General features: G+C 48.2%; 1 protein-coding gene across 2 annotated transcripts; it reads left to right on the top strand.

Annotated features, from left to right (window-relative positions):
• The first annotated feature begins 127,855 nt into the window (after positions 1 to 127,855).
• Positions 127,856 to 274,327, top strand: LOC119973214 (chloride anion exchanger-like). Of its 2 annotated transcripts, XM_038810873.1 has the most exons (20): positions 127,856 to 128,227; positions 131,890 to 132,029; positions 151,296 to 151,406; positions 151,494 to 151,657; positions 151,745 to 151,909; positions 152,496 to 152,648; positions 164,871 to 164,953; positions 165,903 to 166,050; positions 179,494 to 179,607; positions 188,621 to 188,698; positions 200,600 to 200,695; positions 204,044 to 204,150; positions 230,780 to 230,849; positions 230,939 to 231,031; positions 231,501 to 231,596; positions 235,625 to 235,861; positions 237,841 to 237,895; positions 242,003 to 242,148; positions 272,600 to 272,659; positions 272,748 to 274,327. In XM_038810873.1, exons 1-20 carry the CDS (start codon positions 127,998 to 128,000, stop codon positions 272,769 to 272,771), a joined length of 2,370 nt encoding a protein of 789 aa, XP_038666801.1. In that variant the 5' UTR covers positions 127,856 to 127,997; the 3' UTR covers positions 272,772 to 274,327. The 2 variants fall into 2 exon arrangements, with proteins under 2 accessions (XP_038666801.1, XP_038666802.1); XM_038810874.1 differs by lacking the exon at positions 127,856 to 128,227 and having other exon boundaries at positions 131,908 to 132,013.
• The last annotated feature ends 14,031 nt before the right edge of the window (positions 274,328 to 288,358 follow it).

The following is a 288,358-nucleotide window of genomic DNA, read 5'->3' as shown; positions in this document are numbered from 1 at the left end:
ATCCTAACCGGGGGTCTCTCACCACCCCCCACCACCCTTCTTATCCACTATCATCATACCACCGGGCCCTGCTCCATGAGCCTGACCCGCCCCTATGCATTATTAACTTTGAACCCCATCCCAAACCCCCCCCCCCCCCCTACATTTTCTCTCGAAAAAATATTTCTTCCTCCACCACCAACAACTCCCCCCCCCTCCTCGCTCGTCTCCTCGGCCCATCGAAACCTGCTAACCAGGCTCCAATGTCTGCAGCCCTCCTCTCACCTTACCTCCGTTCACTAGCTGACTTTAGTTAGCTAGCGCGGGTGGCTCCCCCCACCAAGGTATACCGTCCCCTCCCGCCCAGTCCCAGAGAAAGAAAAGACAAAAAAAAAAATCCAACTCATACAATTCTCTAAACTAAGATATAACCGTCGCAACACAGAATGCCAATCAACTCAACCAATAACTTTAACTCTGTAACAATGTGAAGAGAAGTCAATTACAATACACGTCAGTAAAAAGAAAGTTATAGCATTTATACATTTTCCAGCTCCCCCATCACAGTTTCTCTTCCAGCTCCGCCCCTCACGTCTGGCCAAGCCTTCTGCCCTCACGAACGCCTCATCTGTCTCGAAATAAAAGTCTTTGGCATCATACGTCACCCTCAGCGTCGCCAGGTACACCATACCAAATCGCACCCCATTTTTGTACAGTGCCGCCTTCACTCGCCCGAACGCCGCTCGTCTTTTTGCCAGCTCCACCACCATGTCCTGGTAGATCCGAACTCCAGCACCATCCCACTGCACCTCGCGCTTCTGCTTCGCCCAGCTTAACACCTCCTTCATGCAAAACTTATTGAAGCAGATAATTACTGCTCTTGGTGGCTCATTCACTTTGGGCTTCGGCCTTAATGACCGATGAGCTCGGTCCAGCTCGTACCGGGAGGGGTCCTCACCCTCCTCCATCAACTCCGCCAACTTCTTAGCGAAGTATTCTGTTGGTCTTGGACCCTCTGTCCCTTCGGGCAAGCCCACAATTCTCAGATTGTGCCGCCTTGAGCGGTTCTCCAAGTCTTCGAGCTTTGCTCGGAACTCTCTGTTGATGTCCACCACGCTCCGAAGCTCGTCCCCCATCGAGGCGAACTGGTCACTGTGCTGCAACACGGCCTCCTCCACTTCCTTCATCTTCTCGCCCTACTCTCTCACCTCGGCCGATGTCTTTGCCATAGTTACCCTCACCGGGGCGATTGCCTCCTCCATCACCATGACTTCAATGCAACCGCCGTCTCCTACCTCAAAGCCTCCATGTGCCTTGCAAACTGCTTTCCCAGCTCTACCGCCATCACCTCAGTCATCCTCTCCACTGTAAGTAGTACGGCCCCACCGTGCGGTCCGGCCTCCGCCATCTTGTCAGCACTTTTGCTCGTCCTCTCAATCAACGGCGAGCACGTGTTTCCTCCCTTCCTCAATGCTGCTTTTCGCATCCTTTAATGGCTTATTATTGTTCCTTTTTTTTTTCCCCACCCTTCTTCGATCCTTTCTTTTTCTAAAAATAAATGGGGGGAAAAAATAACTTACACCAAATTTCTTTAAAATTTCTTTCTCTTCTTTTTTCTTTCCTCCAGAATTTCCCTGGGACTGGACTTCAGTCTTCTTACCACATTCTAGGCGAGAGCCATCCGATGTGGGACATCTCTCCTACATCACGCCCTCGCTTCGGGCCTGCCGCCTCGGCCCCCATTTGGCTCTGTCCCCCGCTCTTCCTTTCAACTTTTCAGGTCCGGCTTTCAGGCTGTCCCGCTCCTCCTCCATGTGCAGCCGCTCCGCCGAACCCACCGGGACCAACTCCGTGAAACGGAGCATGAACACTTGGGCGAGGGAGGCAGGGCCGACCCTGGAGAAGTTTAATTTTTTTTTAAAACAGCGGGAAACCCCTCGAAAAAGACCACAATGCCACGGACCGGCAGGAGCTTCCCCTCATCGCGGCCACTCCGCTTGCGAACGCCACCAGATGTCCCACACCATATAGCTTCTTAACAACCTAGGTGGCAGCTTTGAGGGATCTATGTACGTGGACCCCAAGGTCCTTCTGTTCCTCCACACTTCCAAGAATCCTGCCATTAACCCTTTATTCAGCATTCAGATTCGACCTTCCAAAATGAATCACTTCACATTTATCTAGACTGAACTCCATTTGCCACTTCTCAGCCCAGCTCTGCATCCTGTCAATGTCCTGTTGTAACCTGCATCAACCCTCGGCACTATGTACAACTCCACCAACCTTTGTGTCATCAGCAAACTTACAAACCTATCCTTCCACTTCCTCATCCAAGTCATTTGTAAAAACCACAAAGAGCAGAGGTCCCAGAACAGATCCCTGCGGGTCACCGACCTCCAGGCGGAATACTTTCCATCCACTACCACCCGCTGTCTTCTTTAGGCCAGCCAATTCTGTATCCTGACAGCCAAATTTCCCTGTATCCCATGCCCCCTAACTTTCTGAATGAATCTACCATGGGGTACCTTACTGAAATCCATACACGCCACATCCACTGCCCGACCTTCATCAATGTGTTTCGTCACATCCTCAAAGAATTCAGTGAGGCTTGTGAGGCATGACCTGCCCCTCACAAAGCCATGCTGACTATCTTTAATCAAACTATGTTTTTCGAAATAATCATAAATCCTATCTCTCAGAATCCTTTCCAGTATTTTGCTCACCACAGACGCAAGACTGATGGGTCTGTAATTCCCAGGGATTTCCCTATTCCCTTTCTTGAACAGGGGAACAACATTCGCCTCCCTCCAATCATCCGGTACTACTCCAGTGGAGAGTGAGGACGCAAAGATCATCGCCAACGGCACTGCAATCTCCTCCCTCGCTTCCCATAGTAACCTTGGGTATATCCTGTCTGGCCCAGGGAAGTTATCTATCCTGATGCTTTTCAAAATTTCCAGCACATCTTCCTTCTTAATATTAACCTGTTTGAGTCTAATAACCTGGTTCACGCTGTTCTCACCAGCAACAAGGCCCCTCTCTCTAGTGAATACTGAAGCAAAATGTTCATTTAGAGCCTCCCCCATCTCTTCAGACTCTAGGCACAAGTTCCCTCCACTATCCCTGATCGGCCCTACTCTCACTCTGATCATCCTCTTATTTCTCACATAAGTGTAGAACACCTTGGGGTTTTCCCTAATCCTTCCCGCCAGGGCTTTTTCATGCCCCCTTCTAGTTCTCCTCAGTCCATTTTTGAGTTCCTTCCTGGCTACCTTGTAACCCTCTAGAGCCAAGTCAGATTCTTGCTTCCTCAACCTTACGTAAGCTTCCTTCTTCCTCTTGACTAGAAGCTCCACTTCTTTTGTCATCCAAGGCTCCTTCACCTTACCATTCCTTCCTCGTCTCAGTGGGACCAAACAATTCAGCACTCGCAGCAAGTGCTCCTTAAACAATCCCCACATTACTGTTGTGCATTTCCCCAAGAATAATTGTTCCCGCTTTACGCTCCTCAGCTCCTGTCTAATAGCAGTATAATTTCTCCTTCCCCAATTAAATACCTTCCCATACTGTGTGTTCCAATCCCTCTCCATGACTATGGTAAAGATCAAGGAGTTGTGGTCACTGCTCTCCAACGGAGACATCTGACACCTGGCCTAGTTCGTTGCCAAGTACCAAATCCAATATGGCCTCCCCCTAGTCGGCCTATCTACATATTGAGTTCGGAATCCTTCCTGGACACACCTGACAAAATCTGCTCCATCCAAACCATTTTCAGTAAGGATGTTCCAGTCAATATTCGGGAAGTTGAAGCGGGGTACCTTACTGAAATCCATACACACCGCATTTACTGCCTGACCTTCATCAATGTGTTTCGTCACATCCTCAAAGAATTCAATGAGGCTTGTGAGGCATGACCTGCCCATCAAGGAAGAAATTGCGAGGCATCTGGATAGAAATTGTCCCATTGGGCAGACGCAGCATGGGTTCGTAAAGGGCAGGGCATGCCTAACTAATTTAGTGGAATTTTTTGAGGACATTACCAGTGCAGTAGATAACGGGGAGCCGATGGATGTGGTATATCTGGATTTCCAGAAAGCCTTTGACAAGGTGCCATACAAAAGGTTGCTGCATAAGATAAAGATGCATGGCATTAAGGGTAAAGTAGTAGCATGGATAGAGGATTGGTTAATTAATAGAAAGCAAAGAGTTGGGATAAATGGGTGTTTCTCTGGTTGGCAATCAGTAGCTAGTGGTGTCCCTCAGGGATCCGTGTTGGGCCCACAATTGTTCACAATTTACATAGATGATTTGGAGTTGGGGACCAAGGGCAATGTGTCCAAGTTTGCGGATGTCACTAAAATGAGTGGTAAAGCAAAAAGTGCAGAGGATACTGGAAGTCTGCAGAGGGATTTGGATAGGTTAAGTGAATGGGCTAGGGTCTGGCAGATGGAATACAATGTTGACAAATGTGAGGTTATCCATTTTGGTAGGAATAACAGCAAACGGGATTATTATTTAAACGATAAAATATTAAAGCATGCCGCTGTTCAGAGAGACTTGGGTGTGCTAGTGCATGAGTCACAGAAGGTTGGTTTACAAGTGCAACAGGTGATTAAGAAGGCAAATGGAATTTTGTCCTTCATTGCTAGAGGGATGGAGTTTAATACTAGGGAGGTTATGTTGCAATTGTATAAGGTGTCAGTGCGGCCACACCTGGAGTATTGTGTTCAGTTTTGGTCTCCTTACTTGAGAAAGGACGTACTGGCACTGGAGGGTGTGCAGAGGAGATTCACTAGGTTAATCCCAGAGCTGAAGGGGTTGGATTATGAGGAGAGGTTGAGTAGACTGGGACTGTACTCGTTGGAATTTAGAAGGATGAGGGGGGATCTTATAGAAACATTTAAAATTATGAAGGGAATAGATAGGATAGATGCGGGCAGGTTGTTTCCACTGGCGGGTGACAGCAGAACTAGGGGACATAGCCTCAAAATAAGGGGAAGTAGATTTAGGACTGAGTTTAGGAGGAACTTCTTCACCCAAAGGGTTGTGAATCTATGGAATCCCTTGCCCAGTGAAGCAATTGAGGCTCCTTCATTACATGTTTTTAAGGTAAAGGTAGATAGTTTTTTGAAGAATAAAGGGATTAAGGGTTATGGTGTTCGGGCCGGAAAGTGGAGCTGAGTCCACAAAAGATCAGCCATGATCTAATTGAATGGTGGCGCAGGCTCGAGGGGCCAGATGGCCTACTCCTGCTCCTAGTTCTTATGTTCTTATATTCTCACAAAGCCATGCTGACTATCTTTCTTGCTTCTGACTACCACCCATACTGACTCAGTAGACAAACCTGCCTCGACAACCACCTTTTCTGCAGCTGTGATGCACTCTCTAATTAACAGTGCCACTCCCTGTCCTCTTTTACCTCTTCCCCCTATTCTTCTTAAAACATCTAAACCCTGAAACATCTAACAACCATTCCTGCTCCTGGAAAATCCATGTCTCCGTAATGGCCACAACATTGTAGTTCCAAGTACTGATCAATGCTCTAAGTTCATCTCCCTTATTCCCAACACCCCTTGCATTGAAACAGACACACTTTAACCCATCCCACTGTTGCCCTATCAACTGTCTATCCTTCCTCAGACTTGCTGCATATTATTTCTGCCCGTTCAACAGCTACCCTATCCTCTGATCCATAACTCTGGTTCCCATCCCCCTACCAAACTAGTTTAAAACCTCCCGAAGAGCTCCCTGCTGTTTGACCTTTCACATCTTTTGTCCTCTCTGGGGACTGCCATTAACACTCTTTCCCCTTGGTTTCTGTGGCCATTAGCACCCAGTTTCCCTTGGTTTCTGTGGCTATGACTCATCTTTCATTCTCACTCCACAGTATAAATATTTCCCACTCTGTCTGTTATTGACAAAGAGTCATCAGACTCGAAACGTTAGCTCTTTTCTCTCCCTACAGATGCTACCAGACTTGCTGAGATTTTCCAGCACTTTCCCTTTCGTTTCAGATTCCAACATCCGCAGTAATTTGCTTTTATCCTCTGACAATCCTCTTCACTATCGGAACTCCACCAATTTTTGTGTTGCTGCAAACTTACTAATCAGAGCAGTTACATTTTCTTCCAAATCATTTATACACACTACGAACAACAAAGGCCCCAAAACTGATCCCTGTGGAATGCTGCAAATCACAGCCTTCCATTCAAAAAAGCACCTTTCTGCTGCTACCCTCTCTGACTTCTGTGCCCAAGCCAGTTGTATCCAACTTGGCAGCTCTCTTCTGATCTCATGTAACTTCGCCTTTTGTACCAGTCTACCATGTGGTACCTTGTTAAAGGCTTTACTGAAGTCCATGTATACAACATTTACTGCCTTTCCCTCATCTATCATCTTTGTCACTTCCTCTAAAAACTCCATCCAATGGGGGCAGCACGGTAGCACAGTGGGTAGCACTGTTGCTTCACAGCTCCAGGGTCCCAGGTTCAATTCCTGGCTTGAGTCACTGTATGTGTGGAGTCTGCACGTTCTCCCCGTGTCTGTGTGGGTTTCCTCCGGGTGCTCCTGTTTCCTCCCATATGTCCCGAAAGACGTGCTGTTAGGTAATTTAGGCATTCTGAGTTCTTCCTCTGTACCCGAACAGGTGCCGGAATGTGACGACTCGGGGCTTTTCACAGTAACTTGCAGTGTTAATGTAAGCCTACTTGTAACAATAAAGATTATTATTATAAATTAATGAGGCACGACCTCCCCTTCACAAAACCATGCTGTCCATCACTAATAAGTCCATTTGTTTCCAAATGTGAGTAAATCCTATCTCAAAGAATCTTTTCCAATAATTTCCCTACCACTGATGTAAGGCTCACCGGCCTATAATTTCTTGGATTATCCCTGGGAGGGACACAGGAGGGGGTAAAAGACGAGGAGTGATTGTATTATTAGTTAAGGAGTCAGTTACTGTGGTAAGGAGAGATGATATCTTGATGGGGTCATCAAATGAAGCTTTGTGGTTAAAGCTTAGCAATAAAAAAAAGGAACAGCCACATTGCTAGGTGTTTATTATAGACCCCCAGATAGTTAGCGTGAAATCGAGGAGCAAAGATGTGCACAATTCGCAGACAGGTGTAAAAATGGTGATTTCAACTTTCCCAACATTATTTGTGATAGTCATTTTGTTAAGGGCTAAGGAGTGCAGTTGGTTAAATGTATACAGGAGAATCTTTTAGCTTAATATGTACAGGGTCCAACAAAGTACGACGCAGTGCTGGACCTAATTCTGGAGAATGAAGCCAGACAGATGATTGATGTGTTGGTGGGGGAACATTTTGGTGATAGCGACCATAGCATGGTACAAAATAAGTTTTATGGACAAAAAAAAAGACAAGTTGCAAAAATAAATATTTTGATTGGGGCAGATTGTCAGCGGATTTTAGTAAAATAAGGCAGGTTCTGGCCAAGGTAGACTGGAAGTTACTTGTGGGGAAATCTACAGAAGAGCAGAGGTGGGGGGTGTTCAAAAAGGAAATGGGGAGGGTACAGGCCCAACATACTCCCTCTAGGGTAATAGGCAGGCGTAACAAGTACAGAGTACCATGGATGACCAGAGACATTCAGGATAAGATGAGAAGGAAAGAGAGGCTTTTAGCAAGTACAAGGGGAGCAAATCAATTGAGCCATTAGTGGAGTACAGAGTGTACAGGATGGAGCATAAAAAAGCAATTAGGAGAGTAAAAAGGGGATATGAGTAAAAGCAAATCAATGGGAAGAGGATAACCTGGAAAAGAATAGGGCCCATTAGGGACCAAAGGGGAAATTTGTGGGTGGAGCCAGACAACATTGATAAGGCGTTGAACGAATATTTCATATCTGTCTTTACCCAAACGAATGAGGAGGTAGATATGGAACTGGGGAGAGTGACTATGAGGTTCTTGAGCAAATTGTCTTAGGGAGAGACAAGGTATTGGAGGTGTTGGCAGGCTTGAAACTGGACCAATTACCAAGTACGGATGAATTGTGTCCCAGGCTGCTGTAGCATGCGAATGAGGTGATTGCAAGGGTTCTGACCCAAATTTTTAATTCCGCAATGGCCATGGAGGAGGTCTCAGATGACTGGAGAACAGCTAATGTGGTCCCACTATTTAAGAAAAGGTTGTAGAGACAAGCCAGGGAACCAAGTAGAGACCAGTGAGTCTCACATCAGTGGTGGGGAAACTATTTCACAAAATTCTGAAGGAGGGAATCTATCTCCACTTGAAGGAGGCACGGTTTGATCAGGAATAGTCAGCATGGCTTTGTTAGAGGGAGGTCATGCCTAACAAAATTGATTGAATTTTTTGAACATGTGAACAGGGGCTGGTTTAGCTCACTCGGCTAAATCGCTGGCTTTTAAAGCAGACCAAGCAGGCCAGTAGCACGGTTCAATTCCTGTACCAGCCTCCCCGGACAGGCGCTGGAATGTGGTGACTAGGGGCTTTTTACAGTAACTTCATTGAAGCCTACTCGTGACAATAAGCGATTTTCATTTCATTTTTCATTTCAGGTGTGCAGTTGATGTAGTTACACGGATTTCAGCAAAGCCTTTGACAAGGTCACACATGGGGGACTTGTAAAGAAGCAAATGTGCATGGGATACTTGGTAACTTGATAAGGGGATTCAAAATTGGCTTAGCTGTAGGAGTCAGAGGGTGATGACAGATGGCTGCTTTATTGGAAACCAGAGACCAGTGGCGTGCCACAGGGATCTGTGCTGTGTCACCTATTGTTTCTCATCTATACAAACAACATAGATGACTATGTGGGGGTAGGATCAGTAAGCTTGCGGATGACAAAGATTGGCCAGATGATTAACAGTGAGGTTGTGTGTCTTGGGTTACAGGAAGATACAGACAGGATGGTCAAATGGGTGGATAAGTGGCAGATGGAATTTAAACCTGAAAACTGTGAGGTGGTACACTTTGGAAGGAGTAATGTGACAAGGAAGTATTCAATGAATGGCCTGACTCTGGAAAGTTCTGTGGAACAAAAGGACATTAGAGATCTATGGACAAACACTCCAAAGGCAGAAGAACAGGGGTAACAAGTCTATGGAGGCAGAAGTCCCTTCACCAGAATTCCTTTTATTTACAAAACCAACTGCAGAACAATCAAGTGCATTCAGCTTGCTGTCTACACTGGGGGTGCAGAGGATCTGACAGTCTGCTATATACTGAGAAGAGGTTCCCTGATTGGGCCAATAATCAGGGAACACTTATTCTAATTGGCCAATCTCAAAGGCCTGTTCTAAATCGTTACACTCCCCCCTCCCAAAGTCCGAGGAGCCCCTGTGGTCCTAGTGACTCACGGGTCTCCTGCTTCATTTCTACGCTGGGTCCGGATCCTCCACTTCGACCTCTGACTTCAGGAGGGTATAACGGCTAGGTGCCCGTCTTTTCTGATGAGAGCACCTGAAGGGTGATTTGCCCCTTCCTGCGGCGGCAGGGATACAGCCGCGGCATCTTCCATGGTGTCCATATCAGAGTCTGATGTCCTCACCAGTGGTACCGGAGGGATGTGAAGTCTGTGGGGGAAGACTCTCCATGGTACTCGGTATGTTGGCCTCAGTGAGCTCCGGGGAAGGAAACAAATCTGTGGGCCGCACCTGATCCAGGTGCGTTTTTACTACGTGTTCTCCCACACGTATCTCATACAACATAGGTCCTGTCCTGTCCAAGCTCATTTTGTAGACATCCAGCCATTTGGAATGGAGTCTACTATCACAAAAGAAAAATTGAACCCATAAACGGACCTGCAAATTGACATGAAGTTGTGATCATGGTCGACCTGCCCATTCCCATGGGTGCAGCGGGGCTGCCGGTGGCACCTTCTTGGCATCGACCTACCAATGCCACTATGTCTGCGGCCAGGCTCGGCCACCAGACATAGCATCTTCATTTTTGAGACTCCAGGGTGCCCACGATGTAGTTCGGCCAGTATGGCTCAACGGCCTTGACTTGAAACTATTAGTCGTGCTCCCCATAGCAGTATCCCGTCATCCACAGTGATCTGCTCTTTTCTGCTACAGTATTGGTAGAATTCCGCCTGGACTGGTCTTTCCACCTCCCCCGGTAGCACCATGTGTTTTATTTTTGCTAAAACTGGGTCCCTTTGCTCCACAAACAAATGTTTTGTGCATGAATGGTGACCAGGAAATGTAGTGTCATCATCGTTTCTTCTATTCTGGAGTGTCTGGTAATTTGCCACCTGGGTTCCCGGCTATGCTGCAATTGATATTGGTATGTTACCAGTAGTAGGGCCCAGCGTTGGATCCAGGCCGAAGCTATTGGTGGCACCGCTTTGTCTTTCAGCAAGCCCATCAATGGCTTGTGGTCTGTGATTATTGTGAATTTCCGGCCATACAAGTACTGGTGAAATTTCTTCACCGCGAAGATCACAGCCAATCCTTCTTTTTCAATTTGGCCGTACTTTCGTTCTGCTGCTGCTAACGTCCTGGAAGCAAACACTATAGGCCGCTCCTGTCCGTTTTGCTCTCTGTGTGCCAGAAATGCACCAATGCCATATGGAGACGCGTCGCAAGGGAGCACCAACTCTTTCCTGGGTTCATAGTGTGCCAAGACATTTTCTGAGGAGAACTGTTGTTTGATCTTCTTGAAAGCCCTGTCTTGGCGGGCGGACCACTCCCAGGCGGACCACTCCCCTTTTTCAGTAATTGGTGTAGGGGGTCCAGGATGGAAGCCCTGTTCTGTATGAACTATCTGTTGTATGTCACCAGTCCAAAAAAGATCTTAACTCCTGGATTGTGATGGGATGCGGGACATCTTTAATCGTCCTCACCTGGTCCTCCAAAGGATGTAGCCATGACTTGTCAACCTTGTACCCCAGATAAGTTAGTTGTGGTGCTGGAAAAACACATTTCTCCCTCTTTATGTGCACACCTGCTGCTGAAAACCTCTTAAGGACATCCTCCAGGTTTAGCAGGAGTTCTGCCCTTGCTTTTCCTGTAATGAGGACGTTGTCCAGGTAAATGGCGACTTTTGGTAACCCTTGTAATATATTCTCCATTGTCCTCTGGAACATCGCACAAGCTGACGATACACCGAAGGTTCATCTTGTGTACTAAAAAAGGCCTTTCAGGGTGTTTATCACTGAGAATTTTTGTGACTTTTCGTGCAGCTTCAGCTGTGGCTCATGTCCACCTTTGAGAATAAGAGTCCTCTTGCCAGCTTTGCAGACAAATCCTCAATCCGGGGAATTGGGTATTTGTCCATAGAACATAGAACATAGAACAGTACAGCACAGAACAGGCCCTTCGGCCCTCGATGTTGTGCCGAGCCATGATCACCCTACTCAAACCCACGTATCCACCCTATACCCGTAACCCAACAACCCCCCCTTAACCTTACTTTTTACGACACTACGGGCAATTTAGCATGGCCAATCCACCTAACCCGCACATCTTTGGACTGTGGGAGGAAACCGGAGCACCCGGAGGAAACCCACGCACACACGGGGAGGACGTGCAGACTCCGCACAGACAGTGACCCAGCCAGGAATCGAACCTGGGACCCTGGAGCTGTGAAGCATTTATGCTAACCACCATGCTACCATGCGGCCCCCTAAGTTGTGAGTAGCGATGAATTGTTTGTTTGAAATCTCCACAAAGGTGGACCGAGCCGTCCGGCTTATGAATAGGCACCAAGGGTGCCACCCACTCTGCAAACTGGACCGGTTTTATTATTCCTTCATGCTCCAATCTTTGATTTCTGTATTGACTTTCTGCCTTAACGCGAAGGGTACCAGTCGGGCCTTGTACAATTTTGGGATTGTCTCGGGATCAACGTGTAACATCGCCTTTGCTCCCTTTATTGTTTCGAGCCCTTCTCGGAAAACCTCTGGGTATCTGAGCACAGGACTTCGCTCAGGCGACCATTTCCCAGCTGGGAAATGTTTACCCAATCCAGTTTTGTCCCAATGAGCTCGGTCCCGCACCTTCCACTACCATTAAAGGCAGCCTAACCAGTTGCTCTCCATAAGCCACAGTTACATGTGTTGTGCCCAACACTCTCAGTGCTTCCCCTGTGTATGTTCTCAGTTTTGCCAAGGTCCTGCTTAGGAATAAGGGTTGGAGTCCAGTGCGAATTTTATTAAATACTGTTTCCACGATCACTGATACAGCTGCTCCCTTTTCGACTTCTATTAATGTTGGATGTCCATTCAACCTCATGGTTAATTTAATGTGTTTTGATTTAACCATCGTTACACAATTTAGTTGTTCATCGTCGGAGGTAGGTGGGGCTTCTAGGGTATGCATTCTCCTGTACCCTGGCCTACGTGACCTCCTCCAAGATGATGGTTTTGGGCTTCTATTTCTCCTCTCTGGGAACAACTACAATATCTTGCCGGGTGAAAGGCTGCAGGGGCTGCTGTCTGACTGGTGCTAGTTCTCTTGCTTGGAAATGGTTCTGCGAGTGAGCCTGGGTTCCTTAGTATCAGAGTTGTTCCTGAGGGTGGCTGTGCAGTTGCCTATCCCCCAGTGGTAGTCCTGAACACTGTTGTGGGTGTCTACCTCCATCAGAGTACCCTGTAACTCATTTGCTGTGCTCGCCCCTTTTTCGAAGGACAAAGCCAGCTGCAATGCTTGTATGCAATCCCAGCTCGACCTCTGTTAGCAGACAGTTTTGTAATACTAAATTATTTATTCCACACGCCAACCGTCTCTGAGCATGTCATTCAGTGTCAGGCCAAATTTGCAATTTGGAAATCACCTTAATCTTGTTGAAAAATTAGGGACTGACTCCCCCAGTGTCTCGGAATGCTAAGTAAAACCGGTACCTTCACAGGATCAGAGGTGGCTTAGGGTCTTAGTACACTTTTACTAAGTCCATCAATTCCTGGAAAGTTTTTGTGTCCAATACCTCTGGAAAAGTGAGACTGCGCATAATGGTAAAAGCTGCCAGCTCACACACGGTGAGCAGAATGATCCGTTGCTTATCAACCAGAACTATATCGTTCACTCTAAAAAAATTACTTAATCCGCTCTACATATTGGGCCCAGTCTTCCACTGCAGGTTCAAAAGAATCCAACTTTCGAAATGAAGTCATTTTGCCTGTCGATCGCTCACCGTCAATATGTGGCGGCTACTAATGAGCAGGTTCCTTCAGGTCGTTCCATTTTCCTCATCACCACTGTAATAAATCCATGGAGGTAGAAGTCCCTTCACCAGAATTCCTTTTATTTACAAAACCAACAGCAGTACAACCATGTGCATTCAGCTTGTTATCTACACTGGGAGTGCAGAGGATCTGACACTCCCTGTTATATACAGAGAAAGGGTAATTAATCAGGGAAGTCGTTAAGTTATGAAGAGAGGCTGAATCGGCTTAGATTGTTTTCGCTAGAACATAGAACATACAGTGCAGCAGGAGTCCATTCAGCCCATCGAGCCTGCACCGACCCACTTAAGCCCTCACTTCCTCCCAACCCCAGAACCCAATAACCCCATCTAACTTTTTTGGTCACTCAGGGCAATTTATCATGGTCAATCCACCTAACCTGCACGTCTTTGGACAGTGGGAGGAAACCGGAGCAGCTGGAGGAAGACACGGGGAGAACGTGCAGACTCCGCACAGACAGTGACCCAGTGGGGAACCGAACCTGGGACCCTCGCGCTGTGAAACAAGTGCTGGTTAACTATACAACTGACCCTCTACCCCACCGATTCCCTACTGACGCCAATCCCCCCCCCCCCCCACCTCTGCACCCTACCTCATATACACCCATCTACTAATGCACTGAAAAGTCCCAAAGCGTTTTAGTGTGTTGCTGAACGAAGATGCACACTAGTGCCATGTAAAGTGGGTGTGGTTTGGCTTTCCCTCGATCGTCCTGCACTATGGGAAAGGATGCTGCAGCAGCTCACCCTTAAGCAGGTGTGCTAACTGTTAGAAGCAGACAATAAATCTGGCTGCAAAACTGGATAGATATTCCATCCCCTTATCCCCAAAATAGAGGATCGATAGATGATCTATATACCAAGTTGGAGATGAGCCGTGCTCACCAACAGTTAAAACTAGATGACGTATCAAGAGGATATGACACCATAAATACTCATCAGGGGTTATACCAATATTCAGTTCAATATACACGAATACTGTTTGGAGTTTCACCATCTTGCGCTGTCTTCCAGCGAACTACGGTGAGTTTGCTCCACGGTTTATCAACGGTTATTGTTTATTTGGACGACATTTTAATAACAGGATCCGCCAAAAAGTTTAGAAAAGATTTCAAGAGGTGGGAGTACGCTTAAAAATAAAAAGTGCGCCTTCCAAGAAACAGGGTGGTTTATCTTGGTAACCATAGAATTTACAGTGCAGAAGACCGCCATTCGGCCCATCGAGTCTGCATCGGCTCTTGGAATGAGCACTCTACCCAAGCCCATACCTCCACCCTATCCCCGTAACCCAGCAACCCCACCTAACACTAAGGGCAATTTGGACCCTGAGGGCAATTTAGCATGGCCAATTCACCTAACCTGCACATCTTTGGACTGTGGGAGGAAACCGGAGCACCCGGAGGAAACCCACGCACACACGGGGAGCATGTGCAGACTCCGCACAGACAGTGACCCAAGCCGGAATCGAACCTGGGACCCTGGAGCTGTGAAGCAATTGTGCTATCCACAATGCTACCGCCCTAATTACAGGTCAGTGAGCTTAACTTCGGTAGTCGGGAAGATGCTGGAATCTATCATCAAGGAAGAAATAGCGAGGCATCTGGATGGAATTTGTCCCATTGGGCAGACGCAGAATGGGTTCATAAAGGGCAGGTCATGGCTAACTAATTTAGTGGAATATTTTGAGGACATTACCAGTGCGGTAGATAACAATATCCAAAAATTGTGGTATGGGGAGCACACAGCCCACTCTGCAGGTGTGGTGCAGCAGAAATTGAAAAGTATTTTTTAAAGCAAAACAAAGTTTACTCTATGAACTCAAGTTAACCTTTTTAAAACATACAAGGAACATCTAAACAACCATTAATTCAAATACAACCCCCAAAGAATACAACACTAAGTAATCCTTAATAAATTCCCAAACAACATTCAGAAAACAAAAGACCCTTTTAACACAAAGATTAGGTTTAAATTCACTATTGAGAGCAGTTACCACTTTGAAAATCCCAAATGAACATTCATATGCTTGCAGAGATTCATACACATCCTGCTGTGATTTCAGCTTCTCCAAAACTAAAATGAAACCAAACCCATCCTGCAGCAAAAAGCCTAAAGCGAAAGTAAAAAGATGACAGACAGCCCAGCTCCACCCATTCTCTGACATCACTGCAGTAATAAACACCCATTTCTTAAAGATACTCTCACTACAGATACTTATATGCACACCCATTTATAAACACCCATTTCTTAAAGGTACTATCACACAACACCTCCCCCCAAGAAAAAAAATAAACCATCAACTTTTCACTATCCTTTTAGAAATGTACACAATAAATATACTTTTTCGTTTAAAAACATAACACACGCAAACAGGTATAATAATATAGTCCATTTTTGTTCTACTTCCTCCAACTGAAATCCTTCTTGATTGACATCTCTTTGAACAAGAAGAGCTTTTCACAATCCATCCATTTCTCTACGCCTCGGCATTTCTCTTTAAAGTCAGATACTTTAGTTCAATCTGATCACAGAGTCCCTTGTAATTTTCCAACACAGGAGCATTGGTTATCACAGCTTTCAGGCAGCAAATGCCTGTTGAAACTCCGCTGCCCACTGAAATTTGACGTTTCTTCAGCAGGTCCATCAGTGGAGCGACCACACTGCTGAAATACGGTACAAATTTCCGGTAAAATCCACTCATACCAAGAAATCGCATTATTTCCCTTTGTGATGAGGGTATCAGAAACTCCTCAATAACTGTTGGTTTCACATCATGTGTGACCATTCGACCCTGTCCGATTGTATGGCCAAGGAAGGTGACTTGGGCCTTTCCAAATTCACTTTTCGCTACGTTTATCCCCAAAACCGCCTCCTGAAGTCGATCAAATAACTCCATCAGATGTTTCAAATGTTCTGTCCATGTCTGGCTTAAAATTACCAGATTGTCGATGTACACAGCACAATTGGGTAATCCTGAAACGACTCTGTTAGCTAATCATTGAAATGTGGCTGGGGCATTTTTCATGCCAAATGGCATAACTTTGAATTGGTATATACCATCTGGAGTCACAAAAGCTGAAATCTCCTTCACCCTTTTGGATAAAGGTACCTGCCGGTAACCTTTAAGTAAATCCAGTTTGGAAATAAAAGCTGATTGTCCCACTTTCTCAATGCAATCTTCCAAACGTGGGCTAGGATAAGAGTCCGTTCTTGTAACTGCATTAGCCTTTCTATAGTCCACACACAACCATAGAACATAGAACAGCACAGAACAGGCCCTTCGGCCCTCGATGTTGTGCCGAGCCATGATCACCCTACTCAAACCCACGTATCCACCCTATACCCGTAACCCAACAACCCCCCCTTAAACTTACTTTTTAGGACACTACGGGCAATTTAGCATGGCCAATCCACCTAACCTGCACATCTTTGGACTGTGGGAGGAAACCGGAGCACCCGGAGGAAACCCGCGCACACACGGGGAGGACGTGCAGACTCCGCACAGACAGTGACCCAGCCGGGTACCGTCTGGTTTAGGCACCATCACTATGGGCGAGCGCCATTGGCTGCAACCCACTTCAATTATGCCATTTTTAAGCATACTCTCAATCTCTTTGTTAACCTGTGCCAATTTTAAAGGCTCAAGTCTATATGGATGTTGTTTGATTGGAACAGCATTTCCCACATCTACATCATATATAGTCATTTTGGTACTTCCCAATTTATCTCTACAAACTTGCCCATGTGATATCTTTCAGGTCAGTAGGTTTTTCCTCTGGAAGGTAACTCAACAATTCATCTCAATTTAAAAAAAAATAATTTTTATTGAAATTTTTAAACAAAATATATAACAACAAACAGTAAAAAACAACAATAAAACAACATAATAAGCATAACACCCCCAAGACCGTAACAACGCATATATCGAGCCCCCCCCCAAACCCGGTAAACAACAAGAGAACTTGAAAATAAATTAAATAAAATAAACATAGTCAACCCACCCCCCCCCCCCACCCTTCTCCCAGCTGCTGCTGCTGACCTAGTTCCCTATCGTTGAGCCAGAAAGTTGAGGAAAGGCTGCCACCGCCTAAAGAACCCTTGTACCGATCCCCTCAGGGTGAATTTGACCTTCTCCAGCTTAATAAAACCCGCCATGTCATTGATCCAGGTCTCCACGCTTGGGGATCTTGCATCCTTCCACTGTAGCAAGATCCTCCGCCGGGCTACTAGGGACGCAAAGGCCAAAACACCGGCCTCTCTCACCTCCTGCACTCCCGGCTCCACCGCAACCCCAAAAATTGCGAGTCCCCAGTTTGGCTTGACCCTGGATCCTACCACCCTCGACATTCAATTCATCTCAATTTTTAAGAACATCCTCGTTTTCCAATTTAATTTGAGGTATGTCAAATTCACAGTCATCTGGATTTGGTTCATCACTTTGAGTTAGAATCATTAAAACCTCCTTTTTCTCTCCTTCCCTTTCAAAGTACCTTTTAAGCATATTCACATGACACACTCGTTGAGATTTCCTTCTACATGGCATTTTTACCACATAATTCACCTCACTTAATTTCCTATCAATCTGATAAGGTCCACAAAACCTAGCTTTTAAAGGTTCACCTACCACTGGTAACAATACTAAAACTTTATCTCCACTGGCAAAACTACAAACTTTGTATTTCTTGTCCGCTACCCGTTTTATCACATGTGGTGCAACTTTTAAATGTTGTCTAGCCAATTCACCTGCTCTATTTAATCATTCCCTAAAATGTGGCACATAATCCAATAATGTAAGTTCCGATTTCTCACTCACCAATTTTTCCTTAATCAATTTAAGTGGTCCTCTTACCTCATGACCAAAAATTAGTTCAAAAGGACTGAATTTAGATGATAGATTGTAGAATTTATAGTGCAGAAGGAGGCCATTTGGCCCATCGAGTCTGCACCGGCTCTGTGAAAGAGCACCCTACCCAAGCCCACACCCCCACCCTATCCCAATAACCCAGTAACCCCACCCAACACTAAGGGCAATTTTGGATACTAAGGGCAATTTATCATGGCCAATCCACCTAACCTGCACATCTTTGGGTTGTGGGAGGAAACCGGAGCACCCAGAGGAAACCCACGCACACACGGTGAGAACGTGCAGACTCCGCACAGACAGTGACCCAAGCCAGGAATCGAACCTGGGACCCTAGAGCTGTGAAGCAATTATGCTAACCACTATGCTACCGTTGACTCATTAGGTGCATCCCTAATTGCAAACAGTTCGAATGGAATTCCTTTATCCCAATGATCTGGATAATCATGACAATAAGCCCTCAACATTGTCTTTCATGTCTGATGCCACCTTTCTAACGCTCCCTGCGATTCTGGATGGTCCGCAGTTGATTTAAATTGTTTTATTCCCAAGCTATCCATAACTTCTTTGAATAACCTTGAGGTAAAATTTGATCCTTGATCTGATCTAGTAAAGAATTTAAGTAACTCCTCCGCAATCTTTTCAGCTGTAATATTACGTTCTGGAATGGCCTCTGGAAACCTAGTAGACACATCCATTATCGTGAAAAGATGTTGATTCCAACTTTTCGTTTTAGGAAGCGGTCCTTTGAAATCAATTAGGGCTCTTGTAAAAGGTTCCTCAAATGCTGGAATGGGTATTAAGGGCACTGGTTTTATCACTACTTGAGGTTTGCCTATCACTTGACATGTGTGACATGATTGACAAAATGTAACTACACCTTTAGGTAGTCCAGGCCAATAAAAATGTTTCTGGATTTTATCTTGAATTTTCCTTTCTTCCCAAATGATCTCCCACTGGTACCACATGTGCAATTCACAACACCTCCTTTCTATACCCCATCGGCAATACTATTTGATGAACTTCTGCCCACTTTTCATCCGCCTGCATATGTAAAGAACAAAGAACAAAGAAAATTACAGCACAGGAACAGGCCCTTCGGCCCTCCCAGCCTGCGCCGATCCAGATCCTTTATCTAAACCTGTCTCCTATTTTCCAAGGTCTACTTCCCTCTGTTCCCGCCCATTCATATACCTGTCCAGATGCATCTTAAATGATGCTATCGTACCCACCTCTACCACCTCCGCTGGTAATGCGTTCCAGGCACCCACCACCATCTGCGTAAAAAAAAGGTCTCCATTTTCTTATCAAGACATCACTTTTACGGTAATAACACGTGTATGCTTTCTGATACATCCGTTTTATTTCTACATCTTTCTGTTGTAACTCTGCCGATTTTCCTGAACTAAAAATATCCGCCTCATCCTCCACCTGTTCTTGTTCTTTTTCAACCATCTGATCAAAAATCATTTCTGATAATTGCACTTCAACCTCATCTTCACTCTTTGATTTCGCCTCTTGTCTTAACCTGTGACTTTGCGACCTTGTTACTACACAATCCGGAAAAATTCCAGGATACTCGTCCTTCAACACTTCAGTTGTCTGATTTTCCACTGGCTTATCAACCACAGTAGGCATCACATCCACCTGCGATCCAGCTATATAATTACCCAAGATAAACTGTATTCCTCGACAAGAGTTTCTCTATTACTCCTACCACCACTTCACCACTTTTCACTGGACTTTCCAACCTTACCTTATATAATGGAACACTACTCCTCTCAGCCTGAATTCCACATATTACCACCTTTTCTGGCAATATTCTTCCCAGACTACGTAACTCCTCATCTCTTAGCATTAAAGATTGACTAGCTCCCGTATCTCTTAAAATTGTGACTTCTTTACCTGCTCCTCCTAATACACACGAGTAAACTTTACCCACACAAGTAAATTCTTTAAAGAGATCTGGCTCCCATTGGGCAGCCGCAGCATGGGTTCATAAAGGGCAGGTCGTGCCTAACTAATTTAGTGGAATTTTTTTAGGACATTACCAGAGCGGTAGATAATGGGGAGCCAATGGATGTGGTATGTCTGGATAAGATAAAGATGAAATGAAAAATGAAAATCGCTTATTTTCACAAGTAGGCTTCAATGAAGTTACTGTGAAAAGCCCCTAGTCACCACATTCGGGCGCCTGTTCAGGGATGCTGGTACGGGATGCATGGCATTAAAGATCATGGATAGAGGATTGGTTAATTAATAGAAAGCAAAGAGTGGGGATTAATGGTTGTTTCTCTGGTTGGCAATCAGTAGCTAGTGGTGTCCCTCAGGGATCTGTGTTGGGCCCACAATTGTTCACAATTTTCATAGATGATTTGGAGTTGTGGACCAAGGACAATGTGTCCAAGTTTGCAGACGACACTAAGATGAGTGGGAAAGCAAAAAGGGCAGGGGAAAGGCAATTATGCTGCTATTCGGCAAGATTTAGGATGTATAGGATGGGGAAGGAAACTGCAGAGGATGGGTACAATCGAAATGTGGAGCCTTTTCAAGGAACGTGTCCTTGATAAGTATGTACCTGTCAGGCAGGGAGGAAGTTGTCGAGCAAGGGAACCGTGGTTTACTAAGGAAGTTGAAGCACTTGTCAAGAGGCTTATGTTAGGATGAGACATGAAGGCTCAGTTAGGGATATCGCTTATTGTCACGAGTATCCTTCAATGAAGTTACTGTGAAAAGCCCCTAGTCGCCACATTCCGGCGCCTGTCCGGGGAGGCTGGTACGGGAATCGAACCGTGCTGCTGGCCTGCTTGGTCTGCTTTATAAGCCAGCGATTTAGCCTTGTGAGCTAAACCAGCCCCTAGCACTTGAGAGTTATAAGTTAGCCAGGAAGGACCTAAAGGGAGAGTTAAGAAGAGCGAGGAGAGGACACGAAAAGTCGTTGGCGGATAGGATCAAGGAAAACCCTAAGGCTTTCTATAGGTATATCAGGAACAAAAGAATGACTAGAGTAAGATTAGGGCCAATCAAGGATAGTAGTGGAAAGTTGTGTGTGGAATCAGAGGAGATAGGGGAAGCGTTAAATGGATATTTTTTGTCAGTGTTTACATTGGAGAAAGACAATGTTGTCGAGGAGAATACGCAGGTACAGTCGATCAGGCTAGATGGGATTGAGGTTCACAAGGAGGAGGTGTTAGCAATTTTGGAAAGTGTAAAAATAGAAACGTCCCCTGGGCCAGATGGGATTTATCCTAGGATTCTCTGGGAAGCCAGGGAGGAGATTGCAGAGCCTTTGTCCTTGATCTTTATGTCGTCTTTGTCGACAGGAATAGTGCCGGAAGACTGGAGAATAGCAAATGTTGTCCCCTTGTTCAAGAAGGAGAGGAGAGACAACCCTGGTAATTATAGACCTGTGAGCCTTACTTCGGTTGTGGGTAAAATGTTGGAAAAGGTTATAAGAGATAGATAGATAGATAGAGAAATAGATAGAGAAATACAGCACAGAACAGGCCCTTCGGCCCACGATGTTGCGCCGAACTTTTGTCCTAGGTTAATCATAGAATTTTGGACAATTTTTCATGGCCAATCCACCCAATTTGCACATCTTTGGACTGTGGGAGGATACCGGAGTACCCGGAGGAAACCCACGCAGTCACGGGGAGGCTGTGCAGACTCCACACAGACAGCGACCCAAGTTAAAATCGAACTTGGGACCCTGGAGCTGTGAAGCAATTGTGCTATCCACAATGCTACCGTGCTGCCCTTAAGAAGTTAACCTACACTCCATTATTCTACCCTAATCCATGTACCTATCCAATAGCCGCTTGAAGGTCCCTAACTTTTCCGACTCAACAACTTCCACAGGCAGTGCATTCCATGCCCCCACTACTCTTTGGGTAAAGAACCTACCTCTGACATCCCCTCTATATCTTCCACCATTTATCTTAAATTTATGTCCCCTTGTAATGGTGTGTTCCACCCGGGGAAAAAGTCTCTGACTGTCTACTCTATCTATTCCCCTAATCATCTTATAAACCTCTATCAAGTCGCCCCTCATCCTTCTCCGTTCTAATGAGAAAAGGCCTAGCACCCTCAACCTTTCCTCGTATGACCTACTCTCCATTCCAGCCAACATCCTGGTAAATCTCCTTTGCACCTTTTCCAAAGCTTCCACATCCTTCCTAAAATGAGGTGACCAGAACTGCACACAGTACTCCAAATGTGGCCTGACCAAGGTTTTGTACAGCTGCATCATCACCTCACGGCTCTTAAATTCAATCCCTCTGCTAATGAACGCTAGCACACCATAGGCCTTCTTCACAGCTCTATCCACTTGAGTGGCAACTTTCAAAGAACAATGAACATAGACCCCAAGATCTCTCTGCTCCTCCACATTGCCAAGAACCCTACCATTAACCCTGTATTCCGCATTCATATTTGTCCTTCCAAAATGGACAACCTCACACTTGATAGGGTTTATAATCATCTTGAAAAGAACAAGTTGATTAGCGATAGTCAACACGGTTTTGTGAAGGGTAGGTCATGCCTCACAAACCTTATTGAGTTTTTTGAGAAGGTGACCAAACAGGTGGATGAGGGTAAAGCGGTCGATGTGGTGTATATTGATTTCAGTAAGGCGTTTGATAAGGTTCCCCACAGTAGGCTATTGCAGAAAATACGGAAGTATGGGATTGAAGGTGATTTAGCGGTTTGGATCAGTAATTGGCTAGCTGAAAGAAGACAGAGGGTGGTGGTTGATGGCAAATGTTCATCCTGGAGTTCAGTTACTAGTGGTGTACCGCAAGGATCTGTTTTGGGGCCACTGCTGTTTGTCATTTTTATAAATGACCTGGAAGAGGGTGTAGAAGGATGGGTTAGTAAATTTGCAGATGACACGAAGATCGATGGAGTTGTGGATAGTGCTGAAGGATGTTATAGGTTACAGAGGGACATAGATAAGCTGCAGAGCTGGGCTGAGAGGTGGCAGATGGAGTTTAATGCGGAAAAGTGTGAGGTGGTTCACTTTGGAAGGAGTAACAGGAATGCAGAGTACTGGGCTAATGGCAAGTTTCTTGGTAGTGTAGATGAACAGAGAGATCTCGGCATCCAGGTACATAAATCCCTGAAAGTTGCCACCCAGGTTAATAGGGCTGTTAAGAAGGCATATGGTGTGCTAGCCTTAATCAGTAAGGGGATTAAGTTTCGGAGCCACGAGCTCATGCTGCAGCTGTACAAAACTCTGGTGCGGCCGCACCTAGAGTACTACGTGCAGTTCTGGCCACCACATTATAGGAAGGATGTGGAAGCTTTGGAAAGGGTTCAGAGGGGATTTACTAGGATGTTGCCTGGTATGGAGGGAAGGTCTTACGAGGAAAGGCTCAGGGACTTGAGGTTGTTTTCGTTAGAGATGAGAAGGCTGAGAGGTGACTTAATAGAGACATATAAGATAGTCAGAGGGTTAGATAGGGTGGACAGTGAGAGTCTTTTTCCTTGGATGGTGATGACCAACACAAGGGGACATAGCTTTAAATTGAGGGGTGATAGATATAGGACAGATGTCAGAGGCAGTTTCTTTACTCAGAGAGTAGTAGGGGTGTGGAACGCCCTGCCTGCAACAGTAGTAGACTCGCCAACTTTAAGGGCATTTAAGTGGTCACTGGATAGACATATGGATGAAAATGGAATAGTGTAGGTCAGATAGGCTTCAGATGGACTTCCGGTGGCGCCCTCGGGACTTCCAGTGGCGCCCTCGAGGAGACAGGTCGCAGGTCGGATCACTCCCGCCCGAGATGGGCAAACGGACCTTTGTCAATGGACTTTTCTGGGACCTGGCAGCCTGAATCGGTGGAGGAGATGATAGGGAAGAGGCTTCCTTTCCGGGGTATGGGCAGCTGGACCAGAAGTGGTCGAGTGGAGCGGCAAGGATCGAAGCGGGAGCAGCGGGGACCCCAGGCCAGGCGGCCAAGCATGGCGGACGGCGGGGACCGGGGAGCGGAGGCTCACTGGCCAAGGGAGGAGCAGATGGAGTTCTTCAAGAACTGCTTCGCCGAGCTGAGGAGGGACACGCTGGACCCGATGAGAGCGGTGATGGACCGAATGGTCGAGACACAGGCGGCCCAAGGGAAGGCTCTCAGTGAGGTCGAGGTGAAGCTTTCCAGTCAGGCGGGCACGGTAACGGAGCTGGAGCACGAGGTGGAGGAGCTGAACGCCCGTCAGAGGAGGATGCAGGAGCAGCTTGAAGAGCTGGGGAACAGAGCCAGGAGGCAGAATTTACGAATTGTTGGCCTCCCCGAGGGCTGCGAGGGGTCAGATGTGGGCGCATACGTGACGGGTATGCTTGAGGCGCTGATGGGACCGGAGGCCTTCCCTCAACCCCTGGAGTTGGATGGGGCACATAGAGCCCCCGCAAGGAAGCCCAGGACGGGCGACCGAACGAGGGCCTTGGTGGTCCGCTTTCACCGGCTTGCTGACAGGGAACGTGTGCTGCGATGGTCCAAGGCGGAGAGGAGCAGCAGATGGGAGAACTGCGAGGTGCGCATTTACCAGGACTTGGGAACGGAGCTGGCCAAGAGGTGTGCAGGATTCATCAAGGTAAAGGCAGCCCTCTACAAAAAGGAGGTGAGGTTTGGAATGCTATATCCTGCAAAGCTTTGGGTTACGTTTGAGGAACTCCACTACTATTTTGAGACACCAGAACAGGTTTGGACCTTTATTAAAGACAAGAAGCTGGACTTGAACTAATGGGCACTTAGTTCTTTCAGTGCTGTACAGTGGCGGCGGCCTGTTAACTCAAAATTGCTCTGATTAGGACTTTTACTAAAAGAAGAAGCTGGACTGGAACTAAAGGGCTTGGGGCTCTCAGACCTTTTGTGTGGCGGCGGTTTGTTAAACTATCCTGTACTGTAATGTTTTATCCAAGATTGTTTTCAGCCTGGACAGAGAGTGGGGGCTGGAGGGCGCACTGTTTAGGGTCCTTTGGGGGGATTGCAATGGGGGGGGGGGGGGGGGGGGGGGGCTGCGCTTGGTACCTTTTGGCGCGAGATTGGGGCCTCTGATAGGGGGATGGGCTAGGGGCTAGTCACGGGACTTGAAAGGGCACGGTGGGATACAATTAGGTTAATGGGTCCCTGGCGTGTGGGGGGAGGGCCTGAGCGCTGGGACGGGAGACAGGTAGGCGCCAAGGGCAGGGGTCAGTGTGGCTAGCGTAGGTCAGGGGGCACCAGGGAGATCGGAGGGGGGGCGGGGCGGGCTAGGGCCAAGCGCAGGGCTGACCTGGCAGGTCAGGCCTTGGGGAGTAGGGGAGACCAGGCGGAGGGGGGCGGGGAGGGGGAAGAGGGTTAGGGCCACGTTAGTTTAGTTGAACACGTGTGGCATGGGCAAACAGAGCTGGCAGGGAAAGTGCCTTATGGAAGGATCTTTAGCTTCAACACTTATTAACATGTTTATTCTTTCCCACTGTTCGTTTTCACTATGTTAAGGCTCTTTGCACAGGGCCATTTTTCTCTCTGTAACTGTTACAAATTTGTGTTAAATAAAAAACTTTTAAAAAAAAAGATAGGCTTCAGATGGTTTCACAGGTCGGCGCAACATCGAGGGCCGAAGGGCCCGTACTGCGCTGTAATGTTCTATGTTCTATGATACAGGAAGACTGCAGAGGGATTTGGATAGGTTAAGTGAATAGGCTAGGGTCTAGCAGATGGAATACAATGTTGACAAATGTGAGGTTATCCATTTTGGTAGGAATAACAGCAAAAGGGATTATTATTTAAATGATAAAATATTAAACATGTTGCTGTGCAGAGAGACCTGGCTGTGCTAGTGCATGAGTCGCAAAAAGTTGGTGGTGCAACAGGTGATCAAGAAGGCAAATGGAATTTTGTCCTTCATTGCTAGAGGGATGGAGTAGAAGACTAGGGAGGTTATCCTGGCTTCCCACATGGAGAAAAAGGAGCTAATCAATGTTTTGTGCTCTCCTGCTATGCCTTACCCATTTACATTAAACCTTTGGGAGATGCTTGACATTAGATAGAATCGTCTGGGGCTTCTTTCCTTGTCCTCGTTTCTACCAATTGCAGCTCTCAGTTTATAAACCACAAATTATTTTCAACTATAAGTGATAAAAGTAAAGACTTACCGACCTTACCCACTACTTACCAATCAACTCTCTCCCTTGTGGCCTCAGCTTCAGCAAGGCAAGACCCCTCTCTGAAGATTTAAAAGTTACAAAGCATTGAGAAAAAGCAAAAAGCACCTCTTCCCGTTCTGCACCAAATTCCCACTCTGCTTCAAATTCCCAAGTTTAAAACTCACTCTGGCTGTGCCTCACTCCAATGTGGCCTCTTCCACTGCTCATGCGCAGATCTCACTGTGAGCATGCAAAGAACAAAGAACAATACAGCACAAGAATAGACCCTTCAGCCCTCCAAGCCTGTACCGGCCAAAACCCTCAGCACTTCCTTGTGCCGTATCCCTCTATACCCATCCTATCCATGTGTTTGTCAAGGTGCCTTTGAACGCCGTTAATGTATCTGCTTCCACAACATCCCCTGGCAACACGTTCCAGGCACTGACCACCCTCTGCGTAAAAAACCTGCCTCGCACATGTCCTTTAAACTTTGCCCATGGACCTTAAACTTATGCCCCAGGTCTCTATATCTCGGACCCACAAAGCCTCTATATCTCGGACCCACAAAGCAGCATGGATGGAATCATCGCGCTCCTGAAAGAGTTTGGAGCCTTCTCGGGCTACAAACTCAACATGAGCAAAAGTGAGATCTTCCCAGTACACCCGCAAAGGGGGGGAGGGGGGGGGGGGCAGCACTAAAGGGGCTGCCGTTCAAACAAGCCCGACATAAATTCCGCTACCTGGGGATCCAAATAGCCCATGACTGGAAAGGGATCCACAAATGGAACCTCACCAGCCTGACGGAGGAAGTTAAAAAGGACCTGCAAAGATGGAACACACTCCCGCTCTCCCTCGCGGGGAGAGTTCAGACGATCAAAATGAACGTACTGCCCAGGCTCCTCTTCCTGTTTAGATCCATTCCGATCTACATCCCCAAGGCCTTTTTCAAAGCGCTGGACAAACTCATCATGGCGTTCGTATGGGGGGGTAAAAATGCTAGGATCCCAAAGAAGGTCTTACAAAAAACAAAAACCAGGGGAGGGTTAGCCCTCCCGAATCTACAATTCTACCACTGGGCAGCAACAGCCGAGCGAGTAAGGGGATGGATCCAGGAGCCAGAAGCTGAGTGGGTGCGTGCGGAGGAGGCCTCCTGCATGGGAACATCCCTCCGGGCCCTCGCCACGGCAGCACTCCCATCCCCACCCAAAAAACACTCCAGCAGCCCAGTGGTGACAGCCACCCTCCAATCCTGGAACCAACTGCGGCAGCAACTTGGCCTGACCAAAATGTCGAACAGGGCTCCCATCTGCAACAACCATAGGTTCACACCAGCACTGACTGACGCCACCTTCAAAAGGTGGAGGCAGGACGGGGGGACACTGACAGTCAGGGACCTATACACGGACGACAGGATCGCAACACTGGACGAACTGACAGAGAAATTTCAGCTAGCTGGGGGGAACGAGCTACGGTACCTGCAGCTCAAAAACTTCCTACGAAAGGAGACAAGGATGTACCCACAACCGCCACGACAGACACTACTGGAAGACCTACTGGACGCAAGTATCCTAGAGAAAGGGAACTGTAGTGACATGTATGACCGACTGGTAGATAGGGACGACACCGTACTGGACGCAACAAGGAGGAAATGGGAGGACGACCTGGGGATGGAGATAGGGTGGGGACTCTGGAGCGAAGCACTGCATAGGGTCAACTCCACCTCCACGTGCGCAAGGCTCAGCCTGACGCAACTAAAAGTGGTACATAGAGCCCACTTAACAAGAACCCGTATGAGTAGGTTCTTCCCGGAGGTGGAAGACAGATGTGAACGGTGCCAAAGAGGCCCGGCCAACCACGCCCACATGTTCTGGTCTTGCCCCAGACTCGTGGAGTACTGGACAGCCTTCTTCGAGGTTATGTCCAAAGTGGTGGGAGTGAGGGTGGAGCCATGCCCGATAGTGGCGGTCTTCGGGGTTTCAGAACAGCCAGATCTATTCCTGGGGAGGGCGGACGCCCTTGCCTTTGCCTCCCTGATCGCCCGCCGTAGAATCCTGTTTGGCTGACGGTCAGCAGCACCGCCCAGAGCTGCGGACTGGCTGTCCGACCTCTCGGAATCTCTCCAAATGGAGAAAATCAAATTTGCCATCCGAGGGTCGGACGACGGCTTCCACAGAACGTGGGAGCCATTCATGCAACTGTTCCGGGACCTATTTGTGGCCAATGTACAAGAGGAAGAATAGTCGGGGGAAGGTAGCGGGAGGGGGGGGGGGCTACAGGTTCGTTACGGGGGTTCGATGGCTAGCTAAGGCCCAAAACCAAACTAAATAAACATGTTGAGGGGGGGGGGGGGGCGCAGTTACTACTACGAAGATGCTTACCTGTAAATATGTATGTTAATTTTTGCGTGTTTGTTTTTTTTTTCTCTCCTAACAATTTGTAATTTGTTCAATATAAAATATGAAAACTGAATAAAAACATTTATAAAAAAAAACTTATGCCCCAGGTGACTGATCCCTCCATCCTGGGAAAGAGTGTCTGCTCATCTACTCCATCCATGCCCCTCATGATCTTGTCGAGCTCTATCAGGTCACCCCCTCAATCTCCGTCTTTCCAATGGAAACAGCGTCTCCACATAGCTAACACCCTCCAGACCAGGCAACATCCTGGTAAACCTTGCTGCACCCTCTCCAAAGCCCCCACATCCTTCTGGTAGTGTGGCGGCCAGAATTGTGCGCAATATTCCAAGTGTGGCCGGACCAAGATTCTATATAACTGTAGCATGACTTGCCAGTTTTTATACTCGAAGCCCCGTCCAATAAAGCATTCCGTTTGCTTTCTTATGTCCCCTTGTGTTGTCACCTTCAAAGATCTGTGGTCCTGCATGCCCAGATCTCTCTGACTTTCTATATTCTGAGGAGTTTTGCCACTTATGGCATATTTCCCCTCTATGTTAGATCTACTAAAATGCATTATCTCACATTTGTATTCCATTAAATTCCATTTGCCATTTCTCTGCCCAAGTCTCCAACCTATCTATGTCCTGCTGTATCCTCTGACAATCCTCAACACTATCTGCCACTCCTCCAACCTTGGGTGTCATCCGCGAACTTACTAACCAGATCGGCTACATTTTCCACCAAATCGTTTATGTATACTACAAACAACAAAGGCCCAAGCAGAGATCCCTGTGCAACACCACTAGTCACAGCCTTCCATTCAGAAAAACACTCTTCTTCTGCTACCCTTTGCCTTCTGTGACCGAGCCAGTTCTGAATCCATCTTACTACCCCACCTCTGATCCCATGTGACATCTCCTTTTGTACCAGTCGTCCATGACCTTGTTAAAGGCTTTACTGAAGTCCATGCAAACAACATCCCCTCATCAATCACCTTTGTCACCTCCTCAAAAAACTTGATCAAGTTCGTGAGGCACGACCTCCCCTTCACAAACCATGCTGTCTATTGCTGATGAGTCCATTTGTTTTCAAATGGGTATAAATCCTAACCCTGAGAATTCTCTCCAATAATTTACCTACTACCGAGGTGATGGTCACCAGCCTATAGTTTCCAGAATTATCCCTGCTACATTTCTTAAACAGCGGTACCACATTAGCTATTCTCCGGTCCACTGGGATCTCTCCTGTCGCCAATGGGGATACAAAGATGTCAGTCAAAGCCCCAGCAATTTCCACCCTTGCTTCTCGCAGTATTCTGGGGTAAATCCCATCCGGCCCAGAAGACCATTCAACCTTAATATCTTTTAAAAGACCCAATATCTCTTTTTCGATGTTAACACAATCCAGACTGTCCATACACCCTACCCAAGAATCATCATCCACAAAGTCCTTTTCTTTGGTGAACACTGATGCAAAGTACTTATTTTGTACCTCACCCATTTCTTCTGCCTCAACATATAGATTCCCCCACAGCTCCCACCCACCCCACCCCTCACCCACCCCCAACCCCACCCCCATACCACCCCAACCCCATACCCCCCCAAACCCCCCTCACCCCCACCCACCCCCTACACCCCACCCCCCCAACCCCACCCCCATGCACCCCCAAACCCCACCCCCAACTCCCCCCAACCCCACACCCCCACAAACTCCCCCCCACCCCCCCACCCCCACCCCAAATTCCCAACTCCACATTTATCTTCCAAATTCGCAACTCCACACTTATTGCCCAAGTAAAAATAAAAATAAAGTATATGTCTTGCAGGAGGTGAAGGCAGCTCAGTGACTATCTCAAAGTACAGTAAATCCTAAACGGTTGATAAGATAAATACATCGAATAAAACCAGGGTTATAAATGGCAACTGTGGATATCAGGAAATTGGATTTTACAAGAAGTGATAAATGTTCAGAATAACCTTCATAAAAAATACACCAAGAGGCTGGCTCCAAGAGGCTGGCTCCAGTGTTATAGAAAGTAAATTTAATGCCCGAATTAGTAGACCAGAGTGTGTTCACCAATAGCTGATGGACTCTATGTTTTGTGATGTGCAGGTGCATTCAAAATAATAGTCAAAGGAAGGGAAACATTATGAAAGAAATTGCAATTTAAGTGAATATATCATTTATTTATTTATTAATAATGATATTAAATAAATCATGAATTAATCTTCAATCTGACCCAACAATAGAGACATAGCAGAGATCGAATAAATAAATGGTAACATCAACTTCAGTAACTTGTGAACACTGAAGTCATACATAGATCATACAGTGCAGAAGGAGGCCATTCGGCACATCAAGTCTGCACTGACCCACTTAAGCCCTCACATCCACCCTATCCCCATAACCCCTCCTAACCTTTTTGGACACTAAGGGCAACTTAACATGGCCAATCCGCCTAACCTGCACGTCTTTGGACTGTGGGAGGGAACCGGAGCACCCGGGGGAAACCCATGCAGACACGGGGAGAATGTGAAGACTCCGCACAGACAGTGACCTAGCGGGGAATTGAACCTGGGACCCTGGCGCTGTGAAACCACAGTGCTAGCCACATGTGCTACCGCACTGCCCTCATTTGCAGTTTTGTCTTTTTGCTATGTTTGTTTGCTCCTCTTGATGTGTTCAAGAAGCTGCATTAGAAATTTAAAATGCTGCACTTGCTATCTATATAATTGTCACATTCTTAATTTTTCAGAAGACATCATTATCTTGTTTATTATAACTATAAAACATGGAATTCACGGCATCATATGAGTAGCTGTAGTGTTTTCTTAAACACATTTTCCTAAAAGATTGAGATATTGTTACACCACCCTGGGCTAGTGTGCGGTCAATTCCAGCCCATGTTCTCCGGAGTCACAACACAAATGAATTAATCAAGAATTCTTACAAAAACTCCTGACGACTTTGGCCCTTGGCTGTCTAATAATTAGTCACCAGGTTTGTAAGTCAAATCACAATTACTAGGGACATGGTGCCGCTGTCGCTGGCGGGCAGAGTGCAGTCCGTTAAAATGACGGTCCTCCCGAGGTTTTTGTTTTTATTCCAGTGCTTGCCCATCTTCCTCCCTAGGGCCTTCTTCAAAAAGGTGACGAGTAGCATCATGAGCTACGTGTGGACGCACGGCACCCCAAGGGTGAGGAGGGACTTCTTGGAACGGAGTAGGGATAGTGGAGGGCTGGCATTACCCAATCTTTCGGGGTATTACTGGGCGGCAAATGTATCGATGGTGCGCAAGTGGATGATGGAAGGGGAGGGGGCAGCTTGGAAACGAATGGAGAGGGTGTCCTGTGGCAACATAAGCCTGGGGGCCCTAGTAACGGCGCCATGGCCGCTCCCCCCCACGAGGTACACCACGAGCCCGGTGGTGGCGGCCACCCTCAAGATCTGGGGGCAGTGGAGGCGACACAGGGGGGAAGTGGGAGGTCTGATGGAGGCACCGTTAAGAGGGAACCATAGATTCATCCCAGGGAACATGGACGGGGGATTTCAGAGCTGGCACAGGGTGGGCATCAGGCAGCTGAAGGATCTGTTTGTAGATGGGAGGTTTGCGAGCCTGAGAGAGCTGGAGGAGAAATTCGGGCTCCCCCCGGGAAACATGTTTAGACATTTGCAGGTGAAGACATTTGCTAGACGCCAGGTGGAAGGGTTTCCCTTGCTCCCCAGTAGGGGGGCGAGTGATAGGGTGCTCTCGGGGGTCTGGGTCGGAGGGGGGAGGATATCGGACATCTACAAAGTAATGCAGGAGGCGGAGGAGGCATCAGTAGAGGAGCTGAAAGCCAAGTGGGAGGGGGAGCTGGGAGAACAGATAGAGGACGGGACATGGGCTGATGCCCTGGAGAGGGTTAATTCTTCCTCCTCGTGTGCGAGGCTTAGCCTCATTCAATTTAAGGTGCTACATAGAGCCCATATGACGGGGACAAGGATGAGTCGGTTCTTTGGGGGTGAGGACAGATGTGTCAGGTGTTCGGGAAGTCCAGCGAACCATGTCCATATGTTCTGGGCATGTCCGGCACTGGAGGAGTTCTGGAAGGGGGTGGCAAGGACGGTGTCGAGGGTGGTGGGATCCAGGGTCAAACCAGGATGGGGACTTGCGATCTTTGGGGTTGGGGTGGAGCCGGGGGTACAGGAGGCGAGAGAGGCCGGAGTACTGGCCTTTGCGTCCCTAGTTGCTCGAAGAAGGATACTAATACAGTGGAAGGACGCGAGGCCTCCAAGCGTGGAAACTTGGATTAATGACATGGCAAGCTTTATTCAGTTGGAAAGGGTCAAATTCGCCCTGAGAGGGTCGGTACAAGGGTTCTTCAGGCGGTGGCAGCCTTTCTTCGACTTTTTGGCTCAGAGATAGGGTACAGAGGTCGCAGCAGCAACAACCTGAGGGGGAGGGGAGGGGGGGGGGGGGGCAACAACGGTTGTGGTGGGTTATTTACGGTTGAAATGCGGGCAAATTTGCTCGCAGTTCATGTTTTAATGTTGATTGTTGCTTTGTTTGTTTTTGGGGGAGGGGGGAGGGGGGAGGGACAACGCGCGCGCGAGTTCGGGCGGGGGGGGGGATATTTGTTAAGAGGGAATATTTTGTAATATTTTATAGTTAGTTGGGGTAAATATCTTCATGTAAAAAATTCTTTCAATAAAAATTATTTTTAAAAAAAAAATCACAATTACTATTTATTTATACCAAAATAACTGTTGCCTAACCTTTGTTCAGTCATGCTCTGTTTCAGAATCTACTTGTTTCTGATGACAATTAACGAATGTCACAGTGCTGGAAAATAAACGACTTTGGAAATGTTTCAGTGAGGTTTTACGTGAAAAATGCAATAAATACAACTGGACAACAACAAGCTAATACCTATTACCCACTTTAACTATCCAACCCTCTATCCACACACAAGACAGACAAATACAGCGGGAGGGGGGGGGGGGGGTGTAAAAATAATAAGGATGAAGGTCAAAAGATAAGAGTCTTTGCTTCAAGTGGTGGTGTTTTGCAGAGCCATTCATTCAGTACTCACAAGCAGCAGGCTTTCTGGAGACACACTTTGGTTCTTATCAAACTGGGCCTTCAGCTCGAGGTTCAAATTCAGGTCTATATACCCTTTCTGGAGAGACGCTTTCTTTCACATCAAACCTTGCTCCCAGCTCATGGTTTGACTTTAGGCCTCTGCAGTCTCAAGAGAATGGCATCCAGACTTGCTGGAGAGAAAGTCAGACCCTACAGTGGTTCTCTGGAGAGGATTGGTTCGATCTTTTTGGAGAGAGTTAGTTAGAACCTACCATTCAGGCTCTCAGAATCAAAAGTGAAACCAAACTGGAACCTCATGAGTCTGAAAACGTTCCAATGGGTTTAAAACCACACCACCCGTTACCGGAAAGGACACAGCCTTTTGGGCCAATTCATTGTCTACCAGCCAAATCAATCAAACCAAGTCAACACTAATGTTGGCCAGTTTGCAATCACCAGTTTAAAACAGCTCAGCCTTCTGGAATCTTCTGTTTGAATTAAAGGCACAGGCTACTGCTTCCTTCTGTTTGAATTAAAGGCACAGGCTACTGCTTCCTTCTGCTTGAATTAAAGGCACAGGCTACTGCTTCCTTCTGCTTGAATTAAAGGCACAGGCTACTGCTTCCTTCTGTTTGAATTAAAGGCACAGGCTACTGCTTCCTTCTGTTTGAATTAAATTCACAGGCTCCCTTAAAGACAAATTTCCATAAATCATCCATGGATCAAAAATGTAAAGGCTAAAATAAAAGAAAGGAAATAAGGGAAGAAACAACAAGGATCCTTACAATATGGAATCATTGAATTATGGAAAGATGAAGTATGGGAGGTTGTTCAGGTTTGTCGGTCAGGATTCTCTGATCCTGAAGCTAGGTGTTGACGCCGTCGGAAACACCGTTGCGTTTCTCGACGGCGTCAACACGGCCCCAGGATAAGCAATTCTGGCTCCTACAGGGGGCCAGCATGGCACTGGAGCAGTTCACGCTGCTCCAGCTGTTGATCCTGTTGTGGAATGGGCGGCGGGCGATGCGCGCATGCGCAGTAGGTCCGACGCGAACCTACGCATGCGCAGTCCCACGGGTGCGATTTCCGCGCATGCCCTGTGTCTCCCTTGTCCGCGCTGGCCCCAACCCAACATGGCGCAGGAGTACAGGTGCCGGCGCGGCCGAAAGGAGTCTGTGGGCGGCCTCTGGGGGGTGGTGGGGTCCGACCCCGGGGAGGGGGGGCCTCCGATGTGGCCTGGCCCGCGATTGGGACCCACCGACCGGCGAGCCGGCCTCTCTGCCTCCCGGTCTCCTTTCTTCCGTGCCGGTGCCTGTACTCCTGCGCTATGGGGGAGGCTTGATGGCTCTGGAGCTGCAGGTGGATTCACATCGGAGCATCCGCGATGCTGACAAAATCATGAATAGCACATTCAGTAAGTTGGTCACATCGCAGATAAAAATTACTGAGGCAGTAGGGAATGAGTGACCACCAAGCAGAGGAAGAGTAGCGCAGGGATCTCCTGCTGTCTTCTCCCTCCAAAACAGATATACCGTTTTGGATACTGTTGAGGGAGATGGCTCACCAGGGGAAGGCAGCAGCCAGGTTCAAGGCACCGTGGCTACCTCTGCTGCACAGGATGGCAGGAAAAAGAGTGGCAGAGCTATTGTGATTCAATTGTAAGGGAGCTGGATAGTCATTTCTGCGGCCGCAAACAAAACTCCAGGATGTGTTGCCTTCCTGGTGCAAGGATCAAGGATGTCTCGGAGTGGCTACAGCACATTCTGGACAGGAGGGTGAACAGCCAGGTGTCATGGTGCATATAGGCGCCAATTATATAGGTGAAAAACGAGATGAGCTGAATTTAGGGAGTTAGGAGTTAAACTAAAAAGCAGGACCTCTAAGGTAGTCATCTGAGGATTGCTACTGGTGCCACATGCTCATCAGAGTAGAAAGGGCAGGATAGGTATGAAGAATACGTGGCTTGAGAAATGGTGCAAGAAGGAGGGATTCAAATTCCTGGGACATTGGAATTGGTTCTGGTGGAGGTGGGACCAGTGCAAACCAGATGGTCTGCACTTGGGCAGGACCAGAACCAATGTCATAGATCATAGAATTTACAGTGCAGAAGGAGGCCATTCGGCCCATCAAGTCTGCACCGGCTCCTCGAAAGAGCACCCTACCCAAGGCCAACACCTCCACCCTATCCCCATAACCCAGTAACCCCACCCAACACTAAGGGCAATTTTGGACTCTAAGGGCAATTTATCATGTCCAATCCACCTAACTTGCACATCTTTGGACTGTGGGAGGAAACCGGAGCACCCGGAGGAAACCCACGCACACACGGGGAGGATGTACAGACACAGACAATGACCCAAACCGGAATCGAACCTGGGACCCTGGAGCTGTGAAGCGATTGTGCTATCCACAATGCTACCGTGCTGCCCACGGATGTCCTAGGGAGAATGTTTGCCACTGTTGTTGGGGAGGGTTTAAACTATTATGGCAGGGGGATGGGAACCGATGCTGGAAGTCGGAGGGAAGTAAGTTGGGGACAGAAACAAAAGGCAGTTATGTGAAAAGTGGAAGGCAAAACCCAAAAAGGGCCACATGACATAATAATTCTAAAAGGGCAATAAATGTGAAAATAAAAGTCTGAGGGCTCTGTGTCTCAATGCGGGGAGCATTTGTAATAAAGTTGATGCATTAACTGTGCTGACAGTCATTAACGGATATGATGTAATTGGAATCACGGAGACCTGGCTCCAGGATGACCAAGGATGGGAACTCACCATCCAGGCGTATTCATTTTTCAGGAAAGATAGAAGGAAAGGAAAGGGAGGTGTGGTAGCGTTGCTGGTTAAAGAGGAGATTAACACAATAGTAAGGAAGGACATTGGCCTGGACGATGTGGAATCTGTATGGCACCAAAGGACAAAAACCTTTAGTGTGAGTTGTGTACAAACCACCAGTAGCTGTGAGGTTGGCGATGGCATCAACCAGGAAATTAGAGATGTGTGCAGTCAGGGTACAGCAGTTATTATGTCACCCATCTGCATATTGATTGGAATAATCAAACTGGTAGCAATGTTGTGGAGATGCCGGCGTTGGACTGGGGTGAGCACAGTCTTATAACATCATTGTTTGCAGCAAACTACCCAGCCTTCAGAACAGCAACTACAACACCACACGACCCTGCCATGGCAATCTCTGCAAGTCATGCCAGATCATTGACATAGGTACCACCATTACCCATGAGAACACCACCCACCAGATGGTGTACATACTCATGCGACTCAGCCAACGTTGTCTGCCTCATACGCTGCAGGAAAGGATGTCCCGAAGCGTGGTACATTGGCGAGACCATGCAGACGCTGTGACAACGGATGAATGGACATCGCGTAACAATCGCCAGGCAGGAATGTTCCCTTCCAGTCTGGGAACACTTCAGCAGTCAAGGGCATTCAGCCTCTGACCTTTAGGTAAGCTGTTGCTCTTTTTAATGAATGGAATACTATCCCACCAGCATCACCATTTATGTTGCCAAGTCTGGGGTATCTACTTTAGTCAGATATTAGTCTGACCGTTATTAATGAGGATATTGCTTTCAGAGTTGGCAGGTATCAAATGATACCAGCACAAGGTTCAACCGGATATCAATCAAAGACCCAACAACCAGTCAGTTAGTTCAAGTTCAATAATAGTTTATTTACACACAAGATTAACTCACACATGCAACATAAAAACACTACAGGCTAAATGACACCTAACACTACAACTGTACTTAACTTTCAGGCATCAGGCTTTGGCAGAGGAACAAGGCCTTTGTTTGGATCTGGAGTGGCTGGGCCTGGAGAAGTAACTTCGGTTCTGCTGGGCTCATTTGTTTGGTAGCGGTCGTTGCTTCTGGTCGTGGTGCTGCAGTTGGCTTCAGGTATAGGCCGGGTCGAAGTGTGCTGGTGCGCCGGGGCCAAAAGAGATCAGACGCATGGCAGTGTCTCTCTTTGTCCTTTTGAGGTTTTGCGCTCTTTTGGGCGGTCCTCAGCTTTGGACCCAATAATTCGGCAGGCTTCAATTACTGCCTTCGATTTGAGCCAATAAAGGGGCGGGTGCCTTGATGGCTGGGCATGTCCTGAGCTGTCATTGACCTTGGCTGTTTGGGCTTCCTGGGTGAAGGGAGTGGTGCCGATGTGTGGATCTGTCTCTGATACCTGAGTACAAGTCTTTTGTCCTGGGGAAATGGCCCATTAGAATGCAAATTAGCTGGGAGTTTTGATAGTGTCTGGTTCTCAAATATACACTAAAGCTCTGAGTTCGTCTGGATCCTGCATTAGCCATATTTCCTTTGATTCTTTGCAAGTGGCCATATTTCCCTTTGTGAGTGACCATCCCAGATCGCTACAAAGCATTCTCCAGGACGATCTTTAGGACACGTGACAAAGCAGAATCGCCAAGTAGAAACCCATAGCCAAGTTCCGCACACATGAGTAGGGCCTCAACCGGGACCTTGGATTCGTGTCGCATTACATTCACCCCCCACCATCTGGCCTTGGCTTGCGAAATCCTCCCAACTGTCCTGGCGTGAGACAATTCACAACTTTTTAACCTGGGGTTACCCCTATCTCTGGATCTGTAAAGACTTTATTACCTGCAAAGACTCGCATTCAAAGTATCATCTTGTATTTTTGACTTTGTCTATATATATGTTTCTGGAACCTACCTCTTCATTCATCTGAGGAAGGAGCAGCGCTCAGAAAGCTACTGATTCGAAACAAACCTGTTGGATTTTAACCTGGTGTTGTAAGTCTTCTTACTGGTAGCAATGTGATGGGGGAGCATGTCCTGGAATGTATAAGGGATGGTTTTCGCGACCAATATTTCGAGGAACCAACTAGAGAATCGGCCATCCGAGACTGGATATTGTGCAATGAGAGAGGATTAATTAGCAACATTGTGATGCGAGATCCTTTAGGAAAGAGTGTCTATAATATGGTAGAATTCTTCATCAAGATGGAGAGTGACACAGACAGTCTGAGACTAGGGTCCTGAACTTAAAGAAAGCTAACTTTGATGGTATGAGACATGCATTCACGAGGATAAGTTGGCAAAGAATACTTAAGGGGTTGACAGTGGATAGGCAATGGCAGACATTTAAAGAACACAAGGATGAACTTCAACAATTGTACATCCTTGTTTGTCACAAGAGTGAGACAGGGAAGGTGGCTCAACCATGGCTAACAAGGGAAATCAGGGATAGTGTTAATGCCAAAGAGGAGGCATATAAATTGGACAGAAAAAACAGCAAGTCTGAGCACTGGGAGAAATTTAAAATTCAGCAGAGGAGGACAAAGGGTTTAATTTGGAAGGGGAAAATAGATAATGAGAGTAAGGTTGCAGAAAACAAAGAAACTAACTGCAAAAGCTTCTATAGATATGTGAAGAGAAAAAGACTGCTGAAGACAAATGTAGGTCCCTTACATTTAGAATCAGGTAAATTCATAATGGGCAACAAAGAGATGGCAGACTAGTTGAACAAATACTTCGGATTTGTCTTCACTAAGGAGTGCATAAATAACCTTCCAGAAATACTAGGGGACAGAGGGTCCAGTATAATATTAAAAATAATAATCTTTATTATTGTCACAAGTAGGCTTACATTAACACTGCAATGAAGAGGACTTCCGGGTGTGCATTATGGAGTGAGTGTGCACACAGAGGCAGCTCCTGCCTAAGATTGCAGAAAAGAGCTCTTTTTTGGGCAGCACGGGTTGGAATTTCGATGAAAAGGCGTGGGGGAAGGTTCAAGGAGTATTTTCCCCCAGGAATAGGATGTTTCTTGGTTATCAGACCCTCAGAAACAGTGCAAGATTTGTCTGAACAGCAACAAACAAAAGCAAGCATGCTAGCGGGGGAAGGGCCAGCTTATAGGTCTCAAGCTGACCTGAGGGCCTTTATGAAAGCTGAATTCCAGCAGCAGAGGGAAGAACTGTGAAAAGATCTCACCAAGGCCATTAAAGAAGCGGAGACGGACTTCCGGTAGCGGTGATGCGGAGCTAAGCCGCACGTTCAGTGGCTCCCACTATTTTCGGACTTTGGGGCTCTTTTAAGGGCTCACAGTGGTGCTGTTTGGGCTTTTCCCCGTGGGGGAACACTCCTTCTCAGATTCTCCACCGATGGATGGCCTGGACTAGGAGTGGAGCGGTCAGAAAACCGGCTTTGTAGGTGCGGCACCGCAGCTCCCGCTACTTAAGGACTTTTGGGCCGTTTGAGGGCCTCAAACAGTGCTGTCTCAACGAATCCCGGTGGGGGAAGGTGTCTAGAGGCGCATTCCCCATAATTTATGGTGCTCACCCGGAGTGGGGCAAAGGAAAAAGCTGCAGCAGCTCCCCAAGAAAAGCGGAGGAAGCAGGACAAAATGGCGGCCGGCGGAACACCCAAGGACTGGTGGAAGTGGGCGCAGGAGCAGCAGGCCTCTCTTCTGCGCTGTTTTGCGGAGCTGAAGGCTGAGTTGCTGGACTCCCTGAATGCGACTACCAACAAGCTGCTTGGGACCCAGGCGGCCCAGGAGGCGTCTATTCGGGAATTGCAGCAGCAGGCCGCTGAGCGGGAGGAGGAGGCCGTGGTCCTCGCGGGGAAAGTGGAGTTGCACGAGGCACTTCACAAAAAGTGGCAAGACCGCTTGGAGGAGCTGGACGTTCGCACGAGGCGAAAGAATTTGAGGATCCTGGGCCTGGCGGAGGGGCTGGAAGGGTCGGATCTCCCGTCGTACGTGACCACGATGTTGAGCTCGTTGATGGGAGCGGGGTCCTTCCATTTGGCCCTGGAGCTGGAGGGAGCTCACAGAGTGCTGGCCAGGAGGCCTAAGGCAAATGAACCCCCGCGGGCGGTGCTGGTGCGGTTCCATCGATTTAGTGACCGGGAGTGTGTGCTGCGCTGGGCCAAGAAAGAGAGGAGCAGCAAGTGGGAGAATTCTCCCACGATAGTGCGAATCTACCAGGACTGGGGTGCGGAGGTGGCAAAGCGGCGGGCCGGGTTCAACCGGACGAAGGCGGTGCTGCATGCCAAGCAGGTCAGATTTGGAATGCTGCAGCCTGCGCGTCTGTGGGTGACATATAAGGACCGGCACCACTACTTCGAGTCCCTGGAGGAGGCGTGGGCCTTTGTACAGGCGGAGAAGCTGGACTCGAACTAGGGTCTGGGGACACGCTATGGCCGTTGCTGTTTTTGCTGTTGCTGTTCTTCAATTTTGACACGTGTTTTTTTTATGCTGGTTTTCTTTTTGCTCTGTTTCCGGGTGGGTTTGTCTGTTGGGTATGGGTGTGGGGTAAGTGAGGAATGTTGGGGGCATGTGCTTTATATGTTCTCTTCGGTACGGGGCTGGGGGTTGGGGTGAAACTGGATTTTGAGGAGCTGCGTCAGAAGGGTGGGGTGTGGCAGTGTGAAAGCGCGGGCTTTCCTCTGGTTGTCCGCGCTGCGGGGCAGGGGGGGCGGAGCTGGAGGTGGGGGCGTGGCCTCTACTGGTTTTCTTTCCCGCGCTGAAGCGGGGCCAAGGAGGTGTGGCAAGAGGGGGATGACCCCATGCCGGGAGGAGATGGGTTTTGGCAGGAGCAGCCGGGTCAGCAGAAGTCAGCTGACTCACGGAAGTACCATGGAGGGTGCGTCGCGGCTAGGAGGGGTCCTAGCCTGGGGGGGTGGGGGGGGATACCGGGTTGCTGCTGGAATGGCCAGGAAGGAGCTGGCATGGGCCGGGGGGGGTAGAGGAGAGGCGTTATCGCCATGGGGAACGGGTCAGGCGGGGCGAGCTGGCCTGGGGCGAGCAGTCGATAAGCTATGGCTAGCCGGCGGGGGAGAGGGGCAGGTTGCCCTCTGATCCGTCTGATTACCTGGAACGTGAGGGGGCTGAATGGGCCGGTTAAGAGAACTAGGGTAATTTCTCATCTGAAGGGGCTGAAGGCGGACGTGGCTATGCTCCAGGAGACCCACTTGAAGGTGGCGGACCAGGTTCGACTGAGGAAGGGGTGGGTGGGGCAGGTTTTTCACTCAGGATTGGACGCGAAGAACCGGGGGGTGGCGATTCTGGTGGGGAAGAGGGTGGCGTTCGAGGCGGCTGAGGTGGTGTCGGGCAAGGAGGGCAGATATATTATGGTGAAGGGTAGGCTGCAGGGAGAGAAGGTGGTGCTGGTTAATGTATATGCCCCGAATTGGGATGATGCTGGCTTCATGAGGCGCTTGTTGGGCCGCATTCCGGACCTAGAGGCAGGGGGCCTGATCATGGGGGGAGACTTTAACACAGTGCTGGATCCCCCACTGGACCGGTCCAGTTCAAGGACGGGTAGGAGACCGGCGGCGGCCAAAGTGCTGAGGGGATACATGGACCAGATGGGAGGGGTGGATCCCTGGAGGTTTGGGAGGCCGAGAGCGCGGGAGTATTCCTTTTTCTCCCATGTCCATAGGGTCTATTCCCGAATAGATTTTTTCATCCTGAGCAGGGGATTGATCACGAAGGTGCAGGATGCAGAGTATTCGGCCATAGCAATTTCAGACCATGCTCCGCACTGGGTTGATCTGGAGATGGGGGAGGCGCGGGACCAGCGCCCGCTCTGGCGCCTGGATGTGGGGCTGCTGGCTGATGAGGAGGTGTGTAGGAGGGTCCGGGGAAGTATTGAGGGGTATCTTGATACCAACGACACGGGGGAGGTCCGGTTGGGGATGGTCTGGGAGGCTCTGAAAGCAGTGATCCGGGGGGAGCTGATCTCCATACGGACCCATAGGGAAAGGAGGGAGAGGAAGGAGAGGGAGAGACTGGTGGGGGAGCTCCTGGATGTGGACAGGAGATACGCGGAGGCACCGGAGGAGGGGTTGCTGGGGGAACGGCGTAGTTTGCAGGCCAAATTTGACTTGTTGACCACCAGAAAGGCAGAGACACAGTGGAGGAGGTCGCAGGGCGCGGTATATGAGTATGGGGAGAAGGCGAGCAGGATGTTGGCGCATCAGCTCCGCAGGCGGGATGCGGCTAGGGAAATTGGTGGAGTGACGGATAGGGGTGGGAATGTAGTGCAGAAGGGGACAGAAGTAAATGGGGTCTTTAGGGACTTCTACGAGGAACTGTACCGGTCAGAACCTCCGATGGGGAGAGGGGGGATGGAGAGCTTCATGAACAGGCTATGCTTCCCAAGGGTTCAAGAGGAGCTGGTAGAGGGGCTGGGGGCGCCGATAGAGTTGGAGGAGCTAGTCAGGGGGATCGGGCAAATGCAGTCAGGTAAGGCGCCGGGGCCGGATGGGTTCCCGGTGGAATTTTATAAAAAGTATGCGGATCTGGTGGGCCCCCTGTTGGTGCGAGCCTTCAATGAGGCATGGGAGGGGGGGGGCTTTGCCCCCGATGATGTCGCGGGCACTGATCTCTCTGATCCTGAAGCGGGATAAGGACCCCTTGCAGTGTGGATCATACAGGCCTATCTCGCTCCTCAATGTTGACGCTAAGTTGCTGGCGAAGATCCTGGCCACCAGGATAGAGGACTGTGTGCCAGGGGTGATACATGAGGATCAGACAGGATTTGTCAAGGGACGGCAGCTCAACACGAATGTGCGGAGACTACTAAATGTTATTATGATGCCGGCAGTGGAGGGGGAGGCTGAGATAGTGGTGGCGCTGGATGCGGAGAAAGCATTTGATAGAGTTGAGTGGGGTTACCTGTGGGAGGTGCTGGAGCAGTTCGGATTCGGGGAGGGATTCATCAAATGGGTGAGGCTGCTCTACGTGGCTCCGATGGCGAGTGTAGTTACCAATGGAAGGAGATCGGAGTGCTTTAGGCTCTACCGTGGGACCAGGCAGGGGTGCCCCCTGTCCCCCTTGCTCTTTGCACTGGCGATTGAACCTTTGGCTCTGGCGTTGAGGGAGTCAGGGAGATGGAGGGGTCTGGTGCGGGGTGGGGAGGAACATCGTGTATCGCTGTATGCGGACGACCTGCTGTTGTATGTGGCGGATCCAGAAGGGGGAATGCCGGGGGTGATGGAGCTGTTAGCGGAATTTGGGGGCTTCTCGGGCTATAAGTTAAATTTAGGCAAGAGTGAGGTATTTGTAGTACACCCGGGTGATCAGGAGGAGGGAATCGGGAGACTCCCATTTAAGAGGGCAGTGAAGAGTTTCAGATACCTGGGGGTGCAGGTGGCCAGGAGTTGGGGGACTCTCCATAAGCTTAATTTTACCAGGCTGGTGGAGCAGATGGAAGAGGAATTTAAAAGGTGGGACATGGTGCCGCTATCGTTGGCGGGTAGAGTGCAGTCCGTCAAAATGACGGTTCTCCCGAGGTTCTTGTTCCTTTTTCAGTGTTTGCCCATCTTTATCCCTAGGGCCTTTTTTAGAAGGGTGACTAGCAGCATCATGAGCTTTGTTTGGGCGCATGGGACCCCGAGGGTGAAGAGGGTCTTCTTGGAGCGGGGTAGAGATGGTGGGGGGCTGGCGTTACCCAATCTCTCGGGGTATTATTGGGCGGCCAATGTGTCGATGGTGCGCAAGTGGGTAATGGAGGGGGAGGGGGCAGCATGGAAACGGATGGAGAGGGCGTCCTGTGGCGATACAAGCCTGGGGGCCCTGGTAACGGCGCCGTGGCCGTTCCCTCCTACGAGGTATACCACGAGTCCGGTGGTGGCGGCTACCCTCAAGATTTGGGGGCAGTGGAGGCGACATAGGGGAGAAGTGGGGGGCTCGATGGAGGCTCCGTTAAGGGGGAACCATAGGTTCGTCCCGGGGAACATTGATGGGGGATTTCAGGGTTGGCACAGAGCGGGCATCAGACAGCTGAGGGACCTGTTTATTGATGGGAGGTTTGCGAGCCTGGGGGAGTTGGAGGAGAAATTTGGGCTCCCCCCGGGGAACATGTTCAGGTATCTGCAGGTAAAGGCATTTGCTAGGCGGCAGGTGGAGGGATTCCCTTCGCTTCCCGCGAGGGGGGTGAGCGACAGGGTGCTTTCGGGGGTCTGGGTCGGAGAGGGGAAGATATCTGATATCTACAAGGTTATGCAGGAGGCGGAGGAGGCGTCAGTAGAGGAGCTGAAAACGAAGTGGGAGGGGGAACTGGGGGAACAGATCGAAGACGGGACATGGGCTGATGCCCTGGAGAGGGTTAATTCTTCCTCCTCGTGTGCGCGGCTTAGCCTCATCCAATTCAAGGTGCTGCATAGGGCCCACATGACTGGGACGAGGATGAGTAGGTTCTTTGGGGGTGAGGACAGGTGTGTCAGGTGCTCGGGGAGTCCAGCGAACCATGCCCATATGTTCTGGGCATGCCCGGCACTGGAGGAGTTCTGGAAGGGGGTGGCGAGGACGGTGTCGTGGGTGGTGGGATCCAGGGTCAAGCCAGGATGGGGACTCGCGATTTTTGGGGTTGGGGTGGAGCCGGGAGTGCAGGAGGCGAAAGAGGCCGGTGTGCTGGCCTTTGCGTCCCTAGTAGCCCGGCGAAGGATCTTGCTACAATGGAAGGATGCGAGGCCCCCAAGCGTGGAGACCTGGATCAATGACATGGCGGGTTTCATTAAGCTAGAGAAGGTCAAATTCGCCCTGAGAGGGTCGGTACAAGGGTTCTTTAGGCGGTGGCAGCCTTTTCTCGACTTTCTGGCTCAATGATAGGGTACGGGGACAGCAGCAGCAGCAACCCGGGAAGGGAAAAGGGGAGGGAAAAGGGGAGGGGCCGACAATGACTATGTTTGTTTATTTAATTTTAATATTTTTAAAGTTCTTTTGTTGTTCATTAGGGTTGGGGGGGGGTGGGGGGATGTGATACATGCGCCGATACGGTCTGGGGGTGTCACAGTTATTATGGGTTATTTTGTTGCATTTCATTGTTTGTCGTTGTGTTTTATATTTTCTGTAAAAAATTCCAATAAAAATTATATTAAAAAAAAACACTGCAATGAAGTTACTGTGAAAATCCCCTAGTCACCACACTCCGGTGCCTGTTGAGGTATGCAGTGGGAGAATTCAGAATGTCCAAATTACCTAACAGCACGTCTTTTGGGATTTGTGGGAGGAAACTGACGCAGACACAGGGAGAATGTGCAGATTCCGCACAGACAGTGACGCAAGTGGAATGGAACCCGGGTCCCTGGCGCTGTTAAACAACAGTGCTAACCGGGCTACCGTGCTGCCCTAATGAAGGAGGAACTGAAGGAAATCCTTATTAGTCAGAAAATTGTACTGGGGAAAGTGATGGGATTAAAATCCGATAAATCCTTAAACCTGATGCTCTGCATCTCAGAGTACTGAAGGAAGTGGCCCCAGAAATAGTGGAAGCATTGGTGATCATTTTCCAGCATTCTATAGACTCTGGAAGAGTGCCAATTGATTGGAGGGTAGCTAACGTAACCCTACAGAGGAAGAGAGAAAACGGGGAATTCTCGACTGGTTAGTCTGACATCAGTGGTGGGGAAAATGCAGGAATCAATTATTAAGAATGAAATAACTGAGCACTTGGAAAGCGGGGCAGGATTGGTACAAGTCAGCATGGATTCACTAAAGGGAAATCATGCTTGACAAGTCTTCTGGAATTTTTTGAGGATGTGACCAGTCGAGTGGATAAAGGAGAACCAGTGGATGTTGTGTATCTGGTCCTCTAGTTTACGCAGTTCTCCAGTCTTTTCACCAGGACTTTCACTAATATCTTTGCATCTACATTAAATAGTGAAATGGGTCTATGTGATCGGCATTCTGTTGGGTCTTTGTCTCTTTTGGGTAACAGCGATACCATTGTTGGACCTCTATCTTTGTTAATAACAAGACGCGAGTACGTTCCGTGTATTGGACAAATGTTCACACAACCAGTATATTAGTTCAATTATTGTTTATTATTAGACATAGGATTGATTCCATACTTAATAATCTACACACTACTACACATTAAACTATACCTAACAGAATAAATGACCTTTACTTAACTTTCTTTTAAAATAATTTTTATTAAGATTTTCACATAATATAAACAACAAAACAATATTAACCAAACAACCATAGTAAAAACCAAAGAACAAAAACCACCCCCCCCCCCCCCCCAGCAACTACAAAAAGAAAAAAAAGAAAACAACAAAAAGGAAAGAGATAACACCCGCCACATCCAACAAACCCATGTACACAATTCTCCCTCCCACCGAACCAACCCCCCCCCCCCCCCCCCCCCCCAACGGGTTGCTGCTGCTGCCGGACTATTTCCCTACCGTTCCGCCAGGAAGTCCAGGAAAGGCTGCCACCGCCTAAAGAACCCTCTCAGGGCGAATTTCACCCTCTCCAATTTAATGAACCCCGCTATGTCATTGATCCAGGCCTCCACGCTTGGGGGCCTCGCATCCTTCCACTGAAGCAAAATCCTCCGCCGGGCTACTAGGGACACAAAGGCCAGAACACCGGCCTCTTTCGCCTCCTGCACTCCCGGCTCCGCTGCTACCCCAAATATCGCGGGTCCCCAGCCTGGCTCAACCCTGGATCCTACCACCCTCGACACCGTGCTTGCTACCCCCTTCCAAAAGTCCCCCAACGCTGGGCATGCCCAGAACATATGGGCATGGTTCGCTTGGCTCCACGAGCACCTAGTACACCTATCCTCGCCCCCAAAGAACCTGCTCATCCTCGTCCCGGTCATATGAGCCATCTGCAGCACTTTGAACTGTATGAGGCTAAGCCTCGCACAAGAGGAGGAGTTCACCCTTTCCAGGCCATCCACCCACGTCCCCTCCTCAATCTCCTCACCCAGCTCCTCTTCCCATTTACCCTTCAGCTCCTCCACCGAGGTCTCATCCACCTCCTGCATAACATGGTACACGTCCGAAATCTTCCCTCCTCCAACCCACACCCCCGAGAGCACCCTGTCCCGAACCCTCCGCGGTGGCAACAACGGGAACCCCGCCACTTGCTGCCTGGCAAACGCCCTAACCTCCCCGGGGGGAGCCCAAACTTCCCCTCCAACTCACCCAGGCTCGCAAACCTCCCATCTACAAACAGGTGCCTCAACCTCCTAATACCTGCCCTGTGCCAGCTGAGAAACCCACCATCGACGCTCCCCGGGACAAACCGGTGGTTCCCCCGTATCGGGGACTCCATCAAGCCCCCCACCTCCCCCCTATGCCGTCTCCATTGCCTCCAAATTTTTAGGGTAGCCACCACCACCGGGCTCATAGTATACCTTGTTGGAGGGAGCGGCAATGGCGCCGCTACCAGCGCCTCCAGGCTCGTATTCACACAGGACGCCATCTCCATCCTCTTCCATGCTGCCCCCTCCCCGTCCATTACCCACTTACGCACCATTGCTGCGTTGGCAGCCCAGTAATACCCACACAGGTTGGGCAGCGCCAACCCCCCGCCCCCCTATCCCTGCCCCGCTCCAAAGGCACCCTTCTCACCCTCGGGGTCCCGTGTGCCCATACAAACCCAGTGATGCTCCTGTTGACCCTCCTAAAAAAGGCCTTCGGGATAAGGATGGGGCGGCACTGGAACAGGAACAAAAACCTCGGGAGCACCGTCATCTTGACGGACTGCACCCTACCCGCCAGCGACAGCGGTAACATATTCCCCCTTTTAAACTCCTCCTCCATTTGCTTCACCAGCCTTGTGAGGTTAAGCTTGTGCAGGGCCCCCAAGCTCCTAGCCATCTGGACTCCCAGGTACCTAAAGCGCTTCCCTGCCTGCTTCAGTGGGAGCCAACCAATTCCCTCCTCCTGATCCCCCGGGTGCACAATGAACAGCTTGCTCTTACCCAGGTTGAGCTTATACCCAGAAAAGCTCCCAAATTCGCCGAGAATCCTCATCACCTCCGGCATTCCCCCCACCGGGTCCGCCACATACAGCAACAGGTCGTCTGCATAAAGCGACACTCGATGCTCCTCCCCACCCCGCACCAGGCCCCTCCAGTTCCCAGACTCCCTCAGCGCCATGTCCAGGGGCTCAATTGCCAACGCAAAGAGCAAGGGGGACAGGGGATACCCCTGTCTCGTCCCCCGGTGCAGCCGAAAGTACTCCGACCTCCTCCTATTCACGGCTACACTCGCCACCGGACAAACCGCTCCCCAAACCCAAACCTTTCTAACACCTCCCACAGATACCCCCACTCAACCCTATCAAAGGCCTTCTCCGCATCTAATGCCACCACTATCTCCGCCTCCCCTTCCACAGCCGGCATCATAATGACATTCAGAAGCATTTGTATGTTGGTATTCAACTGCCTTCCCTTTACAAACCCCGTCTGGTCCTTGTGAATGACCCCCGGCGCACAATCCTCTATCCTTGTAGCTAAGATCTTCGCCAATAGCTTGGCGTCTACATTTAGCAGCGAGATCAGCCTATATGACCCACACTGCAGGGGGTCCTTGTCCCGCTTAAGGATCAAGGAAATCAGCGCCCGTGACATAGTTGGGGGCAAAGCCCCCCCCCTCCCTTGCCTCATTAAAGGTCCGAACCAACAGGGGGCCCAACAGGTCCGCATGCATTTTATACAATTCGGCCGGAAACCCATCCGGCCCCGGCGCCTTCCCCGACTGCATGCTGCCAATCCCAGTGACCAGCTCCTCCAGCTCAATCGGTGCCCCTAGTCGCTCCACCTGCCCCGCCTCCACCTTCGGAAATCGCAGCTTGTCCAAGAAGCGCCCCATTACCCCCCCCCTCCCCCACCGGGGGTTCAGACCGGTACAATTCCCCATAAAAGTCCCTAAAGACCCCATTAACGTCTACACACCTCCGCACCACCTTCCCATCTCTATCCTTCACTCCCCCAATCTCTCTCTCTTTCGGAGCTGGTGTGCCAGCATCCTACTCGCCTTCTCCCCGTATTCATACACCGCTCCCTGTGCTTTCCTCCACTGAGCTTCCGCCTTTCTGGTGGTCAGTAGATCGAACCTGGCCTGAAGGCTACGCCGCTCCGCCAGCAATCCCTCCTCCGGAGCCTCCGCATATCTCCTATCCACCCTCACAATCTCCCCTACCAATCTCTCCCTCTCTCTCTGCTCTCCCCTCTCCCTATGGGTTCGGATGGAAATCAACTCCCCTCTAATCACCGCCTTCAATGCCTCCCAGACCGTCCCCACTTGGACCTCCCCGTTATCGTTGGCCTCAAGGTACCTCTCGATACACCCCCGAACCCTCCCGCCCACCTCCTCGTCTGCCAGCAGCCCCACCTCCAAGCGCCAGAGCGGGCGCTGGTCCCTCTCCTCCCCCAGCTCGAGGTCCACCCAGTGCGGGGCATGATCTGAAATGGCTATGGTAGAGTATTCGGCATCCTCCACCCTCGAAACCAGCCCCCTGCTCAGGACAAAAAAATCAATCCTGGAATAGGCCTTATGCACGTGGGAGAAAAACGAGTACTCCCTGGCCCTTGGCGTCGCAAACCTCCAGGGATCCACCCCTCCCATCTGATCCATAAACCCCCTCAACACCTTAGCCGCCGCCGGCCCCCTACCCGTCCGGGACCTGGATTGATCCAATGGGGGATCCAGCACCGTGTTGAAGTCGCCCCCCCCCCCCTCCCCCCCCCCCCCTCCCCCCCCCCCCCCCCCCCCCCCCCATGATCAGGCCCCCCGCCTCCAGATCCAGAATGCGGCCCAACATAAGAACTAGGAGCAGGAGTAGGTCATCTGGCCCCTCGAGCCTGCTCCGCCATTCAATGAGATCATGGCTGATCTTTTGTGGACTCAGCTCCACTTTCCGGCCCGAACACCATAACCCTTAATCCCTTCATTCTTCAATCAACTATAAGAACATAAGAACTAGGAGCAGGAGTAGGCCAACTGGCCCCTCGAGCCTGCTCCGCCATTCAATTAGATCATGGCTGATCTTTTGTGGACTCAGCTCCACTTTCCGGCCCGAACACCATAACCCTTAATCCCTTTATTCTTCAAAAAACTATCTATCTTTACCTTAAAAACATGTAATGAAGGAGCCTCAACTGCTTCACTGGGCAAGGAATTCCATAGATTCACAACCCTTTGGGTGAAGAAGTTCCTCCTAAACTCAGTCCTAAATCTACTTCCCCTTATTTTGAGGCTATGCCCCCTAGTTCTGCTGTCACCCGCCAGTGGAAACAACCTGCCCGCATCTATCCTATCTATTCCCTTCTCTATCCTATCTATTCCCTTCATGCGCCGCATAAACCCCACATCGTCCCAGTTCGGGGCGTAGACATTCACCAGTACCACCCGCTCCCCCTGCAGCTTACCACTCACCATCATATACCTCCCGCCACTGTCAGCTACCACATTTGACGCCTCAAACGACACCCTCTTTCCCACCAGGATAGCCACCCCCCGATTCTTCGCATCCAGCCCTGAATGAAATACTTGGCCCACCCATCCCTTCCTCAGTCGAACCTGGTCCGCCACCTTCAGGTTCATCTCCTGGAGCATGGCCACATCCACCTTCAGCCCCTTCAAGTGCGTAAACACCCGGGCCCACTTGACCGGCTCGTTCAGCCCCCTCACATTCCAAGTTATCAGCCGGATCAGAGGGCTCCTTGCCCCCCTCCCCTGCCGACTAGCCATAACCCATCCCCTGCCCGCCACTGGCCAGCACCACCTGCTCGGCCTGTTCCCCACGGCGGCAACTCCCCTCCCTCAGCACCCCCTGCATACTCTAGCTCCTTCCTGGCCATTTCAGCAGCAACCCGGTAACCCCCCCCCAGGCTAGGACCCCTCCTAGCCGCGCTCCCCCCTCCATAGCACTCCCGTGAGCCAGCTAACTTCTTCTGACCCCGGCGACTCCCGCCACACCTCCGACCCCTCCACACGTGGGGCTACTCCTCCTCCTCCGTGCCCATCAGCAGGCCATCCTCTCCCCCCCCCCCCCCACTCTTGCGCGGGAAAATAAAAACAAGCAAAGGCCCGCGCTTCTCAGCCCCGACCCTGGCCCCATCACCGGGCCAGCGGGAAACAAGAGGAAAGCCCGCGTTTTCGCCCTGCCAAACCCCGCCTCCTCTAGGGCAGCTTCCATTGCCGGTCCCCACCGCCAGCTCCCCGCACTCCCAGTTTTCCTCCCTGCCCGAACCCGTCCACCAGACCCATACAAAAAGACATCGCCCCACCCACCCTGAAGCCAACACACATCCTGCATGAAACAGAGAACTCCCCTCCAAAATGTAGACACAGTTACATTTACATACAAAACCCCCATCCCTGACCCTCAGTTTGAGTCCAATTTCTCGGCCTGCACAAAGGCCCACGCTTCCTCCGGGGACTCAAAATAATGCTGACGGTCCTTGTAGGTGACCCACACACGCGCCGGCTGCAACATGCCAAACTTCACCCTCCGTCTGTGGTGCACCGCCTTCGTCCGGTTGTACCCGGTGCTCCGCTTAGCCACCTCCGCACTCCAGTCCTGGTAGATCCGCACCACCGTGTTCTCCCACTTGCTGCTCCGCTCCCTCTTGGCCCACCGAAGCACACACTCACGGTCAGCGAACCGGTGGAACCGCACCAGCACCGCCCGCGGCGGCTCATTCGGCTTGGGCCTCCTGGCCAGTATTCTGGGGGCCCCCTCCAGCTCCAGGGGCCCCTGGAAGGACCCAGCTCCCATCAGCGAGTTTAACAAAACAACCACATTGGCCGCCAGGTCCGACCCCTCCAGCCCCTCCGTGAGGCCCAGGATCCGTAAATTTTTCCGCCTCGACCAGTTCTCCATCTCCTCGAACCGCTCCTGCCACTTTTTATGGAGCGCCTCGTGCATCTCCACCTTCCCCGCGAGGGCCGCGGCCTTATCCTCTCTTTCGGAGGCCTGCTGCTGCAGCTCCCAGATTGCGGCCCCCTGGGCTCTCTGAGTCTCCAGCAGCTTACCGGTGGTAGCCTTCAGCGACTCCAGCAACTCCACCTTAAGCTCCTGAAAGCAGCGCTGAAGAGTCTCCTGCTGCTCCTGCGCCCACTGCCTCCATTCCTCGAGGGCTCCGCCAGCCGCCATTTTGTTTTCCTTCCCCCACTTTTCCAGAGGCTCTGCCACCGCTTTTCTGCTCGCCCCATTCCTGGTCCGGACCATAGAACCCTGGGGATCTACTGCAGACTCCTTCACACGTCGGGAATCGTCGATCAAGCACCGCTGGGGGCCCTGAAAAGAGCCCAAAGGTCCGTTTCTAGCGGGAGCTGCCGAACCTGCGGCTTAGCTCCGCATAGCCGCAACCGGAAGTCCCTTTACTTAACTTTCAAGTGACTGACTCTGTGCAGGTTAAATAAGGCCTTTATCTAGTTCCCCACGTGTGGCAGCTGGAAGTTGTCAGGTACATCTGGGCTGAGGCTTGTCCTTTTGGTAGCGATCGCGGGTCCTTGAACTTGGCTGGTCGATATGCTACAGTTGGTGAGACAGAGGGTGGTCCCAAAAGAGAGCGAGCGTTGGTCGCACAGTTCCTCTTATCCTTTGATCTTTTGCGCTCTTTTGGGCGGTCCCAACTTAGGATCCAATGGATCGATAGGGTTATGATCACCTTAATCAATTCTGACCGATTAGGGGCGGGTACCTTGATAGCTGGGCGGGTCCTGGTTGTTATTGTATGCACTTCCAAATAAGGTGAATAGGCACCCCCGAGTCTGTTACGACTGTTATGTTTCAATCTGAGTCCCATTGTCCTGGGGAGATTGGTGATTGACCTTTAGCAGGTGCAAGTTTCTGTATAGGTCTGGTTTCCTTTGCACAATACACAGGGGCTGTGTATCGACTGTGTCCTAACCTGACCACAATTCCCATTATCCTGTGCGGGTGACCATTTTAGATAGCCACATATCCATCCTCTTGATCCTGAACGCAAAGCATGGAGGATCACAGACTCGAACCAATACCTGCCCTGTCTTCCCCAGTCACCTGTCGGTCAATTCAGGTCCTACTCTACTCTATCCTAAATGTATTGCACAGTTTTACCTAACTAATTCATTATTACATACAGTTTGTAAAATTAATTCATTTCAATTCTAAATTAAATTCATTTTTGAAGGCAGTTCATTTCTAAACTAACCTACTCTCATGCTGCTTGCTCATACATTAAAGAACTTATTTACAACACAAAATTTAAAACAGCAGCATCATATTTCATTCTACTTATCCTTAACATTAATACAAAGGCACAAATGGCTCATTTTAGCAGCGGTTGTTTATATTCGTCATGAGGTATACATTCTTATTAAATTCCAAAAATGGGAGCTCGGACCGTGTATATCTGTGGGTGGGAGGCTCTTGCCTCCCATTTGCGGAGCTGGAATGTGAGGATGCCAATATATATTACTGCAATCAGGAGGAGGACTTCGGCTATGTGGGAGAGGGGGTTCCAATTTGCAATGTCTTCCCACCAGGTGGGGGTTTTGGTCTCGATTTCTAACAGTTGTTGGGTGGTATCCTGACTGGTGGTGGTGTCGGATTCTATCGATTGTCGGGTGGTGGTGTTTGGAGCTAGCTTATGTCCTATCCTGATTTTGTACAGGGCCAAGTAACCCTTAGTGAGTGTCCCGGGGCATTTTTGTCCAATTCCCAATCCTTTTTCTGGGCTTTTTCCTAAACATCCAATTTCGGGACACCCTTCATTTGTAAGTTCCCACCAATCCCCTTTTTCAGTTGTGCATTCTGATATTGTCCCGTTGGGCCTTTTGTATATTGCCCTTTGATTGTTACACCCAAATAGGATACTTATGTTGGGGTTTATCCAGAAAGTACCGCCCTCACATTCCCCTGCACTTGGCGGAGCAAACCATAGGTACCCTGAGTGTAAAGGTAACGGTTTTATATTATCCTGTAAATTTAAATGATCCTATAAGTTGAGCCCAGTGGCTCCGATCATGATGTTGACAAGGAGCAGCGTTCCTGGATTCATCCTGTAGTTTTGTCTGTCATCCATGTATTCCTCGAGGATCAAGCGCAGTGTTGTGTTATTATCTTTTGTTTAACATCTGTATTTATTACTCTTTCCCTCTTATTCCAAATACCCGATATAAGTGATTGTCACCATGCCTGACTCCCCCATTTTGTTTTAAATAGGTTTAGGAGAGAGACAAGTAATGCAAATTAAAGTGCAGGAGATCAAGTATGCATGTTTCTCACAGATAGTCTGTCCGAGGCTTAGAGTGGTCGTCAACCAGTCTCTATCTTAATCACAACCATGGGTGGTTGAGGCTTAGTTTAACCAGCCGAATTTCAGGGCGGACAGTTTCATAAAGTTTTGTCCCAGAATTCATTGCAGCATAGAAGTGCCAACCTCGTAAGGGCTGAGTTTTAGGACAGCCCGTGTTGCCATAGCAGCAGTGATCAACAACCATTGCATCTTAAATGTAAATAGCATGTGGAAGCAACCCAAAGAGGTCTGGAAAGAAAGGGTTGAAGAGGCAAGGGTTAGAGTACAAAGCATTGTGGAAAATACATTCTGAGTCCCACAACCAACCAGAGAGCATAGGTCAGAGTGTCAGAGAAGATTAAGACCTGCCGAGGTCTATGTAGAGTGTAGAAAGCCATTCCAGGTAATAGGAAGGTGACATGAAGTGCGTATGGGCCACTACAGGTGACGAAAGCGTGGGATCCCCGGGTAGGGCGGGGGAAATGCCATTTCTCCACTACCCGAGTATTACTTGACCATTTTGGAGTCCTCAGGCAGGACGGGGATTAGTGCCGTGTCACTCTACCTGAGTGACTGTGAATAACGGGAAGAATTTGTCATCATGTAGGTTCGATTCCATACAGGTTGTTAATTCCGTGGTGTACTATAATGCGGAAAGCGGGCAAAGTGGTTGTGGCCCACTTGCAGCTGGTGAAGTTTTTCAAAGATTGCTTCGCCAAGCTGAAAAAGGACACGCTGGACCCGATTAAGGCTTCGATTGATCAAGTTGCATTCTTCTTATGAATTTGGCATAAATCCTCCCACCAAGTTTGTCCTACCTTCCCTGGACCTGACTCGGTGTTAGGGGCTAGCCTTTCCCTTTTAAGTATTTCCTTAGTACATCCTCCCATGTGGGACACTACTCTGGCATGTTGACTACTTCTACCTTGGTTTGCTGCTGCGGATTCATCTTCCTCTCCATCAATTGCGCTGCCATTTCCTCACTATTTAATTTTGAACCGGGGAATAGGGAGTCGATTGAACAATGGGTACGGCATGTGGCTATGTTCCAGTTCACAATTCCTCCAGATTTGCGTGCAAATCTGCAGAGTTCACCTTATCCTTCCCTGTTAGTTTTGAATGCAGTTAGTGCACACTTCCGAAATTCGGTTATTTGGCCAATACGGAACTCGCGCTTGTGGTTCGTTTTTCTTTTTTCCAATTTAATCAAAGTTGTGGGATCTCTTGGAGTAACAAAGTCACTTTTAGTCAAATACCACCAGAGTCGCCAAATGTTGGATAATCTTTGTTAATAACCACAAAACGCGAGTACGTTCCGTGTATTGGACAAATGACCACACAACCAGTATATTAGTTCAATTATTATTCGACATAGGATTGGTTCTATGCTTAATAATCTATATGCTACTATACATTAAACTATACATAACAACTTAAATAATCTTTACTTAACTTTCAAGTGACCGGCTCTGTGCAGGTTAGATAAGGCCTTTATCTAGTTCCTCACGTGTGGCGGCTGGAAGTTGTCAAGTGCGTCTGGGCTGAGGCTCGTCCTCCTAGTAGCGATCGCGGGTCCTTGAACTTGGCTGGTCGATATGCTACAGTCTGTGGAGCAGAGGCCGGTCCCAAAAGAGAGCGAGCGTTGGTCGCACAGTTCCTCTTATCCTCCGATCATTCGCGCTCTTTTGGGCAGTCCCAACTCGGGATCCAATGGATCTATCGATCTACATCGTTTCGATCACCCAAATCGATTCTGGCCAATTAGGGGCGGGTGCCTTGATAGCTGGGCGGGTCATGGTTGTTATTGTCCAAGGCACGTATGCACTTCCAATAAGGTGAATAGGCACCCCCGAGTCTGTTACTACTGTTATGTTTCAGTTTGAGTCCCATTGCCTGGGGAGAATGGTGATTGACCTTTAGCAGGTGCAAGTTTCTGTATAGGTCTGGTTTCCTTTGCATAATACACACGAGCAGTGTATCGTCTGTGTCCTAACCTGACCACAATTCCCATTGACCTTTGCGGGCGGCCATTTTAGATGGCCACACCGTGGTTTATGTTAGCTTGGAGGCAGGCTGCCCTTTGCCCGTGTGTTGTTCCTCGTGTCTTAATAAAGCTCGTAGTCTCAAAGTTGGAGAAGATGCTTTATTGTGAATTTGTTCTGTCTTCAGAGCTTAACTTACGGCTACCTCAAATGCTGCCTGCCTGTGTCTGTGTCCTGCTACCAGTTCTGCCTTCCATGAAGTGTGTCCTCACTTCCTGTCCCTGTGTATTTATAGCTTTCCCGTGCTCCCTCTAGTGCAGGGGTGGGCAAACCTTTCCGTGCAAGGGCCACATTCAGAAATTCACAATTCACAAAGGGCCGCATAGTATATTAAGTAAAATAATTACTTCACCCGGTTGTGATTCTGGGCGCCTCATATAGAACATAAAACAGCACAGAACAGGCCCTTCGGCCCTCGACGTTGTACCGAGCAATGATCACCCTACTCAAGTCAACGTATCCACCCTATACCAGTAAGTAACCCAACAGCCCCCCCCCCCATTAACCTTTTAAAAAAAAAATTTAAAAAAAAAAAAATTTTTTAAAAAAAAATTTTTTTTTTTTTTTTTTTAATGACTTGGTGGGTCGCAGAAATACCTTTGGCGGGCCGCATGCGGCCCGCGGGCCGTAGTTTGCCCACCCCTGCTCTAGTGCTTCCTCAGTTGTATTGCATCTACTCAGATCTACAATCACCACATCCCCCCTTTTCTCTTTACATATTTTCTGTACACCGTTAAAGAAAATTGTACAAAACAGTTACTTATGATATGTGTATCTATACAAGTGATGGTGCTATTGCATATTTTACAAAGCCAATTTATATTTATGAGTCCAAACATGATGAATTTGTTCACTTTTGTTGTTGTTAACGTGGTGATATTGATATTGCAACTCCGTTGTGAATGTTGTCGGTGTTCTTGTTATTTTAAGTAACCAATACACATCCCATGGTGTTTGCATGGTCGAACCACTGATGTTGACTGACATGGACTTTTTTCTGTGCTTGTGGTATCGATTTAGTATGCCATCTGCCTTGAAAGCTGGTGTGCTTGCTTGTTCTGGAGCAAATGTGAGTTTGTGTGATTCGTTGTCATCCCATGGCATGTTTGTAGTCTTGTCATTGCTTTGCAACGTGCTGTGGCATTGTCCTTCATGTGCAGAGTTGTACCATTTTGTACAAGTCGTTGTTTCATTGCTGTTGTTTCTGTCGTTCCTGTCTTTGTTGTTTTCGTTGCCGTTCTTGTTGCTGTTTTTGTCGTTTCTGTCTTTGTTGTTGTCGCTATTTTTGTTATGCTTCTTGTTGGTTTTGTTGTTCTTCTTGTAGTTGTTGTCGTTGTGCCTGTAGTTTTTGTTGGTGCTTTGTTGGTCGTATCGCGCTTCATGTTTCTTTTGTTCTTGCTGTTGTTGTTCTCGTTTCTGCTGTGCTTCTTGTGGCTTTTGTTTTTCTTGTTATGCTCAATGAGTGTCCCGTGTGGATAATTTGAGTCATTGTCACAGTTATTGGTGCGAATGTCCTTTGTGGAATCTGTTACATTGAGAATGGTGAGAATGATCTGATGTTGCATTGATGCTGGTGACATCAGTCATTTGTGGTGGATTTGATTCGTCATCTTTGCTTTCTTGGTGCTCCTCTTCTGGAGTCAAATTCTTCGCGATTTCATTTGACGCGGTCTCTCTGGACTCTTGATGCTCCTCTTCCGGAGTCAAAATCTTCATGATTTCAATTGACGTGGTCTCTCTGGACTCTTGGCACTCCTCTTCTGGAGTCAAAATCTTCATGGTTTCTGTTGATGTGGTCTCACTGGACTCTTGGTGCTCCTCTTCTGGAGTCAAAATCTGCATGGTTTGTATTGGCGTGGTCTCACTGGACTCTTGGTGCTCCTCTTCTGGAGTCAAAATCTGCATGGTTTGTATTGGCGTGGTCTCTCTGGACTCTTGGGTGGCCCTACTCTGTGCTTCTGTACAGACAAGCTGAGAACTGTCAGTCTCGCTGCGATCCTGTACCTCCTGTATGTCGAGTGTGATCACCTTGTCACTGTTTTTGCATGCAGTGGGTAGATGTACATTTGTCTTCTTCTTGATTATGTGAGCTTGGTAGACTTTCATAGTCTGCTTGCGGTTGCTCAGATACGGCGGGTTGACCTTCTGGTCTTGTTCATGCATGGTGTTCGCCAGGGAGTGTTTGCTTGCTTCCCTTTTGGAGTCTTTCATCACTCTCACTGTGGAGCCTGTCGTCGCTCTCTCTCTGTGGAGTCTTTCTGTGCTCTCTGTGTGGTGTCATCTTCGTCTTGGGTATTGCTGTCATCCAATGTATCGACGATCTGCCATGGCACCATGGTGTTGGATTAATCTACCACGAGTAGATTCGTGTTGAGCTTTGCGACCGTGTCGCTGATGCTGTGATCAGCATATCCGAATAACTCAGCCATGTCTGAGTAGTATTCTTCAAAAACTAAATCATCTTTTTTTGCTTTGGATTTGGTATTGTTGTCTTCATCATTTTTTGCATATCCGAATAACTCAGCCATGTCTGAGTAGTATTAGAACATAGAACATAGAACACTACAGCGCAGTACGGGCCCTTCGGCCCTCGATGTTGCGCCGACCTGTGAAACCATCTGAAGCCTATCTGACCTACACTATTCCATTTTCATCCATATGTCTATCCAGTGACCACTTAAATGCCCTTAAAGTTGGCGAGTCTACTACTGTTGCAGGCAGGGCGTTCCACACCCCTACTACTCTCTGAGTAAAGAAACTGCCTCTGACATCAGTCCTATATCTCTCACCCCTCAATTTAAAGCTATGTCCCCTCGTGTTGGTCATCACCATCCGAGGAAAAAGACTCTCACTGTCCACCCTATCTAACCCTCTGACTATCTTATATGTCTCTATTAAGTCACCTCTCAGCCTTCTCCTCTCTAACGAAAACAACCTCAATTCCCTGAGCCTTTCCTCGTAAGACCTTCCCTCCATACCAGGCAACATCCTAGTAAATCTCCTCTGAACCCTTTCCAAAGCTTCCACATCCTTCCTATAATGTGGTGACCAGAACTGCACGCAGTACTCCAGGTGTGGCCGCACCAGAGTTATGGACAGCTGCAGCATGACCCTGTGGTTCCGAAACTCAATCCCCCTGCTTATAAAGGCTAGCACACCATATGCCTTCTTAACAGCCCTATTAACCTGGGTGGCAACTTTCAAGGATTTATGTACCTGGATGCCGAGATCTCTCTGTTCATCTACACTACCAAGAATCTTGCCATTAGCCCAGTACTCTGCATTCCTGTTACTCCTTCCAAAGTGAACCACCTCACACTTTTCCGCATTAAACTCCATCTGCCACCTCTCAGCCCAGCTCTGCAGCTTATCTATGTCCCTCTGTATCCTATAACATCCTTCAGCACTATCCACAACTCCACCGACCTTCGTGACATCTGCAAATTTACTAACCCATCCTTCTACACCCTCTTCCAGGTCATTTATAAAAATGACAAACAGCAGTGGCCCCAAAACAGATCCTTGCGGTACACCACTAGTAACTGAACTCCAGGATGAACATTTGCCATCAACCACCACCCTCTGTCTTCTTTCAGCTAGCCAATTACTGATCCAAACCGCTAAATCACCTTCAATTCCATACTTCCGTATTTTCTGCAATAGCCTACCGTGTGGAACCTTATCAAACGCCTTACTGAAATCCATATACACACCAACCGCTTTACCCTCATCCACCTGTTTGGTCACCTTCTCAAAAAACTCAATAAGGTTTGTGAGGCATGACCTACCCTTCACAAAACCGTGTTGACTATCGCTAATCAACCTGTTCTTTTCAAGATGATTATAAACCCTATCTCTTATAACCTTTTCCAACATTTTACCCACAACCGAAGTAAGGCTCACAGGTCTATAATTACCAGGGTTGTCTCTACTCCCCTTCTTGAACAAGGGGACAACATTTGCTATCCTACAGTCTTCCGGCACTATTCCTGTCGACAAAGACGACATAAAGATCAAGGACAAAGGCTCTGCAATCTCCTCCCTGGCTTCCCAGAGAATCCTAGGATAAATCCCATCTGGCCCAGGGGACTTATCTATTTTGACATTTTCCAAAATTGCTAACACCTCCTCCTTTTGAACCTCAATTCCATCTAGCCTGGTCGACTGAACCTGAGTGCTCTCCTCGACAACATTGTCTTTCTCCAGTGTAAACACTGACGAAAAATATCCATTTAATGCTTCCCCTATCTCCTCTGATTCCACACACAACTTTCCACTACTATCCTTGATTGGCCCTAATCTTACTCGAGTCATTCTTTTGTTCCTGATATACCTATAGAAAGTCTTAGGGTTTTCCTTGATCCTATCCGCCAACGACTTTTCGTGTCCTCTCCTCGCTCTTCTTAACTCTCCCTTTAGGTCCTTCCTGGCTAACTTGTAACTCTCAAGTGCCCTAACTGAGCCTTCATGTCTCATCCTAACATAAGCCTTCTTCTTCCTCTTGACAAGTGCTTCAACTTCCTTAGTAAACCACGGCTCCCTTGCTCGACAACTTCCTCCCTGCCTGACAGGTACATACTTATCAAGGAGACGCAGTAGCTGTTCCTTGAAAAAGCTCCACATTTCGATTGTACCCATCCCCTGCAGTTTCCTTCCCCATCCTATACATCCTAAATCTTGCCGAATAGCATCATAATTGGCTTTCCCCCAGCTATAATTCTTGCCTTGCGGTATATACCTATCCCTGCCCATTGCTAAAGTAAACATAACCGAGTTGTGATCACTATCACCAAAGTGCTCACCTACATCTAAATCTAACACCTGGCCGGGTTCATTATCTAGTATCAAATCCAATGTGGCCTCGCCCCTTGTTGGCCTGTCTACATACTGTGTCAGAAAACCCTCCTGCACACACTGCACAAAAACTGACCCATCTATAGTACTCGAACTATAGTATTTCCAGTCAATATTTGGAAAGTTAAAGTCCCCCATAACAACTACCCTGTTACTCTCGCTCCTGTCGAGAATCATCTTTGCAATCCTTTCCTCTACATCTCTGGAACTATTCGGAGGTCTATAGACAACTCCCAACAGGGTGACCTCTCCTCTACTGTTCCTAACCTCGGCCCATACTACCTCAGTAGACGAGTCCTCTAGCGTCCTTTCTACCGCCGTAATACTTTCCTTGATTAACAATGCCACACCCCCCCTCTTTTACCATCTTCTCTGTTCTTACAGAAACATCTAAATCCTGGAACCTGCAACAACCATTCCTGTCCCTGCTCTACCCATGTCTCCGAAATCACCACAACATCGAGATCCCAGGTACCAACCCATGCTGCAAGCTCACCCACCTTATTCCGGATGCTCCTGGCGTTGAAGTAGACACACTTCAAACCAGCGTCCTGCTTGCCGGTGCCCTCTTTCGAACTTTTAACCCTATCTCTGACCTCACTACTCTCAACATTCTGTACACTGGGACTACAATTTAGGTTCCCATCCCCCTGCTGAATTGTTTGAAAAACAAATCATCTTTTTTTGTTTCGGATTTTTTCTTGTTCTCTTCACTTTGGGTGGTGCAGACTGCTTTTTCCAGGGTGTTGTGAGAGTTATTTTTAACTGCTGGTTTAAGTTCAGGCGTTTTTCTGTCTTCTGAGGCAAGAAAATTTGGTTTTACAGATTTAAATATCTTGTTTTCAATTTTCAGGCATTTCCCTTTTAAGTAGGCGTGGTCCGGATGATCAGACGTCATGACGCTCGTGACGTCATGCGTAGGAATCAATTGCGCATGTGAAAATCGGCCTTCCTTTACTGTGCGGTTTTGTGTCCACTGCGCATGCGCGGCTTACGCATGCGGATAACGATCCGCGACCAAAATGTTTTGAGACTGCGCATGCGCGGCTTCTGTTTCCTGCGCAGACGCAGATTTTAGTTCTTTGTCTGCCAGAGACTGTAAAATGTGCTCCGACGCCATTTTATCGCGGATTTCAGCGTTTTTTCTTTCTGAAAGTTGTAAGTTACCTTTTCTTTTCGATCTGGACTGGATTTCAGCGTTTTGTCTTTGTGAAAAATTCAAGTTATTTCTTCTTTTTGATCTGTACTTTTCACTCGCGATTTCTTGACTGAACCCTTTCTGTTTTGATAGCGATTGTTTGAGTTTTGCATCACTCAGTCTCTGTTCAGTTTGGCCTCTGAGCATACCGTGCTGTTCAAATTCCATACAGTACTCTTCAAATTTTTTTGGTATTATTTGTAAGTTGTTGCTGTCTTCATCTTTTGAGTATTTAAATCCATTATATACTTTCCTAGCTTCATGTCCTACGATGAGCATTGCTATTTTAATTTCGTCTGAGGCTGCTGCTACATCATTAGCTATGATATAAAAATCGAACATTTGTTTAAATATTTTCCAGACATTTCTTACATTGCCTGCCATGTCCAGCTGAGGTGGGGTTCCAAGCCACATCCTCGAATAAGCGATGTCTTCCCAAGTCGAATGTCCTGTAGGAGTTTTTCTTGCCATTTTGGTCTTTCTGTATCTGCAGCTGAGTTGTCTTGTAGTAAGCGTCTGAGGCCACTCCTGGTTACCATGTGTTGTTCCTCGTGTCCTAATAAAGCTCGTAGTCTCAAAGTTGGAGAAGATGCTTTATTGTGAATTCGTTCTGTCTTCAGAGCTTAACTTACAGCTACCTCAAATGCTGCCTGCCTGTGTCTGTGTCCTGCTACCAGTTCTGCCTTCCGTGAAGTGTGTCCTCACTTCCTGTCCCTGTGCATTTATAGCTCTCCCGTGCTCCCTCTAGTGCTTGCTCAGTTGTATTGCATCTACTCAGATCTACAATCACCACAGCCCGCGCATCTGCGAACATTTCCCATAGGTGTGGGGCCTGGGTTGGTGCAAATCTTTTGTAGAAGTCTGCTGGGAACCCATTGAGTCCCGGCACCTTCCCTGCCTGCATGGAGTTGATGCTCTCCATGATCTCACCCAGTCCTATTGTTGCTTCCAGCTCCCCTCGTCTGTCGTCTCCCACGACTAGCATGTCCAGTCCATGTATTGGGGGTAATGTATTGACGTGGATAGAGAACTGGTTGGCAGACAGGAAGCAGAGAGTGGGAATAAATGGGTCCTTTTCAGAGTGACAGGCAGTGACCAGTGGGGTATCAGAGGGTTCAATGCTGGGACCCCAGCTTTTCACAATATACATGAATGATTTGGACGAACGAATTGCATGTAATATCTCCAAATGTGCAGATGACACTAAGCTGGGTGGGAGGGTATGCTGTGAGGAGGATACAGGGTGACTTGGACAGGCTAGCTGAGTGGGCAAATACTTGGCAAATGCAATATAATGTGGGTAAATGTGAAGTTATCCATTTGGTGGCAAAAACAGGAAGGCAGATTATTATCTGAATGGTGACAGTTTAGGAAAAGGGGAAGTGCAACGAGACCTTGGTGTCATGGTGGAACAGTCACTGAAGGTTGGCATGCAGGTACAGCAGGCGGTGAGGAAAGGTAATGGCATGCTGGTCTTCATAGCGAGAGGATTTGAGTACAGGAGTAGGGATGTCTTGCTGCAGTTATACGAGGCCTTGGTGAGGCCACACCTTGAATATTGTGTGCAGTTTTGGTCTCCTAGTTTGAGGAAGGACATTCTTAGGGTGTCCAGCGAAGGTTCACCATTCTAATTCATGGGATGGCAGGACTGACATATGAAGAAAGACTGTGATGTGTTAGGCAGGTTGGTTTTATGTGGACTGCACTTGATGCAGGGAAGCTAGAAGCAGACGTCTAACACTGGAGAAAATCCAACATTGCTTTATTCAACGATAGAACTCATATACATGTTCAGCTGTGGGTCGACACTATACTGAACTGACTGGAGACCTTGTATTAGCCTGACCAGACTTACTAGCTACTGCATGGTGTTTGCACTGGCTAGCTCATGGACTCTGACTGTCTCAGTGGCTGGGTCCAGAGAGAGTGGGAAACCTAGTGCCCTCTGGCTTTATAGTGGTAGTGTCCTGTCTGGTTATTGGCTGCACTGTGTTGTGTGCTTATTGGTCGTCCTGTATATCAATCACTGCCTGTCTGCACCTCATTATAGACATGAGTGGATATTATGACAGACTGGGCTTGTACTCACTGGTGTTTACAAGAATAAGAGGGGATCTCACAGAAACATATAAAATCCAGATAAGACTGGACAGGATAGATGCAGGAAGAATGTTCCCGATGTTGGGGACGTCCAGAACTAGGGTGTTGTGTTCTGTAATCTTGCCATTGCAATGATGTACATTGATCATTTTGTTGTTTAACTAGAATGATGATTTATTTATGAACACATGGAAAGATAACAAACAGATTGCTACACAGACAAAGTTACTATGTGAGTTTGGTGCACTCTGCTGGAGCTACCTATGTGCGACTGTCCTGTTATCCATCTTACTACCAACTGGTGAGTGTCTCACGTCACGTGAACAATGTCTGACACCACCAGCTGGTTGGAGGCATTCCTAATTATGTACAAAACTATTCACCACAGGCATATCACCACATCCCCCTTCCTTTGGAGATGTTAACATTTAGAAACAAAAAACGTGATTTGTATTATCCTTTCACATATGTCATATATGTATATACAGATTCAACTGTGCTTAAATTAACATGATATGCCTAATGAATGTGACCCTGGTGCACAGCTCATTGTGCATCTCCAACAGGATCACTCCTCTGATCTTTAGGGTTCTTATCAGCTTCCCAACATCACTTTTGCTTCTGGAAGACTGGTTTCCGTGCAAGTCTTTTTTGCCTTAGCCTTTTGATGCAATGTGTCCTGAAGACCGGTATCATTGCTTGTCACTCCAAACGATAATGCATGGGCCATCTTTCCCTGAAGAACCAAGTAAAGGCTCATCTTTGTCTTGTAATATTATATACGTATCATCCGTCATCGTGGAACTGCATACAGATACAGCCACATCTGGTAACATGGCATAAGTATCATCTGTTGTTGTGGAGTTGCATACAGATACAGCTATCTGCTCCTCCAACTTATATTTTGGTGAAGTGACTTTGAGTACTGGGGAGTCCACTACCGGAACCATTTGAGATGATTCACTGTATCTCTCTGGAGCCAATTTCTCCAGAATGGATATTATATCTTCCGTTATTAGTTTTTCCACAGTTGAGTTCTCATTCGAAGTGTCTGCTACTGCAATTTCACTTTCAATCTCTGCAAACGCTTTAAGACTTAGTGCTTCCACACTTCTTGGTGTCCTGCGCAGACTGGGCTTCTCTTGTGATCACCTCGTCACTCCTGCCAAACCACTGGTATAGTATTTCATAGTTGTCCTCATCTAGCTCACCATCTGAATCTCCACATTTCTCATCGTACTCATGATCCTCGGAATTACCATCGTAGTCAGCATCATCATACTCATCATCATCACCGTCTTCCGCATTTCCTGCACAGTGTGATGCTGCTGTTGGAATAATGAATTCACGGAAACAATAACCAGCTGCAAAGTCAGCAGCAAGTTGTGCCACGGAATCTTCATCCAGTTTCCCATTCTCTGGAACGTTGGGAAGCCTTAAACGATTGAAGAAAGAGTCATTTGGTGCAGTTTTCATAATTGTTCTACCCATACGCCAACCCTTATGCCTCTGCTTCATTGTAATGGTTTTCATGGCAACGTTTTCTTCTTCCTTCCAGTCGATTTGCATCCTGTGCATCCTATCATTTGTGGTTGATCAATAAGGAACAAATCTGACTAATCAGGCTGGGCCTTCATTGTGGATGTCTTGGCCAATGCTTTTGTGAAATACTCATTTAGGTCAAACTTAAACCCCAGGGTGAAACTCATTGGCTGCCCTGGACCTGAAAATTTCACCTCTAATTCTTCATCATGCTCCTGTATCACGTCACTGAGCACATCCACACTTTTGAAGACGGTAGATCAGGATCCTGTATTTCCCTTTGGATCCTCCATCTCTGCCTCTGGTCGATCTTTCTCCACTTTCACTGTTCCTTGTATTGCATTGGATAACTGCACCTGTTTATCTTGTTGCGAACACAGTAATCATCTGGCACCTCGCTGTCTGGAATGTACAGCCACTCAACTAAGTTCAGGATCTCACACGCATCCACTTTTATGATGGACTCACTTTTCATGTCCACAAGTGAAAATGGTATTTTGTGTTGTGAATGTCGAGTTCACATACACCCAGTGTCTCAATCTCCTTCCACAGTAGTGTATCGGCAGTCCCGGTTGATCAACAACTTTTGGTTTAACCTGCAGTCCGTGCAAATCCGACAGACTGAGGAGGTTGGCCCTCATTCCCATGTCGAGCTCGCATTTTATCAATGTGTCGTTCAGTATCACGAGAGTTGTCCATCTGCTTTTGGCAGCATCAAGTTTGTCATTACTATCGTCACGACTGTTCAGAAAGGCTTCTTCACTTTATGGTCGGACTCATCGTGTCCTTGGTTGAAATGAGATCAATGAAGAACTGTTCTTCAGGGGGCATCTCATCAACTGCGTTGACTGATCTGATTTGGTCCACTATAGGACGCAAAAAGCATTGTTTCGCAAAATGATTTGTGCGGCCACACCTGGAGTTTATTTTTCCATATGCTGGACATTGCCGTGGCCCATGTTGGACCCGGTCAGCCGCTTAAAATGGCCACCCGCACTGAGACCACATTTTTAAATTGAACTGCATCACAGTGCTGTTGGCCCTGACATCTTCTTCCATGTTGGCGCCAACATTTTTTAAATTGAGCATGCTGATCTGCTGTGCAGCCAGCTCACTTAAATTACACACCTTGATATGGTTTTCTGGTTGAAGCTCTTCTTTCTGGGTGTGCGCACTAAATGTGTAACCGTGGCAACACGGTAGCATGGCGGTTAGCATAAATGCTTCACAGCTCCAGGGTCCCAGGTTCGATTCCCGGCTGGGTCACTGTCTGTGCGGAGTCTGCACGTCCTCCCCGTGTGTGCGTGGGTTTCCTCCGGGTGCTCCGGTTTCCTCCCACAATCCAAAGATGTGCGGGTTAGGTGGATTGGCCATGCTAAATTGCCCGTAGTGTCCTAAAAAGTAAGGTTAAGGGGGGGGTTATTGGGTTACGGGTATAGGGTGGATACATAGAACATAGAACATAGAACACTACAGCGCAGTACGGGCCCTTCGGCCCTCGATGTTGCGCCGACCTGTGAAACCATCTGAAGCCTATCTGACCTACACTATTCCATTTTCATCCATATGTCTATCCAGTGACCACTTAAATGCCCTTAAAGTTGGTGAGTCTACTACTGTTGCAGGCAGGGCGTTCCACACCCCTACTACTCTCTGAGTAAAGAAACTGCCTCTGACATCTGTCCTATATCTCTCACCCCTCAATTTAAAGCTATGTCCCCTCGTGTTGGTCATCACCATCCGAGGAAAAAGACTCTCACTGTCCACCCTGTCTAACCCTCTGACTATCTTATATGTCTCTATTAAGTCACCTCTCAGCCTTCTCCTCTCTAACGAAAACAACCTCAATTCCCTGAGCCTTTCCTCGTAAGACCTTCCCTCCATACCAGGCAACATCCTAGTAAATCTCCTCTGAACCCTTTCCAAAGCTTCCACATCCTTCCTATAATGTGGTGACCAGAACTGCACGCAGTACTCCAGGTGTGGCCGCACCAGAGTTATGTACAGCTGCAGCATGACCCTGTGGTTCCGAAACTCAATCCCCCTGCTTAAAAAGGCTAGCACACCATATGCCTTCTTAACAGCCCTATTAACCTGGGTGGCAACTTTCAGGGATTTATGTACCTGGATGCCGAGATCTCTCTGTTCATCTACACTACCAAGAATCTTGCCATTAGCCCAGTACTCTGCATTCCTGTTACTCCTTCCAAAGTGAACCACCTCACACTTTTCCGCATTAAACTCCATCTGCCACCTCTCAGCCCAGCTCTGCAGCTTATCTATGTCCCTCTGTATCCTATAACATCCTTCAGCACTATCCACAACTCCACCGACCTTCGTGTCATCTGCAAATTTACTAACCCATCCTTCTACACCCTCTTCCAGGTCATTTATAAAAATGACAAACAGCAGTGGCCCCAAAACAGATCCTTGCGGTACACCACTAGTAACTGAACTCCAGGATGAACATTTGCCATCAACCACCACCCTCTGTCTTCTTTCAGCTAGCCAATTACTGATCCAAACCGCTAAATCACCTTCAATTCCATACTTCCGTATTTTCTGCAATAGCCTACCGTGTGGAACCTTATCAAACGCCTTACTGAAATCCATATACACACCAACCGCTTTACCCTCATCCACCTGTTTGGTCACCTTCTCAAAAAACTCAATAAGGTTTGTGAGACATGACCTACCCTTCACAAAACCGTGTTGAGTATCGCTAATCAACTTGTTCTTTTCAAGATGATTATAAACCCTATCTCTTATAACCTTTTCCAACATTTTACCCACAACCGAAGTAAGGCTCACAGGTCTATAATTGCCAGGGTTGTCTCTACTCCCCTTCTTGAACAAGGGGACAACATTTGCTATCCTCCAGTCTTCCGGCACTATTCCTGTCGACAAAGACGACATAAAGATCAAGGACAAAGGCTCTGCAACCTCCTCCCTGGCTTCCCAGAGAATCCTAGGATAAATCCCATCTGGCCCAGGGGACTTATCTATTTTGACATTTTCTAAAATTGCTAACACCTCCTCCTTTTGAACCTCAATTCCATCTAGCCTGGTCGACTGAACCTGAGTGTTCTCCTCGACAACATTGTCTTTCTCCAGTGTAAACACTGACGAAAAATATCCATTTAATGCTTCCCCTATCTCCTCTGATTCCACACACAACTTTCCACTACTATCCTTGATTGGCCCTAATCTTACTCGAGTCATTCTTTTGTTCCTGATATACCTATAGAAAGCCTTAGGGTTTTCCTTGATCCTATCCGCCAACGACTTTTCGTGTCCTCTCCTCGCTCTTCTTAACTCTCCCTTTAGGTCCTTCCTGGCTAACTTGTAACTCTCAAATGCCCTAACTGAGCCTTCATGTCTCATCCTAACATAAGCCTTCTTCTTCCTCCTGACAAGTGCTTCAACTTCCTTAGTAAACCACGGCTCCCTTGCTCGACAACTTCCCCCCTGCCTGACAGGTACATACTTATCAAGGACACGCAGTAGCTGTTCCTTGAAAAAGCTCCACATTTCGATTGTACCCATCCCCTGCAGTTTCCTTCCCCATCCAATACCGCCTAAATCTTGCCGAATAGCATCATAATTGCCTTTCCCCCAGCTATAATTCTTGCCTTGCGGTATATACCTATCCCTGCCCATTGCTAAAGTAAACATAACCGAGTTGTGATCACTATCACCAAAGTGCTCACCTACATCTAAATCTAACACCTGGCCGGGTTCATTACCCAGTACCAAATCCAATGTGGCCTCGCCCCTTGTTGATCTGTCTACATACTGTGTCAGAAAACCCTCCTGCACACACTGCACAAAAACTGACCCATCTATAGTACTCGAACTATAGTATTTCCAGTCAATATTTGGAAAGTTAAAGTCCCCCATAACAACTACCCTGTTACTCTCGCTCCTGTCAAGAATCATCTTTGCAATCCTTTCCTCTACATCTCTGGGACTATTCGGAGGTCTATAGACAACTCCCAACAGGGTGACCTCTCCTCTACTGTTCCTAACCTCGGCCCATACTGCCTCAGTAGACGAGTCCTCAAGCGTCCTTTCTACCGCCGTAATACTTTCCTTGATTAACAATGCCACACCCCCCCCTCTTTTACCATCTTCTCTGTTCTTACAGAAACATCTAAATCCTGGAACCTGCAACAACCATTCCTGTCCCTGCTCTACCCATGTCTCCGAAATCGCCACAACATCGAGATCCCAGGTACCAACCCATGCTGCAAGCTCACCCACCTTATTCCGGATGCTCCTGGCGTTGAAGTAGACACACTTCAAACCAGCGTCCTGCTTGCCGGTGCCCTCTTTCGAACTTTTAACCCTATCCCTGACCTCACTACTCTCAACATCCTGTACACTGGGATTACAATTTAGGTTCCCATCCCCCTGCTGAATTAGTTTAAACCCCCCCGAAGAGCACTAGCAAATCTCCCCCCCCAGGATATTGGTACCCCTCTGGTTCAGGTGAAGACCATCCTGTTTGTAGAGGTCCCACCTAGAACATAGAACATAGAACAGTACAGCACAGAACAGGCCCTTCGGCCCTCAATGTTGTGCCGAGCCATGATCACCCTACTCAAACCCACGTATCCACCCTATACCCGTAACCCAACAACCCCCCCTTAACCTTACTTTTATTAGGACACTACGGGCAATTTAGCATGGCCAATCCACCTAACCTGCACATCTTTGGACTGTGGGAGGAAACCGGAGCACCCGGAGGAAACCCACACACACAGGGGGAGGACGTGCAGACTCCACACAGACAGTGACCCAGCCGGGAATCGAACCTGGGACCCTGGAGCTGTGAAGCATTTATGCTAACCACCATGCTACCCTGCTGCCCTAAATGACCTACCCCAGAATGAGCCCCAATTATCCAGGAAACCAAAACCCTCCCTCCTGCACCATCCCTGTAGCCACGTGTTCAACTCCTCTCTCTCCTTATTTCTCACTTCGCTAGCACGTGGCACGGGTAACAACCCAGAGATAACAACTCTGTTTGTTCTAGCTCTCAGCTTCCACCCTAGCTCCCTGAATTTCTGTCTCAAATCCCCATCTCTCTTCCTACCTATGTCGTTGGTACCTATGTGGACCACGACTTGGGGCTGCTCCCCCTCCCCCTTAAGGATCCCAAAAACACGATCAGAGACATCACGAACCCTGGCACCTGGGAGGCAACACACCAACCGTGAGTCTCTTTCGTTCCCACAGAACCTCCTGTCTGTTCCTCTAACTATGGAGTCCCCAATGACAAGTGCTCTGTTCCTCTTCTCCCTTCCCGTCTGAGCAACAGGGACAGACTCTGTGCCAGAGACCTGCGACCTATTGCTTACCCCTGGTAAGTCGTCCCCCGCAACAGTATCCAAAAAGGTATACTTGTTATAGAGGGGAACGACCACAGGGGATCCCTGCACTGCCTGCCGGTTCCCTCTCCCTCCCCTGACGGTAACCCATCTACTTTCTTCTTTTACCTGAGGTGTGACTACCTCCCTATAACTCCTCTCAATAACCTCTTCCGCCTCCCGAATGATCCGAAGTTCATCCAGCTCCAGCTCCAGGTCCCTAATGCGGTTCTCGAGGAGCTGGAGTTGGGTGCACTTCCCGCAGATGTAATCAGAAGGGATACTAGAGGTGACCCTTTCCTCCCACATTCTGCAGGAGGAACATTCAACTGCCCTAGCCTCCATTCCCACTGAACTAACTTCCCAACTACTGAAAAATAAAAAAATAAAAAGCTTGTTAGTTTAGCAATCCAACGGACAGAGCTTTTTTTTTGGTTAGAGGAGGAGGATGGGTGGGAGACACTACGTAAGTAGTGTTTCGGGTAAAGCTGTCACTCGAGAACAGCCCCTTCACAAACCACCTTCAACTTACGCTGACCGCACTGCACGTATGCAAATCTCCCCGGAACAGCCAATCAGGAGCTCTGCTCTGCTGCCCTCTGCTGGATGCTCACCTTCCGTCGAACTCCTCGGGTCAATGATGCAGGTGCACCTTCAACTTACGCTGACCGCACTGCACGTATGCAAATCTCCCCGGAACAGCCAATCAGGAGCTCTGCTCTGCTGCCCTCTGCTGGATGCTCACCTTCCGTCGAACTCCTCGGGTCAATGATGCAGGTGCACCTTCAACTTACGCTGACCGCACTGCACGTATGCAAATCTCCCCGGAACAGCCAATCAGGAGCTCTGCTCTGCTGCCCTCTGCTGGATGCTCACCTTCCGTCGAACTCCTCGGGTCAATGATGCAGGTGCACCTTCAACTTACGCTGACCGCACTGCACGTATGCAAATCTCCCCGGAACAGCCAATCAGGAGCTCTGCTCTGCTGCCCTCTGCTGGATGCTCACCTTCCGTCGAACTCCTCGGGTCACTGATGCAGGTGCACCTTCAACTTACGCTGACCGCACTGCACGTATGCAAATCTCCCCGGAACAGCCAATCAGGAGCTCTGCTCTGCTGCCCTCTGCTGGATGCTCACCTTCCGTCGAACTCCTCGGGTCACTGATGCAGGTGCACCTTCAACTTACGCTGACCGCACTGCACGTATGCAAATCTCCCCGGAACAGCCAATCAGGAGCTCTGCTCTGCTGCCCTCTGCTGGATGCTCACCTTCCGTCGAACTCCTCGGGTCACTGATGCAGGTGCACCTTCAACTTACGCTGACCGCACTGCACGTATGCAAATCTCCCCGGAACAGCCAATCAGGAGCTCTGCTCTGCTGCCCTCTGCTGGATGCTCACCTTCCGTCGAACTCCTCGGGTCACTGATGCAGGTGCACCTTCAACTTACGCTGACCGCACTGCACGTATGCAAATCTCCCCGGAACAGCCAATCAGGAGCTCTGCTCTGCTGCCCTCTGCTGGATGCTCACCTTCCGTCGAACTCCTCGGGTCAATGATGCAGGTGCACCTTCAACTTACGCTGACCGCACTGCACGTATGCAAATCTCCCCGGAACAGCCAATCAGGAGCTCTGCTCTGCTGCCCTCTGCTGGATGCTCACCTTCCGTCGAACTCCTCGGGTCAATGATGCAGGTGCACCTTCAACTTACGCTGACCGCACTGCACGTATGCAAATCTCCCCGGAACAGCCAATCAGGAGCTCTGCTCTGCTGCCCTCTGCTGGATGCTCACCTTCCGTCGAACTCCTCGGGTCAATGATGCAGGTGCACCTTCAACTTACGCTGACCGCACTGCACGTATGCAAATCTCCCCGGAACAGCCAATCAGGAGCTCTGCTCTGCTGCCCTCTGCTGGATGCTCACCTTCCGTCGAACTCCTCGGGTCACTGATGCAGGTGCACCTTCAACTTACGCTGACCGCACTGCACGTATGCAAATCTCCCCGGAACAGCCAATCAGGAGCTCTGCTCTGCTGCCCTCTGCTGGATGCTCACCTTCCGTCGAACTCCTCGGGTCACTGATGCAGGTGCACCTTCAACTTACGCTGACCGCACTGCACGTATGCAAATCTCCCCGGAACAGCCAATCAGGAGCTCTGCTCTGCTGCCCTCTGCTGGATGCTCACCTTCCGTCGAACTCCTCGGGTCACTGATGCAGGTGCACCTTCAACTTACGCTGACCGCACTGCACGTATGCAAATCTCCCCGGAACAGCCAATCAGGAGCTCTGCTCTGCTGCCCTCTGCTGGATGCTCACCTTCCGTCGAACTCCTCGGGTCACTGATGCAGGTGCACCTTCAACTTACGCTGACCGCACTGCACGTATGCAAATCTCCCCGGAACAGCCAATCAGGAGCTCTGCTCTGCTGCCCTCTGCTGGATGCTCACCTTCCGTCGAACTCCTCGGGTCACTGATGCAGGTGCACCTTCAACTTACGCTGACCGCACTGCACGTATGCAAATCTCCCCGGAACAGCCAATCAGGAGCTCTGCTCTGCTGCCCTCTGCTGGATGCTCACCTTCCGTCGAACTCCTCGGGTCACTGATGCAGGTGCACCTTCAACTTACGCTGACCGCACTGCACGTATGCAAATCTCCCCGGAACAGCCAATCAGGAGCTCTGCTCTGCTGCCCTCTGCTGGATGCTCACCTTCCGTCGAACTCCTCGGGTCACTGATGCAGGTGCACCTTCAACTTACGCTGACCGCACTGCACGTATGCAAATCTCCCCGGAACAGCCAATCAGGAGCTCTGCTCTGCTGCCCTCTGCTGGATGCTCACCTTCCGTCGAACTCCTCGGGTCACTGATGCAGGTGCACCTTCAACTTACGCTGACCGCACTGCACGTATGCAAATCTCCCCGGAACAGCCAATCAGGAGCTCTGCTCTGCTGCCCTCTGCTGGATGCTCACCTTCCGTCGAACTCCTCGGGTCAATGATGCAGGTGCACCTTCAACTTACGCTGACCGCACTGCACGTATGCAAATCTCCCCGGAACAGCCAATCAGGAGCTCTGCTCTGCTGCCCTCTGCTGGATGCTCACCTTCCGTCGAACTCCTCGGGTCAATGATGCAGGTGCACCTTCAACTTACGCTGACCGCACTGCACGTATGCAAATCTCCCCGGAACAGCCAATCAGAAGCTCTGCTCTGCTGCCCTCTGCTGGATGCTCACCTTCCGTCGAACTCCTCGGGTCAATGATGCAGGTGCACCTTCAACTTACGCTGACCGCACTGCACGTATGCAAATCTCCCCGGAACAGCCAATCAGAAGCTCTGCTCTGCTGCCCTCTGCTGGATGCTCACCTTCCGTCGAACTCCTCGGGTCACTGATGCAGGTGCACCTTCAACTTACGCTGACCGCACTGCACGTATGCAAATCTCCCCGGAACAGCCAATCAGGAGCTCTGCTCTGCTGCCCTCTGCTGGATGCTCACCTTCCGTCGAACTCCTCGGGTCACTGATGCAGGTGCACCTTCAACTTACGCTGACCGCACTGCACGTATGCAAATCTCCCCGGAACAGCCAATCAGGAGCTCTGCTCTGCTGCCCTCTGCTGGATGCTCACCTTCCGTCGAACTCCTCGGGTCACTGATGCAGGTGCACCTTCAACTTACGCTGACCGCACTGCACGTATGCAAATCTCCCCGGAACAGCCAATCAGGAGCTCTGCTCTGCTGCCCTCTGCTGGATGCTCACCTTCCGTCGAACTCCTCGGGTCACTGATGCAGGTGCACCTTCAACTTACGCTGACCGCACTGCACGTATGCAAATCTCCCCGGAACAGCCAATCAGGAGCTCTGCTCTGCTGCCCTCTGCTGGATGCTCACCTTCCGTCGAACTCCTCGGGTCACTGATGCAGGTGCACCTTCAACTTACGCTGACCGCACTGCACGTATGCAAATCTCCCCGGAACAGCCAATCAGGAGCTCTGCTCTGCTGCCCTCTGCTGGATGCTCACCTTCCGTCGAACTCCTCGGGTCACTGATGCAGGTGCACCTTCAACTTACGCTGACCGCACTGCACGTATGCAAATCTCCCCGGAACAGCCAATCAGGAGCTCTGCTCTGCTGCCCTCTGCTGGATGCTCACCTTCCGTCGAACTCCTCGGGTCACTGATGCAGGTGCACCTTCAACTTACGCTGACCGCACTGCACGTATGCAAATCTCCCCGGAACAGCCAATCAGGAGCTCTGCTCTGCTGCCCTCTGCTGGATGCTCACCTTCCGTCGAACTCCTCGGGTCACTGATGCAGGTGCACCTTCAACTTACGCTGACCGCACTGCACGTATGCAAATCTCCCCGGAACAGCCAATCAGGAGCTCTGCTCTGCTGCCCTCTGCTGGATGCTCACCTTCCGTCGAACTCCTCGGGTCACTGATGCAGGTGCACCTTCAACTTACGCTGACCGCACTGCACGTATGCAAATCTCCCCGGAACAGCCAATCAGGAGCTCTGCTCTGCTGCCCTCTGCTGGATGCTCACCTTCCGTCGAACTCCTCGGGTCACTGATGCAGGTGCACCTTCAACTTACGCTGACCGCACTGCACGTATGCAAATCTCCCCGGAACAGCCAATCAGGAGCTCTGCTCTGCTGCCCTCTGCTGGATGCTCACCTTCCGTCGAACTCCTCGGGTCACTGATGCAGGTGCACCTTCAACTTACGCTGACCGCACTGCACGTATGCAAATCTCCCCGGAACAGCCAATCAGGAGCTCTGCTCTGCTGCCCTCTGCTGGATGCTCACCTTCCGTCGAACTCCTCGGGTCACTGATGCAGGTGCACCTTCAACTTACGCTGACCGCACTGCACGTATGCAAATCTCCCCGGAACAGCCAATCAGGAGCTCTGCTCTGCTGCCCTCTGCTGGATGCTCACCTTCCGTCGAACTCCTCGGGTCACTGATGCAGGTGCACCTTCAACTTACGCTGACCGCACTGCACGTATGCAAATCTCCCCGGAACAGCCAATCAGGAGCTCTGCTCTGCTGCCCTCTGCTGGATGCTCACCTTCCGTCGAACTCCTCGGGTCACTGATGCAGGTGCACCTTCAACTTACGCTGACCGCACTGCACGTATGCAAATCTCCCCGGAACAGCCAATCAGGAGCTCTGCTCTGCTGCCCTCTGCTGGATGCTCACCTTCCGTCGAACTCCTCGGGTCACTGATGCAGGTGCACCTTCAACTTACGCTGACCGCACTGCACGTATGCAAATCTCCCCGGAACAGCCAATCAGGAGCTCTGCTCTGCTGCCCTCTGCTGGATGCTCACCTTCCGTCGAACTCCTCGGGTCACTGATGCAGGTGCACCTTCAACTTACGCTGACCGCACTGCACGTATGCAAATCTCCCCGGAACAGCCAATCAGGAGCTCTGCTCTGCTGCCCTCTGCTGGATGCTCACCTTCCGTCGAACTCCTCGGGTCACTGATGCAGGTGCACCTTCAACTTACGCTGACCGCACTGCACGTATGCAAATCTCCCCGGAACAGCCAATCAGGAGCTCTGCTCTGCTGCCCTCTGCTGGATGCTCACCTTCCGTCGAACTCCTCGGGTCACTGATGCAGGTGCACCTTCAACTTACGCTGACCGCACTGCACGTATGCAAATCTCCCCGGAACAGCCAATCAGGAGCTCTGCTCTGCTGCCCTCTGCTGGATGCTCACCTTCCGTCGAACTCCTCGGGTCACTGATGCAGGTGCACCTTCAACTTACGCTGACCGCACTGCACGTATGCAAATCTCCCCGGAACAGCCAATCAGGAGCTCTGCTCTGCTGCCCTCTGCTGGATGCTCACCTTCCGTCGAACTCCTCGGGTCACTGATGCAGGTGCACCTTCAACTTACGCTGACCGCACTGCACGTATGCAAATCTCCCCGGAACAGCCAATCAGGAGCTCTGCTCTGCTGCCCTCTGCTGGATGCTCACCTTCCGTCGAACTCCTCGGGTCACTGATGCAGGTGCACCTTCAACTTACGCTGACCGCACTGCACGTATGCAAATCTCCCCGGAACAGCCAATCAGGAGCTCTGCTCTGCTGCCCTCTGCTGGATGCTCACCTTCCGTCGAACTCCTCGGGTCACTGATGCAGGTGCACCTTCAACTTACGCTGACCGCACTGCACGTATGCAAATCTCCCCGGAACAGCCAATCAGGAGCTCTGCTCTGCTGCCCTCTGCTGGATGCTCACCTTCCGTCGAACTCCTCGGGTCACTGATGCAGGTGCACCTTCAACTTACGCTGACCGCACTGCACGTATGCAAATCTCCCCGGAACAGCCAATCAGGAGCTCTGCTCTGCTGCCCTCTGCTGGATGCTCACCTTCCGTCGAACTCCTCGGGTCACTGATGCAGGTGCACCTTCAACTTACGCTGACCGCACTGCACGTATGCAAATCTCCCCGGAACAGCCAATCAGGAGCTCTGCTCTGCTGCCCTCTGCTGGATGCTCACCTTCCGTCGAACTCCTCGGGTCACTGATGCAGGTGCCCCTTCAACTTACGCTGACCGCACTGCACGTATGCAATCTCCCCGGAACAGCCAATCAGGAGCTCTGCTCTGCTGCCCTCTGCTGGATGCTCACCTTCCGTCGAACTCCTCGGGTCACTGATGCAGGTGCACCTTCAACTTACGCTGACCGCACTGCACGTATGCAAATCTCCCCGGAACAGCCAATCAGGAGCTCTGCTCTGCTGCCCTCTGCTGGATGCTCACCTTCCGTCGAACTCCTCGGGTCACTGATGCAGGTGCACCTTCAACTTACGCTGACCGCACTGCACGTATGCAAATCTCCCCGGAACAGCCAATCAGGAGCTCTGCTCTGCTGCCCTCTGCTGGATGCTCACCTTCCGTCGAACTCCTCGGGTCACTGATGCAGGTGCACCTTCAACTTACGCTGACCGCACTGCACGTATGCAAATCTCCCCGGAACAGCCAATCAGGAGCTCTGCTCTGCTGCCCTCTGCTGGATGCTCACCTTCCGTCGAACTCCTCGGGTCACTGATGCAGGTGCACCTTCAACTTACGCTGACCGCACTGCACGTATGCAAATCTCCCCGGAACAGCCAATCAGAAGCTCTGCTCTGCTGCCCTCTGCTGGATGCTCACCTTCCGTCGAACTCCTCGGGTCACTGATGCAGGTGCACCTTCAACTTACGCTGACCGCACTGCACGTATGCAAATCTCCCCGGAACAGCCAATCAGGAGCTCTGCTCTGCTGCCCTCTGCTGGATGCTCACCTTCCGTCGAACTCCTCGGGTCACTGATGCAGGTGCACCTTCAACTTACGCTGACCGCACTGCACGTATGCAAATCTCCCCGGAACAGCCAATCAGGAGCTCTGCTCTGCTGCCCTCTGCTGGATGCTCACCTTCCGTCGAACTCCTCGGGTCACTGATGCAGGTGCACCTTCAACTTACGCTGACCGCACTGCACGTCTGCAAATCTCCCCGGAACAGCCAATCAGGAGCTCTGCTCTGCTGCCCTCTGCTGGATGCTCACCTTCCGTCGAACTCCTCGGGTCACTGATGCAGGTGCACCTTCAACTTACGCTGACCGCACTGCACGTATGCAAATCTCCCCGGAACAGCCAATCAGGAGCTCTGCTCTGCTGCCCTCTGCTGGATGCTCACCTTCCGTCGAACTCCTCGGGTCACTGATGCAGGTGCACCTTCAACTTACGCTGACCGCACTGCACGTATGCAAATCTCCCCGGAACAGCCAATCAGGAGCTCTGCTCTGCTGCCCTCTGCTGGATGCTCACCTTCCGTCGAACTCCTCGGGTCACTGATGCAGGTGCACCTTCAACTTACGCTGACCGCACTGCACGTATGCAAATCTCCCCGGAACAGCCAATCAGCAGCTCTGCTCCGCTGCCCTCTGCTGGATGCTCACCTTCCGTCGAACTCCTCGGGTCACTGATGCAGGTGCACCTTCAACTTACGCTGACCGCACTGCACGTATGCAAATCTCCCCGGAACAGCCAATCAGGAGCTCTGCTCTGCTGCCCTCTGCTGGATGCTCACCTTCCGTCGAACTCCTCGGGTCACTGATGCAGGTGCACCTTCAACTTACGCTGACCGCACTGCACGTCTGCAAATCTCCCCGGAACAGCCAATCAGGAGCTCTGCCCTGCTGCCCTCTGCTGGATGCTCACCTTCCGTCGAACTCCTCGGGTCACTGATGCAGGTGCACCTTCAACTTACGCTGACCGCACTGCACGTATGCAAATCTCCCCGGAACAGCCAATCAGGAGCTCTGCCCTGCTGCCCTCTGCTGGATGCTCACCTTCCGTCGAACTCCTCGGGTCACTGATGCAGGTGCACCTTGAACTTACGCTGACCGCACTGCACGTATGCAAATCTCCCCGGAACAGCCAATCAGGAGCTCTGCCCTGCTGCCCTCTGCTGGATGCTCACCTTCCGTCGAACTCCTCGGGTCACTGATGCAGGTGCACCTTCAACTTACGCTGACCGCACTGCACGTATGCAAATCTCCCCGGAACAGCCAATCAGGAGCTCTGCCCTGCTGCCCTCTGCTGGATGCTCACCTTCCGTCGAACTCCTCGGGTCACTGATGCAGGTGCACCTTCAACTTACGCTGACCGCACTGCACGTATGCAAATCTCCCCGGAACAGCCAATCAGGAGCTCTGCCCTGCTGCCCTCTGCTGGATGCTCACCTTCCGTCGAACTCCTCGGGTCACTGATGCAGGTGCACCTTCAACTTACGCTGACCGCACTGCACGTATGCAAATCTCCCCGGAACAGCCAATCAGGAGCTCTGCCCTGCTGCCCTCTGCTGGATGCTCACCTTCCGTCGAACTCCTCGGGTCACTGATGCAGGTGCACCTTCAACTTACGCTGACCGCACTGCACGTATGCAAATCTCCCCGGAACAGCCAATCAGGAGCTCTGCCCTGCTGCCCTCTGCTGGATGCTCACCTTCCGTCGAACTCCTCGGGTCACTGATGCAGGTGCACCTTCAACTTACGCTGACCGCACTGCACGTATGCAAATCTCCCCGGAACAGCCAATCAGGAGCTCTGCCCTGCTGCCCTCTGCTGGATGCTCACCTTCCGTCGAACTCCTCGGGTCACTGATGCAGGTGCACCTTCAACTTACGCTGACCGCACTGCACGTATGCAAATCTCCCCGGAACAGCCAATCAGGAGCTCTGCCCTGCTGCCCTCTGCTGGATGCTCACCTTCCGTCGAACTCCTCGGGTCACTGATGCAGGTGCACCTTCAACTTACGCTGACCGCACTGCACGTATGCAAATCTCCCCGGAACAGCCAATCAGGAGCTCTGCCCTGCTGCCCTCTGCTGGATGCTCACCTTCCGTCGAACTCCTCGGGTCACTGATGCAGGTGCACCTTCAACTTACGCTGACCGCACTGCACGTATGCAAATCTCCCCGGAACAGCCAATCAGGAGCTCTGCCCTGCTCTCCTCTGCTGGATGCTCACCTTCCGTCGAACTCCTCGGGTCACTGATGCAGGTGCACCTTCAACTTACGCTGACCGCACTGCACGTATGCAAATCTCCCCGGAACAGCCAATCAGGAGCTCTGCCCTGCTGCCCTCTGCTGGATGCTCACCTTCCGTCGAACTCCTCGGGTCACTGATGCAGGTGCACCTTCAACTTACGCTGACCGCACTGCACGTATGCAAATCTCCCCGCAACAGCCAATCAGGAGCTCTGCCCTGCTGCCCTCTGCTGGATGCTCACCTTCCGTCGAACTCCTCGGGTCACTGATGCAGGTGCACCTTCAACTTACGCTGACCGCACTGCACGTATGCAAATCTCCCCGGAACAGCCAATCAGGAGCTCTGCCCTGCTGCCCTCTGCTGGATGCTCACCTTCCGTCGAACTCCTCGGGTCACTGATGCAGGTGCACCTTCAACTTACGCTGACCGCACTGCACGTATGCAAATCTCCCCGGAACAGCCAATCAGGAGCTCTGCCCTGCTGCCCTCTGCTGGATGCTCACCTTCCGTCGAACTCCTCGGGTCACTGATGCAGGTGCACCTTCAACTTACGCTGACCGCACTGCACGTATGCAAATCTCCCCGGAACAGCCAATCAGAAGCTCTGCCCTGCTGCCCTCTGCTGGATGCTCACCTTCCGTCGAACTCCTCGGGTCACTGATGCAGGTGCACCTTCAACTTACGCTGACCGCACTGCACGTATGCAAATCTCCCCGGAACAGCCAATCAGAAGCTCTGCCCTGCTGCCCTCTGCTGGATGCTCACCTTCCGTCGAACTCCTCGGGTCACTGATGCAGGTGCACCTTCAACTTACGCTGACCGCACTGCACGTATGCAAATCTCCCCGGAACAGCCAATCAGGAGCTCTGCCCTGCTGCCCTCTGCTGGATGCTCACCTTCCGTTGAACTCCTCGGGTCACTGATGCAGGTGCACCTTCAACTTACGCTGACCGCACTGCACGTATGCAAATCTCCCCGGAACAGCCAATCAGGAGCTCTGCTCTGCTGCCCTCTGCTGGATGCTCACCTTCCGTCGAACTCCTCGGGTCACTGATGCAGGTGCACCTTCAACTTACGCTGACCGCACTGCACGTATGCAAATCTCCCCGGAACAGCCAATCAGGAGCTCTGCTCTGCTGCCCTCTGCTGGATGCTCACCTTCCGTCGAACTCCTCGGGTCACTGATGCAGGTGCACCTTCAACTTACGCTGACCGCACTGCACGTATGCAAATCTCCCCGGAACAGCCAATCAGGAGCTCTGCTCTGCTGCCCTCTGCTGGATACGTGGGTTTGAGTAGGGTGATCATGGCTCGGCACAACATCGAGGGCCGAAGGGCCTGTTCTGTGCTGTACTGTTCTATGTTCTATCACCTCATCGTAGCTCTTGCTCTCCTCTTCGCTGTGCAGATGAAGGTATGGCATATGTCTCTTGCTTGAGGACCTGCTACCGTGCAACATCGCAATAAGCCTCTCGTCAGACTGTGCCTGCAGGCCAAGGGCTACAATATAGAATCCGAATTGCTGCTTTCTATTTTACCCAAGACTTGAAGCTGGTGGAGTGCCTTTAAACGTTCCGTCTATAACTTCACCATCGTTTACTACGTTGAGTTGCAGATGGCCGCAGTTCACCAGGGCGGCAGAAGAATCTTCTCTTTTCATTCTTCGGCCTATTTCGACCTGTAGCAGCCATCTTTTGATCCACAAAGATCCATTTTTGAAATGCAAAACAGATAAGGTTTGATTCAAAAGTATATGATCTCTTTCTTGTTTTAAGGATATGAGAATATGGAAAAACTCTAATATGTCACTGTTTAACCTTCTCTGTTTCAAGGAGTACAGCCTGGCCTTTCACACATACCACAGAATCATAGAATCCCTACAGAGAACCTCCTTCTAGGAGGTTATTTGGCCCATCGCGTCTGACCCTCTGAAAGAGTTCTTCACCCGAGCTCATTCCCCCACCCTATCCCATTAACCCCTTAATCTGACCTACACATCATTTTGGACACTAAGGGGCAATTTAACATGGCCAATCCACCTAACCTGCACATCTTGGACTATGGGAAGAAACCGGAGCACCCGGAGGAAACCTACACAGACACGGGAGAAAGTGAAAAATCCACACAGACAGTGACCCAAGTCCAGAATTGAACCCGAGTCCCTGGCGCTGAAAGGCATTCTTTCCATAACTGAAGTCCCTCAGCCCTGGTAACGTTCTGGCAAACCTTCTCCTTATCATTTGCATCTTCCCTGCAGTTTGATGTTGTCCACATACTCCAGTTGAAGACTGCAGGAGTCCTGAAGAGATTTGTGGTAAGTATGCACTAACTGAAAACAGTTTTCTGATTGCAAAAGTGATCTTGGAATGTTTATATTCCTCCTTATCAAATGTAATAAATGTCTCCTTTTAGATAAAGACCTTTATGATAAGTTACCTTATGACAGCAATTCATCTGAAGTCTCTCACTGTCTCATTCTAGTAAATTGCTGCACAGTGTCCTTCCTTGTTTGCTTATGAAAATCTAGGGTGCTGGCAAAATTCTAATTCTCGTTCCAATTTATATAATTATATCTAACGTAATCTTTATAAGTCCTTAGACTTTGATCAATAGATAGTGACATTTAACTGTTAGAGGGTAGAGTCAGAAAGCTAGTGTACACTAGTTAATACTCACTCTATAGTGAGTGCCCCATAGTTTGATAAGTGCACAGGTGATAATTATCACACCCGCTTACTTAGTTATCCTGGAAGAAATCGCTAAACGGTTTCCATCTTCGGGCAAACCCTTCCATCGACTCCCTCAAATAGAACTTAATTTTCTCCAACCTAAGGTAATCTGTGAGGTTGCTTACCCACCCCCCTCCCGGTTTCAGCAGCTCCGAGTCCCTCTACCCCAACAGGATCCGTCTCAGGGCTACCAGAGAAGTAAAGGCCAGAACGTCGGCCTCCCGGGAGACCCGGGTCTTCCAATACTCCAAACAATGCCAATTCTGGACTCGGGACCACCTTAACCATCAGTACCTCAGACATGAAGTCAGCGAACCCCCGCCAAAATACCTCCAGCTGCGGACAAGCCCAAAACATGTGAACACGTTTGTGGGCCCCCTGGCACACCGCCCACACCTATCCTCCACCCCCTAAAAGAACTTACTCATTCTGGCCACTGTCATATGCACCTTGTAAACTACTTTAAATTGAGTGAGACTCAGCCTGACACACAGAGTGGACCCATTCACCCTCCTCAGAGCCTCCTCCCATAACCTAGCCTCCAACTCTGCCTGCCAGCTCCTACTCCCACTTTCGCTTAACTACTCCTATCGGGGCACCTGCCAATCCATTAATTCTTTCTATATAGAACGATACAGCGCAGTACAGGCCCTTCGGCCCACGATGTTGCACCGACATGGAAAAAATCTAAAGGCCATCTAACCTACACTATGCCATTAGCATCCATATGCTTATCCAATAAACTTTTAAATGCCCTCAATGTTGGCGAGTTCACTACTGTTGCAGGAACGTTGGAGGGCATTCCACGGCCTCACCACTCTTTGCGTAAAAAAACTACCTCTGACCTCTGTCCTATATCTATTACCTCTCAATTTAAGGCTATGTCCCCTCGTGCTAGCCACCTCCATCCTCGGGAGAAGGATCTCACTGTCCATCCTATCTAACCCTCTGATTATTTTGTATGCCTCTATTAAGTCACCTCTTAACCTTCTTCTCTCTAATGAAAACAACCTCAAGTCCATTAGCCTTTCCTCATAAGATTTTCCCTCCATACCAGGCAACATCCTGGTAAATCTCCTCTGCACCCGTTCCAAAGCTTCCACGTCCTTCCTACAATGAGGTGACCAGAACTGTACGCAATACTCCAAATGCGGCCGTACCAGAGTTTTGTACAGCTGCAACATGACCTCATGGCTCCGGAACTCAATCCCGCTACCAATAAAGGCCAACACGGTAGCACGGTAGCCTTGTGGATAGCACAATCGCTTCACAGCTCCAGGGTCCCAGGTTCGATTCCGGCTTGGGTCACTGTCTGTGCGGAGTCTGCACATCCTCCCCGTGTGTGCGTGGGTTTCCTCCGGGTGCTCCAGTTTCCTCCCACAGTCCAAAGATGTGCGGGTTAGGTGGATTGGCCATGATAAATTGCCCTTAGTGTCCAAAATTGCCCTTAGTGTTGGGTGGGGTTACTGGGTAATGGGGATAGGGTGGAGGTGTTGACCTTGGATAGGGGGTAGGGTGCTCTTTCCAAGAGCCGGTGCAGTCTCGATGGGCCAAATGGCCTCCTTCTGCACTGTAAATTCTATGTAATCTATGTAAACACACCATAGGCCTTCTTCACAACCCTATCAACCTGGGTGGCAACTTTCAGGGATCTATGTACATGGACACCGAGATCCCTCTGCTCATCCACACTACCAAGAATTTTACCATTAGCCAAATATTCCGCATTCCTGTTATTCTTTCCAAAGTGAATCACCTCACACTTCTCTACATTAAACTCCATTTGCCACCTCTCAGCCCAGCTCTGCAGCTTATCTATGTCCCTCTGTAACCTGCAACATCCTTCCACACTGTCTATAACTCTACCGACTTTAGTGTCGTCTGCAAATTTACTCACCCAACCTTCTGTGCCCTCCTCTAGGTCATTTATAAAAATGACAAACAGCAACGGCCCCAGAACAGATCCTTGTGGTACGCCACTCGTAACTGAACTCCATTCTGAACATTTGCCATCAACCACCACCCTCTGTCTTCTTTCAACTAGCCAATTTCTGATCCACATCTCTAAATCACCCTCAATCCCCAGCCTCCGTATTTTCTGCAATAGACGACAATGGGGAACCTTATCAAACGCTTTACTGAAATCCATATACACCACATCAACTGCTCTACCCTCGTCTATCTGTTCAGTCACCTTCTCAAAGAACTCGATAAGGTTTGTGAGGCATGACCTACCCTTCACAAAACCATGCTGACTATCCCTAACCATATTATTCCTATCTAGATGATTATAAATCGTATCTCCTATAATCCTCTCCAAGACTTTACCCACAACAGACGTGAGGCTCACCGGCCTATAGTTACCGGGGTTATCTCTACTCCCCTTCTTGAACAAAGGGACCACATTTGCTATCCTCCAGTCCTCTGGCACTATTCCTGTAGCCAATGATGACATAAAAATCAAAGCCAAAGGCTCAGCAATCTCTTCCCTGGCTTCCCAGAGAATCCTAGGATAAATCCCATCAGGCCCCGGGGACTTATCTATTTTCACCTTGTCCAGAATTGCCAACACTTCTTCCCTACGCACCTCAATGCCATCTATTCTAATAGCCTGGGTCTCAGCATTCTCCTCCACAACATTATCTTTTTCCTGAGTGAATATTGATGAAAAGTATTCATTTAGTATCTCGCTTATCTCCTCAGCCTCCACACACAACTTCCAACCACTGTCCTTGATTGGCCCTACTCTTACCCTAGTCATTCTTTTATTCCTGACATACCTATAGAAAGCTTTTGGGTTTTCCTTGATCCTACCTGCCAAAGACTTCTCATGTCCCCTCCTTGCTCGTCTTAGCTCTCTCTTTAGATCCTTCCTCGCTTCCTTGTAACTATCAAGCGCCCCAACTGAAACTTCACGCCTCATCTTCACATAGGCCTCCTTCTTCCTCTTAACAAGAGATTCCACTTCTTTGGTAAACCACGGTTCCCTCGCTCTACCCCTTCCTCCCTGCCTGACTGGTACGTACTTATCAAGAACACGCAATAGCTGTTCCTTGAACAAGCTCCACATATCCAGTATGCCCAACCCTTGCAGCCTACTTCTCCAACCTACACATTTAACAGATGCCTGATGATAGCTGGCAGATGTCTCCCTTTTATAAATGCCGCCTGGTTTCCCCACCCCCCCATCACTCCCGGTACACAATCCTTAATCCGCAAGCTCAAAATCTTCGCCAACAAATTGGCATCCACATTCACTAGTGATATTGACCCACACTGCTCCAGATCCTTATCTTTCTTCAGGATCAGAGATATTGAGGCCTGCAATTACGTAGGGGGGGGGAGCTCACTCTTCTCCCTCACTTCATTAAACGCCCTTATCAGCAGGGGCCCAGGTCTCCCGAAAACCTTTAATAAAATTCTACAGGGAAGTCGTTTGGGCCGTGGGCCTGCATTTTCCCCTGCACTCCGTGGCCTCCACCAGTCCAATGGGTGCTCCCAGCCCCTCCACCAGGCCCTGCTCCACCCTGGGGAATTCCAGCCACCCAGAAATTACCGCATTCTCTCCTTCCAGTCGGGAGCTCCGATTCATAAAGCCTCCTGTAAAATTTCTCAAATACCCCATTCACCCCCAACGGGTCCAATACCACTCCACCCTTGCCATCCTTCACCGTGTCAATCTCATTCGCCGCCTCTTGCTTCCTGAGCTGGTGGGCCAGCATCCTACTAGCCTTCTCCCCGTGCTCATACACTGATTCCCTGGTCCTCCACAACTGCCCCACTTCCTTCCTTGTGGACACCAACACATAGTCCATCTGGAGCTTTTGCCTCTCCTTCAACAATCCCTCCTCCGGGGCACCCAGACCTCCTATCCGCCCGCATAATCCTGTCCACACACCTTACCATCTCCTCTTGCTCCTCATTCTCCCTGTGTGCCCGAATCGATATAAACTCTCCCCTCATCACTGCCTTGAGTGCCTCCCACAGCATGGCGTCTGAGACCTCACCTGGGTCGTTTAGGTCCACGTACCCCCGATGGCGGCTGCCACCCACTCACACACCTCCTCCTCTGCTAGTAATCCTATATCCAGCCTCCTTTGCGGGCTCTGGCCACCCCTGATCCACTCGCAAGTCCACTCAATGCAACACGTGGTCCGAGACCACGAACGCCGAGTATCCCGAGTTCACCACCCCCGCCAGCAACCATACAGATGCCCCCTTCCCCCCGCCCATGCCAAGCCACCCTCCAGGTCCACCCCCAGATGACCACTTCACCACTCCTTCCCATATAACGCCACAGCAACAACACCTTCGACAGCAGCCCTTCCTCCCCACCTTCCCCAAAACAAAACAACAAACCCATATCCATCTACCTCACTAACCACGTGCTCATCCTCCACTGCGCTTCTGTTAACTAGCCCGCCAGCTAGCCTGGCAGCCCCTGCCAAGGTGCCTAAACCTCCTACCCCCCACTGATTCCCCTTCCCCACTACTCACACACCTCGCAACCAACAGTGCAACAAGAAAAATCAAAAAAGAAAGAAAACCCAAAAGCTCAAAAGATACATTCACCCGGTCATCGCATCGGAACATCCCGGAGGAGAAAGGTTCCCCAACCACCAACAGAACAAAAGATACAGGGATGACTACAAAAAACAGGAAAAAAGAAACTACATTCATCTCCACACCCCTCCTCCACAGTTCAATATCCTTCACCTGCCAGTCCATTGTATCTCCAAAACTCCATCGCCTCCTCTGGTGTTCCAAAATAGTGATCTTTGTTGTTGAGTTGAAGGTCACTCAGAGGTGAGCCGGATACAGCATCCCGAACTTCACCCCCTTTTGCTAGACAAAAGGCCTTATACAGCCTCAGAAGTACATGTGCGACTGCTCACACCATAGCCGCCTCTATGTCAATTTCTGTTCACGTCTGTCATTAATCTACACCTCGACCTTATAAATTAGTGTAAGGGTACTTCCTGTTGATTCCTTTATTTCCCCTTTCTTTATTTTTCTACTTTCACTTTTGATCCATGGATGCTTAATGGACATGTATCTTTAAGTCAGGAGCAGAGAGAAGGAGGAAGTCAAGAATTTGCAACAAGGTGCCTTTTGAACACTGTTAATGTATCTGCTTTCACAATCCTGCATTTGGAGCCGTGTGGGGTGGGATAGGAAGCATGCTCTTCTTTGATGGTGGCTTTGTCTTGTACTTAATTGTTTGCTGGTTTTTTTTGTGGTTACCCTGAGGGCAATTCTCCGATATCGAGGCCAAGTGTTCGCACCATTGTGAACACGCATGACCTATTCTGGCCCCCACAGCGGGCCAGCACGGCACTGGAGCGGTCCACGCCACTCCAGCCTCCTTACGCGATGCCAAATGGCTGCCTCGCCAACCCACGCATGCGCAGTTGGGGCAGCTCAATCCTGCGCATGCGCAGTTGGGCAGCGTCATCCTGCACATGCGCGGGGAACTTCTTACGCGCGCCAGCCGCGACCCAACATGGGGTCAGTGTTCAGGGGCCGGCTGCGGCGGAATGTAGGCCCACGGGGGGGTGGGGGGGGAAGAGGCCGACCTGCCGATCGGTGGGTCCCAATTGCAGGCCAGACCCCATTGGAGCCCCCCCCCCCCCCCCCCCCCCCCCCCCCCTGGTGAGGAGGACCCCCTCCCCTTCCCACAGGCTTCGCCCTGAGCGTTCCCGCAGAGTTCCCGCTGGCAGCGACCAGGGGTGAACGGCGCCGGCGGGACTATGTCATGTCGGAGCGGCCGCTCGGCCCATCCACGCCGGCACCGCACCAAACGCGTTGGCGCAAATGGTGCCGATTCCCTGCACATCGGAGAATCGCGCGCCGGCGTCAGGGCGTCATGGCGCGGTTGCAGCGTTTCTCCGGCCCGGTGCGAGGCTCGGTAAATCGCCCCCCCCCTGTATTTTGACTTGATGTTTTGTGTAAGGGAGTTCTCTCTCTCTATCTCTCTCTTTGCCCCTGTTCTGGTGGGTCTGCGCTGCTCGTTTAGGCGCCTTTCCACCAATTTCGGACTGTCCTTGGGGCAGGGCATCGGTGCCCTTTTCCTGTGGGTTGTGCTGTTCGTTAGGGTGCCTTTCAAAGAACAAAGAAAAGTACAATGCAGGATTAGGCCCATCAGCCCTCAAAGCCTTTGCCGATCATGTTGCCCTAACTTCTGCCCTTACTCAGTCCATTTCCCTCTATTTCCTCCCTATTCATGTATCCATTCAGATGCCTCTTAAATGTTGCTAATGCGCCTGCTTCCACCACTCTCTGTGTGAAAAGCTTACCTCGCACATCTCCCTTAAAATGTTCTCCTCTCACCTTGAACCTGTGCCCCTTTGTAATTGACACTTCCACCCTTGGAAAAAGCCTCTGACTGTACAGACATCTTATGACAATTGGAGGCATAGGATCCTCCCCCAGGTCACTGGCATCTGTGGCCATTTTAAATGGTCTGGAAAAGTCCAGGGTGGCCAGCACTAGTTTGCTTATTAAGATGGCCTCAACTTCTCAAACACCGCATCGCAGTTTGAGGACCATGCCATTTTCCCTTGCTTCCCTAGCATATTATTTAAAGGTACCGCTATAGTACTGAAGTTCGCTATGGATTTTCTATAGAATCTGCACATACACAGGAATCTCATAATTTCCCATTTTGATTTGGAAACGGGAAAGTCCATCAAGCCCCTTACTTTAAGCGTTCTAGGCACCACTTGCCTCTTTTGCCTTGGCAAACTTGCTTTTGGCCAAATTTATTACTAACTTGGCCAACTCCAGTTGTCGGAATAGCTACTCCAATTTCTCCATGTGAACAAGAACAAAGAACAAAGAAAATTACAGCACAGGAACAGACCCTTCGGCCCTCCCAGCCTGCGCCGATCCTTTATCTAAACCTGTTGCCTATTTTACAAGGTTTACTTCTCTCTGTTCCCCACCCGTTCATATATCTGTCCAGATGCATCTTAAATGATGCTATCATGCCCGCCTCTACCACCTCCGCTGGTAAAGCGTTCCAGGCACCCACCACCCTCTGCGTAAAAAACTTTCCACGCACATCTCCCTTAAACTTTTCCCCTCTCACGTTGAAATCGTGACCCTTGGAAAAAGCTTGTTGCTATCCACCCTGTCCATACCTCTCATAATTTTGTAGACCTCAATCAATTACCTTGAAGGGTGACACCTGAGTGGTTCACGCCACTCCGTCCCGCTGGGATCCCCCGACCCGCCGGGTAGGAGAATTCCGCCCCTTGTCTCTCAAATGGAGAATCCCGCCCTAATCTCTCAAACGGAGAATCCTGCCCTTAGTCTTTCAAACGGAGAATTCTGCCATACTTTCTGTGGTAGAGAATTTCACAGGCTCATCACTCTCTAGGTGAAGAAATTTCTCCTCATATCTGTCCTTAATGGTCTATCCCATATCCTCAGACTGTGACCCCTAGACCTGGACACACCCACCATCGGGAACATCCTTCCTGCATCTACCATGTCTAGTCCTGTTAGCATTTTACAGGTTTCTGCGATCCCCCTCATTCTTCTGAACTTCTGCGAATATAATCCTAAGCGACTCAATCTCTGCTCATACATCAGTCCTGCCATCCCAGGAATCAACCTGATAAACTTTCGTTGCAGTGGGATATTTGGCCAGTTGGATAACAAACTGGCTAACCGATAGAAGACAGAGAGTGGTGGTGGATGGCAAATATTCAGCCTGGAGCCCAGTTATCAGTGGCGTACCGCAGGGATCAGTTCTGGGTCCTCTGCTGTTTGTGATTTTCATTAACGACTTGGATGAGGGAGTTGAAGGGTGGGTCAGTAAATTTGCAGATGATATGAAGATTGGTGGAGTTGTGGATAGTGAGGAGGGCTGTTTGGCTTCAAAGAGACATAGATAGAATGCAGAGCTGGGCTGAGAAGTGGCAGATGGAGTTTAACCCTGACAAGTGTGAGGTTGTCCATTTTGGAAGGACAAATATGAATGCGGAATACAGGGTTAACGGTAGGGTTCTTGGCAATGTGGAGGAGCAGAGAGATCTTGGGGTCTATGTTCGTAGATCTTTGAAAGTTGCCACTCAAGTGGATAGGGCTGTGAAGAAGGCCTATGGTGTGCTAGCGTTCATTAGCAGAGGGATTGAATTTAAGAGCCGTGAGGTGATGATGCAGCTGTACAAAACCCTGGTCAGGCCACATTTGGAGTACTGTGTGCAGTTCTGGTCACCTCATTTTAGGAAGGATGTGGAAGCTTTGGAAAAGGTGCAAAGGAGATTTACCAGGATGTTGCCTGGAATGGAGAGTAGGTCATACGAGGAAAGGTTGAGGGTGCTAGGCCTTTTCTCATTAGAATGGAGAAGGATGAGGGGATGAGGGGCGACTTGATAGAGGTTTATAAGATGATTAGGGGAATAGATAGAGTAGACAGTCAGAGACTTTTTCCCCGTGTGGAACACACCATTACAAGGGGACATAAATTTAAGATAAATGGTGGAAGATATAGAGGGGATGTCAGAGGTAGGTTCTTTACCCAGAGAGTAGTGGGGGCATGGAATGCACTGCCTGTGGAAGTAGTTGAGTCGGAAACGTTAGGGGCCTTCAAGCGGCTATTGGATAGGTACATGGATTAGGGTAGAATAATGGAGTGTAGGTTAACTTCTTAAGGGCAGCACGGTAGCATTGTGGATAGCACAATTGCTTCACAGCTCCAGGGTCCCAAGTTCAATTTCGACTTGGGTCACTGTCTGTGTGGAGTCTGCACATCCTCCACGTGTGTGCGTGGGTTTCCTCCGGGTACTCCGGTTTCCTCCCACAGTCCAAAGATGTGCAGGTTGGGTGGATTGGCCATGAAAAATTGTCCAAAATTCTATGATTAACCTAGGACAAAAGTTCAGCACAACATCGTGGGCCGAAGGGCCTGTTCTGTGCTGTATTTCTCTATCTCTATCTATCACTCTCTCTCGAGCAAGAACATCCTTCTTCAGATAATTAGAGCAAATCTGCACACATTATTCTGGCTGTGGCCTCAATAAGGCCCTGTAATTATACAATTATTGTAGCAAGACATGCCTGCTCCTGTATTCAACTCCTCTCGCAATGAAGGGCAACATACCATTTGCCTTCTTTACTGCCTGCTGTACCTGCATGCTTACCTTCAATGACTGGTGTACGAAGACACCTCGGTCTCATTGCACATTCCCCTCTTCTAATTTATGGTCATTCACATAATAGTCTGCCTTCTTGTTTCTGTTAACAAAGTGGATAACCTCACATTTATCCATATTATACCACATCTGCCATTCATTTGCCCACTCACTTAACTTGTCCAAATCACACTGAAGGATCTCTGCATCCTCCTCACAGCTCACCCTCCCACCCAAATTGGTGTTATTTGCAAATTTGGAGTTAATACATTTCCCCCGCATCTAAATCATTAATGTGTACTGTGAATAGCTGGGGTCCTAGCACCAATCCCTGCAGTCCCCACCTAGTCATTGCCTGCCAATTTGAAAAATTCCTGCGCTGTGTTTCCTGTCTGCCAACCAATTTTCTTTTAATCTCAATACACTACCTCTAATCTCATGCACTTTAATTTTACACACTAACCTCTTATGTAGGACGTTTTCCAATAACCTTCTGCAATTCCAAATAAGTCACATCTACTGACTCCCCTCATAGTCATCACTATAGTTGCATCCTTAATGAATTCCAGTAGATTTGTAAGCATGCTATCCCTTTTATAAATTCATGCTGACTCTGTCCAATCCTGTCACTGTTTTCCACGTTCTCTGCTATAAAACCTTTGATAATGAATTCTAGAAATTTCCCCACTACCAATGTCAGGCTGATTGGCCTATAATTCCCTATTTTCTCTCTACCTCCCTTTTTAAATAGTGGGATTACATTAGCTACCCTCCAATCTGCAGGAACTGTTCCAGAGAGTATAGACTCTTGGAAGATGCACCACTATTTCTAGAGCCACTTCCTTAAGTACTCTGGGATATAGATTATCAGGTCCTGGGGATTTATCAGCCTTCAATCTCATCAAATTCCCTAAAACCATTTCTCTACTACTATTGACCTCCTTCAGTTCCTTGTTACGACACGCTGGATGAGTGCGCGGTCAATTCCAGCCCTACGGGCCCCGGATTGGCCATGCTAAATTGCCCGTAGTGTCCTAATAAAAGTAAGGTTAAGGGGGGGGGTTGTTGGGTTACGGGTATAGGGTGGATACGTGGGTTTGAGTAGGGTGATATGGCTCAGCACAACATTGAGGGCCGAAGGGCCTGTTCTGTGCTGTACTGTTCTATGTTCTATGTTCTATAAGTGAATTAACCGATAATTTGTACATAGTTTCGATGATCTTTGACTTTTGACTGCTCCAATGACTTACAGGTACAAGGGGAAGGATTCTCTGATCCTGAGGCTAAGTGTTGATGCCATCGTAAACGCCGTTGCGTTTCACGACGGCATCAACATGCCCCCAGGAGCAGCGATTCTGACCCCTACAGGGGGTCAGCACAGCAGTTGAGCGACCCACACTGCTCCAGCTGCCGATACTGGCGTCAAATGGGTGATGTGAATCTGCGGCTGCGGGCTTCGACCGGCGGCAATGTGCGCATGCGCAGTGCGACCGACGCGATTGCGTGCATGCACGGTGGCTCCCTTCTCTGCATCGGCCCCGAGCAACATGGCGTAGAACTACAGGGGCCGGCGTGGAGCAAAAGAGGCCCCCAGCCCGAGAGAGCAGCCTGCCGAGGCCCCGGCCCCGGGCCGGACCCGCCCTCACCCCCACCAGGCTGCCCCCAGATGGATGCACGCCGAGGTCCCGCCGGGTAAGACCACACGCGGATGGCGCCAGCGGGACTCAGTTATATTTTGCAGCCACTCCGCCCACCCCAAGCGGATAATCGCTGGGGGGGGCGCATAGAGCGGCCCCCGACCAGCGCCATGCCGACCATGCCGGCACCAATGGCGGCGATTCTCCACTTACCGGAAAATCTTCGGACTGGCGTCAGGATGGCGTTGCGCGATTCGCTTCCGGCCTGGCGTGGGCTGAGAGAAACCCGGCCCAGATTTCTATGTGGTACACAAAAAAACTGTTTATCTACAACAAGAAAGATAAGACATGCAACAATTATAATAGAATAATGGCCAGCTAATCTATTATTCCCCCTTTTACCATTCCATCCTCTACCCAAACACACACAAGACAGACACAGGGGAAAGGAAAGAGGTAAAACAATAGGGATTGAAATGGAAGAAAGAGAGAATAGTGTCCTTGTTGCTGATATTAAAGTCGTTGACGACGGCTACCTTCCCAAGTTTCAAACTGTTGAAACCACCAGTTGGTTTGGATCTTCTGACATGTGCATTCAATCAGAGCTCTCAGGCTGTAAGACTTCCTCTGGGAAGTCACTTTCACTTTTATTAACCTGAGCCTTCAACCAAATGAACAGCTCCAGACCTGTGTCATTCTCATTTATTTGCAGCTTCCCAGAATGTCTAACAACCTTTCCATGATAAGAACTGAGTCCCCTATGTGAGATTTTTAAAAGGTTTATTTATACCCTGGGCCTGCCTGCAGCTGATTCTGGACTGAACCTCCTTGTAGGTCAATATAACTGGAGAGAGAGATTCACCCCTTTTAGGGAAAGAGAAAACTCAAATCCTACCTCAGCTCTGTCCAAAACAAAAGAGGAAGGAAACACACAGACTCACAGTCAGGAACATTCCGGAACGATCTGCACCAATCAGTATTGGGCATTAATTGAGGGTTAATTTGTCGCTGTAGCTATCCTTTCCAATTTAATTAATCCAATCAACACGAAGATTAGAGTCACCTATTATTATTGCTCTATTCTTTGTATGTGTTCCTATTATTTGTTGATTTAAACCCTTTCCTACAGTATGGCTAATGTTTGGGGTTCTATACACTATTCCTAGCAATGTCTTCAATCCCATGCCATGTTTTTAACCTCCATCCAAATGGATTGTACATCATCAGAGTCTAAATTGTCTCCCACAACTATCCTCATTTCATCTCTTATGAACAGTGCTATCTTTTTCCTTCCCTCCTGTCCTTCCAAAAGGTCAAATATCCCTGAATTTGAAGTTTGCAATTTTGATTTCCTTGTAACCATATTTCCTAATGGTTATGAGATCATATCCATTTACCTCAATTTTCACCATCAGTCTATCTACCTTATTCCAAATGCATTAAGATAAAGCTTGCCTTTTTTGCCATTTTTAATCATCCTAACCAATGTGTCCATGAGTCACAACACAAGTGAATTAACTAATAATTCCCATAAAAATACCCGACATCTTTTGCCTGATGCTGCCCAATAATCAAAGTCACCAGATTTGTAAATGTAAACACAGTTACTGTTATTTATTACAAGAACTATAATGCAATATGCAGAAAATACAACTGGTTAACAAAAGCTAATTCCTAATCCTCACTTTAACTTGTCCCACCCTCTACACACACACATACACAAGACAGACAACACAGAGGGTCAAAAGGGCTAAAATCATAAGTGAAAGGATGAAATAATATTTGTTTCAGATGATGATACTTAGCACACTTTTCTTTTCAGCAAGCTTGCAAATTAAAGTCTTTGGTTTGCAGCCTGTAAAGATCTTCTCTGTAGTTTATAAATGCAGTACTTACAAGCCTTCTGGAGACATGTAGTAGGTTCTGCACACCCGGTAATGGTTCTCTTATAAATAGAATCATCCATTAGACCATAAGACATAAGAGCAGAATTAGGCCACTCAGGCCATTGCATTTGCTCTGCCATTCAATCATGGCTGATATTTTTTTCATCCCCATTCTCCTGCCTTCTTCCCATAGCCCTGATCCTCTTATTAATCAAGAACCTATCTATCTCTGTCTAAAAGACACTCAGTGATTTGGCCTCCATAACCTTCTGTGGTAAAGAGTTCCATAGGCTCACCACGCACTGGCTGAAGAAATTGTTCCTCATCTCTGTTTTAAAGGATCGCCCCCTTAGTCTGAGATTGTGTCCTCTGGTTGTAGTTTTTCCTACAAGTGGAAACATCCTCTCCACATCCACTATATCCAGGCCTTATAGTATCCTGTAAGTTTCAATAAGATCCCCCCTCATCCTTCTAAACTCCAACGAGTACAGACCCAGAGTCCTCAACTGTTCCTCATAGGTCATGCTCTTCATTCCAAGGATCATTCTTGTGAACCTCCTCTGGGCCCTTTCCAAGGCCAGCACATCCTTCCTTAGATACGGGGCCCAAAACTGTTCACAATACTCCAAATGAGATCTGACCAGAGCCTTATACAGCCTCAGAAATACATAGATAGATAGAGAAATACAGCACAGAACAGGCCCTTCGGCCCACGATGTTGCGCCGAACTTTTGTCCTAGGTTAATCATAGAATTTTGGACAATTTTTCATGGCCAATCCACCCAACCTGCACATCTTTGGACTGTGGGAGGAAACCGGAGTACCCGGAGGAAACCCACGCAGTCACGGGGAGGATGTGCAGACTCCATACAGACAGTGACCCAAGTCGAAATCGAACTTGGGACCCTGGAGCTGTGAAGCAATTGTGCTATCCACAATGCTACCGTGCTGCCCTTAAGAAGTTAACCTACACTCCATTATTCTACCCTAATCCAAGTACCTATCCAATAGCCGCTTGAAGGTCCCTAACTTTTCCGACTCAACTACTACCACAGGCAGTGCATTCCATGCCCCCACTACTCTCTGGGTAAAGAACCTACCTCTGACATCCCCTCTATATCTTCCACCATTTATCTTAAATTTATGTCCCCTTGTAATGGTGTGTTCCACCCGGGGAAAAAGTCTCTGACTGTCTACTCTATCTATTCCCCTGATCATCTTCTAAACCTCTATCAAGTCATAGAACATAGAACATAGAACGATACAGCGCAGTACAGGCCCTTCGGCCCTCGATGTTGCACCGACATGGAAAAAAAAACTAAAGGCCATCTAACCTACACTATGCCCTCATCATCCATATGCTTATCCAATAAATTTTTAAATGCCCTCAATGTTGGCGAGTTCACTACTGTTGCAGGTAGGGCATTCCACAGCCTCACCACTCTTTGCGTAAAAAACCCACCTCTGACCTCTGTCCTATATCTATTACCCCTCAATTTAAGGCTATGTCCCCTCGTGCTAGCCACCTCCATCCGCGGGAGAAGGCTCTCGCTGTCCACCCTATCTAACCCTCTGATCATTTTGTATGCCTCTATTAAGTCACCTCTTAACCTTCTTCTCTCTAACGAAAACAACCTCAAGTCCATCAGCCTTTCCTCATAAGATTTTCCCTCCATACCAGGCAACGTCCTGGTAAATCTCCTCTGCACCCCTTCCAAAGCTTCCATGTCCTTCCTATAATGAGGCGACCAGAACTGTACGCAATACTCCAAATGCGGCCGTACTAGAGTTTTGTACAACTGCAACATGACCTCATGGCTCCGGAACTCAATCCCTCGACCAATAAAGGCCAACACACCATAGGCCTTCTTCACAACCCTATCAACCTGGGTGGCAACTTTCAGGGATCTATGTACATGGACACCGAGATCCCTCTGCTCATCCACACTACCAAGAATTTTACCATTAGCCAAATATTCCGCATTCCTGTTATTCTTTCCAAAGTGAATCACCTCACACTTCTCCACATTAAACTCCATTTGCCACCTCTCAGCCCAGCTCTGCAGCTTATCTATGTCCCTCTGTAACCTGCAACATCCTTCCGCACTGTCTACAACTCCACCGACTTTAGTGTCGTCTGCAAATTTACTCACCCATCCTTCTGCGCCCTCCTCTAGGTCATTTATAAAAATGACAAACAGCAACGGCCCCAGAACAGATCCTTGTGGTACGCCACTCGTAACTGAACTCCATTCTGAACATTTCCCATCAACTACCACTCTCTGTCTTCTTTCAACTAGCCAATTTCTGATCCACATCTCTAAATCACCCTCAATCCCCAGCCTCCGTATTTTCTGCAATAGCCGTCGTGGGGAACCTTATCAAACGCTTTACTGAAATCCATATACACCACATCAACTGCTCTACCCTCGTCTACCTGTTCAGTCACCTTCTCAAAGAACTCGATAAGGTTTGTGAGGCATGACCTACCCTTCACAAAACCATGCTGACTATCCCTAATCATATTATTCCTATCTAGATGATTATAAATCGTATCTTTTATAATCCTCTCCAAGACCTTACCCACCACAGACGTTAGGCTCACCGGCCTATAGTTACCGGGGTTATCTCTACTCCCCTTCTTGAACAAAGGGACCACATTTGCTATCCTCCAGTCCTCTGGCACTATTCCTGTAGCCAATGATGACCTAAAAATCAAAGCCAAAGGCTCAGCAATCTCTTCCCTGGCTTCCCAGAGAATCCTAGGATAAATCCCATCCGGCCCCAGGGACTTATCTATTTTCACCTTGTCCAGAATTGCCAACACTTCTTCCCTACGCACCTCAATGCCATCTATTCTAATAGCCTGGGTCTCAGCATTCTCCTCCACAATATTATCTTTTTCTTGAGTGAATACTGACGAAAAGTATTCATTTAGTATCTCGCTTATCTTCTCAGCCTCCACACACAACTTCCCACCACTGTCCTTGACTGGCCCTACTCTTACCCTAGTCATTCTTTTATTCCTGACATACCTATAGAAAGCTTTTGGGTTTTCCTTGATCCTACCTGCCAAAGACTTCTCATGTCCCCTCCTTGCTCGTCTCAGCTCTCTCTTTAGATCCTTCCTCGCTTCCTTGTAACTATCAAGCACCCCAACTGAAACTTCATGCCTCATCTTCACATAGGCCTCCTTCTTCCTCTTAACAAGAGATTCCACTTCTTTGGTAAACCACGGTTCCCTCGCTCGACCCCTTCCTCCCAGCCTGACTGGTACGTACTTATCAAGAAAATGCAATAGCTGTTCCTTGAACACGCTCCACATATCCAGTGTGCCCAACCCTTGCAGCCTACTTCTCCAACCAATACATCCTAAGTCATGTCTAATGGCATCATAATTGCCCTTCCCCCAGCTATAACTCTTGCCCTGCGGGGTATACTTATCCCTTTCCATTCGCCCCTCATCCTTCTCCGTTCTAATGAGAAAAGGCCTAGCACCCTCAACCTTTCCTCGTATGACCTACTCTCCATTCCAGGCAACATCCTGGTAAATCTCCTTTGCACCTTTTCCAAAGCTTCCACATCCTTCCTAAAATGAGGTGACCAGAACTGCACACAGTACTCCAAATGTGGCCTGACCAAGGTTTTGTACAGCTGCATCATCACTTCACGGCTCTTAAATTCAATCCCTCTGCTAATGAACGCTAGCACACCATAGGCCTTCTTCACAGCTCTATCCACTTGAGTGGCAACTTTCAAAGAACTATGAACATAGACCCCAAGATCTCTCTGCTCCTCCACATTGCCAAGAACCCTACCATTAACCCGGTATTCCGCATTCATATTTGTCCTTCCAAAATGGACAACCTCACACTTGTCAGGGTTAAACTCCATCTGCCACTTCTCAGCCCAGCTCTGCATTCTATCTATGTCTCTTTGAAGCCGACAACAGCCCTCCTCACTATCCACAACTCCACCAATCTTCGTATCATCTGCAAATTTACTGACCCACCCTTCAACTCCCTCATCCAAGTCGTTAATGAAAATCACAAACAGCAGAGGACCCAGAACTGATCCCTGCGGTACGCCACTGATAACTGGGCTCCAGGCTGATATTTGCCATCCACCACCACTCTCTGTTTTCTATCGGTTAGCCAGTTTGTTATCCAACTGGCCAAATTTCCCACTATCCCATGCCTTCTTACTTTCTGCATAAGCCTACCATGGGGAACCTTATCAAATGCCTTACTAAAATCCATGTACACTACATCCACTGCTTTACCTTCATCCACATGCTTGGTCACCTCCTCAAAGAATTCAATAAGACTTGTAAGGCAAGACCTACCCCTCACAAATCCGTGCTGACTATCCCTAATCAAGCAATGCCTTTCCAGATGCTCAGAAATCCTATCCCTCAGTACCCTTTCCATTACTTTGCCTACCACCGAAGTAAGACTAACTGGTCTGTAATTCCCAGGGTTATCCCTATTCTCTTTTTTGAACAGGGGCACGACATTCGCCACTCTCCAATCCTCTGGTACCACCCCTGTTGTCAGCGAGGACGAAAAGATCATTGCCAACGGCTCTGCAATTTCATTTCTTGCTTCCCATAGAATCCTTGGATATATCCCGTCAGGCCCGGGGGACTTGTCTATCCTCAAGTTTTTCAAAACGCGCAACACATCTTCCTTCCTGACAAGTATCTCCTCAAGCTTATCAGTCTGCTTCACGCTGTCCTCTCCAACAATATGGCCCCTCTCGTTTGTAAATACTGAAGAAAAATACTTGTTCAAGACCTCTCCTATCTCTTCAGACTCAATACACAATCTCCCGCTACTGTCCTTAATCGGACCTACCCTCGCTCTAGTCATTCTCATATTTCTCACATATGTGTAAAAGGCCTTGGGGTTTTCCTTGATCCTACCCGCCAAAGATTTTTCATGCCCTCTCTTAGCTCTCCTAATCCCTTTCTTCAGTTCCCTCCTGGCTATCTTGTATCCCTCCAGCGCCCTGTCTGAACCTTGTTTCTTCAGCCTTACATAAGTCTCCTTCTTCCTCTTAACAAGACATTCAACCTCTCTTGTCAACCATGGTTCCCTCACTTGACCATCTCTTCCCTGCCTGACAGGGACATACATATCAAAGACACGCAGTACCTGTTCCTTGAACAAGTTCCACATTTCACTTGTGTCCTTCCCTGACAGCCTATGTTCCCAACTTCTGCACTTCAATTCTTGTCTGACAGCATTGTATTTACCCTTCCCCCAATTATAAACCTTGCCCTGTTGCTCGCACCTATCCCTCTCCATTACTAAAGTGAAAGTCACAGAATTGTGGTCACTACCTCCAAAATGCTCCCCCACTAACAAATCTATCACCTGCCCTGGTTCATTACCAAGTACTAAATCCAATATGGCCTCCCCTCTGGTCGGACAATCTACATACTGTGTTAGAAAAGCTTCCTGGGCACACTGCACAAACACTACCCCATCCAAACTATTTGATCTAAAGAGTTTCCACTCAATGTTTGGGAAGTTGAAGTCGCCCATGACTACTACCCTGTGACTTCTGCACCTTTCCAAAATCTGTTTCCCAATCTGTTCCTCCACATCTCTGCTGCTATTGGGGAGCCTATAGAAAACTCCCAACAAGGTGACTGCTCCTTTCCTATTTCTAACTTCAACCCATATTACCTCAGTAGGCAGATCCCCCTCGAACTGCCTTTCTGCAGCTGTTATACTATCTCTAATTAACAATGCCACCCCCCCACCTCTTTTACCATCCTCCCTAATCTTGTTGAAACATCTATAACCAGGGACCTCCAACAACCATTTCTGCCCCTCTTCTATCCAAGTTTCCGTGATGGCCACCACATCGTAGTCCCAAGTACAGATCCATGCCTTAAGTTCACCTACCTTATTCCTGATGCTTCTTGCATTAAAGTATACACACTTCAACCCATCTCCTTGCCTGCAAGTACTCTCCTTTGTCATTGTTACCTTCCCCACTGGATCACTACGTGCTTTAGCGTCCTGACTATCGTCTACCTTAGTTGCTGGACTACAGATCCGGTTCCCATTCCCCTGCCAAATTAGTTTAAACCCTCCCGAAGAGTACTAGAAAACCTCCCTCCCAGGATATTGGTGCCCCTCTGGTTCAGATGCAACCCGTCCTGCTTGTACAGGTCCCACCTTCCCCAGAATGCGCTCCAATTATCCAAATACCTGAAGCCCTCCCTCCTACACCATTCCTGCAGCTACGTGTTCAACTGCACTCTCTCCCTATTCCTAGCCTCGCTATCACGTGGCACCGGCAACAAACCAGAGATGACAACTCTGTCTTTCCTGGCCTTTAACTTCCAGCCTAACTCCCTAAACTTGTTTATTACCTCCACACCCTTTTTCCTACCTACATCGTTGGTACCAATGTGCACCACGACTTCTGGCTGCTCTCCCTCCCCCTTCAGGATCCTGAAGACACGATCAGAGACATCCCTGGCCCTGGCACCCGGGAGGCAACATACCTTTCGGGAGTCTCGCTCGCGACCACAGAATCTCCTATCTATTCCCCTAACCATTGAATCTCCTATTACTATTGCTTTTCTATGCTCCCCCCTTCCCTTCTGATCCCCAGAGCCAGACTCAGTGCCAGAGACCTGGCCGCTGGGGCCTTCCCCCGGTAGGTCATCCCCCCCAACAGCATCCAAAACGGTATACTTGTTTTGAAGGGGAACGGCCACGAGGGATCCCTGCACTGTCTGCCTGTTAGTTTTATTTCCCCTGACTGTAACCCAGTTACTCTTGTCCAGTACCTTTTGTGTGGCTACCTCCCTGTAACTCTTCTCTATGACCCCCTCTGCCTCCCGGATGATCCGAAGTTCATCCAGCTCCAGCTCCAGTACCTTAACACGGTCTCTGAGGAGCTGGAGTTGGGTGCACTTCCCGCAGGTATAGTCAGCGGGGACACCAGTGGTTTCCCTCACCACCCACATCCTACAGGAGGAGCATGAACTGCCCTAGCCTCCATCCCCTCTTACTTTACAGAATTAGCTGCCCCTTGGACCAACTGGACCTCCGCCCTCCGACTCTACTTCCAGTCAGCTGTACTCTAAACTCCTGGCTCCCTTCACGCTCTTTGATAAATATAGGAAATGAAATGTAAGGAGCACCTTACTCCCTCCTCACCTAACTCCCTCAGTCACCAAACTCTCACTGTAGCACTCAAATGCCACAAGCTCAGCACTCCCTCAGTCACCAAACTCTCACTGTAGCACTCAAATGCCACAAGCTCAGCACTCCAATGCAAACAAAGTCTGCACTGTAACTAGCTCCTATTTATACTGTGACTCTAGCTTCTGAAAACTGGCCTAATGCAATTAACTAATTAACAAGCTCCAGCTGCAAGTAAGTCCAAGTAGAACCTTGTTTAAAGCTGATTCAAAATTCACCTTCTTATAGACCAAACAGCAACTTTTAAGTTAATTAACTAAATAAAAGAAATACTAGACTTTAAATAAAAATGAACCCTTATACTCCCTCAGTCACCAAACTCTCACTGTAGCACTCAAATGCCACAAGCTCAGCACTCTAGTGCAAACAAAGTCTGCACTGTAACTAGCTCCTATTTATGCTGTGACTCTAGCTTCTGAAAACTGGCCTAATGCAATTAACTAATTAACAAGCTCCAGCTGCAAGTAAGTCCAAGTAGAACCTTGTTTAAAGCTGATTCAAAATTCACCTTCTTATAGACCAAACAGCAACTTTTAAGTTAATTAACTAAATAAAAGAAATACTAGACTTTAAATAAAAATGAACCCTTATACTCCCTCAGTCACCAAACTCTCACTGTAGCACTCAAATGCCACAAGCTCAGCACTCTAGTGCATCCCTGGTCTTATATTCTTGCCCTCTCAATGAATGATAACATTTGCCTTCCTAACTGCCGACTGAACCTGCACGTTAACCTGAAGAGAATCATGAACAAGGACTCCCAAGTCTGCTTTCCGAAGATTTCCGAAGCTTCTGCCTCCATTCCTCCTTCCAAAGTGCATAACCTCACACTTTTCCACATTGTATTCCATCTGCCACGTCTTTGCCCACTCTCCAAGTCTGTCCAAGTCCTTCTGCAGCCCCCTTGCTTCCTCAATGCTACCTGTCCCTGTACAGATCTTTGTATCATCTGCAAACTTAGCAACAGTGCCTTCAGTTCCTCCTTCCAGATCATTAATGTATATTGTGAAAAGTTGTGTTCCCAGCACCGACCCCTGAGGCACACCACTAGTCACCGGCTGCCGTACCGAAAAAGACCCCTTTATCCCCACTCTCTGCCTTCTACCAGTCAGCCAATCCTCTATCCACGCCAGGATTGTACCCTTAATACCATGGGCACTTAACTTATTTAACAGTCTCCTATGCGGTACCTTGTAAAAGGCTGTCTGGAAATCTAAATAAATCATATCCACTGGTTCTCCTTTGTCTAACTTCCTTGTTACTTCCTCAAAGAATTCTAACAGATTTGTCAGACATGACCTCCCCTTGACAAAGCCGTGCTGACTCAGTCCTATGCACTTCCAAGTACTCCGCAATCACATCTTTAATAATGGACTTTAAAATCTTACCAATGACTGAGACAGGCTAACCGGCCTATAATTTCCCATCTTCTCCCTTCTGAAACAGAAGTATTACATTCACCATTTTTCAGTCCTCTGGGACCCTCCCTGCCTCCCGTGATTCCTGAAAGATCACCACCAATGCCTCCACAATCTCCTCAGCTATCTCTTTTAGAACACTGGGGTGTAATCCATCCGGTCCACCTTCAGAAGTTTCAGTTTCCCTAGAACCTTCTTCTTAGTCTCACCTCTCACCTCTGTCCCTGATTTTCCTGGAGCTCTGGCATCCCACTGATGCCTTCCACCATGAAGACTGATGCAAAGTAACTATTCAGTTCCTCTGCCATTCCTTTGTTTCCTATTATTACTTCTCCAGCTACATTTTCCAGTGGTCCAATGTCTATTTTTACCTCTCTCTTAACTTTTATATATTGAAAAAAAACTCTTTCTATCTTCTTTTATATTACTAGCTAGCTTGCACTCATATTTCATCTTCTCCCCTGTTATTGATTTTTTGTTGTTGTCCTCTGCTCGCTACTAAAGGCTTCCCAATCCTCTGGCTTCCCACTAATCCTCGCCACTTTGTATACTTTTTCTTTTGCTTTTATGCTGTCCTTGACTTCCCTCATCAGAATTGGATGCCTTGTCCACGCCTTAGCATGTTTTCTCTTCCTTGGGATGAATTTCTGTTGTGCCTCCCGAATAACCCCCAAACCTCCTGCCATTGCTGTTCCACTGTGTTCCCTGCTCGGCTCCTTTTCCAATCAACTCTGGTCAGCGCCTCCCTCAAGTCTTTATAGTTACCCGTGTTTAATTATAATACCTTTACATCTGATTCCAGCTTCTCCCTCTCAAACTGCAGGGTAAATTCTATCATATTGTGGTCACTGCTCCCTAAGGAACTCCTTCTGCAGGATCTCATCACTCTTCCTGCCTATGTCTGCTCCAAGGAAAACAATCCAAGTCTATCCAATCTCTCTCCATAACTCACACTCTCCAGCCCAGACAATATACTGGTAAATCTCCTCTGTACCCTTTCCAGTGCTATCACATATCTCCTATAATTTGGATTCTAGAACTGCACACCTGCTCTAGCTGTGGCCTAACCCAATGTTTTATACAGTTCCAGCATGACCTGTCTGCTCTTAAACTCTATGCATCGGCTAATAAAGGCAAGAATACTATATACCTTCTTAACCACTTATCCACCTGCTCTGCTAGCTTAAGGGATTGGTGTACATGCACACCAAGATATCTCTGATCTTCGGTACTTCCCAGGGCCTGCCCAAGCACCCTCACACTTATCTGGATTGAATTCCATTTGTCGCTGATCAGCCCATCTGGCCAGCCCATCTATATCCTCAGCACCAGGATACTGAATAACATCGGCCACTTGGTGCCAGAATGAGAGGAGCACTGAGTGAAGAAGTTCACGATGTTAAGCTGCGATCCCCATGCCCTTTTTCTGGGGCTAACCAATTTTTCCATTTCAGCCTCTCTCTCATTCTCCCATAGAAAATATAGAAAATGGGGCAGGAAGAGGCCATTCGGCTTTTCGAGCCAGTTGCACCATTCAATGTGATCATAGAATCATAGAATACCGACAGTGCAGAAGGAGGCCATTTGGCCCATCGAGTCTGCACTGACCCTCTGAAAGAACATCCCATTCAGGCCCACTCCCCCAGCCTATCCCCGTAACCCTGCAACCCCAATTAACCTTTGGACACTAAGGGGCAATTTAGCTTGGCCAATCCATCTAACCTGTGCAGCTTTGGACACTAAGGGACAATTTTGCATGGTCAATCCACCTACCCTGCACATCTTTGGACCGTGGGAGGAAACCAGAGCACACGGAAGAAACCCACGCTACACGGGGAGAACGTGCAGACTCCACACAGACAGTCACCCAAAGTCGGAATCGAACCTAGGTCCCTAGTGTGGTGAAGCAACAGTGCTAACTACTGTGCCTCCATGCCGCCCGGATCATGGCTGATCCTCTAATTCGACACCATACTCCTGTGCTATCCCCATACCCCTTAACACCTTTAGAGTTCAGAAATCTATCTATTTACTTCTTAAATATATTCAGTAACTTGGCCTCCACAGCTTTTTTTGGGAGAGAATTCCACAGGTTCACCATCTTCTGAGCAAAACAATGTCTCCTCACCTCAGTCCTAAATGACTTACCCTGTATCCTGAGACTGTGACCTCTTGTTCTAGACCCTCCTGTCATGTTCTGTAGACTGGCCAAAGTAAATGATGAACTACAGAACATTTAGTTTAAATAATTTTTTGTAGATCAACTGCATGATAAGATAAGATAAGATACGATCATCTATGGAATTCCTTGCCCATTGAAGCAGTTGAGGCTCCTTCATTAAATGTTTTTAAGGTAAAGATAGATAGTTTTTTGAAGAATAAAGGGATTAAGGGTTATGGTGTTCAGGCCGGAAAGTGGAGCTGAGTCCACAAAAGATCAGCCATGATCTCATTGAATGGTGGAGCAGGCTCGAGGGGCCAGATGGCCTACCCCTGCTCCTAGTTCCTAGTTCTTATAACTAGGATAACATTAACTATTGTAGAGCTCCTGCAAAGTATGTTTATCCTCCAGCACGACCTACTCCCAACTCCCCTGCCATATGGTCACATGGTTTACACTTCCACCTAGTGGTCGGAGGTCATGCATAACATTATGTACAAATCTGCCTGATGCATATCATCATATCCCCTTTCCTTTGGAAAAATGAAATTATTTACATACATTAAATTATTTTTTAACATTTCACTATGATATGCATAACTATTTGCAGAATTCTTTTATAGTCTGTCACAATTTCAGTCTTTCTGGCTTGTGCCTGATTCTTATGGACCTTCTCAGTGTCTGCTGAACTGGCAAATGTTCTTCATGTTCTTCAGTGTTTGTTGCTTGAGTTTGATGTTCTTCATGTATTGATGTATCATCCTCTTATTGAATGTGTTCCGTATGGTCTTCAGATGTTTTAGGACTGTTGCGTGATCTTTCTGGTGGTTGCATCACAAACGTTTTGACGCATTTCGTAGACTCATCGGCAAACCTCTTTATGGATTTGGCTTGAAATCTCTCCCTTGTCTTAATTCTTTTTGACAGAGTAGTTGCCTTTCTGCTTCTGGATGAGCAGATTCTCGCAACACTTGGAACTGAAGCATGTTGCACCATGTGCCTTTTGTTTTCTTTCCGCAGTGCAGATGTTGCTCTCCTGCACCGTGTACAGTTTCGTACCATTATGTTGATATTGCGGAGGAATCCTGGCCAGTAGACCATGTCTTCGGCTCTTTTTACACTTTTTATTTCCAGTGTGCTCTCCATGGAGTTCACTCAGGACCACCAATCTTAAAGATTTCAGAATTACTATTCTCTTTTTCCACAGCAAAACTCCATCTGCAACACTCAACTCTGCTCCCACATTATAAAAACTGGAGCAGGATTCACTGGGCCATCCTTCATGAAGATATCTTCTCACCGTCTGCAACATTGGGTCCTTCTTAGTTTCTTCTCTTTGTTTGACACCATCAATACAGGTCTTCCATTGTGGAGGTTCTTTTTTGCGCTTCTTTGAAAATGAAAATCGCTTATTGTCACAAGTAGGCTTCAAATGAAGTTACTGTGAAAGTAATCCACCATTGAATTAACCCAGTCTGTAGAGGCTTCAATACATTTAATGACACCAAAGGCAGTTATTCTTTCTAGCTTTGCCTTTAGTTTATCTCTTAATGGTGCCAGCATATGTCTCGGCGCATGAATCACAATCCTTTAATTGAATCTTGTATGTGTACGGTAACTTTCCAAAACCTTGGAAATGTCATGGAAATCATTCACAGAACAGAGAACAGCACAGGACAAGCCCTTCGGCCCTCGATGTTGTGACGAGCATTGTCCGAAACCAAGATCAAGCTATCCCACTCCCTGTCATTCTGGTGTGCTACATGTGCCTATCCAATAACCGCTTGAGTGTCCGACTCCACTATCACAGCAGTCAGTCCATTCCACACTCTAACCACTCTCTGAGTAAAGAACCTACCTCGGATATCCCTCCTATATCTCCCACCCTGAATCTTATAGTTATGCCCCCTTGTAACAGCTACATCCACCCGAGGAAATAGTCTCTGAACGTCCACTCTATCTATCCCCCTCATTATCTTACAAACCTCTATTAAGTCGCCTCTCATCCTCCTCCGCTCCAAAGAGAAAAGCCCTAGCTCCCTCAACCTTTCCTCATAAGACCTATCCTGCAGCATCCTGGTAAATCTCCTTTGCACCTTTCCAATGCTTCCACATCCTTCCTATAATGAGGTGACCAGAACTGCACACAATACTCCAAATGTGGTCTCACCAAGGTCATGTATAGCTGCAGCATAACCCCGCGGCTCTTAAACTCAAGCCCCCTGTTAATAAACGCTAACACACTATCAGCCTTCTTCACGGCTCTATCCAATTGAGTGGCAACCTTCAGAGATCTGTGGACATGAACCCCAAGGTCTCTCTGCTCCTCCACATTCCTCAGAACCCTGCCGTTGACCCTGTAATCCGCATTCAAATTTTTTCTACCAAAATGAATCACCTCGCACTTATCAGGGTTAAACTCCATCTAATATTTTCGGCCCAGCTCTGCATCCTATCAATGTCTCTTTGCAGCCTGCAACAGCCCTCCACCTCATCCACTACTCCACCAATCTTGGTGTCACCAGCAAATTTACTGGCCCACCCTTCAGCCCCCTCCTCCAAGTCATTGGTAAAAATCACAAGTAGCAGAGGACCCAGCACTGATCCCTGTGGTACACCGCTGGGAACTGGTCTCCAGTCTGAAAATTTTCCTTCTACCACCACCCTCTGTCTTCTATGTGATAGCGAGTTACTTATCCAATTGGCCAAATTTCTCTCTATCCCACACATCCTTACTTTCTTCATGAGCCGACCATAGGGAAGCTTATCAAACGCCTTACTAAAATCCATGTATACGACATCAACTGCTCTACCTGTAGCCACTGAAGCTGGCCACTTCCCGACATAAAATGGAGAATTGAAATGCATGCAGGGAAAATTGGACAATGTCAGAAAGACAAGCAGGCTGCAGAATCTCTCAGTGTATTCTACCTGCGAAGAAACCAGACAGCATTGAAACTAACAAGTTTGCATACTAATTGAGCGATTCCCGGTGATTCCCGGGCACAATAGACACAATTGAGAATAACAAAGGTCAAGCCAGACTCTTAGGCGCCAGCAGGAGCCAGCAGGTCCGGGAGACAATAAGTTACAAACAGCCCCAAGAACCGCCCAGCGATCGGGAAACAGCCCCAGTATTGGGGAATTCAAACCAATCGATTGGTATGAGGTCCAATCGATTGCAAGCAGGTATAGAGTCCGCCCAGATGGGTGCGAAGCCCCTGTGACCTATAAAGGACAGATCCCAAGTCCAGCTCTCTCTCTTAGCCGGCCCTCCCAGCAGAACACCTTTGCAGCAGCTCTCTAAGAACTTGAACATGAGAAGGAGAGGCCTGGCCAATTGCTACTGTAGCCACCGAAGTTGGCCATTCCCTCAATACAAAATCGAGGAACGCAAAGCTTGCAGGTTAAAATGGACAAAGTTTGCAGCATAAGCAGGCTGCACCAAGTCAATGTGTATTCTGTCTGCTAAGAGAGCAGACAGCACCGAAACGAACATTCCGCATACTAAGGAGGCAATGTCCGGGATAGTTAACATAGTAATGGAACGATCCCAGGGACAATGGACACAAATGGGGAAGTGATTGCAACAGTGTATGAGAAGCCAGACACCCCGGCACCAGCAGGGTCCGAAAACAAAGCACCTGAAAGCCCGCCCAGTAGCCTCAGTATTGGGGGGATTCAAACATATCGATTGGGAAGAGACCCAATCGATCCCAAGCAGGTAAAGGGGTCCGCCCAAAGGGGCGCGGATCCCTGGGACCTATAAAAGACAGGTCCCACACTTAGTTCGTTCTCCTTGACCAGCCCTCCTCTCTGGACCAGAATTTTGACCAGCTTTGCCAAGAAGACCTTGAACGAGAGAGAGAGGAGAGGTTTGGGACAGCAGCCGTCAGCAAGTAAGTCTCACAACGATCGCTACCAGAGATAGACACCCCTGACCCCTTTTAACCCGTACCAATCTGAAGTCTGCAGACCAGAGCAGAGCGAGAGGCCTTGTCCCCTGATCCGGCAGTTCACTTGAGATAAGTATTGGTTTATTTAGCGGTAGGAATAGTTTAATCCTCTTAGTGTGTGCATGGGTAGTTATTATAATTGTATTATAATAAACTCAGCTCTTTGAACTTACTAATTGGTGTATGGTTTTATTGCTTTGAACTTAACCTTGAAACTTGTGGCGGTATCTTTTTTTTTGAAAATGTTTTTTATTGAGTTTTCATATTTTATATCCAACAAATTACAAATTATTAGAAAAAAAACCACGCAAAAATTAACATGTATATTTACAGGTAAGCATCTTCATAATAACAACTGTGGCCGCCCCCTTTAACCGGCATACATATTTTACATTCCCCAATATGGCCGAGGCACATGTTTATAGGCATTTATTTACAATTTGGTTTTGGGCCTTAGCTTGCTATCAGACTGTCGCTTGCGGCTTCGTCCTTCCTTTTTTTTGTTTTTTGGAATAATTTTTATTCAAGTTTTCAACAACATATTTTATCACAACAGAGAAAAACAGTAACGCCTCCCCTCCAATACTAAAACAATAAATTAACAAGAAAAAGAAATAAGCGTAAAACCATGCGAACAAACCCCCATAACGAACCCGTAGCCCCCCCCCCCCCCCCCCCCCCGGCTACCTTCCCCCGATTCCCGTGCATTTTCCCCTGATTCTTGGTCACCCGACTATTCTTCCTCTTGTTCGTTGGCCACAAACAGGTCCCGGAACAATTGCATAAATGGCTCCCATGTTCTGTGGAAGCCGCCGTCTGACCCTCGGATGGCGAATTTGATTTTCCCCATTTGGAGAGATTCCGAGAGGTCGGACAGCCAGTCTGCAGCTCTGGGCGGTGCTGCTGACCGCCAGCCAAACAGGATTCTACGGCGGGCGATCAGGGAGGCAAAGGCAAGGGCGTCCGCCCTCCTCCCCAGGAATACATCTGGCTGGTCTGAAACCCCGAAGACCACCACTATCGGGCATGGCTCCACCCTCACCCCCACCACTTTGGACATAGCCTCGAAGAAGGCTGTCCAGTACTCCACAAGTCTGGGGCAAGACCAGAACATGTGGGCGTGGTTGGCCGGGCCTCTTTGGCACCGTTCACATCTGTCCTCCACCTCCGGGAAGAACCTACTCATACGGATTCTTGTTAAGTGGGCTCTATGTACCACTTTTAGTTGCGTCAGGCTGAGCCTTGCGCACGTGGAGGTGGAGTTGACCCTATGCAGTGCTTCGCTCCAGAGTCCCCACCCTATCTCAATCCCCAGGTCATCCTCCCATTTCTTTCTTGTTGTGTCCAGTACGGTGTCGTCCCTTTCTACCAGTCGGTCATACATGTCGCTACAGTTCCCTTTCTCTAGGATACTTGCGTCCAGTAGGTCTTCCAGTAGTTTCTGTCATGGTGGTTGTGGGTACGTCCTTGCCTCCTTTCGTAAGAAGTTTTTGAGCTGCAGGTACCATAGCTCGTTCCCCCTGGCTAGCCAAAATTTCTCTGTCAGTTCGTCCAGTGTTGCGATCCTGCCGTCCGTGTATAGGTCCCTGACTGTCAGTGTCCCTCCGTCCTGCCTCCACCTTTTGAAGGTGGCGTCAGTCAGTGCTGGTGTAAACCTATGGTTGTTGCAGATGGGAGCTTTGTCCGACATTTTGGTCAGTCCAAATTGCTGCCGCAGTTGGTTCCAGGATTGGAGGGTGGCTGTCACCACTGGGCTGCTGGAGTGTTTTTTGGGTGGGGATGGGAGTGCTGCCGTGGCGAGGGCCCAGAGGGAGGTCCCCATGCAGGAGGCCTCCTCCGCACGCACCCACTCGGCTTCTGGACCCATCCCCTTACTCGCTCGGCTGTTGCCGCCCAGTGGTAGAATTGTAGGTTTGGGAGGACTAGCCCCCCCCTGGATTTTGTTTTTTGTAGGACCTTCTTTGGGATCCTAGCATTTTTACCCCCCCCCATACGAACGCCATGATAAGTTTGTCCAGCGCTTTGAAAAAGGCCTTGGGGATGTAGATCGGAATGGATCTAAACAGGAAGAGGAACCTGGGCAGTACGTTCATTTTGATCGTCTGGACTCTCCCCGCGAGGGAGAGTGGGAGTGTGTTCCATCTTTGCAGGTCCTTTTTTACTTCCTCCGTCAGGCTGGTGAGGTTCCATTTGTGGATCCCTTTCCAGTTATGGGCTATTTGGATCCCCAGGTAGCGGAATTTGTGTCGGGCTTGTTTGAACGGCAGCCCCTTTAGTGCTGCCCCCCCCCCCCTCTTGCGGGTGTACTGGGAAGATCTCGCTTTTGCTCATGTTGAGTTTGTAGCCCGAGAAGGCTCCAAACTCTTTCAGGAGCACGATGATTCCGTCCATGCTGCTTTGTGGGTCCGAGATGCAGAGGAGCAGATCATCTGCATAGAGTGAGACTCTGTGCTCTCTGCCTCCCCTTCAGATCCCCCTCCAATTTTTTGCTGCCCTGAGTGCGATTGCTAGCGGTTCGATTGCTAGTGCGAACAGCAGTGGGGACAGTAGGCATCCTTGTCTGGTGCCCCTGTGCAGCTGGAAGTATTGGGAGTTGGTATTGTTGGTCCGTACGCTCGCCATGGGAGCATTGTATAGGAGCTTTACCCAAGAGGTGAACCCTGTTCCAAGCCCGAACCGCTCCAGTACCTCTATGAGGTATTTCCATTCGACTCTGTCGAAGGCCTTTTCTGCGTCCAGGGAGAAGATCACCTCTTGTGTTCTCTCCCCGGAGGGGGTCATTATCACGTTCAGCAGGCGCCTGATGTTCGAAGTAAGCTGTCTACCTTTGACGAAGCCCGTCTGGTCCTCTGTGACCAGCTCAGGTACACAGTCTTCTAGCCTTTTGGCTAGGATTTTGGCCATTATTTTGGCGTCTGCGTTCAGCAGAGATATGGGTCTGTATGACCCACATTCCGTTGGGTCTTTGTCTTTCTTAGGTATCAGCAAGATTGAGGCCTGTGCTAATGTGGGTGGCAGTGTGCCCCTAGCTAATGAGTCTGTGAACATCTCCCGCAGGTGCGGGGCCAGCGCTGTCGCAAATGTTTTGTAGAAGTCTGCCGGGAATCCGTCCGGTCCTGGCGCCTTCCCCGTCTGCATGGAGCTAATGCTCTCCATGATCTCTCCCAGTGCTATTGGTGCTTCCAGGTCCCGTTTTCTGCCCTCTCCCATGACTGGTATGTCCAGTCCATCAAGGAACCGGTTCATCCCAGCCTTCCTCGTTGGGGGCTCTGAGGTGTACAGCTCTTGGTAGAAGGCCTTGAAGGTTTTGTTAATCCTCTCTGGTTCTGTTTCCAACGTGCCTCCGGTATGCCTGATTTGCGCAATTTCTCTGGTGGCTGCCTGCTTTCTCAGCTGGTGTGCCAACAGGCGGCTGGCTTTGTCTCCGTGTTCGTACAGGGCCCCGCGTGCCTGGCGGAGTTGGTGTACTGCTTTCCTGGTGGAGAGCAGGTCAAAGTTCCTTTGTAGTTCTTTCCTCTCCGCCAGGAGCTCTCTGGTTGAGGCCTCGGAGTATTTACGGTCTACCTGCAGTATGGAGTCGACCAGCTTCTACCTAGCCACCCTTTCCTCCCTATCTCTTTGCGCTTTGAAGGCAATGATTTCCCCTCTTAGTACGGCCTTAAGCGCTTCCCAGAACGTGGAGGGTGAGACCTCCCCGTTTTGGTTGTTCTCTGTGTACTCTGCTATGGCCCGCGCTATCCTTTCGCTGAAGGCCTTGTCAGATAGTAAGGCACCGTCCAACCTCCATGTGGGGCGCTGGGCCCTTCCCGTCTCCAGCCGCACGTCCATGTAGTGTGGAGCGTGGTCTGACATCACAATTGCGGAGTATTCCACTTTGTCTATCCCTGGAAGCACCGTTTTCCCCACCACAAAGAAGTCAATTCTGGTGTATACGTTGTGTACTGGGGAGAAGAAGGAGAATTCTTTCTCCCCCGGGTGGACGAACCTCCAGTGGTCCACTGCTCCCATCTGCTCCATAAAGTGACTGAGTTCCCTTGCCATGCTTGAGGTTTTCCCCATTTTGGGGTTTGATCTGTCCGTCTTTGGATCCTGTACACAGTTGAAGTGCCCCTCCATGATTAGTCGATGCGTCGCTATGTCCAGGATTTCTGCCACGGTCTTTTTGATGAAACTTGTGTCGTCCCAGTTGGGCGTGTACACATTGACTAGAACTACCGGTGCCCCATCCAAGGCCCCGCTGACCATGACATACCGCCCCCCTGGGTCTGTAACCGTCTTTGTCGCCCTAAACATTATCCTCTTGCCGATCAGGATCGCCACCCCCCTGGCCCTTGTCCCATAGCAGGAATGGTAGATTTGTCCAACCCAGCCCTTTCTTAACCGCAGTTGGTCCTGCTCCCTCAGGTGCGTCTCTTGGAGGAAGACTATGTCGGCCCTCATGTTTCTGAGGTGGGTGAGGACTCTAGATCTCTTCACTGGGCCGTTAAGTCCCCTTACATTCCAGGTGATTATCCTGGTGGGGGGCTTCTGCCCCCTCGTTCCTGTGGGATTAACCATATTTATCTGGTGGACACGCCCCTGCCCTCCGGGGTTTCCCTTTGTTAGGGGGCCGTCCAGGGTGGCCGCTATCACTACTCTCCCCTTGCGGTCGGGTCTCTGCGCTCCAGGGTTTCCCCTTGTCCCGGGGGCACCCGCCATGGCCGTCCACTGTGTGTCCGCCACGCGGGTAGTCCCCTGCACTCTGGGGGGCCCCTTCGCCCACAGACCGTACTGGGTGGGTGCTTGCAGCGGTTCCTTGTTCCGAGCCCTTGGTTGTGGCACTTTGTAGCCCTGTTCCTTTTCTGGCCTCTTTTGTCCCTTCGTCCCTGCATTTCCCCTCCCTGGTCTCTTGCTCCCTGTGTGCCCCCCCTCCCCCCGGTCTCTCCCTTTTCCCTCCTCCCCCGTATACCCCTCCTTTGCCCCTCTATCCCCTATTCCTGTCCCCGTTTGCTCTCCCGACTTTGACGGGTGTTGCCCCCCCTCCCCTTTCTGGCGCCTTCCCCCCTGTTGGGGGTGCGCTGCGGCCCTGCTTTGTTGCGTGCCCCCGGCGCTAGCTTTCCTGCTAGTACGGTGGCTCCCCTTTCGGGCGTTGTTGTCTCGCTTCTCCCTTGCCTGGCCTCTACGGTTTTCTGGGGGGGGGGGGGGAGGGGGGGGGCTGGCATTGCCTAGCCCCTCCCCACCCCGCCGTCGACGTGTCATTGCCCCTTGCCAGGGGCCCCTCGTCCCTACCCCCGCTGGTTTTTTTCCAGCCTGTGCTCCTCGACGAACCTATTCGCCTCAGCTGAGGCTGTAAAGAAATATTCCCTGTTTTGGTATGTGACCCAGAGTTTCGCTGGGTACAGCATACCAAAGCGCACTCTGCTCTTGTGGAGAGCTGCTTTCGCTCTGTTGAACTCAGCCCGTCTCTTAGTTTAGTCTGCTCCAAGATCCTCATAGATTTGGATGGCGTGCCCTTCCCATTTGCAGGCTCTATTTTCCTTGGCCCAGCGCAGGATTGTCTCCCTATCCCGGTACCGGTGCAGTTTGGCTATGACTGCTCTCGGTTGTTCCCCTGCCTTGGGCTTCGGGCGCAACAACCGATGTGCTCTGTCCATTTCCGGTGGGATGGGGAAAGTTTTCCTCCCCACTAAGTTGCCCAGCATCTCAGCCACGTATGCTGTGGGATTTCTACCCTCGGTCCCCTCTGGCAGGCCCACTATCCTTACATTTTGCCTTCTCGAGCGGTTTTCCTGGTCATCTTCCCTGCCCTTCAGGCTCCTCTGTGTTGCGCCCAGTCTCGCCACTTCCCTCTCCAGGGCCGTGACCCGGTCGCTCATGTCAGTCGCTGCTTTCTCCAGCTCCTTAATGGTTGCCTCCTGGACTTCCAGTTTCTCCCCTTGGGCATCCAATTTCTCCTCCAATCTGGTCAGAGCCTGCTGCACCCCTGACATGTCCCTGGCCACTTCTGCCTGTACTGCGGCCTCTGCGTCTGCTTTCACCTCTGCCTTGATTGCCTGCAGCTGCTCCCTCAGCACCTCGGTAAAGGCTGCCTTCCAATTCCAGCCCCCATCTGGCCCCAGGGGGGAAGGGCACCTGTCTGTCGCCGCTTCGTGCGCTGATTCGCTCGCCTGAGCTGGCTTGCCCCTTGTCCCGTCTGCTTCTGGTGCCCCCTCTCCCTCTGCCTTGGCTCCCTTCTGGCGTTTTTTTCTCCCCCTTCCCTTTCATCTTTTCTTCTCCCCTTGTTTTTGTTTTCCCCCCTTTTCTGCACGCTATTTTTATTTTTTAGTTTTATTTTTATTTTTTTTGTCTCTTCCTTTTTTCTTTTTTTTCCCCCCCTCTCTTCCCTTCTTTCCTTTACCACTTTATTTTATTTATTTATTTATTAATTATTTTTTCCCCCCCTCTTTTATGCAACTCCTTAAGGTGGGCTTACTTTGGATGGGAGAGAGTGTAAAAAGAGAGAAAATAGTATATATACCCCTCCCCCCCTCTCTTGAACAGTTTTCTTTTTTTTTTATAAAAGTCCTTTTTTTTTCTTCCTTTCCCCTCACTCACCCAGGATAGAGAGAGAGAGAGAGGCTTTTGTCCAGAGTCTCTTTGTCCTTGCCTCGTGGTGGTCGCTGCCGGGGGGGGGTTTGGTTGGGTCGGTCCCCGCTGCTCGGTCCCCGCTGCTCGGTCCGTTCGGGCTGCCGCACTTCGCACCCCGCGCCCTCCCGGTTGGGGTGGTTAGGTCGCTGGTCGCTGCCGCCGGCTGTGCCCCGCTTCAGTCCTGCCGCTGCCGCACTGCTCCTGGCCTGCGTAGGGGGGGGGGGGGGAGGTGGACCTGCCGCTGCCGCCTCCGAACCGCTCCTGCTGTCGCTGCCGCTGAACCGCTCCTGCTGCCGCCGCCGAGGATCCTCCACCGACAGGTTTGTTGGGGGGGGGGGGGGTGTTTCCCTTCCCTGCTCTTTTCCGCTGCGGAGAGAACGGCCCCGACTTCGTTACCCTGCAGGAGCCCCTCTCCGTGCGACCACTCCGCTTGCCGACCGGAAGTCTTCCTCTTGTGGCGATATCTTAACGATACCTGGCGACACCAGAGCTAAGTAACGAAACAGAGCCAAATTGAGTGTTAAGCAAACTCACCCAGAACGAGCAACACTACACCGACAAGTATGTGTCATACAACGCCAGCTACAAGAATAGACACTCCTGACCCCTTTAGTCCACACCAACTGGAAGCCTGCAGATCCAGAACAAAGCATTGTTCCCTGATCCGGCTGTTCCCTTATTCCAGATAAGTATTGGCCTAGTAGTGGTAGGAATAGTTTAGTCTTAGTATTATATGCATGAGTAGTAAATAACTGTGTAATAATAAACGTGTCTTGTTTGAACTTACTAACTGGTGTATTGAGTCATTGATCTGAACTTGAACTTGAACCTCGTGGCGGTATCATAAAGATACCTGGCGACTATAGAGCTAAGAAATAAAACAGAGCCCATTGAGTGTAAAGCACACTCACCCAGAACGAGCAACATTTAGTGGCGAACTCTGACGGGACTCGACTAGAAGTGGCCCCCCCCCCCACTCCGAGAGAACCCAGCAATTTGAATCAGAAATCCAATTGGGAAAAGGAAAAGCTACAAGTGTTCACATCAATCCTCACAATTCGGAAGTGTGTTTTTGCATGCATAACTAACAGGGTTATAAGGTAAAAGCGAGAGATTTTGTTGCGAAAAACTGTCGGGAGTTTATACTTCGGAAATTAGTGAAAGCCGTACCCGTATTTTATAACACCTCCTTAGCATCCCTTGTTCTAAATTTAAGAGAGAGCTCTGAGATAGAATTCGTGGTCGCAGCGACCAGCAGAGTAGGTCAGTGTCCTGTTTGGGAACAAGAGATCAGAAAGTACCTCAAAGGGAAAGGATGGCCCCTTTGGAGCGAATTCTGTTCGAATGAGGAGACAGGTCCCGGGCGTATAGGATATACTTGGTGGGAGAACCTGTCTGAGATACACCAGAAGAGTTTAGGAAAGGCCAGAAAGCCGATGGCAATTGTGTCCTGTCTGGCACAATTGCGAGGCACAGAGGAGGTTGTTCGGACGCTCCGCGCAGAATTAGAGGAAAAGCATTGCATGAGTAAGGTGGATGTCAGTGATATAGAAAGAGAGAATCTAGAGTTAAGAAAGAAGTTGGCAGATAAGGATAGAGAGGTGGATGATGCCAAGAGGGCACACCAGTCTTGTCTAGCCCATCTGAGCAGCTCCCAAACGCATAATGAAAAGGCCTATCAGGATATGCAGCACGCAGTCCTGATAAGAGAGGAAACCAAGAAGCAGGTAGAGGCTTTGCAAAGGCAATGGAGCGACCTGAAGGCAGCTTTACGAGCACTCCATGCTGCCACCACTGAGCAAAGACAAAGCTCGGTAGACCGTGCAAAGTGTAGAAAGCAGATTGCGGAACTGCAATCTCTGTTTTCGGTGCAGAATGGCTTCCAAGATACTTTTGGGAAGCAACTAGATGAGGAAGAAGGTCCCGATTGGCAGGAATTGCAGGAAACAGCCCAGCGATATGTTCAGGGCACATGTAAGCAGGACAAGCCACAGAAAAGGAAAGCGCCCCAACCCCCTACAGAACAGATAGCACCAGCACCAATGAACCCAGTCATTTTCACTTAAGTTGCTTGAAGCTTCTTCCTTTTTGTTGGATTCTGTTTGAAGGTTATAGGACTGATAAGAATCGGTTCAAGGGGGAGGGGTTTGCCTATTTGCCTGCGCATTGGGGGAGGGTATGTTTGCATTTTGGGATTGTTGTTACTGTGTTGAGTGCTTGTTTTATTGCTAGGTATGATAGAATCTGGCAGTCAGCAGGCTTATTGATGCCAGAGGGTGGGAGATGCTGAGCTCGCTGGATAGCTGGCTCACGGGAGCAAATTGGGGGGTGAGCTGAGGAAAGACGTGAGGAAAGGGGTGAAGGGGGGTAGGAGGGGGGTTACTGCTGACGGGTAAGGGACAGCTAGGAGACTGGAGATGGAGTTCAGATGGCGGTTGCCGCCGAGGGGCGGATCAAGTGAGGTGTGGAACACGGGCTAGGAGCTGGCCTGGGAAAGGTCATGGTTGACCGACATGGGAGGGGGCTAAACCCCCCCCCCCCCCGCCCGCGACCAGAGTGGTTACATGGAATGTCCGTGGACTGAATGGGCCGGTTAAGAGAGCTCGTGTGTTCGCACACCTGAGACAGTTAAAAGCGGACGTGGCTATGTTACAGGAGACACACTTGAAGCTGGGAGACCAAATTAGATTAAAGAAGGGAATGGTCGGACAAGTGTTTCACTCAGGACTGGACTTTAAACCAAGGGGGTGGCTATCCTGATTAATAAAAGGGTGGCATTCGAGGTGGGGGAGGATAGAGGTAGACCCGGCAGGCAGATTTATTATGGTTACTGGGAAGCTAGAGGGAATGGCTGTGGTGCTGGTGAATATATAGCGTTTATCAGGAAGGTGCTGGGGACGATCCCAGACCTTGACTTGCATCGGCTGATCAAGTGGTCATGGACCCGAGGCTGGACCGGTCGAGTGCTAGGTTGGGGAAGCTATCAGCAATGGCAAAGGAACTGCGGGGGTTCATGGAGTGCATGGGAGGGGTGGACCCGTGGAGATTTGAGAGACCAAGGAGCAGAGAATGTTCATTCTACTCCCATGTACATAAGGCATACTCCAGGATAGATTTCTTCGTGCTCGATAAAACACTGTTAGCAGGGGTTGAGGGCACTGAGTACTCAGCAATTGTGGTCTCAGATCATGCATCACACTGGATAGACCTACGGGCAGACACGGGAATGTCCCAGCTCACAAAGTGGAGACTAGATTCAGGGTTGTTAGCAGATGAGGAGATCTGTGAGCGAGTGAGAGAGGCCATTCGGGGGTACATATAGGTCAATGACACAGGAGAGACTGCAGCTGAGGTGGTGTGGGAGGCACTGAAAGCGGTCATTATAGGGGAATGTATTTCGATTCGAGCCCACAGGGATAAAGCTGAGTGGTCGGAGTTGGACAGGTTGGTAGGAGGAATCTTACAGGTGGACAGGAGATACTCGGAGTCTCCAAATGAGGATGTCCTGAAGGAGCATCAGAGACTTCAAATGGAGTTTGGACTCCTTTCCACAGAAAAACAGAGGGTCAGCTGAGGAGGGTAAAAGGGGCAATATATGAACAAGGGGAGAAAGCTAGCAGGATGCTGGCGCATCAGCTGAGGAAACAGGAGGCGGCGAGAGAAATAGGGAAAATAAAGGATTTGAGGGGGAAGACGGTGACGGACCCAGGGGTGGTGAGTGAAGTGTTCCGGGAATTTTATAGCCAGCTATACGAGTCAGAACCCCCGGATGGGGAGGAGGGCATGAATCAATTCCTGGGGAGGCTAGAGTTCCCAAAGGTAAATGAGGAGCTGGTGGAGGCCCTGGAGGGACCGAGTGGGCTTGGGGAGGTGATAGATGGACTGGGGGCAATGCAATCGGGTAAAGCCCTGGAACCTGATGGATTCCCAGTGGAATTTTATAAGAAGTTCTCTGGGTTACTGGTTAAAGCCTGGTTAAGGCTTTCAACGAGTCCAAGGTGCTGGGAGTATTCCGCCCAATGTTATCACAGGCATCAATTTCTCTCATCCTGAAGCAGGACAAGGATCCGGAGAGCTGTGGATCGTACAGGCCAATCTCCCTCTTGAATGTAAATGCCAAATTATTGGCAAAGATCCTGGCCACTCGAATAGAGGATTGTGTACCGGAGATAATTGAGGAGGCTTGATTCAGTTCAAGGTAGCCCACAGGTCCCACATAACGGTAGCCTGGATGAGTAGGTTCTTCGAGGAGGTGGAGGGCTGATGTGGGCGGTGTGGGGGTAGCCTGGCCAACCATATTCATATGTTTTGGGCATGTCCGAAACTGAGGGAATTCTGGCAGGGATTTGCAGATGTTATGTCAGAAGTCCTGGAAGGTAGGGTAATTCCGAGTCCAGATTGGCAATATTTGGGGTGTCGGAGGATCCAGGGGCAAAGGGGGGAGGGAGGCTGATATCCTGGCCTTCTCCTCCCTGGTGGCCTGGAGATGGATCTTGCTGAGATGGAGGGACTGGGAGCCCCCGAAATCAGGAGTCTAGGTCAGCGATATGGTAGAGTTTCTCAGTCTGGAGAAAATCAAGTTTGCTTTCAGAGGATCAATACAGGGATTCGCCCGGAGTTGGCAGCCGTTCATCGATTTCTTTACCAATAACTGAACGTCAACAAAGAACAAAGCAAAGTACACCACAGGAACAGGCCGTTCGGCCCTCCAAGCCCGTGCAAACCATGCTGTCTGTCTAAACTAAAATCTTCTACACTTCCTGGGTCCGGTTTCCTCTATTCCCATCCTATTCAGGTATTGTCAAGATGCCCCTTAAATGTCACTATCGTCCATTCTTCCACCACCTCCTCCGGCAGCGAGTTCCAGGCACCCACTACCCTCTGTGTAAAAATCTTGCCTCGTACATCTCTAAACCTTGCCCCTCACACCTTAAACCTATGCCCCCTAGTAATTGACACCTCTACCCTGAGGAAAAGCCTCTGACTATCTACTCTGTCTATGCCCCTCATAATTTTGTAGACCTCTATCAGGTCGCCCCTCAACCTCCGTCGTTCCAGTGAGAACGAACCGAGTTTATTCAACCGCTCCTCATAGCTAATGCCCTCCATACCAGGCAACATCCTGGTAAATCTCTTCTGCACCCTCTCTAAAGCCTCCACATCCTTCTGGTAGTGTGGTGACCAATAAGGGGGGAAAGGGAAAAAGGTGGGGGGGGGGGGGAGGGGGAGCAAAATAGGAGGTATGGTAATGTTAAATAAGGACAGGGAGCTTAGTATATGGGTAATTGGGGCTAGGGCGGGACAAATGGGGTACGTGGTCTATTGTTTGCTTTTATTTTAGTGGGTATTTTGTACGTCGACCCGCACGGTTGTTTTAGAAATGTCAATATTTTAAATTGTGAAAATTACAAATGCTTCAATAAAATATTTTTTAAAGTAGAAAAGGAAGCAAGAGCTGGATATCAAAACCCGCTCCTTCACAGAGTTACAACTAGTTACATAGCCACTCCAATGCTAAGACACAATCTCATAACCAATCGCATTTGCTCCATCACTTGAGTTGCTCTCATTCACAGTTACTTCCTGCCTCTGGCTGTTCTCTGATCACTGTGACCAACCGTCAGACTGGGCACTTCATTCTGCCAAGCCTCAACTTTATATCACCACTTTTATTACTTTTTTTAAAACCAGAAAACCATGCGCAAAGGTCACAGACTCATGTGGATTGACAATGAAGGCCTGTATAACTTTGAATTTCTGTTTTGCATTTGAATATTTACCATCCACACAGAACGCTGGAGTTGTTTGGAGTAAATTAGGACTTTCCAATTGATTAATTTTCGGAGTTGATGTGAATGTTGATGAAGTTGAAGTTGTCAATGAAGCTGCCATCTTTCAGAATAGACTCTGAACTAAGCCGATTACTGTGCTGTGTATTGTCAGTGCTCCTCCCTGGATCATTCAATGGAAAACAATGAAGTTTGAAAATAGCAATATGAAGTTAAATTTTCACCCTTATCAGCAAGGCTCTTTCTAAGTTCTATTGATAAATTTGCTGATTCTTTCTCACTCTCATTTAATCTTCCTTTTTCCTCACTCCAGTCCAATCAAGATAATCAGTTCCTTTTCTGTTTACTTAATCTGAATTCTTTCCCCTGTCATAAAACAATGGGCATTGCTGAGAGATAGTTCAATAAACGGCGACAAACACCATCCTCACATTTTGAATAGCTAACCTCAAATCTCAATTGAAATATGTTTGCGGTTAATTATTACAATTTGAATGGAAAAGGTTTGTGCCTAAACACTATAAAAGAGTTTCACTTAAAGCCTCCTCAGAATGCATCCTCACCTGTACTGACTGGGAAACCACAGGTAACGTCTTTTGATATACTATGGGATGATTTCAGTCTGCAGAATGTATATACCCGTATATATATATATATTATTACTTTAAACTGGATGTGAAACATTATTTTGTAGCAGAAATTTAAAATCACACAGAATGTTATTTATTTACTTATATGCTGAATTCCCACCTGTTTGTTCTTCAAAGAGCCCGCTGTAAATGTAAACAAATGAAATGCTGACAGCACAAGTTTTAATGTGATTGAGTAGTATGGAGGAAGGTAAGGGAGGGTTCAGGATCAGAGTTTCCGTTGCTATGGCCTTCAGTGCAGGCACAGGGGAAGAGATGGCATGTGGTGGGAAATGGTAATAGGTTCTACGGTATTCTGATCATTAAACCCCCCCCCCCCCCCATTATCCTCCCCCATGCTTGACTCATCCCATGAGAACCTCTAGGGCGAGATTCTAAGTCCCGACGCCAGAGTGAAAACCGGAGTATTTCACTCCAGCGTCGGAGGCCGCTCCTCGCCCCCTATTCTCCCACCTCTGGGGGGCAAGGAGCGGCGCCACGTCATTTACGCGTGCCGGGCCTTGGCGCCGCGTAAAAGCGGCGGTGCGTAAATTACGCGGCCGGTGCCGCATAAATGATGTCACCTGCGCATGCGCAGGTTGGCCGGCACCAACCCGCGCATGCGCGGTTGCTGTCCTCCCCGTGGGCGCCCCGCAAGAGATGTCAGAGTGATCTTGCAGGGCGGCGGAGGAAAGGATTCCACCTTTCAGAGAGGCCAGCCGACCGATTGGTGGGCACCGATCATGGGCCAGACCCCTTTTGAGCCCCCCCCCCCAGTGCAGGATCCCCCCCTCCCCGCCCCCCCCCATAGGCCGCCCCCCCCCCCCAGTGTTCCCGCACTGTTCCCGCTGGCAATGACCAGGTGTGGACGGCACCGGCGGGAACACGTAGCATTGGGCAGGCCGCTCGGCCCATCCGGGCCGGAGAATCACCGCTCGCCCGTTACTAATGGCGAGCAGCGATTCTCCGAGCGGCCAGCCGTAAATCTCGCCGCACCGGTTTGGGGGGGTGCCGGGGCGGCGTGGTGGGACTCGCCCAGCGCCCCAGCGATTCTCCCACCCGGCATGGGGGGGAAGAATTGTGCCCCTAATATCCGACAGTGACCACTCAACCTACCCCATACTGGATACCACTTCGCCATTTGGCTGGGGCTGTTCCCTCTGCTAGCCAGCACCCTCAATTTAATCTTCAGGACCTCCATCTCGGGGAGGCAGTGGTGTAGTGGTATTTTCACTGGACAAGTAATCCAGAGGTGATACTCTGGGGATCGGGTTCAAATCTCACCATGGCAGTTGGTGAAATCTGAATTCAATGAAAACCTGGAATTAAAACCCTAATGATGACCATGAAACCATTGTTGATTGTCATAAAATCCCATCTGAATCACAATGTCCTTTTGGGAAGGAAATCTGCCATCTTTACCTGGCTTGACTCCAGACCCACAGCAATGTGGTTGACACCTAAATGCCCTTTGAAATGGTCGAGCAAGCTGCTCAGTTCAAAGGCAATTAGGGATGAGCAATAAATATTAGCCCAGCCAGCAAGTCGCACATCCTATGAATGAATGAAAAAAATTGATAGTACTGACTCTGGCCTTTAGGCCCTTCACCCCCTTTCAGGATCACCACAACCAGAATGTTAGGCCTTCCCTCCTCCACACCTCCCTGTATGCAAGCTTCACTTTCGAACACCCACTGCCTTGTGACATAGAACATATGAGCAGAAGGAGGCCATTCAGCACATTAAGCCTATTCCACCATTCACTATGATCATGGTTGATCCTCTATCTTGACACCCGCACACTCTTCATACCCCTTGATGCCTTTAGAGTCTAGAAATCCATATATTTCATTCTTAAATATATTCAGTGGTTTGGCCTCCACAGATTTCTGTGGTAGAAAAATTCAAAGGTTCATCACCCTCTGAGTGAGGAGGTTTCTCCTCATCTCAATCCTAAATAGCCTGCCTTGAGACCGTGACCCCTTATGTTAGACCCCTCCCAGCCAGAGCAAACATCCCTTCATCCAGTCTATCCAGCCCTGTCAGAATTTTATACACTTTAATTAGATCCCAGTGAATTCCGGTGAATACAGGCCCAGTCGACCCAATTTCTTCTCGTATGACAATCCTGCCATCTCAGGAACCGGTTTCATGAATCTTCGCTGCACTTACTCGATGACAAGTATATCTTTTCATAGGTCACATCAACTGCCCACAATACTCCAGGTGTGGTCTCATCCAAGATCCTGTACAGCTGCTATAAGACATCCTTACTCCTGTGCTCAAGTCCTCTTGTAATGAAGGCCAACAAACCATTTGCCTTCTTAAGTGCTTGCTGTGCCTGCATGCTTGCTTTCAGTGATTGGTGTAAAGGACACCCACATCCCTTTATACATCAACATTTCAATCTATCACCAATTAAATAATACTCTGCCATTCTGCTTTTCCTACAGAAGTGGATAACTTAACATTTATGCATGTTTTGTTGCATCTATCATGTATTTGTCCAATTACTCAGCTTAATGAAATCAGCTTGAAAGCTCTTAACATCCTCCTCACCACTGACATGAATACTCTGCCTTAAAAACACAAATCCAGCTGCTGCGCACCACCTTTACACACTCGAGAATTGGGTGCTACAACATTCTTGTATGTCACTGACTTTATCTTGAACGTAACCAAAAACTGAACTGAAAACTGTTTCAGGTTAATGAGTATTCATGGAATGCAGATATTTTAACATGTTGCAACCTGCCACAGGTCAGAACGGATATCAACATTCTGCAAAGCATCCACCGCGTTTACCTCGGCATCTCAACCTGGTGTCGAGAAATCAAAATTTCACATCCTGCCTAATTCAGTCACCTTACACGTCATGTTTGCCACTCTTGTGGGCTCCATAAAACTCTCCCCTATAGCTTCAACTGAATGGGTCCAATTAATTTCTTACTTTTATTGAAAGTTTTTCCAATTTAGTTTTGGAGACAGGTGAGAGATTGTTTGTTACAATTGTAGAGGCTCGAACAGTACCCTTCCCTGCTTTCATAGTTGGTTAATAAATAGTTTACACTCCAACTATTTTGAAAGAGAAATTAAATATTTGAATGATGTTGAGCAATATTCAATCATTAAAACCACAAGAGTTATTTTCAGAACTGATTTGTACTGGGCTTCATGGGCTTCATTTGCTTCGGAATCAATTCCGTATTTTACAACAATGCAATTATTCAGCAGGACAAGGACTAAGATTTCCTGTTTGTCATAACCTGGGGTTAAGCAGGTCATAGGACACTAATGAAACCTTAAGCAGGTCATGGGACACTTATGAGATGTGGAATACTTTAGGGGCAGGGTGCTGCCTTCACAGGAAGGCTATGAACTGTGAGTAGCCTCCTGTAGTAGAGTAACTGCTCTATACTCTTGTTCTGCTGCATTAAACCATTTCCTTTTGATTCAACCTGTTTGGCTTGGTGTGGGCCCCTTTCTGACCTCATAATACTGTTAATAGGAGTAATTATTTTCCATGTGTTGTTGACTTGTGACATGTGTCAGCCAGCAACTTGCTTTGCAGTAAATCAATTGGAATTGGTGAACAGAATCCTGCTCAGATTAAAACCTGTCACAGGTTACAGGTCAGAGGCCAACATGCATTCTGGGAACCAGCATTACATTGTAACTCGACCAGCCTACTCTGAGATCAACTTCAAAAAACAAAATCAACAAGTGGAGAGGTGCCACAAAACGGCCCAGGACCATTTGAGGAGTTATTTTAGGTAAGTGGTGTGAATTAACTGTACTGTCTTACAAAAAGGTCAATCCAATCTTGTATCATTTGCAGGTCGTCCGAATACTTATAAAAGAACACAGGAATTATTAGATAAGAAAAGACCAGAATTCAGTGATCAATTATCAGTCATTTGCTATCAATTAATTTACAACAGATCCAGAAAGGGGTGAGGAAACAATCAATGATGGAAAACTTTGCTTACAGCTTGCAAGGGCGCCAACGCTTGTAGATCATGTGAGGTCACATATAGATCTATTTCCCTTCGCCTATCTGGTGCCAATTTAGACAGGTTCCTGGAAGTGTCATCACATGACCTTCTATCACAATATCCTCATAATTAGTCCCTCTGACATGCCTGCCTAGGACTCGTTAATATCTGTTTTAAACTAATTCCTGGGATGTGGACATGCCTGGCTAGGCCAACATTTATTATCAATCCCCAGTTGTCCTTGAGAAGGTGGTGATCTGCCTTCCAGAATGTCTGCAGCCCTTGTGTAGGAACGTCTACAGTGCTGTTAAGAAAGAGTTCCAGGATTTTGACCCAGCGGCAGTCGAGGAATAGTGATACATTTCCAAGTCAGAATGGTGGTTAGCAGGATGGAGAGGAAGTTGTGACCCCACATGCCCCATGCCAATCCACCTACCCTGCCCATCTTTGGGTTGTGGGGGCGAAACCCACACAAACACAGGGAGAATGTGCAAACTCCACACGGACAGTGACCCAGGGCCGGGATCAAACCTGGGACCTCAGCGTCGCGAGGCACCACCGTGCTGCCATTATTCCATCACGCTCCTGTCTTGTGCCTTATAGATGGTAGACAGGCTTTGGGAAGTCAGGAAGTAAGTTACTCTCTGTAAGATTCCTAGTCTCTGACGTGTCCTTCAGCCACCGTATTTATATGTCTGGTCCAGTTCAATTTCTGGGCAATGGTCCAGTTCAGTTTCTGGTCAATGGTCACCCTCAGGATGTTGATAGTGTGGGATTTAATGTTGGCCAGGTCTTGCTTCATTTGGACATTGACTCAGATACTGATCTGAGGAGTTGTGAATCATGCTCAACATTGTGTAATCATTAGTGATTCTGACCTTGTAATGGAGGGAAGGTAATTGATGAAGCAACTTAAGATGGTTGGGCCGAGGACACTGGCCTGAGGAACTCCTGCAGTGATGTCCTGAGACTGAAATGCTTGGCCTCCAACAAGCACAACCATTGACCTTTCTGTCGGTATGGCTCCAACCAGTGGAGAGTTTTTCCCCCCCAGTTTTCTCACAGCAATGGTCCAGAGATTGAATTTTAATTGCTGGAGACTTTCAGGCAATTCTGAAGGGTTGGAGCTTTAGTTCAGGGGACATTGAATGAGGTTTGAAACCCTTTTTTCGCTTAATTTCAGTAATGGAGCAAATTCTTTTCGATACTCATCCACTATCTCCCACTCAGTTTTAAAAAGAAGGAGCTGTCGCAATATCATGATAGGACAGACCTTGTTACAATGGTTACAATGTTGTATTGGTTCACCTGCATTGCATATTTATCCTAGTGTAATATATATATGAATAAAGTACTTGATGTTTACGTAACCCCAAACTTGTCACAGATGAATGTGACAATTTGCTTCTGGCCATTGACAATGTGAGGTATGTGATAAGTCAAAAGGTTATACCTGAACAACAGGAAATTACAATGTCATCCACATTTTCATGAGGGCATTATAAATGCCATACAGATGGCAATGACGATAAATCCCAATTATTGTCTTCTTGAATTATTGTGCCTGGACTGCTACTCATAGTTAAAGCATCAGCTGACATTATTAAATGTAAACTGGCATAAAATTCATGCAATAATCCATACATAACTATATCAAAAGCTTCTACAAGATCCTCCTTAAAAGCAGTTTCATCTTATTGAATCGGAATTTTAACAGCAAGAAAATAGTTCAGCACTTCAGACTATGTTGGCAATACAGCTGTTTTGGCTAGACATAAATATTGACATAAAATGATTTTATGAAAGAAAATATAAAGAATGAATCTTATGATGTTTTATTCAATGCAATAAGCAGTTTGCTTTTGGTTTTTGAGTAATCTTCTGACCCTTGTGGTAGGTAGCATAGAAGTGCCCATTTTTCTCATGGCAACATGATATTTGAGTTTTTGCGGACCATGAAACTTTGAGGGCTGTCGCTGCCTCACTCCATCCAACACCTTAGACACACAAACTGCTAACAGAGCCTGCAGGGTAGACTCACAGCTGAATTGAGGGCAGTGAAGGTGATTGTAACTCACAATTTCTGCCTATTCAGCACCGAATGAGAATTATATAAGAAAACTTTCTGTTTGGATACCTCACTGACTTAACTAAAATATGTAAGTACTTAATAAACAGCGGCCAGATCTGTTCACCACTCATTCTTGAACTTGAAGTGGGCGGCACGGTGGCCCAGTCGTTAGCACTGCTGCCTTTGACGTTGAGAACCCGGATGTGATCCCGGCCCTGGGTTCGATCTCGGCCCCAGGTCACTGTCCATGTGGAGTTTGCACATTCTCCCCATGTGTGCTTGGGTTTCCCCCCACAACCCAAAGATGTGGGGCGCGATTCTCCGCTCCCACGCCAGGTGGGAGAATCGCGGGAGGGCCGTTCTGGCACCCCCCCGTGATTCTCCCACCCCCCTAAAATGGTGTGTCGCATTTTGGGACACGCCGCTCGAAGAATCGCGGGCCGCCGTTTTTCACGGCAGCCCGCGATTCTCCGACCCGGATGGGCCGAGCGGCCTGCCGTTCCCAACTGGTTCACGCTGGCGGAAACCACACCTGGTCGCTGCCGGCGTGAACATGGCGCCAATACCTGGTTTGTGGCTTGTGGGGGGCGGAGAGGGGAGTGAGCACCAAGACCGTGCTCGGGAGGGGACTGGCCCGCGATCAGTGCCCACCGATCGTGGGGCCGGCATCTCAAAGGGACGCACTCTTTCCCCTCCGCCGCCCCGCAAGATCAAGCCACCACGTCTTGCAGGGCAGCGGAGGGAAAGACGGCAACCGCGCATGCGCGGGTTGGCTCTGGTCAACCTGCGCATGAGCGGCTTACGTCATTAGGCGCGTCGGCAGCGTCATTCTCGGCACACCGGGCCTTGATGCCAGCGACAAGGCCCGGCAGCCGAGATTTACGGCACGGCCCTCCTAGCCCCCCCGGGGGGGGGGGGGGGGGGAGGAGAGAGAGAATAGGGGGCCAGGAGCGGCCTCTGACACCGTCATGAATCTCTCCGGGTTTCACGACAGCGTTGGGCCTTGCGGAGAATTCCGCCCGTGCAGTTCGGGTGGATTGACCATGCTAAATTACCTCTTAATTGGAAAACAATAATTGCGTACTATAAATTTTTTAAAAAGTCTTGAACTTGAAGTGAAAGACATCTTAATTGCAGCAACACAGGTTTATTTGAAAGAAACCTTGCTCTATAATGAGGATTAACCAGGCGACACGGTGGTGCAGTGGTTATATATAATGAGGATTAAACGAATAACTAACTCGGGATGGAGAACCTGAAAGTGAATCTGACAAGGATTAGAAATGGTTTCAATAATATTACTGACCATACAAAATGTAATGTGGTACAATTTATTTCTTGGTTTTCTAAGAGGCTGTCTCTCTTCCAGATGTTCAAAGGCAAAGGCAAAGAGGATCTTTTACACATTCCTTCCCATCGCATCTTGGCTGCCAGGGTATAATGTGAAAGAATGGCTTCCGAATGATATTGTGTCTGGTGTCAGTACTGGACTTGTGAGTGTTCTACAAGGTACTCCCTGCTGTAGATTAACCCCTGCAAATATTGTTGCAGAAAATAATATTTTAATACAATGTTCTCAAAATCGAGGTCTATTATTTCCAGTCCAATTGGAAAGATGATGGTAAAGGGTTAAAATCCTTTTAACATGTGTTAGTTTTATTTATATCATAAACCGATAAGCAATGGCCTTCAAGGATCCACAAATTGTTCTTTGTCTTATCTCTTCTATATCTAAGTTTCAAAGATCATTTTGTCTTAAGTAAAAAACATTAAACAATGGATATGGGATGACAGCAATAAAGTTAAACTGATAGGAAACTTCCTGAGTTATCTTTAGCCAGTCTATAATTAGGCTGCTCATGGAATCATGAAATCACATGCTACAGAATAGTGTGAGTGTGACAGTGAATGTGAGTGGCACATTGCCTCTGATTTGCCACGCTGCCTCTCTGATCCTATATTAGAGGAGACACAATTTTCTCCAACTAAACATTGAAAGAATCAATGGTCCCCACCAAAAACATTATTCCCAAGCCACTGACTCCGTCCTTCCTCCTGGCCATTGTCTGACTGTTCGTAAACTTGGCATGCTATGTGACTGACCTGGACCACCACCGACCCATAACATCAGGCTTCCATCATCAAGGCCATCTATTTCCACTTCTGTAATGTTGTCTGATTCTGCCCTATCTCAGCACATCTACTGCTGAACCCTTCACTCGTGTCTTTCTTACCTCCAGGCTTGACCATTTTAATATACTCCTGGCTTCTGGTCCAGAAGTTGCTCAATTTTAGAATTCTGATTCCTGTTTATAAACCCCTTCATGACCTTGCTCCTCTAACCCTCCAATCTTCGAACATATCTGTGTTCTTCGAATTACTCCATTATTTCCGATTGTGCCTGCGTTGCCCACCCCCTAATGTCTGGAATTTCCTCCCTACCTTTCTTTCCTCTCTTTGATCACCTGTCCTAAAGTTTAATTCCATCATTCCTTGCCCTGTGAAGTACCTTGGGGTGTTCTACTATGTTCAAGGCATTTTCTAAATTCATATGGTTGTTGTTCATCCATCAGGTTAGCATAGCTTTAATTAACTGCAAAATGCTCATGTTAGCTGCATGACCTTGAGAGCACAAGGTTATAATTTTAAAATGAGGTCATTTAGAGATGATGCTGGGAAAGATATTTCTCTGTTGCTTCACAGCGCCAGGGACCCGGGTTCGATTCTTGGCTTGGGTCACTGTCTGTGCAGAGTCTGCACGTTCTCCCTGTGTCTGCGTGGGTTTCCTCCGGGTACTCCGGTTTCCTCCCACAAGTCCCGAAAGACGTGCTTGATAGATGAATTGGACATTCTGAATTCTCCCTCAGTGTACCTGAACAGGCGCCAGAATGTGGCGACTCGGGGCTTTTCACAGTAACTTCATTGCAGTGTTAAAGTAAGCCTACTTGTGACACTAATATAGATTGTTATTATTATTACAAAGACTAATGGAATTCTGGAACTCTCTCTACCAAAAAGCTGCTGAGACTGGGGGTCAACTGAAAATCTCAATGTTGAGATTGATTGTTTTTTGGTCGGCTTGGGTAATAAGGATATGAAATCAAAGCGGACAGATGAATTTAAAATGGAGACCAGCCATGATGTAAGTGACGAGTGAAACAGGATTCGAGGAACTGAATGGCCTCATCCTGTTATATAGGCCCTCTGTAATTATTTACTCCTTTTTCCCCATGTAAATAAAAAGAATGTTGCTCCAACCTGTGAATATGATAATTTGAAGTGCCATGATTTTAGCTCTTGTCTCGATAGAGAGGAGATGCAGCCTGACCCCATCAACTCCAAATTGACGCCAACCCACTCCAATTAATTCAACCTGATCCCACTCACCACAAGTTAATTCCAGCAACTAGTAGCCAACCCTCTCAATCCAACCCTAAGTCTATCAACACAAACCCAACCCCCTCAACAAAACACAACCCAAACCCTACCTTATTAACCCAAATCCCATCATCCCAACCCCTGTCCTATCAATGCAAATTCAACCCTGTTATCCCATCCCAACTCCTATCATCTCAACGCAACTTATCAACCCAACACTTAAACATTTCAACCCAACCCAACCCTATCAACCCAGACTCAACATCATCAGCCCAAACACAAGCCTATCAACTCAAACCAACAGCCCCAAACCCAACCTGACCAGCCAACCACAACCTTATCATACCAACTACAACAATTTCAACCGAACCACAACCATATCAGCCCAGCCTGATCAACCCTCTCGGGCATCAGCCCAACCAACCAATCCAAAGTTTACCCTATCAATCTAACCTCAAACTTATCAACCCAAATGCAACCTTGTCACCCAAAATCAACACCATCAATCCAAACTCAACCGTGACATATCATCCTCAACCCTATTAGTCCAAACACAAGGCTTCCAACCCTAATGCCAACTCTATCAAGCTACAACCTTATCAACCCAACCTGGGGCCGATGAACCCAAACCCAATCCTATCAATCCAGACTAAACCCTATCAAACCAAACTCAGCACCAGCAACCCAAACACAACCCTATTATCCCTACCCCACTCTCAGTCCAAAAACAACCATATTAACCCCAATCCCATCAACCCAACATCCATTTCAACCCATCTGCAACCCTAGTAACCCAACTGCAGCCAAAGCTATTGAACCAAACCCCACCCTAGCAACCTATGGTAATGACAAGGGGAGTGGGCACGTTCACAGGGAGATATTTATTCAGCTTTACATTGGCATGTACATTGGGCTCAATTGGATTGGATTGGATTTGTTTATTGTCATGTGTACCGAGGTACAGTGAAAAGTATTTTTCTGCGAGCAGCTCAACAGATCATTAAGTACATGGGAAGAAAAGGGAATAAAAGAAAATACATAATAGGGCAACACAAGGTATACAATGTAACTACATAAGCACCGGCATCGGATGAAGCGTACAGGATGTAGTGTTAATGAGGTCAGTCCATAAGAGTGTCATTTAGGAGTCTGGTAACAATGGGGAAGAAGCTGTTTTTGAGTCTGTTCATGCGTGTTCTCAGACTTCTGTATCTCCTGCCCGATGGAAGAAGTTGGAAGAGTGAGTAAGCCGGGTGGGAGGGGTCTTTGATTATGCTGCCCGCTTTCCCCAGGCAGCGGGAGGTGTAGATGGAGTCAATGGATGGGTGGCAGGTTTGTGTGATGGACTGTGTGGTGTTCACAACTCTGAAGTTTCTTGCAGTCCTGGGCCGAGCAGTTGCCATACCAGGCTGTGATGCAGCCAGATGGGATGCTTTCTATGGTGCATCTGTAAAAGTTGGTAAGGGTTAATGTGGACATGCCAAATTTCCTTAGTTTCCTGAGGAAGTATAGGCGCTGTTGTGCTTTCTTGGTGGTAGTGTCAATGTGGGTAGACCAGGACAGATTTTTGGAGATGTGCACCCCTAGGAATTTGAAACTGCTAATCATCTCCACCTCGGCTCCGTTGATGCTGACAGGGGTGTGTACAGTACTTTGCTTCCTGAAGTCAATGACCAGCTCTTTAGTTTTGCTGGCATTGTGGGAGAGATTGTTGTCGCTGCTCCACTCCACTAGGTTCTCAATCTCCCTCCTGTATTCTGACTCGTTGTTATTCGAGATCCACTATGGTCGTATCTTCAGCAAACTTGTAGATGGAGCTGGAACCAAATTTTGCCACGCAGTAATGTGTGTACAGGGAGTAGAGTAGGGGGCTAAGTACGCAGCCTTGCGGGGCCCCAGTATTGAGGACTATTGTGGAGGAGATGTTGTTGTTCATTCTTACTGATTGTGGTCTGTTGGTCAGAAAATCGAGGATCCAGTTGCAGAGTGAGGAGCCAAGTCCTAGGTTTTGGAGCTTTGATATGAGCTTGGCTGGGATTATGGTGTTGAAGGCGGAGCTATAGTCAATAAATAGGAGTCTGATGTAGGAGTCCTTTTGTCGAGATGCTCTACGGATGCGTGTAGGGCCAGGGAAATGGCATCTGCTGTGGGCTGGTTGCGACGGTATGCGAATTGCAGTGGATCTAGGTGTTCTGGGAGTATGGAGGTGATGCGTTTCCTCACCTTAGAGTGATCACATTAGAGTGGCTAAGGTAAATATTGGTCCTTTAGAGGATGAGAAGGGAGTTTTAATAATGGGAAATGAGGAAATGGCTGAGGAACTGAACAGGTTTTTTGGGTCGGTCTTCACAGTGGAAGACACAAATAACATGCCAGTGACTGATAGAAATGAGGCTATGACAGGTGAGGACCTTGAGAGGATTGTTATCACTAAGGAAGTAGTGATGGGAAAGCTAATGGGGCTAAAGGTAGACAAGTCTCCTGGCCCTGATGGAATGCATCCCAGAGTGCTAAAAGAGATGGCTAGGGAAATTGCAGATGCACTAGTGATAATTTACCGAAATTCACTAGACTCTGGGGTGGTCCCGGTGGATTGGAAATTAGCAAACGTGACACCACTGTTCTGGATCTTCTGAACCAGACAACGTGCCTCAATGACTACTGTCCGGTGGCCTTGACTTCAGTCGTAATGAAGTGCTTCGAGAGGTTGATCATAAGAACATAAGAACATAAGAACTAGGAGCAGGAGTAGGCCATCTGGCCCCTCGAGCCTACTCCGCCATTCAATGAGATCATGGCTGATCTTTTGTGGACTCAGCTCCACTTTCCGGCCCGAACACCATAACCCTTAATCCCTTTATTCTTCAAAAAACTATCTATCTTTACCTTAAAAACATGTAATGAAGGAGCCTCAACTGCTTCACTGGGCAAGGAATTCCATAGATTCACAACCCTTTGGATGAAGAAGTTCCTCCTAAACTCAGTCCTAAATCTACTTCTCCTTATTTTGAGGAATTGTCCCCTAGTTCTGCTTTTACCCGCCAGTGGAAACAACCTGCCCGCATCTATCCTATCTATTCCCTTCATAATTTTAAATGTTTCTATAAGATCCCCCCTCATCCTTCTAAATTCCAACGAGTACAGTCCCAGTCTACTCAACCTCTCCTCATAATCCAACCCCTTCAGCTCTGGGATTAACCTAGTGAATCTCCTCTGCACACCCTCCAGTGCCAGTACGTCCTTTCTCAAGTAAGGAGACCAAAACTGAACACAATACTCCAGGTGTGGCCTTACTAACACCTTATACAATTGCAACATAACCTCCCTAGTCTTAAACTCATCTGCACCTGGATGAACCTCATGCATGGCACATTACAAAACCCAAACACAATCCTATCATCACAAACCCAAACCTACCAACCCAACCCAACCCAACATTATCGACTAAACCAAAATCTATCTACTGGACCCCAGTCCTATCACCAATGCATTTGGAATATTGTGTGCAATTCTGGTCGTCACATTATCAGAAGGGCATGGAAGCTTTGGAGAGAATGCAAAGAAGATTTACCAGGATGTTGCCTTGTCTTGAGAGTGTTGGCTATGAGGAGAGGTTGAATAAACTAGGATTGTTTTCTCTCAAAAGACAGAGGTTGAGGGGAGACCTGATAGAGGTCTACAAAATTGAGAGGCATAGACAGGGTGAACAGTCAGAGGCTTTTTCAAAGGGTGGAAGTGTCATTACAGGTTCAAGTTCAAGGTTCAAGATTCAAGGTTCAAGGTGCAAGGTTTAAGGGAAATGTGTGGGGTACGTTTTTCAGGCAGTGGTGGGTGCCTGGAACGCCCTGCCAGAGTGTGTGGTGGAAGCAGGCACATTAGCAACAGAGGCTCTGGATGGGTACATGAATAGGGAGGAAATAGAGGGATCCGGACCGTGTAAGGGCATAAGGTTTTTTTAAAACTCGGGTCAAAGGCTTGTTCCTGTGCTGTACAGTTATTTGTTCTTTGTTCTAACCCTCAACCCCAGCACCCCAACCCTATCAAAAAACATCAATCCTGTCATCCCAACCCAACAATATCTACCCAGTCCAACCCCATCACCCCAAATTGTAAGCCTATCATCCCGTACCCTACCCTTCTATCATCCCAAGGCCAACTCTCCTATCATCCCGAGCCCAACCCTCCTATCATCCCGAGCCCAACCCTCCCATCATCCCGAGCCCAACCCTCCCATCATCCCGAGTCCAACCCTCCCAAATCCCGAGCCCAACCCTCCCATCACCTCAAGACCAAACCTCCCATCATCCCGAGCCCAAGACTCCTATCATCCCGAGCCCAACCCTCCCATCACCTCGAGACCAACCCTCCCATCATCCCGAGCCCAAGCCTCCTATCATCCCGAGTCCAACCCTCTCAACATCCCGAGCCCAACCTGCCCATCATCCCGAGACCAATTCTCCCATCAGCCCGAGTCCAACCCTCTCAACATCCCGAGCCCAACCCTCCAATCACCTCAAGCCAACCCTCCCATCATCCCGAGCCCAACCCTCCCATCATCCCGAGTCCAACCCTCCCATCATCCCGAGTCCAACCCTCCCATCATCCCGAGTCCAACCCTCCTATCAACCCGAGTCCAACCCTCCCATCATCCCGAGTCCAACCCTCCCATCATCCCGAGTCCAACCCTCCCATCATCCCGAGTCCAACCCTCCCATCATCCCGAGTCCAACCCTCCCATCTTCCCGAGTCCAAACCTCCCATCATCCCGAGCCCAACCCTCCTATCATCCCGAGCCCAACCCTCCCATCATCCCGAGACCTACACTCCCATCATCCTGAGCCCAACCCTCCCATCATCCCGAGACCAATCCACCCATTGTGAATGCGTCTCTAATTCTCTCAGTCCGGAAGAAACAATCTCGAACACGTCCGTACTTCAGAATATTCTTTATTACGATCGGGGCTGCTCTCTAGGTATTCCGGGGAACCACCTCGGAGAGTGCCAAAGTATTGCTCAAAACATCCTTTTTTATATGTATTATTAGGGGGCTGTCCCTTACATTCACTTGAGCTTGCCCCCATTACAAAGCATAAATTTGTTATTGCCATAATTCCAATACATGATTTTACAGACTTTGAGGTTATCTATTGGCACATGAGTATGTAGCAGTCTTAGCTTAAACAGCAGGTGTTAGCCATAGTTGCAAGCGGCTCCCACATTTCATATTCTGTCATCCGGCCATGCTCCTTGTTTCTCAAGGCTATTTTGCTTATAGTCATGAGTCCCTTATCTCAACAAGTTCATTCTCCTTCTTCAATGGCTTCAATAACAAGCTCCTCCACTTGTGATTTTCCACTTATGTATCCCATTCATTCTGGCTCTTTCTAGCTCTTAACCCTTGCTTCACATCCTCACCATCATCCTGAGTCCAACCTTCCATCAGCCCGAGTCCAACCCCCTCAACATCCCGAGACCAACCCTCCTATCATCCCGTGCCCAACCCTCCTATCATCCCGTGCCCAACCCTCCTATCATCCCGTGCCCAACCCTCCTATCATCACGAACCGAACCCTCCTATCATCCCAAAACTAACCCTCCTATCATCCCGAGCCTAACCTTGTCAACCAAACCCAAATGCAAACTTATAAACCCAACTTAACCATATCAACCCAGCCCCAACCTTACCAACCCAAACTGGACCATAGCAGCCCGACCCTATCAACACAAACCCTAGAAACCAAAACCCAAACCTATCAAACCAAACGCCTGCCAGATCAACCAAGACCTAATAAAAACACTCTAAACCCAAACATAAGAACTAGGAGCAGGAGTAGGCCATCTGGCCCCTCGAGCCTGCTCCGCTAACATACCCCCTCGAGCCTTGCTCCGCAAACATACCAACCCAAGCCAACATCATCCACCCAAATCTATCAGCCAAACCCCAAACATATCACTTCATCGTCAACGCTACAAGCACAATCTCAACCCATTCAAACTATATCACTCCAACAACACCCCTACAAACACTATGACAACCCTATTATTTCAAGCCAGCCCTATCGATCAAACCAGATCACTCCAACCCCAACCCTACAAATGCAATCACAACCCCATCAGCTACCCAAAAGCAACCCCAGCATCTCCAACCCAATCCAATCAACCTACATTTTGGCTGCAAATGAGATTCCAGGATGGTCTGTTGCATCCCTGGTGCCAGGGTAAAAGACATCTCTGAGTGGTTATAGGACATTCTGGAGGGGGAGGGTAAACAGCCAGTGATCATGATACACATTAGTACAAATGACATAGGTAGAAAAAGGGATGAGGTCCTGAAAGCAGAATACAGGAATTTCGGAAGAAAGTTGAGAAGTCGAATCTCAAAGGTATTGATCTCAGGATTACTACTAGCGCCATTTCTAGTTAGAATAATCAGAGGAATACATGGCTGAAGAGATGGTGTGAGGGAGATGTTTCAGATTCCTGGGGCAATGGGGCTGGTTCTGAGGGAGGTGGGACCTATACAAACTGGACAGGTTACACTTGGGCAGGACTGGAATTGAGCGATTGGGGAGGCTTTAAACCAATATGGTGGTGGTGGTGGTTGGGGGGGGGGGGGGGGGGGGGGGGTATTCAGAGCAGGAGAAATCAAGGACAAGAGAAAAAGACAGCAACGAGAATAAGAAAATTGATAGGCAGAGAAACCAAGGGCCAGTATCATATAATGACACTGAAGAATAGTAGGGACCAGTCAAGGAATGTTAAAAAGCCTAGCCTGTATGTTGGAGCATTTGAAATAAAATGGATGAATTAGTTGCATGGATACATATAAAGGGGTATGATATAGTTGGGAATACTGAAACATGGCTCCAAGGTGACCAAGGATGGGAACTATACATTGAGGGCTATTCAGTTTTCAGTATTCTGTTTTTTAATCACAACAGAAAGGAAAAGGTGGTGAAGTTGCATTGTTGATTAAAGAAAATATTGATGCATGTGTTAAAGGAACATCTGTGATTATGGGTGACTTTAATCTACGTATAAATTGAGTGAGTCAAATTTGTCACCTTACAATAGAGGAGGAATTCCTGGAGTGTGTACGGGTTGGTTTTTTGGACGAGGGGGTGGGATTCTGTGATCCTGAGGGGAAGTGTTGACGCCATCGGAAACGCCGTCGCATTTCTTGACGGCGTCAACACGGCCTCAGGATCAACAATTCTGGCCCCTACAGGGGGCCAGCATGGCGCTTGAGCAGTTCACGCTGCTCCAGCTGCTGATCCCGGCGTGAACTCAGTGCTGTGGGATCCGTACATACGCAGTGGCACCGGCACCAACACGCACATGCGCAGTGGCACTGGCGCCAACGCGCGCAAGTGCAGTGGCTTCCTTCAACACGCCGGCCCCGATGCAACAAGGCGCAGGACTACAGGGGCCGGCACGGAAGAAAGAAGGCCACCAGCCAGAGAGGCCAGCCCGCTGCTCAGTGGGTCCCGATCATGGGTCAGGCCACATCGGAGGGCCCCCCCCACCACGGGCCGCCCCCTGACCATTCCACGCGGGTTCCCGCCGGCAGCGAGCTGGTGTGGCAGTGCCGGCGGGACTTGGCTATTTTACGACCACCACTTGGCCAATCCCGAGCCGCGAATCGGCGGGCTGGCCATATAGAGCGGCCCCCGACTGCTGCCGGGCCAACCCGCAGGCGCCAATGGCGATGATTCTCCACTCTCAGCCCCGGCCTGAGAGAATCCCGCCTAGGATGTTAAGGAACTAACAAGGGAACAGGTCATCTGGGATTGGGTGTTGTACAATGAGAAAGGATTAGTTTGCTGCCCAGTTGTGACAGAACTTTTGAGGATGAGTGATCATAATATGATAAAATTCTTTATCATGGTGGATAGTGATGTCGCTGGTTCTAAGACAAGGGTCCTGAATATCAATAAAGGTAACTATGATGGTATGAGACATGAGCTGGCTATGACAGACTGAGAAACATTACTGAAAGGAAGGACAGCGACAGACAATGGCAGGCATTCCAGTAACGAATGGATGAACTCCAAAATATGTTTATCCCTATTTGCCGCAGGAGGAGAAAGGGACCATAGCTTACAAGGAAAATTAGGGATAGTATTAGATTCAAAGAAGAAGCATATAAGTTAGCAAGAAAAAGCAATAGACCTGAGGAATGGGAACAGTTTAAAAGTCGGCAGAGGTGGATTAAGAAGGAAAAAATACAATGTGAAAGTAAGCTAACCGGGAACATAAAAACTGAATGTAAAAGTTTCTTCAGGCATGTAAAGAGAAAAAGATTGATAAAAACAAATGTAGACCCCTTTCAGTCAGAAACAGGGGAACAAAGAAATGGCTGAGGAACTAAATTCGTACTTTGCTTCTGTCTTCACAAAGCAAGACATGGATAATGTACCGGAGGTTCTGAGAAACACAAGTTTTCGTGAGGAGCTGAAGGAAATTAGTATGTGTAAGAGAAATGGCTTTTGAGAAATTAATGGGATTGAACAAAGAGCAATACAGCACAGGAATAGGCCTACCATGATACCTGCTGAAACTAAAACCGTCTGCACTTACTGAGTCCAGATCCTTCCATTCCCACCCTATTCATATATTTGTCTAGATGCTCCTTAAATGCCGCTTTTGTATCTGCTCCCATCACCTCCCTAGGCAGTGCATTCCATATATTTACCACCCTCTGTGTAAAAAAAATTTGCCGCGCACATCTGTTCCAAACTTTTCCCCACGCACTTTAAACAGATGTTCCCTAGTATTTGATTCTCCTACAGAAAGTGCATCTGACAATCCACTCTGTCCATGCCACTCATAATCTTGTCGACCTCTATCAGGTCGCCTCTCAATCACCTTCGTTCCAGTGAGAACAGACCGTGTTTATCTAACCTCTCATCTTAGCTCATGCCCTCCATACCAGGCAACATCCTAGTAACCCGTTTCTGTACTCTCTTCAAAGCACTCACATCCTTCTGGGAGTGTGGTGACCAGAATTGTACACAATATTCCAGTTCTACCATTCATTGTGTAATTCCTACATGCATTGGACCTTCTAAAGAGCATTACCTCACACTTGCCTGGATTAAACTCCATCTGCCATTTCTCCGTCCAAGATCCAACCAGTTTATATCTTGCTGTAACCTCTGACAATCCTCTTCACTATCCACAACTCCACCATTTTTTGTGTCATCTGCAAACTTATAATGAGACCAGCTACATTTTCTTCCAAATCATTTATATACACTATGAACAACAAAAGTCTCAGAACTGATCCCTGTGCAACGCCGCTAGTCACAGCCTTCCATTCAGAAAAGCACACTTCCACTGCTACCCTCTGTCTTTGGTGCCCAAACCAGTTCTATATCCAACTTGCCAACTCTCCTCTGATCCCATGTGACTTCATCATTTGTACCAGTCTACCATGAGGTACCTTGCCAAAGGCTTTACTGAAGTCCAACATCTACTACCTTTCCCTCATCTATCATCTTTGTCACTTCCTCGAAAAACTCAACCAAATTAGTGAGGCACGACCTTCCCTTCACAAAACCATGCTGTCCATCACTAATGTTTGTTTCCAAATGTGAGTAAATCTTGTCCCTGAGAATCATTTCAAATAATTTCTCTACCACTGACGTAAGGCTCACCGTCTTATAATTTCCTGGATTATCCCTGCTGCCCTTTCTTCCTTTTAAAAAAAAAAATTTTAGAGTACCCAATTCATTTTTTCCAATTAAGGGGCAATTTAGTGTGGCCAATCCAGCTACCCTACACATATTTGGGTTGTGGGGGCGAAACCCACCAAACACGGGGAGAATGTGCAAACTACATCGAGGGCCGATGTAATGTTCTATATCTATGTTCCACACAGTGACCCAGAGCCGGGATCGAACCTGGGACCTCGGCGCCGTGAGGCAGCAATGCTAATCACTGCGCCACCGTGCTACCCATCCCTGCTGCCCTTCCTAAACAATGGAACAACATTGGCTACTCTCCAGTTCCCTGGAACTTCACCTGTAGCCAATCAGGACACAAAGATTATTGTCAAGGCCCCAGCAATTTCCTCCCTTGCCTCCCTCAGTATTCTGGGGTAGATCTCAGAATACTGAGGCAGATAAATCTCCACGGCCTGATAATCTTATCCCAGACTACTTAAGGAAGTAGCCCTAGAGATAGTAGATCCATTGGCAATCATTTTCCAAAATTCATTGGAACATGGAATGGTTCTTACGGATTGTAGGGTAGCTAATAGAACCCCACTATCCAAAAAGGGAGGCAGAGAGAAAACAGGGAACTATAGACCAGTAAGTCTAACATCGGTAGTAGGGAAATTGCTGGAGTACATTATGAAGGATTTCATAGCTCAGCATTTGGAAAGCAGTGGTGTAATCAGACAAAGTCAGTATGGATTTATGAAGGGGAAATCATGCTTGACAACTCTATCGGAATTCTTTGAAGATGTAACTAGTGGAGTTGACCAGGAGACCTGGTGGATGTGGTTTACTTCGACTTTCAGAAGGCTCACACAGCAGATTACGATGTACAGTTAAAGCCCATGGCATTGTAGGTCGTGTCATGAGATGGATAGAAAGCTGGTTAGTAGACAGGAAGCAAAAAGTTGGAAGAAATGGGTCTTTTTCCGATTGGCAGTCAGTGATTGGTGGGGTACTGGATGGATCTGTGCTAGGACCCATCTGTTCACGTTATATATTAATGATTTGGAGAAGTGAACTAAGTGTAGTATTTCCAAATTTTCAGATGATACAAAGTTGGGTGGAAGGTTGAGCTGTGAGGAGGCTGCAGAGTTTCTTCAGCGGGATGTGGACTGGCTGAGTGAGTGGGTGTATGCATGGCAGGAGCAGTATAATGTGGATAACTTTACATTTATCCAGATTATACTGCTCCTGCCATGCATACGTCCACTCACAAAATGTGAAGCTATTTGAATAGGTGTAAATTGAGAGAGGTGGATATTCAGCGAGACCTTGATGTCCTTGTGCATCAGTCGCTGGAAATAAGCGCACAGGTCTTGCAGACAGTAAAGAAGGCAAATGGTATGTGGCCTTCATAGCGAGAGGATTTCAGTATAGGAATAGAGATGTTTTACTTCAAATATAGGGCATTGGTAAGGCAATACCTGGAGTATTGTGTGCAGTTTTGGTGTCTTTATCTGAGGAAGGATGTTCTTGCTATGGAGGGAGTGCAGCAAAGATTTACCAGGCAGGAAAGTCATATGAGGATAGACTAAATTGCTTAGGATTATATTCATTTGAATTCAGAAGAGTGAGGGGAGATCTGATAAAACCTCTCAGGGCGTAATCTCCAGAAAAATGTCTAAGTGTAGTAGCGAGCGCGAATTCCCGCGAGCTTCCCAAACGCAATTTAATGTAAGTTGGTCCACTTAACGAGGCCTCATAGGCTTCTTGCCGCAAATAAAGGCTTTGTGGTGAATGTGATTCACACTATATATAGTTGCCAATATCACTCCATGTACATATATATATGTTCGTTATCTACCCATTGTAAGTGCAGTTGCACTATCTGACCACCAGGGGGAGTTGCTCTGGGAGTACGCGAGAGTTGTACTGGGCTCCTCCCTTGGCTCCGCCCAGGACTCCTCCCCCTGGGACCGATGTATAAAGATCAGTGCCTTAGAGCCAGCCTGCCATTTCACCTGAAGTTCAACAACGAATAGGCTGGCTCTATTGTAAGTGTATTAAAGCCTCTGTTCAGATCCAACTACACGTGTTCGCTGAATTGATGGTTCCATCAAGCATGCCAGCTGATTCGCTGGGCCATGTATGCCAGCCCCCCACTAACGAGGTCGAGCAGCACTTAAGCTGCCACTTGCTCAGCAAACCCAGCCAGCTCGCAACAATGGTGCCGAGGAGACCAGCCCCAAAATTTGGGGACACTGACCTCGGAAGGCACCTAGACACAGTGAAGGCCAGAAAGGATGTCCTCTTTTTCACCCCCCCCTCCCAGAGTCCAGGAGATTCAGCCACAAGATGGCCAGTGCTGCCTGGGACAAGATGGCGGTGGCAGTGAACTCGGGGAGTGTGACCAGGTGGACTGGCCTCCAGTGCAGGGTAGCACTGGGTAGCACGGGTAAGTAGACACCAATGTCCCGCACACTGCCCAAGGGAGCATCCACCCCACAACTCACCATGCGACCCCCAAACCTCCCCTTCAACCCCCCAATCCTCCCTTCACACCCCCCTCCCATCCTTAACCACGCGTATGGCTAACGATGCCTCCTCTGTGTCTCCACGGGAAAGGCTCTCCCATAACCATCGGGAGAGGGCCCAGATGGCGGAGGGGTGCTGGACTTAAGAATTCTCACCTCCTTCGAGGAGCGTGTCCTGGAGGTGACTGGTGTGGCTGAGGACAGGGTGGTCACCCACGCAGAGGCTGGCAGATGCCGCAAAGGTGAGGAACCACCGGGCTCCACCTGGAGGACCTGTCAAATGTGAGTTGTTGTTGCCTTACTGACTGACCCATCCTTCCATTGACCACATGCCCAGTCTCCCACAGGTCCTCCAGCTGACGACGCCGACCTATCCCAGGCAGCACCCTCTCCTGACTCCGAGGAGAGCCCCAAGGATTGCAACCATTATAGTCATGGCACAGCTGTCATCCCTACCCTCCACCACCACAGAAACATGCACCTCGGTGGGGCTTGTTAGTGGACAGTCTTTCGGGGCACAATTTGGTGAGCACCACACTGCTGATAATGCAATCAGGTGGACAGGAACCCCCAGTTGAGACAGCAGTCAGAGGTCTGCTGGATCCCAGGACCCAGATGTGTCCCAGCCTGATGCTGAGCCTGTGGTACAGAGGTACTCAAAGCTGATTGAGACGACAGGGGACAGCCAGGACATTCAAGAGGGAGATGTTAACATCACTTCAGCAGATCTATAGCTGATTGGAGAAATCCCAGAGGCCAGGGGGAGGGGGCGCTGGGTGCCAACCCGGACCCGCCCCATGGAGTGGCGATGATGCCCACCAGCTCCTCCGAGTTCCACCCCCCTGAGGCTGTGTCTTGAAGTCAGAACATGGGACAGGGTGGCACAGCTATGCATGTGCTGCCAACAAGTGCGCTGGGGCCCTCTGGGCTCAGAGCCCCCAGAGGATGCCATCGAAGGCCATGGGATGAGGCACGCAGCTGGCTGCCTCCACCTCAGATGTGCATCCTGGGGCGACACCCAGGCGTCGAGGTAGAACTAGGAGGGCCAAGCATATTGAGGATCACTGAGGGTGCTGAGGAAAGGGGGAGAGGGTGGGGGGGGGGGGGTAGGTCGGGGGTGGTAAGGGGGTTGAGGGTTGGTGGGGTGAGGGGGCAGCACCATCAAGAGAGTGGGGAGTTGTAAACACATTAAACGCCTTTGCGCACAACCATTATGATGCCTCTACCACTTTCTTTCGCAATGCAGACTGACCTCCGAATCCTTTGCAGACCTCTCAGACATCCCTGCTCCTCCCCTACCCGTGGCACCCACCCACCCTCTGGCCGTGGTTATGTGCTCTATCCCCTGGGTGTTTGGATGCTTTGTCCGTGGTGTTGCCTCCCGCAGTGTCAGGTACAGTGTGCATGCATCAAGATATGATTGGGATGCTAGAAAATTACTCCCTGATGCTATATGGCCTGGCCACCAATGGGAATCCATTTGGGATGTGTGAAGTGCTCACTAAGCCATGATTGCCAAGTCACTATCAGCAATAGCCTTCAGCTGCACAGCCAGAGACCTTGGCAGTCAGTGGGGCAATGGGTGGTCATCGGGGCAGACTGGGCCAGAGGTTGGCATGGTGGTGCTGCGAGCAGTTTCTCCCCCGGATCCCTACCCTCCTATGGCGGCCCACCACTGAGGAGGTCCCTAACCCCCACTGAGCACTGGGTTGGCAATCCCACCGCACCCAGGCTCTTTGCTTGTGAGCAAAGATGGCCACTCACCTCCTCAGCTCCCCACTGAAGCTCTTCCGCCAGTTTCACATTTTTCAAAAGGAGTACTAATCAGCGCCAGCGTGACCACTTACTGGGGTGGCTGAAAAATGGCAAGAGGCCATTGGATATGGGTGGCTCTTGTTAATTGTATGGAAATAGGGCTTAAGTGGTGATAATTGTTTTTTTGCTACGCTACGGCGGGATCCTAATTTCGCCTATGGGAGCATGGCGCGTGCATCACAAAACTGTTTGGTGCCTGGTGAGGTTCTCAGTTTTGGCCTCGGCCGCTATTCACCGGCCTGGTTTCACTTGAGCGAGAGCGTAACGAGGCCGGAGAATCGCGCCCATAGAATTTTAACAGAATTTGACAGGGTATTTTCAGAATGAATATTCGAGATGGTGGAGGAGCCGAGAAATAGGGGTCAAAATTCCAATTGAGGGGTAATTTAGCGTGGCCAATCCACCTACCCTGCACATCTTTGGGTTCTGGGGGCAAAATCCACGCAAACATGGGGAGAATGTGCAAACTCCACACGGACAGTGATCCAGAGCCAGGATCGAAACTGGGACTTTGGCACCTTGAGGCAGCAATGCTAACCACTATGCCACCTTGCTGCCCTGTAGGGGTCAAAATAGGAGAATAAACCTTTTAAGACTAGAGAGTGGTGAATCTGTGGAATTCACTATCACAAAAAAGTAGCTGAGGCAAAATGGGCGGGATTCTCCATCCCACGGCACCAGTTTTCTCCGTCCTCTCAGCCCCTCGAGGTCAGAAAATCCCTGGTGTGAGTGAGCTACTGGCACACGGAGGATCAAGCCAGCGGAGGATCCAGCCAGCGGAGGATCCAGCCAGCGGAGGATTCAGCCCTGTGTAATTTCAAGATGGAATTAGATGTAGCTCTTGGGGATACTAGGGGGAGGTGGGATCAGGATACTGAACTCCGTTATCAGCCATGATCACAATGAATGGACGAGCAGGCTCGAAGAGCTGAATGGTCTCCTCCTGCTTCTATTTTCTATGTATGTATGCTTCTATGTAACTCAACCCTATCATCCCAAACCCAATTCCATCAATCCAATCCTCTATACCTATTCCAAACATATCACATCAAACTCAACCTTATCGTCTCCAACTCTACCCTATCAACCAACCCAACCCCAACCCTTTCAGCCTCACCCAACCCTATTGACCTCAACCCAACCCCAACCCTCTCAGTCTAAACCCAAACCCAACCTGAGCCCTATTAATCCTGCCCAAATCAACAAACCTCCAATCCTATCAGCTCAACCATAACCGATAAACCTATCAACGCAGGCCCACCTGGGAAACCTAATCCCAACTCTATCATCCCAATCCCACAGTTGTTTGAGCTCTTAGAATCTGTTTTATCTTCTTGGCTAATTCACTTCCATGTTTTAATTTTTCCCTTTTTGGAAACATTTTTGGTCACCCTCTGTTGGTTTTCAGGACTTGCCCAATCATACAAACATTCGAACAAGGAGCAGGGATAGGCCATTCAGCCCTTCAAGCCAACTCCGCCAGATCTGATCTAATAGTAACCTAAAACCTGCATCTCACCGACTCTTGCTTACCAAGAGAACCGAGAAATCCCATGCTATTGAACAGACTCTCTTCCTATTCAGGTAGATTTAGGGGCTCAGTGGAGAATGCCCTGCTGTGGCCTCACTTAGTCTGTTTTCTGCACTAAGAAGCTCTGCTCGTCAGAACTCCTCAGTGCAGAAGGAAATCGGGACGCCATTTAAAATTGGCATCCCGATCTCGTGACCTCCGAACCCCTCCAAAGCCCAACTCCCATATAAGGGGGTCCTCAGGCCCCCCCTGCATCTGTGCAGGGCAGCACCGGGCTTGATGCCATCATGGGAAAAATTCCAGCTTGCCACCTTAGCACTGCCATCCTGGCACCCTGGCAGCGCCACTTGGGCACCTTGACACTGCCAGGCTGTCATCAAGTGGCACTGTGATGGTGCCAGACTGGCAGTGCCAAGGTGCCTGAGTTGCACCAGCAGTGCCAGGCTGCCATCCTGCCCAGAGGGCAAGCACCTGGGGAGTCCCATCCCCTAGGAGACCCCCACAAGTGCCGTTCTGTCTGGTCCCCATTTGTGGAGACCAGCACTGAACAGCACTTGCCCAAGGTCTCCTAGGTAAACCCCAACACTTTGGTTACATCATGGGACTGCATATGAGAGTGAGACCAGCTGTCTCACTCTAATATGCATATTTGCCGAAAAGTGATCCGTCCACAATGTGCGGGATTCACATTGTGATGGTCTCATGAGATTGCATTAGATCTCGCAAGGCGTGGCGAGCCAATTAGACCCCGGAAGAGGGATCTCCTGGCATCTACTGGTAGCACCATGCTACCTTTCACACGTACGCAGCTGGTAGATAGCACCCTGGATTTATTAATTGAGTTTAAATTCCACCAGCTGCTGTGGTGGTATTTGAACCCATGTCCCCAGAGGATTAGCCTGGGCCTCTGGATTATTTGATCAGTAACATTACCAGTACTTCACTGTCTCCCCTCAAGTTCTCTCCAGAGTTCTGCCCTGAGCTTTATTAGACTGTCAGAAGTTAATTTTGTTCATCTATTCTTGGCTTCTGTGGTCCACCTAGATTGGATACTGGGTGAGTGGCTATGGAGGATCCATGGGTGTGGTGGGCATGGAGCTGTCACAGGGTTATGAGGACATTGAGGTTGATGGCGCATGGGAAATATAGGGAGTATAGGCTCATAGAGCAATCATCGGTGCACAGAGATGTTTTGCAGTATGAGGGGGCATAGAGGTCACATAGAGGGGTGAGTGAGGTCAGGGCTGGGGGTGCAGGGTGAGGATTTGACGATTTGACATTCATTGTTAAAACTGGGCTGGTGTCCCAGTAAATGGAGACTGTCGCCATGGTCATCCATCTGCCTCTGTTATTGCCTCAGGCATCCACTAGAGGCAGCAGACCTGACTTCCTCCACAGAATTAAAATATGGTGAGCAGCTGCCTTTTCAAAGGAGTTTGATCTGTTGGGTAAGAAGGTGCTTCCTGACTTTTCCACAAAAATCTGATCCAGAATCTCTTTGCACCTCTACTCTTGCTAGACTTTCACCATTTAAATAATATTTGGCTCAAAGTAAATTAACTCATGTGTTTAAATTGAAATGCATTTACCACTGCTTTATCCACTTTCTCAGTTTATCAATGTCAGCTTTCAATTTTACATCTCATTTAGCTATTTTTAAGAATCAGTCATTGTGATTACCAATAAAATAATAAATTGCAACTATAACCACGACAAACAACATACTGTAATGCAAAAACTATTTAAACAACAATGGACAGTTCATGCGGTGAAAATGATGCTATGTACAATCATTGAGATGTAATATCCAGTCTGATATGCTGATCTTGTTTGCTCTTTATGTTTTTTGTAGGATTGGCCTTTGCTCTGCTAGTGTCAGTTCCTGCTGGCTATGGGCTATATGCAGCCTTTTTCCCCGTCTTGACATACTTTTTTTTGGGAACGTCAAAACATTTATCAGTTGGTGAGAATTTCAAATTTCAATAGATTTTCTGAATGACTAAAATTGTGAATTTAGTTTCCCACCATAAATATTTCTCGTTGTCACCAGGTCCCTTTCCAGTGGTCAGTTTGATGGTAGGTACAGTGGTGAACAGGCTGGTGACTGATGGTGAAACCGGTATGAATTCTACTCTTTTCCCGGCTGAAATGAGTAAAGAGGACAGGCAAGTCTGGGTCGCAGCATCTGTTACTTTCCTCACTGGGATTTTTCAGGTTCGTATCTTTCTAGGGTTGAAAAAGGAACAATTGTTTAAAAAACACATACTCTTAAAAGTTACAAAGGATTTTTCCCATTTCCAGCTGGGTCTTGGATTACTTCAAGTTGGCTTTATTGTCATTTACCTGTCGGACCCAATGATTTCAGGCTTCACCACAGCTGCTGCCATTCACGTCCTTGTCTCTCAGCTCAAGTTTGTCTTGCAATTGAGTGTCCCAGGATTCAGTGGACCACTTTCTGTCATTTATGTAAGTCTAAGCAAAAGGTTATTTTCAGAAACTTGGATATCTAATCTTTAAAATCTAAACTTATAATTATTTGTGTTTTAAATATAAATTTTCTGTTTATTTATTTATTTATTTATTTATTTATTTATTCGTTAACCGGGTGTGGGCTTGGCAGGCTGTGCCAGCATTTATTGCCCATCGTTAATTGTCCTTGAGGGGGCAGTTAAGAGTCAACTACATTGCTGTTGATCAGGAGTCACATGTAGGCCAGACTGGGTAAGGATGGCAGATTTCCTTCCCTAAATGAGATTAGTGAACCAGATGGGTCATTACAACAACCGGCAATGGTTTCATGGTCATCATTAGACTTTTAATGCCAGATTTTTATTGAATTAAAATTCACCATCTGCCGTGGTGGGATTTGAACCTGATTCTCACAGCATTACTTTGGGTCTCTGGTTTACTAGTCCAGTGACAACCACTATGCCACCGCCCCCCCACATTTAATCAAGTAGGAAGAGATGACTAAGTAAACAAATTATAATTGTAACTTAACAAAGCATTATGTTTGTAAATTAAACAAAATATATATGTTGTGCTCTTTTAGACACTGGAGTACATTATCAATCATATAACGGAGACAAACATCGCTGACCTCGTCATTTCACTCATCATTATGGCAGTTGTATTTATTGTGAAAGAAATAAATGATCGATTCAAGTCAAAGCTCCCTGTGCCAATCCCCATTGAAGTTATAGTGGTGAGTAGGGAGCATTTGATCCACAAATACGTTGTAATACAAAGGGACTCTTGATCCCATTGAAAGGTATAAAAACAAGGTGGTCACGCAGCATTCAAGGCGTCTCATGGCACAGTAGGGAGCACCCTGCCTCTGAGCCAGAAGCTCTGGTTCGAGTCCTTCCCCAGGACTTGATGGCCAAGGAATGTGCGCTCATAACGTGGACAAATAGGTTGTGTATCAATTTGAAAATCCTTCCAACAGGCCAATGGCTGGTGGCAAGAGTGGGAGAGACAACCGGTCACCTGTGCTTGATATGGAGATGCGCCCCTCTATCTGAGAGTCTCGAGTGACCTGTTCCAGGAATAACCAATTGTGGAAAAATACCACAGTGGTTAGCACTGTTGCTTCACAGTGCCAAGGTCCCAGGTTTGATTCCCGGCTTGGGTCACTATCTGTGTGGAGTCTGCACGTTCTCCCCTTTTTGGCATGGGTTTCCTCCGGTTTCCTCCCACAGTTCAAAGATGTTCTGTGAGGTAATTTGGACATTCTGAATTCTCCCTCCGTGTACCCGAGCAGGTGCTGGAATGTGGCGACCAGGGGCTTTTCACAGTAACTTCAGTATTGATGTAAGCCTACTTGTGACAATAAAGATTACTATTATTATTAAATGGACTAAACACTGCCTAGTGAAACCACTAGGTACGGGAAGAGAATTGGATGGATTGGATACAGCATTCAGGACGATCATGGCTGATCTCTATCTTATTCCTTTAACCTTCAAATGCTCTGTAACCTTTATTATTACTCTGGTTTAACAAAAATCAAGCTATTTCAATGTTGCAATTTTCAACTTGACCACCAGCTTTTTTGGCAGGAGCTCGACTGACATTTCTGTGATGAGATATTTTTGATATCGCCCCTGAATTACCCAACCCCCAATGAGACAAGATAGCATCCACCCTATCAAACCCTTTAATCATTTTAGACATCTCAATTAAACCATCCCTTAACCATCTAATACTGAAGGGAATAGAAACATTATGCAATGTATTCAGAATTTGAATATTTAAAACACTGTATCATTCTGATCAATCTGCACACACTCCAAGGGCTTCCTGAGGTGCAGTGTTCCGGATAGGGTTGAAATAGAGCTATGTATGAATAGAATTAAACTCTCATCCCTTTGTACTCCAGCTCCCTTGAGATAAAGGGCAACATTCCATCCATTAAAAAAATTATTTTTGTACCTGTCTACCAGCTTTTAATAATTTCTCTACATAGATCCTAAATCTCACATCTCCTCCACAGCTACTAGCTTTTGACCATTTTCAAAATGATCTGATCCATCCCTCTTCAATCTAAAGTGGATAATACCAGCCTCAACCCTAATGTGCTTCTGTTTGTCCCACTCACTTAATCTACAAATGCTTCCTGCTTCCATTTATACTATTCACGCACTACCTATCTTGATGTAATTGGAAAACTTGTATATGCATAGGATCATAGAATATTCAGTGCAGAAGGAGACCATTTGGCCCATCAGGTCTGCTCTGGCCCTTGGAAAGCGCATCCTACTTAAGCCCACACCTCCACCCTATCCCTGTAACCCAGAAACCCCACCTTGGTAACTAAGGGGCAATTTATCATGGCCAATCCACCGAACCTGCACATCTTTGGACTGTGGGAGGAAACCGGAGCACCCGGAGGAAACCCATACAGACACGGGAGAACATGCAAACTCCACTCAGACTAACCTGAGGCCGGAATTGAACTGGAGATGTGAGGCAGCAGTGTTGACCACTGTGCCACCTTGCTGTCCTTCATCTGAGTCATTCATAAATATAGTGAAATACCAAGGAAATTGCCGGCACAATCTTCCAGTTCTGCTGAAGTCAATGGACATTTGAATGGCTCACTGCATTTTCTGACTATGCCCCCACTCTGATGTGGCTATGAAATTCAGCGTTTTGAATTTGGTGAGTGGGGGAGTTTAGGAGGTGTTTGTTTCCTTTAACAATCCTTCTCGCCCTGTAGGAATTGATACTCCGGGGCAAGGAGTATATGATAAATGGTTAAGTAGAACACAAACTGATGGTAAAATAAATTAAATATATAAAAAAGCAACGTAAGTGAATTTTTTAAATTAAGGAATTATTTAAAACACATTGGGCTGAATTCTCCATTCTGTCGCGCCAGATTTCTGGTTCAGCACGCCGGCGAGATGCTCTGTTTCGTCGGCTGGCCAATGGGGTTTCCCATTGTGGGGCAGACCCACGCCGTCAGGAAACCCCCTGGCTGCCAGCAAAACGGAGCATCCCGACAGCGGAGAATCCAGCCCATTAAGTTTGGCAGGACAGGGCTGCAGCATGTGGAAGCTCCCGGATAACATTGTGATCCAGGGAAAACACATCTCTGCAGTAAGTGTTTGTGGCTCCGAGGAGTTATGGCTTAGGGGCACTGAGCTGGAGGCTGAGCTGCAAGCACTGCAATACATCAGGGAGGGGGAAGTTACCTGGATGCTTTGTACCAGGCAGTCACACCACATAGGACTGAGTCTTCAGATTTGGTCAGGGACTGGAGGCTGTGACTGCGACTGAGGCAGGTAAAAGGACACAGAGAGCAGCAGTGTCCCACAGCAACTAGAACATAGAACATAGAACAGTACAGCACAGAACAGGCCCTTCGGCCCTCGATGTTGTGCCGAGCAATGATCACCCTACTCAAACCCACATGTCCACCCAATACCCGTAACCCAACAACCCCCCCCTTAACCTTACTTTTTAGGACACTACGGGCAATTTAGCATGGCCAATCCACCTAACCCGCATATCTTTGGACTGTGGGAGGAAACCGGAGCACCCGGAGGAAACCCACGCACACACGGGGAGGACGTGCAGACTCCGCACAGACAGTGACCCAGCCGGGAATCGAACCTGGGGCTGTGAAGCATTTATGCGAACCACCATGCTACCGTGCTTCCCCGGACTGTCCAACTGATTTGAGGTTCTCTCAGCTTGTTTGGATGAGAGTGGGTGCAGCCGGGTGGATGAGTTAATTGGCCATGGTACGTGGTATAGGAAACCATTCCAAATGTGTGGAGAAAAAAGGAATTTAGTAATGGTATAGTGAGGGAATTGACACTGTTCTCTGCAGTAATGAGCAAGGCCCGGTGCCAGGGTTCAGGATATTTTCCTCCGGTCTGGAGAGGAACTTACAGTGGGAGGGGAGACGGACCTAGTTGTCATGGTCAAGGCAGGCACCAATGCCCTAGGTAGAACTTGGAAAGAGGTTCTGCATCGAGAGAATGAAGAGTTAGGTGTTCATTTGAAATGCAAAACCTCAAAGCTGTAATATTACCTGAGCCACGTGCAAATTGGCATAGAGTACATACAATTTGAGAGATGAATATTTGGTTCAATGGCTGGCGTGAGAGAAGCAACGGTATTGAGGGTTTGATGAAGAAAAAAGGAGGCATAGAGCACTAAAATGGGGGAGGCCCTTAGGAGTGTAGGGGGGTGCTTAAAAAAGAAATTAGACGGGCCACAAAAGATCATTGGCAGATAAGGTTAGAGAAAACCCTAGGACATTTTCTAACTATATTTAGAGCAAGAGGATGACCAGGGAAAAAGTGGGGGGCACATTAAGGACCAGAGGACATGGGGGAGGTCTTAAATGAATATTTTTCATCTGTATTCACTGAGGAGAAAGACATGAGATTTCAGTTGGGACGGTAAAGTTCTGAAGCATATTAAGATGAATAATGGGGCAGAATTCTCCAGCGGGATCCTCCGTTCCATGGGCAGCACACCCACTTGGGTTTCCCAATGGCATGATGTGGTCACAATAGAAAATCCCATTATCCAGCTGCCGAAATTGGCGGAGGCGGTGGCGGAGAAGAAAGAGTGCACCCAGGGCACTGGCCCGGAGTCTGAGCGGGGGCCCCGATCGCGGGCCTGGCACCGTGGGGGCACCCCCCGGGGTCCGATCGCCCCGCGCCCCCCCCCAGGACCCCGGGGGCCCGGTCGCGCCGCCGATCCCGCCGCCACCAGAGGTGGTTCAAACCTCGGCGGCGGGAGAGGCCTCCCAGTGGCGGGACTTCGGCCCATCGCGGGCCGGAGAATCGCCGCAGGGGCCTCGCCATTCGGAGTGGCGTGATTCCCACCACCACTTCCCGGGTGGCGGAGAATCTCTGACACGGAGGGGGCAGGATTTTTGGCGGCCCCTGGCGATTCTCCGACCCTGCTGGAATTGAATTTTTAAACTCCTCCAAAAGTATAATTTCTCTGAAAGGTTCATACGTTTGGTCTATTTTCAAAGCCCTTATCCACCTATCAAAATTACTCTGTTTGAACTCCATGTATGTTTGACCAAATTCTTTCCTTAATTTTCTAAACCTTTGTCTGTAAGCTTCAGGCACTAGCTCATGTGCACTTAAGATGGATTTCTTCACCTTCTCATACGTTTCAGATACCTCCTCCGGGAGTGATGCAAACACTTCACAAGCTCTACCTACCAGCTTTGTTTGAATCAGTAATACCCACATGTCCTGTGGCCATTTCATTTGTTTAGCTGCCTTCTCAAATAAAATGGAAAAGGTGTCCACTTCCTTCTCATCAAACCTTGGCAATGCTTGGACATAAATAGATACATAAATTTAAATAGATTCCCACTTAACCACCACCATAATTACCTCATCTTTTTGCATTTTGTCAGGTAATGTTAACTGCAATGTTTTTGCCAAATCTAACAGTCTGCTTTTAGACTCTGTCAGTAAGGTATCATGTGTCACAGTCTCCACCCCCAAAAACTTCTGAGCCTCTGAAAGAGCCATTGTCCACAACACACTTAAACTAAAATACCACACCGGAAAAGCAAAAATCCTAACAGATAACAGAGACACGTGGTTTTTAAAACAAAACAATATTTATTCCATGAACTCAAATTAACCTTTTAAATAAGCATTGGATCTCTTAACACCCCTTACTTCAAAGATAATCCGAAAATAATACACTAAATAATCCTGCAAACTGTTTCTTTACAAATCCAAAAGACTTAACAAATCCTTCAAACAGAAGCACATTGGATTTATATTCAATACTGAGACCTTTTTACAATTCTATCTATGGAATTCCTTGCCCAGTGAAGCAGTAGAAGCTCCTTCATTAAATGTTTTTAAGATAAAGATAGGGGCCTGATGGCCTGCTCCTTCTCCTAGTTGTTATGTTCTTATTATGTTCTTAATTGCCCTTTGAGGGATGTTAAGAATTATTGCTGTGGGTCAAAACCGGAAGGAATTTCCTTCACTAAAGGGCAAGGTGGGGTTTTGCGACAAATGACAATTTCATGGCCACCATTACTGTGGCTAGCTTTATATTCCAGCTTTCTGAATTGAATATAAATTCCATCTGTTGTCAAGGTGGGAGTTGAACCTATTCCCCAGAGCATTAGCCTGGGCCTCTGGATTACTATTCCAGTGGCATTGCCACAACATGATTATCTCCCAAAATGTATATATAATTTAAATTGAATATTGTTCGTTCTTCACCTTGATTTATTTGTTTTTGTATCTCTATTTGATCCTCATTTTCTACTGTCTAGAGAGCAGGCATTTTGGTTTGGGACAATCAATTCTTATTGAGGTTATTGCGAGTCAGGGCCACTCAATTGCATTGTAATAACTTCAAGGTGTGGTAGTTTCCTGGTGGTAGATGGTTCTTGCATTCGTAACTGATTTATAAAAGTAGTATAATTATAAATAATGGTTACATTAATTCACCACAATCAATTATTTTATAACAATTGATATTGGCAATGCTGAAAATTGTTTTATTCAGTATCGACAAAGTACATTGTTCACACCACATTTCCTAATGCGGTTCATGTGATATTTCACCTTGACTAACTTTGTGGGTACAAATTCCAATTGGAAATGAACACACTTGGATTAAAATTCTCCCACTGCTATCTGAGAGCTGCATTAACCCATTAATTTAATATTGTTTGGTGCCTCTGATAAAAGTGAGGAGAGGGGGAATCACTGTGGGCAGCATGGTGGCACAGTGGCTAGCACTGCTGTCTCACAGCACCAGGGTCCCGGGTTTAATTCCAGCCTTGGTGACTGTCTGTGTGAAGTTTGCACTTTCTCCCCGTGTCTGCGAGGGTTTCCACCGGGTGCTCCGGTTCCCTTCCACAGTCCAAAAATGTACAGGTTAGGTGGATTGGCCATGATCAATTGTCCTTTAAGGGTTGTCGGGTTAAGGGGAAAGAACAGGAGACTGGGTCTAGGTGATGTGCTCTTTCAGGGGGTCAGTGGAGATTTGATGGGCCAAATGGCCTCCTTCTGGGCTGTAGGGATTCTATTGGTATTGAAGTGAAATGTTCACTACCCCAATATAACACATTGAAAGCTCATATCTCAGCCATTGGGAATATTTTATTAGCTTCAAACAGTTGTCAAAGCTGAGAGTATTGGAACAAATATGAGAACTCAAACACCTTTGATTGCCAATATTTACTGTTTGTTGACTTTCTCTACAGCTGCTCTGTCCCTTGGTGATCAGAAGCCAGCGTCATCTTCTCGACGCAAACTTACCAGAGTGTTATTTCCCAGTGGCCTCCTCGCATTGCACCATCCCATCAAGTTTGCTATCAGTTTGGATTGAGTTTGGGGATTGGCGAGGGTGGGACTCTTCTCCTTGGAGAGAAGAAGGATAAGAGGAGATTTGATAGAGATGTTTAAAATCATGAAGGGGATGGACAGGATAGATAGTAAAAACCTGTTCCCACTCATAAAAGAATCGGGGATGAGAGGGCACAGATACAAAGTGATTTGGGGCCTTGGGGAGAAGCAAACGTGATGTGAGAAAACCTTTCCAAACAGTGAGTAGTTGGGTTTGGAATGTGCGGCCTGGAAGTGTGGTGGAGGCAGGATCATTGAGGTATTCAAGAGGGCATAATATGATTGTTTTGTGCAGAGGTTCAAGGAAAAGGCAGGAGAATGCCACAGATATGAAATAAAGAACAAAGAAAATTACAGCACAGGAACAGGCCCTTCGGCCTTCCCAGCCTGCGCTGATCCAGATCCTTTATCTAAACTTGTCTCCTATTTTCCAAGGTCTACATCCCTCTGATCCCGCCCATTCATATACCTGTCTAGATGCTTCTTAAATGATGCTATCGTGCCTGCCTCTACCACCTCCGCTGGTAAAGCGTTCCAGGCACCCACCACCCTCTGCGTAAAAAACTTTCCACGCACATCTCCCTTAAACTTTCCCCCTCTCACCTTGAAATCGTGACCCCTTGTAACTGACACCCCCACTCTTGGAAAAAGCTTGTTGCTATCCACCCTGTACATACCTCTCATAATTTTGTAGACCTCAATCAGGTCCCCCCTCAAACTCCGTCTTTCCAACGAAAACAATCCTAATCTACTCAACCTTTCTTCATAGCTAGCACCCTCCATACCAGGCAACATCCTGGTGAACCTCCTCTGCACCCGCTATAAAGCATCCACATTCTTCTGGTAATGTGCGACCAGAACTGCATGCAATGTCCCAAATGTGGCCTAACCAAAGTCCTATACAACTGTAACATGACCTGCCGACTCTTGTACTCAATACCCCGTCCGATGAAGGCAAGCATGCTGTATGCCTTCTTGACCACTCTATCAACCTGCGTTGCCACCTTCAGGGTACAATGGACCTGAACTCCCAGATCTCTCTGCACATCAATTTTCCCCAAGACCCTTCCATTGACCATATAGTCCGCTCTTGAATTTGATCTTCCAAAATGCATCACCTCGCATTTGCCTGGATTCAACTCCATCTGCCATTTCTCTGCCCAACTCTCCAATCTATCTATATTTTGTTGTATTCTCTGACAGTCCTCCTCGCTATCTGCAACTCCACCAATCTTAGTATCATCTGCAAACTTGCTAATCAGACCACCTATACCTTCCTCCAGGTCATTTATGTAGATCACAAACAACAGTGGTCCGAGCACGGATCCCTGTGGAACACCACTAGTCACCCTTCTCCATTTTGAGACACTCCCTTCCACCACTACTCTCTGTCTCCTGTTGCCCAGCCAGTTCTTTATTCATCTAGCTAGTACACCCTGAACCCCATACGACTTCACTTTTTCCATCAACCTGCCATGGGAAACCTTATCAACGCCTTACTAAAGTCCATGTATACGACATCTACAGCCCTTCCCTCATCAATTAACTTTGTCACTTCCTCAAAGAATTCTATTAGGTTTGTAAGACATGACCTTCCCTGCACAAAACCATGCTGCCTATCACTGATAAGTCTATTTTCTTTCAGATGTGAATAGATCCTATCCCTCAGTATCTTCTCCAACAGTTTGCCTACCACTGACGTCAAGCTCACAGGTCTATAATTCCCTGGATTATCCCTGCTACCCTTCTTAAACAAAGGGACAACATTAGCAATTCTCCAGTCCTCCGGGACCTCACCCGTGCTCAAGGATGCTGCAAAGATATCTGTTAAGACCCCAGCTATTTCGACCCTCGCTTCTCTCAGTAACCTGGGATAGATCCCATCCGGTCCTGGGGACTTGTCCACCTTAATGTCTTTTAGAATACCCAAAACGTCCCCCTTCCGTATGACAACTTGACCGAGAGTATTTAAACATCTATCCCTAGCCTCAACATCCGTCTTGTCCCTCTCCTTTGTGAATACCGATGCAAAGTACTCATTAAGAATCTCACCCATTTCCTCTGAGTCCACACATAAATTCCCTGTTTTGTCTTTAAGTGGGCCAATCCTTTCTCTAGTTACCCTCTTGCTCCTTATATATGAATAAAATGCTTTGGGATTTTCCTTAACCCTGTTAGCCAAAGATATTTCATGACCCCTTTTAGCCCTCTTTATTGCGCGTTTGAGATTCGTCCTACTTTCCCGATATTCCTCCAAAGCTTCATCAGTTTTGAGTTGCCTCGATCCTATGTATGCTTCCTTTTTCATCTTAGCTAGTCTCACAATTTCACCCGTCATCCATGGTTCCCTAATCTTGCCATTTCTATCTTTCATTTTCACAGGAACATGTCTGTCCTGCACTCTAATTAACCTTTCCTTAAAAGACTTCCAGATTTCAAATGTGGATTTACCCTTAAACAACTGCTCCCAATCCACATTCCCTAGCTCCTCTTATACTCTGCCTTTCCCCAATTTAGTACTCTTCCTTTCGGACCCCTCCTGTCCTTGTCCATGAGTATTCTAAAACTTACGGAATTGTGATCGCTATTCCCAAAGTAATCACCGACTGAAACATCAACCACCTGGCTGGGATCATTCCCCAATACCAGGTCCAGTATGGCCCCTTCCCGAGTTGGACTATTTACATACTGCTCTAAAAAACTCTCCTGGATGCTCCTTACAAACTCTGCTCCATCTACGCCTCCAACACTACACGAATCCCATTCAATGTTGGGGAAGTTAAAATCTCCCATCACGATTCCCGGCTGGGTCACTGTCTGTGTGGAGTCTGCACGTCCTCCCCCTGTGTGCGTGGGTTTCCTCCGGGTTTCCTCCCACAGTCCAAAGATGTGCGGGTTAGGTGGATTGGCCATGCTAAATTGCCCGTAGTGTCCTAATAAAAGTAAGGTTAAGGGGGGGTTGTTGGGTTACGGGTATAGGGTGGATACGTGGGTTTGAGTAGGGTGATCATGGCTCGGCACAACATTGAGGGCCGAAGGGCCTGTTCTGTGCTGTACTGTTCTATGTTCTATGTTCTATGTACAACCACCCTATTGCTACTACATTTTTCTATAATCTGTCTGCATATTTGTACCTCTACTTCATGCTCGCTTTTGGGAGGCCTGTAGTAAAGTCCCAACAATGTTACTGCACCCTTCCTATTTCTTAGCTCCACCCATATTGCCTCAGTGCTTGAATCCTCCATCGTGCCCTCCTTAATCACAGCTGTGATATCATCTCTGATGAGTAATGCAACTCCTCCCCCCCTTCTACCTCCCTCTCTATCCCTCCTGAAGCATCTATACCCTGGGATATTCAGTTGCCAGTCCTGCCCTTCCCTCAACCAAGTCTCAGTAATACCAATAGCATCATATTCCCAGGTACTGATCCAAGCCCTATGTTCATCTGCCTTACCTGCTACACTTCTCGCATTAAAACAAATGCACCTCCGACCACCTTTGCATTCATCATCTCTTACCTGTCTACTCTCCCCCTTAGTCACATTGAGTTTATTGTCTCGTACCTTACTGGCTTTAGTTGCTGCTTCTTTACTGACCTCTAACTTCCTAATCTGGTTCCCATCCCCCTGCCACATTAGTTTAAAACCTCCCCAACAGTGTTAGTAAAAGCACCCCCTAGGACATTGGTTCCAGTCCTGCCCAGGTGTAGACCATCTGGTTTGTAATGGTCCCACCGCCCCCAGAACCAGTTCCAATGTCCCAAAAATCTGAACCCCTCCCTCCTGCACCATCTCTCAAGCCACGTATTCATTCTGACTATTCTTGAATTTCTACTCTGACTGTCCCGTGGCACTGGTAATCCTGAGATTACTACCTTTGAGGTCCTACTTTTTAACTTATCTCCTAACTCCCTAAATTCTGATTGTAGGACCTCATCCCTTTTTTTTACCTATATCGTTGGTGCCTATATGCACCACGACAACTGGCTGTTCACCCTCCCCCTTCAGTATGTCCTGCAGCCGATCGGAGACATCACTGACCCGAGCACCCGGGAGGCAACATACCATTCGGGAGTCTCGTTTTCGACCACAGAAACGCCTGTCTACTCCCCTTACAATTGAATCCCCTATGACTATAGCCCTGCCAGTCTTTTTCCCGCCCTTCTGTGCAGCAGAGCTAGCCACGGTGCCATGAGCCTGGCTACTACTGCCTTCCCCTGGTGAGTCATCTCCCCCAACAGTATCCAAAACGGTATACCTATTTTGGAGGGAGATGACCGCAGGGGACACCTGCACTGCCTTCCTGCTCTTTCTCTGCCTTTTGGTCACCCATTCCCTGTCTCCGTCACCAATCCTAATCTGCGGTGTGACCAACTCACTGAACGCGCTATCCACGACCTCCTCAGCATCGCGGATGCTCCAAAGTGAGTCCATCCGCAGCTCCAGAGCCGTCATGCGGTCTAACAGGAGCTGCAGCTGGACACACCTCCCGCACATGAAGAAGTCAGGGGCATCGGCCGCGTCCCTGAACTCCCACATTGCGCACGAGGAGCATAACACGGGTCTGGGATCTGCTACCGTTTTTACCCTTTACCTTAACTGATTACAAATATAGTATCAAATAATTAATAAGTGAAAGGAATAAAGATTTTACTTACCAATCACAATACTCACCAACACACAGAGTTAAATTTCTCCCAGCAACTGCTAATTGGAGCACTTTCCTTGCCAGCCAATCAGGTCACTGCTTTGCTGTGATGTCACCCTTCAAGGTAAGTTTTTAAAGAGATAAACTTACCTTCCCGACAACCACGGTTGTTTTTTTTTTGTTAGAGGAGGGGGTAGGGAGGGAAACACTGAGGAAGTGTTTCGGGTTTAATTGTCACTTGACAACAGCCCCTTCACAAACCATCTTCAAATTAGGCTGACCGCACTGCACGTATGCAAATCTCCCCGGAACAGCCAATCAGTAGCTCTGCTCTGCTGCCCTCTGCTGGAAGTAAACATGGGGCTGGATTCTCCATCAGCGGGATCCTCTGTTTTCCCGGCAGCGCATTCATGCCGCGGATTTACCAAAGGCGTGGGGGTTGTCCACAATGGGAAACCCCATTGACCGGTTGCTGGGATAGAAAATCCCACTGCCGGCAGGGGCGTGTCACACCAGAAAACAGGTGCAGCGGGATGGAGAAACCTGCCCATTATCCGAATACTTGGCACTGGATTCTAGAAAGTGGAGAAATAGCCTTGAGCTTGTCTTGTTGCCCATACATTTGTTAACCCTTCTTCTAGTTCTATTATAGTTTCTTACTGAAATATAGTTATCTCTAACTTCACTTTTGTATTGCTTGACATGTTGTTATCAGAGGGGAGTCCATTTCAACACTCATTGTCTGCACTTCTTGTAGGTTTATTTTCTATATATTTACATCAGAAACAATATCTGTAACTTCAATAAACAATAAAGCTGTTGTACAACTTGTGGCGACTAAACTAGATATATCAATGAAACTCGAAGAGCAAATTAGAATTGCTGATTTTTCTTCATTATGTGCTCTTTCACAGACAATAATTGCAACAGGTGTCTCCTATGGATTCAACTTCAAAGAAAAATATAATGTTGACATTATTGGAAACCTAACGAGTGGGTTAGTGCTTTGTTTCTAACTTTTATTCCTCATTCTTTAAAGATTGAATCCAGACTATCCAAATTCAAGGATTCCTGCCTTGTGTGGTTTCAGTTAGGTTTTTGCCTCAAATATTACATAGAATTAACAAGAACAGCTATTTGGCCCAACTGGTCTCTTCTGGTGCTTATATGCTACACAGGTCAACATAATTCATCTCACTTTTCTCACTCTCTAACCCAGGGGTCATTGGACTGTGACCAGGAATAGAAACCCTGGCTGCTTTCCCCTCTTATGGTTCAGTGGTATTAGAACAAAGAACAAAGAAAGATACAGCACAGGAACAGGCCCTTCGGCCCTCCAAGCTTGGGCCGACTATGCTGCCCGTCTAAACTAAAATCTTTATTGTTACTGGATTGGTGATCCAGAGACCCAGGTTCAAATCCTGCCAGGGCAGGTGGTGGAACTTGAATAAAATAATTATCTGGAATTAAAAGTCTAATGACTACCAAAGAACTATTGTCGGTTGCTGTTAAAAAAACACAGTTGGTTCACTAATAAATCTGTCGTCCTTACCTGCTCTGGCCTACATGTGACTTCAAGGCCACAGTAAAGTGGTTGACTATTAAATGCACTCTGAATGGCTTAGCAAGCCATTCAGTTGTGTGAAACCACTACAAAGCCAATAAAAAGGTTGAGAATTTCCCATCTCTCTAAATCATGGGTCACTGAACAGTGACAGTGGCTAATTTACACCTTCCAAACCTGTAAGAGGTCAATTCTTGTTCTTGACTCCCAAAACCTCCCTGGAAAACAGGCTCCTGCTGTGGGGCAGTTCGCTCTGCAGATAAGCATTTATAAATTAAAACTATACGGTGCCAGAAATGTAAGTAAGCTTCATTGAATCATTAAGGTGCTTTGCAGACAAAGTTGAAATCAAATGTTGAATTGCTCTTTGTATTTGTTTCAGCTATCAAAGCCCGCTCACTCCCAATACTGCTGTCCTACAGCAGAGCTTTGCTGATGCCTTCTCGATCGCTATTGTTGGCTTTGCTGTTGCATTCTCTGTGGCCAAGGTCTATGCCATCAAACATGATTACGTTCTAAATGGGAACCAGGTAGGTAATGAGAATGAATGTGCAAGTCATACAAAACAACTGCGATAAGAGTGTTGTTGGCTGAAGGAGCATGGGGTATATGGGAAGGGGGGGTTTTAAGGGGGAACGGGGGTTTGTGGAGGAAGGGGGCTTTGTGGGGGACCCAGCTTGGGGGAGGGGAAGATGAAAGTAGTAGTGCTCAAAGTTTAGAGGGGTGAGGCTGTTGAGGGACCTCTGGTAAGAACAAAGATTTGTGGCTGGATAAAGTTGTCTGAATCACAGTAAAATTGTCAGTATCATCGTCATTGCTCCTCTAAAACTAGCAGCAGGTTTTGGAGTCTGCACAAATGCATGTGGTAGTCTTGCATATATAATATTCGCTCAAAGGATGTTGGTGTTGCCAGAAGAGTCAGCATTTATTGTCCATCCCTAATTGTCCTGGAGAAGGTGGCAGTGAGCTGCTTTCTTGAACTGCCGCAGTCCCTGAGGTGTAGGTACTTTTAACATCCAACTCATCGTTGACGTCAAAGAAAGCTGCTGCCAAAATCTGTGTGGTGTGGATTTCCCCTTTCCCATTTCCAGATATCCAGCAACAGTGGTATCATCAGCAGGATAAGCAGCCAATCACATTGAAGTATTGTCACAGACAGGAATTAATAAAAAATAATAAAAGGCAATTAAAATAGAAAATGCTGGAAATACTCAGCAGGTTTGACAGCATCTGTAGAGAGAGAAACAGAATTAATACTTTGGATCATAACCTTTCAACAGAATTAATTGCTTTTCCTGCATTTTTGTTACAATCCCAGCTGCTGTTAATATGGATAAGTCAGATCACAGAGCAAAACATGTATTTTATTTTTAAACCATGGAGGAACAAATTCATTGGAATAGCTGATGAACCTATAATCCCCCAAAAACCTACAATATTTGTTAAAACAATAAAAGTGAATAATATTATAGCAGGCAAAATGGTTGGAAAAATCTCGATATGGACACAAGAAAATGATTCCGATCACACTATTCTTTTACTCCGTTATGGACATATAAACCGGTGAAGAGTTACCACTAACTTGACACTAGGCTTCTTGCTTGGGATTGGCACAAGTGCAAATTATTTTATTCCGGTGAATTCTGGAGTATTCACTAGACGTTTTTCATCCAATTCCTATCTCTCCCCAATACACCCAAGATGTCCAAGGCCTGGGACACTCTGTGCGGGCAGTGGCTGAGGCACATGACAGGGCAGTCCAGGGCCACCTGGACATTGTAGCAGCACTCCAGAGCTTAGCCCAGTCACAAGGGGTCTTGGCTGCAGCATTGCCTGAGTGCTGGCTGACAGTCCCAGAAGGAGGTGGCCCAGTCCCTGTACTCCATTGCTGTGAACATTGAGACCTTAGTTGAGACAAGAGTTTGCTCCTGTTAAACCAAGAACTAGCCCAGTTGCCATCGGGCACCCTGAAGGAGGAGGAGGTGATGGGGCCCTAGATGGTGACTCCGCAGGGGAGGTGGTGGAACCTCAGACTTCCTACTTCTGTTCCTGGAGTATCCGATGGATGGGCAGTGGGCAGAACAGGGTGGCACCACACCACCTGGGACACCCGAGAGACTGCTGCGCCCATTCGGGTCCAGTCGCTCCAGAGGACAGCCACTAAAGGGGACCCAGGTCACAGGCCAGGAATAGCAGGTTGCCTCCACCCCTGATGCACTGCCTGGCGATCTACACAGATGGAACATTCCGGCCCGTAAGGCCAGATGTTAGACATCAGTTAAGTTTACACGGGTGCAACACATAGGATAGCGATAGGGGCTGGGGGACAAACTTGCAGAAAGATGTTCACCTGTTCACAAACATTCCAACCTGCCTTGGTGCTCTGTCAGAAGGGTGTGAGGGATGGGCTGGGCTGGCTGCAGAGGGGGCACTGGATGGGGGGATGATGGGCAGCCGTTGGAGATTGGCATGGGTCTGGGCCTCCAGGTCAGACACCGTACGTTGCTCCCTCTTCCCCGCCACCCCAAGGGTTCAATGGGACCATGTGATGGAATGGCCTGTTCACATCAAGGGATGACCCAGACGGACAGTGGAAAGTGCTACCTGTTACGTTTGTGTACTATGATAATAAATGAATCAGTGTACAACAAAACATCTAGTTCGACACTAGATAGTTTTTTAATGTTGAATAAACTGTGGGTGAACTAAACTATTGCTAACCAAACTGTGGAGCTTGTAACCATTCTAATAACAGTTCCAGTTATGCTGATCAAGACTGTTTTTTTTCCTATTCCGGTTCCAGTGTCCTGTTCATCTTGGGCAGCATGGTAGCACAGTGCTTAGCACAGTTGCTTCACAGCTTGGGTCACTGTCTGTGCGAAGTCTGCACGTTCTCCCCTTGTCTGGGTGGGTTTTCTCCGGGTGCTCTGGTTTCCTCCCACGTTCCAAAGATGTGTAGGTTAGATGGATTGGCTGTGCAGGTTAGGTGGAATGGCTATGCTAAATTGCCCCCTAGTGTCCAAAAAGTTTAGGTGGGGTTACGGGAATAGGGTGGAGGTGTGGCTTGGCTAGTGTGCTCTTTCCAAGAGGCAGTGCAGATTCGATGGGCTGAATTGCCTCCTTCTGCACTGTAAATTTTATGATTCTCTTGCATGACACTTAGTCGTCAGAGGCCATATACACTTGCTATATACACTTGTTATATGCACTATTACAGCATATCATTCCACTACCGTGGGCTGGAGTCAAACGTTGTCAAACGATGCAGAGCACCAGAGGCTCATCGCAGAGCAGGTGCTCCTCAACCTCCATCTTATGGACCAGACCTGCTGTCACTGCCAACTCGGGGCCTGCACCCCGTAGTGAGGCAGGTACGAATCATGGCGTCTGATGCAATTGAAGAGAAACCGGGTCTAGGGGGAGTGGGGAAGGGTGCTGCAGGGTGGGTGGACATGGGAGGGGGTGATTGGCAACTGGGTTGGGGAGTGGGGGTGTGAGAAGGAGGGGTTGCGACGGGATGTTCATGTCACCGTTGGTCAGTTCCCCTAGTCGGTGAACATGGAACATAGAGAGTCCAGTGTGCGGCAGCCCTGGTTGCCCATGCAGCATGCCCTGCACATCCTGGCCCTCCTCCGCATCCTCCTCATCGGATGAGACATGTGTTCATCCTCCTCCTCTAGCACGCACCCCTCTGCTGCGTGATTGTGTGGAGGATGCAGCAGGCCATCACAATGTGGAGCAGGCCACCACGATGTGGGACAATCCAGCATGATGCAGGCACCTGAACTGCTTCTTCAGGTCACCGATGCATTCTTGATCTTGGGTCTGGTTGCTACATGGACGTCATTGTAGTGGGTCTCCACATTGGTTTGTGGCCTCCGGATACGCGTCATCAGCCACGACCGCAGGGGATAATCCCTGGGGTCATCCAAGAGACAAACCCTTACCTGGGGGTGTGCCTCGAACGTGTCAGGAACTGTTCAGTGTGCCAGAGTGAGGGTGTCGTGCAAGCTGCCCGGATATCGGGTGCAAACATGCAGTTCGTGGTCACACACATCTGTATTTTGATGGTGGAGTACCCCTTTCTGTTTATGAAGGCCAGCCCCTCATGCACTCGTGATTGTAGGGGGACCCGTTGATCACTGCTTGGACATGGGGCACCCCACGATGGCGACGAACCCCACTCCCCGGACACCCTTGTGGGCTTAGTCCACATTGAAGCTGATATATTGTGCTGACCAGGCATACAGAGCCCCTGCAAGATTCCAGGCAGGCCCCCACGTGACATCTGGGAGGAGCCTGTGGTGGAAAAGTTCAAGGCGACCATCACCTTGACGGCCACTGGGAGCGGGTACTCCTGCAGTTCCAGGAGCGCCATGATCTGGTAGACATTCCATATGGTTCATCTGCTCAGATGACGCGCCCGGTCCGGCAGGTCCTCGAAACACAGGCACTAATGTGGCGCCTCCTTCCCACCACCTCTTCAGCCTGTTGGGCAGCCGACTCTCTATCCTCACCCGCTAGTGCCTGTTCCTCTGCGGCAAACTTGACTGCTGCAGGGCTCTCCCCGAGCAGCTCCTGCTCGTATAGCTTCAGTGTATTTGCCAAGGCTGATGCCAACCATTCCTGGTTGGATACCAAAATCCATTGTCTGCAGGGGGTGAAAGGCAGTATGGTGCATACCCCCGTGCCCAATCAAGTCCAATGGGCTAAACGGTGCACTGCAGCTGCTGCCCCTAACCATTCCCCCTGGCTGTCTGCACTACATCCCTGCCAGCTGGGGTACCAGTGGCTGGCCCTATCCATGCCAGTGGTAAGCTGTGCGGCATCCATCCTGTGTCCTCGGGTGGGCTGGGGGAAGGCACATTTTGCAGAAATGAGAAGGAACTTGGCTGAGGTGGACAGGCCAGCACTGCTAGAGGATAAATCTGTGGAAACCAATGTGAAACATTAAAAAGTTAGATTCTAAATGTACAAGTGTCAGTCCCTCCAAAAATAAGAGTGGCTCTGCCCTGATTGTCTAAAGGAATACAGGGGAAGATCAAATTGATAAAGAAAGCATATGATAGGCAAAAAGAACTTAGTAGTGCAGATAGCCGAGACGAATATAGGAAGTGCAGAGATGAAGTCAAAAAGGGAATAAGGAAATCGAAGAGAGGGCATGAAAAAAGATTGTCAAGTAAAGTTAAAGAAAACCCAAAGATGTTTTACCAACATATTAATGGTAGAAGGTTATTTAAGGAAAAAATGGGACCTATCAGAGATGAAGAAAGGAATTTGTGGCAGATGTAGAGGCTGTGGGAAGGGTTTTAAATGAATATTTTGTCTCCGTGTTTACAAAGGAAATGGATGATGCAGATATAGTAATCCAAGAGGAACACTGAGATGTTGGATGGGATAATCATAAAGATGGAGGAAGTACTCAAAGGGTTGAAATCCTTGAAAGTTGGTAAATCACCACAGGTTGTTTCCAAGGCTACTGAAGGAGGTCAGGGAGGAAATAGCAGATGTCCCATTCCTCTCCCCCTGGGTCTGCCTCATACAGTAATACTCCCTAAACTCTTTGTTTATCTTCCCCGGCTCCGACACCACATCCCCAGCCCCAGTCCGTATCTTCAATATTTCCGTGTGCCAGCATGTGGTTCACCTTTTCCCCATACTCGTATTGCACCCCTCTTGCCCTAGGCAGTTGCTCTACCGCCCTCCCCATTGTCAACCTGTCAAACTGCCCCTGCAACATTTTCCTCCTTGCCAGTTCCACCGCGGATGAGGGGTGGCCAAATCTGGGATCGCTGCCAGCAACCCCCTCGGTGGGCACCCTGTCCACCTCCATTATCTCGCTCACTAGACGGTCATGTTCCTCCGTCCTTTTACTGTCCCCATGAGCCTTAAACAAAATAATTTCACCCGGACTACTACCTTCAGTGCATCCCAAAAAATGGCAACCGAAACCTCCCCATTTTGATTCAACTCGACATACGACTTAATCGCCGCCCACACCTTATCACAAAAACCTCCATCCGTCAACAACCCTGAACCAAACCTCCATAACGGCCTCTGCTCTCGTCCCGATCTAAACTGAATCTCTAGCCAGTGGGGTGCATGGTCCGAGATAACTATCTCCCCATACACTGCCCCCTCCACCCGCACCAAAACCTCCCGACTCACTACAAAGTAATCAATCCTCGAATTCACCTTATAGACGTGCAAAAAGAAGGAATATTCCCTATTCTCTTGGGTTCTGAAAGTGCCATGGATCCACCATACCCATCTACTCCATAAACCCCCCCAGTTCCCTTGCCATTCATACCTTCCCCATCGACCTCTGTCTCGACCTATCCACCATCGGCTCTAGGACACAGTTAAAATCTGCTCCCATGATCAACTGGTGCGTGGCCAAATCTGGGATCGCTGCCAGCGACCCCCTCATAAAACCCATACCATCCCAATTTGGGGCATACACATTTACCAACACCACCGACGCCACTCCCAATACCCCACAATCACATATCTGTCACCCTTCACCTCCTTCGCACTCACAAATCCCATTTTCTTACTCATTCAAATCGCCACTCCCCTCAATTTCGAATCAAACACCGAGTGAAAAATCTGCCCGACCCACCCCTTCCTTAACCTAACCTGGTCCTTCACACGGAGATGCATCTCCTGCAGCAAGACCACCCCAACTTTCAAACATCTGAGGTGCGTGAATACCTGTGACCTTTTAACCAGCCCATTCAGTCCCCGGACGTTCCACGTTACCAGCTTATGACTGCAGTCCCCTCTACTGTCAGTCATTTTCCCCACTTAACTCCCGCCCCCTACATTCCACCCTGTACCTAGCCCATCCCATATGGCCCCCTTCTCTGCCCCTGACCATGTCATCTCTCAACCCCTGCCACATTGCAACAACCTCCTCCACCCCCCCCCCCCCTCCACCCCCAGCCTACGGCCACCCGTCTCAGCCTTCTCCCCCACCACTTAACTTCCGTTCGCCAGCATCTCCCAGCCCCTTCCCAAAGGCACCTCCTCAACAACCTCTGCTCCCTCAGCTCAAGGAAGATGGCTTCCCGCTGACCTTATCCTCCCCCACCCAAAGACTTCTCAAAAGCAAACACACCACTGCTGAACACAAACAGTCCCATAAAACAGGAGCGGGAGATGGGAACATTCATCCTGATGTGCCATCAATTATAACAAAGACGAGTTGTGGAACAAAACTTTGGCTTTAATAAGCTAAACGAGAAACTGCTGGCTACTGATCCCGAACTGGGGCAGGGCCAGAGGTCAGCCACCTTTATACAGAGCCTGAGGGGAGGAGCCACCGGCAGAGCCAGCAGAGACAACGAACAATATATACAATACAGTAACAGTGGTTTACCACAATATATATAATACAGTAAGTGGTTTACCGCAATATATATAATACAGTAAGTGGTTTACCACACATCCCCACATAATTCTTTCAGCCCTACAACCCCTTACAATCCCAACAGTAAACAGCAAACCCTTCCCCAAAAAAAGGACCTCCTCCAAACCAGAGGGGGCGAAAATCCCCCAATGCCTACTCCCACTTCAAACATGTTCCCAACTATTACAAAGTGCCAGCACCCTGGTTCCCAAGCATTGTCCACTTAGTTTACCCCCAGTTTATTCTCCTTAACGAAGTCTTCGGCCACTTCTGTGGTCTTGAAATAATACTCCCGACTTCCAAAATTCACCCATAATTTCGCCGGGTAGAGCACCCCAAACCTGATCTGCCACTGGAACAGCACCGGCTTGACCTTGTTGAACCCTGCCCACCATTGAATTGCCAACTCGGCTTCAATGTCCTGATAAATTCGGACCTTGTTCCCTTGCCACACACTGGTATGCTTCTCCCTGGCCAAATGCAATATCTTCTCTTTCTCCACAGATTTTTGGAGTCTCACGATCACCGCATGCAGCTTCTCCCCAGCTCTAGGCTTCCGCCTCAGGGACCTATGTGTTCGGTCCACTTTAGGGGCCTTATTTAGCACCCTTTCCATCACCAGCCCGCCAGCATCTTCGAGACATACCTCGTGGCACTCACACCTTCCACTCCTTTAGTTAGGCCTACTATTCGCAGCTTCTGCCTTCTCTAGGTATTCTCCTGCTCCTCCACCTTTGCCCTCAACATTTTATAAAAGGTTCCCTAGGAGCTCCACCTACACCTCCAGAGCCACCACACAGTCTCTATGGTCCGATATCACTCCTTCGATCTCCCGAATCTGCGATCCCAGCACCTCCAAACACTTCTCTACCCGTTCCATCAAACTCTTCAGGGGTGTGCCATAACTCCTTTAATGGTCTTTGAGCGATCCTCCTGCATTTCCTTCCTCTGCTGGCAGAATTCCTCCTTGATAAAAGCCATCAACTGCTCTATCTGGGGCTTTGCACCTTGTAGCAGTCCTTCCCTCACAGCCACCCTTGCACTGGCTGCTGCACCACAGGCCTCCTCCAACTCTTTTGCCTGGTCTCTCACCGTCTTCTGCCGACTTTGGTAACCAGCGGACATACCACTCTCAGGGGAAACTACTCCTCCAGCCTTCACCTGCGCCTTTTCCTCAAAATTCCACTTAATATCGTGTAAAAAGAGCTCTTTTCTGTGCCTTCAGCAGGAACTGCCGTATGTGTAACCATTCACACTATGGCTGCCACCAGAAATCCACCATCATTTCAATGTTGCGCTTTATCCATGGCCAATAAACTGCATCCCTGGCTCTACGCTTTCACTTTCCATTCCCAAGTGCCCTTCATGGAGTTTTGATAGATCATTAACTTTAATGCCTTTGGGATCACAATTTGTTGTTTCTGCAAAAATCCATTCACATCACTTAACTTTGCTCATACATTGTAAAAAAATTGAGCAGGAACCTTTGGGCCATCCATCGTGGAGATATCCCCTCACCTTCTGCAAGACAGTGGGCGGAATTCTCTGCAAGGCCCAACGCCGTCATGAAACCCGGAGAGGTTCACAACGGCGTCGGAGGCCTCTCCTGGCCCCCTATTCTCCCCCCCGGGGGCTAGGAGGGCCGTGCCGTAAATCTCGGTCGCGGGGCCTTGTCGCTGGCGTCAAGGCCCGGCGCGCCGAGAATTACGCGGCCGGCGCGCCTAATGACTTCAGCCGTGCAGGTTGGCCGGTTCCAACCCGCGAATGCGCAGCTGACGTCACGACGGATGACGGCTCAAACCCGCGCATGCGCGGTTGCCGTCTTCCCCTCCGCTGCCCCGCAAGACGTGGCGGCTTGATCTTGCGGGGCAGCGGAGGGGAAAGAGTGCGTCCCTTTGAGACGCTGGCCCGACGATCGGTGGGCACCGATTGCGGGCCAGTCCCCTCCCGAGCACGGTTGTGGTGCTCACTCTCCTCTCCGCCCCCCACAAGCCACAAACCAGGTATTGGCGCCATGTTCACGCCGGCAGCGACCAGGTGTGGTTGCCGCCAGCGTGAACCGGTCGGGAACGGCAGGCCGCTCGGCCCATCCGGGTTGTCGCAAAACGCTGAGTCAGAAAACGTCAGGACTGGCGCTTTGGTCAATGAAACTTGCAATGTTTGCCATTCTAGTTCATGGCTGGTGGACCACGAGAAAGTTGCGTCTTTCTTTAGTTTCCCTCAGGTGTGCAGTTGTAGCTGCCAGATTGGGAATTAATTTGCCCATAAAACTTATCATTCGTAGCATTCTTAAAATGCCTTTTTATCCGTAGGACATGGCATCTGCAAGATTGCCCTTCTTTTATCAGGGTTAACGACTTGTGCAGAGAGCTTGTTTCCCAGGAAGGTGATGCTGTGCACATCTATTTGACATTTTGCTCTTCAGGACCCTGAGAAGCTTTTTGTCATGTTCTTCCCGTGTTGATCCCCAAATGATTGTCATCCACAAACTCGGACTCCTGGAATCCTTTCAATTATGTGCTCCATGGAACATGGAAAAACCTGAAGCAGAAATTATGCCAAATGGCATCCTTAAGAAGCAATATATTCCGCAGGGTGTGTTGAACGTAGCTTTGTGCTTTCTCTATCAAAGTTAAGTTGCCAGAAACCTTGTGACAGGTCTAATTTACTGAAATGAGTTGCTCCTGCTATCTCACATGTTATTTCCTCTCTTTTTGGTATAGGGTAATGTTCTCTCTTAATGTTCAGGTTCAGATCTTTCGGATCCATACAGATTCGTAAGTCTTCATTACACTTCTTGACACAAACCATAGAGTTTGCCCAGTCTGCAGGTTCTTCTATGCGCTTAATTACGCCTGAAACTTTCATCCTCTCTAGCCCAGCCTTCAATTTGTCTCTCAATGGAGCTGGTACATGTCTCGGTGCGTGAATCACTGGCTTTGTGTTCTCCTTTAATTAGATTTTGAACGTGTAAGGTAAAGTCACAAAGCCTTGGAAAATCTCAGGAAAATCATTTAGCATGTAGGCTTGTTGCAGAGCTGTCTGCAGTGTAGACCCATTTGACTAGCTGCAGTTCCTCACACGCTTCCATTTCTATCAGAGATTCCCATTCCGCCGCCACAACCGAAAATGTCAACGTGTAAATTCTGTTTTTTACATTGACATCGAGCTTGCGTGTTCCTAACGTCGTGATTTCATGTCCATTAGAATCTCTCAAGAATACTGTTTTATTTACTACTTATGGTTTAACTCGCACCTTTTAAACATTGGACAAATTGACGAGGTTGGCTCTCGGACCTGTGTCGCATTTGACTGTTACTGTGTCATTTACCATTAATGGCACTGTCCATTAATTATGTCCATCTTTTTGAGTTTCTGCATTAACTTCACTGTTGCTTCAAATTGTCACTGCAACACTGTCATTTTGCATGCAATGACTATACTTGTCCCCACTAGAGATCATGGGCGCCATTCTCCGCCCCCCCACGCTGGGTGGGAGAATAGCGGGAGGGCCTCCCGCCATTTTTCAGACCCTCCCGCTATTCTCCCCCCCCCCCCACGCCCGACCTGCGCCACGAATCGCCGCTCGCCGTTTTGTTACGGCAAGCGGCGATTCTCCAAGGCCGATGGGCCGAGCGGCCGGGCCTTCATGCCCGTTTGAACATGGCAGCAAACACACCTGCTTGCTGCCGTCGTAAAACGGGCGGCAGATGCCCGTTTACCACGGCCGTGCCAAGGGGGGCATAGGCCCGTGATCAGTGCCCACCGATCGCGGGCCGTGCGTCCGTAACGGACGCACTATTTTCCCTCCGCCGCCCCGCAAGACGTGGCAGCTTGATCTTGTGGGGCGGCAGAGGGAAAAGACGGCAACTGCGCATGCACGGGTTGGCGTTGTCCAACCTGCGCATGCGGGCTGACGTCATCGGCCGCGTCAGCCGGTGTGACGCTTGGCGTGCGGCCTTGATGACCGTCGTCAAGGCCGCGCCGTGTGATGCATGGGGCCGCGCTCCTAGCCCCGCCCAGGGGGGAGAATCGGCCCCGGAAGTGGGTGTGAAGGCTGCCGTGGGTCACGGCCTGTCTCACGGCAGCCTTTACGATTCTCCGCATTTGCGGAGAATCTCGCCCCATGTCGACGAAAAACGTGTCTTTGAGGCGCACTTCATCAACTGTTTCGTTTAACAAACATTTTATTAAGGCATTTTCTCCGAAGAAGTCGCTAAACGGCTGCCACCTCTAAACGAACCCTGACGTTGGTCCTCTCAGGGCAAACTTAATTTTCTCAAGCCTGAGAAACCTAGCCATGTTGCTAACCCATACCCCTGATTTTGGGGGTTTGTGTCCCTCCACGCCAGTAAGATCCATCTCCTGGCTACCAAGGAGGCAAAGGCCAAAACATCAGCCTCTCCCACCCCCTGGACTCCTTGGTCTTCCGACACTCCAAAAATCGCCACCCTCGTTTTTAGTACCAAGGACGTGACATCTGCAAAACTCAGCCAGAATCCCCAAAGCGTCAGGCATGCCCAAAACATGTGGACATGGTTTGCGGGCCCTTCTGCACACCTCACACACCTGTCCGCCACCCCAAAAAACCTGCTCATCCGGGCCACCATCATGTGTGCCTGGTGAACCACCTTGAATTGTATCAGGCTGAGCCTGGCACATGATGAGGTCGCGTTGACTATGCTCAGGGCATCCTCACACAGACCCGCCTCTAACTCCTTTCCCAAATCATCTTCCCATTTGGATTGGATTGGATTTGTTTATTGCCCCCAAACTTGTGCCCTTACATGAGGTACAGTGAAAAGTATTTTTCTGCAAGCAGCTCAACAGATCATTCAGTACATGGGAAGAAAAGGGAATTAAACAGAATTCAAGAAAATACATGAGAATACATAATAGGGCAACACAATATATACAACGTACTACAAAAGTACATTTACACTTTAGCTCACCTTATCTGGGCTTCCTCCCACTCCCTAAGTTGTTTATAGATTTCCAATACCTTGTCCTGTATCCCCTGAGGCGGTAGAAGCGGAAACGTTGAAACCTGCCTTCATACAAAATCCCTTACCTGCAGATACCAAAACCCATTCCCTCCTGGCAATTCAAACTCCACTTCCAGATCCTCCAAACAGGGAAATATCCCTCATAAACAGATCCCCCCCCCCCCCCCCCCAAGCCTCTCAATCCCAACTCTCTACCAACTCCGAAACCCCCATCCATCCTCCCCGGGACAAACCAGTGATTACCACAAATTGGACTCCACACTGATGCTCCCTCCACTCCCATATGCTTCTGCCACTGCCCCCAGAATCTCAGGGCCGCCACTACCACCGGGCTTGTGGAGTACCGGGCCAGCGAGAACGGCAGAAGAGCCATTACGAATGCCCCCAAACTTGTGCCCTTACATGAGGCTGCCTCCACCCGCTCCCACACTGACCCCTCCCCCACTACCCATTTCCTACTCATGGCCAGATTTGCCGCCCAGTAGTGGTTCCTAAAGTTCGGCAGTGCCATCCCTCTCCTCCACCACCCCCCTCCTCGGCTCCGCTCCGACAGTACTTTCTTTACTCGCTGTGTTTTACCTGACTTCATGAAAGAACGCGGAGAGACAGGGGCGAGACTTCATTAAAGTGTGGAGAGACAGGGGCGAGACTTCATTAAAGAGCGGAGAGACAGGGACGAGACATCATTAGAGAGCGGAGAGACAGGGGCGAGACTTCATTAAAGAGCACGGAGATAGGGGCGAGACTTCATTAAAGAGCGTGCAGAGACAGGGGCAAGACTTCATTAACGAGCGCGGAGAGACAGGGGCGAGACTTCATTAAAGAGCAGAGAAACAGGGGCGAGACTTCATTAAAGAGCGCAAAGAGACAGGGGCGAGACTTCATTAAAGAGCAGAGAAACAGGGGCGAGACTTCATTAAAGAGCGCAAAGAGACAGGGGCGAGACTTCATTAAAGAGCAGAGAAACAGGGGCGAGACTTCATTAAAAATCGCGGAGTGACGGGGCGAGACTTCATTAAAGAGCAGAGAGACAGGGGCGAGACTTCATTAAAGAGTGGAGAGACAGGGGCGAGACTTCATTAAAGAGCGGAGAGACGGGGCGAGACTTCATTAAAGAGTGGAGAGACAGGGACAAGACTCCATTCAAGAGCGGAGAGACAGGGGCGAGACTCCATTAAAGAGCGGAGAGACGGGCGAGGCTTCATTAAAGAGTGGAGAGACAGGGGCGAGACTTCATTAAAGAGCGCGGAGACATGGGAACATCACCCTCTGGAAGTTCCCCTCCAAGCCATTCATCATCACTTGCTGAGTCAATATCCTTGAACGTCCTATCATACATTATGGGTATGCCAGATGGACTATTCCAGATGGACTGCATAGTTCATGAACAGGGCTCACCACCCACTTTTTCAGCACTAGGAAATAAGAGCTCACCTTGCCAGTGTAGCCCATACTCCGTGAATGAAAAAAAAGGAAAATAGTATGGAGAAATGGGAAGTGTAGAATCACCGATTATTGTAAAGCATACGTCTGAATGTTTGCTGTTTTCTGAACAGGAATTAGTGGCTTTTGGAATCAGTAATATGTTTTGTGGAACATTTCGTGGCTTTGCTGGAAGTACGGCACTGTCTCGAACCGCCGTTCAAGAAAGCACAGGAGGTAAAACACAGGTACGGTATTTAAAGTTTAGTAAGTTGTTATTAATCACCCGACCTGTACTACCCTGGGTGAGCTGACAGAACGTTTTAGAGGAATACAGCACACATGGGCAGCACGGTAGAACAGTGGTTAGCACTGTTGCTTCACAGTTCCAGGGTCCCAGGTTCGATTCACAGCTTGGGTCACTGTCTGTGCAGAGTCTGCACGTTCTCCCCGTGTCTGCATGGGTTTCCTCCGGTTTCCTCCTACAAGTCCCGAAGGATGTGCCTGTTAGGTGAACTGGACATTCTGAATTCTCCCTCTTTACCCGAACAGGTGCTGGAGTATGGTGACTAGGGGCTTTTCACAGTAACTTCATTGCAGTGTTAATGTAAGCCCATTTATAACAATAATAGATTGTTATATATCATTAAAATCCAAAATCATCAGATCATTTGAATTATTGAATACTATGCACAATACTATGCAAATGCTTTTAATTTCAAGCTCAGTCCGTTTTCAAAATCTAAATTTGATTTTGTTTGTGCGAATAGAGTATGTTTAATTGAGTGAAGTTGAAATCTGTCGAATTAATTTAAAAAATGAGTGTGGACGGCACAGTGGCACAGTGGTTAGCACTGCTGCCTCACAGTGCAGGGGACCGAGGTACAATTCCACCCTTGGGTGACTGTGGGGAGTTTGCACTTTCTCTCTGTGTCTGCATGGATTTTTCGGCTGCTCTGGTTTCCTCCCACAGTCGAAAGATGTGTAGGTTAGGTGGATTGGCCATGCTACATTGCCCTTAGTGTCCAAAAATGGATGTGTAAATTAAGTTAACTGGATATTGGGATCTGACGGGGCAGTGAGCTTGGTGGAGTACTCTTCAGAGGATTGATGCAGACTTGATGAGCTGAATGGCCTCCTTCTGCACTGTCGAGATTCTATGATATAAAACTTATTGATGTAAAACCGTATATTACAGATAATTGCGCTCTGGTTTGTAATGATTGTTACTTTCACCTCTTGCACCATTGGGAGAATAAGTAAGGAAAAAGACTAAAATATTGATAAAATAATTTGCCATAGAACATAGAATATAGACCATTACAGCTCAGTACAGGCCCTTCGACCCTCGATGTTGCGCCGACCTGTGAACCCCTCTAAAGCCCATCTACACTATTCCCTTATCGTCCATATGTCTATCCAATGACGATTTGAATGCCCTTAGTGTTGGCGAGTCCACTACTGTTGCAGGCAGGGCATTCCACACCCTTACTACTCTCTGAGTAAAGAACCTACCTCTGACATCTGTCCTATATCTATCTCCCCTCAATTTAAAGCTATGTCCCCTTGTGCTAGACATCACCATCCGAGGAAAAAGGTTCTCACTGTCCACCCTATCTAATCCTCTGATCATCTTGTATGGCTCAATTAAGTCACCTCTTAACCTTCTTCTCTCTAACGAAAACAGCCTCAAGTCCTTCAGCCTTTCCTCATAAGATCTTCCCTCCATACCAGGCAACATCCTGGTAAATCTCCTCTGCACTCTTCCCAATGCTTCCACATCCTTCCTACAATGCGGCGACCAGAACTGCACGCAATACTCCAAATGCGGCCGCACCAGAGTTTTGTACAACTGCAATATGACCTCATGGCTCCGAAACTCAATTCCTCTACCAATAAAAGCTAACACATTGCCATCAACTGCTATTTACCATCATGCATAAAAACATCTTTCCAGGCAGTTGGGTCTCGGCCACAATGCGTGACCGTCTTCTACCTGAACCTTCAAGGTCATGGTGGCATTCAATCTTTGTCTTCAGGTTATTCCAGGAATTAATTGTGGACCTGGATGTCACCTCTTCACACATCAGGAATCTGCTCTGTATGTCCTATCTGGAGGGTGTGGCATTACATCTATTCTGAAAGAAGTGGGCTATTGTAGACAGCGAGGGCAATGGTAGTTTGCTGCCAACAATGGATTTTCTCGGGTTCAGAAGATCATTGATTACACACACAAAGCCATTGTCAAATCCATAGAATCCCTACAGTGCAGAAAAACCATTCGGCTCAATGTTTCTGCACCAATCCTCTGAATGAGGGCCCACTCCCCCGCCCTATCCCTGTAAACCCGCACACTAACCTGGTCAATCCACCGAACCTGGACATCTTTAGACTGTGGAAGGAAAGTGGAGCACCTGGAGGAAACGCACGCAGACACTGGGTGAAGGTACAAACTCCACACAGATAGTCACCCAGGTCCCTTGTACTGTGAGGTAGCAGTGCTAACCAATGTAACACCGTGCTGCTCACAGCTATGAACTGGCCAGCCAGATTCCTGAACAGGAAAGGATATCACTCACTGAATGTGCAGTTTGTCTCCAGCCACATCATGTGCATCTTACAGGGCTGTACTCGGTTCCTGAGCAGCTTGATACTGACCTCGGACATTAGACAATGTCAACACCGGCAATCCCTCGTGTACCATCTCCTCAGCAAAACAGCAAACCCAGTCGTGGCTGTGGGCACTTTTAAAAAGGCACTTTGTTATTAAATCCCACCTGCAGGCTACTCCCAGCACAGCTGATCAAACGTCAAATTCACCTATCGTCCAATGAGGGCCTTTTCATTTAAACATCTCATTATATCGCTGACATAGATGAAACAAAGAGACGGGATCTGGAAATATTCTCCAGATGCAATAATAGAATCTTACAACACAGAAAACTATGCCTGCTCTTTGGTAGAATTAACCCTGCAAATCTTTCTTTTTCAAGAATTAATCCACTTTCCTTTAACATAGAAACATACATAGAAAATAGAAACAGGAGGACGCCATTCGGCCCTTTGAGCCTGCTTCGCCATTGATTATGATCATGGCTGATCAATACCCTATCCTCCATCCCCATCCCCACACTTGGTCCCTTTAGCCCCAAGAGCTATATCTAATTCCTTCTTGAAATTACACACATTTTGGTCTTAACTCCATTCTGTGGTAGTGAACTCCTCAGATTCACCACTCTCTGCAGTGATGGCAGCACGGTAGCATGGTGGTTAGCATAAATGCTTCACAGCTCCAGGGTCCCAGGTTCGGTTCCCGGCTGGGTCACTGTCTGTGCGGAGTCTGCATGTCCTCCCCGTGTGTGCGTGGGTTTCTTCCGGGTGCTCCGGTTTCCTCCCACAGTCCAAAGATGTGCGGGTTAGGTGGATTGGCCATGCTAAATTGCCCGTAGTGTCCTAAAAAAAAGTAAGGTTAGGGGGGGGGGGTTGTTGGGTTATGGGTATAGGGTGGATACGTGGGTTTGAGTAGGGTGATCATTGGTCGGCACAACATCGAGGGCCGAAGGGCCTGTTCTGTGCTGTACTGTTCTATGTTCGATGTTCTCTGGCCCATGAAATTTCCCCTCACCTCTGTCATAAAAAGATTGGTTCTTGTCCTCAAACTATGATCCCAGTTCTGGACTCCCCCACCAACGGGAACATTCTTTCTGAATTTACCATATCTAATCCTGTTAGAATTTTGTAAGTTTCTATGAGATTCCCTCTCCCTCTTCTAAACATCAATGAATATAATCCTAGCCGACTTAATCTCTCCTCATATGACAGTCCCGCAATCTCAGGAATGACCTGGTAAACCTTTGCTGCACTCCCTCCATAGCAAGAACATCCTTCCTCAGATAAGGACAACCAAAACTGGCACACAATACTCCAGGTGTGGCCTCACCAATGCCCTACAACAATTTCAATAAAACATCTCGATTCCTATACTCAAATCCTCTTGCTATAAAGGTCAGCATATCATTTGCCTTCTTTATTGCCTGCTGTACCTACGAGCTTACTTTCAGCAACTGATGTACGAGGACACCAAGGTCTCGCTGAGTATCCACTTCTCTCAATTTACACCAATTCAAATAATAATCTGCCTCCCTACTTTTGCTACTGAAGTGGTAACCTCACATTTAGCCACATTATACTGCATTTGCCATGCCTATGCCCATTCATTAAGTTATTATTGATTAGCCATTCATCACCTTTTCAAGTTGTGCATTCCAGATCATAACTCACGTCATTAAAAAATTACCCTCAACTTCTACCCCAGATTTCTTGATTTTTGAAAAAAAAAATCTATATCTAAGACACTCAGTGATTTGACCTCAACAGCCTTCTGCGACAAAGAGTTCCACAGATTCACCACCCTCTGGTTGAAGAAATTCTTCCTCGTCTCTGTTTTAAAAGATCGTCTCCTTAGTCTGAGATTGCGTCCTCTGGTTCTAGTTTTTCATACAAGTGGAAACATCCTCTCCATGTCCACTCAATCCAGACCTCGCAGTATCCTGTAAGTTTAATAAGATCCCGCCTCATCCTTCTAAACTCCAATGAGTACAGACCCAGAGTTCTCAACCGTTCCTCATGCGGCAAGCTCGTCATTCCAGGGGCGAAATTCTCCGACCCCACGCAGGGTCGGAGAATCGGCCGGCAGCGGCGTTATTCCCGCTCCCGCAGGGTTTTTAAATCTCTGACCGGCCAAAAACGGGCGCTGTGCAAATCCCGCCGGCAGCCTCTGAAAACAGCTGGCGCCGGCGGGATTTCATTTTTTGTTTAGTTTCCACAAATCTCCGGCCCGGATGGGCCGAAGTCCCGCCGACGTGGCCACGGGTCACGTCGGCGAAAATCACAGTTGCTTTAAAACGGCGTCAACCATTGATGATGGTTGACGCCGTTCAGTGTCGGGGGGTGGGTTGCGGCATCGGGGGGGGGGGGGGTGGGTTGCGGCAATCGGGGGGGGGGGGGTGCGGCATCGGGGGGGGTTGCGGGCATCGGGGGGGTTGCGGCATCGGGGGGGGGTGTGGGTTGCGGCATCGGGGGGTGGGTTGCGGCATCGGGGGGGGTGGGGTTGCGGCAATCGGGGGGGGGTGGGTTGCGGCATCGGGGGGGGGGTGGGTGGGTTTGCGGCATCGGGGGGGTGGGTTGCGGCATCGGGGGGGGGGTTTGCGGCATCGGGGGGGTTGCGGCAATCGGGGGGGGGTGGGTTGCGGCATCGGGGGGGGTGGGTTGCGGCATCGGGGGGGGGGGTTTGCGGCATCAGGGGGGTTGCGGCATCGGGGGGGCATCGGGGGGGGTTTGGGGGCAGCGGCGTGCAGAGAGGGGGGGGCGACGGATGCCCAGGGCCAATGCACCGTCGCCCCCCCCTCTGTACGCCGCTGCCCCCTACCCCAACCACCCCCCCTCACCACCCCTACCTCCCTCCAACGCCCCTACCCCCTCCCCACCACCCCTACCCCCCTCCCCACCACCCCTACCCCCCTCCCCACCACCCCTACCCCCCTCCAACGCTGCCCCCCCATCTCTCGCAACACCGCAACCCCCCACCCTCAACGCCGCAACCCCCCTTCATCGCCGCAACCCCCCCCTCTCAACGCCGGTTCCCCCCCTCTCAACGCCGGGTCCCCCCCTCTCAACGCCGGGTCCCCCCCTCTCAATGCCGGGTCCCCCCCCTCAACGCCGGGTCCCCCCCCCTCTCAACGCCGGGTCCCCCCCCCTCAACGCCGGGTCCCCCCCCTCTCAACGCCGTGTCCCCCCCCCTCAACGCCGAGTCCCCCCCCCTCAACGCCGGGTCCCCCCCCCCTCAACGCCGGGTCCCCCCCCTCAACACCGGTACCCACACCCCGTCCCCCTCCCTCTGAAGGCCGGTACCCCACACACCCCCCCTCTCTCCTCCTCCCCCCCTTCCTTCCTCCTCCCCCCTTCCTTCCTCCTCCCCCCCTTCCTTCCTCCGTCCCCCCCCCTTCCTTCCTCCCCCCCTTCCTTCCTCCGTTAGTGGGGGGGGTGCGGCGTTAGTGGGGGGTGGGGCGGTGCGGCGTTGGAGGGGGGTACGGGTGGTGATGGGGGTAGGGGTGGTGAGGGGAGGGGGTTGGGGTAGGGGCAGCTGCGTGCAGAGGGGGGCGACGGTGCGTTGGCCCCGGGCATCCGTCGCCCCCCCTCTCTGCACGCCGCTGCCCCCAAACTCCCCCCCCATGCCGCAACCCCCCCCCCGATGCCGCAACCCCCCCCCGATGCCGCAACCCCCCCCCCCCGGTGCCGCAACCCCCCCCCCCCCGATGCCGCAAACCCCCACCCCAAATGCCGGAACCCCCCCCCCCCCCAAATGCCGGGTCTGTCTCTCTCCTCCTCCCCCCCCCTCCCCCCCCCCCCCCAAACGCCGGGTCAGTCTCTCTCCTCCTCCTCCTCCAAAAAACGCCGGGTCTCACCACTTCCGCAGCTGGTGAAACTGACGCGTATCGCGTCAGTCAGCTGCTGGCCCCTCCGGGAACGGAGAATAGCCGCCTAAAAGAAGGCCCCCACGCCGGAGTCATCTACTCCAATTTTGCTCGCCGGAATCGGCGTTACGACGGTCTGCAGAGAATTTCGCCCCAGGTATCATCCTTGTGAACCTCCTCTGACCCTTTCCAAGGCCAGCACATCATTCCTTAGATACGGGGCCCAAAGCTGCTCATAATACTCCAAATGGGGTCTGACCAGAGCCTTATATAACTTCAGAAGTACATCCTTGGTCTTGTATTCTGGCCCCCTCGCCATGAATGCTAACATTGCATTTGCCTTCTTAACTGCCGACTGAACCTGCACGTTAACCTCGAGAATCTTGAACAAGGCTCCCAAGTCCCTTTTTGCTTCTGATTTCCTGAGCATTTACCCGTTTAGAAAATAGTATATACCTCCATTCCTCCTTTCAAAGTGCATAACCTCACACGTTTCCACATTGTATTCCATCTGCCACTTCTTTGCCCACTGTCCTAGCCTATCCGAGTCCTTCTGCAGCCCCCCTACTTCGTTGATACTACCTGTCTCTCTCCATATCTTTGTATCATCTGCAAACCTAGCAACAATGCCTTCAGTTCCTCCTTCCAGATTGTTAATGCTTATTGTGAAAAGTTGTGGTCCCAGTACTGACTCCTGAGGCACACTGCCTCACTGCCTCAGGCACCGGCTGCCAAAAAGGGCTGAAAAAGACCCCTTTATCCCCATTCTCGACCTTCTGCCAGTCAGCCAATTCTCTATCCATGCCAGGATCTTACCCATGGGCTCTTAACTTATTTAACACTCTCCATGCGGCACCTTGTCAAAAGACTTCTGGAAATCTAAATAAATCACATCCAGTGGTTCTCCTTGGTCTAACTTCCTTGTTACCTCCTCAAAGAACTTTAACAGATTTGTCAGACATGACCTCTCCTTGACAAAGCCGTGCTGGCTCAGCCCTATTTTATCATGCAATTCCAAGTACTCCGCGATCTCATCTTTAATAACAGACTCTAAAATCTCACCAATGACCAAAGTCAAGCTAACCAACCTGTAATTTTCCATCTTCTGCCTCCCTCCCTTCTTAAACAGTGGTGTTACATTAGCCACTTTTCCACTTCCTGATTCAGGTGATTCCTGAAAGATGACCATCAATGCCTTCACAATCTCCATAGCTTTCTCTTTTAGAACCCTGGGGTGTAGTCCATCCAGTCCAGGTGATTTATCCACCTTCAGACCTTTCAGTTTTCCCAGAACCTTTCCCTTAGTGATGGTCTCTGCACTCACTTCTGTCCCCTGATTCTCGAGGAGCTCTGGCATCCCACTGGTGTCTTCCACAGTGAAGACTGATACAAAGTAACTATTCAGTTCCTCTGGCATTTCTTTGTTTCCCATTATTACTTCCACAGCCTCATTTTCAGTGGTCCAATGTCTATATTTGCCTCTCTCTTACATGTTATATATTGAAAAACTCCTCCTATCTTATTTTATATTACTAGCTAACTTACATTCACATTTCATCTTCTCCCCCCTTATTGCTTTTTTAGTTGTCCTCTGCTCACTTTTAAAGGGTTCCCAATCCTCTGGCTTCCCACTAATCCTCATTATGATCCCTTTAGCCACAAGGGCCACATCCAGCATCCATCTTGAATATATCTAACGAACTGGCCTCGAATGCTTTCTGTGGTAGAGAATGCCACAGTTTCACAACTCTCTGAGAGAACAAGTTGTTCCTCATCTCAGTCCTGAATGGCTTACCCCTTAGGCTGTAACCTCCAGTTCTTAATGTCCGCAACATTGGGAACATTTTTCCCGCATCTAAACTGTCTAGTTCCATCAGGATTTTATTGTTTCTATGAGATCCCCTCTCCTTCTAAACTCCAGGGTGTACAGACCACTTGATCCAGTCTTTCTTCATATGTCAGTCCTGCCATCCTGGGAATTAGTCTGGTGAACCTTCGCTGGACACTTTTTCTATGGCAAGAATGTCCTTCCTCAAACTAGAGGGCCAGAACTGCACACAATACCCAAGTGCACAATACACAATACTGCACAATATCATTCAGATACTGCACAATATCATTCAGAACAGTTCCTCCCTATCTATTCCATCAAATCCCTCAATTTTGGATATACGGTGGCACAGTGGTTAGCACTGCTGCCCCACAACATCAGTGTTTGACTCTGACCTTTGGTGACTGCCTGTGTGGAGTTTGCATGTTGTCCCCCTATCTGCATGGGATTTCTCCGGCTGCTCCAGTTTCCTCCCTCAGTCCAAAGGTGTGCAGTTTAGGTAGATTAGCCATGATCAATTTCCCCTTAGTGTCCAAAAATGGTTAGGTGAAGTTACTGGGTTATGGGGATAGAGTGGAAACATGGGCCTAGGTAGGGTGCTCTTTCAGAAGGTCAGTGCAGACTCGATTGCCTGAATGGCCTCATTCTGCACTGTAGTGATCTTTCTATGATTCTATCTTCCTATAATCTTTTCTGATCTGAGGAGAAGAATCCTAGCTTCTCTTCCCTCTTTCCTAGTCCCATCTCAGTAAATCTTCTCCGCACCCTCCAACGCCTTGGTATCCTTCCTAAAGTATGCTCAAGCATTCAGGAATTGATCAACCAGGCACTGGGTATTTGGGAACCTCACAACTATGAAATATGTTATTGCACAAATGAGATGCTGAAAGGAGAGGGAAATAGGAAAGGATATATAAGAGAACAGCTTTAATTGATTTTGATTCAATTTTGATTCAGGTTGCTAGTCTAATATCTGCCATAATGGTGATGATTGTAACATTGGCCATTGGGTTCCTGCTCGTCCCTCTACCCAAGGTAGGTAATCACATATCACTGCTTTGTCTGAGTATTCTTTACTTTAGTTATGTCCTTTTATTGACTGTCATGAACATGGTCACAGAATCATTGAAAGCTGCACATGTATTTGGTTGTTTTTCATGCACATGTTACACTTCTCAATTTCAATGACAATCAATTGTTCAACCAGATAGAAAAAAATAATATTTTGGTCTATCTTCGAAAACTCATTTATTTCATTGGTGCTTTGGTCAATGAATGGTCAGAAAGCCATTTGTGCCAGTAAAACCAGCCATTCCTTGACATAAAATCATGGAATTTTACAGAAGGAGGCCATTCAGCCCATCGGTTCTGTGCAGCCTCTTTGAAAGATCTAACCCATTATTTTCCAATTTTTTCTTTCCAATAAATCTGTATTTTTCCCTTCAAGTATTTTTGTCATTTATGGGATGTGGGCATCGCAGGTTAAGCCAGCATTTACTGCCCATCGCTAGTTAACCTTCAGAAGGTTGTGGTACGCTGCCTTCTTGAACTGCTGCATTCCCTAAGGGTAGGTATACTAACTATGCTGTTCGGGAGCAAGTTCCAGGATTTTGCCCCAGCATCAGCGAAGGAACAGCGATATATTTCCAAGTCAGGGTTCCAGGTGGTGGGGTTCCCAGGTATCTGCTACTCTTGTCCTTCTGGATGGAAAGAGTTGCTTGTGGGGAAATCTACAGAAGAGCATTAGTTAAGAAAAGAAATGGGTGGGTACAGGCCCAACATCTTCCCTCCAGGGTAATAGGAAGGAGTAACAAGCCCAGAGTACCATGGATGACCAGAGACATGCAGGATACGATGAGAAGGAAAAGAGAGCCTTTTAGCAAATACAGGAGCAAATCAACTGTGGTATTAATGGAGTACAAAAAGTGCAGGATGGAGCTTAAGAAAGCAATTAGGAGAGTAAAGAGGGTTATGAGAATGTTCTGCTGTAAAAGTAGGGAAATTCCCAAGATATTCAATATAAATGGGGAGAGGATAACCACGGAAAGAGTAGGGTCCATTAGGGACCAACAGGGAAATCGGTGGGTAGAGCCAGACGAGATTGGCATGATTTGAACGGATACTTTATATCAGTGTATCCAGATGAATGAGGAGGGAGATGTAGAACTTGGGGAGAGAGACTGTGAGGTTCTTGAGCAAATTGTCACAGGGAGTGATAAGGTATTGGAGGCTTAAAAGTGGACAAATCACCAGATCCATATGAATTGTGTCCCAAGATGCTGTGGGAAACAAGGGAGGGACTCTGACCCAATTTTTTAATTAACCGGGTGCTCCGGTTTCCTCCCACAATCCAAAGATGTGCAGGTTAGGTGGATTGGCCATACTAAATTGTCTTTGGTGTCCAAAAAAGGTGGATTTACTGGATTATGGGGATAGGGTGGAGGTGTGGGCTTAAATAAGGTGCTCTTTCCAAGGGCCGGTGCAGAGTCGATGGGCCAAATGGCCTCCTTCTGCACTGTAAATTCTATACCCATCTATAAGGAAGTGGAGAGTATTCCATTACACTGCTGACTTGTGCCTTACACTCCTGACTTGTGCCTTGTCGATGGTGGACAGGCTTTGGGAAGTGGGAGTTAGGAGGTGAGTTACTCACCGTAGGATTCTTAGCCTTTGACTTGCCCTGGTAGCCACAATATTAATATGGCTCATCCAGTTCAGTTCCTGATTAATGGCAACCTCCTAGGATGTCGACTGTGGGGGATTCAGCGATGATATTGCCATTCAATGTCAAGAGGTGATATTGACATCCCCTCTTGTAGGAGATGGTCATTGTCTGGCAATTTGTGTCACAAAAATAACTTGCCAAGGCTGGATATTGTCCAGGTCTTGATGCATTTGGACATGGACTGCATCATTATCTGAGAAGTCGTAAATGGTGTTGAACTTCTCGAGTGTTGTTGGAGCTGCACCCATCTTGGAAAGTGGAGAGTATTCCATTATATCCCTAACTTCTGCCTTGTTGATGGTGGACAGGCTTTGTGGAATCAGGAGGTGAGTTAGTTGGCACAAGATTCCTAGCCTCTGACCTGATCTTGTAGCCGCAGTATTTATATAGCTGGTCCAGTTCATTTTCTGGTCAATGGTAACCCCCAGGATGGTGATAGTGGGTGATTCAGTGATGGTAAGGCCATTGAAAGTAAAGGGCCAGTGGTTTGATTCTCTCTTATTGGAGATGGTCATTGCCTGGCACTTGTGTTGCATGAATGTTACTTGTCAGTTTGTCAGACGAAGCTTGGATATTGCCGAGGTCTTGCTGCATCAGTATCTGAGGAATCATTTTTTTTAAAATATAATTTTTATTGGAATTTTTTACAGAAAATATAAAACATAACGACAAACAATGAAATGCAACAAAATAACCCATAATAACTGTGACACCCCCAGACCGTATCGACGCATGTATCACATCCCCCCACCCCCCCAACCCCAATGAACAACAAAGAACTTAAAAATATATTAAAATTAAATAAACAAACATAGTCATTGTCCGCCCCCCCCCCCTCTTTTCCCTCCCCCTTCCCCCCCTCCCCCTCCGGGTTGCTGCTGCTACTGTCCCTGTACCCTATCGTTGAGCCAGAAAGTCGAGAAAAGGTTGCCACCACCTAAAGAACCCTTGTACCGACCCTCTCAGGGCGAATTTGACCTTCTCTAGCTTAATGAAACCCGCCATGTCATTGATCCAGGTCTCCACGCTTGGGGGCCTCGCATCCTTCCATTGTAGCAAGATCCTTCGCCGGGCTACTAGGGACGCAAAGGCCAGCACACCGGCCTCTTTCGCCTCCTGCACTCCCGGCTCCACCCCAACCCCAAAAATCGCGAGTCCCCATCCTGGCTTGACCCTGGATCCCACCACCCTCGACACCGTCCTCGCCACCCCCTTCCAGAACTCCTCCAGTGCCGGGCATGCCCAGAACATATGGGCATGGTTCGCTGGACTCCCCGAGCACCTGACACACCTGTCTTCACCCCCAAAGAACCTACTCATCCTCGTCCCAGTCATGTGGGCCCTATGCAGCACCTTGAATTGGATGAGGCTAAGCCGCGCACACGAGGAGGAAGAATTAACCCTCTCCAGAGCATCAGCCCATGTCCCGTCTTCGATCTGTTCCCCCAGTTCCCCCTCCCACTTAGCTTTCAGCTCCTCTACTGACGCCTCCTCCGCCTCCTGCATAACCTTGTAGATATCAGATATCTTCCCCTCTCCGACCCAGACCCCCGAAAGCACCCTGTCGCTCACCCCCCTCGCGGGAAGCGAAGGGAATCCCTCCACCTGCCGCCTAGCAAATGCCTTTACCTGCAGATACCTGAACATGTTCCCCGGGGGGAGCCCAAATTTCTCCTTCAACTCCCCCAGACTCGCAAACCTCCCATCAATAAACAGGTCCCTCAGCTGTCTGATGCCCGCTCTGTGCCAACCCTGAAATCCCCCATCAATGTTCCCCGGGACGAACCTATGGTTCCCCCTTAACGGAGCCTCCATCGAGCCCCCCACTTCTCCCCTATGTCGCCTCCACTGCCCCCAAATCTTGAGGGTAGCCGCCACCACCGGACTCGTGGTATACCTCGTAGGAAGGAGTGGCCACGGCGCCGTTACCAGGGCCCCCAGGCTTGTATCTCCACAGGACGCCCTCTCCATCCGTTTCCATGCTGCCCCCTCCCCCTCCATTACCCACTTGCGCACCATCGACACATTGGCCGCCCAATAATACCCCGAGAGACTGGGTAACGCCAGCCCCCCCCCATCTCTACCCCGCTCCAAGAAGACCCTCTTCACCCTCGGGGTCCCATGCGCCCAAACAAAGCTCTTGATGCTGCTAGTCACCCTTCTAAAAAAGGCCCTAGGGATAAAGATGGGCAAACACTGAAAAAGGAACAAGAACCTCGGGAGAACCGTCATTTGACGGACTGCACTCTACCCGCCAACGATAGCGGCACCATGTCCCACCTTTTAATTCCTCCTCCATCTGCTCCACAGCCTGGTAAAATTAAGCTTATGGAGAGTCCCCCAACTCCTGGCCACCTGCACCCCCAGGTATCTGAAACTCTTCACTGCCCTCTTAAATGGGAGTCTCCCAATTCCCTCCTCCTGATCACCCGGGTGTACTACAAATACCTCACTCTTGCCTAAATTTAACTTATAGCCCGAGAAGCCCCCAAATTCCGCTAACAGCTCCATCACCCCCGGCATTCCCTCCTCTGGATCCGCCACATACAACAGCAGGTCATCCACATACAGTGATACACGATGTTCCTCCCCACCCTGCACCAGACCCCTCCATCTCCTGACTCCCTCAACGCCATAGCCAAAGGTTCAATCGCCAGTGCAAAGAGTAAGGGGGACAGGGGGCACCCCTGCCTGGTCCCACGGTAGAGCCTAAAGCACTCCGATCGCCTTCCATTGGTAACTACACTTGCCATCGGAGCCGCGTAGAGCAGCCTCACCCATTTGATGACTCCCTCCCCGAATCCGAACCGCTCCAGCACCTCCCACAGGTACCCCTACTCAACTCTATCAAACGCTTTCTCCGCATCCAGTGCCACCACTATCTCAGCCTCCCCCTCCACTGCCGGCATCATAATAACATTTAGCAGTCTCCGCACATTCGTGTTGAGCTGCCGTCCCTTAACAAATCCTGTCTGATCCTCGTGTATCACCCCTGGCACACAGTCCTCTATTCTGGTGGCCAGGATCTTCGCCAGCAACTTAGCGTCAACATTGAGGAGCGAGATAGGCCTGTATGATCCACACTGCAAGGGGTCCTTATCCCGCTTCAGGATCAGAGAGATCAGTGCCCGCGACATCGTCGGGAGAAAAGCCCCCCCCTCCCATGCCTCATTGAAGGCTCGCACCAACAGGGGGCCCACCAGATCCGCATACTTTTTATAAAATTCCACCGGGAACCCGTCCGGCCCCGGCGCCTTACCTGACTGCATTTGTCCCATCCCCCTGACTAGCTCCTCCAACTCTATCGGCGCCCCCAGCCCCTCTACCAGCTCCTCTTGAACCCTTGGCAAACATAGCCTGTTCATGAAGCTCTCCATCCCCCCTCCCCCCATCGGAGGTTCTGACCGGTACAGTTCCTCGTAGAAGTCCCTAAAGACCCCATTTACTTCTGTCCCCTTCTGCACTACATTCCCACCCCTATCCGTCACTCCACCAATTTCCCTAGCCGCATCCCGCCTGCGGAGGCTGATGCGCCAACATCCTGCTCGCCTTTTCCCCATACTCATATACCGCGCCCTGCGACCTCCTCCACTGTGTCTCCGCCTTTCTGGTGGTCAACAAGTCAAATTTGGCCTGCAAACTACGCCGTTCCCCCCAGCAACCCCTCCTCCGGTGCCTCCGTGTATCTCCTGTCCACATCCAGGAGCTCCCTCACCAGTCTCTCCCTCTCCTTCCTCTCCCTCCTTTCCCTATGGGCCCGGATGGAGATCAGCTCCCCCTGGATCACTGCTTTCAGAGCCTCCCAGACCATCCCCACCCGGACCTCCCCCGTGTCGTTGGTATCCAGATACCCCTCAATACTTCCCCGGACTCTCCTACACACCTCCTCATCAGCCAGCATCCCCACATCCAGGCGCTGGTCCCGCACCTCCCCCATCTCCAGATCAACCCAGTGCGGAGCATGGTCTGAAATCGCTATGGCCGAATACTCTGCATCCTGCACCTTCGGGATCAATCCCCTGCTCAGGACGAAAAAATCTATTCGGGAATAGACCCTATGGACATGGGAGAAAAAGGAATACTCCCGCGCTCTCGGCCTCCCAAACCTCCAGGGATCCACCCCTCCCATCTGGTTCATAAACCCCCTCAGCACTTTGGCTGCCGCCGGTCTCCTACCCGTCCTTGAACTGGACCGGTCCAGTGGGGGATCCAGCACTGTGTTAAAGTCTCCCCCCATGATGAGGCCCCCCGCCTCCAGATCCGGAATGCGGCCCAACAAGCGCCTCATGAAGCCGGCATCATCCCAATTCGGGGAATATACATTAACCAGCACCACCTTCTCTCCCTGCAGCCTACCCTTCACCATAATATATCTGCCCTCCTTGCCCGACACCACCTCAGCCGCCTCGAACGCCACCCTCTTCCCCACCAGAATCGCCACCCCCCGGTTCTTCGCGTCCAATCCTGAGTGAAAAACCTGCTCCACTCACCCCTTCCTCAGACGAACCTGGTCCGCCACCTTCAAGTGGGTCTCCTGGAGCATAGCCACATCCGCCTTCAGCCCCTTCAGATGAGAAAATACCCTAGTTCTCTTAACCGGCCCATTCAGCCCCCTCACGTTCCAGGTAATCAGCCGGATCAGAGGGCAACCTGCCCCTCTCCCCCGCCGGCTAGCCATAGCTTATCGACTGCTCGCCTCAGGCCAGCTCTCCCCGCCTGACCCGTTCCCCATGGCGATAACGCCTCTCCTCTACCCCCCCGGCCCACACCAGCTCCTTCCTGGCCATTCCAGCAGCAACCCGGTATCCCCCCCCCCACCCCCCCAGGCTAAGACCCCTCCTAGCCGCGACGCACCCTCCATGGTACTTCCGTGAGTCAGCTGACTTCTGCTGACCCGGCAGCTCCCGCCAAAACCCATCTCCTCCCGGCATGGGGTCATCCCCCTCTTGCCACACCTCCTTGGCACCGCTTCAGCGGGGGAAAGAAAACCAAAGGTTTTGTACAGCTGCATCATCACCTCACGGCTCTTAAATTCAATCCCTCTGCTAATGAACGCTAGCACACCATAGGCCTTCTTCACAGCTCTATCCACTTGAGTGGCAGCTTTCAAAGAACTATGAACATAGACCCCAAGATCTCTCTGCTCCTCCACATTGCCAAGAACCCTACCATTAACCCTGTATTCCGCATTCAGATTTGTCCTTCCAAAATGAACAACCTCACACTTGTCAGGGTTAAACTCCATCTGCCACTTCTCAGCCCAGCTCTGCATTCTATCTATGTCTCTTTGAAGCCGACAACAGCCCTCCTCACTATCCACAACTCCACCAATCTTCGTATCATCTGCAAATTTACTGACCCACCCTTCAACTCCCTCATCCAAGTCGTTAATGAAAATCACAAACAGCAGAGGACCCAGAACTGATCCCTGCGGTACGCCACTGATAACTGGGCTCCAGGCTGAATATTTGCCATCCACCACCACTCTCTGTCTTCTATCGGTTCCAACTGGCCAAATTCCCCACTATCCCATGCCTCCTTACTTTCTGCATAAGCCTACCATGGGGAACCTTATCAAATGCCTTACCAAAATCCATGTACACTACATCCACTGCTTTACCTTCATCCACATGCTTGGTCACCTCCTCAAAGAATTCAATAAGACTGGTAAGGCAAGACCTACCCCTCACAAATCCGTGCTGACTATCCCTAATCAAGCAATGCCTTTCCAGATGCTCAGAAATCCTATCCCTCAGTACCCTTTCCATTACTTTGCCTACCACCGAAGTAAGACTAACTGGCCTGTAATTCCCAGGGTTATCCCTATTCCCTTTTTTGAACAGGGGCACGACATTCGCCACTCTCCAATCCTCTGGTACCACCCCTGTTGACAGCGAGGACGAAAAGATCATTGCCAACGGCTCTGCAATTTCATTTCTTGCTTCCCATAGAATCCTTGGATATATCCCGTCAGGCCCGGGGGACTTGTCTATCCTCAAGTTTTTCAAAACGCGCAACACATCTTCCTTCCTGACAAGTATCTCCTCAAGCTTATCAGTCTGCTTCACGCTGTCCTCTCCAACAATATGGCCCCTCTCATTTGTAAATACTGAAGAAAAATACTTGTTCAAGACCTCTCCTATCTCTTCAGACTCTATACACAATCTCCCGCTACTGTCCTTAATCGGACCTACCCTCGCTCTAGTCATTCTCATATTTCTCACATATGTGTAAAAGGCCTTGGGGTTTTCCTTGATCCTACCCGCTAAAGATTTTTCATGCCCTCTCTTAGCTCTCCTAATCCCTTTCTTCAGTTCCCTCCTGGCTATCTTGTATCCCTCCAGCGCCCTGTCTGAACCTTGTTTCTTCAGCCTTACATAAGTCTCCTTCTTCCTCTTAACAAGACATTCAACCTCTCTTGTCAACCATGGTTCCCTCACTCGACCATCTCTTCCCTGCCTGACAGGGACATACATATCAAAGACACGCAGTACCTGTTCCTTGAACAAGTTCCACATTTCACTTGTGACCTTCCCTGACAGCCTATGTTCCCAACTTCTGCACTTCAATTCTTGTCTGACAGCATTGTATTTACCCTTCCCCCAATTATAAACCTTGCCCTGTTGCTCGCACCTATCCCTCTCCATTACTAAAGTGAAAGTCACAGAATTGTGGTCACTACCTCCAAAATGCTCCCCCACTAACAAATCTATCACCTGCCTTGGTTCATTACCAAGTACTAAATCCAATATGGCCTCCCCTCTGGTCGGACAATCTACATACTGTGTTAGAAAAGCTTCCTGGACACACTGCACAAACACTACCCCATCCAAACTATTTGATCTAAAGAGTTTCCACTCAATGTTTGGGAAGTTGAAGTCGCCCATGACTACTACCCTGTGACTTCTGCACCTTTCCAAAATCTGTTTCCCAATCTGTTCCTCCACATCTCTGCTGCTATTGGGGGGCCTATAGAAAACTCCCAACAAGGTGACTGCTCCTTTCCTATTTCTAACTTCAACCCATATTACCTCAGTAGGCCTTTCAGTAGGCCGAACTGCCTTTCTGCAGCTGTTATACTATCTCTAATTAACAATGCCACCCCCCCCCACCTCTTTTACCATCCTCCCTAATCTTGTTGAAACATCTATAACCAGGGACCTCCAACAACCATTTCTGCCCCTCTTCTATCCAAGTTTCCGTGATGGCCACCACATCGTAGTCCCAAGTACAGATCCATGCCTTAAGTTCACCCACCTTATTCCTGATGCTTCTTGCATTAAAGTATACACACTTCAACCCATCTCCTTGCCTGCAAGTACTCTCCTTTGTCATTGTTACCTTCCCCACTGCATCACTACGTGCTTTGGCGTCCTGACTATCGTCTACCTTAGTTGCTGGACTACAGATCCGGTTCCCATTCCCCTGCCAAATTAGTTTAAACCCTCCCGAAGAGTACTAGAAAACCTCCCTCCCAGGATATTGGTGCCCCTCTGGTTCAGATGCAACCCGTCCTGCTTGTACAGGTCCCACCTTCCCCAGAATGCGCTCCAATTATCCAAATACCTGAAGCCCTCCCTCCTACATCATTCCTGCAGCCACGTGTTCAACTGCACTCTCTCCCTATTCCTAGCCTCGCTATCACGTGGCACCGGCAACAAACCAGAGATGACAACTCTGTCTGTCCTGGCCTTTAACTTCCAGCCTAACTCCCTAAACTTGTTTATTACCTCCACACCCTTTTTCCTACCTACATCGTTGGTACCAATGTGCACCACGACTTCTGGCTGCTCTCCCTCCCCCTTCAGGATCCTGAAGACACGATCAGAGACATCCCTGGCCCTGGCACCCGGGAGGCAACATACCTTTCCGGAGTCTCGCTCGCGACCACAGAATCTCCTATCTATTCCCCTAACCATTGAATCTCCTATTACTATTGCTTTTCTATGCTCCCCCCTTCCCTTCTGATCCCCAGAGCCAGACTCAGTGCCAGAGACCTGGCCGCTGGGGCCTTCCCCCGGTAGGTCATCCCCCCCAACAGCATCCAAAACGGTATACTTGTTTTGAAGGGGAACGGCCACGAGGGATCCCTGCACTGTCTGCCTGTTAGTTTTCTTTCCCCTGACTGTAACCCAGCTACTCTTGTCCAGTACCTTTGGTGTGGCTACCTCCCTGTAACTCTTCTCTATGACCCCCTCTGCCTCCCGGATGATCCGAAGTTCATCCAGCTCCAGCTCCAGTACCTTAACACGGTCTCTGAGGAGCTGGAGTTGGGTGCACTTCCCGCAGGTATAGTCAGCGGGGATACCAGTGGTATCCCTCACCACCCACATCCTACAGGAGGAGCATGCAACTGCCCTAGCCTCCATCCCCTCTTACTTTACAGAATTAGCTGCCCCTTGGACCAACTGGACCTCCGCCCTCCGACTCTACTTCCAGTCAGCTGTACTCTAAACTCCTGGCTCCCTTCACGCTCTTTGATAAATACAGGAAATGAAATGTAAGGAGCACCTTACTCCCTCCTCACCTAACTCCCTCAGTCACCAAACTCTCACTGTAGCACTCAAATGCCACAAGCTCAGCACTCCCTCAGTCACCAAACTCTCACTGTAGCACTCAAATGCCACAAGCTCAGCACTCCAATGCAAACAAAGTCTGCACTGTAACTAGCTCCTATTTATACTGTGACTCTAGCTTCTGAAAACTGGCCTAATGCAATTAACTAATTAACAAGCTCCAGCTGCAAGTAAGTCCAAGTAGAACCTTGTTTAAAGCTGATTCAAAATTCACCTTCATATAGACCAAACAGCAACTTTTAAGTTAATTAACTAAATAAAAGAAATACTAGACTTTAAATAAAAATGAACCCTTATACTCCCTCAGTCACCAAACTCTCACTGTAGCACTCAAATGCCACAAGCTCAGCACTCCAGTGCAAACCTAGTTGCTTCCTCAACTTTACGTAAGCTTCCTTCTTCCTCTTGACTAGAACCTCCACTTCTCTTGTCATCCAAGGCTCCTTCACCTTACCATTCCTTCCTCATCTCAGTGGGAAAAAACTATCCAGCACTGGCATCAAGTGCTCCTTAAACAGCCCCCACATTTCTGTTGTGCATTTCCCCAAGAACAATTGTTCCCACTTTATGCTCCTCAGCTCCTGTCTAATAGCAGTGTAATTTCCCCTCTCCCAATTAAATGCCTCCCATACTGTGTGTTCCTATCCCTCTCCAAGACTATGGTAAAGGTTAAGGAGTTGTGGTCACTGTCACCGAAATGCTCTCTCACTGAGACATCTGACACCTGGCCTGGTTCGTTGCCGAGCACCAAGTCCAATATCGCCTCCCCCTAGTCGGCCTATCTCCATATTGAGTCAGGAATCCTTCCTGTACACACCTGACAAAATCTGCTCCATCCAAACCATTTGCAGTAAGGAGGTTCCAGTCAGTATTAGGGAAGTTGAAGTCACCCATGACAACAACTCTTACTTCTGCACATTTCCAAGATCTGCCACTCAATCTGTTCCTCTATCTCGCTGCTGCTATTGGGGGGTCTAGAGAAAATTCCCAATAAAGTGACTGCTCCTTTTTTGTTTCTGACTTCCACCCATGTGCAAATGTTCCAAATGTGCAAACTCAGTAGACAAACCATCTGCAACTACTTCCTTTTCTGCAGCTGTGATGCACTCACTAATTAACAGTGCCATGGCCCCTGCTCTTTTACCTCCCTCCCTATTCTTCTGAAAACATCTAAACCCCGGAACATCTAACAACAATTCCTGCCCTTGCGAAATCCATGTCTCCGTAATGACCACAACATCGTAGTTCCAAGAGCTGATCCATGCTCTAAGTTCATCTCCCTTATTCCTGACAATCCTTGCATTGAAACAGACACACTTTAACCATTCCACTGAGTGCAACTTTGCCCTATCAACTGTCTATCCTTCCTCATAGACTCGCTGCATACCATTTCTGCCTGTTCAACAGCTACCCTATCCTCTGATCCATAGCTCTGGTTCCCATCCCCCTGCCAAACTAGTTTAAACATTGTGACAACAGTTTTTTTTAGACAGAATTTGTGCAATATGTTCATTCCTGCAATGGACCATCCACACAAATGTCACATTGCTCTATCAGAATCAATGAAAATACATAGAAATGTGTATTACAAACATATTGACAGTTATTAACTTTATCTTTTTCTTCTCCCCACAGTCAGTCCTCGGTGCTCTAGTTATCATTAATTTGAAAGGAATGTTATTGCAGTTCCGAGAAATTGGAATTCTCTGGAAGAAAGACAAGTATGATTGTGTAAGTGCCAATGAGATCCAGTCCATGTCAGCAACTTCACCATCCACTGTTACATAGAACAGTACAGAACAGCACAGGCCCTTCGGCGCACAATGTTGTGCCGACCATTTATCCTAACCTAAGGTCAACCTAACCTACAGCCCTTCAATTTACTGCTGTCCATGTGCATGAAAAGAGTTGCTTAATCATAGAATCATAGAATTTACAGTGCAGAAGGAGGCCATTCGGCCTATCGAGGCTGCACTGGTTCTTGGAAATAGCACCCTACCCAAGATCCACACCTCCACCCTATCCCCATAACCCAGCAACCCCACCCAACACCAAGGGCAATTTTGGACACGAAGGGCAATTTAGCATGGCCAATCCACCTAACTTGCACATCTTTGGATTGTGGGAGGAAACCGGAGCACCCGGAGGAAACCCACGCACACACTGGGAGAATGTGCAGACTCCGCACAGAGAGTGACCCAAGCCGGAATCGAACCTGGGACCCTGGAGCTGTGAAGCAATTGTTCTATCCACAATGCTACTGTGCTGCCCTTAAATGTCCTAATGACTCTGACTCCACTACCTCTGCTGGCAGTATATTCCACACACCCACCACTCTCTGTGTAAAGAACCTACCTCTGACATCTTCCCAATACCTTCCTCCAATCACCTTAAAATTATGTCCCCTCGTGACAGGGGAAAAGTCTCTGGCTATGCACTCTATCCATGCCTCTCATCATCTTGTACATCTCTATCAAGTCACCTTTCTGCATTCTTCGCTCCAGTGAGAAAAGCCCTAGCTCCCTCAACCTTTCTTCATAAGATATGCCCTCCAGTCCAGGCAGCATCCTGGTAAATCTCCTCTGTACACTCTCTGAAATCACAGCCTCCTGTGATGTCACTTTACCATTTTAAAAAAAAAATTCTGAAACAAACAAAAGGTCTCTCAGCCGGCTCCTCCCTGCTCCCGGAAGGGAAGTGAAGGCCCCGAGCTTCACGCTTCCCCCTGCCCCAGTTGAGGTGTCCCTCACCGGTCCGGTTCTTCTCCGCTCCCGGAAGATAGTTCTTGTCTCTCTGCAGCTCTTCTGTCTCCTGTGTAGAAGTTCCTAATCGCTAGTGTCCCCCTATCCTGTACCACGGCCATTCCCTCCAATTTCCCATGAACCATAAAATATCTAACCGCTTATTGATCAGGATTGCCACCCCCCTTGTTTTAAAGTCTTATCCCAAATGGAACACTGCTCAACCCATCACTTCCTTAAACTAATCTGGTCCCCCACCTTCAGATGTGTCTTCTGCAACACATAGCCACGTCCGCCTTCAGTTGCCTCAAGTGTACGAACACACAGGCTCTTTCGACTGGCCCATTCAGTCCCCAAGCGTTCCACGTGACCAGCCTGGTCACCTGCCCCCTCCTCTGCCGATCAACCATAACCTCTCCTAGGCCAGTCTTCGGCCCATGTCCCGCACCTCCCCTGGCCCGCCCTGGGGCAACAACTGTCATCAACCCTCCTCCCCCACCTTGAAAGTCCCCTCCCCATCAGCAGTCTACTCCTCATCCCCCTCCCATCCCCCCCACCCCCACATCAGTCTTCAGCTTCACTTTGCTTCTGTGAACTAGCCTGTCCAGCTAGCCTGGCAGCCCATGCCCATGGCGCCAAGCATCTTACCCCCCTGACTGGTTCCACTCCCCCTGCTCTTTGTGCAAACATTCAAAACAATCGAAACCGAAGCAAGGAGTAAAAACAAACAAACCACCCCTTCCAAGGTCCAATCCCAAAGGCCCACCCCTCCTCCCTTAACAACTATGTATCAGCCTAGCCCCAAACAGGACCGACAAAAATAAACAAGCAAAACCCCCGAAATAAATCTGAACAACGCAAACCCAAAGTATTTACAGAACATAGTTCAGATCTCCCCAGTCAAAGTTCAAGGGCCTCCTTCTCCTGCCAGACTATTCTCCTTCATGAAGTCCGCAGCCTCCTCTGCTGAGCCAAAGTATAACTCCCGGCCCCCATAGATCACCCATAAGTGATCTAGGTACAGTAGACCAAACTTTATGCCCTTCTTGTACAGGGCCGATTGACCTTATTAAAGCTCGCCCTCCTCTTCGCAAACTCTGCTCTCGGGTCCTGCTACACCCAGATCTCGACATCATCCTAAGTGCATCGCCTCGTCTGCCGGGCCCACCTCATAATATGTTTCTTGTCCAGGAACCGATGTAATCGTACCACCATCGCCCTCGGCGGCTCACCCGCCCCTGGGGCTTGCGCATCAGTGCCCTGTGGAGACCGATCCATCTCCAATGGTTGATCAAACGCACCTTCTCCAAGCAGCTTTTCCAATATCTTCCCCACATACGCACTTGCATCCGACCCTTCGATTCTCTCCGACAGACCCACAATCCAAATGTTCTGCCTCTGAGAACGATTTTCCAGGTCCTCCGCTTTCTCCAGAAGTCTCTTCTGCTGACTACGCAGCATCCCAATCTCTGCTGCTATCAAGGTGGACTGTTCCTCCTACTCCCATGCCTGCTTCTCCAACCTCTGGATCGCCTGTCCCTGGGCTGCTAGTCTCATCACCACGAGGTCAGCCACCACCTTGATCAAGTCCACTGCCAGGGCCTGGTCCTCCACACTCTCCTTCCGCTGCTGGATGAACTTCTCATTTAAGAAGCTCACCAACTTGTCCATCGACCACTGAGCTGATGGGGTCCGACCCTGTTCGTCCGCTATCTCCATGCGCGTGGTCCGCTCCTCACTCGCCACCACCACCTGGTTCGTTCTTTTCCAATTACTTCTTGACCGTAGCTCCATAAACTAGGGGTCAATTTCTTCTGTTCTTACTTACCTTTCCTCTACCAGATTCCTGCAACAAACCGGCATAAAGGCCACAAAAAAGACCACCATGAGCGGGAGCTGCCAACTTTGCAACTGCTCACTCCATGGTTGCCCCTAGAAATGACTCTGTCCTTAAGTATTGAAGTGGCTGTCTCCCTCAAGTTTACTGTGACTCTGTCTGGCAGCATTACAGTGACTCTGTCCCTTAATATTACAGTGACTCTGTACCTCAATATTACAGTGTGCTTGTCCCTCCGTATTACAGTGACTCTGTTTCTGGGTATTAGTGATTGTCTCTCAGTGTCACTGTTATTCTGTCCTTGAGCATTAAAGTGACTATGTACTTCAGCATTAACGTCACTCTGTCCCTTAATATTATTATGTTTGTCCCTCAGTATTACTGTGACTCTGTCTTTCAGTATTATATTGACTCTGTCTCTCATTATGACAGCGAGTCAGTCCCTTGCTGTGATGTAATTAAGATTTTGCTCATTGTGAATTAAGTTTCTTTTTCTTTCAGTTGATTTGGATAATGGCTTTTGTTGCTGCGGTTCTACTTGGACTTGACATTGGACTTGGTGCAGGTGTAGGATTTGAGCTGCTGACTATTGTTTTCAGAACACAGTTGTGAGTACAATAATACCTGATGAATGCCATTTAGCAGCTGGCTCGATTTGAGAACCGTAAAATCAAATGTTTGCAGGATTAAAGGGCAGTAAGTGGGCATGAGGCTGTGATGATATCAGCGATGATCGTATTGAATGGCGGAGCAGGCATGAGGGACTGAATTTCCTACTACTGCTCCTCTTTCTTATGTTCTGCAAGAACAAATCAGCTCAGTTGATTTGTCACCTTTTCTCCATCCTCCAGCTATTTGTTTCTCTTCAGATAATAATGCAGTTCAACCTCCCCATTCTCAAGTTGTTTATTCCTGATCCTAACCACTCACTACATATAACCATTTTTCAAAGTGCTGTTGGTCCTATTGTCATTCTGTTGAAGTCCTCTAGATCTCAGCCCACCAATGGGAACAGTTTCTCCCTTTCTACTCTGTCCAGACCCTTCATGATTTTGGATACTTCTATTAAAACTCCTCTCCGCCTTCCCTTCTCCAAGGAAAACAGCACCAACATCTCCAAACTATCCCTGTCACATAGATATCATAGAATTTACAGTGCAGAAGGAGGCCATTCGGCCCATCGAGTCTGCACTGGCTCTTGGAAAGAGCACCCTATCCAAGGTCAACACCTCCACCCTATCCCCATAACCCAGTAACCTCAACCAACACTAAGGGCAATTTTAGACACTAAGGGAAATTTATCATGGCTAATCCACCTAACCTGCACATCTTTGGACTGTGGGAGGAAACCGGAGGACCCGGAGGAAACCCACGCACAAACGGGGAGGATGTGCAGACTCTGCACAGACAGTGACCCAAGCCAGAATCGAATCTGGGGCCCTGGAGCTGTGAAGCTATTGTGCTATCCACAATGCTACCGTGCTACCCTGATCCCTGGATCCATTCTCTTGAATTTTTTTGGCACCTTCTCTAAATCCTTCACATCCTTCTTAATACGTGGGGCCCAGAATACTCCAGTTGAGGTGAAACCAGTGTGTCGCGGTGCAAGGTAATAGGATAAGGCCGAGTTAAATCACAACACTGATTTATTAACTGTGGAAGAACCTTATATATACAGATCAACACATTCCAACACGTGTCTAGACCCACCATCTCCAGGTTTATTCTGATGATTTCACCAGCTCTGTGCCCTGGCACCCAATATGCCCATATCACACAGTTCTTTATAAAAGTTTTGCATAAATTCCTTGCTTTTATATCATATTGCGCTATTTATAAAACCTTTTTAACCACTTTCTCATCCTGCCACCTTTAATAATTTATGCACAGATGCTCCCGGGCTCTCTGCTCTTGAACCCCCTTTAGAATTGTACCCTTTAGTTTATATTATCTCTTCATGATATTGCTACCAAAATTAATGGGTACATTTCTGAAGGGGGTCAGGTGCAGAGGGATCTGGGCGTATGTATGTATTGTCATTGAAGTTGGCAGGACAGAGCAGTTAATAAAACAAAGTTGTCTGAGCTTTATTATGAGGGGATTGTAGTTTATGTTGAATTTGTCGCGGTCACTAGTTAACCTTAGCTGGAGTATTGTATCATCATGTAGAGGTGATTTCATAGAATTTACAGTGCAGAAAGAGGCCAATCGGCCTATCGAGTCTGCACTGGCTCTTGGAATGACCTCCCTACCCAAGCCCACACCTCTATCCTGTTCCCATAACCCAGTAACTCCATCCAACACTAAGGGCAATTTTGGACACCAAGGGCAATTTAGCATGGCCAATCCACCCTACCTGCACACAGGGCCGGCTCAAGGCACCGGCTACTCGGGCAGTCGCCCGGGGCGCCATGTGCTGGGGGGCGCCAGAGACTCAGGTCCCGCGCATGCGCAGTTGGGCCGGTACCAAGCAGCGCATGCGCGGTGGCCGCCCTCCCCCAAGGCGCCCCCCCCCCGCTCGGTCCTCTCCCCCCCTCGGTCCTCCCCGCCCCTCTGTCCCTCCCCGCCCCCCCCCCCTCGGGTCCGCCTCCCCCCCCTCGGGTCCGCCTCCCCCCTCGGCCCCCCCCCCTCGGCTCGGCCCCGCCCCCCCCTCGACTCAGCCCCGCCCCCCCCTCGGCTCGGCCCTGCCCCCCCCTCGGCTCGGCCCCGCCCCCCCCTCGGCCCCGCTTGGCCCCCTCCCTCGGCCCCGCTCGGCCGCCCCGCTCGGCCCCCCCACCCCCTCGGCTCGGCCCCGCCCCCCCCTCGGCTCGGCCCCCCCCCCTCGGCTCGGCCCCGCCCCCCCCGGCCCCGCTCGGCCCCCCCCCTCGGCCCCGCTCGGCCCCCCCCCCCTCGGCCCCGCTCGGCCCCCCCTCGGCCCCCCCCCCGGCCCCGGCCCCCCCCCCCCCGCCCCCCCCACGGCCCCGCCCCCCGCCCCCCCTGGCCCCGCCCCCCCGGCCCCCCCGGCCCCGGCCCCGCCCCCCCCCACGGCCCCGCCACCCCACCCCTCGGCCCCCCCCACCCCTCGGCCCCGCCCCCCCACCCCTCGGCCCCGCCCCCCCAAGGGCGCCGAAGTTCAGCTTGCCCGGGGCGCCAGCAACCCTAGGGCCGGCGCTGCCTGCACATTTTTGGACTGTGGGAGGAAACCAGAGCGCCCGGAGGAAACCCACGCACACATGGGGAGAATGTGCAGACTCCGCATAAACAGTGACCCAATCCAGGATTGGAACCTGGGACCCTGGAGATGTGAAACAATTGTGCGAACCACTATGCTACCATGGTGGCGCATTAGTATTATCATTAGTATACCAGGAGCTCAGGACAATGCCCTGAGGACCCGGGTTCGAATCCTGCAGATAATAACATTTTAATTCAATAAATGTCTGGAATTTTAAATAAGTCTCATATAAATTGTTGAAAAAGCCCATCTTGTTCACTAATGACCTCAGGAAAGGAAATCTTCCATCCTTACCTGGTCTGGCCTACATTTAACTCCAGGCCACGGCAATATGATTGACTCCTAAATGCCCTCTGAAATTGTTGAGCAAGTCACTCAGTTCAAGGGCAATTAGGGATGGGTAATAAATGTTGGATCAGCCAGTAACTTCCACATCCCGTGAATTAATTAAAATCAAAATCAAGGGCGAGATTCTCCGCAAATGCGGGACAGGCCGTGATCCATGGCAGCCTTCACGCCCACTTCCGGGGCCGATTCTCACCCCCGGGCGGGGCTAGGAGCGCGGCCCCGTGCGTCACGGCGGTCATCAAGGCCGCACGTCAAGCATCACGCCGACTGACGTGGCGGCTTGATCTTGCGGGGCGGCGGAGGGAAAAGAGTGCGTCCGTTATGGACGCACAGCCCATGATCGGTGGGCACCGATCGCGGACCTATGCCCCCCTTGGCACGGCCGTGGTACTGCCGTGCCAATCGGGCCCCCAGATGGCCCAAACGGGCATCTGGCGCCCGTTTCACGACGGCAGCGAGCAGGTGTGTTTGCTGCCGTGTTGAAATGGGCGTGAAGGCCCGGCCGCTCGGCCCATCGGCCTCGGAGAATCGCCGCTCGCCGTAAAAACCGGAGAGCGCCGATATGTGGCATGGGTCGGGCGTGGGGGGAGGAGAATAGCGGGAGGGCGTGAAAAATGTCGGGAGGCCCTCCCGTTATTCTCCCACCCGGCGTGGGGGGGCGGAGAATCGCGCCCCAAGTCCTGGGTGGAGCACTTTAAGATAATGTGAAGGCATTAGAGAGGGTGAAAAGATTCACAAGATTCCAGGGATGAGGAACGTCAATTAAATCAACAAATTGGAGAAGTTAGGACTGTTTTCCTTGGAGAAAAGAAGGATAAGTTTTGGTAGAGGTGCCTGGACAGAGTAGATAGAGAAAAACTGTTCCTGCTCATAAAAGAATTCCAACAAGAGGAACGATTTATAATAATTAGTAAAATAAGTAATAGTGTTATGATGAGAACTCTTTTCATACAGTGGGTGATGAATGAAAGCAAAAGGTAAAAGCAAATTACTGCAGATGCTGGAATCTAAAACGAAAGAGAAAATGCTGGAAAATCTCAGCAGGTCTGGCAGCATCTGTAGGGAGAGAAAAGAGCTTGTGTTTCGAGTCCAGATGACCCTTTGACAAAGCTTTTTTTAATTTAGTGTACCCAATTCTTTTTTCCAATTAAGGGGCAAGTGTTTCCCTGTCTCAATAACCACTCGAGCTCTACAACCTCCAAGACCTTTTCCAATGTTGGCCCTCATGCATCACAGATTTTCATCATTCACTCTTGGCGACCACAATTTTAGCTGTTAGGGAATTGCCTCCCCAAACCTGTCTACCTCTCCCGACTTTCAAATGCTCCTTAAAATCTACCTTGTTGACCAAGGTTTTGGTCATCTGTCCCTACATCTCCTTATGTAGCCTGTGTCGCTCCTGTGAATACTTTGCGATGTCTCACTACATTCAGTCACCCACACCGGGCAGCACGGTTGCATTGTGGTTAGCACAATTGCTTCACAGCTCCAGGGTCCTAGATTTGATTCCTGGCTTGGGTCACTGTCTGTGCGGAGTCTGCATGTTCTCCCTGTGTATGCGTGGGTTTCCTCCGGGTGCTCCGGTTTCCTCCCAAAGACCAAAGATATGCAGGTGAGGTGGGTTGGCCATGCTAAATTGCCCTTAGTGTCCAAAATTGCCCTTAGTGTTGGGTGGGGTTACTGGTTTATGGGGATAAGGTGGGGTTGTGGGCTTGGGTAGGGTGCTCTTTCCAAGAGCCGGTGCAGACTCGATGGGCCGAATGGCCTCCTTCTGCACTGTAAATTCTATGATAATCTATGACACCCCCCCCTCCTCATTGTGCCTACAAACTGAGGAGAATGGGCAGCATGGTAGCACAAGTGGATAGCACTGTGGCTTCATAGCGCCAGGGTCCCAGGTTCGATTCCCCTCTGGGTCACTGTCTGTGCGGAGTCTACACGTTCTCCCCGTGTCTGAGTGGGTTTCCTATGGGTGCTCTGGTTTCCTCCCCCATTTCAAAGACATGCAGGTTAGGTGGATTGGCTTGATAAATTGCCCTTAGTGGCCAAAAAGGTTAGGAGGGGTTATTGGGTTATGGGGATAGGGTGGAAATAAGGGCTTAAGTGGGTCGGTGCAGACTCGATGGGCTGAATGGTCTCCTTCTGCACTGTATGTTCTATGTTCTAGTACACTGTAATTGTGATTATCTGTGTGCATCTGGTATTGAGAAATACATTTCTGACACTAAACAAACAAGAAGGACACAGGGAGATTTTATCTGGTTCCCACACAAATGTTTGACTTGATGACATTGTGACTTTGCAGGTTGGAAGATTGTTGCAAATCCCAGCTCTGATCAATTGTCTGGATTTTAATTCTTGGCATGATTACATGAGTTGTTTGCATCCTGCACATTGTACAACTTTGTACTTGTGACTTTGTTTTCTCTTGTGAATTGTGATAGATTGAAAGAGACAGTTTAGTGTTAAAGGCTTTGAGTGCTCTGTATCAAAAGTACAACCTTTCAGATAATCAATCCTCCCCACTCGGCCTCCACCTGTAAGGAAACAAGGCAGAGATTCAGCGATTGGAGAGGAAGTGGCTGAGAGTGAGGTTGTGTAGAACAGAATGTAATTGCAGTTTAATTTCTCCAATATACAGCTGCCATGGGTAAATAAAGCTGATAGTTCTAAACACTGAGGATGGGCTCTTCCAGTACTGCTGATGGAGATCCCAGACAATGGGTTTCCTAGTGATGGGCGGACAAGCCACACAGAATGCTGTAGACTTCGACAGGTCTGGAAGGTACCGCTGGTAGTCAATGGTGACCCACCTCTGCCGTGGGAAAACACACAAGGGTGTGAAAAATCCAGGCCTAAGCTTCAGTCTGCTTGTCTAATTGACCATTGGCTCCAGGGTCTGTTCCGGAGATGCTGTGCATTCCAGACCCCAACCACTCTTGTGTTTTCTCACATCACATTTGCTTCTTTTGTAAATTACATTAAATCTGTTCCCTCTTGTTCTTGAACCTTTTACAAGTTTGGGGCCTCACGGTAGCATGGTGGTTAGCATCAATGCTTCACAGCTCCAGGGTCCCAGGTTCGATTCCCGGCTGGGTCACTGTCTGTGTGGAGTCTGCACGTCCTCCCCGTGTGTGCGTGGGTTTCCTCCGGGTGCTCCGGTTTCCTCCCACAGTCCAAAGATGTGCGGGTTAGGTGGATTGGCCATGCTAAATTGCCCATAGTGTAAGGTTAATGGGGGGGATTGTTGGGTATGTGGGTTTAAGTAGGGTGATCATTGTTCGGCACAACATCGAGGGCTGAAGGGCCTGTTCTGTGCTGTACTGTTCTATTCTATGCTCTATGCTCTAAGTTAAAACAGTTTCTCCCTATCTACTCTGTCCGGCTCCCTGATCATTTTTAACATCTCTATCAAATTTCCTCTTAGCCTTCTTCTTTCCAAGGTGAACCTCTCCGATCTATCCTTATAACTGACGTTTCTCAACCCTGGAACCATTCTTGTAAACCTCCTCTTCACTCTCTCCAATGTGTTCACATCCTTCTTATATTGTGGCCCCCAGAACTGTACACAATACTAGTGTCTTGCATAACTTCCTTGGTCTTATACTCTAAGCCCCTATTAATAAATCCCAGAATACTGTATTATTTATTAACTGCTCTCTCCACCTGTCCTGCCACCTTTAATGACTTAAGCTCATAGTCACCCAGGTCTCTTCACACCCGAACCCTTCTAGAGTTGTACAGCTGATTTGACCTGTCTCCCCAATGTTCTTCCGACCAAAAGGAATTACCTTGCACTACTCAAAGAACAAAGACCAAAGAAAATTACAGCACAGGAACAGACCCTTTGGCCCTCCCAGCCTGCGCCGATCCAGATCCTTTATCTAAACCTGTCTCCTATTTTCCAAGGTCTACTTCCCTCTGTTCCCGCCCGTTCATATACCTGTCTAGATGCCTCTTAAATGATGCTATCGTGCCCGCCTCTACCACCTCCGCTGGTAAAGCGTTCCAGGCACCCACCACTCTCTGCGTAAAAAACTTTCCACGCACATCTCCCTTAAACTTTCCCCCTCTCACCTTGAAATCGTGACCCCTTGTAACTGACACCCCCACTCTTGGAAAAAGCTTGTTGCTATCCACCCTGTCCATACTCCTCATAATTTTGTAGACCTCAATCAGGTCCCCCCTCAACCTCCGTCTTTCCAATGAAAACAATCCTAATCTATTCAACCTTTCTTCATAGCTAGCCCCCTCCATACCAGGCAACATCCTGGTGAACCTCCTCTGCACCCTCTCCAAAGCATCCACATCCTTCTGGTGATGTGGCGACCAGAACTGCACGCAGTATTCCAAATGTGGCCTAACCAAAGTCCTATACAACTGTAACATGACCTGCCGACTCTTGTACTCAATACCCCATCCGATGAAGGCAAGCATGCTATATGCCTTCTTGACCACTCTATCAACCTGCGTTGCCACCTTCAGGGTACAATGGACCTGAACGCCCAGATCTCTCTGTACATCAATTTTCCCCAGGACCCTTCCATTGACCATATAGTCCGCTCTTGAATTTGATCTTCCAAAATGCATCACCTCGCATTTGCTTGAGTTGAACTCCATCTGCCATTTCTCTCCGCAACTCTCCAATCTATCTATATTTTGTTGTATTCTCTGACAGTCCTCCTCGCTATCTGAAACTCCACCAATCTTTGTATCATCTGCAAACTTGCTAATCAGACCACCTATACCTTCCTCCAGGTCATTTATGTAGATCACAAACAACAGTGGTCCGAGCACGGATCCCTGTGGAACACCACTAGTCACCCTTCTCCATTTTGAGACACTCCCTTCCACCACTACTCTCTGTCTCCTGTTACCCAGCCAGTTCTTTATCTAGTACACACTGAACCCCATACGACTTCACTTTTTCCATCAACCTGCCATGGGAAACTTTATCAAACGCCTTACTAAGGTCCATGTATATGACATCTATAGCCCTTCCCTCATCAATTAACTTTGTCACTTCCTCAAATAATTCTATTAGGTTTGTAAGGCATGACCTTCCCTGCACAAAACCATGCTGCCTATCACTGTTAAGTCTATTTTCTTCCATATGTGAATAGATCCTATCCCTCAGTATTTTCTCCAACAGTTTGCCTACCACTGACGTCAAGCTCACAGGTCTATAATTCCCTGGATTTTCCCTGCTACCTTTCTTAAACAAAGGGACAACATTAGCAATTCTCCAGTCCTCCGGGACCTCACCCATGCTCAAGGATGCTGTAAAGATATCTGTTAAGGCCCCAGCTATTTCGACCCTCGCTTCCCTCAGTAACCTGGGATAGATCCCATCCGGTCTTGGGCACTTGTCCACCTTAATGTCTTTTAGAATATCCAAAATTTCCCTCTTCTGTATGACAACTTGACCTAGAGTATTTAAACATCCATCCCTAGCCTCAACATCCGTCTTGTCCCTCTCCTTTGTGAATACCGATGCAAAGTACTCATTAAGAATCTCACCCATTTCCTCTGAGTCCACGCATAAATTCCCTCTTTTGTCTTTGAGTGGGCCAATCCTTTCTCTAGTTACCCTCTTGCTTCTTATATACGAATAAAAGGCTTTGGGATTTTCCTTAACCCTGTTAGCCAAAGATATTTCATGACCCCTTTTAGCCCTCTTCATTGCGCGTTTGAGATTCGTCCTACTTTCCCGATATTCCTCCAAAGCTTCATCAGATTTGAGTTGCCTCGATCTTATGAATGCTTCCTTTTTCATCTTAGCTAGTCTCACAATTTCACCCGTCATCCATGGTTCCCTAATCTTGCCATTTCTATCTCTCTTTTTCACAGGGACATGTCTGTCCTGCACTCTAATCAACCTTTCCTTAAAAGACTCCCACATTTCAAATGTGGATTTACTCTTAAACAGCTGCTCCCAATCCACATTCCCTAGCTCCTGCCGAATTTTGTTATACTCTGCCTTTCCCCAATTTAGCACTCCTCCTTTCGGACCACTCTTGTCCTTGTCCATGAGTATTCTAAAACTTACGGAATTGTGATCGCTATTCCCAAAGTAATCACCGACTGAAACATCAACCACCTGGCCGGGATCATTCCCCAATACCAGGTCCAGTATGGCCCCCTCCCGAGTTGGACTATTTACATACTGCTCTAAAAAACTCTCCTGGATGCTGCTTACAAATTCTGCTCCATCTACACCTCCAACACTACACGAATCCCATTCAATGTTGGGGAAGTTAAAATCTCCCATCACAACCACCCTATTGCTCCGACATTTTTCTATAATCTGTCTGCATATCTGTACCTCTACTTCATGCTCGCTTTTGGGAGGCCTGTAGTAAAGTCCCAACAATGTTACTGCCCCCTTCCTATTTCTTAGCTCCACCCATACTCGGCATTGAACTTCATCTGCTTTATTCGTTCATGGGATGTTGACTTCGCTGGCTGAGCCAGTATTTATTGCCCATCCTGAAGGGCATTTAAGATGCCGTGGATGTGGGCCAGACCAGGTACGGATGAGATATTTCCTTCCTTAAAGGACATTAGTGAACCAGATGGGTTTTTAAAACAATCAACACTGGTCACATTAAACTTTTAATTCCAGATTTTTGTTGAATTCAAATTTCACCATCCATCATGGCAGGATTTGAACCCTGGTCCCCAGAGCATGACTCTGGGTCTCTGGATTACTAATCCAGCAAACATACCACTACACCACTGCCTCCATGTGCCACCATGCCCTATATGAGGGAATCTCAACCTCACTTAGTTGTCAGGGTACCCTTTCAAAATGGTGGTCTGATTTTTGAGGTGCTGGTCTGGCCAACGTGTTCAGAACCCCAGTGATAAAAATGGTTCTGGTGAAACTCCCCAGGTCACAAAAATGATTTGAGTGTGGTTAGATAGTGGCGGGGAACTCTCCAACTGAAGAGGTTTATCAGGATGTCACCAGAGATCTATGTGGTATTATCATACACAAAGGCAATGAAAGGGTTAATAAAATGTAAACAGACAGCCACTAGAGGGAGCTAATCCTATGAGTATATCATAGAATCAGAATTTGCAGTGCGAAATAATAATAATCACTTATTGTCACAAGTAGGCTTCAATGAAGTTACTTTGAAAAGCGCCTAGTCGCCACATTCCGGCGCCTGTTCGGGGAGGCCGATATGGGAATTGAACCTGTGCTGCTGGCCTTGTTCTGCCAGCTGTTTAGCCCACTGTGCTAAACCAGGAATGTGAACGAATCATAGTAAGTAGTGTAAATTAGAACATAGAACATACAGCACAGAACAGGCCCTTCGGCCCTCGATGTTGTGCCGAGCAATGATCACCCTACTTAAACCCACGTAACCCGTATACCCGTAACCCAACAATCCCCCCATTAACCTTACACTACGGGCAATTTAGCATGGCCAATCCACCTAACCCGCACATTGGTTTTGTGAAGGGTAGGTCATGCCTCACAAACCTTATCGAGTTCTTTGAGAAGGTGACTGAACAGGTAGACGAGGGTAGAGCAGTTGATGTGGTGTATATGGATTTCAGTAAAGCGTTTGATAAGGTTCCCCACGGTCGGCTATTGCAGAAAATACGGAGGCTGGGAATTGAGGGTGATTTAGAGATGTGGATCAGAAATTGGCTAGTTGAAAGAAGACAGAGAGTGGTAGTTGATGGGAAATGTTCAGAATGGAGTTCAGTTACGAGTGGCGTACCACAAGGATCTGTTCTGGGGCCGTTGCTGTTTGTCATTTTTATAAATGACCTAGAGGAGGGCGCAGAAGGATGGGTGAGTAAATTTGCAGACGACACTAAAGTCGGTGGAGTTGTAGACAGTGCGGAAGGATGTTGCAGGTTACAGAGGGACATAGATAAGCTGCAGAGCTGGGCTGAGAGGTGGCAAATGGAGTTTAATGTGGAGAAGTGTGAGGTGATTCACTTTGGAAAGAATAACAGGAATGCGGAATATTTGGCTAATGGTAAAATTCTTGGTAGTGTGGATGAGCAGAGGGATCTCGGTGTCCATGTACATAGATCCCTGAAAGTTGCCACCCAGGTTGATAGGGTTGTGAAGAAGGCCTATGGTGTGTTGGCCTTTATTGGTAGAGGGATTGAGTTCCGGAGCCATGAGGTCATGTTGCAGTTGTACAAAACTCTAGTACGGCCGCATTTGGAGTATTGCGTACAGTTCTGGTCGCCTCATTATAGGAAGGACGTGGAAGCTTTGGAACGGGTGCAGAGGAGATTTACCAGGATGTTGCCTGGTATGGAGGGAAAATCTTATGAGGAAAGGCTGATGGACTTGAGGTTGTTTTCGTTAGAGAGAAGAAGGTTAAGAGGTGACTTAATAGAGGCATACAAAATGATCAGAGGGTTAGATAGGGTGGACAGCGAGAGCCTTCTCCCGCGGATGGGGGTGGCTAGCACGAGGGGACATAGCCTTAAATTGAGGGGTAATAGATATAGGACAGAGGTCAGAGGTGGGTTTTTTACGCAAAGAGTGGTGAGGCCGTGGAATGCCCTACCTGCAACAGTAGTGAACTCGCCAACATTGAGGGCATTTAAAAGTTTATTGGATAAGCATATGGATGATGAGGGCATAGTGTAGGTTAGATGGCCTTTAGTTTTTTTTTTCCATGTCGGTGCAACATCGAGGGCCGAAGGGCCTGTACTGCGCTGTATCGTTCTATGTTCTATGTTCTATCTTTGGACTGTGGGAGGAAACCGGAGCACCCGGAGGAAACCCACGCACACACAGGGAGGACGTGCAGACTCCACACAGACAGTGACCCAGCCGGGAATCGAACCTGGGACCCTAGAGCTGTGAAGCATTGATGCTAACCACCATGCTACCGTGAGGCCCCACAAATTAATTCATAGTTTTGTTTGATAACAAAGCTTGTTGTTCTTTGTTCACCACTTACGCATCCAAGCCAAAGCAAAGCAGAGAACAACACAGTCTGGAGGGTATTATCAATGAGGAGACGTTGGATAAACTTGAATTGTTTTCACTGGCGACATGGTGGCACAGTGGTTAGCACTGGTGCCTCATGGAGCTGAGGACCCAAGGGTTCGTTCCAAGTGGAGTTTGCGCATTCTTCCCGTGTCTGCGTGGGCCTCATCCCCACAACCCAAAGATGTGAAAGGTAGGTGGATTGGCCATGCTAAATTGCTCTTAATTGGAATTTTTAAAAAAAATTGATTATTTTCACTGGAACGATGGAGGTTGAGGGGTTTCCTCCTTAAAACCTCATTCATTGACCAAACATTGATCACCTGACCTTATATCTCCTTATGTCTTATTTTGATTTATAATGCTCTTTGAAGCACATTGGGACATTTTGTTCCAACAGAGACACAATATAAATGTATGTTGTTAAATTATTACATATGCCTTGCTAAGAGCTCAAGCATCCGTTACAGTTCTATAACATCCGAGCAGCAGTTAACAATGCTCGACTAACAGCTCTGGCTCTCTTAACTCTGATGTGAATTTCAAAATGTTTATTTGCACTGGGTTAAGAAATTACATGTGCCTGCAGTTTCAGTAATTGAAACTGTAAAGAGACTGGATGAATGACACTTTAATTGCCAAGAAAAGGAGCTTTTATTTTAAGAAAGTGGAAAATGATCAATGATTACTTTTTTAAAAGCTTATTTTCACATCATAGAAACATAGAAAATAGTAGGAGGAGGGCATTTGGCCCTTTGAGCCCTGTTGCACATTCATAACAATCATGGCACTTGCAACTCAGTAGTCTGGTCCTGCCTTCATCTCATACCCTTTGATCCCTTTATCCCAAGAGAAATGGGTGGTCATTTAATGACCTCGTCGTGACTGACTTGGTGATGCAACGAGGCCGCTGATACTCACAAGAGGCCTCTTGTGAGATTTGCAACGCTGACTGGGCGAGATACAGATTAACATATTTACGTGAGCCATCAGGCTCATTTAAATATGCCTACACCGGATTCTCCCAGGGCCCGGGAACTAACAGCCTCGCCAGGGAAACCATTTAGCACTGGTTGTTGCAAATGTAGCACAGCGGGTGCATTGTTGCTTCACAGCTCCAGGGTCCCAGGTTCGATTCCTGGCTTGGGTCACTGTCTGTGCGGACTTTGCACATTCTCCCCATGTCTGCGTGAGTTTCCTCCGGGTACTCTGGCTTCCTTCCACAAGTCCCGAAAGACTTGCTGTTGGACATTCTGAATTCTCCCTCTGTGTACCCGAACAGGTGCTGGAATGTGGCAACTGAGGGATTTTCACAGTAACTTCATTGCAGTTTTAATGTAAGCCTACTTATGACAACAATAAAGATTTTTTTTAAAATGTGGACCAGGCGCATCGGCACTTGGGAGATCTCTCAGGCCATTAGAGACAACTGGGCAATTGTGGATAGCAAATGTTGTCCCCTTGTTCAAGAAGGGGATAGAGACAACCCTGGTAATTATAGACCTGTGAGCCTTACTTCGGTTGTGGATAAAATGTTGGAAAAGGTTATAAGAGATAGGGTTTATAATCATCTTGAAAAGAACAAGTTGATTAGCGATAGTCAACACGGTTTTGTGAAGGGTAGGTCATGCCTCACAAACCTTATTGAGATTTTTGAGAAGGTGACCAAACAGGTGGATGAGGGTAAAGCTGTTGATGTGGTGTATATGGATTTCAGTAAGGCGTTTGATAAGGTTCCCCACGGTAGGCTATTGCAGAAAATAAGGAAGTATGGAATTGAAGGTGATTTAGCGGTTTGGATCAGTAATTGGCTAGCTGAAAGAAGACAGAGGGTGGTGGTTGATGGCAATGTTCATCCTGGAGTTCAGTTACTAGTGGTGTACCGCAAGGATCTGTTTTGGGGCCACTGCTGTTTGTCATTTTTATAAATTACCTGGAAGAGTGTGTAGAAGGATGGGTTAGTAAATTTGCAGATGACACGAAGGTCGCTTAAGTTGTGGATAGTGCTGAAGGATGTTATAGGATACAGAGGGACACAGATAAGCTGCAGAGCTGGGCTGAGAGGTGGCAGATGGAGTTTAATGCGGGAAAATGTGAGGTGGTTCACTTTGGAAGGAGTAACAGGAATGCAGAGTACTGGGCTAATGGCAAGATTCTTGGTAGTGTAGATGAACAGAGAGATCTCGGCATCCCTGAAAGTTGCCACCCAGGTTAATAGTGCTGTTAAGAAGGCATATGGTATGCTAGCCTTTATCAGTAGAGGGATTGAGTTTCGGAGCCACAAGGTCATGCTGCAGCTGTACATAACTCTGGTGCGGCCGCTCCTGGAGTACTGCGTGCAGTTCTGGTCACCACATTATAGGAAGGATGTGGAAGCTTTGTAAAGGGTTCAGAGGAGATTTACTAGGATGTTGCCTGGTATGGAGGGAAGGTCTTACGAGGAAAGGCTCAGGGACTTGAGGTTGTTTTTGTTAGAGAGGAGAAGGCTGAGAGGTGACTTAATAGAGACATATAAGATAGTCAGAGGGTTAGATAGGGTGGACAGTGAGAGTCTCTTTCCTCGGATGGTGATGACCAACACGAGGGGACATAGCTTTAAATTGAGGAGTAGTAGATATAGGACAGATGTCAGAGGCAGTTTCTTTAGTCAGAGAGTAGTAGTGGTGTGGAACGCCCTGCCTGCAACAGTAGTAGACTCGCCAACTTTAAGGGCATTTAAGTGGTCGCTGGATAGACATATGGATGAAAATGGAATAGTGTAGGTCAGATAGGCTTCAGATGGTTTCACAGGTCGGTGCAACATCGAGGGCCGAAGGGCCCGTACTGCGCTGTAATGTTCTATTCTATTCTATTCTAATTGGGCTCTGGGCAGGCTGGTACCATCGCACTCCTGTTGACACCTGGGCATCTTGGCACTGCCAGTCAGGCACCTTGGCAATGCCACCTGTGTATATAATATAATAATCATGACACGTGAACTATCACCTATCTATATAATATAATAATCAAGCTGGATATAAACATTAGTGCCTGCATGTATAGATTACAATTCTAGCATCCGACTACAGGTGGTGTGGCGAAAGGAAAACGTTACTTGAACATGGGCACATGTGAGGCAGATCATGGATAGCAGGCGTAGACTTCAGTCACATATTGAGTATCTTCTTAGTCAATAGTAATTAATACTAGTTAATCATAGTTGTTTGTATTTCGCCATAGTATCCAACTGTAATCATAGTAGATATCATAGAAACCCTTCAGTATTTTAGTTAGTTTATAAACACTTTTGTTCATTTGCAAAGCCATATTTTCTCTAATCACTTCAACTACAAAGACATCGCCACCGTGCACACAAAGAATTTGACATGGTACCAGGCATGGGGTGTCAAATGAGTGCAGTTAGGAAAAACTAGATACGGCAAGAAAAATCGAAAAGGACAATTGGAGGCTCGACAGGAAAGAGATCAGTTGCGAAACTCGAGACAACGAGATGAAGCGAGATGGAGGCACTCAGGACTCCTGCCCACTCCACATACCTGGTAATGTAGACATCAATTTTGTGGTTTTAGCAGCAATTTACTTTTTATGTGGAGAACCAGGAGGTTTCAGATCAGAGGAAAATAGCCCTACTGATGACTGTAGCTGGTCCCTAGGCAATTAACTTATACAGCACATTCCAGTTTGCCTCAGGACTACAGGGAAAGCAACGCTAAGATAATTGAATGTTTCAGTGACTACTGCTATCCGAAGTAAAATGTAACGTTTGAGCGATATGTCTTTCGTATGCGATTACAAAAATTGGGCAGAGCATTCGACTCTTTTGCAACAGACTTGTGTCTCAAAGCGCAGTCCTGCAATTTTGCAAACCTGCAGGATTCATTAATCAAGGACCAAATTGTTTATGGACTTAAAAGCGACATGCTACGTGAAAGATTGCTGCGCAAACATGATTTGATTTTATCCGATGCAATACAGATATGCAAGGCCAACGAAGTTGCTTTGCAACAACTCACAGAAATTCAAACACAAGGAAGTGCCGCAAAATGAAAATGCGAGACCGACGCCATTTTGGCTGCGTCACAGCAAAACAGCCAACGTGGTCAGCATGGGGGCGGCCACTTTAGAAGACCATTGAAACACGCCACTTTGTGTCTGAGGTGCAGCAGAATCCACAGCCCTGCATATGGAAAAACATGTGCCAGATGCTCAAAGCAATGCCAGCCCATGGAGCTCAACTACGTAAATGAAATGAGAAAGGACGCTTCTACATTGCAAAATGTTGACCAGAATAGGCACGATGAGCACACCAGTGCAACAGAAGCGACGAAGATTCATTCTTCATTGATATCGGAACGATTCTACGAGATAGAAGAAATGGGAACAGACTTGATGGACGATTGGACAATGCAGCTAAGGATAAATCAAACCAGCACATTCATCAAAATGGATAGTGGTGCCAGAGCAAATTTTATAAATGAGGCAGACCTCAAGGAGATGTGCATTCAGCCACACATTCAGCCAGACAATGAGTGCAGTCTCACAGACTATCACGGTGCACGAATTAAGACGCTTGAAAAATACACTCTGGAAGTAGAGGTTAACGAACAATCATATTTGATGGAATTTGCAATTGTAGAGGAGGATTAGAGATCACTGCTAGGTGCAACAGCATGTGAAGCCCTACAACTAGTCCAGCGACTATACGATGAAGACGACAATTTCTTTGAACTCCCGGCGGAGGCGGAGTATACTGGGTCGGGCTTGCTAATGATGTATGAATGCCGTTTACTACACATGCAGAGTAGAGAGCATTGACACTGCTGTCGAGGCACTGGAGCATGGCATTCTGATGTGCATCCAGTGCCCACCATGATTTTGGCATCACGACTGATTCTCTGCCCAATTGCCTTTCCCGATTCTGCTGTCGATCAACAGAGAATCCCGCTCAAAATGTTTTGCCCTCAACTGTGGTAATGAATTTCACAAACTCACCACTGTTCTAAATGCCCTCATACTGACCCCTGGTTCTGGACTCCCCATTTTATATTCCAGAAATCTTGTTTGTGATCGATAGAACTAAAGTCAATCTTCACATGCATTTATAAACATTTATTTACTGTTACGATCCTCATGGAGACCAGTGACTTTGTTCTGGACAGGAGGGCATTAATTTAAACAGCCCTGATTTCTCCGCCTCACTGGCTGTCCATAAACTGAAAGATGTTTGATTTTAGATTTCTCCCCCTTTATAAATATAGTGGCATATTTTCCCCAACCCTCAGGTTGAATGATCCAAACCTCTATTAATAATCACACAACAAACTCAAGATACGGCTGGCACGGTAGCACAGTGGTTAGCACCAGCTACCCAGGCTCAATTCCCAGCTTGGGTCACTGTCTGTGCGACAATACGATGAAGACGATGATTTCTTTGAACTCGATGAATTACTCAGCAACTATGCAATCGCTTCCTCAGAAATTCAAGACGCAGACTCACTGCATACAGATGGGGCACACAACAGCCATAGATGAAAAGACACAACAGACGCTGGAGAAGAAATCCAAAGCTCAGGCCGCAGCTCTGCTCAGAATGAAGCACTGCCAAGCTGCCACCGAAAGCATAATGGGCCCAGAAGATACATTTGTCTCGAGAACATGCAACAACACACTGACCAAAACCGTGAGTCAAACGAGATAATAAACACAATGCAACGCATATCTCAGCAAGAACAACTAAACCAAAATGAAAGAATCATCGTAAACAATCAGCTAATCATAAAGCAGCAAAGCGCTGAGATAACTGCCCTTGCAGCACATGGACACTAGCCGACATTGAACAGCACAACAGCACCCTGGTATAGCAAACAAATCCCTGCAGCTGGCCACCCAGGTCCAGAAAGCTCCTCGTGTAGAACAAGCTATCGAAGTGTTAACACTATCAAGTCAGGCAGTTGAACTGATGGCAAAAGACCGTGAGATAATACAATTAGTTCGGGATGTACAGAGATTGGAGGCAAACCTAACCAAACTCACTGAAGCCTTAACAAGTTAGGTCTCACAACTAGACCAGTTCACCGTCAAGAAAAATATAGATCAAGGTGCGTATAGATACCAAGCCTGTCTTGAGAGAGAAAACCGAAAAGAACAAGAGGATCTTTCAAGAAGCAAGAAGTCACTGGTTCTTCAAAAATAGAGCAAAGAAAACAAGAAGAAACACACATTTCAGTACAACAAACACAGGAAAAAGACCACTTCAGGCAACAAAGGCGGTTCCATAGCAGAATCAGTCGGAAGCCTGATCGATTAAATCTGTGAACAGCACAAGCCTGATGCAGGCTTTTTAAAATGAAGGACATTTAAAATTTGCTTGCATACAATTTGATCCATTTAAAATTCATGTATCTATAAATAGTTTATATGTGCATGTCAATGATTTAACAATCATCTTGAAAAAGAGGAGGATGTGATGATATGTGAACTATCACCTGTGTATATAATATAATAACCAAACTAGAACATAGAACATTACAGCGCAGTACAGGCCCTTTGGCCCTCGATGTTGTGCCGACCTGTGAAACCATTCTAAAGCCCATCTACGCTATTCTCTTATCATCCATATGTTTATCCAATGACCATTTAAATGCCCTTAATGTTGGCGAGTCCACTACTGTTGCAGGCAGGGCATTCCACGCCCTTACTACTCTCTGAGTAAAGAACCTACCTCTGACATCTGTCATATATCTATCACCCCTCAATTTAAAGCTATGCCCCCTCGTGCTAGCCATCACCATCCAAGGAAAAAGGCTCTCACTGTCCACCTGATCTAATCCTCTGATCATCTTGTATGCCTCAATTAAGTCACCTCTTACCCTTCTTCTCTCTAACGAAAACAGCCTTAAATCCCTCAGCCTTTCCTCATAAGATCTTTCGTCCATACCAGGCAACATCCTGGTAAATCTCCTCTGCACCCTTTCCAATGCTTCCACATCCTTCCTATAATGCGGCGACCAGAACTGCATGCAATACTCCAAATGCGGCAGCACCAGAGGTTTATGTACAGCTGTAACATGACCTCATGGCTGCGAAACTCAATTCCTCTGCCAATAAAAGCTAACACGCCTTCTTAACAACCCTATCAACGTGGGTGGCAACTTTCTGGGATCTATGTACATGGACACCGAGATCTCTCTGCTCATCCACACTATCAAGAATCTTACCATTAGCCCAGTACTCTGTCTTCCTGTTACTCCTTCCAAAATGAATCACCTCACACTTTTCTGCATTAAACTCCATTTCCCCCCTCAGCCCAGCTCTGCAGCTTATCTATGTCCTCTGTAACCTGCAACATCCTTCTGCACTGTCCATGACTCCACCGACTACTGTCATCTGCACATTTACTCACCCATCCTTCTACGCCCTCCTCCATTTGTAAAAATGACAAACAGCAGTGGCCCCAAAACAGATCCTTGTGGTACACCACTACTAACTGAACTCCAGGCTGAATATTTCCCATCAACCACTATCTTCTTACAGCTAGCCAATTTCTGATCCAAACTGCTTAATCATCCTGAATCCCATGCCTCCGAATTTTCTGCAATAGCTACCGTGGGGAACCTTATCAAACGCTTTACTGAAATCCATATACATCACATCAACTGCTTTACCCTCATCCACCTGTTTGGTCACCTTCTCAAAGCAGTCAATAAGGTTTGTGAGGCACGACCTACCCATCACAAAACCGTTTTGACTATCCCTAATCAAATTATTCCTTTCTAGATGATTACAAATACTATCTCTTATAAACCTTTCCAAGACTTTGCCCACAACAGAATAAGGCTCACTGGTCTATAGTTACCGGGGTTATCTCTACTCCCCTTCTTGAACAAGGGGACAACATTTGCTATCCTCCAGTCTTCTGGCACTATTCCTGTCGACAATGACGACATAAAGATCAAAGCCAAAGGCTCAGCAATCTCCTCCCTAGCTTCCCAGAGAATCCTAGGATACATCCCATCCGGCCCAGGGGACTTATCTATTTTGACACTTTACAGAATTGCTAACACCTCCTCCTTATGAACCTCAAGCCCTTCTAGTCTAGTATCCTGTACTCTCCTCGACAACATTGTCTTTTTCCTGTGTGAATACTGACTAAAAGTATTCATTTAGCACCTCTCCTATTTCCTCGGACTCCACGCACAACTTCCCACTACTGTCCTTGACTGGCCCTACTCTTACCCTAGTCATTCTTTTATTCCTGACATACCTATAGAAAGCTTTAGGGTTATCCTTGATCCTGCCGAAGACTTCTCATGTTCCCTCTTGGCTCTTCTGAGCTATCTCTTTAGGTCCTTCCTAGCTAACTTGTAACTCTCGAGCGCCCTAACTGAACCTTCACGTCTCATCTTTATTTAAGCCTCCTTCTTCCTCTTGACAAGTGATTCAACTACTTTAGTAAACCACGGTTCCCTCGCTCGACCACTTCCTCCCTGTCTGACAGGTACATACTTATCAAGGACACGCAGTAGCTGTTCCTTGAACGAGCTCCACATTTCCATTGTGTCCATCCCCTGCAGTTTCCTTCCCCATCCTATGCATCCTAAGTCTTGCCTCATGGTATCATAATTGCCTTTCCCCCAGCTATAACTCTTGCCCTGCCGTATATACCTATCCCTTTCCATCGCTAAAGTAAACGTAACTGGATTGTGGTCACTATTACCAAAGTGCTCACCAACCTCCAAATCTAGCACCTATCCTGGTTCATTACACAGTACCAAATCCAATGTGGCCTCGCCTCTTGTTGGCCTATCTACATCCTGTGTCAGGAAACCCTCCTGCACACATTGGACAAAAACGGACCCATATAAAGTACTCGAACTGTAGCGTTTCCAGTCAATATTTGGAAAGTTAAAGTCCCCCATAACAGCTACCCTGTTACTTTCGCTCCTGTCCAGAATCATCTTTGCAATCCTTCCCTCTACATCTCTGGAATTTTTCGGAGACTTATAGAAAACTCCCAACAGGGTGACCTCTCCTTTTCTGTTTCTAACCTCAGCCCATACTACCTCAATAGATGAGTCCTCATCAAACGTCCTTTCTGCCACCGGAATACTGTCCTTGACTAACAATGCCACCCCTCCCCTCTTTTACCACCTTCCCTGAGCTCACTGAAATATCTAAACCCCGGAACCTGCAACAACTATTCCTGTCCCTGCTCAAGCCATGTCTCCGAAATGGCCACAACATTGAAGTCCCAGGTACCAACCCATGCTGCAAGTTCACCCACCTTATTCCGGATGCTCCTGGCGTTGAAGTAGACACACTTAAAACCACCTTCCTGCCTGTCGGTACACGCCTGCAACCTTGGAACCTTACTCATGACTCACTACTCTCAACCTCCTGTGTACTGGAGCTACAATTCAGGTTCTCAACCCCCTGCTGAATTAGGTTAAACCCTCCCGAAGAGCATTAGCAAATCCCCCCCAAGGATATTGGTACCCCTCTGGTCCAGGTGTAGACCATCCTGTTTGTAGAGGTCCCACCTACCCCAGAATGAGCCACAATTATCCAGGTATCTGAAACCCTCCCTCCTGCACCATCCCTGTAGCCATGTGTTCAACTGCTCTCTCTCCCTATTCCTCATCTCGCTAGCATGAGGCATGGGTAACAACCCTGTTAGGGGAGCGGTGTTTTCAGAACCCCAAAATGTATCATGGAGTTCAACCAACCTCCCCCTTTAATGTATTGTTCCTTTTGAAGCACACGGCTTGGTCTCCAGGTGTAGTACTACAATTATGGACACGTGGGTTTTTAAACACAAAACAATGTTTATTCCATGAATTCAACTTAACCTTCTTAAATAAACATTGGATCCTTTAACACCCCTTCAAAGATAACCCCGAAAATAATACAACACTAAATAATCCCTCAAAATGTTCCAAAAGATTTAAAACCTTTAAACAGAAACACATCAGGTTAAAGACATGACTATTTTGAGTTTAAATCACCCAAATGATTCAGAGATATTATTTCCCGGCAAAGATCACAGCAGATCCAGCTTACTGCAAACACAAACACACACCAAGCTCTTTTCTCAAAATTGGCTTTCTCCTTTCAAAACAGCTCACAGCAAACCAGCCAGGCACTTTTCAGCTGCTTTCTCAAACTGAAACTAAAAACAGAAAAAGCAGAAGTGATCTCAGCTCCGCTCCCCTCTCTGACATCACTTCAGTAATATGAGCTGCTTTATTTCTTAAAGGTACATTGCTTAAACATGCATTTCTTAAAGGTACTCTCAGTAACTTTGTTTGTTGTAGCTCTAAGTTTCCACCCTAGCTCCCTGAATTTCTGCCTCACATCCCTATCCCTTTTCCTACCTATGTCGTTGGTGCCTATGTGGACCATGACTTGGGGCTGCTCCCCCTCCCCCTGAAGGATCCCGAAAACACGATCCGAGACATCACGGACCCTGGCACCTGGGATACAACTCACCTCTCTCTCGTTCCCACAGAATCTCCTATCTGTCCCCCTAATTATGCTGTACTCCTCTCCCCCCTTCCCTTCTGAGCAACAGGGACAGACTATGTGCCAGAGACCTGTACCCCATGGCTTACCCCTGGTAATTCATCCTCCCCACCAGTATCCAAAACAGTGTACTTGTTACTCAGGGGAACGACCACAGGGGATCCCTGTACTGACTGCTTCCTCCCAGCCCCTTTCACCTTCACCCATCTATCTTCATTCTTCAGAGTAACTACATTCCTGGAGCTTCTATCTCTGACCACCTCTGCCTCCCGAATGATCCGAAGTTCATCCAACTCCAGCTCCAGTTCCCCAACACGGTTTCTAAGGAGCTGGAGATGGGTGCACTTCCCACAGGTGAAATCAGCAGGGACACTGACGGTGTCCCTCACCTCAAACATTCTGCAGAAGGAACATTGCACTGCCTTCCCTGCTATCCCCTCTAGATAACATTCGGATAAAACAAGAAAAAGAAAGGAAGAGCTTACCTGATATTCACTCAACCCCTTAGGTTAGAAGAGGCGGAAGGGTGGGGGACACTATAAGTGCAGTGTCTCGGATTTAGCAACCGCCCAACTTATATACAGGTACTACACACCTTCCCAGAAATCCCCACGGCCAACGTTTGGTTTCCTGCTGCTCTGAAAACAAAACTCAGAAAAAAAAAGTTAGTTAAAAAACAAAGACCGCTTCTCCTGAAAGGTAAGTTTTTAAAGCGGGAAACTTACCTTCCTGACAGATGCCTGGTTACTGCTCTCGCTGCTACCGTTGAACAACTGAAAAAGAACTGGATATAAACATTAGTGCCTGCATGTATAGATTACAATTCTAGCATCTGACTACAGGTGGTGTGGTGACAGGAGAACGTTACTGGAACAGAGACACATGTGAGGCAGAATGTGGATAGCAGGCGTAGATTTCAGTGGCATATTGAGTAGCTCCTTAGTCAATAGTAATTAATACTAGTTAATCATAGTTATTTGTATTTAGCCATGGTATCCAACTGTAATCATAATAGACATCATACAAACACTTCAGTGTTTTAGTTAGTTACTAAACAGTTTTGTTCATTCATAAACCCTTATGTTCTCTGATCACTTCAACTACAAAGACATCATCATCCATGCATACACCACGTGGGCACCCTGGCAGTGTCATAGTTTGTTTATAATCTTTATTAGTGTCACAAGTAGGCTTACATTAACACTGCAATTAAGTTGCTGTGAAAATCCCCACACTACGGCGCCTGTTGAGGTGCGCTGAGGGAGAATTCAGAACGTCAAATTCACCTAACAAGCACATCTTTCGGGACTTGTGGGAAGAAACTGGAGCACGCAGAGGAAATTCATGCAGACACAGGTAGGATGTGCAGACCCCGCACAGACAGTGACTCAAGCCGGGAATTAAACCCGGGTCCCTGGCACTGTGAAGCAACAGTGCTAACCACTGTGCTACCGTGCCACCCTTAGAGTGGCCAATCCACCTAACCTGCATGTCTACCAGGACTTGAGTTATAAGGAGAGGCTGGATAGGCTGGGACTTTTTCCATGGAGCGTAGGAGGCTTTGAACGTATAGAGGTCTATAAAATAACGAGGAGCATAGATAAGGTAGATCTTTTCTACCTTAAGGTCAACATCTTTTCCCAAATGTGGAGGAGTCTAAAACTGCAGGGCATAGGTTTAAGGTGAGGGGGGGAGAGAGACAAAAAGAGAACAGAGGGGAAATTTCTTCACACAGAGGGTGGTGAGCATCTGGAACGAGCTGCCAGAGGCTGTCGCAGAGGTGGGTACGATTTTGTCTTTTAAAAAGCAGTTAGACAGTCACATGGGCAGGGTGGGTATAGAGGGATATGGGCCAAATGCGGGCAAGTGGTATTAGTTTAGTGATAGAAACTGGGCGGCATGGACAAACTGGGACGAAGGGCCTGTTTCCATGCTGTAAACATCAATGACTCTATGACTCTATTTTTGGTTTGTGGGAATGAAACCCACGCAGACAAGGGGTGAACTTGCAAACTCCTCACAGACACTGACCTGGGCCGTGATCGAACCTAAGTCCCCCACGGCCATACACAGCAGTGCTAACCACTGCGCCACCGTGCCGCCCTTGAGGATAAGGGGTAAAGCTTTTAGGTGAGGAGAAATTTCTTCACCCAAAGAATGGTGAATATGTGGAATTAACTATCACAGAAATTAGTTGAGGCCAATACGTTGTGTGATTTCAAGAAGGAATTTGATATAAGACCACAAGACACAGGAGCAGAATTAGGCCACTTGGCCCATCGAGTCTGCTCCACCATTCAATCATGGCTGATAATATAGCTCTTGGGGCTAAAGAGATCAAAGGATATGGGAGAAAGGCAGGGTCAGGGTATTGAAGTTGATGATCAGCCATGAGCACAATGAATGTGGGAGCAGGCACAAATGGCTGAATGGCTTAATCCTGCTTCTATTTTCTATGTATGTATGACACCCTGGCACTGCAAGGATGTGCTGGTTACACTGCCATGCTGACAGGGACACTGCCATGCTGCCAGTCTGGCAATGCCAAGGTGCCCGGTGCCAGGTTGCCCATTCCAGGGATTGAGCCCAGACCACCTGCCCTTAACAGGTGGAGTGAGGCAGGACTAGAAGAACCCATAAGAGGTAAGTTGGGTGCAGTGGGGGAGTCCTGGTGTTGTGGTGGGGATGCTGAGGGGGTCAAAAGATCGGGGCGTCATTTAACAATGGCGGCCGATCCTCAAATACTCTTCCTGCACTGGCAGGAAATCATGTCAGTGTAGCCTCAAATGGGCGGAGGCTGGAAATAGCTGTGTTGTACCCGGCGCTGCAGACATCGAGAAACACCCCACTAAATATGCACCAAAGGGCCTTTTCTGCCACGTTAAAGGGTTCGATTTAATGGAAACGTTTCCAAGTGTCATTTCTGGCGGGTTTGGTTGGGACTTTCTCTCAGCTCTGTCAAAGAACAGTACAGCGCAGAAACAGGCCCTTCGGCCCTCCAAACCGCCGCTGACCATGATGCCCGTCTCGACTAAAACCTTCTGCATTTCCGGGGTACCGATACCTCTATTCCCATCCGATTCATGTATTTGTCAAGATGCTGGGGCTCACTCGGCTAAATCGCTGGCTTTTAAAGCAGACCAAGCAAGCCAGCAGCATGGTTCGATTCCCGTACCAGCCTCCCCGGACAGGCGCCGGAATGTGGCGACTAGGGGCTTTTCACAGTAACTTCGTTGAAGCCTACTCGTGACAATAAGCGATTTTCATTTCATTTTTTTCATGCTTCTTAAACATCACTATTCTACCTGATTCCACCACCTCCCCAGGCAGCACTTTCCAGGCACTCACTACCCTCTGCGTAAAAAAACATGCCTCACACATTTCCTCTAAACTTCCCCCCCTTGCACCTTGAACCTATTTCCCCTAGTAATTGTCTTTTCCACCCTGGGAAAAAGATCTGACTATCCACTCGGTCTATAATACTCGTAATTTGGTAATTAGGCGGTGAGGTATTTGAAGGAACCTGCACCTAGGGCCAAGGCAGGTGAATCGATTATGGAGTAATTAGGAACATAGGGAGGAACATAGTTACAGGCGTCGGCCAATCATCTCGTCGAGCCTGCTCTGTCATTCAATACAATCATGGCTGACCAGACATTTCAATGCCTTTTTCCCTATGCACTCCCCATAGCTCTTTAAGCTATTGTTAATCAAACATCTCTCAATTGCAGCTTTAAACACACAGAATGTTTGAGCTTCCATAGCCGTCTGGGGTAGAGAATTTCAAAGATTCACAACCCTCTACATGATTGGCCAGGCTAAATTGCCCCCTCGTGTCCAAACATTAGGTGTGGTTACAGGGCAGAGAAGTGGGTCTGGGTAGGGTGCTGTTTTGCAGGGTCGGTGCAGACTTGATGGGCTGAATAGCCTCCACTGTAGGGATTCTATGATTCTATGATGAAAGGTCCCAGTATATGGGAAATTCCAGTACATTGGAGGACTGGTATGCAGGAATATATTGCACATAGAAGTGAACAGTATGTGGGGATATCCGGTACATGTGGGAATATCTGGTAAATGAGAGTTTCCAGTATGTGGGAATATCTGGTACTTGGGAGTTTTCAGTATGTGGGACTATCTGATACTTGAGAGTGACCAGTACATTTTGCTTTATTTTCAGTCCACTATGTTCTGTTTTGGCAAACATTAGTGGAACAGACATCTACAGAAATAGGAAAGACTATGTCAATGTAAGTAAATGACTTGATCTTCATTCAACACCATTGGGTTTTCTTTAATCGATCTGTACATCTACCAATTTAACTCGTTTTCACCACAGATTTATGAACCCGAAGGAATAAAGATCTTTAGATGCCCTTCACCAATTTTCTTTGCAAATGTAGACTTCCTAAGGAACAAGCTTATTGATGCTGTAAGTTGTCATTTATAATGTAATTTCTTACATCATCCGGGTTACTTTGTTTTATCAGTGTAAGTCTGTTTAAAGCTTAAGTTTCTGATTATTATAAAGTTCAGTAAAATTAAAATTCCAAAGATTGAATATTTAAACAGTTCCATAAGTTCTGGAGTCAACTGGAATAATTTACCTGTTGACATATTGATTCTATTTTGCCAATTGTGAGATTTCATTCTGAAAACAAATGACCCTCTAATGGACTGAACTGAATCTCTTTACACATCTTCTCTACTGTTGTAGCACTCCAGTCCATATGCTTCACCCAATGTCTATGTATTTACATTGGGTATTTATTGTATCCTATGTTTTTTTCATATATGGAACAATCTGTCTGGACTGTATGCAGAACAACATTTTTCACTGTACCTCGGTACATGTGAAAAATCTAAATGAACTTAAAATTTCATAAAACCTGTTTCTGCAGATTGGGTTTAATCCACTCCGAATCCTCCGTAAAAGGAATAAAGCTCTACAGAAGATTAAAAAAATGCTGCAAAAAGGAGAGTTGATGGTCACATCAGTAAGTTCAGTAAAAGTTTAGTGTCGAAATGTAAAGTATGCGTAGTGATTTCAAGTTACACAAAGAGCAAAGAATGCAGTTACTATCAAAATAAATGAATCAGAATTTAAGAGAACCAGTACTCCAAACTCCTGCATTACTATATCCCAAATACAGTACAATACTATATAGTTTGCACTGAGTGCTGAATTTGGGTGCATTTGAAGGCTATAGTGAGAGTTTGGTGACTGAGGGATATTAAGGCTTCATTTTTATCTAAAGCCTAGTCTTTCTTTTATTTAGTTCATTAACTTAAAAGTTGTTTGGGTTCAGAAGAAGGTGAGTTTTCAATCAGCTTTAAACAGAGGCTCTATTTGTAGCTACTTGCAGCTGGAGCTTGTTAATTAGTTAATGGGATTAGGCCAGTTTTCAGAGGCTAGAGTCACAGTATAAAGGTGAGCCAGTTTACAGTGCAGGCTTTGTTTGCACTGAATGCTGAATTTGGGTGCATTTGAGTGCTACAGTGAGAGTTTGGTGACTGAGGGAGTTTGGTGAGGAGGGAGTAAGGTGCTCCTTTCATTTCATTTCCTACATTTCCTCAGAGCGTGAAGGGAGCTGGGAGTTTAGAGAGTCCAGCTGACTAGGAGCCGAGTCGGAGGGCAGTGTTCCAGTTGGTTCCGGGCGCAGCTATATTCTGTAAGGTAAGAGGGGATGGAGGCTAGGGCAGTTGCATGCTCCTCCTGTAGGATGTGGGTGGTGAGGGATACCTTCGGTGTCACCACTGACTACACCTGTGGGAAGTGCACCCAACTCCAGCTCCTTGGAGATTGCGTTAGGGAACTGGAGCTGGATGAACTTCGGATCATTTGGGAGGCAGAGGGGTGATAGAAAAGAGTTACAGGGAGGTAGCCACACCCAAGGTACAGGACAAGAGTAGCTGGGTTACAGTCAGGGGTAGGAAAACAACGGAGCCGACAGTGCAAGGATCCCTCGTGAACGTTCCCCTTCAAAACAAGTATACCATTTTGGATGCTATTGGGGGGGGGGGGGGGGATGACCTACCGGGGGAAGGCCCTAGCGGCCAGGTCTCTGGCACTGAGTCTGGCTCTGGGGCTCAGAATGGAAGGGGGGAGAATAGAAAAGCAATAGTGACAGGAGACTCAATGGTTAGGGGAATGGATAGGAGATTCTGCGATCGCGAACGAGACTCCCAGAAGGTATGTTGCCTCCCAGGTGCTAGGGCCAGGGATGTCTCGGATCGAGTCGACAGGATTCTTAAGAGGGAGGGGGATCAACCAGAAGTCGTGGTGCACGTAGGCACAAACGACATACCTAAGAAAAGGGATGAGGATCTAAAAAGTGATTTTAGGGAGTTAGGTTGGAAGCTAAAGAGCAGGACAAGCATAGTAGTGATCTCAGGATTGCTACCGGCGCCACGTGCAAGTGAGGCAAGGAACAGAGAGCGAGTGTGGCTGAGGGCTGGTGCAGGAGGCAAGGCTTCAGATATGTGGATCATTGGGATATCTTCGGGGGAAGGTGGGACCTGTGCATGAAGGACGGATTGCACATAATCTTGAGGGGCACCAATATCCTAGGTGGGAGGTTTGCTCGAGCTCTTTGGGAGGGTTTAAATTAGTTTGGCAGGGGGATGCGAACCAGAGCTATGGATCAGAGGATATGGTAGCTGTTGAACAGGCAGAAATAGTATGCAGCAAGTCTGTGAGGAAGGATAGACAGTTGATAGGGCAAAGTTGCCCTCAGTGGAATGGGTTAAAATGCATCTGTTTCAATGCAAGGAGTGTCAGGAATAAGGGAAATGAACTTAGAGCATGGATCAGTACTTGGAACTATGATGTTGTGGTCATTACAGAGACATGGATTTCACAGGGGCAGGAATTGTTGTTAGATGTTCCGGGGTTTAGATGTTTTCAGAAGAATAGGGAGGGAGGTAAAAGAGGAGGGGGAGTGGCACTGTTACTTAGGGAGTGCACCACAGCTGCAGAAAAGGAGGTAATTGAGGAGGGTTTCTCTACTGAGTCAGTATGGGTGTAAGTCAGAACCAAGAAAGGAGCAGTCACTTATTGGGAGTTTTCTATAGGCCCCCCAATAGCAGCAGAGATAGAGGAACCGATTGGGTGGCAGATCTTGGAAAAGTGCAGAAGTAACAGAGTTGATGTCATGGGTGACTTCAACTTCCCTAATATTGACTGGAACCTCCTTACTGCAAATGGTTTGGATGGAGCAGATTTTGTCAAGTGTGTACATGAAGGATTCCTGACTCAATATGTAGATAGGCCGACTAGGGGGAGGTCATATTCGACTTGGTGCTCGGCAACAAACCAGGCCAGGTGTCAGATATCTCGGTGGGAGAGCATTTTGGTGACAGTGACTACAGCTCCTTGACCTTTACCACAGTCATGGAGAGGTATAGGAACAGACAGTATGGGAAGGTATTTAATTGGGTGAGGGGAAATTATACTGCCATTAGACAGGAGCTGAGGAACATAAAGTGGGAATAATTGTTCTTGGGGAAATGCACAACAGGGGGCTGTTTAAGGAGCACTTGCTGTGAGTGCTGGATAGTTTTGTCCCACTGAGACAAGGAAGCCTTGGATGACAAGAGAAGTGGAGCTTCTAGTCAAGAGGAAGAAGGAAGCTTACGTAAGGTTGAGGAAGCAAGGATCTGACTCGGCTCTTGAGGGTTACAAGGTAGCCAGGAAGGAACTAAAAATGGACTGGGGAGAGCTAGAAGGGGGCATTTAAAAGCCCTGGCGGGAAGGATTAGGGAAAACCCCAACCCCAACTCCACACTTACGTGAGAAATAACAGGATGATCAGAGTGAGAGTCGGGCTGATCAGGGATAGTGGAGGGAACTTGTGCCTGGAGTCTGAGGAAGTAGGGGAGGCCCTAAATGAATATTTTGCTTCAGTATTCACTAGAGAGTGGGACCTTGTTGCTCATGAGAACAGTGTGAACTGGTTAATAGACTCGAACAGGTTGATATTAAGGAGGATGTGCTGGAAATTTTGAAAAGCATCAGGATAGATAAGTCCCCTGGGTCTGACAGGATATACCCAAGATTACTACAGGAAGCGAGGGAGGAGATTGCTGCACCATTGGCGATGATCTTTGCGCACTCACTCTCCACTGGAGTATTACCGGATGATTGGAGGGAGGCAAAGTTGTTCCCCTGTTCAAGAAAGGGAATAGGGAAATCCCTAGGAATTACAGACCCATCAGTCTAACGTCTGTGGTGAGCAAAATATTGGAAAGGATTCTGAGAGATAGGGGGCGCGATTCTCCGCAAATCCGGCGTGCCGTGAAGGCTGGCGTGAAACTGGCCCAGGATTTATGATTATTTTGAAAAACATAGCTTGATTAAAGATAGTCAGCATGACTTTGTGAGGGGCAGGTCATGACTCACAAGCCTCATTCAATTTTTTGAGGATGTGATGAGACACATTGATGGTACAGAGGAGACTTACCAGGATGCTGCCTGGACTGGAGGGCATGTCTTATGAAGAAAGGGTGAGGGAGCTAGGGCTTTTCTCACTAGAGCGAAGAAGGTGACTTGATAGAGGTGTACAAGGTGATGAGAGGCATGGATAGAGTGGATAGCCAGAGACTTTTCCCCAGGGTGGAAATGGCTGTCACAGGGGACATAATTTTAAGGTGATTGGAGGAAAGTATAGGGGAGATGTCAGAGTTAGGTTCTTTACACAGAGAGTGGTGGGTGTGTGGAATGCACTGCCAGCAGAGGTGGTGGAGTCAGAGTCATTAGGGACATTTAAGCAACTCTTAGACAAGCACCTGGACAGCAATAAATTGAAGGGGTGTAGGTTAGGTTGATCTTAGATTAGGATAAATGGTCGGCACAACATCATGGGCTGAAGGGCCTGTACTGTGCTCTACTGTTCTATGTTCTATACTTGAAAACCTTATACTACTGTACCCCAAATCCTTACAATATCATAGTTGCAAACCTTTACACTATTGTATCCCAGGCCCTTACACTGCCAAACCCAATCACATTCTTGTTTCTGTGCAGCAAGGCTATATTCAAACTACAGATGGAAGTCATGAGAGTGACTCAGAAAATGAAGATAACAACAGCATTGAAGACCTTGATAAAGCAACGGATATGAAAGAGTTACCGATGAAGATAGATTGGAAATCTCGCCTTCCAACTGGTGTTCATGTTCCCAGCGTGGAAATACATAGCATCGTCCTTGACTTTGCTGCAGTATCTTTTCTGGATGTGTCTGCTATGAAAGGCTTGAAATCGGTAAAACCTAGTTCTATTTGTAGAATAAGGAAAAAGGAAGGACAGAATGGAATGGAAAGAAAGGAAGGAGGAGAAAGGAAATTCTGTGCCTATATCTTGTGGTCGTATGGTGAAATGAAATGGAAATCGCTTATTGTCACAAGTAGGCTTCAAATTAAGTTACTGTGAAAAGCCCCTGGATCTGAAAGAAAGAAAGGAAAGAAAAGAAGAACATAAAAGAGAGGAAGAAAGTAAATAACGGAAAGGAAGAATAAGTTACATTTATATAGCGCTTTCCATGACCATTGAATGTCTGAAAGCATTTACAGCCAATGAAGTACTTTCTGAAATGTAGTTACTTTTATAAAATGTAGGAAACACGGCAGGTATTTTGCGCTCAGCAGCCCCCCACCCAAACAGCAATGTGATAATGACAAGATCATTTGTTTTTTGTGATTTTGATTGAGAAATAAATATTGACCAAGGCACCGGGGTTAACTCTTCCTGCTTTTCTTCAAAATAGTCCTATGGGATCCTGACAGCAGCAGGAATTCTCCGCCCATTGCGATTCACTGTTCCCAATGGCAGCCTGTGGGTTTTCCAGCAGCATGGGGTGGCTTCATTTGGAAATCCCATTGACAAGCGGGAGGATAGAATCCCGCCGCCAGCGAACAATGCATCGCTGAGAAACACCCAGCTGGGGGACCAGAGAATCCCCTCCAGCATCTCCATAGGGCACACAGCTCCCTCAGTCAGCTTGATTTTTGAGCCGAAGCCCTGGAGTGAGACTTAACATTATCATTCCGAGGTGCGTGTCTTACTGAGACTGAGCCATGGCTAATAGGCATGGAATATGGTCAGCAAAGTTTATTAATCTGCACAGAGTTTATTCTTGTTGTTAATCTGGCAGTTCCAGTTGAGGTTCATTTATGTTCCTTTATGTAATTAATGTTGATGTCTGATGCAGAATAGATGGTGTTCCGATATTCAATCACCCATGGCAGGGAGAGGGTATTATAGAATCATACAGTACAGAAGAGGCCATTCAGCCCATCAAGCCTGCACTGACAAAAGACTACTGTAATGTACATTAATCCCACTTCCCAGCACTTGACCCATAGCCTTGCAGGTAATGACATTTCAAGTGTTCATCCAAACATTTTTTAAAGTTTGTGAGGTTTCCTGCCTCAAATACCCTCGAAGGCAGTGCATTCCAGACTCCCACCGCCCTCTAGGTGAAAATAATTTTCCTCAAATCCTTTCCAAACTTCTTGCTTTTCAACTTAAAATTATATCCCCTTGTTATTGAACCTTCAACTAAGGGGAACAGCTATTATCTATCTACAATGGCCATGCCCCTCAATCTGAAACACCTCAATCAGGTCACCCCTCTCCTTTAAAGAAAGCAATCCGAGTTTATCCAGCCTCTCTTCATAGCTCAAATGGTCCAACCGAGGCAACATCTCGGTGAACCTCCTCTGCACCCTCTCCAGTGCAATCATATCCTTCCTGTAGTGTGGTGAGCAGAACTGAACACAGTAGTCCAGTTGTGGCCTAACCAAAGTCCTGTATAGCTCCTACATAATCTCCCTGCTTTTATAATCTATGATTCTGTCCTGACCAATATTCATGCAGTGAACCTTTTTAGGTGTGTCAGTGTACATTGATCGAAAGCAAGACTATTTTCTTCTTTGTAGTCTGGAGACTAATTCTGGTCCCAGTGCTGCCAGTCAGATAGACTTTTCTCACAAATAGAGGATCGATCATATCTGAAATCATAAATTTTGCATGTTGCCATCACAGCCTTAACAAGTTGCATCAACGTTTGCCTGGCTTACTTGAAATAATTTGTCAAAATGTCTAAAATATACCGTGTCACACCAATTAAATACCATTCCTAATATTCAAACTGCTCGAGGAGAAACTACGAAGAAAATATAAATAATTTAAATCCAATTAACCATTTTAGAAAGTGATCTCTCTATCCTTCACTCACACAGATCTTGAAAGAATTTGTCAGGATTGAGATTGATGTCTACATTGCTGCTTGTGATAGTAAGTTTCCTTTTCATTAAACCTTTCACCAATTTTTAAAAAATAGACAATATCCATTTCAGGAGTTTGTTATTCAATGCACAAATTAGGAATGTGATGAATTATGATGTACCTGCCTGCATGGGTTCAACTGCAACTGTCAAAGCTCAACAAATCCCAGAGGAAAACTTGATCAAGCTAACACTCGCGCCAGAAATCTCAAAAAACTTCCAGTTTTGTTGCAGGCACTGGGAATTTTATTACTTGCATATCTCATGGGGCCACCTGATCATGTCCAATGGTGTGACCTAAATATGTAGCTTTCACAAATTCACGAGCTGATTAGCCAGCGTCGCTGAGATGCCCCGGTCCAGAGGGTGATCAAAGGGACGCATGTCACCCGATGAGCACCAGCAGATGACAGGTCAATCTTCACAAACCAAAAAGAGTTCCACTCGATGAACGTACAGCTGGTGTATGACCATCAGCTGTACATCATGCACATCTATGCCCAATACCCGGGCAGTGAACACGATGCCTTCATTCTGGGACACTCGATGGTTCCAGGCCTCTTTGAGGAGCGCCGATGGCTAGGGGTTGGCTCCTGGGCAACAGGGGTTATCCACTCCGGCCGTGGCTGTTGACACTTATCCGGAGCCGCAGATCAATGCAGAGACCTGTTACAATGGCGTCCGTGACCAGGGGCGTGATCGAGTGGTGCTTTGGCATCCTGAAGATGCACTTCAGGTGCCTGGACCGTTCTGTAGGGGCCCTCCAGTATAGCGCTGGGAGGGTTGCCCACATCATGCTGTGTCCTCCACAACATCGCAACATGCTGGAGGAGGATGAATGTCAGTCCTCGTCCAATGAGGAGAACATGGAGGAGGGCGAGGATGGGCCATTGAGGAGGGGCACCAGAGCTTGGTCCAGTCACAGAGGGCCATTAAGCAAATCCATCAGTGAGACCCTCAGTGACAGACATCCTGCAATAACTGCTCCACCACTCAAGGAACCCTTCACCGTGTCTCTTTTCCCCCCCTTTGGAGCTGTGAGACAAAGGCCTGAGTCCCGGACCCTCACTCAGACATGAGCCTCTGACCCTCACTCAAATATGAGCCTCTGACCCTCACTCAGGCATGAGCCTCTGACCCTCACTCAGACATGAGCCTCTGACCCTCACTCAAATATGAGCCTCTGACCCTCACTCAAATATGAGCCCCGGCTTCTCACTCAGACATGAGCTCCCGATCCTCACTCAGACATGAGCCCCTGATCCTCACTCAGACATGAGTCCCTGATCCTCACTCAGACATGAGTCCCTGATCCTCACTCAGACATGAGCCTCTGACCCTCACGCAAATATGAGCCCCGGCTTCTCACTCAGACATGAGCTCCCGATCCTCACTCAGAAATGAGTCCCTGATCCTCACTCAGACATGAGCCCCTGATCCTCACTCAGACATGAGCCCCTGATCCTCACTCAGACATGAGCCCCTGATCCTCACTCAGACATGAGCCCCTGATCCTCACTCAGACATGAGTCCCTGATCCTCACTCAGACATGAGTCCCTGATCCTCACTCAGACATGAGTCCCTGATCCTCACTCAGACATGAGTCCCTGATCCTCACTCAGACATGAGTCCCTGATCCTCACTCAGACATGAGCCTCTGACCCTCACGCAAATATGAGCCCCGGCTTCTCACTCAGACATGAGCTCCCGATCCTCACTCAGAAATGAGTCCCTGATCCTCACTCAGACATGAGCCCCTGATCCTCACTCAGACATGAGCCCCTGATCCTCACTCAGACATGAGCCCCTGATCCTCACTCAGACATGAGCCCCTGATCCTCACTCAGACATGAGTCCCTGATCCTCACTCAGACATGAGTCCCTGATCCTCACTCAGACATGAGTCCCTGATCCTCACTCAGACATGAGCCCCTGATCCTCACTCAGACATGAGCTCCCGATCCTCACTCAGACATGAGCTCCCGATTATCCACGACCCCTCCGGACGCAAAGCCAGCCCTGCCAGCCAACAGCAGCTGCTGACCCAGGAAGAGGGGAAAACGCACCGGCCTGAAGGTAAAACATAAATTACGCGGCTTCAAGACTCCTCTCCCCAGCATACTCCTGGCGAACGTCCAAACGATTGAGAACAAGCTGGATGACCTCAACGCTAGACTTACCTCCCAGATGCAAGTGAAGAACTGATGTGTGCTCTGCTTCACCGAGACATGGGCCTCCTGATCCTGCGGGCTCAACAATACTTACCTGTTGGACGACCCTGTACTCGGAGTTTCCCTTTGTTAGGGGTCATCCAAAATGGCCGCAGTCACCACTCTCACCATGAGGTTGGGCCCCTACGCTCTGGGATGTCCCTTTGTCCAGGGGGCACCCAACATGGCTGCCAACTATGTGTACGCCACGTGGGTGCGCTGCTGCACTCTAGGGACCCTCCAAAGTGGCTGTTTGCGGCGCCATCTTGATTTCTCAGCCTGTGTCTGTCTTGCTGCCAACCCTTTCCTATCTTTCTTCCCCCTCTCCTGTGAGTAACCCCTGTCCCTGTCTCCGTCCCCCCTGTCATGATATGCAAACATGCAAACAATGAACACTCAGAATAGGACACAACCAATGGGCAGTCAGGACACTAAGGTGGCATCACCACAAGGGGTCATGACATAAACACTATAAAAGGGATGAGGCACTCACACCCTGCCTCTTTCCACAGACAGACATCTAGAGAGTTAGACAGGGTTGATCAGCAGCATCACATCCCAGCACGTGGCTCAGAGCAAACTGGTACAGTTAGACTGAGTTACTACAGTTAGATTAGCAGAGAGTCAAACTCATTTGAGAACAGTGTTAATAGTTCAATAAACATATTGAACTAATTTCAGAGTCTGGAGCATCCTTTAGTTAAGACTTCATCAAGTAGCAGCCTGTGTTATCTGAAGCAGCATTACACAACACCCCCTCCCTGTCCCCACCCCTGTATTCTCCCTACCTTCTGCCCTGCATCCCCTCCTTGTCCAGATGCTCCCGCACCCCTGTGAGGTGTGCCGCAGCCCCCCTTACTGCCTGTCTTCCCGAGCTAGTCCTCCCTCCCTGGGGTGGTTTAGCATTGTCTCCATTCTGTCTGCCTGTCTCCCTTCCGTTCCTCACCCCCTCACCTGCTTCCCCTATCGTTGCTCCCTTCTCACTGTCTTCCAGCTTTAAACTGAGATCGAGGCAGCACAGTCCCATGCAAATACAGAGTCCACATAGGTGTTCCTGGTCCCATTCTGTCTTACCCTTGCAATCCTTTTTTCCTGCTGCCCTCTCCAGATTGTTCATTTTTATAAACTCGTCGTCCTCCGCCAGGGTGCCAAAGTAGTATTCCTACCCCTGGGAAGTAACCCAGAGTCTGGCCGGGAACAGCATGCCAAAACTCCCCCCATTCTTTTAGAGCGCCGATTTTGCCCTGTTGAACTTGGCCCTCTTTTTAGGGTTCACCCCAATGTCCTGATAAATCCTGATTATATGTCTTTCCACGAACACAACTTTGTTTGTCGGGCCCACCTCAGGATCTTTTCCCGGTCCTCTTTTGGGTCATCTCCCCTTTCACTCTTCCTCTCCCCTGCACTCGGGTTTTCCTGCCATTTTTCCACTTGCCCAGTCCCAGTATGCACATACACAAAAGGTCCAATGTCCATTGGGATATGAAGCAGCTGATCTCCACTCTCAATGTATTTCATTGCACATATGACCAGCAGACATTGTTGAGAGAAGCTTTCAGTTGAGCGAGAAGCCTGTGGTGTGAAGAAGTTCCAGTGTAATTTCATGTTAACAATAGCTGTTGAATCTTATAGTAAATCTGTCTGCTAAGACATCCGATATTACATCGTAAACTAAACCGAACCTACATTTAGTTTATCAGCTCTGTGTGTGTTGGGAATTTTGTACTTAGCAACAGAAACACAACACTTTGAGCACAGGTTTTTTTATCTGAAGTAAAAGTGGCAACAAGGTCAGCGATTGGGATTCAGAGATTCACCAGCAAATAATGTGATCTTTATAGTTGCTTCAAATTCAAGTTTTGGAAATATAAATATTTGAACGTAAAATTATTTTGTTTCCTGTCAGATTTAATCCTGGAAAAATTAGGAAGGTGTGGATTTTTTGATGATGAAATCACTCCAAAAATATTCTTCCTTACAATACATGATGCTATGCTCTGCACATTGGATAAACATGATCCCAGTAATTCTGTGAACTTCATATGTGGCAAGGTATGTTTGTGAATATGGTATTTACAGAACCAGAATCATACCTAAAATATTTAAAGACTTGGGTATAGAAAGGGACAATTAGAACAAGGATGGTTCGAATTGCATTTATATAGCACCTTTCATGATTCAAGAATTGTTTAAAATTTGCATAGCACCGTCGGACATCATAAAATACTTCTTTTTTTTAAAAATAATTTTTATTCAAAATTTTCATAAAATATCAACAACAAATAGTAATTTGTTTTTACAAAGAACAGAAAGAAAAAACAGTACCCCCCCCCTCCGCGCATACACAAAGGAAGAGGTAAATTAACACCCGCCATTCGCACAAAACACACGCCCGCCCCCCGTCCCCGTGTATATGTAGAGAAAGAAATAAAACCAACGCCCGCCATTAGCATAGAACAACTATGCCCGTCCCTCCGGTCCAAAACAACAAAACAACCCCCCCCCCGGGCTGCTGCTGCTGCTGGCCTTTTCCTATCGTTGAAAAACCCCTTCACTGATCCCCTTAGAGCAAATTTCACCTTCTCTAATTTAATAAACCCTGCCATATCGTTGACCCAGGCCTCCATGCATCCTTCCATTGAAGAAGAATCCTCCGCCGGGCTACTAGGGACGCAAAGGCCAGAACACCGGCCTCTTTCGCCTCCTGCACTCCCGGCTCCACTGCAACCCCAAAAATTGCGAGCCGCCAGCTGGATTGACCCTGGATCCTACCACCCTCGACACCGTCCTCGCTACGCCCTTCCAAAATTCCCCCAGCGCTGGGCATGCCCAGAACATATGGGCATGATATGCTGGGCTCCCTGAACATCTGACACACCTGTCCTCACTCCCGAAGAACCGACTCATCCTTGTCCCAGTCATGTGAGCCCTATGCAGCACTGTATGAGGCCAAGCCTCGCACAAGAAGAGGAGGAGTTCACCATCCCCAGGACGTCCGCCCACGTCCCCTCCTCTATCTCCTCCTCCCATTTACCCTTCAGCTCCTCGACCGAGGCCTCATCCATATCCTGCATCACCTGGTACGCTGCCGAGATCCTCCCCTCACCAACCCACACCCCCGAGAGCACCCTGTCCTGGATCCCACGCGGCGGCAGCAGAGGGAACTCCGCTACCTGCCGCCTGACAAACACCCTTACCTGCATGTACCTGAAGGCGCTCCCCGGGGGGAGCCCGAACTTCCCCTCCAGCGCACCCAGGCTCGCAAACTTCCCGTCTACAAACAGGTCCCTCAACCTCCTGATACCTGCCCTGTGCCAACTCAGGAACCCGCCATCAATTCTCCCCGGGACAAACGGGTGGTTGCCCCGTATCGGGGTCCCCAACGAGGCCCCCACCTCCCCCCTGTGCCGTCTCCATTGCCCCCAAATTTTGAGGGTAGCCGCCACCACCGGGCTCGTGGTATACCTCGTTGGAGGGAGCTGCAGCGGCGCCGGTACCAGCGCCTCTAGGCTCGTGTCCACACAGGATGCCATCTCCATCCTCTTCCATGCTGCCCCTGCCCCGTCCATTACCCACTGACGCACCATCGCTGCATTGGCAGCCCAGTAGTACCCACAGAGGTTGGGCAGCGCCAGCACCCCCTGTCCCTGCCCCGCTCCAAGAACACCCTTCTCACCCTCGGGGTCCCGTGTGCCCACACAAACCCCGTAATTCTCTTCTTAACCCGCCTGAAAAAGGCCTTCGGGATAAGGATGGGGAGGCACTGGAACAGGAACAGAAACCTCGGGAGCACCGTTATTTTGATTGACTGTAACCTATCTGCCAGAGACAGCTGCAACATGTTCCACCTCTTAAACTCCTCCTCCATTTGCTCCACCAACCTCGTGAGATTAAGTTTACGCAAGGCCCCCCAGCTCCTGGCTACCTGAACCCCCAAGTACCAGAAGCTCCTCTCCGCCCTTTTCAGTGGAAGCCTGCCAATTCCCCCCTCCTGATCCCCTGGGTGTACCACAAACAGCTCGCTCTTCCCCCAAGTTGAGCTTGCATCCTGAGAAATCCCCAAATTCCTGGAGAATCCCCATCACCTCCGGCATTCCCCCCACTGGGTCCGCCACATAAAACAATAGGTCATCCGCATAGAGCGACACTCGATGCTCCTTCCCACCCCGGACCAGCCCCCTCCAACTCCCCGACTCCCTCAGCGCCATAGCCAGGGGTTCAATTGCCAGCGCAAAGAGCAGAGGGGACAAGGGACACCCCTGCCTCGTCCCTCGGAATAGTCGAAAAAACTCCGACCTCCTCCTATTCGTGGCTACTCTCGCCATCGGGGCCTCGTACAACAGCCTCACCCAACTAACAAACCCCTCCCCAAACCCGAACCTTTCCAACACCGCCCACAAGTATCCCCACTCAACCCTATCAAAGGCCTTCTCCGCATCCAGCGCCACCACAATCTCCGCCTCCCCTTCTACCGTCGGCATCATTATAACGTTCAAGAGCCTCCTTATGTTGGTGTTCAGCTGCCTCCCCTTCACAAACCCCGTTTGATCTTCGTGGATAACCTGCGGCACACAGTCCTCTATCCTCACGGCCAAGATCTTTGCCAACAGCTTTGCGTCCACATTCAAAAGTATGACCCACACTGCAGGGGATCCTTGTCCTGCTTAAGAATCAGGGAGATCAGTGCCCGAGACATTGTCGAGGGCAAAGTCCCCCCTTTCCTTGCCTCGTTAAAAGTCCTAACCAACAGGGGACCCAACAGGTCTGCATACTTCTTGTAAAATACAGCCGGGAACCCATCCGGCCCCGGCACCTTCCCCGACTGCATGCTTCCTATCCCTTTGACCAGTTCCTCCAGCTCAACCGGCGCCCCCAGACCCTCCACCCGTCCCTCCTCCACCCTCGGGAATCTCAGCCTGTCCAAAAAGCGCCCCATCCCCTCCTCCTCCGCCGGGGGTTCGGACCGATACAGTTTCTCATAAAAGTCCCTGAAGACCTCATTAATGTCTACCCCCCTTCGCACCACATTTCTCCCCGATCCTTAACTCCACCAATCTCCCTAGCCGCATCCCATTTGCGGAGCTGGTGCGCCAGCATACTGCTCGCCTTCTCCCCATATTCATACACCGCACCCTGTGCCTTCCTCCACTGAGCTTCCGCCTTTCTGGTGGTCAACAAGTCGAACTCAGCCTGGAGGCTGCGCCGCTCCCTCAGCAATCCCTCCTCCGGGGCCTCCGCGTATCTCCTGTCCACCCTCACTATCTCCCCTACCAATCTCTACATCTCTCTCTGCTCCCTTCTCTCCCTGTGGGCTCGAATGGAGATCAACTCCCCCCTAACCACTGCCTTCAGTGCCTCCCAGCCCGTCCCCACTCGGACCTCCCCATTGTCATTGGCCTCCAGGTACCTCTCAATACATCCTCGAACCCGTCCCTCCACCTCCTCATCCGCCAGCAGCCCCACCTCCAAGTGCCAAAGCGGGCGCTGGTCTCTCTCCTCCCCCAGCTCGAGGTCCACCCAGTGCGGGGCATGGTCAGAAATGGCTATCGCCGAGTACTCAGCATCCTCCACCCTCGCAATCAGCGCCCTACTCATAATGAAAAAATCAATCCGGGAATAGGTCTTATGTACATTGGAGAAGTATGAAAATTCCCTGGCCCTCGGCCTCGCAAACCTCCATGGATCCACCCCTCCCATCTGGTCCATAAACATCCTCAACACCTTAGCCGCCTCCTACCCGTCCTGGAACTGGATCAATCCAGTGACGGATCCAGCACCGTGTTGAAATCCCCCCCCCATTATCAGACCCCCCGCCTCCAAATCTGGAATCCGGCCCAACATGCGCCACATGAAACCTGCATCATCCCAGTTCGGGGCGTATACATTGACCAGCACCACCCGCTCCCCCTGCAGCATGCCGCTCACCATCACATACCTCCTGCCACTGTCTGCCACCACATTCAACGCCTCAAACGACACCCTTTTCCCCACCAGGATCGCCACCCCCCGATTTTTTGCATCCAGCCCCGAATGAAACACTTGGCTCACCCATCCCTTCCTCAATCTAACCTGATCCGCCACTTTCAGGTGTGTCTCCTGAAGCATGGCCACATCCGCCTTAAGCCCCTTCAGGTGCGCAAACACTCGGGCCCATTTGACCGGCCCATTCAGTCCCCTCACATTCCAGGTGATCAGCCGGATCAGGGGACCGCCTGCCCCCCTCCCCTGTCGACTAGCCATTACCCTTCCTCAGCCCGTTCCCCACGGCGGCAGACCCCCATCCCGACCTCCTCTACATGCTCTGCCTTGGCCATTCCAGCAGCAACCCGGTACCCCCTCCCCCCCCCCATTGTACTACTGTAAGTCAGCCGACTCCTGCTGACCCCGGCTGCTCCCGCCACCCCAATGACCCCCCCCCCAGTGCAACACAACCACCTTCCCAGTGCCGGCCCCGCCCACCGCTCCTCTAGCGCGGGAAAAGACGGGCACATGACCCAACAGGACTGCGAACCCCACCGAAACTCTCAACCAGTGAACCAAATACAGACCCCAAACATGACAAAACACCCAAATAAACAGATAACAGTCCCAAACAAGCAGAAAAAAAAAGGCAGAACGGCAAAAACAAATCATCCACAGAACCGATAAAGCGAAAGGATACCCAGGAGGACAAAGCCTCCGGGCTGTATACAGCATTTCCCAGCCCTCAGTCCTCAATTCAAGTCCAGCTTCTATGCCAGGCTTCCTCCGGGGAGTCAAAATATAGCTGGCGATCTTTGTACGTGACCCACAGGCTGTAACAAGCCAAACTTGACCCCCTTCTTGTGAAGCACTGCCTTCGCCCGGTTAAAGCCAGCCCTTCTCTTCGCCACCTCTGCACTCCAGACCTGGTATATCCTGACCTCCGTATTCTCCCACTTGCTACTCCTCTCCTTCTTCGCCCAACGCAGCACACACTCGCGGTTGACAAAACGGTGAAAACGGACCAGCACCGCCCAAGGTGGCTCGTTTGGCCTGGGTTTCCTCAGCAGCACCCGATGGGCACCCTCCAGCTCCAAAGGCCCCTGGAATGACCTCGCACCCATTAGTGTGTTCAGCATCATTTTTATAGAACAGTACAGCAGAGAACAGGCCCTTCGGCCCTCGATGTTGTGCCGAGCAATGATCACCCTACTTAAACCCACGTAACCCGTATACCCGTAACCCAACAATCCCCCCATTAACCTTACACTACGGGCAATTTATCATGGCCAATCCACCTAACCCGCACATCTTTGGACTGTGGGAGGAAACCGGAGCACCCGGAGGAAACCCACGCACACACGGTGAGGACGTGCAGACTCCACACAGACAGTGACCCAGCCGGGAATCGAACCTGGGACCCTGGAGCTGTGAAGCATTGATGCTAACCACCATGCTACCGTGAGGCCCCCATGGCCTCATGGCCCCATACCGTCATGGCCACATAGACCCCCAAATCTGAACCTTCCAGCCCCTCTGGGAGGCCCAGGATCCGCAGGTTCTTCCGACGGGCCTGGTTCTCCATCTCCTCCATCCTCGCTGACCACATCTTATGGAGCACCTCGTGTGACTCCACCTTCACTGCCAGGCCCAGGAGTTCGTCTACGCCCTCCGAGGCCTTTTGCCAAAGCTCTTGGATCTCCGCACCCTGAGCTGTCTGGGTCGCCATGAGCTTGTCCAGGGAGGCCTTAAACGGCTCCAGAATCTCTGCCTTCAGCTCCTTAAAGGAGCACTGAAGCAGCTCCTGCTGCTCTCGCGCCCACTGCTGCCACGCTACTGCTGCTTCCCCGCCCGCTGCCATCTTGCTTCTTCTGCCTCGCACCTTTCTCTGCTCCAAAGCGATTTTTTGACCGCTCCGCTCCTAGTCCAGGCCACGGTAGCATTGTGGATAGCACAATCGCTTCACAGCTCCAGGGTCCCAGGTTCGATTCCAGCTTGGGTCACTGTCTGTGCGGAGTCTGCACATCCTCCCCGTGTGTGCGTGGGTTTCCTCCGGGTGCTCCGGTTTCCTCCCACAGTCCAAAGATGTGCAGGTTAGGTGGATTGGCAATGATAAATTGCCCTTAGTGTCCAAAATTGCCCTTAGTGTTGGGTGGTGTTACTGTGTTATGGGGATAGGGTGGAGGTGTTAACCTTGGGTCAGGTGCTCTTTCCAGGAGCTGGTGCAGACTCGATGGGCCGAATGGCCTCCTTCTGCCCTGTAAATTCTATGATCTATGATCTAAACCGGCGGAGAATCGTAGAGAGAGTGTTCCCACACGGGGAAAAGTCCAACCAGCACCGCTACGAGTCCTGAAAAGAGCCCAAAAGACCAAAAAAAGCGGGAGCTACCGAACGTGCGGCTTAGCTCCGCATCATCGCAACCGGAAGTCCATAAAATACTTCTAAGTGCTTTAAGTGCAGTCACTGCTGAAATGCACGAAATACAACAGCCAATTAACTCAAAGCAAGGTTTTACAAACAGTAGCGTGACATTGTCTGTTTCTGTGATGTTGGGATAATGTTGATCTGTACATGAGCCCCCAAAATATCTCTGCTCATCCATTGTTCTGACCTTCTGGTCATTTAGAAAATACCCTGATTTTAACTGTTCAGTCCAAAGTGATGAGCTTGCACTTCCCAAATTGAACTGCACCAACCACAGGTTTTCTCTTCTCTTAATCTATCAATATCCTTTTCTAATGTTCCCATCTGAATTGTTGACTGTGATACCTTGTTGTGATGGGTGATTTTAACTTCCCCTATATTGACTGGGATTCACTTAGTCCAGGGGTGTGGATGGGGCAGAGTTTGTAAGGATCATTCAGGAGGGCTTCTTGAAACAGTATGTAGATAGTCCAACTAGAGAAGTGGCCACTGCAAAGAAGTCAATACGGGTGTATACCTTGTGTACTTGTGAAAAGAGCGAGAATTCCTTTTCTCCCGGGGATAGGAACTGATCACGACTGTATTTGCAATTTCCCCAGCCATCTCTTTTAGTACCCTGGGATGTATTCCATCAGGGCCAGGAGCCCCATTAGCTTGCCCATCACTACCTCCTTCATGATAACAATCATCTCAAGGTCCTCGCCTGTTATAGCCTCATTTCCATCAGTCACTGGCATGTTATTTGTGTCTTCCACTGTGAAGAGCGACCCAAAAAAACTGTTGAGTTCCTCAGCCATTTCCTCATCTCCCATTATTAAATCTGCCTTCGCATCCTCCAAAGGACCAATCTTTACCTGAGCCACTCTTTTTTGTTTTATATATTTGTAGTAAATTTTACTCTCTGTTTTTTTTATTCTGAGCAAGTTTACTCTCATAATCTATCTTATTATTCTTTATAGCTTTCTGTTGCCCCCTAAAGACTTCCCAATCCTCTAGTCGTCCACTAAACTTTGCCACTTTGTATGCTTTTTCCTACAATTTGATACTCTCCCTTATTTCCTTAGATGTACACAGTCGATTTTCCCTCTTTCTACCGTCCTTTCCTTTTTGTTTGTATACATTTGCTGAGCACTGTGAAAAATCGCTTGGAAGGTTCTCCACTGTTCCTCAACTGTTTCACCATAAAGTGTTTGCTCCCAGTCTACCTTAGCTAGCTCTTCTCTCATCCCATTGTAATCACCTTTGTTTAAACACAAAACACTAGTGTTTGATTTTACCTTCTCACCCTCCATCTGTATTTTAAAATCCACCATATTGTGATCGCTCTTCCGAGAGGATCCCTAACTATGAGATCATGAATCAATCCTGTCTCATTACACAGGACCAGATCAAGGATCGCTTGCTCCCTCCATTACATACTGTTCCACGAAACTATTGTGGATACATTCTATAAACGCCTCCTCAAGGCTGTCTTGACCGACCTGGTTAAACCGATCGGCAGAACATAGAACAGAGAAAATACAGCACAGAACAGGCCCTTCTGCCCACAATGTTGTGCCGAACTTTTGTCCTAGATTAAGAACAAATCAATCTACACCCCAGCATTCTGCCATAATCCATGTACCTATTCAATAACCGCATCAAGGTCCCTAATGTTTCTGACTCAACTACATCCACAGGCAGTGCATTCCATGCTGCACTACTCTCTGGGAAAAGAACTTACCTCTGACATCCCCCCCTATATCTTCCACCATTCATCTTAAATTTGTTCCACCCGAGGAAGAAGTCTCTGACTGTCTACTCTATCTATTTCCCTGATCATCTTAGAAACCTCTATCAAGTCGCCCCTCATCCTTCTCCGTTCTAACGAGAAAAGGCTGTGCACCCTCAATCTTTCCTCGTAAGACCTACTCTCCATTCCAGGCAACATCCTGGTAAATCACCTTTGCACCTTTTCCAAAGCTTCCACATTCTTCCTAAAATGAGGCAACCAGAACTGCACACAGTACTCCAAATGTGGCCTTACCAAGGTTTTGTACAGCTGCATCATCACCTCACGGCTCTTAAATTCAATCCCTCTGCGAATGAACGCTAGCACACCAGAGGCCTTCTGCACAGCTCTATCCACTTGAGTTGCAACTTTCAAAGATCTATGAACATAGACCCTAAGATCTCTCTGCTCCTCCACATTGCCAAGAACCCTACCGTTAACCCTGTATTCCGTATTCATATTTGTCCTTCCAAAATGGACAACCTCACACTTTTCAGGGTTAAATTCCATCTGCCACTTCTCAGCCCAGCTCTGCATCCTATCTATATCTCTTTGCAGCTGACAACAGCCCTCCTCACTATCCACAACTCCACCAATCTCTGTATTGTCTGCAAATTTACTGACCCACCCTCAACTCCCTCATCCAAGTCATTAATGAAAATCACAAACAGCAGAGGACCCAGAACTGATCCCTGCGTAACACCACTGGTATCTGGGCTCCAGGCTGAATATTTGCCATCCACCACCACTCTCTGACTTCTATCGGTTAGCCAGTTTGTTATCCAACTGGCCAAATTCCCCACTATCCCATGCCTCCTCACTTTCTGCATAAGCCTACCATGGGGAACCTTATCAAACGCCTTACTAAAATCCATGTACACTACATCCACTGCTTTACCTTCATCCACGTGCTCGGTCACCTCCTCAAAGAATTCAATAAGACTTGTGAGGCAAGACCTACCCCTCACAAATCTGTGCTGACTATCCCTAAGCAGTGTCTTTCCAGATGCTCAGAAATCCTATCCCTCTCCATCCTATCCCTTTCCATTACTTTGCCTATCACCGAAGTAAGACTAAATGGCCTGTAATTCCCAGGGTTATCCCTATTCCCTTTTTTGAACAGGGACACGACATTCGCCACTCTCCAATCCCCTGGTACCACTCCTGTGGACAGTGAGGACAAAAAGATCATTGCCAACGGCTCTGAAATTTCACCTCTTGCTTCCCATAGAATCCTTGAATATATCCCGTCAGGCTCGGGGGACTTGTCTATCCTCAAGTTTTTCAAAATGCCCAACACATCTTCCTTCCTAACAAGTATCTCCTTGAGCTTACCAGTCTGTTCCACACTGTCCTCCCCAACAATATGGCCCCTCTAATCCCCCTGCCACATTCATAAATACTGAAGAAAAGTACCTCTCCTGTCTCTTCAGACTCAATACAAAATCTCCCGCTATTGTCCTTGATCGGACCTACCGTCGCTCTAGTCATTCTCATATTTCACACATATGTGTAAAAGGCCTTGGAGCTTTCCTTGATCCTACCCGCCAAAGATTATTCATGCCTTCTCTTCGCTCTCCTAATCCCTTTCTTCAGTTCCCTCCTGGCTATCTTGTATCTTGTATCCCTCCAAAACATCTATAACCAGGAACCTCCAACAACCATTTCTGCCCCTCTTCCGTGATGGCTACCGCATCGTAGTCCCAAGCACCAATCCATGCCTTAAGTCCACCTACCTTATTCCTAATGCTTCTTGCGTTGAAGTATACACACTTCAACCCATCTCTATGCCTGCAAGTACTCTCCTTTGTCAGTGTTACCTTCCCCACTGCCTCACTACATGCTTTGGCGTCCTGAATAATGGCTACCTTATTTGCTGGACTATAAATCCGGTTCCCATTCCCCTGCCAAATTAGTTTAAACCCTCCCGAAGAGTACTAGAAAACCTCCCTCCCAGGATATTAGTGCCCCTCTGGTTTAGATGCAACCTGTCCTGCTTGTACATGTCCCACCTTCCCCTGAATGCCGAGAATTCTCCAGACATGTAGATTAAAAGCCCCCATGATAACTGCTGTACCTTTTCTACATGCATCAGTTATTTCTTTGTTTATTGCCTGGCCCACCATAATGTTACTATTTGGTGGCCTACAGACTACTTCTATCAGTGACCTTTTTGCTTTACTATTCCTGATTTTCATCCAAATGGATTTAATCTTATCCTCCATTGCACCGATGCCATCCGTCAATACTGCCCGGATGTCATCCTTAAATAACAGTTACTCCACCTCCCTTACCATCCACTCTGTCCTTCCGAATAGTTTGATACCCTTAAATATTTAACTCCCAGTTGTAACCATTCTTTAAGCATGTTTCAGTACATGTAAACCGTAGTCATTCATGATGATTTGTGCCATCAACTCATTTACCTTATTCCGAATACTACGAGCATTCAGGTAAAGTGGGTATGTTGGCTTTTCAACCTCCGCTTTGAATCTTAGCACCTCGATTAGTAACCTCTCCTAAGTTATTTTTCCAATTAACTTTTCACCTAATTTTCCTTATCGTTGAACCCGTATCTTCATGTAATAACCTGCCGCGTCGCTTTCCATTAATGTTTTTACTTCCCGTTTTATTCCTTTCAGTATTACTGGCCATATTCACTGAGATCTCCTCTGTCATTGTATCCTGTATGGTGGCCCTTTTTGATTTTTGACTATGGCGTCTCTGCCTTACACTTTCCCCCTTACTGCCTTTTGTTTCTGTCCCTATTTAACTTCCCTCCGACTTCCTGCATCGGTTCCCATCCCCCTGCCACATTAGTTTAAACCCTCCTAACAGCTCTAGCAACCGCCCCCCCCCCCCCCAGGATATCGGTTCCAGTTCTGCCCAGGTGCAGACCGTCCAGTTTGTACTGGTTGAATCTCCCCCAGAACCGGTTCCAATGCCCCAGGAATTTGAATCCCTCCCTCTTGCACCATCTCTCAAGCTTCGCATCCTATCTAGCCTGACATTCCTACTCTGACCAGCTCGTGGCTCTGGTAGCAATCCTGAAATTACTATCTTTGAGGCCCTACTTTTTAGTTTAACTCCCAACTCCCTGAATTCAGCTTGCAGGATCTCATCCCGTTTTGTACCGATATCGTTGGTGCCTATGTGCACCACGACAGCTGGCTGTTCACCCTCCCCCATCCTCCCCCCACCCCCCTACAATGTCCTGTAGCCAGTCCAAGACATTCTTGCCCCCTGCACCAGGGAGGCAACAAACCAACCTGGAGTCTCGATTGCGTCCGCAGAACCGTCTGTATCTTCCCCTTATGATTTAGTCCCCTATCACTCTAGCCCTGCCATTCTTCTTCCTGCCCTCCTGTACAGCAGAGCCAACCATGGTGCCATGAACCTGGCTGCTGCTGCCTTCCTCTGGTGAGCTATCTCCCTCAACAATATCCAAAACGGTATATCTATTTTGCAGGGAGATGACCGCCGGGGACACCTACACTGCCTTCCTACTCTTGCTCTGCCTTTTGGTCACCCATTTTCTATCTGCCCCAGTAATTTTCACCTGCGGTTTGACCAACTTGCTGAACGTGCTATCAACGACATCCTCAGCTTGCAGATGCTCCAAAGTGAGTCCACCTGCAGCTCCAGAGCCGTCAAGCGATCTGACATGAGCTGCAGGTGGACGCACTTCCTGCACGTGAAGGAATCAAGGACGCCGGAAAGGTCCCTGAACCCCCACATCGCACACGCGGAGCATGGCACGGTTCTGAGTTCTCCTGACATGTCTTAACCCTTAAATTAACTTATATATTATCATTATTATTTTATGAAACTTATTTTTATATCTCTCCTTATTATAACAATTTGGTTTTTAAACTTTAATTTCAAAACTTTAAATTCTTACCTTCACTTTCATCACAGATGCCAAGGTAGGTTTTTATATCACCTGTCATCCCAGGATGCTCACTGGTTTTCTCGCTGCTGATGCAAAAGTTGCAAAACAGGAGAAACAGTGGGAAAAGCACCTCTTTCCAGTCTACACCGAATTCTCGCTCTGCTTCAAATTCCTGAGGTTTGACTTCACTCTGGTTGTCTCACACTGGCTGTGTCCCCCACTGCACGTGTGCAAGCTCCTTTCTCTCTGACACTCCCCATTTGCAAATCATATCACTCAAACATCATTCAAAATAACATCATGCATGGATTTAATATATTCTCCAGCTCTCCAAATTGTCTGTACCTGGTCCTTACTTGTTTTTATCCAAATAATTTACTTTGTCACATCAATTGTGCTCATTTCGGCAGGTATCGGTGTGTTTGTTTCTATCCCAATTATTTTAAAGTCAGTTTCTCTATGGAATATGTGACAGTACCTTGATCTCTGCATGATGTTGCATCACTCTGTTGGCCCCATTGACCATTATAAGTCATACTGTTTGTCAAGTAGTGTGCATGCATGGGGCCTGCTCTTCAATGCATAAAGGCAAGGAGTTTCAAACCCGTGAAAGCATCTATGGTGAACTGGTTTACTGTCTGCATGGTAGCAAAATGGTTAGTACTGTGCCTTCACAGCTCCAGGGTGCCAGGTTCGATTCCCGGCTTTGGTCACAGTCTGTGCGGAGTCTGCATGTTCTCCCCATGTCTGCGTGGGCTTCCTCCGGGTGCTCCAGTTTCCTCCCACATGTCCCAAATGACATGCTTGTTAGGTTAATTGCACATTCTGAATTCCCCCTCTGTGTACCCAAACAGGCGCCGGAATGTGGCAACTAGGGGCTTTTCACAGTAACTTCATTGCAGCGTTAATGTAAGGCTACTTGTGACAATAAAGATTATCATTATCTTCATTATTAGTTACTTCACACGTAACTCATCTGCACACATATGCAATGCCCCAATGTCATACCGCACATTCTTGAACCTTTGTGATCTTATTAAAAGATCTCAAAGTTGTTGCATATCACTCCACGTATGGGACTTCTGGCGGCGGCCATGTAAGTCACACATTTGATAGCTCCCGCCTGTAATGGACTTTTGGACCTTTTTCCCCCTTTTTTCGGATTTTATGGGATAAATCAGTGAAGACTGAGACAGTGAGGAGAAATCCCCCTCCGGTGTATGGAGAATTGGACCAGAAGTGGCCGTGTGAGACGACAAAGTCCTATAACGGAGATGCAAGCAGAGCTGGTAACACAGGACAGCATGGCAGGGCAACAGAGCCATGGGGAGACGACACAGTGGTCGACGGAGAAGCTGGTGAAGTTTTTCGAGGATTGCTTCACCAAGCTGAAGAAGGACTTGCTGGATCCGATTAAAGCATCGACTGATCAAGTGGTTCAGAATCAGGAAACCCATGGGAGAGCAATCCAGGAGGTGGCACAAAGGTTGTCCGAGCACGAGGAGTATATAATCATGTTGGAAAGCAAGGTGGGGATGAGGAACGGCCATCAGAAAAGAATGCAGGAGAAGCTGGAGGACCTGGAGAATAGTACCAGGAGGCAGAATCTCAGAATTGTTGGCCTCCCTGATGGCAGTAAGGGATTGGATGCGAGGGCCTATGTGACGGACATGATGGAGAAGTTGATGGGGGCTGGGGTGTTCCCTTGGCCCCTGGAATTGGACAGAGCGCACAGAGGAAGCCCAGAGCAAACCAGCCGCCGAGGGCCATGGTGGTACGTTTTCACCGTTTCATGGACAGGGAACACGTTTTGCGGTGGGCCAAGAAAGAACGGAGCAGCAAGTGGGAGAACTGTGAGTTGCGCATCCATCGGGATCTGGGAGCAGATTTGGCCAAGAGGCGAACTGGGTTCAATCGGGCAAAAACGACCCTCTTTAAGAAGGGGGGAAGTTCGCGATGCTGTACACAGTCCGTCTGTGGGTCACACATGAGGAATGGGACTTCTACTTTGAAATGCCAGACGAAGTATGGCGTTAAGTTATTAAAGAAATGAAGCTGGAGGCAAATTAAAAGACACTTAAGCCTTGGAGAAGTACTGTGGTGGCGATTTGTGGTGCTGGATTGTATAAATGTAATTAGCTCTATGTGAAATAATGGGTTGTGTGGATGGTTAAAGGTTGTTTTGTCTTGCAGTGACTTTGTTAGAGTGGGGGATGGGCTTTAAATTTGGTTCTGCTTTTTGGGTGACTATTTTTTTCACTGTTTTTTCTGATGTTTGTTTACTGAGGAATGTGATGTTTTTAAAATGTGTATTCATGTGGGGGGGGGGGGAAGAGGAGAAAATAATAGGGAGACAGACTGCTTGGTGGCAGGGGCGGGAGCTACCGAGTCAGCATGGGTCAACTGACTCTCGGAAGCGCAGTGGGGGGTGAGCAGGTGTTAAGCTGGAGCTTGACTTGGGGGATTGGGTTTCTAGTGTTATTGCTGGGGGGGGGGGGGTAGGGGGAGCTGCTTTGCTTACAGGGGAGGAATGGTTACTGGGGGACAAATGGGAGGTCGGGAACGTCGACAGCCTGTGTGGAGACTCAAGGAAGAGGAGGGCGCGAGTTCGAGGCTGGCCTAAAAAGGGCGGTGGCTAGTTGGCAGCGGTGGGGGGGGGGGGGGTTCGGTTGGAAGCCCCCTGTCCAGGCTGATCACATGGAACATGAGAGGACTGAATGGGCCGGTCAAGAGGACTTGCGTGTTCGTGCATTTGAGGGAACTGAAGGCGGACGTGGCAATGCTATAAGAGACACACCTAAAGGTTACAGACCAGACTAGAGTGAGGAAGGAATGGGTTAGTCAAGTGTTCAGGACTGCGTTCAAAGACCAGGGGGGCAGCAATCTTAATCAGCAAATGAGTGGCATTCGAGGCACGGAGAATCGTGTCAGACAAGGGGGGTAGGTACATAATGGTGAGTGGGAAGCTGGAGGGGGTGCGAGTGATACTTGAGAACATATATGCTCCGAATTAGGATGACGTGGAATTTATAAGGTGGGTGTTAGGTAAGATCCCAGACTTACAGTCACATAACCTGATGATGGGAGGGGACTTCAATACAGTCATTGATCCGGAATTGGACCGGTCAAAATCCAGGACATGAAGGAGGCCAGCTGCGGCAAAGGAATTGAAGGGTTTTATGGAACAGATGGGGGGAGTAGACCAATGGAGATTTGCATGGCCGAGGACAAAGGCGTTTTCTTTTTTCTCACATGTCCACAAGGTATACTCTCGCATCAACTTTTTTGTTCTGAGCAAGGCGCTAATACCGAAGGTGGTGGATACGGAGTACTCGGCAATTGCTGTGTCGGATCATGCCCTGCACTGGGTGGATCTACGGGTTATTGTGGAGAGAGGGCAACGCCCGCTGTGGAGACTGGATGTTGAGTTGCTAGGGAATGAAGCGATCTGTGGGCGCGTTAATAAGTCCATCCAGAACTGACTGGCAACAAATGATATGGGGGAGGTCTCTGCAGCGACAGTCTGGGAAGCTTTGAAGGCAGTAGGCAGAGGGGAATTAATCTCAATACGGGCCCACAGAGAAAAGGTGGAACAGGCTGAGAGGGATAGATTAATGGAGGAGATACTCCAGGTGGACAGGAGATACTCGGAAGCCCCGAATGCGGGGCTGCTGAGGGAGTGGTGGACGTTACAGGCAGCGTTTCGGTTGTTGACCACAAGGAAAGCACTGGAACAGTTGAGGAAGGCAATATCTATGAGTACGGCGAAAAGGCAAGCAGAATGTTAGCGCACCAGCTCAGGAAAAGAGAGGCGGCCAGGGAGATAGGTAAAGTAAAGAGTAGAGAGGGGAATACTGTCCTGGACCCAGCGGGGGTGAGCGAGGTGTTTAAGGACTTTTAAAGTAAATTATATAAGTCGGAACCCACGGCTGGGGTGGAGGGGATGAGGCAGTTTCTGGATCAGTTGAGGTTCGCGAGGATGGAGAAGGACCTTATGGAGGAGCTGGGAGCCCCAATTGAGATTGAGGAAATAATCAAGGGGCTGGAGGGCAGCATGGTAGCATGGTGGTTAGCACAATTGCTTCACAGCTCCAGGGTCCCAGGTTCGATTCCAGGCTTGGGTCACTGTCTGTGCGGAGTCTGTACGTTCTCCCCGTGTGTGCGTGGGTTTCCTCCAGGTGCTCCGGTTTCCTCCCACAGTCCAAAGCAATGCAGGTTAGGTGGATTGGCCATGCTAAATTGCCCTTCGTGTCCAAAATTGCCCTTAGTGTTGGGTGGTGTTACTGGGTTATGGGGATAGGGTGGCGGTGTGGGCTTGGGTAGGTTGCTCTTTCAAAGAGCCGGTGCAGACTCGATGGGCCGAATGACCTCCTTCTGCACTGTAAATTCTATGAAATCAGTCGCGCGGCTACCCAGTGGAATTCTATAAGACGTTTTCAGAGATATTGAGCCCACTGCTGTTGAGGACATTTAACGAAGCAAGAGAGAAGGGAGTCCTCCCCCCAACAATGTCGCAGGCCTCAATTTCACTGATCCTGAAATGGGAGAAGGAGCCGGAACAATGCGGGTCATACAGCCTATTTCTCTACTGAATGTGGATGCCAAACTGCTAGCTAAGATTCTGGCCACAAGGATAGAGGACTGTGTCCCGGGGGTGATAGGGGTGTGTTGTTACTCGTGTCTTAATAAAGCTCGTAGTCTCAAATGTGGAGAAGATGCTTTATTTTGAGTTCGTTCTCTCTTCAGAGCTGTTTCCTTAGGTTACCTTCAGTGTTCCTAGCTGGCGTGTGTCTTGTATCTGTGTTGCTCCAAGTTCTGCCCTTAGTGAAGTGTGTCCTCACTTCCTGTCCCCGTCTATTTATATGGCTCTCCCGTGCCCCCTCTAGTGTTTGCTCAGTTGTATTGCATCTAGTTAACTTGTGATCACCACATCCCCCTTTTTCTCTTTACATATTTTCTGTACATCGTTAAAGAAAATTGTACCTCCTGTCCCGGTGTATTTCTAGCTCTCCCTCTGGTGTTTGCTCAGTTGTTTTGTATCTAGTCAATCTACGATCACCACATCCCCCTTTTTCTCTTTACATATTTGCTGTACATCGTTAAAGAAAATTATAGAAAACAGTTACTTATGATATGCGTATCTATACAGGTGATGGTGCTATTGCATACTGTACAAAGCCAATGTAGTTATATGTCCAATCTCAATAAAACATTTATGAGTCCAAACTTGATGAATTTGTTCAGAGCTTTTTTTTTTTTTCTCTTTTTGTTGTTGATGACGTGGTGATATTGATATTGCAAGTCCGCTGTGAATGTTGTTGGTGTTCCTTGTTATTTTAAGTACCCAATGCATCATCCCGAGGTGTTTGCATGGTCACCTCACTGATGTTGACTGGCATGGCCTTTTTTCTGTGCTTGTGGTGTTGATTTATTGTCTCATCCGCCTTGGATGCTGGTGTGCTTGCTCGTTCTGGAGCAGACGTGAGTTTGTGCGATTCGTTGTCATCCCATGACATGTTTGTAGTCTTGTCATCGTTTTGCAGTGTGCTGTGGCATTGTCCTTCATGTGCCGAGTAGTACCATTGCGTACAAGTCGTTGTTTCATTGCTGTTGTTTCTGTCGTTCCTGTTTTTGTTGTTTTCGTTGCCGTACTTGTTGCTGTTTTTGTCGTTTCTGTCTTTGGTGTTGTCGCTATCTTTGTTCCTGACTTTGTTGTTTTCGTTGCCGTTCTTGTTGTTGTTTTTGTTTCTGTCGTTGTCGCTATCTTGGTGCCTGACTTTGGTGTTTGTCTTGTCGCGCTTCATGTTGCTTTTGTTCTTGCTGTTGTCGTTCTCGTTTCTGCTGTGCTTCTTGCTATTGTTGTTGGTCTTGTCGCGCTTCATGTTGCTTTTGTTCTTGCTGTTGTTTGTCCCGTTTCTGCTGTGCTTCTTTTGACTTTTTGTTTTTCTTGTTATACTCTATTCGTGTCCCGAGTGGATAATTTGAGTCATTGAGCATTTCGTCTCGAGAGTGGTGCGAATGATCTGATGTTGCATCGGTGCAGGTGACATCAATCATTTGTGGAGAATTGGATTCCTCATCTTTGCTTTCTTGGTGCTCCTCTTCCGGAGTCAAATTCTTCTCAATTTCATTTGACGCGGTGTCTCTGGATTCTTGGTGCTCCGCTTCTGGAGTTGAAATCTTCATGATTTCCGTTGATGTTATCTCACTGGACTCCAGGTGCTCCTCTTCTGGAGTCAAAATCTGCATGGTTTCTTCTGGCTTGGTCTCTCTGGACTCCAGGTGCTCCTCGTCTGGAGTCAGAATCTGCATGTTTTCTTTCGGCATCGTCGCTCTGGACTGTTGGGTGGCCCGACTCTGTGCTTCTGTACAGACAAACTGAGAACTGTCAGTCTCGCTGTGATCCTGTACGTCGAGTGCGATCACCTTGTTACTGTTCTCGCTCTGTGCGTCGGTACAGACAAGCTGAGAACTGTCAGTCTCGCTGTGATCCTGTACGTCGAGTGTGATCATCTTGTCACTGTCTTCGCATGCAGTGGGTAGAGGTGCATTGTCTTCTTCTAGTTCATGTGAGCTTGTTAGACTTTCATAGTCTGCTTGCGGTTGCTCAGATACTGCGGGTTTACCTGCATGGTCTTGTTCATGCATGGTGTTCGCCAGGGAGTGTTTGCTTGCATCCCTTTTGGAGTCTTTCATTTCTCGCACTGTGGAGCCTGTCATCGCTCGCTCTGTGGAGTCTTCCTGTGCTCTCTGTGTGGCGTCGTCTTCGTCTTGGGTATTGCTGTCATCCAATGTATCGACGAGCTGCCATGGCCTCATGGTGTTGGATTCATCTACCATGAGTAGAGTCGTGTTGAGCTTTGCAACGGTGTCGCTGATGCTGTGATCAGCATGTCCAAATAACTCCTCCATGTCTGAGTAGTATTCTTTGATACCCATTTCATCTTCGTTGGCTTCTTCTACCACGAGTTGATTCGTGTTGAACTTTGCGACCGTGTCGCTGATGCTGTGAGAAGCATATCCGACTGACTCAGCTGTGTCTGAGTAGTATTCTTCGAAAAACAAATCATCTTTTGTTGTTTCGGAATTCTTTTTGTTCTCTTCACTTTGGGTGGTGCAGACTGCTTTTTTCAGGGTGTTGTGCAAGTTGTTTTTAACTGTTGGTGTAAGTTCAGGCGTTTTTCTGTGTTCTGAGGCAAGAAAATTTGTGTTTACCACTTTAAGTGTCTTGTTTTCAATTTTCGGGCATTTCCCTTTTAAGTGGGCGTGGTCGGGATGCTCAGACGTCATGACGTCACGCGCAGGAATGCATTGCGCATGCGCAAATCGGCCTTCCTCCTTCACTGTGCGGTTTTGTTTCCATTGCGCATGCGCGGCGTGCGCATGCGCATTACGATCCGCGACCAAAACTTCTTTTGACTGCGCATGCGCGGCTTGCGCATGCGCATCACGATCGGCACCGCGATCTTTTTTAAACTGCGCATGCGCGGCTTCCGGTTCCGGCGCATGCGCAGATACAATTTGTAGTTCTTTGCTTAAAATGTGCTCCAACGCCATTTTTTGCCGTTTTTCGCGGATTTCAGCAATTTTTTTGTCCCACCAGGACCGGTCTTCCAAAATTCGTAAGTTATCTTCTCTTCCCGATTTGGACAGGGTTTCAGCGTTTTGGCTTTGTGAGAAATTCTTTTTATTTCTTCTTTTTGATCTGTACTTTTCATTCGCGATTTCTTGTTCTTTTCGTGATTTTTTAAGTTTTGCATCACTCAGTCTCTGTGCAGTTTGGACTCTGAGTATGTCTTGCTGTTAAAATTTCTCACAGTACTCTTCAAATTTGTTTAGTAACGTTTGTAAGCTGTTTCTGTCTTCATCTTTTGAGTATTTAAATCCATTATACACTTTCCTATTTACAGGCCCTGCGGTGAGAATTGCTATTTTAGTGTTGTCGGAGGCATCTGGTATTCCATTTGCTACGAGATGAATATCAAACATTTGTTTAAAGCGTTTCCAGATACCTCTTACATTGCCAGTCAGGTCCAGTTGTTCTGGGTATTCAAGCCACATCCTCCCATCAGCGATGTCTTCCTGAGTCAAATGTCCAGTAGGAGATTTCCATGCCATTTTGAGCTTTCTGTATCTGCCACTGAGTTGTCCTGTAGTAAGCGTCTGAAGCCACTCCTGGGTACCATGTGTTGTTACTCGTGTCTTAATAAAGCTCGTAGTCTCAAATGTGGAGAAGATGCTTTATTTTGAGTTCGTTCTCTCTTCAGAGCTGTTTCCTAAAGTTACCTTCAGTGTTCCTAGCTGGCGTGTGTCTTGTATCTGTGTTGCTCCAAGTTCTGCCCTTAGTGAAGTGTGTCCTCACTTCCTGTCCCCGTCTATTTATATGGCTCTCCATTGCCCCCTCTAGTGTTTGCTCAGTTGTATTGCATCTAGTTAACTTGTGATCACCACAAGGGGAAGACCAGTCGGGATTTGTAAAGGGCAGGCAACTCAAGGCCAATGTTCGAAGGCCTCTAAATTTTATTATGATGCCCTCAGAAGGAGAGGAGGCGGAGATGGTGGTAGCGATGGATGCGGAGAAGGCTTTTGATCGGACAGAGTGGAATTACCTGTGGGAGGCGCTGGGAAGGTTTGGGTTTGGTGAGGGCTTGATTGACTGGGTGCGATTGCTCTATCAGGCCCCAGTAGCGAGTGTGCGTACGAACCGGCTGAGGTCGGGGTATTTTAAACTAAACCGCGGTACGAGGCAAGGGTGCCCCCTCTCCCTGTTACTGTTTGCTCTGGCCATAGAGCCATTGGCCATGGCGTTAAGAGCCTCTAGGAACTGGAAAGGGCTGGTTCTTGGGGGTGGAGCACTGGTCTCTCTCTACGCAGATGACCTGCTCTTGTACATTTTGGACCCGTTGGAAGGGATGGGGGAAGTAATGCGAATCTTGGGGGAATTTGGCAATATTTTGGGGTATAAATTGAACATGGGAAAAGCGAGATGTTTGTGATCCAGACAAGAGGACAGGAGAAAAGACTGGGAGAGCTGCTGCTTAGAATGGTAGGGAAGAGCTTTTGATATCTGAGAATCCAGGTGGCCCAGAAATGGGAGGTACTGCACAAGTTAAACCTATCCTGGTTGGTCAAACAAATGGAAGGGGACTTTAAGAGATGGGACATGCTCCCGCTATCACTGGCAGGGAAGGTACAGACCTTGGAACATAAGAACATAAGAACATAAGAACTAGGAGCAGGAGTAGGCCATCTGGCCCCTCGAGCCTGCTCCGCCATTCAATTAGATCATGGCTGATCTTTTGTGGACTCAACTCCACTTTCCGGCCCGAACACCACAACCCTTAATCCCTTTATTCTTCAAAAAACTATCTATCTTTACCTTAAAAACATGTAATGAAGGAGCCTCAACTGCTTCACTGGGCAAGGAATTCCATAGATTCACAACCCTTTGGCTGAAGAAGTTCCTCCTAAACTCAGTCCTAAATCTACTTCCCCTTATTTTGAGGCTATGCCCCCTAGTTCTGCTGTCACCCGCCAGTGGAAACAACCTGCCCGCATCTATCCTATCTATTCCCTTCATAATTTTAAATGTTTATACGGTCCTCCCCAGATTTCTGTTTGTCTTTCAGTGCCTCCCCATCTTCATCCCCAAGGCCTTTTTCAAGTGGGTGAATAAGATTATTTCAGGCTTTGTGTGGGCGAGTAAAACCCCACGAGTGAAGAAAGTGTTGCTGGAGCGCAGTCCAGGGGAGGGTGGGTTGGCGCTGCCGAACTTCTACAATTACTACTGGACGGCCAATATAGCCATGATTAGGAAGTGGGTAGTGGGGGAGGAGTGGGCATAGGAACGGATGGAGGCGGCATCATGCAAAGACACCAGTTTGGGAGCACTGGTAACGGAACCTCTGCCGTTCTCGCCGGCCCGATACTCAACAAGTCCGGTGGTAGTGGCGGCTCTGAGGATCTGGGGGCAATGGAGGATTTATATGAGTGTGGAGGGAGCATCGATTTGGACCCCGATTTATAATAACCACAGGTTTGTACAGGGTAGGCTAGATGGCGGGTTCCGAAGTTGGCAGAGGGCAGGAATTGGAAGGATGGGGGATCTATTTATAGACGGGAGCTTTCCCAGCTTGAAAGCTTTGGAGGATAAATTTAAATTGCCAGCAGGGAATGGTTTTAGGTATTTGCAGGTGCGAAACTTTCTGAGAAAACAGGTGCCGGCCTTTCCCCTGCTGCCGCCACGAGGGATGCAGGATAGAGTAGTCTCCAGCACCTGGGTGGGAGAGGGGAAGGTATTGGATATTTACCAGAAGATTTCGGAGGTGGAGGAAACCCCGGTGGAGGAGCTTAAGGGCAAGTGGTAGGACGAGCTCGGAGGAGAGATAGAGGCGGGTCTATGGGCCCTAAGCAGGGTTAATACAATTTAACAATTTAATTGTTACAATTTAAGGTAGTCCACCGGGCACACATGACAGTGGCTAGGATGAGTAAGTTCTTCGGGGTTAAGGATAGGTGTGCGAGGTGCGCGGGAAGACCAGCAAATCATGTCCACATGTTTTGGGCATGCCTGAAGCCTAGAGGGTTTTACAGGATTTTGCTCAGGCAATGTCCACGGTACTAAAAACACGGGTGGTGCTGAGTCTGGAAGTAGTGATTTTTGGAGTGTCGAAAGATCCGGGAGTTCAGGGGGTGAAAGAGGCCGACGTTCTGGCCTTTGCCTCCCTGGTAGCCCGGAGACGGATCTTGTTAATGCGGAGGGACTCGAAGCCGCCGAGTGTAGAGACTTGGGTTAGCGACATGGCTGGGTTTCTCAGTCTTAAGAAAATAAAGTTCAGCACCATGAAAATGAAATGAAATGACATTCATAGAACAGTGCAGCACAGAACAGGCCCTTCGGCCCTCAATGTTGTGCCGAGCCATGATCACCCTACTCAAACCCACGTATCCACTCTATACCCGTAACCCAACAACCCCCCCATTAACCTTACTTTTTTTAGGACACTACGGGCAATTTAGCATGGCCAATCCACCTAACCCGCACATCTTTGGACTGTGGGAGGAAACCGGAGCACCCGGAGGAAACCCACGCACACAGGGGGAGGACGTGCAGACTCCACACAGACAGTGACCCAGCCGGGAATCGAACCTGGGACCCTGGAGCTGTGAAGCATTTATGCTAACCACCATGCTACCCTGCTGCCCCTTTGTAACTCTTCAGATACTGAAGCTGTTATTGGCCATATACAGCAAGATCTGGACAGTATTCCGGCTTGGTTTTATAAGCAACAAGTAACATTCATGCCATTCAAGTTCAAGGCAATGACCATCTCCAATAAGAGAAAATGCAACCATCTCCCCGTTACATTCAATACAGTACTGGAGAAGGGGATAGTACAGAGGCCGGGCTGGAAATTAGATGTGAGACTGTTGGGGAAACGAGGGTTCTGTGATAAAATTGAGAAAGTAATTGAGGAATATGTAGGTTTTAACTGCACGGTGGAGGTGTCGAAGGCGGTTGTCTGGGAGGCTCCAAAGGTGGTGGTGAGGTGTGAGGCGATCTCGTTTAAGGCTGGGGTGGACAAAGAGGAGAGGTTGGAACATCAGAGTGTAATAGATGCGATGTTGGAGGTAGATAGGAGTAATGCAGAAGCTTTCCAGCGAAGTTGGAAAAGAGGAAGTAACGACAGGCGAGCTTTGACTATTTACCAGGAAGGCCGTGCGCCAATTAAGACGAGCAAGGTGCTGTTTACGAGCATGGACAGAATGTTAGCAGGTCAGCTTCGGAGGGAGGCGGAGGCAAGGGAAATTGTTCAGTTGCGGGACAGGGCAGGGAAGTTGGTAGTGGCTCCAGATCAGATTCATAAGGTCTTCGTGGAATCTTATGAGAGGTTGTATAGGTCGGAGCCATCTGGGGAAGACCAGGAGATGCAGGAATTCCTAGATGGGCTGGAGTACCTAAGGTTAGGGGAGGGGGAACAGGGCGACATTGGAAGGGGTGATAGTGGAGCAGGAGATAAAAGATGCGATTGGGAGGGTACAGTCGGAGGGCTTGATGGATTTCTGGTGGAATGTTAGAAAGAATTCAAGGATCAGCTGGCACCGCTGATGGCGGGGATGTTTGAGGAGGTGATATGGAAGGGGGTGTTACCATAAACTTTGGGGCAGGCATCGATTTCCCTCTGGCTTAAGAAGGATAAGGATTCAATGGAATGTGGGTCGTATAGGCCCATATCACTTTTGAATGTGGACGGAAAGGTGTTGGAAAGGTACTGACGGGTAGGATGGAGGAGTGCCTCCCAAAGGTGATAGGTGAAGATCAGAAGGGGTTTGTGAGAGGGATGAAACTCTTTTGTAACATTGGGCTGCCATTCCGTCGGGCAGGGACTCACTTTAGATACCTGCTGGGTGCAGGTTGCTCGGGTTTGTGGGGGGGCTCAGTAGGTACAACACTTCTAGTTTGGTGGGGAGGATGAAAGTTGATCTGGCAAGGTGGGATGGTCTCCCTCTGTCACTGGCAGGTCTGGTACAGGCGGTTAAAATGAATGTGTTGGCGCGATTTTTGTTTATTTTCCAATGCCTGCTGATCTTCCTGCCACATGCCCATTTTTAGAGAGATTGAAGGAATGATTACTTCATTCATATGGGGAGGGAAGGTGGCCAGAGTTAGAAAGGTGCTACTACAGAAGGGAAGGCAGGTTGGGGGGTTTGGTCTTCCGAACGACATGTATTATTACTGGGCGTTGAAAGTGAAGAAGGAGCTGGGTCAGAGTTGTAGATTTTCAGTGGGTCAGATTGGAGGAGAGTTTGTGTAGGGAGTCGGTATTGAAGGCGCTAGCAACAGCACCGCTCCCGATGGCCCCGGGGAAATACTCCGGGACTCCGGTAGTAATAGTGTTGTTGAGAATCTGGAGGCAGTTTCGCCAGCACTTTAGGTTAGGGGCAGGGTCAAGGGAAATGCTGATTCGGGAGAATCACAGATTTGAGCCAGGGAAGTGGGATGGGAATTTTTGGAGATGGAGGAGTAGGGAGTTAGGGCACTAAAGGATTTGTTTCTAGTGGTCGGTTTGCGGGATTGAAGGAGCAAGGTGCAAAGTATGGCATGGAGCAGGGGGAAATATTTAGATACATGCAGGTTTGAGACACTGCCAAGAAGGAGATACAGAGCTACCTGGTGGATCCGGCCTCCACATTGCAGGAGGAGGTGCTGACGACAGGGGGACTGGAAAAGGGGGTAGTGTGTGGGGTTTTATTCGCCCACACAAAGTTTATGGGCGGTTTATGGGGCTATTTTGGAAGAGGAGAAGGCACCGCTGGAAGGGATCAAAGCAAAGTGGGGGAAGAGTTAGGAGAGGATATGGAGGAGGGGTTCTGGTGTGAGATGGACCGGAGAGTGAATGCCTCCACCTCGAGCACAAGGTTGGGGCTGAAGGTGGTATATAGAGCACACCTCACAGGGACAAGGATGAGCCGGTTCTTTGAGGGGATAGAAGATGTGTGTGAACGTTGCAGGGGGGCACCGCAAACTACGTTCATATGTTTTGGTCCTGTCCAAAGCTGGAGGATTTTCGGGTAATCTCTAAGGTGGTGCACGTGAAACTTGACCCGGGCCCACGGGAGGCCATATTCATGGTATTGGACCAGCCGGAGTTGGAAGCGGATGCGGAGGCAGATAGATTGCCCGAAGGCGGATTCTGTTGCAGTGGAGGTCAACCTCTCCATCCTGCGCCCTGGCATGGTGGGGGGACCTGCTGAAATACTTAACTCTTGAGAAGGTTAAGTTTGAACTGAGGGGAAGAAAGGAGTTCATGGCGTTATTCATTATGCACTTTAAAGAATTGGATAACATCGAACACGGGTGGGGGGGGGGGGGATTGAGTGTTTTAATCTTGTGTATGTTGATGATGACTATGGGTGATTCCTGATTCCTTTTTTTATTTTATGTTTGTGTTGTGCCATGTAAGTGACCCTTTAAGAAATGTGTTTGTCCTATCACATGGCTTCAGTGATGTCATTGTGTGGGTGGAGCTGGGCTGTGGCACTGGGAGTTGGTTTTACTTTCGCTTTGGTTTAGGGCTTGTTTATGGCTCTGAGTTTTTGCTTTCGTTTTCACATTTTGGCTGCTGTACTCAGAAAGAGCATGTTTCTCTATCTTCAGTTTAAAAGCTGTTTCCAGATTACTTGATAACTTAAAATAAATAATTGCTTTCTGGAAGTAATTCTAACCTGCTGTTTTGGAAAGGAAACAAGAGCATCCATACCAGGTCTTGAGTGCTGTGTGCTGGGCCACACCTTTGAAAAGCGGATACTGGTTTATGAGATCTTGTTGTTAAAGTTAAAGAGGGGAATTTATTAAGGTTATACATAGATTACTGTAGCTGTGTGGGGTATTTATGTTTGTCATTGATAAAAATGCTGACTTGTGTATTTATAAAAATGTTAACTAAATTCATAGAATAAAACTTGTTTTTGATTGAGAGTGCTGAAGGCCTCTGTTGAATAATACCTGAAAGGCAGACTCATTGTAACCAAAATTAATAAACAGTTGTAGGTCAGGTGAACTCCATGATATACTTTGGGAGTTTACTAAACCCTGGCCCATAATAGTTGACATGTGGGCTCTTGTTTGGTGGTTGTTGGGGGGATGGGGTTGTTGTTGTTGATAAAGGGATTGACATTGTATTCATTACCGTTGATTGTTGATGGGTATAAATTTTGAAGAAAATGTGAAAAAGGAGGAGAATCAAAATAAAGTTTTAAAGAACAGGCAAGGGTTAATTCTTTGCTCATTTGAAAATGGGACGGAGTCAAAGTTTTCAACTGGGCGTCATTACGTTGCCACGTCTTTGTTTCGACCTAAGAAGACAACATGATCAGGTTACCCCTTGTCATTAATAATTGCTACTATACACTCCGATCTTAGAATGTTTCTGTATTTTTTCTTGTGTAAGTTGTGTTAGGAATAATTCTTTTTTTTAAAATTTATAGTACCCAATTCATTTTTTTTTCCAATTAAGGGGCAATTTACTGTGGCCAATCCACCTATCCTGCACATATTTTGGCTGGTGGGGGCGAAACCCACGGGGAGAATGTGCAAACTCCACGCGGACAGTGACCCAGAGCCGAGATCGAACCTTGCACCTCAGCACCATGAGGCAGCAGTGCTAACCCACTGCGCCACCATGCTGCCCTTGGAATAATTCTTTTTAAACCTAATAAGAATTTTTAACACAAGATCAATGCAACACAGGATTGGCTACAATCATTTTGGATATCCCAAATTCCAATAAATCCTATTAAATTAAAATGATCTCACTGTTACATGTGTGAATTTGTATCCGGATTAAAATTCCTGCTTGTTGATCACAAATATCCTGAAATCCTCTGGCCAGAAAAACATGACTCCTGGTTTTGTTAGCTGTTTGCTCAAAGCTTACAATTTTGACAGAAAACTTCAACCTTATTTCGAATAATTTCAACACATACGTTTCTGGGGGGTGAAGTAAAAAAACTCACCACTATTCTTAGAATTCCCCCGATACCAGAAAGAGTCTGAATAGTGGAGACATTCTAAATGGTGAACAGGGACTCTCACTCCCTGACTCCTATGCAGACTTAGGTGGGTGCTATTCGGTTCAAACTAGTGTTTCAAGTTATCCCCCGGTATAACCCAGATCTTCATAGAAGATTTTATCTACTTACCACTTAGTAGCTTCGATCCTGGGTCCCGCGTTGCTAAGTAGACTTTGTAATAACCACTGTTTCAGGTTAAAATTTTAAGTTATTTTATTTATTTATTTTCTTTTAAAAAAAATAAAATCACTGTCTACAGAAAAGTAAAAAAGATATTTTCTTTGGATTCTCCTGATCAGTTGTTAGACCTTCAGATTTGCCTTGACAATCTTTCTTCTTTAACTTTTGGTCTTCCTCAAATGGATTCGCTGTTCTTCTCAGTTTTGATGTCCTAGCCACCCCATGACTGAGGGCAGCTATGAGAGATGACTGCTGGCTGCTATCAATATAGGGTTTATATTGCCCTTCTAGCAGTTATTAAGTTTATATGACATTATTGTATAGTAACTTTGTTTTGCTCTTGACTGTTCAGTGTTTTAATCTTAATTACTTCTAACATGACTACGTATTCATGTTGAGCATGGCTTTAGTTCATTGAACTCTGATTACATTTTTTCCCTTGTAATGTTCAAAAGTGCTTTGATCCTAGAGGGGTGTTACATCCAGTTCCTTTCACTTCTAAAGTTGCTTTATTACCAAATAGTGCTGTCAGAACTCTGACCCCGATTTGGTGTTAACTTGTACTCTCGTGGACACATCGTCTCCAGCTTCCCATATTCAACTGGTGTCACCAGGATTTCACATCTAAACATTTGTCACCTAGTTCAACTGAAGATCCTGGCAATTCTTTTTTAACAGCTCACTGAAATAATTAACTTCCAAGAAGGTGCAAAATATGTTTCCCTTCAGGTAACTAAAAGTTCCATCTGCTTTAACTTGAAAGACAGGCATCAGTTTTACATCTTGAGCTGTTACAAGCTGTTTTCTTAACGCCTGTTTGATAAAGCCTATTTCAAACATTTCAAACTTCTTTTGCTGAAAACTGTTAACCCTTCGTGGGATTTTTTTCTCTACATTTTCTCATGTACCCTCAGGTTCTGCCAGACAATTTACTTAAATTGTTATTTAACAAAATTTGAAAGAAACCTTAACTTGTAACATGTTCTGAAGAATTCAAATTGGATCACTGCCAAACTGCAAGCTATAATCCTAACCTTGACTAGACAATACAAGTTTGTATTTCTCTTGTCTGGACCTGTTTGGACAGTACTTTCAATTGGTCTTTCATCTGTGTTGTTTCCCCCCAGACCCTTTTAATACTTTTAATATCTTCCAAGGATTTCCAGCTACCATTTCAATTCTGAAATAGTATTTTCTAACCCCGAGCAGCAAGTCATAGACTATTGTCTAGTTGACGGGATTGCAATCTATATATCTATAGTGCTGGACTTGAGCAAATTTGAACCCGGACATGTTCGTAACAAGTGCGTAGGAGGTCACTCGACTCTAAATGGCTGCGGATGTGAGGGTCTCTTTCCTCGGTTCTGCCGATCCACTGCCGATGCTGCATTGTGGTGTTTGGTCTCGTCCTCTTAGCCGTTGTGGCTGACACACCAAATTGTAGGATCCCTTATTTTATCTTCTAATGAGAGCTGATAGTCCGGTTGATTGGACATGTCAAAAATACAACTTTATTGCTAATTATTCACTTGAAGACACTAGAATAAGAACTGAATCAAGACTTAGAAACTAAATATCAAACAATACACATAAGGGTCAAACACATGGCAAAACAAACATTAAACATAAAAGCATAAAGAAACACAAACAAACAGATAGATGATTCAAGAATTCAGGAAGGCAGGAATTTAGTAATGAAACCTTGACCATGAGATCTTACCTTTAAGGGAATTCTTATCTATGGTCTAATCCCTAATTTACTCTCATTGGTTTCTGATTCTCAGCTGAGACCTGCTGATTTGTTCAAAAAGATGTCTGTTATTTAAGAGTACAATTTATTAATCAAACATTGGCCATTATTTAAGATTGACTGGTATCAATCAGGAATAATTCAGTGTCTACATGCGCCACCTCATGTGAATAGGTTTTCACAAGCCACTACTGGCCACAGACATTGCTGTAACTAATTATTTGATACATTCTTATTACTAAATGCACTGAAATACAATGGTCTACATTCATTGAAACAATGTCTGAATTGTTGTGTTCTCTATTTTGCTTTACCTGGATGGCTCGGATGCGTAGTGTTGAATAAAGAACACAAAGCTTTGTTAACAAACAAAACTATATATTTATTACACTACTAACTAAGATTCGATCCCATTCCTAAAGTAGAAGGTTTCTCTATTAAACTATGCTATCTCTAACTAGCAGGCTTTCTCAAATACAACTGCTCTCTCTCTCATGCCTCACTATCTTATCCAGCTCTCTCCTGACACGTGATTCCCAGAATCCTTTCCCTCTAGTGGTAAGAAGCATTAACGTGTTAACTCTTTACATCCCAGTCAATACCATTACATGAATTTCTACAGACATGAACTTAAAGTTCAACAGTTAATTCAATATCTGAAATACTGACTTTTCACAATCATGGCAATTTGAATAATTCTATTCTCTAGCTATGCAATCAATCAGTACCTGAAGACACCAATAAATCAATGAATTGACAAATCAATAACCTATCATAAAGCTACTGCAATAATGAACATTGAAAGTGTAACACTATGAAATATCAAGTTTTAGTCATCTTCATTGTTATTACAATATTGAGCACATGTGTCGTCATGCACTTAGCAAAATGGAACAATAGATGAGTGCTGATACAATCAGATTACAGTTTCCTTTAATATTGCCTGTAGGTAAACGAGACTAAGGAAATGTTAAATTCTGAAGGAGAGTTAAAAAAGAGGACCTGTTTGGTGAGTTGGAAACATATCCTTCATATGTTTTAGTAGACAAATATTATTTTTTCCAAGTTAATGGCTCCATTATCTGTTTTATCTTCAGGTGCAATTGGATACACAGTTCTGATTGGCTGAGTCTTTGAAATATGAATAGAAAACTAGTGCAACAAGTGTGTGAAGCACATTATTAAAAACTAAGCAACATCTGGGAAGGACCATCACTTCACATTAATTTATGTGCTGAATTTGTTCTGCTACAATGATGGATTATATTGAAACTTTAGCTAATCAATGTATATTTGTAATTGTAAGACAAAGATTTGACATTGTTTCTTTATAGCTAGTCTCCTACGAGTGACCCACCACAGCCCGTATGAGGTTGGTTCATAAATATATCTGTAACAGTTCTAATATAATTGGACCCATTAATATGAGACTGGTCTACTCATACACTTGCTATTGTGCTCCAATATCTACATCAACTCCGTCCAGTAATTTCATTTTTTCATTCTTCCTCGTCCATGCTGCATTGTAAAAAAACACACTACATACATTTGTAAGGTTAATCAACAGAAAGCTATTTATGGAAGGAATTTTTGTTGGTCGTAGATGGCCAATCATCTTTCTTGATCTTCTAGGTAGGTTAGCTCTCCAGAGGACAAACGGCAACATGACAAGATATAAAACTGAATTCAACTAATCTGATTATTATCCAGAAACTATCCTGAAATCTGACATTCATATCCTGTTTACAAGTAATATCATCCTCTGTGGTTAATTCTCAAAGCTCAGAGGGCAACCAGGGATGGACAATAAATACTGAGTGTCACTTTCACCCACATCGTCCGGAGCACCCGGAGGAAACCCACGCACACATGGGGAGAACGTGCAGACTCGGCACAGACAGTGACCCAAGCCGGGAATCGAACCTGGGACCCTGGAACTGTAAAGCAATTGTGCTAACCACTATGCTACCGAGCTGCCCTAACTAGGGTGTGATGGAACTAGGGGTTACATGGGATTTGGGATAGTGTATTGAGATGGATAGAAAACTGGTTGGCAGACAGGAAACAAAGAGTAGGAATTAATGGATCATTTTCAAATTGGCAGGCAGTGACTAGTGGGGTACTGCAAGAATCAGTCCTAGGACCCCAATATATATATATTTTTGAGTTATATGAGAGATCAAAATATAATATCTCCAAATTTTCAGATGACACAAAGTTGGGTGGGAGAATGAGCTGTAAGGAGGTTGAAGAGTCTTCTGTGTGATTTGGACAAGTTGAGTGAGTGGGCAGGTGCAGTGTAATTTGGATTAATGCGAGATTACCTACTTTGGTGGCAAAAACGAGAAGGGAGATTATTATCTGAATGGCCATAAATTAGGAGTGGGAATTCATTTACACGATGTGGGCATCGCTGGTTAGGCCAGCATTTATTGCCCATTCCTAGTTGCCCTTCAGAAGGTAGAATTCTTGAATCATTGCAGTCCTTGAGGTGTAGGTAAACCCACTGTGCAGTGAGGGAGGGAGTTTCAGGTTTTTATCCCAGCGCCAATGAAGGAACGCTGATATATTTCCAAGTCAGGATGGTGAGTGACTTGGAGGGGAACCTCCAAGTGGTTGGGTTCCCAGCTTTCTGCTGCTCTTGTCCTGGTAATCGTCGTGGGTTTTAAAGGTGCTGTCTAAGGAACCTTGGTGAGTTACTGCAGTGCACCTTGTAGATGTTCGTTGATGGCGAAGGGTTTGAATGTTTGTGGAAGGGGGAGTAATCAAGCGAGCCGATTTGTCCTGGATGGTATCAAGCTTCTAGAGTGTTGTTGGAGCTACACTCATCTAGGAAAGTGGAGAGTATTCCATTACACTCCTGACTTGTGCCTTGCAGATGGTGGACAGGCTTTGGGGAGGTCAGGAGGTGAGTTACTCACCACAGGATTCCTAGCCTTTGATCTGCCCTGGTAGCCACGGTATTAAGTACAGGAGCAGGGATGTCTTTCTTCACTTATTTAGGGCCTTGGTGAGGCTACGTCTGGAATATTGTGTACAATTTTGGTCTCCTTATCTGAAAAAGGATGTTCTCGCTACAGCGACCTGATCAAGGTGTATGAGATTATGAGCGGCATGCACAGGGTGGATAGGAAGCAGCTGTTCCCTTTAGTTGAGGGGTTAATTTTGAGGGGAGACAAGTTCAAGGGCAGGAAGTTTGAGGGAAACCTTTTTACCCAGAGGGTGCTGACGGTCTGGAATGCACTGTCTGGGAGGGTGGTAGAGGTGGGCTGCCTCACAGCATTTAAAAAATACCTGGATGAGCACTTGGCATGTTATAACATTCAAGGCTATGGGCCAAGTGCTGGCAAATCGGATTAGAACAAAGAACAAAGAAAATTACAGCACAGGAACAGGCCCTTCGGCCCTCCCAGCCTGCGCCGATCCAGATCCTTTATCTAAACCTGTTGTCTATTTTCCAAGGTCTACTTCTCTCTGTTCCCCACCCGTTCATATATCTGTCTAGATGCATCTTAAATGATGCTATCGTACCCGCCTCTACCACCTCCGCTGGCAAAGCATTCCAGGCACCCACCACCCTCTGCGTAAAAAACATTCCACGCACATCTCCCTTAAACTTTTCCCGATACAACTGTAACATGACCTGCCGACTCTTGTACTCAATACCCTGTCCGATGAAGGCAAGCATGCTGTATGCTTTCTTGACCACTCTATCGACCTGCGTTGCCACCTTCAGGGTACAATGGACCTGAACTCCCAGATCTCTCTGTACATCAATATTCCCCAGGACTCTTCCATTGACCATATAGTCAGCTCTTGAGTTAGATATTCCAAAATGCATCACCTCGCATTTGCCTGGATTGAACTCCATCTGCCATTTCTCTGCCCAACTCTCCAATCTATCTATATTTCCGCCTCGCTATCTGCAACTCCACAAATCTTAGTATCATCTGCAAACTTGCTCATCAGACCACTTATACCTTCGTCCAGATCATTTATGTATATCACAAACAACAGTGGTCCGAGCACGGATCCCTGTGGAACACCACTAGTCACACTTCTCCATTTTGAGACACTCCCTTCCACCACTACTCTCTGTCTCCTGTTGCCCAGCCAGTTCTTTATCCATCTAGCTAGTACACCCTGAACCCCATACGACTTCACTTTTTCCATCAACCTGACATGGGAAACTTTATCAAATGCTTTACTGAAGTCCATGTATATGACATCTACAGCCCTTCCCTCAACAATTAACTTTGTCACTTCCTCAAAGAATTAGGTAGACAGGCCAGGTGTTTTTCATGCACCGGTGCAGACTTGATGGCCGAAGGGCCTCTTCTGCGCTGTATTATTCTGTGATACTGTGAGTGCAGCAAAGGTTTATCAGACTGACTCCTGGAGTGGCAGGACAGACCTATGAGGAGAGATTGAATCGGTTAGGATGTATTGGCTGGAGTTCAAAGAGGGAGTATCTTATAGAAACCTATACAATTCTCACAAGACTAGACAAGGTAGTTGCAGGAAGGATTTTACCAATGGTGTGTGTGTCCAGAACCAGGGGTCACAGTCAAAGGATTCAGAGCAGAACCATTTAGGACAGAGATGAGGAGAAATATCTTCACCCAGCGAATGCCTGTGGAATTCGTTAGCACAGGAAGTAGTTAAGGCCAAAAAATGGTGGGCCATGTCGCATGTAGACAACACCCACTGCCCTATCTGCATCAATCATCTTTGTGACTTCTTTGAAAAACTCTATCAAGTTAGTGAGACACGACCTCCCCTTCACAAAACCATGCTGCCTCTCACTAATACGTCCATTTGCTTCCAAATGGGAGTAGATCCTGTCTCGAAGAATTCTCTCAAGTAATTTCCCTACCACTGACGTAAGGCTCACCGGCCTGTAGTTCCCTGGATTATCCTTACTTCCCTTCTTCAACAAAGGAACAACATTAGCTATTCTCCAGTCCTCCGGGACATCACCTGAAAACAGTGAGGATCCAAAGATTTCTGTCAAGGCCTCAACAATTTCCTCTCTCGCCTCCTTCAGTATTCTGGGGTAGATCCCATCCGGCCCTGGGGACTTATCGACCTTAATATTTTTCAAGACGCCCAACACTCGTCTTTTTGGATCTCAATGTGACCCTGGCTATCTACACACCCTTCTCCAGACTCAACATCCACCAATTCCTTCTCTTTGGGTGAATACTGATGCTAAGTATTCATTTAGTACCTCGCCCATTTCCTCTGGCTCCACACATAGATTCCCTTGCCTATCCTTCAGTGGCCAACCCTTTCTCTGGCTACCCGCTTGCTTTTTATGTACGTGTAAAAAGCCTTGGGATTTTCCTTAACCCTATTTGCCAATGACATTTTATGACCTTTTCTAGCCCTCCTGACTCCTTAAAGAACAAAGAACAAAGAAAATTACAGCACAGGAACAGGCCCTTAAGCCCTCCCAGCCTGTGCCGATCCAGATCCTTTATCTAAACCTGTTGCCTATTTTCCAAGGATCTACTTCCCTCTGTTCCCCGCCCGTTCATATATCTGTCCACTTGCTTCAGTTCATTCCTACTTTCCTTATATTCCACACAGGCTTTGTCTGTTCCCAGCCTTCAAGCCCGATAAATGCCTCCTTTTCCTTTTTGACGAGGCCTACAATATCTCTCGTTATCCAAGGTTCCCGAAATTTGCCGTATTTATCCTTCTTCCGCACAGGAGCATGCCGGTCCTGAATTCCTTTCAACTGACATTTGAAAGCCTCCACATATCAGATGTTGATTTACCCTCAAACATCCGCCCCCAATCTAGGTTCTTCAGTTCCCGCCTAATATTGTTATAATTAGCCTTCCCCCAATTTAGCACATTCACCCTAGGACCACTCTTATCCTTGTCCACCAGCACTTTAAAACTTACTGAATTGTGGTCTGTTCCCAAAATGCTCCCCCACTGAAACTTCTACCACCTGGCCAGGCTCATTCCCCAATAACAGGTCCAGTACAGCCCCTTCCCTAGATGGACTGTCTACGTATTGTTTTAAGAAGCCCTCCTGGATGCTCCTTACAAACTCTGCCCCATCCAGGCACTAAGTGAGCCCCAGTCAATATTGGGGAAGTTGAAGTTTCCCATCACAACAACCCTGTTGTTTTTACTCGTTTCCAAAATCTGTCTACCTATGTGCTCATCTATCTCCCGATGGCTGTTGGGAGGCCTGTAGTAAACCCCCAACATTGTGACTGCACCCTTCTTATTCCTGATCTCTACCTCGCTGCCCTCTGAGGTGTCCTCCCGTCGTAGAGCTGTGATATTCTCCCTAACCAGGAGCGCAACTCCGCCATCCCTTTTACCTCTATCCCGCCTGAAACATCTAAATCCTGGAACGTTTAGCTGCCAATCCTGTCCTTCCCTCAACCATGTCTCTGTGATGGCAACAACATCAAAGTTCCAAGTACTAATCTAACCTCTAAGTTCATCTGCCTTACCCATAATACTTCTTGCATTAAAACATATGCACTTCAGGCCACCAGACCCGCTGTTTTTAGCAACATCTCCCTGTCTGCTTTTCCTCAGAGGCATACTGGCCCTATTCCCGAGTTCTCCCTCAGGTGAAAACCTTCTGACCGGTACCCACCTCCCTGCCATACTAGTTTGAACCCTCCAGTGTGACAGTAGCAAACCTCATGGCCATGATATTTATGCCTCTCCAGTTTAGATGCAACCCGTCCTTCTTATACAGGTCACCCCTGCCCCGGAAGAGTGATCCCGATAATGGAAACCCTCTCTCCTACACCAGCTGTTTAGCCACGTGTTTAGCTGCTCTATCTTCCTATTTCTAGCCTCACTGGCACATGGCACAGGGAGTAATCCCGAGATTACAACCCTAGAGGTCCTGTCTTTTAACTTTCTGCCTAGCCCCCTGAACTCCTGCTGCAGGACCTCGTGCCCCTTCCTGCCTATGTCGTTAGTACCAATATGTACAACGATCTCTGCCTGTTTGCCCTCTCCATTCAGGATGCCGGTACCCGTTCGGAGACATCCTGAACCTTGGCACCAGGGAGGCAACATACCATTCTGGAGTCCCATTCATGTCCACAGAGTCCCCTATGACTGTTGCTCTTCTGCGCTTTGACCCTCCCTGCTGAACATCAGAGCCAGCCGTGGTACCACTGCTCTGGCTGCTGCTGTTTTCTCCTGATAGGCTATCCCCCCGACAGTATCCAAAGGGGTATACCTATTCGAGAGGGGACAACCACAGGGGATTCCTGCACTGACTGCCTGCCCCTTCTGATGGTCATCCATTTCTCTGCACCTTGTGTGTGACCACATTTATATAACTGCTATCTATGATGCTTTCCGCTACCTGCATGCTCCTAAGTGCATCCAACTGCTGCTCCAACCAAACCATGCGGTCTGTGAGGCGCTCTATTTGGGTGCACTTTCTGCAGATGAAGCCATCTGGGACGCTGGAAGCCTGCCACATCTCACAGTCAGAGCACTGCACCCCTCTGATTGACATTGCATCAATTAATTAGTAAATCAAATTTTAAAACATTTTTAAAAAAGTTACTGTTAACTATATGTTTTCTAGCTCTAGATTTCGACTATAAATGTGAAAGCTAAATACAGTACTCTCCAATCTCTGGCTTAGATACCCCTCTAATTTATAATTAAGTAATTATGGCTAATTAGTTTAACAATGCTTAATTTTTATATTTAGTGTAGATTCCCAACCAGCCAATCAGGTCACAGCTTAAATGAATAAAAATCACTTACCTTCCCAGGTTCTCAGATGCTCTCGGGTTCTCTCCCTTCCCAGGTTCTCAGATGCTCTCTGGTTCTCTCCCTGCAGATTAAAAGTTACAGGCCAGAAGAAAGAGAGAGAACAAAACGGTAGGGAAAAAGCACCTTCTCCCACTCTGCACCAAATTACCTCACTGCACCAAATTACCAAGTTCCAAATTCCCACTCTGGATGTGTCTCACTCCGGCTGTGTCTCCTTCACTTGCGCAAAGGTAATGAGAAGATTCCCGAAGTAGCTGAGGCTTTGGGATTCGACCCCTTCGCCTCAGAGACCTCGGGTGAGTGCCGTTCAGTACTGGTCCCCACAAACGGTGAGCAGACAACGACACTCCTGAGGGTGTCCAAGGGGATCGGAGGCCTGCAGCTGTATGCCCTTTGGGCAGGATGGTGCCCTGGTACTGCTGGTGCTACCTGGGTACCCTGACTGTGCCAGCCTTGCACCCTGGCATGGGCACTGCCAGGTTGGCACTGCCAAGGTGCGAAGTTGGCATTTCTTGCACGCTTGCAATCGGGCCGAGGCTGCCCTTTGTGTGTGTTGAGGGGGGCAGGGAGGAGACCCTCCCACATGGTGTTTGGGTTGAGGGGGGAGGCTGGGGGTTGTTTTGGTGGCCTCAGAGACTGGGATGGCACTACAAAATGGCGTCCCAATCTCTCACTACAATAGGGAGGTCCGGCGAGCAGAGCTCCCATTGTACAAAACCTCGGTCGTGCGTTCCCTGTTGTGGCCCCTTATTCAACCTGAGTCGTGTTGAATAGCCATGAGTTTCTCGGCATTGCTTGTTCCCTTTAGGGATTATCGCGCCCTCTATATTTTCAAGAAGCAGTTAGCACTGAGGACAAAGTGGATCAAAGGATATGGGGGGAAAACAAGATTAAGCTGTTGAATTAGGCTTGAAGGGCCGAATGGTCTCCTCCTGCTCTTATTTTCTATATTTCTATGTTGTAACACTGTTGTTGAGCCATTGTGGACCAGTCACAGTCTGTGTTAAGTCAGCAACTGGCACTGTGGGTGGAAGGTAGAGATGGAGCAGTGGTGGCTGCCAGCATCCAATACTGGGCGGTGCGAAACCTCAGAACATTTGGCCCAGACACTCACTGTACTGACATTGGTTCAGAAACCTGTCAGCTAAACACAGATCAACTGGTTGATCACATGCTGAAATTGTTGACCTTGCTGCAATTAGGTGGGCTATAAAAGACCCTTGGTCAATCGTGTCCACAACTTTCCTGTCCAGCTCCATAAGATATATTGACAGCACAAATGGATGTGTTTTCAAATTTAAATTTCACTTGTAAATATTTCACATTCACTTGGTTTCACTTGACTCGTAATTTTATGAAACTGGCTTAGTCAGAGAGCTAAATGTACTGGCACACCTCAAAGGTTGGCACACATTGTTGGTTACAGGGGAGTTAGGGATGTTACTCTTTGTGCAAGAAACAATTATGTGTTTTGTGTTCACTCTTTATTGAATGTTAAGGTTTGTGTCCAGTGTTGTACTCACCACTCTGTGGGACATGGCTGACCATCCCTTCTCTGCATTGCAAAGGACATTCTCCAAGATCAATCTCAGCAGGAATAACTGAAGTGTGAACTCTAAACCCCGCTAATGTCAGCCACCATCCTGAGATGGATCCACAGGTGGACAGTCCAGACACTGCTCTTTCGATCTTTCATTCTCTGACCTTGACTGACTGTCCCTGCCACACTAGGCATTTCCCTCTTCTACTCCATGTACCCGAACCCCAACCTTCCCACCCCTTCATCTCTGATTCACCCTCTCCCTTCCTAAACCAGCATACAGCTGCCATTCTCCTTCTTTCCTCCCTTTACCCCAGAGTTTCAAGCAGGAAAATGGCTGACCTCAGACACAACTGCAGAAAGGTGACTGGTACGAAGCCACATTCAAACAAACGTAAATTGGGTGCCACCTGAAGGTAATTTTAATAGGTTTTACACCAGTGAGGATTCATGACATGCAAAATGAACCCGATGACGAATGACAAATATGAACCCGCTAAAGGATACTGTGATACTGTGAGGCTTGATACACCCGACACTTTTGCACATCTTTGGACTGTGGAAAGAAATCGGAGCACCCGGAGGAAATCCATGCATATACTGGGAGAATATACAAAATCCACACAGGCAGTCACCCAAGACTGGAATTGAACCCGGGTCCCTGGCGCTGTGAGGCAGCAGTACTGACATTGTGCTACCATGTTGTCCACTTCCCTGATTTTATCTCCACATCTCAACCTGCTCTGAGAAATGGGGATTTTGCATCCATCTAATTCAGTCATGTTTCCTGTCCTTGTGAGCTCCATAAAATATCATCCCATTATTTTTGTATTTCCTTGGCTAGTTATAATTATATGTGACAATTATATGCCGAGTTCTGAAGCATTGCTAAAAGTGCAGAGTAATCAGAGGATATTTTGTATTGTAGTATACAGTTTAGAAACCATATTGTAATTGGTTTGTAAATCTAAGAATTAATTGAGGATCACTGTACTTATATCAATGGAAGAGATGAAGGAAAACAAATTCATACTGACCAGAGATTAGATTCTTGGGTTTATCTGATTCTTCTTGATCAAGGCAAAGATATAGATCAGGGAAGGAAAATGTAAAATGTGTTTAAACAATGAAGATTGAGTCAACAGGCCTCCCCGCAGCATGTTCCTCAGTGGCAGTACGCGCACTACCATTTGCCGGCAGTGGGACCTTTTGTTCCCACCGCTGTCAATGGAATTTCCCATTCAATACGAACCCATGCTACTGGGAAACCTGCAGCAGGGGTGCATAATTGATGCGGCCGGAAGATCCCACATGTGAACAACTGGAAGTTCTCGCCCAATATTTTATTGTTTTCAAAGCTGGTTCATGTAGGCACTGAGGGCAGGGACGCTGAATACAGTTTATCATAATTACATATTCTGATTGATAAGCATGAGAAAGGAATAAGGAAGCAGGGCAAAGTAACAAAAGACTTTAAAATAATTTTTTTAAAATAAAACTGCATTTTAGGAAAAGTTCTAATAAGTTCTAATGCTGGCAAAAAAATAAACAATCAATAAACAAAAAACGAATGTCTGTTTTTATGTAACACAATCTTCTCAACACTCCAATATTGGTATGTGATGCATTGTTGTTGATTACATAGGTGTTGTCAATAAGGGTTATCTCTGTACAACCTACCATTACACAGATGTGTGACATTATTCTTCAGGCTATTCGCGAACAAAATTTAGGCTGGGGGGTGATGGTCCATGAAGCACACAGGGATTTGGGGAGCTAGAAGGATGTGGAGAGGGTACAGAAGAGGTTTACCAGGAATGGAGGGCATTAGCTATGAGGAGAGAACAAAGAACAAAGAAAATTACAGCACAGGAACAGGCCCTTCGGCCCTCACAATCTGCGCCTATCCAGATCCTTTATCTAAACCTGTTGCCTATTTTCCAAGGATCTAATTCCCTCTGTTCCCTGCCCATTCATATATCTGTCTAGATGCATCTTAAATGATGCTATCGTGCCTGCCTCGACCACCTCCACTGGCAAAGCGTTCCAGGCACCCACCACCCTCTGTGTAAAAAAAATTTCCACGCACATCTCCCTTAAACTTTCCCCCTCTCACTTTGAAATCGTGACACCTTGTAATTGACACCCCCACTCTTGGGAAAAGGTTGTTGCTATCCACTCTGTCCATACCTCTCGTAATTGTATAGATCTAAATCAGGTCCCCCCTCAACCTCCGTCTTTCAAACGAAAACCATCTAACCTACTCAACCTTTGTTCATAGCTAGCACCCTCCATACCAGGCAACATCCTGGTGAACCTCCTCTGCACCCTCTATAAAGCATCCACATTCTTCGGGTAATGTGCGACCAGATAATGTGCAACCAGACCAGGTAATAGAACATAGAACATAGAACGATACAGCACAGTACAGGCCCTTCGGCCCTCGATGTTGCACCGACATGGAAAAAAAAACTAAAGGCCATCTAACCTACACTATGCCCTTATCATCCATATGCTTATCCAATAAACTTTTAAATGCCCTCAATGTTGGTGAGTTCACTACTGTTGCAGGTAGGGCATTCCACGGCCTCACCACTCTTTGCGTAAAAAACCCACCTCTGACCCCTGGCCTATATCTATTACCCCTCAATTTAAGGCTATGTCCCCTCGTGCTAGCCACCTCCATCCGCGGGAGAAGGCTCTCGCTGTCCACCCTATCTAACCCTCTGATCATTTTGTATGCCTCTATTAAGTCACCTCTTAACCTTCTTCTCTCTAATGAAAACAACCTCAAGTCCATCAGCCTTTCCTCATAAGATTTTCCCTCCATACCAGGCAACATCCTGGTAAATCTCCTCTGCACCCGTTCCAAAGCTTCCACATCCTTCCTATAATGAGGCGACCAGAACTGTACGCAATACTCCAAATGCGGCCGTACTAGAGTTTTGTACAACTGCAACATGACCTCATGGCTCCGGAACTCAATCCCTCTACCAATAAAGGCCAACACACCATAGGCCTTTTCACAACCCTATCAACCTGGGTGGCAACTTTCAGGGATCTATGTACATGGACACCGAGATCCCTCTGCTCATCCACACTACCAAGAATTTTACCATTAGCCAAATATTCCGCATTCCTGTTATTATTTCCAAAGTGAATCACCTCACACTTCTCCACATTAAACTTCATTTACCACCTCTCAGCCCAGCTCTGCAGCTTATCTATGTCCCTCTGTAACCTGCAACATCCTTCCGCACTGTCTACAACTCCACCGACTTTAGTGTCGTCTGCAAATTTACTCACCCATCCTTCTGCGCCCTCCTCTAGGTCATTTATAAAAATGACAAACAGCAACGGCCCCCAGAAACAGATCCTTGTGGTACGCCACTCGTAACTGAACTCCATTCTGAACATTTCCCATCAACTACCACTCTCTGTCTTCTTTCAACTAGCCAATTTCTGATACACATCTCTAAATCACCCTCAATCCCCAGCCTCCGTATTTTCTGCAATAGCCGACCGTGGGGAACCTTATCAAACGCTTTACTGAAATCCATATACACCACATCAACTGCTCTACCCTCGTCTACCTGTTCAGTCACCTTCTCAAAGAACTCGATAAGGTTTGTGAGGCATGACCTACCCTTCACAAAACCATGCTGACTATCCCTAATCATATTATTCCTATCTAGATGATTATAAATCGTATCTTTTATAATCCTCTCCAAGACTTTACCCACCACAGACGTTAGGCTCACCGGCCTATAGTTACCGGGGTTATCTCTACTCCCCTTCTTGAACAAAGGGACCACATTTGCTATCCTCCAGTCCTCTGGCACTATTCCTGTAGCCAATGATTACCTAAAAATCAAAGCCAAAGGCTCAGCAATCTCTTCTCTGGCTTCCCAGAGAATCCTAGGATAAATCCCATCAGGCCCCGGGGACTTATCTATTTTCACCTTGTCCAGAATTGCCAACACTTCTTCCCTACGCACCTCAATGCCATCTATTCTAATAGCCTGGGTCTCAGCATTCTCCTCCACAACATTATCTTTTTCCTGAGTGAATACTGACGAAAAGTATTCATTTAGTATCTCGCTTATCTCCTCAGCCTCCACACACAACTTCCCACCACTGTCCTTGATTGGCCCTACTCTTTTAGTCATTCTTTTATTCCTGACATACCTATAGAAAGCTTTTGGGTTTTCCTTGATCCTACCTGCCAAAGACTTCTCATGTCCCCTCCTTGCTCGTCTCAGCTCTCTCTTTAGATCCTTCCTCGCTTCCTTGTAACTATCAAGCGCCCCAACTGAAACTTCACGCCTCATCTTCACATAGGCCTCCTTCTTCCTCTTAACAAGAGATTCCACTTCTTTGGTAAACCACGGTTCCCTCACTCGACCCTTTCCTCCCTGCCTGACTGGTACGTACTTATCAATAACATGCAATAGCTGTTCCTTGAACAAGCTCCACATATCCAGTGTGCCCAACCCTTGCAGCCTACTTCTCCAACCTACACATCCTAAGTCATGTCTAATGGCATCATAATTGCCGTTCCCCCAGCTATAACTCTTGCCCTGCGGGGTATACTTATCCCTTTCCATCACTAACGTAAAGGTCACCGAATTGTGGTCACTGTTTCCAAAGTGCTCACCTACCTCCAGATCTAACACCTGGCCTGGTTCATTACCCAAAACCAAATCCAATGTGGCCTCGCCTCTTGTTGGCCTGTCAACATATTGTGTCAGGAAACCTTCCTGCACACATTGTACAAAGAACGACCCATCTAATGTACTCGAACTATATCTTTTCCAGTCAATATTAGGAAAGTTAAAGTCTCCCATAACAACTACCCTGTTACTTTCGCTCTTTTCCAGAATCATCTTCGCCATCCTTTCCTCTACATCCCTAGAACTATTAGGTGGCCTATAGAAAACTCCCAACAGGGTGACCTCTCCTTTCCTGTTTCTAACCTCAGCCCATACTACCTCGGAAGAAGAGTCCCCATCTAGCATCATTTCCACCACCGTAATACTGTCCTTGACTAGCAGCGCCACACCTCCCCCTCTTTTGCCCCCTTCTCTGAGCTTACTAAAACACCTAAACCCCGTTGCCACCTTCAGGGTACACCTAGATCCAGCAGAGGGCAGCAGAGCAGAGCTACTGATCAGCTGTTCTGGGGAAATTTGCATACGTGCAGTGCGGTCAGCCTAAGTTGAAGGTGAACCGGCAAAGGAGACCCAAGGAGTTTGAGTGAAGACAAGCATCCAGCAGAGGGCAGCAGAGCAGAGCTACTGATCAGCTGTTCTGGGGAAATTTGCATACGTGCAGTGCGGTCAGCCTAAGTTGAAGGTGAACCGGCAAAGGAGACCCAAGGAGTTTGAGTGAAGACAAGCATCCAGCAGAGGGCAGCAGAGCAGAGCTACTGATCAGCTGTTCTGGGGAAATTTGCATACGTGCAGTGCGGTCAGCCTAAGTTGAAGGTGAACCGGCAAAGGAGACCCAAGGAGTTTGAGTGAAGACAAGCATCCAGCAGAGGGCAGCAGAGCAGAGCTACTGATCAGCTGTTCTGGGGAAATTTGCATACGTGCAGTGCGGTCAGCCTAAGTTGAAGGTGAACCGGCAAAGGAGACCCAAGGAGTTTGAGTGAAGACAAGCATCCAGCAGAGGGCAGCAGAGCAGAGCTACTGATCAGCTGTTCTGGGGAAATTTGCATACGTGCAGTGCGGTCAGCCTAAGTTGAAGGTGAACCGGCAAAGGAGACCCAAGGAGTTTGAGTGAAGACAAGCATCCAGCAGAGGGCAGCAGAGCAGAGCTACTGATCAGCTGTTCTGGGGAAATTTGCATACGTGCAGTGCGGTCAGCCTAAGTTGAAGGTGAACCGGCAAAGGAGACCCAAGGAGTTTGAGTGAAGACAAGCATCCAGCAGAGGGCAGCAGAGCAGAGCTACTGATCAGCTGTTCTGGGGAAATTTGCATACGTGCAGTGCGGTCAGCCTAAGTTGAAGGTGAACCGGCAAAGGAGACCCAAGGAGTTTGAGTGAAGACAAGCATCCAGCAGAGGGCAGCAGAGCAGAGCTACTGATCAGCTGTTCTGGGGAAATTTGCATACGTGCAGTGCGGTCAGCCTAAGTTGAAGGTGAACCGGCAAAGGAGACCCAAGGAGTTTGAGTGAAGACAAGCATCCAGCAGAGGGCAGCAGAGCAGAGCTACTGATCAGCTGTTCTGGGGAAATTTGCATACGTGCAGTGCGGTCAGCCTAAGTTGAAGGTGAACCGGCAAAGGAGACCCAAGGAGTTTGAGTGAAGACAAGCATCCAGCAGAGGGCAGCAGAGCAGAGCTACTGATCAGCTGTTCTGGGGAAATTTGCATACGTGCAGTGCGGTCAGCCTAAGTTGAAGGTGAACCGGCAAAGGAGACCCAAGGAGTTTGAGTGAAGACAAGCATCCAGCAGAGGGCAGCAGAGCAGAGCTACTGATCAGCTGTTCTGGGGAAATTTGCATACGTGCAGTGCGGTCAGCCTAAGTTGAAGGTGGTTTGTGGAGGGGCTGTTGTCACGAGACAGTTAAACCCGAAACACTTTGTGAGTGTTTCCCACCCTACCTCCTCCTCTAACCAACCCCCCCACCCCACGGTGGTTGGGAAGCGGGAGCAGGGGCTTGTCGTGAAGGTGAGTGAGTGCCTTTAAATTTGCTTACCTTTCAGCGGGAGCAGGGTTTGAGGGAATATCAGGTAAGCTCTTCCTTTCTTTTTCTTTTTCTTGTTTTTTTTTAAAATCTAGAGGTGATGTCAGGGAAGGCAGTGTCTCTGCTGATTTCATCTGTGGGAAGTGCACCCAACTCCAGCTCCTCAAAAACCGTGTTAGGGACCTGGAGCTTGAGCTGGATGAACTTCGGATCATTCGGGAGGCAGAGGGGGCAGATAGGAGCTTCAGGGAAGTAGTTACACCAAAGACTGGAGATAGATGGGTAACTGTAAGAGGGACTGGGAAGAAGCAGTCAGTGCAGGGACCCCCTGCGGTCGTTCCCCTGAGTAACAAGTATACCGTTTTGGATACTTGTGGGGGGGACGACTTACCAGGGGTAAGCCATGGGGTACGGGCCTCTGGCACGGAGTCTGTCCCTGTTGCTCAGAAGGGAAGGGGGCAAAGGAGTAGAACATTAGTAATTGGGGACTCAATAGTCAGGGGCACAGATAGGAGATTTTGTGGGAGCGAGAGAGACTCACGTTTGGTATGTTGCCTCCCAGGTGCAAGGGTACGTGATGTCTCGGATCGTGTTTTCCGGGTCCTTAAGGGGGAGGGGGAGCAGCCCCAAGTCGTAGTCCACATTGGCACTAACGACATAGGTAGGAAAGGGGACAAGGATGTCAGGCAGGCCTTTAGGGA

Source organism: Scyliorhinus canicula, chromosome 11, assembly GCF_902713615.1.
Source record: "Scyliorhinus canicula chromosome 11, sScyCan1.1, whole genome shotgun sequence".
Taxonomy (NCBI): domain Eukaryota; kingdom Metazoa; phylum Chordata; class Chondrichthyes; order Carcharhiniformes; family Scyliorhinidae; genus Scyliorhinus; species Scyliorhinus canicula.
This window is presented reverse-complemented; position numbering and strand designations above follow the sequence as displayed.

Bases quoted from the DNA above. Each gene is read 5' to 3' on its own strand.
- LOC119973214 (XM_038810873.1), top strand. From the start codon at position 127,998: ATGTGTCAGCCAGCAACTTGCTTTGCAGTAAATCAATTGGAATTGGTG. The intron at 230,850-230,938 runs GTAAGTAAATGA...TTTTCACCACAG, and splicing joins ATAGGAAAGACTATGTCAAT to ATTTATGAACCCGAAGGAAT. The intron at 242,149-272,599 runs GTATGTTTGTGA...TATTGCCTGTAG, and splicing joins TGAACTTCATATGTGGCAAG to GTAAACGAGACTAAGGAAAT.